This window comes from Harpia harpyja, chromosome 1 (genome assembly GCF_026419915.1).
Source record: "Harpia harpyja isolate bHarHar1 chromosome 1, bHarHar1 primary haplotype, whole genome shotgun sequence".
In the NCBI taxonomy this organism is placed as follows: domain Eukaryota; kingdom Metazoa; phylum Chordata; class Aves; order Accipitriformes; family Accipitridae; genus Harpia; species Harpia harpyja.
The window spans coordinates 85,539,701-85,828,058 of record NC_068940.1 but is presented as its reverse complement, the minus strand read 5'-3'; the positions used below and the strand labels follow the sequence as shown (position 1 = coordinate 85,828,058).

General features: G+C 39.2%; 2 protein-coding genes and 2 long non-coding RNA genes across 10 annotated transcripts; 2 read left to right on the top strand and 2 right to left on the bottom strand.

Annotated features, from left to right (window-relative positions):
• Nucleotides 1–36,472: 36,472 nt before the first annotated feature.
• Nucleotides 36,473–39,578, bottom strand: LOC128148877 (uncharacterized). Its single transcript, XR_008237437.1, has 2 exons — nt 39,454–39,578; nt 36,473–39,179 (listed from the first exon to the last, which is right to left on the bottom strand). It is a non-coding gene; the product is annotated as an uncharacterized LOC128148877 (long non-coding RNA).
• Nucleotides 39,579–57,527: 17,949 nt separating this feature from the next.
• Nucleotides 57,528–73,280, bottom strand: LOC128148871 (uncharacterized). 3 transcript variants are annotated; one of them, XR_008237427.1, is made up of 3 exons: nt 73,025–73,280; nt 60,586–60,662; nt 57,528–58,166 (listed from the first exon to the last, which is right to left on the bottom strand). It is a non-coding gene; the product is annotated as an uncharacterized LOC128148871 (long non-coding RNA). The 3 variants fall into 3 exon arrangements; XR_008237424.1 differs by having other exon boundaries at nt 57,528–58,140; XR_008237425.1 differs by lacking the exon at nt 73,025–73,280 and adding an exon at nt 64,821–66,175 and having other exon boundaries at nt 57,528–58,140; nt 60,586–62,887.
• On the top strand, nt 72,702–141,153 carry MINDY3 (MINDY lysine 48 deubiquitinase 3). 4 transcript variants are annotated; one of them, XM_052803196.1, is made up of 15 exons: nt 72,702–72,904; nt 80,907–80,986; nt 84,245–84,302; nt 84,757–84,930; nt 88,727–88,778; nt 90,715–90,829; nt 91,248–91,321; nt 91,740–91,819; nt 97,781–97,851; nt 100,191–100,271; nt 122,151–122,223; nt 130,344–130,416; nt 135,437–135,524; nt 138,786–138,857; nt 140,085–141,153. In XM_052803196.1, exons 1-15 carry the CDS (start codon nt 72,808–72,810, stop codon nt 140,232–140,234), a joined length of 1,338 nt encoding a protein of 445 aa, XP_052659156.1. In that variant the 5' UTR covers nt 72,702–72,807; the 3' UTR covers nt 140,235–141,153. The 4 variants fall into 4 exon arrangements, with proteins under 4 accessions (XP_052659156.1, XP_052659176.1, XP_052659165.1 ...); XM_052803216.1 differs by lacking the exon at nt 84,757–84,930; XM_052803205.1 differs by lacking the exon at nt 100,191–100,271.
• A 7,676-nt stretch (nt 141,154–148,829) lies between these two features.
• Nucleotides 148,830–269,787, top strand: ITGA8 (integrin subunit alpha 8). Of its 2 annotated transcripts, XM_052803175.1 has the most exons (30): nt 148,830–149,149; nt 149,449–149,573; nt 162,714–162,814; nt 165,502–165,625; nt 167,919–167,980; nt 168,983–169,028; nt 170,022–170,147; nt 171,282–171,326; nt 174,336–174,379; nt 175,372–175,428; nt 175,617–175,669; nt 181,124–181,329; nt 183,533–183,724; nt 196,894–196,939; nt 198,989–199,096; nt 206,304–206,359; nt 206,866–207,020; nt 208,150–208,287; nt 208,758–208,825; nt 209,813–209,960; nt 216,483–216,575; nt 222,206–222,285; nt 225,368–225,448; nt 230,763–230,868; nt 232,733–232,891; nt 241,980–242,105; nt 245,425–245,538; nt 259,056–259,157; nt 267,548–267,670; nt 268,912–269,787. In XM_052803175.1, exons 1-30 carry the CDS (start codon nt 148,947–148,949, stop codon nt 268,996–268,998), a joined length of 3,174 nt encoding a protein of 1,057 aa, XP_052659135.1. In that variant the 5' UTR covers nt 148,830–148,946; the 3' UTR covers nt 268,999–269,787. The 2 variants fall into 2 exon arrangements, with proteins under 2 accessions (XP_052659135.1, XP_052659144.1); XM_052803184.1 differs by lacking the exons at nt 267,548–267,670; nt 268,912–269,787 and adding an exon at nt 260,440–267,525.
• The last annotated feature ends 18,571 nt before the right edge of the window (nt 269,788–288,358 follow it).

The following is a 288,358-nucleotide window of genomic DNA, read 5'->3' as shown; positions in this document are numbered from 1 at the left end:
ATGCAATGAGGGATAAAATCTTAGCTCCAGAAAAGGTGGCAGGAGTTTGATTATTCACAGGAGTAAGTTAGAGGATTTAACCCTAAATGTAAAGAAGAAAACTTTTTACAAAACCTAGACTGTTGTAAAGTCTAGATTACCTGTGTAAAGTCACTAAAGTTTAAATTACTCTGGCTTTGCCCAGTCTAATCACAATTCTGTATCACCCTTCAGTTCTGCAAGGAGCACTTGACCAAAATGTCCCCAGAAAAGGGGTATCCCTCTGACTTTTTATGAGAAGGTCAAAGCAGGGTTCAAGCCTTTAGAAATTCAGTGTTAAGTCCTTGGAAGTTACTTGTCCTTTCCTGTTGGTTTCACACGTTTATGAGCAGCTGCTGCAGTCTGAGCCCTGGTGGACTGGGAGCATTAGAAAGCTGCGGGGCATCACAGAAAATAGGTTTAGGCAGCTCTGTAGAGAACCCTGGAGCTAGAGAGTGAGGGCTGATTGCTTTATTCTGGCATGGCCTCCCTAAATAAAGAGGTTTTTTCTTTCCATCTCCTGGTCCTAAATTTGCTCCCCGGGAGTCCCTCAGGATGCTGACTGGTGACAGACAAACACGTCTGCCCCGAACGTGCTGCCCTCAGGCCACCGCCACAGCCCAGAGTCCTTCGGCAAACTCAGCTTTGCTGTTCACAGTTGTTTTCCTTTCCTGCAAAGATTGACTGTGAATCTTAATAACTTGCTTGAGACAGAGAAGGATTCTCAGTCTTTCTTCCCCAAGTTAATGCCAGCGTGCCTGTTAATATGGGATAAGCTCAACTACAAATCAGCTGTTTTTCCAAGCTAAAGCAAACCAAAAGATTTCAAAGGCATTGCATGCAGGTTTATAGGAGAAAATCCTCTCTGTACTTACCTCTCAACATTTAAATACTTCATCCATTCCCTAACCCATCCTCTCGTTTTGTGATCTGAGAGAAACAAAAGGCACTGGAGAAGTTGCTTCCTTATCTCTCATCGCACCTCCCTTTTTTTCAACCCACAGTAAAACAGCAAGAAAGATAACACAAGAAGTATTTTTCATTTGTTTTGTAATTTTGCTTCAAACACATGATGCTCTTTGTTGAGAACGTAAGACATCATCTCTGATGTGAATGGGTTAAGACAAGGGAAAGAAAGATATAAAATGCAACTGAAAGGAACTAGCTGACAAGGGCATGTGACTTAGTAACTAACAAGTTTGGTAAAGATTTGTTTTTACGGTAGTTGCAAAAATCATGTCAAATTCTGTGTTCTTTAATCTGCCTCAGTAATGCAGTCACCACCAGCTCCATACAATACTGGTGGGATCCTCATCAACCTATACAGTCTTATTCTGAGATTTTAAGTTTCCTTGTGCTGTTTCGGCAGGCAGATATTTCAGATGAGCCCACAGAGCCAAAAATGCAGGAAAAAAAAAAGAAACTTTCACATGTAAAAGGTTAAAATAGCACTCTAGTAGTAGAGCACATATTAAATAGTTTCAAGGATTGATCTCCTAAAATGTTTGTGCATGGGTTACTAGCAGCGGTGACTGGGTTGTGCTTCTACAAGAACTTCCTCACGGATCATTGCTTTCTTACTACTTCATGATTTCATCCATGATAACACACAAAATCATTGCTAAAAACACTGGCATTGACACAAATGCCATTGGAATGGTAAACAGCAATGAGACAGGACAGCCGGGTATTTTAATTAATGAAAAACTATACACAGTCGTGTGTGTGAAACAAAGGCAGCTGTTGAAGGAGAGATGGGAATGTAAGACTTCCTGGTAAGGCTGTAACTTGCCATGCTGAGACAGGCTGTGTTGTCCAAACACTCTTCTGCACCTTCCGGTCTCTGTTTTTTGCAATGCAGCGGCACAGCTTCAGAGGACCACCATTACAGATTAGACTACGGTCAGAAGAGCAGTTTCTAAAAAAACTCAAAAACCAGATTTGAACCTACCATATTGACCAGCAGTCAATCTTTTGCTTCCAGTGGAAGTGTCTGAGCACCAGGCTGCTGTGGAAGAGGAAGGTACCTTCTCCTCCAGCTTTAACTTGTGGGCCTTTTTGGGGGGTCCAAAGTCAGAAGATGCTGAGTCAGAAGGGGCAAATACCTCCTCTTAAAAAGGTGACACTGACTAAGAGGAGAGTGTTGATTTTGGTTTTGAACCTAATATCTCTAAGGATAATGACGAAAGTCTGCATTCAGTTCTGATATCCACATACTTATAAGTTGGTTTGAAAGAGAACACAGAGAGGAACAATACAGCAATTTGAAAGCTGGAGAAAACACTTGCAAAATGTTTTTGCATCCAGCTACCAGCAAGAAAACTAAGGTACACTGACTATAATGTATAAATATATCTTTATAAACAAAGGGTGCTGCATATGAAAAGATTGCTGAAGAGCTAATAGCTCCTTTTAGCTATATGCTCTGTCAGTTTATAAAAGTAGGTGTAATGTTCTAAACTACAAGATACAGTATAGTTTGTTCAGAACACTAGCACTAGTATTGCTATGAAATTACCATGCCTGTTCTGGCTCTACAACCCTTTTCTGACCAATACTATCCATTTCTTGTTGGCCATTTGGGTGGGTTTGAATTTGGTAGTTGAAGTTTTTCCATTCATACATTTTTCAGGAAGGACTTTTACTTGCTTGAAGTGGCTAATGGTGCCCCAGCCTTGCTCTCAAGGATGTTTAATGGTAGTATGAGCTGACGCATATATAATACTTTCAGAGGTTTTCCTGATGTGTGCCACAGAAGCACAGACAACATTTTTTAGATGGCAAAGTGTGGCCACCGGCCTTAGACCAGCACTCTGCTAGCCCTAAATAACTCTCATGAAGCCTTTTGTCTTTTCTCCTGACACCAGCATGCTCTTGTTCTTATCCACATTTTCTGCCAAAATGCTTTCAGGAAATATGAGTGTTTGTATCTTGTGACCCCCTCCAGTTTAGCACAAACTGAATCATGCTGTATAGTTCAGCTGAGTAATAAAATATAATCTGATTGGCAGGAGGTATTAGAGCTGGCCACATCATTACAGATCCTCTTTTAACCCAGTTTAACAAGTTGCTCCTGAGAAGTTATTTATTCTAGCTGTCAACACCTTGTTGTTGAGATGACAGCGATCAAATCTCTGTTAGATCCTAATCCTATTCTTCTTACTCCACCTCCAAGTATCTGAGAGCCTCATATAAGCAATATCACTTTTTGTCAACAAAATGATTTGCTTGACATTGATCATTCACTGAAAGATACAACAATGTATTTTTTTAATATCTACAACAATTATTAGCATGAGATAGGGATGGAATAAATAGCAGGCAATAGTGAATCACGGAGTGTTGAAATTCTGAATTGTTGCTATGTTAAGCATGCTGATCCATATACAAAACAGGAATGTATTTCACAATTATGAAAACTTAGCAACGCGTTCCCAGGTGCATAGATGTCACAGCAGCAAATTATTAGTGAGAGACTGATGTTCTGGTCGTGTCCTGGGGAGACCTCACTAGCTAGCAGAGTACCAGACCCATCTCTGTTACGAAGTTATGAGTTCTTCTATTATGCCTCTTGATGCTGGGAAACAGGGAGGGAAAAGCTATATATTATCTGTCAGGCAGACTCCACCTCAACTTGAACAGTCCTCTGACTTGGGAAACTCTTGTCCCTAAATGATGCATTCCATCCTGATTTATCTTCTCCAGCCCCCTGTCCTAGACACTCATGCAACTCTACCATGCCATGTCACTTGCATTATATTGGACAGTGAAATTACTTGGAAATTACTTGTATGTATTTGCAGGCTACAAGAATGTTTTAAAGCATAATTAAAGCTTGAAAAATATCTGCAATTTTATTGAAAATAAAGTTTAGAATGTTATTTGGAACATGTGAATCATTTTTTAATTGTGGGAAGCTTAATATTTTAGGCTTAAGACACATTTGAAATAAAACATACCGCCTACTGAGTTCCAAATTATTCATTTAATATGTTATCTGTCTCTTGGGCCATTTGTGAATGCTTAGCACATCTCATTCCTGCAAGGGAGTCTGAAAGCAAGTTCAATTTCAAATGTGGGTACTTAAAGGTAATAGTTCTGATTCTCACCTGAGATTGCTGAGGTGTGTTCTTCCAGTGACAGAATTTTTAAACTCAATACATAGTATATTTGTGTCAGAATGGAGCCATCTGGTGTATTTGAAGGTATTCACAAAAGTGTGAAAATATTGCCCCTGGTGGGGAGAGAGCCGACATAATCAGCTCTGCATCTAATTGACTGTTTAAGACAATCAGTATGTTCCAGCAGTCAGAGCAACTGCATGTGCCCATGGGTGAATAGATGCTGCCTATACTGAGCCCTCCTGAATGCTCGCACCTAACTTGTCCAGACTTGCTGACCAGAACCAGAACCAGTGTTGAAACAGTCTTTCTTACTAAAAGAAAGTAAAACTCTTCTCCATTGACTGATACATTTCCTGCAGGGCTGTACCTCTAGGACAACATGCCATGCACTCCCCATCACGTCATCTCAAGCATTTTCAGTTGTTTATAGAAAGGAGGCAAATTCATGTTTTTCTTTTCATGCAGCTTCCTTGCTAATTCTGCAAAGTCTGGATCTCCCACATCTGTTCAGTGCAGTTTCTGCCTTACTGAACAATGATGTTGTAAATAAAAGAGAAAAAAAGGCAACTATGTCTTCTCTCTCCCTCTTCTTACGGACAACCGACAACTTACACAAATGAGTATCATTTTTAAGATTTTGTTTACCAAAACTGAGTGTGACATCTCTTCTGGAAATCCCAATTTGTCACAGTATCTCTTCACCACAGTTGTATTTTTTGTATGTTGAGGGGATCTTCACACTTACCTCTTCATTTCATTGGCCACCAGCAGTGTGCCCCGGTAGGCAAGAAGACCGATAGCATCCTGGCTTGTATCAGAAATAGTGTGGCCAGCAGGAGCAGGGAGGTGATTGTTCCCCTGTACTCGGCACTGGCAAGGCCGCACCTCGAGTACTGTGTTCAGTTTTGGGCCCCTCACTACAGGAAAGACATTGAGGTGCTGGAGCTTGTCCAGAGAAGGGCAACCGAGTTGGTGAGGGGCCTGGAGCACAAGACTTACAAGGAGTGGCTGAGGGACCTGGGTTTGTTTAGCCTGGAGAAAAGGAGGCTGAGGTGAGACCTTCTTGCTCTCTACAACTACCTGAAAGGAGGTTGTAGTGAGGTGGGTGTTGGTCTCTTCTCACAAGTAACGAGTGATAGGACAAGAGGAAATGGCCTCAAGTTGTGGCAGGGGAGGTTTAGGTTGGATATTAGGAAAAATTTCTTCACCGAAAGGGTTGTCAGGCATTGGAACAGGCTGCCCAGGGAAGTGGTTGAGTCACCATCCCTGGAGGTATCTAAAAGACATGTAGATGTGGCTTTTAGGGATATGGTTTAGTGGTGGACTTGGCAGTGCTAGGTTAATGGTTGGACTTGATCTTAAAGGTCTTTTCCAACCTAAACAATTCTATGATTCCATGATTCTATTCTTATTATGCTGATTCATTGCTTTTATTTTGCGATCTTATGTTTTATAGACTAGCATTTTTGTGCATAAAAGGAAAATGTGTTACTTTCTGATTCTTTTTGCATGGGTTGGCTTTCTGCAGTGATCTGAATAAAGTCTGTATTTCAGATATATGTGAAAAAATCTATATCACCCCTCATCACCCCTCTTATCTTCTCCTCATTACAGCAGAGTGTCTCATGTTTTTACGTTATTTTTTCCCTCTCATTAATGAGTCAATTTGGCTTCATATTTTGAAATAGTTATTTATGAAAGTGAACAGCCTTGAAATTCTTACTAAAACATTAATTTCTACATTTCTTTTGCTGGCTTCCTTTGCAATTTCTTTGCAGCTTTTATGTAATTAAAAAAATAATACTTCTACATTGGTTTGTATACAGAATGAGAAGGAAGCCTGACTTTTTTTGCCATAGGAATATTTTTGAGAAATACATTGATTTCTCGCATTGTTGGAACTACAGATGTAAGCTATGTGGAGCTTTTCATGGTGTGTATCTATTTCTAGCATTCCTGCAGAAATTTCTGCATTTCAGAGCAATACATTTCTGTCTAAATGGGTGAAGGAGACATTAAGATGGAAAGCTGGTTGTGAAATGTTGTAGAATTAAAGAAAAAAAATTCTCTTAAAGCAATTTGACTAATAAAGGTTATTTCCCATGGATCTGTCTTACATTTGAATTCTGTGGTATCCAGTAATGCTCAAATCTAGATATACTACTTTGCAGAAAGCTGCCCTGAACGCAAGCTGTGAAGAAGGCACAATGGGAATGGCCCTGTTGCTCCTACCAGGGTGAGTCACTGTGCTACAGAAAATGCATGCCCCAGGGAGGAAAGCTGAATGACACACTCTTGGGGAAAAAAAATTCTGGGTCATGGCCCTTGTTCTAAGGATGGCTAGTGCATTTAGTGTGGACAAGTCATGGGACAGTCCTTTCATTGGTGGGCAACGTGGTAAGAGCTGTGGAACTTAAGTTATAAGTGAATTACAAGTTACGAAAATCTAGTTTGTTCTGTAGCTATAATGGTGGTGTAGCTGGGTATCAGGACTGTGCCTCTGTGCATGCTTCAGACATTAATTCCCTGGGTAGTCAGGAACGCCACAGCCAATCATTTGCCTCATTAAGATAACGGGCTCCTTTGAGACTGTGGACTGGTTTGAAATGGGTGCTTGATGTAGCTCCTCCACAACAAAGTGCTTGACTGCACCAGGAACTCTCCAGATGGGAATTTCAGGCAGTGCTGGAGATTCTCTCCAGGCAACAATTTGTATGCTCAAAATGTGTTGATAAGCATCCTGGCCGGAGCGTTCTAGAGATGCCCAGGCAGTTTCTGCTGGAGAACTGATATGTGTGCATAGATAAGACACTTGGAAATAGTAGAAATTGTTCCTGCAGCTACAGAAATGGTCACATAACCCATTTTTTTATATGTAGTTAAGATATTTAAGAGTTGTTTTGTATGTAGTTAAGATAATCATGTGCTGGAGTGGTCACGTAGGACCATGAGCCAACCAGATTAGAACTGAGCAGACCAGCAGCTCTGGGAATCTCGACCCACACAAAGACACTTCTGCAAGGACTCCTGAAGCACCAGAAAGCAACTGGCAATCATGCTTGCGAGGTCTGATTCCCTATGCAAGTGTTGTTGTATGCCAAGGTGCCAATAAATTATTTTTTTCTTTTTTTAACAAACTTTCTGTCATGCCTATGCAAAAGCTAGAAAGTCAGGATCCCTAACTGACTTTGTGAATCTTGCATCTCTTTTCTGTACTGTCATTTGGCTTTACCACACTGGAAAATACTCTGCTCCAACTAGGTGACATGGTAGTTGTTCAAATATTTTTCTGGCTAGTAGGGGCTACAGGTTTGAACTTCTCTAGGCTGAGGAGGATCTGTCTTTCTTCCACCATCTGGGTGAATGCTCTGGTGAACAGGTTCTTCTATAAAAGATGAGTACTTTCTTCTTCTCTGATCATGTTTCCAAATAAAAGCAATCCTTAGTAAATTGTGACCTCAGGAAATTTATTTTAACTCCCAAATCGAGCTAGATGGAAATAGGTGCCAAGTGTTTAGGCAGAGCAGACCCCCTTCTTGGATTTAGCTTCATAAATTCTAAGTTGTGCTTTAGGGGACAAGTATCTCTTATTTAGTGCTAGACTTCTAATCTGAGTTAGTAATTTAGATTCCATCTACTGTCAGTAGAAAGAAATACACAATTCTGGTATGCAATTCATCCTACTTCCAATAGACATTCCTATTTCTCTCCATTGATTACAAAGACATCTTTGGTAGCTAGGGTAGATGCTAACATTTGCTTTGCAGATATTGAAAGTTAGGCAAAACTTGCCCACAGGCTCCAAGACTGTGCCAGGAAAAGCATTGCGAGCAGGTCGAGGGAGATGATCCTCCCTCTCTACTCAGCCCTGGTGAGACGCCTCTGTAGTGCTGTGACCAGTCCTGGGCTCCCCAGTACAAGGGAGACATGGACATACTGCAGAGAGTCCAGAGAAGGGCCACAGCAATGTTGAAGGGCTTGGAGCATCTGACTCATGAGGAGAGGCTGAGAGAGCTGGGACCATTCAGGCTGGAGAAGAGAAGGGTCTGGGGGGATATTATCAAAGCGTATAAATACCTGAAGGGAAGGAGTAAAGAAGTTAAGAAGGCTGAGCTACAGTCATCTCAGCAGCTCTCAGTGACAGGACAAGGGAAAATGGGCACAAACGGAAATACAAGAAATTCTGCTTAAACATAAGAAAAAAAGCTTCTTTTTCTGTGGGTGGTCAAACACTGCCACAGGCTTCCCAGAGAGGTTCTGGCATCTCCATCCTTGGAGATACTCAAAGTAGAACTGGACATGGCCCTGAGCAACCTGCCATAGCTGACCCTGCTCTGAGCAGGAGGTTGGACTAGATGATCTCTAGAGGTGCCTTCCCACCGTTCTGTGAATCTATCGAAATGATTCCAATTCATGGCATCTACATTTAGTCTAGTAGACTTTCTTATATCTTCTTTTGTTTCTTTTTATAGCTTTTCCTTAATCTTAAGGAATGTGCCACATCTCTAGCATAACATTTCAAGAAATTGTTCTAATTTAAAGGATTTTTATGATTATCTTAAAATGACCTTCTCATACAGATTCTCATAAATAATGAACCTGAAGAAATTGTCTAATTTTTAAGAAATCTGCCTCATGGCAGAAAAAAATTTGTAAAAGGAGCTTGGACTTTTGTTTGCAAATCTGAATATATCTAAATATGAGAGTCTTGTATCTGAATAATTGCACTATACGAGTTAATCTTATATGATCTTTGTACAGGGATTTATCTTGAAACCCTTGCTCAGGTGATAGAAATTTTCTCTAACTAAAGATTGAGAAGAAAGAACTTTGAAGATATATTGCTATATTGTGTAAATGTGAAATATTTACTGTGCACTTGGAGCATGGATTTCATACTCTGACCCAATTCTTGCCTACAAGTACACCATGAACATACTGAAAAATAGAAAGTTTATCTTTTGATCTCCAACTCTGCCTAATTAGGTCATAAGGCTTGTTTTCAGTAATAAAAAGAAAATATTCCATAGGAGAAAATTGGTTTTTGTTTTGTTTTCATGTGTGAAGTTAAACCTGCAGAATACCCCTGCAAAAAGGTTAAAAGCTAAATTAAAATTAGATTTCCCATGTCAAAAAACTCTCAGAACAGCATCTTTGTAATATTGTACTAAATGGAAGATGAATAAGCAATATACCTAGTACTAGGAAAATATGGCTTAGAGTTTCTGTCTTTGAACCACAGCAAAGTATTTGGCTAAAAATCCAGTGAAGTAAATAATGCATCAATAATGTTTGCAATGCTTCCTTAGGTTACTTATGCAAAACAAACAAGAGGTTTACTTAACATCGGCATAACTATTCCCCCTATTAGTTTTGATCAATTGCTTTGTGGTCATGTTCATTAGACAGCCTAATCTGAACTGCAATTAGATTTTATCCTTTTAAAAGACAAAGCAGAATCCCCAGCCATTAATTAAAGGGTCTGACTACAGTTGGTTACAAGATGGATGTTGCATACCCTTTACTGATGACTCAACTCAGCAAAACAGAGCACTTTTTAGTTTTAAGTGGCAAATAGTCTAGCAGTAATTGAATGCAAACTTTTGCTCTGGTGCAGCTGGAGAAAAGGAAATCATTTCACATGTAGATTCTTGAAGACATGAAATGCTAATGAGAACCGTGTGAATAAGCTAGATTTACATAGGGCAAACTGCAAGTATGATGAAAATGTTTGAAGTAGGGGAGGCTGATTAATATACATTCCTGCACCACTTATCTGCTGTATTATTTCTCTCAGGCACTAAAAAACATTTAATACTTAGACTTCAGACCCACTGTATCTAATGCTGCAGTATTCCAATGGCAAAAACCAATTTATGGTACCTGAGAAATCAAAAAGCTTATTACATTCTTACTACAACTGAAAACTACAGGTCAGCTAGAACATTAATGTTTGTTTGCAGACAAAAGCTCTACCTCTGCAAATGTAAGAAAACTGTCTCCAGGTAAATAAATCCAATCTATTACTTACTGCATGATTCATTACCTCTGCAAATGCTCCCTGATTGCACTCTATGGATGTTCTCCGTCCCTTGCTTTGTGGTAGGCTGCTCCCTCATGCTATCCAAAGTGTAGGATGCACATTCCCCTTTCAGATATGAATAAGTCCGTATTCTTGGTGCCTCTCTGCCAAAACCACAAAAAGTCTTAAAAGAGTTGCTGATCTTTAAGAAGATCTGATATCATCTGGCCAGAAAATGAGCTGCACTCAACCATGCACAAGACCATGTAATACCAAGCGCTCCCCATTTAGGTCTCTGCTTCTCCAAAGATTTCCTGTATGTCCATGGGAAATAGCAAAGGGAAGTGAAACATAGTACCTTTAATTTATGAGACTCAGGCTTCAGTGGGTAAAATGGCAGTATATCTCAAACTCCCAGGGGTCCTGCAAGGCTCTCAGCTCCTGTGGTAACTGGGGAGAAGAACAAAATGTGAGGTGGAAGGTAAAGGTGAAATTCGAATGCAGTAACTAAAGTTTTAAAAAGAATAACTCTGCAGGTAAAGGGAATTTTTTTAATTCAAAAGAAAAAATTCAGGATTTTTTTAAAGGCAGGACTCACTGAGGCTTTTATCTGGTGTCTGTTTGGGTGTCTTTCCTTTCCATGAGTTTGGAATAATAAGACTATTACCTAGAAGCTTTAAAGGAAGAAGAAAAAGCTGCTCCTTGCCAGCGAGGGAAAAATATATTGCAGACCTTGGCAGTAAGGGCCTGCAGCTCTACCAGTTATCTCAGCATGTAGCCAGAGTTGCTAACTCAGCTATAAGAGAGCCAAAGCACACAGAGAGCCTTTTTTTTAATTAGCTTATTGTCCATTATTAATAGGAAACCCACAGAAAATAAAAAAAAGCAAATTGTAGATAAACACAAAAGCCTATTTTTAGTCTGTGAGATATATGAGAAGAAGGTACATTGCAGCCACAGGAGGTTATCTTCCATTTCTCTGAAGTTTTCATCATAAGCTTACCTACACAGCTGTCTGCTAGGGTATTATCTGCCAGAAATGCTCTCTGGCACTACCAAATCATGCCCTTGCACTAGGCTGAGGAGATGGCAAAGAAAAGCCTTGCAGTTAGCTCGAGGAAGGTTTGTCTGGCGTACATGTCCTCTAGGATGAGATTGAAAATGAAAATAGAGCTGGATTCTCCCATGATAACCAAACAGAGCAAAAACCCCAGGAAAATATGGGACCACCATCAAGAAAAGCAACAGAACTAAATACAAAATTGAAAGATGATAGCAAGGATAGACTTTGCTTCAGAGCAACATCACTAGCACAGGGAGTCAGAATTTAGTAAGTAATCATTTTTTCTTTTTGTAATGATTTTCATACAGATATTCATAGACCATTAAAAAACCTAGATATCAAACCTCTGGATCAGATCTTTCTGATAGTGAGCAAAACACTGAGCTGAAAGCACTGGGGCAAACCATCATCTTCATCAGGTTGTCTTCGCTCGGTGTTTTCAGCAGACAGCTGGCAGGAAAAATTATGTCCAGATTTATATGAAATATGTCATTAAAGATTAGAGACACTTTGAGGAAATTCATCCATGAATAGGAGGACAAAATGAAAAATGCTCCTAGTTTTGCTGGTTGTGGGGACTCTGCAGAATTTGCAACAGAATAAGTAGTGAGTTTTTTTGATAAACAGCTTTCTTGCTGAAAAATATTTAAACCCAAATATGGGAAAAGATCTGTATTTTAGCTTAAAAAGAGAATATTTACATAAACAGCATGAAACTTCCAATGATACTACTCTAAAAAAAGGACATGCTGGATTTTCAGTTCAAAATTACTTCTATACTGACATTTAAGTTACTTAAAACACATAAGTCAGAAGTAAAATGAAATATTTGAAACCATAGAAATGACAGTTTCACCCACATTATTGCTTCATGAAAATTCTTAGTATTTTGATTTCTGATATTTGTATGGTTTAAATTTTCAACATTTCTGAATCTTTGTAGGACAAAAAAATGAGTCTCTCCTCTTTATTTATTAAGTCTTTTTGAACAGAATAAGGAAGACAGTTATAGGTGTGCTTTGCCTGTGATTAGATATATTCCCTAGAGGAAGTGCATCCTACCTTAAAAGTAAGAAAATTAAGCATTTGATCGAATATTCATTGAATTAAATGAGCATTTCCCCATTGACTTTAGTGGGTTATATATCATGCACAACATGAAGGGCTTCACTTTCAGAAATGCTGATGTATAGTTGCATGTTTAAACACACATAGGCAAGTAGCTGCAAAATGTTCCACCAATCACGTGTACAGATTGTCCTTCCAGTCTTGCAGACTTTTACATATATTTGAAGACGATATGCATATACGTATGCCTATCATGCATATATATGGAAAGGAACATAAAATATTTATATATTTTGGACTGCATCTTCAGACCAAGTATGCTTTTCTACACTTAAAGGAACACCAAAAAAACCCCACAGATTGGTAAGAGCCTAGATTTGTTTGGGTTCTTTGATATATTGCTGCCTACTTGCTCATTAGACAACCTTCCTCTTCCTAATTTACCACTTTAACATCAGATTTAGCACAAAGTACCAGCCTGCAAAAGGTAAAAGGAAAAAAAATTCTAAATTATACTGACCAGTTCACATTAGTGTGAGTGTTAGCAACACCAAGGTTTTTCTATTTATCACCATTTGCTTTGATGGGGCACCGTTCATTTCACTTATCATTTGATTCCTTTCAATTATTTCTTCTTGGGAAGAAGTACAATCAGCATTATTTAGTTAGGATACCTAACAGGTTTTGCCTGTTAGTTAGGATGCCCAACAGGTTTTGTAAAGTCCATTAAAAGAAAACAGTTGCTAGATATTTGTGCATTGGGTCTAGAGTTGTCTTCCAATATCATCTGCTTACTTCGTGATTTTAAAACACATTTTGTTTTTTATTGTTACAGGAAACCAACACAGATTTATGCATTTAAGCTTAAAAAGAGTGTAGGAAAATCATATGAATATTTTACTTCCAATTTCAGGGTAACACACTTCTGTTTGGAATAACAGCCAATTTGAAAATCTACCAAGGAAGATTGCTGAGTACTTTTTGGATTGGGGTTTTAGGAGGTTGGGGATTGTGGTGTTTGGTGTTTTTTCTCAATTTTGGAAGCATTTGGAATCCTCAGCAAAGATGTGGGACACATGATTCTAAGCATGAAATAAAAAAGACAAAATTAGCTCAAGTCTTGCACAACCTGCTTAGGTGCACGGAGTCATTATAGGTAATAAGTCTGCCAATCTCTCGCACCTCTCCTTCCCCTGCTGTCATCTTTCCAAAGAAAAGACTGAGATAGATGCATATATCCAAGGGACAACTTAGTTGTGTGTACCTAAGTTCAGGGAGGGCTCTTGGACTGTAAATCCCAAAGCAGATCTCTCAGGGTTTCTGCATTACTCCCCGCCAACCACCTGGACACGTTGGGCACTATGAATTTAATCCTAGAGTGCTTAACCTCCAATTTGCTCTGGGAATTGCACGGCTGGACCCTGACTTCTTAGGCAATAGCAACCATCTATTGTACCAGCACCTGTACCTCAACACCTTTGTGAATTTGAGTCTTACTCTTCAAGTATCAGAAGATGCAATATGGTGAATAAATACAGAAATGGTGGCCAGGAGGATGAGGTAACAGTCAAATGTCAGATATAAGTGTGAGTTGATACATTGCTAATGAGTTGCTCTTACTTTCAGTGGCAAATTCCTCTGCTATTTCTGGTTTCTCATGTGACTCTGGCTTCTCATGTCCCAGTCCGGGGCACCTGGATGTTTAAGAATATTGAAAAGGAGGAGATGGGCCCCTGAGAGTTGGTGCTGATACCAAGGAAACGGTAAGTTTGAGGTCCAGAACAAATTCCAGTAAAGCAACAGGGATATTACTCACCTCTCAGTATTTGAATCATTACACTTGGAAGAAGAGGACCCTGATTTCTATGAGACTTTTAACTGTTCTTCCCTAAAATTTTTCATTTGGCCCTCCTTTATAGGAGATGGACAAGGTTTTTCCGGGTGTCATTTTCAAATTGCCAGTTAATCACTTGGTAATCCCTGCAGTTAAAGACTTGTCTGTACTTCAGTTAGCCCCAGCTAAAAATGATGACAAGAATGCTGATAGGCTTAGCAGGGGGCTTTGAGAACCACAGACAAAGAGCACTGTGTTTAACACTACTTCGTGAGACACATGCCACCGCTTTAGCTTCACAAACCTCTGAGCTTCTCTGGGTAGCAAAGAGAGACAGGGAAAAAAATCATGTTCAATGGTAAGAAATAAAATCAATTTTCAACAGCTTTGTAAAGAAGGAATTGCACAAAGGTGCCACAACATTCACACAGCCCCACCAACTATTTCTGTGCCGCGAAACTCTCTGGCAGCTAAGGCTGTTTTTAGTTGACTCCAGGACTCCTGTCTGTGACAAAACACCAACCAAACTAATGGAAAAGAGTATAACCTGCATCCTCTTAGCCTGTCTAAATAAGTAGGAAAGTGTCCTAAGTAGAGGTCAGGAATATATCTGCCTCTGTGTTTTGTTCATTTGCAAAACAGGGACTCACAGGGGCACAGCAGGACAACTAGGCCTCCATCTGTTGTGCAGAGCTATTTTTTTTTCTGCAAGGTATACAAGAAATAACCAACACTTCATTAGAAAAGAATAATTTGACCTTCACTTTAAAATATGCCTTAGTCTGCCTAAGAAGCTATAGTTTGATGTTCTCATCCTCACCAGCCAGTACTACCAAGAAGAGAAAATAGTCAAAGGAATATCCGGAGCCTGACATCACGTTCCTGCGCCACCACAAACATCTTGAAGGATCACGTGGAAGCCACAGGCTCTGTGTTTCATTCCCATCTCTTAAATAGTGCTTCCCTAAGCTATAGGAGTGATGTGAGAACCAAGGCCACTGCAGTATTCTGTGCCTTGCAATGCGTGGAGGACGGGGACGATTTATACAAAAAATAGGACACAGCAATGAGTTCCCCTTTGAATATCAGTTTAAAGGTTTGGAAAGGTAGCTTCAGGTGGTTTAAGTGGTACATAGATATTCAATTATTTTTACAAAAGTGTCTAATCATTTCATAGTCAAAATTAGGTGCCCCCACCTTATACACTTCCCAGTCCTTATCTGCAAAATCCTATAAGGATTTGCAGAAGTTTGGGGTAAGCAGCTTCCTTCCCAGCGAGATACCAGCTCTGTCACGGTTCCACCCACATGCTACCCCATACAGGCCTGAGCCTCCAGGACACCACTCAGCCCACCGCCAGGTCACCCTGCCTGCCTCAAACCTTTCCTGTGATGTTCCCAACACAAAACAAAATTACCCAACTGTTCAGTCAAAACTCCCATGGTCTTGGCCCTGAGGGAGGAAGGACAGGGAGAAGGAAGAGGCAGATGGGTATAGGGAAAAGGTATAGGGATTTTTGTTGATTATACCTGTTAGACTTTGCGGTACCTGGCTAGGATGGTGGTACAAGCCATGATTGTGTTAGACAAACAGAATCCATACGTTGAGATCCGGGTTTGTGAAAGGGCACAATCTGCCAGACATTCCCCATCACAAGTAGTGAATGTGCTTCTGACTAAAGTTTTCTTCATAAATACTTTCTTTCTCCAAAGGGCAGCATCTGGGCTTTAGAGTGCTATCATAAAGGCTTTCTTTTGGGGTACAAGATGTGCAGCATAGGAATAGTTTAGACAGTAAACCTGGAAGGCTATTAGACATCAGGAAAAATACCAAAGGAAAGAACAAGTGCAATTAATAAAACATAAAACATTTGCTCCATAAAAATCTAGAATATCATCATTACTGCTTCAAATTAGTTGAAGAGTAATTATCCCCAAGATGTTCTGGCACCGTCTACACCTTGCTCGCAAAAGTTTGCCGAAACAGGAAAGACCTCATAAAGATAAGGATACCAAAACTCTGTTGGATTAATAAAGGGAAAAGAATTGCTATAAACTATTTTAAGTGAAATGACAGTACAATCAAAATTGGACAGCACTAGTTATCTGTGTAGGGAATGTACACACGTGAGTATCTGAACTGCAGTGAATGTGACCTTGCATAGTCTCATCTGATAGAAAAGCAGATTAAAATTCCAATCTATCTCAAATATTGTCATTACCTACTTTTAATAAACAATACACACCTAGTGGCAGAGTCCAGGTGATTGTTTATGTAAGTGCTTGATTTGCTGAAATTGTGCTGCCTTTTGCACTGAGGTGATTTAGACAGAGAATTTATTAACCAGTTTTAGGAGCATAGGAATGCTTTGCGAACAGGGTGGAAAGAGTCCTTACGAAGCTTTACTTTAAGGAAGGTCTCCTTACGAGATTTGTAACATGGGATTCAATATCATAAATATTTCCACTGTTTATCTGTGATAAGGAAAGAAGATATATCCCAGTGGTGTAAAGGCAGCAGAAAAGTCAAGGTTAAGATTGTCTTTGAGGCATATTCCTCCCCTGGCTAGATGGGGTGATACTTACTGGAGACAGCAAGTGTGTGCCCCAGGAAGGGGCAAAGGTGGTGATCGCCGCAGCCCTTCAGTGCACTGAGCGAGTGTCAGGTATAGCAGAGGAACAGGTATCTCTTCCTTGCCCAAGAAGAAAAGGAGAAGGGGAGGAGGATGTGCTGAGAGTGTGTGGAGAGAGTGAAAGGAAAGAAAGATGGGCTGCTGGATGCCCTTCCCTCCCACCAGATCCTGAGAAGAAGAATACTGTGCTCTATACTGTGCTAAAACATGACATTTAGACTTAAGCACTTTAAAAAGTCCCCTGAGCTATGTTGAGGGTGCAGAACAGCTGTATGTATAATTAAGTAAAGCTAATTACAATAAATTAAGTTAACTAGAAAATCAGTCAGAGCCTTTATTCCTAAAAGTTCTGTTGTTGTTGCCAGAGTTGAAACTGCTGCGGGGCAAGATGCCGAGCCACTGCAGATTGTCAGAAATCTAGTCACTTAGTTTTATTTTAAAATCAAAATTGGTAACTGGAAAATGTTGGAGTAATGGGGAGGGTGTTCATGTGCCTGAATTTTAGCTCCAAATTTAGAAACTAGACGAGGAGGCTGATCTCTCTAGGATAATTGTAGAGCTGAAGTACATGCCTTCTCTTTCTCTTGGCTACAGAAGACTTCTTGCGTGCTCAAGTTGGCACTAGAATATGGTGTGAACATTCCCTTTGCCTGTCTACCCAGCCATGCCTGCACAGCTCTACTCTAAAACTGTAACAGGTGCAAAAACTTTTGTTCTAGCTCAGCTTTTAAACATGACACACAGTCCAGTGAGAATGTAGTCCGGCTCCATGAAAGCCAGCAAAGTTATACAAATATGCTGTCAGTGAGTCCTGTCAGAGAGTGGGGTTTGCCTACCCATTTATTGAGATTCTTGTTTCAAACTGTGCCAGTGAAAAAGTGGCAACCTGCCAGGAGAAAGCCCAATCCTGTTGTAACTGGTGAGGAATGTAATGCAACTGGATGAACGGTAGATACTTTGGATTTGTGGTGGCATTGCTACCTTGATCCCTGGAGGATCAACTCCAGGGAGAACAACGTACTGTATTGGTTGCAAACATTTTACGGAGAAAAGTGTTGAGCAGGTTTTGGCTCTAGCTGAGGAAATGCGTGAGGCACAAATCTCTGGAGTCTGGGCGAACACAGTGGGAAAGTGTCATTGTAGTTTGACTTTTTCTTACACTCTTCCCGGAACATCTGCTGCTGTCCACTCTCAGAAACAGGATACTGGGCTGGAAGGATCTTTGATCTCACCTTATACAAGTATGATGATAGCACAGTCTGCTCCTTCAGTTGCAGGATGTATTCAGGAAGGAACAAATTGTGGTTCAGCTGGCACACAGCAGAGATGCCAAAGGCTGTGAGAATTCCTCCTGTGTCTCAGTGCTGGGTGCTGGAGTTAAAGACCAGATTGTGAGAGGGAGAGCGATCTTTCTTTGCAGAGTAATGACTTTACTTTGTGCAAAGAGAAAGGAATTAGGTTGGCAGGAGCTTTGATTTTGCCTCCTCCCCACAACAAGGCAGTTCCCTGTGCTGGAGAATATAGGCTGCTCTATGTATCGCTGCCTCAAAGTGCTTGCTTTTCTCCAAGCCTCTCCTGGAACAGTGCAAAAAGATGTCCCTCCATTGCCCCAAAGTGGGGCAAAACCTGGACTGAGCCTTCTAGCAGTAAAAAAATACCACTGAAAAATACATTTAATTCATCTGCATTTGCTTTATTGGATAACAACGGATGGCACCACATAAAGATTTTTTAGAATAAAAATGAGTCAGTAACTATCTTTAAAGGACTCGGTTTAAGGGTAGGCGTAATGCAATCCACACAGGCTGTGAAATTAGTCTCATCAGGAGGCTTTAAGGAATGTTTCTGGGAACCAAGGTGAATTAAAGTTTGACCTTCTTTTTAATATTGCCTTTCTTGACACTTTCTCTTATATATACACACTTGTTTTCAGGTTTCAGGAATGAGCTGCATTGATCCTGTTTTTGGAGATCAGTCACAGTGGTAAACAGCAAGTCTCTGTGATTTATGACTGGGCTTGCTGATAGTACCTTAGAGATGTCTGAGCACCTGCAGCTGGAGATCCAGCTTTAGGAACCAGGAATTTAAGCCTTTCAGGTATAGCTTTCCCAGCTGTGCTTATTTGTGAGATGAAAACAAATCAGATGAGACAGTGATTATTACCAGTGATACTGATCACTGTTCAACCCATGAGAAACAGAGTTTTCTGGTTTTATAATATTCTTCAATGCCCCCTTCCTCCATGCCATCCTTGATCAGCCCTTTAATAAAAGCCAAACATGCAGGATTTCTAATAACACCAATAATAATGAAGGGAGAGTGTCAGGAACCACTATGCATGTCATAGATTTAACAAAATTAGTAGAAAATTTTTTAGTTGGTGAAATATTCAGTCCAATCAAAAGTGGTTTTGTTGTTGTTGTTGTATTGACTCACAATGTGATTTCATACCAGCTACCCCAAGAACACAGCTACTGTCTGCAAGTCCTGGTTAGTCATCCTAAATGGCAGCAATACACAGTAAAACTGTATTTGTGAACACTCAGTTTAATTAATGCGTTTGCATGCCATTATACTTAATGAAAACTAGGGTAGCATAGAACACACTCATGGCATAGCCATGCATACACCTTTATCTTTTCTTTATGTATGACAATGATGGATATAAAGGCATCCTGTACTACAGATAAACCTGTCAGTGACAGGAAAGACTGAGTCAGGAAAGACTCTCCTTAAACTCCAAGCTTTACATTCAGCCATTTTCACTGCAAACTAAGTGATGCAAGGATAAATTTGGCTACACAGGGCTGGATGTTGCCACGATATTGATAGAAAGGGCTGTGCTACACTGCAGCTTCACTTCTGGCTGCACAGCATGGAGCAGAGTGCTAAGGGGGAAGTCTACCACCCTCTGAGCCACTGCTAAATCTGCCCTTTGGTACTGATGGAAAACTTCAGCATGTTTGAGATTCATAAGCTGATTTGTAATGTTACATCCTTTGAAACAAACACAGCAGCAGCAGCAGCTAACAATTGTGGGAAAAACCCTGCAGGTAAATGGCACATCTGTATTGATCAAGAGCCACTTAATAAGGCATTGAAAACATGCCACTATTCATTAGTAGTGATTGAAGGCACAGATTTTTAAGGCCAGGAGGGATCATTATGATTTGATAGTCTGACCTCCTGTACAATGTGGGCCAGAGGAGTCCTCTGGCACAAGGCCAACAGCCATGTTTCAACTAGGGCATATTTTCTAGGAAATAAAGTGTAACCTTAATTTTTAAAAAGTCTTTGAAAGAAGAGCCATCTCAGTCCTTCATAATGTGTTCCAATCGCTAATCACACTGAGTAGTAATCTGTACTCTACCATTCTTACTTATCAGTTCATAGACATTAGGAGTAAGATTCAACCAATTTTGGGTACCTTCAGTAGAGGTCTGCAACTGTTCTAGTCACACTAGGTGCCTTTCACAGACAGTGGAGCGAATAGAAATTTTAAGGGAGTGATTCATCTAACCTGTTTTAGACATCTGCTTTAGACTGAGATGAATTGTGCTTTACAATCCACTGAGAGTATTGCTTAGATCTGTACTGACACACAGAGCTTCTAGATGGACCAGCTTAGATAGAGACATCTATATTTAGCCAGATGAATGCTACCATCACGCATGACTTTTTTCTGCTGAAGAGTTTGGCCTTTCCCAGTTAGATACTTTTGAACTATAAGCAAAGTATCTCTTAGCCCTGCCCTTGTTAAGGGAAATTTAACAGGATCCCTTATTATTTGACTTGTTTCCTAATACTTTTAAAATATTCTTACAGTCTTCAAGTTTTCAGTTTCCTTCTTGGACTGTGAACACCAGAACGGGACACAATATTATAGATCTGATCATATATCAGGATGGTAAATATAGCAGTAATAGGAACAACATATGACTAGCTGTACTAGGTCAGACCCAAGGTCTATCTAGGTAAGTGGCTTCTCTTTGACAGTGATGTGTAGTGGATGACTCGGGGAAAGTTTAAAAAAAGGAAAGAAGTGAGTGATATTTTCTGGACTCCTCTACCAACCTCCAGCTTTATGACAAATACAGACACTTCTGTGCTCAAGAGTGCTCCATGGAAGGTACTTGCAAGAACTTGTCTCATTAGCATAAGATTTTGGTATCCATAATATTGTATGCCAGTGAGTTTAACAGTTTAAATATGGAGCATTTAAAAAAATAATTCCTTATTTTTTGTTTTGAATCTGTCACACTCTCATTTTCCTATCCTGTTTTCTAGGTTTCATATCACAAGAGATGGTGACAAAATATTCCTAAGTATAACCCCCTTACTTGAGATCATCCTGTTTATCTACATTAGCTCTTCTTGCCACAGCACTGAGGAGCAGATCATCTGCTCCAAAAGCCAAGATGTTTTTCAGAATTTCTGTTTCGAGAGGTGTGTTTTTTAATGTAGTAGTTTTTGTTCCTGACATTTGGGCCTGAATTAAACATAGCTGTTTGAATGCCAGCAAATTTATTTGGTTTTTTCTCTCACAATTTGGGGGATACTTACAAACTTTAATAGGTTTTTCTTTTTTTCCCAGATAATTTTTAATAATGAAAGTGCTAGACGGCACAGGGTGAAGAATTGTATTTTGTAGAACCACTACTAGAACTAGAATAGCTTTACCATTATTTTCTATTTATAATTACAATTCATGACGCTTAAATATTTAACTGATACTAAATGCATTTCACATGGGCTGCATTCATACATGTGTATGTGTTGCGCTGGTATATTTTACTGATCAAAACCTTGTGCTCTATCAAATTAGCCAGTTAAATTGTTTAGCATTATCTACCAAACCTAGTATCCAGATTTGGGAGCGTGCAAAGATGAGAACAATGAGCAGCCACGGCCCAAAATGCTTTGGCTGAGAAGAACTTGGGACCAGCACTAGAGCTCATCCACAACCCACCAGTGTCTTTTCAGAGACACACCAGCTTGTAGGAGACTGTATGCAATCAGACAGCTGTCTTTCCTCAGCACATTTGTCCACAGAGCAGAATAAAAATGTTTCTCCTTCAGGTCAGGGTAGAAATGGTGCTGCTGTCTTGCTCAGAGGACATTGTCAACAGCTCGGTTTGGCACAGCTCTGGCCTGGTGGAGGGGTGGTGTTCGTGCCGTGGGACGCACCCGAATTGCAGCACAGGTTTGCTCGGTATTACAGTAGCTGCAGCACACGTTGGGAGTCCTGCCACCGTGACTGTGGCAGTCACTCTGCCCTTTGTGATTTCCCATTTTTCATTATATTTGAATCTCACTTGTGCTACTGATCTCTGGTCTGTGGCACATGTAATTGCAGAAATGTCTTTTGTGTTCGCTCCCTGGCTTGCGTCAGTCAGATCACAAAAAACAAATTTCTGAAGGAGAAAATAGGGCTTTCAGCCTACGCAACATAGCCAAAACCAGTTAACTCTTAAATGTTATTTACAATTTTATCTCCTTCCTCCTGGAGGTAGAAATGCTGCTGGCATCCTCTGTGGGGAAGATGCTTGCCAGAGGGTGGAATGCATGAAAAAGGATAATTTCCTGAATCATCCTATGAAGGCAGCCACGCTATGGAGGAGGAATGGAGCGACCTCTCTGCTTCTTCCCTGTTTCACTCCATCTGGAGATGGATGTTGAACATAGGGAGTAGGAGGCAGAGGCGAGGCGCATGGGGAGCTTTGTATCTCCCCTCGCCACATTTGAAGACACCAGCCCACTTGCGCAGGCTGCCCTCTCTGCTTTAGGCTGTTCTTTCATATATTGAGGAAGACCAGGGAGCTATACCAAAGCAGGTGTCATGGTTTAACCCCAGCTAGTAACTAAGCACCACGCAGCTGCTTGCTCACTTCCCCCCCACCCAGTGGGATGGGGGAGAGAATCGGAAAAAAAAAAAGTAAAACTCGTGGGTTGAGATAAGAACAGTTTAATAGAACAGAAAGGAAAAAACTAATAACGATAATGATAACAATAATAAAATGACAATAATAATAATAAAAGAATTGGAATATACAAAACAAGTGATGCACAATGCAATTGCTCACCACGCGCTGACCGATGCCCAGTTAGCTCCCGAGCAGCAATCCCCCCCCAGGCCAACTTGCCCCCAGTTTATATACTGGACATGACATCACATGGTATGGAATATCCCTTTGGCCATTTTGGGTCAGCTGCCCTGGCTGTGTCCCCTCCCAACTTCTTGTGCCCCTCCAGCCTTCTTGCCGGCTGGGCATGAGAAGCTGAAAAATCCCTGACTTAGTCGAAACACTACTTAGCAACAACTGAAAACATCAGTGCGTTATCAACGTTCTTCTCATACTGAACCCAAAACATAATGCTATACCAGCTATTAGGAAGAAAATTAACTCTCTCCTAGCCAAACGCAGGACAGCAGGCCTTCTACATTCAAGTTAAAACAGTTATTTTATAGTTTTATAATTTCAAACAAAAAATTATATTTTTATAATTTCAAACACACTACGGCTCGCTCTGTGTGCAAAACATAAGCACAAACCCTGGATTCTGCTCAAGTCCTCAGAAGTGAGGGGTAGATCTTTATACAGATCCCCTGTAAAGGGCGATTTTCATTACCTATGAAGATGAAAAGAAGAAAAGGTAAAAGTTTCAGAATATTTGAGGTAGAAAGGGGACATGCCTGGCTCTGTGGAAGCAGTACCAGCGAGAGAGAAACACATACCAGTCTTCCTACATCCAGATATTCCATAAAAAGAAATAATTGGCTCACCCATGCTCAAGCAGCAACTAGTATCTCTTACACTACCAGAGATAAGAAGGGCTTATAGTGATGGAGAAGTCATCACACAGTTAAAGAACAGAACCTGCCACCACCTGGCTTTCGTTTTACACTATGAATAAAAGCACTTTCTCAAGGTAACCAGACAATCACAAATCCTTATTGTAATATGACCCTTCATGCACTGAAAGATTACATTAAAGTGCCCTCTGATTATATAATCTTAATATTTGAATTGAATAAAGACTACCTGTGCTTGTATATATGTATAGGAATAAAAAGAAAGAGAAAAGGATAGAATAAAAAAGGTTTATCATTAAAAAATGATTTAGGTAGTCACCAGAACAGCTAAACAAAATTACGTATGAGCTATGTCATTTAAGGCTTAGTAAGGATTTTGAAATCTAATTGTGTCAGTGATCTGAGAGATCAGTTTCTACTGACACCACTGTCCCCTGAAGATGCTTTGCACTGTGGTCCAGGGTGACGTTTTCCATGGCTTAACTGCTCACCAGCACAAATAATACAACTTAATCCACTCCCTTTGAATTGCCATAGATATGTATGGAAGGATCTATATTTTTCTTAAATTTAGCAGCCCTGCATGTCAGGAAAATTTGATATTGGAACTGCTGCACTGAAAACCAAGAAAAAGATCCTGCGAAGCTGTAGGTCCATGGTCTAATTACTTCCCCCAAATAGGCCGGCTCCAGAGCAGCACAGAGTGAAATACCTTGTTACAAAGAGCACCTGAGCTAACCAATAACTCGACATATTTGGTCTTTGTATCACCACTGAGATAGGATAAAGCTTCGTGTCTGCCTATGCAGGGTGAATATAAATTATCATAGTATTTACTATCTATATGGTAGCACTATAGATATACCTCAAGACAAAGCTGAATAGATCTGCATCTCTATCGAATATGAGGTTATACAGATGGCTGACACAACTGCTTCTGCAGGATTTGCAATAGTATAAATATGAAAATTGACTTTGAATCAAAACAATCTTATTAAATAAGCATTCATGTCAATGGCATGGACAACACATTGTTTATTTTATCAGACATATCCACTTACTCCACTAGTTCAACAAAGCATTGTATATTGATTTGACAAAGATACTGTCAAATCACATTGAGTGACTGCTGGTGGTACCAGTACAGACCTTAATTTATATTCTGGAACTGTGCCCTCTCTGCCATCTTGGATCTTCCTATAAAGTCTTATAAGATGCACGAAAAAAATCTATTCCGCATTTTTCAGATTTATGACTCTCAAATGAAAGAAGGAACAGAAATAATCTTTCCATTTGTCAGCCTGTCATCTACATGGAACAGACACAGCTGCTGCTACTGCAAGAAAATTCTATTACAGGTGTAAAATGGACATTTTATTCACAAATATTTTTGTCATTAATTTAGAATAAAAATCTATGAAATCTTAGGGCAGTAGACTACTCATTTCATCTTATGAACAAAAAGACAAATCATAATTCACTTTGGGTTTTGACTTGGTTATTTTTTGTGGAGCTGAAATGCTAGCAAATTCCATGTAGCGCTCAGAGGTGCACGTGCCTGGTTTTGGGAAAGGTAATATGCAAAGTTGCTTTGACTTCAGTCTTCCACCATGGAAATAACAATGGGAGGCCCCACAAGGTCCCTTGAAACTATCAGGGAATGAAGACCACCCACTCCAGCAGCCTTGCTCGCTTATGTCCTCAGTCAGTTATGGCTGAGTACTGTCTCCAGACAAGAGATAACTAAGAATGAGTTAATTTTGTTTTTTACAGAACATGTTGCTTAGGAAATACATGCAACTGTGAAATTTCATCAGTAAGCATTAGTTTGATGGTAATATGAAAAACTATGTGAAATATGAAATAAGGAACAAAATTTAAATAAGAATAAAATTAATACAAATTAAAAACCTTAGAGAAAAGGGGTAAAAGTCCTCACCTGACCCACTGTAGTAGCATGCGATGTCCCTGTACCCCATCCCAAGCACTTCCACAGGAGACAGATGGAAACCTGGACCATGCAAGTCTACTGGGAATGTGCAAGGTACAAAGAGTGCTTTGCTATGTGCTTCCCTTTCAACCATCCATTCCCGGGGAGGAAGCAACCATCTCATCCTTATACAGTAGGCCAACCTGAACCCCATTTAACAAAGGACTTGACCATTGCTCCCTGCCCTGATCTACTGTAGACAGACCCAACCCTACTTTCTCTTGTTCTCCTGACTCCCCTGAAACTATTTTTCCTCCTCAAATTTGCATGGTTCCTTTCTCCGCCCCCCCCCTTTACTCCTCCCCCTCACGTCCCATCTGTAACCAGAAGGCTCCTGAGATAGGGGGTTCGCTGGCACCTTGCAAAGGGATGCCTTGCTGTCCCCCACCTTTCTGCCTTCTCCCTCTCTTCTCCTTCTCCAAAGGATCCCATGGGCTAACTGGAGGGGGTAGAGAATTGGAAACTACTAAATATCAGTTGGAAAGAGAATCAAAGTGTGAAATGTAACTAAGCTGGGAAAACAAGCTGTTTCCTATCCTAGAATTCTTCAAGAACATATACATGCCATAAATGCCAAGCATTTGTACTGATCTGTCAATGCAGGTGCAGCATCGTATGACTGAAAAAATAATAAAACTAATACTTGTGAGCCTCTTTCTTACATTTAAGAAATAAGGGAATGCTTGAAATTACAAAATCAGCTATATACCTGTGAGTCTGATCTCTCTGTGTGCACGAGTTCAGTGAGAATTTCCAATGAAAGAAAAATCAGATTTAACTATAAAGTGGGTTAAAATGCAAAGGGAGATTATTGAACTAGGCTAACCACATATTTTGAGAAGGTAACTGTTTCTTGAAGTGTAGAAGAGCTAGTATCTCTGGGTTTCAGTAAGGAATTTAGCATGAAGCCACCTAAATAAATATTATTTCTGTGTAGCGTAAAACAAAGTTCTGAGAGCTGATCTCAGGAAAACAGTTTCCATTTTACAGTTACTTCTCAAAGCAGACTGCATTTCAAAATGAGAAATCCTATAGAGCAAACAGGTTCCAGCATTGAAACTTCATGTTTGCCTTATTTTGAAAAGTTGTAGACTTCATACCATTATTTACTACAAAGAAATACTTAACACTCTAGGAAGATATAAAAATCTGCTGTGTTCAGAATTTAGAGACATTCTGCAGCTCATGTATTTAATGATCTGTTACAGACTGGATGGACAATTATTTCATATTCTAATTTCTTACAAATAGAATATATCTAATTATTTCTTTGATTCATTAGGATACAAGGAACAGAAAAAAGGAAGAAACAGAATGTGCGCTCTTTTACTTCTACCATGATGACATGAGTAAAGCTCTAATTTTGTGAGAAAAGTTATTTTAAAGTTTTGAGAATAGAGCACTAGATAATTCACCATTTTTATTCTGAGACTATTACGTTTATCCTTTGGTTTTAGTGGAGTTGGCATGCTCATAAATCCCACCTTCCTCTGGCTGTTATTTCTGTCTGGTAAATTATTTTTTTATTCACAAGGCAATAAAAGGTCACTGGAAAGAGGAATATAATATTCACTCTCATAAAATAAAGTTAAAGAGTATTTAGCATTTATATCTTTCCAGGGTGGTAAACAAAATATGGTTTATTTGACTCAATGAAGACCTATGATACTGAAAGAAATAAATCTAATGACTTGTTTTAACAGAATAAGATAAATCTTTCAAGACAAATCTTCAATAATGCCATGTTGATCCTGTGGAAGTCCACTACACAATTATACATAGGTGCCCATAGAAAGAGCAGCACTTTGGTTCTTACCTGCCAGAATTATTTATGAGATGCATAAGTAGATTTCTTAACCACTTCTGGATGTACAGCACTCTACTAAGTTGCTAGTCTATTAAGTTATAAAAGCGAAACATTGCTTTATAAAGTTTAGTACTAAATTTGATCATAAAATTGCAGGAATAACAGAGATTTTTCTATTTTTCATCAAGTTCTATTTTGACTGAGGGCTGGTTCCTGGCGTGTGTTTTTGAGAATCAAAGCAAATTATTGCCTTTTGAAAGGAAAATTTAATTATGCTTGGAATACTTGGTTTGAAAAAAAGATATAGCAACTAATGAATGAAACATACCTAAGTGTATACCACAGCCAGAATAAGCCTGAATTTTTTAGAACAAAATTTCATGTGAAAACACAGTGAAAGAATGCATAATAAAGTATGCTTTGCATTTTGCAACTACAACATTCACTTTAGTTTTCTTTTTTATGTAATTTCTTCATATTCACATTCTTTTAATGCAACCTGGAAGAATGGGAGTTCTGCCAGAGAATCGTACTGGCCCCAAATAGTTCCTTAGCAAGGAGGAGAATTTTACATTCACAGCCCAGATTTTTCCTCGTTGAGCTCATGTATTAATTGTGATCTCTTACGTGGACATCTAGCAGAAAAAAAAAAAAAAAGAACAAGTTATTCTGCCAATGGAGTGCTGAAACAAGGTTTTCTCCTAAATGTGGACTCAGCTTCAGACTTTAGAAAGGAGGGTGAAGTTAAACATCCTTCTGCATCTGCCCCATGGCTTTTATCTGCTTCTCCCCATCTTAGCTCCAATCAGCCTGAGCCTGTTCAGCCCATGCTCTTTGCAAACCTCAGTTCACTTCATTAATCTACATTTTGCATAAGTAACAGCAGTGGAAGCACTCATTTCTTGAGAACTTTTTTTCTTACATTTGCTGTCAAGCTGATGCCCCACATAGGAGGGAATTATTGCAGGGAAAGTCCTTCTCAGCGTCAACAGCACAGGGCAGTGCTGAGGCCAGTCATTCAGCTGGGAGGAGGGAAGGGGTGCTGGGGTGCTGGGGTGCTGGGGGGTGTGGGGTGTGGGGGGTGGGGGGTGGGGGCAGTGTTAACTTGCCTAGCGCACAGGAGTTGTGCAGCTGCTTAGCACGCTCCATTAAGGCAGAATTTTCACAGAAAATGCTGTTGATGTCCTAAAAAAATAATATTGCAAAGATTTAATTAACTGTTCTTTGGGAAGCTTAGCTGGAAATAACTGGCCCATGTTGACACATGATAGACCTTTACATTTCAAGTTCTTACTGAAGGATTACAATGAAAAATCATAAGTAGCTTTTTAAGTTTTGGGCGACAGTTTCCTTATTCCTATTCTTGTTCTCAGAAGTAACTGAAATATTTGTATAGAAAGGGAAGGAAAGAAGGAAGAAAAGCAGAGAGATATAAATGGGAAAGGGGAGAAGGAAGGAAGGAAGGAAGGAAGGAAGGAAGGAAGGAAGGAAGGAAGGAAGGAGAGAGAAAGAAAGAAAAAGAAAAAGTAAAAGAAAGAGAAAGAGAAAGAGAAAGAAAGAGAAAGGGAAAGAAAGAAAAAGACAGAAGGAAGAAAAGAAAAAAAGAAGGAAAGAAGGAAGGAAGGAAAGAAAGAAAGAAAAAGAAAGAGTAAGTTTTGAGGGAAATTAGGGAATCTGCAATTTATGTCTGACAAAGAACTAGAGTTTCACATGCAATTGAAATGAGAAGTTCATACTGATGAGAAAGAACCTGAAGTACAGGTATTATCATTAGCTTTGCCTAAATGATTCACATTTTCAATCAAAGGCTCTTAAATTATTTCAGTTCTGGGAGGTGGAAAAGTAGAAGAAGGAAGAGAACAAATCCTATTACCTGAAGCTAGGAATCTAAACAAAACTGGCTGGGTTTTCCCTTACTGCTTAGTTTCCAGCATTCCCACTGGATTTAGGGAAAGCTTCAGGCACTCAGCACCTCTAACAACCCAGCTTTTTTGTTTAGGTGCCTAAGGTCAAGCAGAAGACTATGCTGTTGGTTTTTTCCAGTAAATAAGCCTTAATCCTTACATAGTTTTTCTCTCAATTTGTGTGATTCACCAGGCATATCTGCTTTGTAAAGAGACTGATAGATTCAACAGAACCAAGCTGTACTTCCAGTGCCCTAGTAACCACTGAAAACAAGACCTTCAGACGTCCCCTACTCCATTCCCTGCCTCAAGGCAGCAGCACCTACAGCTAGACCATCTCTGACAGATTAACTTGCTGCTTTATGCTAATGGCATCTTAAAGAAAGTGGGGAAAGGATCCCAATAAACAAACAGGAAATAAGAAAGGTGCTTATTCTTTGGCACAATAGTTTTGATAATCAAGTTACTTGCGTTGACTACCATTTCTCTACTATTCCATTAATTATATACTAGAACTATTTTCAAGAGTAATACAAGCAGAATTTGGCCAAATCTGAAAGAGTCCTTTACCAATCACATGTACACACATTTGAAATCTAAAAACGAATTCTTCCCTTGTTCAGCTGCCCAACTGTGGGTTTGGAGAACACTCCTCCACTTACATCAGGATCTAAACATGCAGTCTTGCAGAAGAAAAAAACTTTCCCTAATTTGCCTGCTTGAAAATCCACATCTCCACTAAGCATTTAGGTTTTGGCTATTAACTCTTTTTCAGTAAAGGACCACCCTGATGTGGTACTGGAAACTGCCCAAATGCCATTGTATCTGGTAGAAAGATATTTTCAGAACAGGGTCTCAAAGAACGATTGAGGCTTGATGGAACTTTTTCTTCCTTCCTATCTCAGTATTGAAAATCAAATATAATCACTATTTATCCTTCCAACTGCACAGCTCCCTGCCTTGGGCTTCTCAAGTGGCACCATGTAACTTCATAACTCCCATAAATCAGGTAATCCTGTGTATTCAGTCCTAGAGGTGCCATGAACTCATTTTTTAACCCAAAAAGATTTATTGGGTGGTGATTTTTCATGCCTTCTGGCACCCCAAGACAGTGGATATTTATACTTTTCCTCCCAACTTATTCTCTAACATTTCAAAGCAATGACTGTATATCACAGTTTGTGTTCCAAAAGCATCACCTCATGACGAACTCCCTACGCATTGATACGCACAGGATCTAAGAGTTTTGCCATTTTTTTCCATGGCTGACTATGCTGCAGGCTTTTACAAAGAGAGAATGTATGTATCTGGAACAGTGTGTTTTGCACTGTTGTTTTGAAAGACCTTGTGATGTACTGGTATAATGGATCTCCCCACCTTGGTGTTTGTAGAAACTGGCAAGCTACAGGTGGTATATTATGCCCTAAATGACAATCTGTTACCAAATCTTGTCACCAAATTTTCAAGAGACTATTATGAAGATAAAGAAAATATCTGTAAATAGGCTACTCCAGCAAGTTTCTCTCTTCATACTAAAATCTCCTGATACTGCAATGATGGAAGATGGAATGATTGTCATTTTTGTCAGGAAAACACTAAACCTATTGTAGGAATCAGTAATACTACAGTTTTACAGGAGTAATACTGTTCAGATGAACTTTCCTATTCTCATACTGAAATGGTGAGAGTTGAAGGTTTCCTGAAAAGCTAAATATCCAAGGGAGAAGAAACAGTAGGAAAACTGCACATTTGAGCCAGGCTTAAACTACTTACCCTGGAACAAAGCCTGTGCTGCAAAGCCTGGCAAAGAAAGCAAACCCACAGGAGCTGTGAAACGCAAAATAGTCTAGCCCAAACTTTTCTATATTATTGTCAGTAAAGTCATGTGATTTTTTATATTAACATACCTAATAAATGATTGTCTGTTCTGGCTTCTGCTGTATTTGGTTTCCTGATCTCTGTGCCATTTTGGTTAGACCACTAAGGAGCTGGTAAGTATAGAGCTAACTGCAGCCATGCACATCCCATTGCAGTCACATATCCACCAATTGGCAGCTCAATGGTCCACAAAGATAGCTCTCTCATTATAAACATTAGACCACAATATGAATATTATTAGGTGCCATCATTGTGAAGTTGATAATATTAGAATGTTATTCATTTTTGGAGTGTAGCATTTTATGCTTCTCCCTGTCAGTGTTTTGCTTCCAGAAGTTTCAAACTGTGAGGCATTTTACAGTTTAAACATTCCCTGATTACATTTATCTGTAATCCTACCATTGTCTCTAGGAAGGCTATTGTATTACTATATGTAACATCACCTGAGATCACATAAGTATGCATTGGTTATAAATACTTGTATATTTAGAGCTCTTGAATAATGTGAAGCAAAGCTCCATCTGAGCCTCTCACTATACAATGTTTGAGAAGTAGGGCCTAGAAGTGAATAAAATACAGAAAAAACCACCGTATTTTAAATGCAGTCTGACTGAATTATGACAGTCAATGCCTGAGAGTTCATTAAAAGTGCAGAGACTGCTTTGCTCTGCATTGTATTTTAACAGTAAAGGTAGAATTGCTACAATTAGTGTTGGGGTTGGGGTATGATTATAAAAGAAGAAGCTGAAGTGCTCCTTCAAGACCTGCAGAACTAGGATGAAGGCTGACACTCAGAGGAAAACAAACAGTTTACGTTTTGTGCTTGTGTCAAGGGAGGTGTCCCAGACTATTTTTAAAGTTCAGGGTTAAGACTGACTTGGGGTCAGGGTCACATAAACATGCTAATTTTACAGCTTGATGTTCAAATAAATTGCAGTAGAGAAAGAAGCATATGATTTGTTAATATTTCCATTCCCATTAACTGTGCCTGGATAATAATGAGCACTAGTAAGGGCTCTGATTAGATTTACAAAATGTAGATGATAAATTATTACTTTTACTTCGTGATCCTGAAAGAACAGGGTCTTAGCAAAAGGACTTGGGCCAAAGGGAAGAGTATTTTTTTACCCTTTGCTGCTATTAACTCTAAAGCTGGAGTTCAATTAGCGCCACAGACACCAGGAACTGACTTTTTTATTATTATTGCTGTATGAAACTTAACACCTGAAGAAATAGGATGACAATGGATGTGAAATGGAAAAACAGTTGTGTTTGATTTTGGCCAGGGGAGACGTGTCTAAACTATTATTAAGGATTATTGTTAACATTACGACAAATGCTGGCAGAAAGGATTACAGAGAGCAGTGCCTGAAGTGCTCAGTTTATCTGCCTATCTTGCCAAATCCACAGATTAGCCAGTTAAGTCGTCCCAGCTTGCAATTATCCAGCAGTCATTTTTAGTTGGAAAAGAGTGTTTATGGTAGACACAAGGACATCCAGGTACTGAGTAATAAAATCAACATGTGCTGGACCTCTGCCCTCATGGGAACTAACTCTACTTGGCTGCTGTTACCTATCTTGGAACAGAATAGAAATCATTTCACAATTTTCTCATCAGTCCTCAATTAGATCCGTATGTAGTATCAATATCAAATATCAAGCAACTCACCTAACAGTTCACACAAAACTGAAGTCCTCTTTCATGTAAAAACAAAACCCACACCCAGCCTCAATCAGATTTGGTTTTCACACAGCCCAACATGGCCATGAGCCATGCACTGTCTTTTCAGCCTCCTGCCTAATCATAAACTTGGAGGGATCAATGGCTGAGGCTCCTTTGCAGACCTTCCTGGAAGGGCCCCTTCAAAGCCACCGGTGGCATGGTCTCCAAGTTGCCCTGGAGTGCAGGCAGCCTAAACTCCAGCCTGCTGACCCTTGGTACAGCATGAATTAGTGATAATTTGTAAAAAAACCTACAGGAACGAGGAAGCATGCCAGACTTGCATGCTCCACATGCCTAAATAAACTAAGCTCCAACTCCTAACCTACATCCATCCCTATCTTTAACATTACGTTGTGACAAAAGGCCGTACCCAACAAGCACATAAAGTGTAAGACCCTGTGGGTCCCAGCCCTCCTTCTCACTGTAGGAGATAAGCAGAATCCAAACATTAAGCAAATATAACAAACCTTAACAGACAACCCTATAGATACTGCTATACCATTAGCACGCTCACCTAGCTCTTAAACCAACACGGACAAGGTCTCAGAGGACCAAGGAATAAAACCACCAACTCAGGCCTTAGTCCCAGTCTCAACCCTAATTCAAACTGTAACCTTGAGCCCAATCCTTCTTGTCCCTTTCTCATTCCAGTTTTGTCCTAGGCTTGTATGACGTAGAAATTTGAACAGTAAGTCTATCACTTCAGCCTTTCCCATCCACAACAATAGATCAAGAAGAAATTATTCATTAATCTTATGTCATAAATCAATTTCAATTCAATTGTCGCAGAAAGCCCCAATACTTGAGCAACTTCTTGGCTTGGTTAAACTAATATCAATAAATCAATGTATTTCACATGCTGAATTTTGAAGAGTAAAAGTAAAAGCAAACTTTTATCCCCTGGGATTTTAATGAAGGGTAAACTAAGTCACTAACATACATAAAGTGATCTGTTTAAAAAGTTTAAGACATTCTGCAAACAACATTTATTCTTCTGAAGGGTCAGTTGTTTTTGGAACCTTCTAGGAGGAATTCTTTTGAGAAATACTAGATCTAGAGAAAAAAGGTAACTATATTGGCTCTCAGAAACGTGAACATACTAAAGTTAGCACCCTGGAAAGCAACAAAACTGAAGCAACCCATAAACTGGAAAGATATTGGAAAGAAGACGTGGAACACTTAGCAGGATTGCCTGAACCAGAGGACTGCAGTGAGAATTTACGATTTAAAAATTTACAGTAGTTCAGTTTGAAGGAATTTTAACCATGTAGAGTGCTCCATCTTGAAGCCACAGCAACTGTCAACATCTCTCAAGAGAAGGACAGCCCATATTTTATGCCTATCAGTCCAAAATTTCCTTCCCAATTATGTTTTTTAAGTACACATATATGAAATAGGAAGAAAGAATCTTGGGAAATACCTGTAAAAAAGAAAAATCAGGTAAGATTTGTATGGTGCATACTAATTTTGCATGTCCTTATGGATGTATAATTTAATAGATGATACTGGAGAATGTAATATTGATTATGTTAATAGGTTATTGATTATGCTAACAGAATGAGTGCTCGAGAACCGTATAGAATAGGATAGAAAATACCTTCTTTTTAAAAAATTTTTTATCTATAGCAAACACAGAATTATTTACTCAATTAGTGGATTAAAAAGAATTTAAAAGAGCTTGCCTTGTAGTTTCCAGTATGAGTAATAATGACAAAATCTCAAAAGCCGACAAAGCATGTTTGGGCTCAGCCCTGCCACCTATTTTGACGAAGAATTATGTGGTAGCACCTTACCACCCTCTCAAAAATGACATTAAAGGCTTAATCTAAATAGGTTTTTTTAAAAAAGGGGACTAGGTGATCATGCAAAACCAAGTGCATAACTGCATGCAGGCATCAGCCTTGCAGCCTCAACACCAAGCGTCCCGGTGACATTTCAGCAGCCGCGGTGATGCGCTCCAGCTCAGGCAGCAGCTCGCTGCTGCTGCTGCGCTGGGGGCTGGGGGGGGCGGGGTGGCGAGAGGTGCTGAAGCTGTAGCCCACCCTGCTAACGAGGTTGCCAGGGTTACCGCGGGGATCCCAAGTGTGGAGATTCAGGACTGTAATAGAGAAGCTTTGCTTCACTAAACAAAAAAATAACAACATAGAGAGACATGATTAAATACTAGAGGATTGCTGCAGAAATAAAAAAAAAAAAAAAACGAATAAAAACATTAACAGCTACATACAGGCAAAATGCCAGAGCTGGCAAAATTATTGCTAAATCCTGAATTACCTGCCGATTTTAAAAAGTGTTTTGTAAACCCAGAGCGAATATTTGGCACAACACAATTACGTTAACACTCCTGTCTCTCTTACACCGTTTACCACTCTTATGGTACGCTCACATTTACCCCAGCTATACCGCTTGGAGACAGATGTGTCTTGTTCCTAGTGCAGGACAAGATGAAGCCTCAGCTTCAGCCACCCATGCTGGTTCAGCACAACTTCTCCTGCATTTGGCCTTAACGGGTCTCATCCAGGAGTTTTTGAACTGGGCTAGACGGTAATTCAATGTTTGAGTATAAGATACCATTAGAATCAGGGCGGCTGCAGTGCGTTGTCCCTTTTTGGCACAGCAGGTCTGTGTGAGACAGGGTAACCAGGGCCAAACATCAGAGCACAGGCATGAAGCCGTGCTGCTGAGTTTGCCCCAGGCACACAAGCAGCCCTGTATAAGCACAGCAGGAGTGTGACTAATTTTATTACATACGCAAGGGTAAAATAGCTTGTATCTGAGTTCAGAATTGAGCCTCTGGTATAAATACAGCCTTAAAATATGAGTTCAGAAACTACCAGTGGTTGCTGTGGAATGCACTAACACTTCAAAAGCCTCCTAAAATTTTGAGAAAATTCCATCAATCAGAGTCTTAAAATTGCTCATGCTTTTCATCATTTTGTTGGGGTTTTCTCCCATAATTTTCTGCTTCTATTTTATAGTCTGTAGTCAAGGAAATCCTCTTGCTCTTGCCTTTTTAAATTTATTTTTGACAAGGAAGCACATACATTTTTATGATACCGTTGCAAAATCTTATGTGATCAGCATAAGGTCAGGAGGAGGTGACTTATGTAACAAAAGGGTTTGAGAGAAAACTTGTCTTAAAAGTAATGTCCCCTCACTTATATAACAATTTGCGATACAGTGTTACACTGAGAAATTATTTTGAACAACAATATTTACAATTTTTTTTGAGGAATTGCTTTTTACATCCTAAGTCCAAACATCTCAGGCCCAGTAACTCCTGCAAAATATTGTTCTGCACCGTAGACTGTTTCTTTGGCTGTGAAAGTTCTGTATTAGTATTCTTAAGCATTGCAGTTATTCAGGATATCATAGAAATCTGTTTCTGTTCCAAACTATTTCTTTTTGAAGCTACTAGTTTTGAAGATTACTATAGAGTAATCCTGAACAGGGAAAGGTGTCTGGATGTATTTATTCTATAAACACCTAGCAGAAAATTAAAATTAATACGGCAAATGTAAGAATGAAAAAGAATAATTAGTAACTCTAAAAAGGCAGTTTAACTAGTGAAAAAAGAATTTTCTGAACTTAGCTATTTAGGCATGCATCTTTATTTATTGTGAAGGTTTTCAAGCAGTACAATTAAACTAGACAATGGTGGTCCGTTATCTTCAAGTTCAGCCCACTCTGTGAAGAGTCCCACAAAGAAGCAAGAATGCTCATTGTGGCTAATTCTGCTTTTGCCAGTTTATATCGGTGAATCTGCAGTGACTTTATGAGACAAGGGAAGGTGACACTGGCAGGAGGCCCAGGACTTTTCTATTCATAGGGGCCAAATCCAGGTAAATGAGTAATCTGTCTATTATCCTCAGTAGTGATCAGTTTGAACGCAAGGATCCCCTCACCCAGAGTGATAAGGCTTGTTTCCCATGGGCACTTACAGAGAGTTTGGCCTTTAATGGTTATTTAGGCACCTAAGTGTCCATTTCTGTAGTTCTTAATGCTTGGCTTTCTGACAGGAGGAACCGTGAATGTCCTAGGCTTCTGGAGGTTGTTCTCAAATCAGTAAACTTTGAATTTCTGGGTCTGTCTCTTCCTTTCTCTTCAAGCCCTTGTGTGCAATGGGGATTGCAGGAGCTGACTGCTCCTTTGTCCTAGGGAACGTGTAATGCCTTCACAGCCTCTGCTTGGTGGTAATCAGGGGGACCAAAGTAAGAGAGAAAAGGTAGAGAAACTGTCCTAGGTATTGATAGCACCCCTTAATTTTTCTAAACAGTATGTTTAACCCCGACATAAAAAGTATGACACCAGTTTTGGTTCCACCTCATTCCTACCCTGTCTTGTTCCTGGATACCAGTTGTCAGATGTACAGGAGAGGAGCAGACAAGCCTGATGTACAGTGTGGACAGAGGAAAACATACTGCAAGGGTACCTTCTTCTGCTGCCCTTTTCAGGAGATTTTAAGCCTCTTTTTCTTCTTTGCTCTTTCCATACCTCCAACTGGAAGAGACAGACTGGAAGAGAGTGCAGACAGGAGACAAAATGCTGCATTTGCTGCATCAAAATCCCATGGCAGTGGACTTTTTATGTCACAGAGAGGTTTGGGACTACACTGAGTTATAAAGCAGAAGAGGAAGCTGACAAAGATGAGAAAAATCTCCCAACAAATGTAGAAAAAAAAAAATCAAACAGAATGTAGACAGATAAATTGCTGTTTGTACAAATGGTGTGAAAGTCTAGCTTCAAAATATTCAACATGTACGTGGATTTATTCAGAATTTTTCTGTCTTTCTAACTGTCACAAGTTTTCTGCAACTTTGAATTGCTGGCCTGGATGACTGAATTTAAAAAATTATGCTAAGCATTTAGCAGTAACAAATGGATATAATAAAGGTCAGAAATTCAGTAATACAATTATCACATGATTCTGGGATTCTCACAAAATTAAAGGGATTAAATGTCTCTCTTAAGGTTTACAGTTTGATGCAAATCTATAAATCAAAAAGTCTGCCTGCAATTCAGCTGCCAAAAAAAAAAAAATTTAAAATGTACACAGAGCTTTTGATCTAGATGAGAAACATGAAGAAAAAAGTTGTCATGTTCAAAATTTGAGGGTACATCGAGGATGAATTTTTTGATTTTGTATTTTTAAGAGATGTTTAGAAGCAACTAAGAGGATTTTTCCACCTTATCTAAACTAAATGAGAGGACAAAGGGAGGACTGTCCAGAGTACAAACGATGACCTATGAGATTAAAAAGAAGTCTCTTTGTTGCAATTTTATCATCACTTGTAAGTGACAAAGTGCCAAAAGACAGGTTTGTGGCAGCAGCAATATATTTTCTTCAGGGCAGGAAAATCATCAACAAGGTGTCTGTATATGTGTAGCACTGCTTGAATATGAAAGCAATTTTCTGAAGCCCTGTGGCTTAATTCTATTGTTTTCGTCAAGAACGAATATTCTGGATCACAATCTTCATGACTGATAGTAATGGACACACTGAAAAATGGATGAGCAAGTTCCTCAGATGACTGCTGGACAAGGCTCCGGTACCATCGACAGCAATATTTGCATTTATCTAAAAAGAGATTAAATGCTAACCAGGTTTCAGTACATTTATCTGCCTGACGTCTGTGTATGGTTCCCATTAAATTAAAGGGGGGATGAAAATATGTAAAGGGAATAAAATGAAGAGAAAGAAATAAAAAAAGGCATGTTGCAGGTAGAGAGCAGCAACTATAATCTTCCATTTTCTGAAATATATTTATTCTAGAAAAATATCAACTAGAGATGCAGAAATACAAGCAGTGATACAACTGCTCAGTCAAAGTATAGGTAATGTGGGATAATAGAAATTATTGCATGATCTACCTCTAGCATACCAACATACCTTCAAGAAAACCTAATTATGCATCCAATATTCATCCTTAATATCTTCTGAAAAATGCCTCAGATACACAAGAGGCGGTTCTTTTCCTGCAGCAGGACCGTATCCTCCAGTATTTGATGGCAACATAATTTACAAGCTTCTTTAATTATTCAGTTCCATCCAGTCTGGCCGGCACCTCCATTATCTTCCCATGCAGAGCACCCTTCGACCTGGAGAGAAGACTGCGTGTCCGGCAGCAGGTTCTGGAAACTCAAGGGATTCTCTTTTCCTTGGCAAGTAGAGATAGCTGTTGACTTCTCCATCCACTCAAAATCAACCCCAAAAATTGCTGGGTTTGTCCCAGTTATGGACTTGAATTAATGGGTTTTGTACAAATTATTTCAAGGCAGTGAAGAATATTTGCATTCGATTCCTTCTGAAATCAAAGGAGAAAACATATCTTAGGTAGGAATGAGATGGGACACTGAAAGCATTTGACTTCAAGTAAATATTCAAGATTCTGATCCTGATTCAGGCAATAATATAATCTAGGTACAGGCTTTACTTTATGCATGTAAGCAGTCTCATTTCAGACATGGCAAGATTAAAGCAGATGGAGGTAAACATGGGCAAAATTAAGTCTGTTCAGTTCCTTGCACATTTAAACTGAGGCATTTATTCCCCAAACTTCAAAGCTATTTAGACACCTTAATCTCTCTGAGAAGCTGGACATTACTGAGGAACTGTTGACTGGGTTTCTCCTATAAGAAGAGCTGAAAAAAAAAGATATTTAAATGAATTTAGGTGATTAATCTGATTAGAAAATACGATTAGAAAAATATTATGATTTTGTATTCAAATATATTGAGTCTTGATTTTGACATTTTGGGGTTTTGCATTAACACCCCTACCTTTATATGAATTTTAAACCAGATTGTCTAATTAGTGTAAAAATTAAGTCATTAAAATAACATTGGGGAAATAGTTTTTGGAAGTATTAATTATTTGCCTATTTATAAATCGAAACTTTCCAAGTCTAATCATACAGGAAGGTTCATTAGCTCTCTGCTGCAGGAGTAACAGAGTTCCACTGAAGACACACGTTACTAATTTGTTATAAAATTCATAAAGATGGTGCCTCGGGGCCAAAGCACTGCCCATCCACAAAATTCAATGCCAACTAACAGCGCTTAGTCAAGGATAGGGTCCGCCCATAGCTTTTTCTATTCCTGCTTTTTAGGGGCAATAAACTTTTACAGTCATCACTGGAGATGTTATCCAAGATGATAAACAGTGTATGGGTATGCGTATGCTGTTATCTCTTCAGCTGATGGAGAATTTCCCAAGCTGCGATGAAGTAGAAGGGCTGTCTGGTTACAGGACCCACAGTTTACAAGGTGGCGGCATCTCCCGTAGTGGGACTCTGTGTTGGTTATGCTAGGAAATATTTTTGCCTAACCTCCATGAAAAATGGAAAACTACAGCAATCTGTCTTTAACTCCCACTCTAATAAGCTGTGAATAATAAATGGCTGAGTACAACTATCACAAATGAGGCTGCTATTTAGGTTAAATATAATAGCAGGCACTGACTACACGAAGGGCCATGAGGACAAAGGGGAACTGTTGGTGGTGTTAAACGCTGGTTAAAAGCCTAACTGACTGCCTAACTAGGGAAAAGAGTATTCTTTATACCTCATGTATGAAAAGGGAATCATGGATACATTTCTATCTAGTTCCTTTCAATGACAGTCATTTTTAATGCTGTTTGTTATAACAATAAATTTTAAAACACATTTAAATACATAATTTGTATGTGTATTATTCCTGTAAATATAAAACTGATATGAAACCAGTATTGTGAATGTCTTTAATGACTGCTATTGTCTATTTGAAGACTCAGAATATTTCTTGAATTGAATTCACCAATGAATTAGTTTACCTCACAGCCATAAAGATAGCTCTTGTTTTTGAAAGGAAAATTGTAAAAGAATATACTATTATAGTACAAAATAATGTAAAAAGTGTTTTGCAATGAATTCCAGTACAATATAATCAGCCTCAGATCCTCCGCTTTGATTTCTTAAAATTCCTCAAAACTGACTCCTTCCATGAAAAAATACAGCTAGTCACAACACAAGCTCATTACTGGATTGTGGAGGCCAGTCTCATTAGGGCCTGGGATTCTGCGGGGGAGCTCCAGAAAGATCAGACTATCAGCAAGAAAAATAAGTCCATTATTTACCAAGATATTGGCGTTCTGTCTCTTCATTCAGCTACTTCTAACACTGCACATGAGAACTACAGTACTGAAAATATACTGTATCAGGAATGGCACACAAGATCTATGAACAATTTGTCCCTCCTGTCATTGCCAGAACAAGCCTCACCACAGATCAGAAATGAAGCAAAACAAAAGAAGAACCTTAAAAAACCTCAGGCAGCAGATACTCCATTCAAACAACCCACATTATCAAGGGCTAAATTTTCAAAATTTGCAAAGTTCAAATTGCATGACACAGTATTTATGTGAAAATACACAATACATCAGTGAGGCATTTCTGAATGTATGCGTCCAGTTTCTCATTTAAGGTACAGGTATCTGTATTTTACCCTGTGCTTGATACAGCTAGACATTGAAATCCCATAGGTACTTTGTTCAATGTAAAAATAATAAATTATTTCAAGAATGACAATTATTTAAATTCTTACAGGTTAAAAGAGCAGCTAACAAACTGTAACATTGGAATGCTTTATATGAACAAGATTTTTACAATATTTGGGATAGATGAAATAGATAGTCAGGCAACAATCTCTGGACCATCAGCCCTGTGATATCCTAAACAACCAAGTCATATAATTCCTTTCCTACATTCATCAAGCTCCACCTGAAAAACCAGGTGTCTTGTCTCCACACCCCCCACACAAGATTTTCACAAGCTCTCTCTCCTAAAGTTTGCGATATTTCTTTATGTTTTAGCCTAAATTTATTTATATATATGTTTACTCATTTGGTTTGAGTCAACAATGTCCTTGAGTTTAGGCAATTCTCAATCCCTCAGTGTCCACCTTCTCGATGTAATTAAAGCAATCGCATCCTCTTCCAGCTTGCTTTTGGCAAGACTAATAAAACCCTGCTGTGATCTCCAGCTCCTTGATCATCCAGGGAACTTTTCTTTGCAATTGTTTCTCCTTGATTTCAGCTTTATTATAGATAAGTGAGCAGAATTTTATCAGTACTCCAGATAAGATTTCACTAGGGCCTTATAAAATGGCATTCACATTTCCCTCTCTCTTAGAAACATTTCACCTGATATATCCTAAGACTGCTTACTTTTCACAGTCCTGCATCCAACTAATTTCAGAGCTACCCTTTGACTGACTAAGACTGCATCCACATTGCTTAAGGCACCTACTACAGGTAACAGCAGAGGACACAGCGACAAATGGTGCAGACTTACTCATGCCCGCACTGCCTGGGACATGCAGTCCTTTTTCTAGTGAGCACCAACCACGTCTAAATTGCATAGCACTTGATCCAGGTCTGCTGTGGTGCCTGTGTGATACTCCTGTGGCCCTAAGAATTAATACCGATTCTCTTGTGGCTTTCCAGTTGAAGTGCCCAAAACAAAAGGGAAACTGAATTGCAGTATGCCAGAGTAATGTCAGACCAAGGGCACTGTTTGGATGTGTGTGATATATGACAGGTAGTGGGTTTGCAGAAACAGGGTTGGATGGCTACACAGGGCAAAGGGAATTAAACGTGTTTAAGCTCTCCCTATCTGTATATGAGAAGCAGTCCCTGGAGTGAACTAGACCGTCTAGCTAACAAATACGCTTGGATTTCCCCTGGGAAGGAATTAATGGTGAGGTCCAAGAGAAAACTTCAGGATCCAACATACATGCAGCGTAGCTGATCAGAAGACCCAGAAGTGAGCTGAGGATTTCCATCATTTCACCAGTGCACGCATATATACTCTTTTTTTTTCCTCTGTTATTTCCAACAGATGGTGGCCCCCTGCTTGACAGAAAATGTTGCTATTGCTCTCCATTGATCAGATCAATGCAAATTACTGTTACATTTTCTTTAATTTAAATTGAATCATCTCACAGTGTCCTCTTAAATTATTTTCTGTGGCCATTTCATCCTTAAAATCTCCACTGTTTCCCTACATTGAATATAAAATAACATCAACTTGTATTGATTCAATGACTGTTTACTGAAGAAATCAGTCTGTTACCAGTCTGTTACCTACAGATATACAATTAAACAAAACAGCACCAGTGAACACTGGAACTCCTCTATCATGCAATTATTAGAAAAACACATGATATAATTTTGCCCTGTTTCAACTAGCTGTCTCAGCCAACTCCTAAGCACAGTTCAGGAGTTATCACAAGCTGGCAAATAGTCTCAGTTGGCAGCATGCATGGAGGCAACCTGTTTGAAGACTAAAAGCATTTAATAATATGAACATGCGTTGTGCCATGCTGTTGGCTTCTGCATCAGAAAATAGTCCCAGGCCCTCTTAATTTGCTGGTGTAGACTCGGCCCACATCATTATTAACCTTGCCTACAGGTAAACCAAATACTTCAAACTCATTTGGAATTATTACAACCACTTAAATGCATTTAAATCTGTATTTAAAGGCATTTCTTCAATGCGTGCAATGGTTTGCCATATTATCAGACCTTTAGGAGGTGAGACAGTCAGTTAGAGTCTTCTAACCTTGTTTGAATATATGGAAATCTAATTGTGAACATTGCAGCTCACTTTATCTCTGTAACGAACAGAACCAGTCTCTGCATTCAAACACCTCTAAACTTTGGGCATTTCACCCAGCTTTGCTACTGGCATAGAGAAAATGATATTTTAGTATTTACAGGGCTTTTTCCTATAACACTAAAACCATCAAATTCCTGGAAGATATTTTCTGTGCATAGAAAAATGGGACTATAAAAGGAACATAAACCTGCAAAGGTGGTCAGAGATTGTGATCATACGGAGTTTGTGCAGATCACACAGAGTTTCAGAGAGGCAAAACCTTATCAAGAGAGACACAGCAGCCCCAGCCACCACCTCCCAGAGACACACACATTTGCATTGCCCCCTTGCGTGCACTGCTGGCCCCAGTGGGACCACACAGAAGTACAGAGCTCAGCAAGATCAGGGACTGCCTGTTTCAGACTCTTCCATGACCCCAGCTAGCTCCTCTAGGTTCTCAGTAATTAGTAAGTGATCACCATAATGCATTAAGCATTCAAAAATCTTTTCCTTATACTGATATTTCTTCATTCTCCCAAGTAACATACGTATTGAATTCTTACTAAATGCATCGCTCTAGGTTGCTGTTTTATACTTACTCAGGCTGCATCTTTGTGCCCTTACTTTCCCAACTACTCTCACTAATGCTTGGGAAATGCCCAGGTCGATTTTGTTAGCATTTTTATAGTACTGGGAGCAAAGAGGGAGGGGATAATGAGAGGGAAAGGGATCATTTATCAAGACAGAATTAAAAGCAAGACTTTAACAAAAATGTATTTGGGTTAAGATTTTAAATGGCATTTGCCTGAATTGTCTGGGAACCAATTTCCATCCGCTTTACCCTCCTGTGGCCAGAAGGCTTTTACAATGCATTTTACACTGTGATTTTCCCCATATTATGAGGGGGGAGTTATTTCAGATTCTACTGTGCTTCCAGAGTTTCAAAGCTAAGTCTTAACCTTTCAATCTGCTTATTAATACTCATGTCATGGCTCCTGTTGAGAAAGAGGTTTAGTGTCACTGTCCTCAATCAGTGTCCTTTCATTCACTTTCATTAAAGAACCATGTTTTCCTGACAAAGGATAACAAATGGACGCTGTGTGTCCCTAATGTGCTTTTTGACTACAGAGCCTGTACCATTTCTCTGAAGCAATGGCAATTATTTGTCATTTTAATATGACTTGGCAAGGAGATCCAAAAACATATGACCATTATTCATCAATATGTATATCTTGTGCTTGCATTAATATTAGAATATCATTATTATTACCCTGACATTGTATGAGCTAGACAAAATTACATCATGTAAAAAATTTATTAAGCTATGTTCAGCTATATCCATACAGCAAGGCAAAAGCAATTTAAAGACCTGTAGCAGCTCTGTGTTGAATGCAGCAATTCATTCTGATTAGCAGTAAAGCCCCTTTACCTGTGTATTAATGAAATATATTTCAGTATCACTCCACTGTTAATTGGAAACAGCATAGTTCTGTGTTAGTATTGTTACCAAACACACACGATGATCTCATCCATTTTCTTTGTTTCTAAAATCATGATATTTAATACTCCTGACATTACTCGTACATAATTAAAAAAAGTCAATTTCTGTTAATTTGGGGGAATGGCATAGCCCACTAAACCATGTGTCGTGGTTTAACCCCAGCCAGCAACTAAACACCACGCAGCCGCTCACTCACTCCCCCCCAACCAGTGGGATGGGGGAGAAAATCGGGAAAAGAAGTAAAACCCATGGGTTGAGATAAGAACAGTTTAATAGAACAGAAAAGAAGAAACTAATAATGATAATGATAACACTAATAAAATGACAACAGCAATAATGAAAGGATTGGAATGTACAAATGATGCGCAGTGCAATTGCTCACCACCCGCCGACCGACACCCTGCCAGTCCCCGAGCGGTGAATCCCTGCCCCCCACTTCCCCGTTCCTATACTGGATGGGACGTCACATGGTATGGAATACACCGTTGGCCACTTTGGGTCAGGTGCCCTGGCTGTGTCCTGTGCCAACTTCTTGTGCCCCTCCAGCTTTCTCACTGGCTGGGCATGAGAAGCTGAAAAATCCTTGACATTAGTCTAAACACTACTGAGCAACAACTGAAAACATCAGTGTGTTATCAACATTCTTCGCTCTGAACTCAGAACATAGCACTGTACCAGCTACTAGGAAGACAGTTAACTCTATCCCAGCTGAAACCAGGACACCATGTTCTGGAGTACCCTGTCTACTCGCTTTTTGAATACCTCCAGGGATGGTGACTCAACCACTTCCCTGGGCAGCCTACTCCAATGCCTGACAACTCTTTCAGTAAAGAAATTTTTCCTAATATCCAATCTAAACCTCCCCTGCCACAACTTGAGGCCATTTCCTCTTGTCCTATCTCCAGCCACCTGACAGAAGAGACCAGCACCCACCTCACTACAACCCCCCTCCAGGTAGCTGTAGAGAGTGATAAGGTCTCCCCTCAGCCTCCTCTTCTCTAGACTGAACAACCCCAGATCCCTCAGCTGCTCCTCATAAGACTTGTGCTCCAGGCCCCTCACCAACCCGGTTGCCCTTCTCTGGACACACTCCAGCACCTCAATGTCTTTCTTGTAGTGAGCGGCCCAAAACTGAACACAGTACTCGAGGTGCGGCCTCACCAGTGCCCAGTACAGGGGAACAACCACCTCCCTGCTCCTGCTGGCCACACTGTTCCTGATGCAGGCCAGGATGCCGTTTGCCGCCTTGGCCACCTGGGCACACTGCTGGCTCATATTCAGCCGGCTGTCAACCAGCACCCCCAGGTCCTTTTCCACCAGGCAGCTTTCCAGCCACTCTTCCCCAAGCCTGTAGCGCTGCATGGGGTTGCTGTGCCCCAAGTGCAGGACCCGGCACTTGGTCTTGTTGAACTTCATACGATTGGCCTCAGCCCATCGATCCAGCCCGTCCAGATCTCTCTGTAGAGCCTCCCTACCCTCAAGCAGATCGACCCTGCCTCCCAACTTGGTGTCGTCTGCAAACTTGCTGAGGGTGCACTCAATCCCCTCATCCAAATCATTGATAAAGATATTAAACAGAACGGGGCCCAACGCCAAGCCCTGAGGAACACCACTTGTGACCGGCTGCCAACTGGATTTTCATTTAAAAACAAAAGCTACATTATTTTACCTCTCTAACATGATTTGTCCATTAATTCCTATTTGCTCCAACTGTAGCACCATATCAGTTTTGTATCAGATATTTCTGTTAAAATTAGGTTACTCTAAAACATTTAAACCCATCACACCAACCATGCACCTTACTGTGCACTATGCACTTATATTAATATCTGTTCTAGGAAGGGCTCCACTTTGATCACTTGAGTGCTTTCTTAGTAGGCAGAAAAAGAGAGTTGTAAGATGCCCTTGAACTCCTTCATGGAACAACATAACGTGAAGCAATAGTTACATCAACTTAGGAGCAAGCACATACGACAGACAAATGAAGGCACATCAATTATGCAGGTGGAGGGATTTTTGCAGAATACTGTTTTGTGCAACTGAGGCAGAAAGACCAAAGACATGAAGAGAAAGAATCAATAAATCAACAATATGTCCTGAACAACACTGGCATTATAGCCCTAAAAAAAGCCCAGCAAGAGTTATGCCAATTGCTATCTGAAAGAGGCTTATAATTCCTGTCATTTTGAGCACTCTTTGTAAATAAAAAGGATGATACCGAGACACCTGACTCCCTCAACAACTTCTCCTAAAAGAAATATCTCATTGACCAATTGCTCAAGTCAAAAAAAAGATGCGGGAGTATTCTTTCCACTACTGTTCATATGTCTTCTTCACCTATGTGCCAAGTAAGCAGTCCAGTCAGAGGGAGTGTATTGGTTTTGTGTGGCAAGGTTTTGGTAGCGGGGGGGGGTTACAGGGGTGGCTTCTGTAAGAAGCTGCTGGAAGCTTCCCCTGTGTTCGAGAGAGAGCCCATACCAGCCGGCTCTAAGACGGACCCGCCGCTGGCCAAGGCCGAGCCAATCAGTGATAGTGGTAACGCCTCTGTGATAACGTTTTTAAGAAGGAAAAAAAGTTGGGACGGAGGTATTCGGCAGCCGGAGAGAGGAGTGAGAACATGTAAGAGAAACAACCCTGTGGACACCAAGGTCAGTGAAGAAGGAGGGGGAGGAGATGCTCCAGGCGCCGGAGCAGAGATTCCCCTGCAGCCCGTGGTGAAGACCATGGCGAGGCAGGCTGTCCCCCTGCAGTCCATGGAGGTCCACGGTGGAGCAGATATCCACCTGCAGCCCGTGGAGGACCCCACGCCGGAGCAGGTGGGTTCCCGAAGGAGGCTGTGACCCCGTGGGAACCCCGCGCTGGAGCAGGCTCCTGGCAGGACCTGCGGATCTGTGGAGAGAGGAGCCCACGGAGCAGGTTTTCTGGCAGGACTTGTGACCCCGTGGGGGGCCCACGCTGGAGCAGTCTGTGCCTGAAGGACTGCACACCGTGGAAAGGACCCATGCTGGAGCAGTTCATGAAGAACTGCAGCCCATGGGAAGGACCCACATTGGAGAAGTTCGTGGAGGACTGTCTCCCGTGGGTGAGACCCCACGCTGGAGCAGGGGAAGAGTGTGATGAGTCCTCCCCCTGAGGAGGATGAAGCGGCAGAAAATAACGTATGATGAACTGACCGTAAACCCCATCCCCGTCCCCCTGTGCTGCTGGGGGGTTGGTAGAGAATCCGGGAGTGAAGTTGTGCCCGGGAAGAAGGGAGGGGTGGAGGGAAGGTGTTCTGAGATTTGGTTTTATTTCTCATTACCCTACTCTGGTTGATTTGTAATAAATCAAGTTAATTTTTCCCCAAACTGAGTCTGTTTTGCCCGTGACGGTAATTGGTGAGTGATCTCTCCTATCCTTATCTCGACCCACAAGCTCTTTGATATATTTTCTCTCCCCTGTCCAGCTGAGAAGGAGGGGGAGTGATAGAATGGCTCTGGTGGGCACCTGGCGTTCAGCCAGGGTTAACCCATCACAGGGAGATAAGTAGGTCTAGCCAGTGCAAAACCAAATGCAGCATCAGGATGGGGAGCAGCAGGATCAGTGAACATGTCAGCACTGTAACAATCACATAAAGCAGTGAATAAGAAGCAAAAAGCGACCTGGACAGCTCTTAAACATAGGTTTTGGTAAAGATGATAGCAGAGAGATTCCACGAGCATGTGAAACTTTATGTAGCATGAAGCCAGTACTGTCATTTTCCATTCTTCACTAAGCATAGGAATGTTTTAGATATTTCAGGTTGGAAATATGTTTCTTCAGAAGTAAAATCCACAAAGGGACTGAGCTGCTCTAACACTGCTAGGGATTTGACACGTACAGGAGAGTGGAAACAGAAAGATGGTAGTGAGCTACCCTGTTCCTGTCCCAGAACTCGGGGATACCAAGTCCTGCTCTGTAAAACACGAGAATCAAGTGAACAAGTACTGTTTAATATCTTAATCAATGACATAAGAGAGTGGAATCGAGTGCACCCTCATGAAGTCTGCAGATGACACCAAGCTGAGTGGTGAGGTTGACATGCCTGAGGGATGGGATGCCATCCAGAGGGACCTGGACAAGCTCTAGAAGTGGGCCCATGTGAATCTCATGAGGTTCAACAAGGCCAAGTGCAAGGTCCTGCACCTGGGTCGGGGCAACCCCTGGTATCGATACAGGCTGGGGGATGAAGGGATTAAGAGCAGCCCTCCAGAGAAGGACTTGGGGGTACCGGTGGATGAAAAGCTCGACATGAGTCGACAATGTGTGCTCGCAGCCCAGAAGGCCAACTGTATCCTGGGCTGCGTCAAAAGAAGCGTGGCCAACAGGTTGAGGGAAGTGATTCTGCCCCTCTATTCTGCTCTCATGAGACCCCACCTGGAGTACTGCATTCAGCTCTGGGGTCCTCAGCACAGGGAAGACATGGACCTGTTGGAGCAGGTCCAGAGGAGGGCCACAAAAACGATCAGAGGGATGGAACACCTCTCCTATGAGGACAGGCTGAGAGAGTTGGGGTTGTTCAGCCTGGAGAAGAGAAGGCTCTGGGGAGACCTTATGGCAGCCTTTCAGTACCTAAAGGGGGCTTATAAAACAGATGGGGACAAACTTTCTAGCAGGGCCTGTTGCGATAAGACAAGGCGTAATGGTTTTAAACTAAAAGAGGGTAGATTTAGACTAGATACAAGGAAGAAATTTTTTACAATGAGGGTGGTGAAACACTGGCATATGTTGCCCAGAGAGGTGGTAGATGCCCCATCCCTGGAAACATTCAAGGCCAGGTTGGACGGGGCTCTGAGCAACCTGATCTAGTTGAAGATGTCCCTGCTCATTGCAGGGAGGGTTGCACTAGATGACCTTTAAAGGTCCCCTCCAACCCAAACTATTCTATGATTCTATGAAGAACAAAATAATGAAGCAGTTGGAGAGTTTGATCGAAGGGGAAGAATCCAAGGCTTAGCTACATGGGATGGCTCTCTGAGCAACAACGAGGTCTGGACATAGTGAGCTATGGTTAGACATTTTATATGTGCCCAGAGTGGACTCACTAGAGTGTACTTTTAATACCACTTTGGGATTGACTTTCGGTTTCTTACCTTTTGATGCAAAATCAGTAAGTATGTAGGATGGCCAAAGTAGCCACATCAATACTCAGTCACTGCTTGGAGTGCTTAACAAACATGCCTTTTCACTGTTTTCTCAAGTGTATATGTTATGGTAAGAGCAGCAATATTTCTTCAGTCTTTCAAGAGCATGAGTGGTAACAAATAGAAATGGAAAACATGGCAAAATTAAGATCATCACCGTTAAATAAGAACAGTTACGCTACAAAGCACTGAAGGAAATCACACTAAATATCTTTAACAAGTACATATATTTGGCACTTGAGAATCTTTAAGATTCAGGTTGTTTATCTTTCCAGTCTTTAGTAAACAAAATACAGCTGGAATGAGCTGCAAGAAACCACTTTGTGCAAAATGGTTCATGGAAGACCAGAATAGCATCTGAAATAGCAAATCACCTGCTGGTGCTATACAGAAAGATGATATCCTAAAAATAACCTAAAAAAAATAATTAAAAACTGCAGCCTTTATTAGTTTCCTGACCTGGCTTATCAGTGGGGAACCCCACTACCGGACCTATTGCCACAGCAGCGGGGGAGGTATATGACAGAGCAAATAGCTTGAAGGGAGCGCTGGCAACAGAGAAGCTAGGACTGCTGCTGAAAGAAATACACATTAAATATGGCACAGTAAAATAAATCTCACATAAGCTTTATGCCTTTTTAGGACTGCACATTTGTGTAACTGCTCAGAAAACAGCAACATTTTTTCCATATGCTTCATTGGAGAGGACCCACAGGAATACACCATGCATGTGGTTGGTGGCCACTAGCAGTGGTCTGAAAAATCAAACCTTGCATGAAGGTCGACATACTGGAGGGAAGGGATGCCATCTAGAGGGACCTTGACAGGCTTGAGAGGTGGGCCCATGTGAACCTCATGAAGTTCAACAAGGCCAAGTGCAAGGTCCTACACCTGGGTCGGGACAATCCCAAACACAAATACAGGCTGGACAGAGAACGGATTGAGAGCAGCCCTGAGGAGAAGGACTTGGGGGTGTTGGTTGATAAGAAGCTCAACATGATCTGGCAATGTGTGTTTGCAGCCCAAAAAGCCAACCGTATCCTGGGCTGCATCAAAAGAAGCATGACCAGCAGGTTGAGGGAGGTGATTCTCCCCCTCTACTCTGCTCTCATGAGACCCCACCTGGAGTACTGTGTTCAGCTCTGGGGCCCCCAACGTAAGAAGGACATGGACCTGTTGGAGTGAGTCCAGAGGAGGGCCACAAAGATGATCAGAGGGTGGAACACCTCTCCTGTGAGGACAGGCTGAGAGAGTTGGGGTTGTTCAGCCTGGAGAAGAGAAAGCTCCGGGGAGACCTTATAGCAGCCTTCCCATACCTAAAGGGAGCCTACAACAAAAGGTGGAGAGGGACATTTTACAAGGGCATGTAGTGATAGGACAAGGGGGTAATGGCTTTAAACTGAAAGACGGTAGATTTAGATCAGATGTAAGGAAGAAGTTCTTCACTGTGAGGTGGTAAGGTACTGGAACAGGTTGCCCAGAGAGGTTGTGGGTGCTCCATCCCTGGAAGTGTTCAAGGCCAGGTTGGTTGGGGCTTTGAGCAACCTGGTCTAGTGGAAGGTGTCCATGCCCATGGTGGGGGGGGTTGCAACTAGATGTTCTTCAAGGTCCCTTCCAACCCAAACCATTCTATGATTCTATGATGACTCTAAGTTACAAAGGGTGGCCACAAATATTTGAAGGATATAAAGAACAGTTTCTCAGGATAATCTAGAACAAAGATGTTTAAAGTCTGGAAAGATATCAACCAATATAAGAAATCCCTTAATGCTCTTAAGGGTTTGGAATAGACACAGGAAGGCAGTAATGCCTTTGCTGTCATGGACTTCCTTTAAAATGAGACCAAACAAAGCACTCGAGAATAAGAATAATGGAACAAGACCTTTAAGTCCTATGATTTGGGGGTTCTCTGTCATTACTTGATCAATTTCTACATTGTCAATACAGAAAACAGAGATGTAAAAAGAAGAAGGAAATACAGAAGGCACCAAGGCTTATGCTAAAATACAGGTATCATTTAATAAATCTAAAATTCTTTTTTCTTCTTGCAAAAATTTTCTCACTTCATTGTTTCTTGGATCCATCACATTTGCTGTCATTTGCCACATTTTGCATGATGTAGCAATTTTCTGGTAAACTCTCTGGGACAATAATTTTCTTCTATATTTGTTAATACAGTGCACAGAAAACTGAAACTTTCATCCCTTTTTCAGGTTCCCAAGCTATGGTATTGAAAAAATGAAAAAAGAAAGGGTATTATCTTGCACTTTTTAAAGCTTGAAATGATGTGTATTATATTTTCGTTGTGTCTCTTTTCTTCCTGCAAAGGCAAATATTTATTTTGAGAGGTCAACTAATGCATAATAGAAGCAGGATATCCCATAAAGTACAGTGTTGCACTAAGAACTTCAAACTCCCTTCTCAAAAGGATATTTACTGTCCTTGACTTTGACTGTCCTTTGGGAAAGAGAAAATTCGGTCTTAGCTTTCCTAAGCAGTAGCAAAAGCTAATCAAACTCACTTTCACTTCCATTTCCGGCATGTGTGTTGCCTTCTAATGAAGACTGCTGCCCACTGAGAGCTTAACCCAAATCTAAGACATTTCCCACAGGATCTCTGGGTATGCTGACACACTAAGTAACTCCATGTCAACTTCAACAAATTTTTAGCTAATCTGGGATCCTCCAGAATTTACCATTAGCATCCCAGTTATATTTTGACCTCGAGTGCCTGGCATTTTATGGTAAATTTTTGACAGTAAAGAAATGTCAAATTCATTTGGCCTAAGGGAAATTTTCCAGCAGGAAAGAGGTTTTTTATCCCATTCTAGCTTGTTCTTAAATAGAAACACTGTGTATAGCACTGCTTATAGCTCGGCAGTGACATACTTATGAATGGACACATGGATAATATTTGCACCAGATTAAACCTCAATACAAACACAGTGTCAGAGAGCTCTGGAGGATATTCTCAGACATGACAGGAAAGGGCATTCTAAGGAGCAACCGATGGCGTTTTTGATGAGGTGTAGCTTGTTTTGTACTAGGTAGACAGTCACTAATGCCCAGTGCTACTAAGTTCTGCCAATAAAATACACTTTGGGTGAGCTTTTCTCATCTATTCCACTTTCCATCTGTTGAGGAAGAGGATACCAAGACCACCATCACAAAGAAGACCTATTCTAACAGAGTTATAAAGCTAGCATCTGGAAAAGAACTATCCAAACCATGTATTTCCAAAAGCCCATATTTTGTAATTGTCGTGGTTTAACCCCAGCCAGCAACTAAGCACCACGCAGCCGCTCACTCACTCCCATCCCACCCAGTGGGATGGGGTAGAAAATCGGGAAAAGAAGTAAAACTCATGGGTTGAGATAGGAACAGTTTAATAGAACATAAAAGAAGAAACTAATAATGATAATGATAGCACTAATAAAATGACAGCAGTAATAATAAAAGGATTGGAATATACAAATGATGCACAGTGCGATTGCTCACCACCCACCAGTCAATACCCAGTTAATCCCCAAGCGGCGATCCACTACCCCCCACAGTTCCTATACTAGATGTGACGTCACATGGTATGGAATACGCCGTTGGCCACCTTGGGTCAGCTGCCCTGGCTGTGTCCCATCCCAGCTTCTTGTGCCCCTCCAGCTTTCTCGCTGGCTGGGCATGAGAAGCTGAAAAATCCTTGACTTTAGACTAAACATTACTTAGCAACAACTGAAAACATCAGTGTGTTATCAACATTCTTCTCATACTGAACTCAAAACATAGCACTGTACCAGCTACTAGGAAGGCAATCAACTCTATCCCAGCTGAAACCAGGACAGTAATTCAGCTAAAGAATAAAATAAAAGCAGTATGAATATATTAAAATAAAATAAATTAGAATTAAATTATCATATTGTTTGAATCCACAAGTTGATTAAATAATATTAACTCAAGAATTCTTATTAAGGTCTATGTAATAATTTTAGTTGTGATGCTATTTAGTTCTCTGTCACAAAGCAATAGGACTCTACCTACCTCAACCAATATAGGTTCCAGAAAAAAAAGTAACATAGCAGTGGTCAAAAACTTACAGATAAAACTAAAAATTTCAGCTGATTACAGCTCTGATGTTAAGTAAGGCAGCCTGTTCAAACTATCATTTGTCAGTTTGCAGTGAACCTTTTCTCTCATAATACAAGAATGTAATCAAATGTTTAGGTATAATTCAAGATAACATGCTACATTTCATATTCATAGTAATGTGATCTTTCAGGACCAAACACTGAATTTCTGATGATGCAATGACCTATGTAATATATCTTTTACATATCAGGATTGTCTAATCTATTGGCTGCTTCAGTGTATGGGAAATGAGTTATCTGAGACTGGCCAAATATAAGCTTCGGTACAGAACAGTCTACAGAAGACAATTTTCAGGATGCTCATTGATCATAGATTTTCCTGGGGATGGTAATGGGAGGAAGAAATGGGTGGTAACTACAACTCAGCTCTCTCCTTGCTCCAGCCCAAAATAGCACTTTTATTTTCACCCTTTACTTGGTGACATTCACCAGCTCTTCCATTCACTGCAGCTTGGCTAAGCTGTCACCTCTACCGAACGTTTCCAGTGATGGTCCTGTTGGGTCATGGCCATAAATTGCTATGATGAAAGGACCTTGAATTGACCGCAACGTGATATTTTACATTTTACTTAAAAATCTCATTGTCCAAATGTTTCTGTTTGAAAAATCTGATATTCTTTTTTCAAATCAATTCTGGTTTCAAACACAAATAATAACATTTTAAACACATCTTTACACTATCTGCTGGACTTAAAGATGGAGACTGGTAAACAGAAGTTGATAATCACGCAGCATGATTTTTGCAACCATTGGGTTTTCTTCAACTTCGAGAAGTTGGAAAGATTAATCAGTACTCCTATTGATCCTGATACTTACTCTTCTTTCTTTTTTGTTCATCTTAGGTTGAGAAGGTGCAGAAAGCATGAACTCTTTGTTAAGCATAATGTCACTGCATAGCTAGAACCTGGCACCTTATGAATAATGGTCATTTTATACAAATACAGTGGCAAGACTTTTTCCTCTTACTCAGTTCTGATCATGGGGATCTTGATTACCTCCTTGGCACCTGTAACTCAGCTCAAAAATTTCTTTGGCAAAGGGGAAAAAAATGTAGCTCGTAAAAAGTTGGAAGTAAACCCATACAATATTCCAATCATTCATTAACTCATATATGCCCAGAGAACTGCAGTTTTACAGGAAGATGCTTATAATGTTTCCTGTACATTTTAGAATTTTATAGTTCTAAAAATGATTTACTGACACACAAACTCTAGAAGAGAATGTCAGCTTTGGTTTATTGCAGTAAAAATCTATTATCCCAACGCCCCCCCTGCCAATCTGTGGGAAAGAAATACAATGGCAGAACTTCTAGAAGTGGTTACAAGGAAGCAAAGCACAGTTTTAGTCATTAGGCAAGCAACTGAAACAAGTGAAAGATTTGTTTGCTTAAAACAGGAGAGCTCAGTCCCACTGCAGAGACAGGGGTAAAGCTAGGCTCTGTAAAGGCTTGTGCTCATGGCCTCCGAGTATTTCAGCATGCTTATATTCAAATAAGGAAATTTTGACAATTCAAAGGAAAACAATGTAAGGTCATTTTCTTAAATGGCTATACCTTACCAGCAGATGCAAATATTTCTCAAAAATGGATGAGTTCTTACTGAAAATGGACAATAATTATCCCAAATTAGGACATAATCTAGTTAAAGGAAGTTATATTTGAGAACATGATGTAAATACAAAAGTCATTTAATCAAAATGAAAAAATAAAGTTTGGTTTCAAGAAGGTCAGAACACAAAAGTCATACTGTAAATTTTACTTTGCCTCATTGCTTAAATAATTTCCATTCTAAACATACACTATTTGTTTTTCAGCATACTTTGCCATTCTATTCGTTAACTGTTATCTTTCATGGACTTGGGTGAATGAACTGCATCGAACTGACCCTTCACATGGGATCCTACTGAAAAAATGGAAAGAACAGTTTGTTTGGATTCCTGTTTATCCTTCTGGATGAAATACTGAGTCTGCTGGAATTGCCAGGAATATGGTCATGGATTTAGTAAAATTTTCTCTTAATACATATGATTTTTCTTTTACTGAATGAGTTGTATAAAGGAAAGATGGTACAGCAACAACACAAGCTGATGTCTATCATTGGCTTGCATGATATAAGCATAAGCGGGCTGAATACATCTCTCATTTATAAGATCAAGATATTTAATGTATAAAAATCAAGATAATGCTCTTAAAAATGAAACATTACAGTTGTATAATGTTTCCAAGAAAAAAGCTTTCAATAAAACATATTTACATCTAACTGACCCATACCCAAAAGTATTCTCATAAATATTTTGCAGTCAAGCAAACTAAAGCTACTTTAAAAAGGAACTGTCAATAATTTCTAAAATAGAACATAAAAATAACTAAGGTGTCCTTTTGATCCTTGTGAGTATACTTTATTTGTCCTTGAAAAAAATATATCCAATGTACCTTTCAAAATGATTTATTATGTGTTATTGTTACAGTGTTCAATATTGTTCAATACTGAACTACTGTACTGATTACCACTCTCCCAGTCTGCTTTAGTTCTATCATGTGCTTTTATTTACCACCTGAGGCAAAAACATTTTAATTGGTTTAGGGAAGCTTGAACTCTCTTTTATCAATGACACATTTCATCAAAATAGAACGAAGCCAGGAGCTGTACGTACTCTGCCGGTTTCCAAAAACAATGGTTTTGTTTGAGGGCTTAAGTTTGGAAATGGATATCTGCAGTGTAAATTACTTAATCACTTTAATAGCAATAGCAAAACATCTTGGTTTTGTTCTTCTTCTTCCTTTTTAATAGTAAGAAAACTTATAAACAGATTGTACTAATTATTCCATAGTTTAACTTTATTCTAGACAAATACATTCTGCAAACTGAAGTCTGCATTGTATATCTACCAAAGTTCTAGACTATAACATTACATGGTTTATAGCACTGCAAGTGACAGAATTAAATCATGTACCTTCTCCTGATTTAAGAAGTTTCTGTTCAAATTATCTTTATACAAAACAGAGACAGAATTGTAGGCATGTTTGAAGTAAGTTTCATTGTCTGCAGTGATTAGAAAAGAAAAAAGATCAAATTTTTCCAGATCAAAAATGCATTTTTAAAAAAGCATATGACTTTCTTAGGGAAGATATCATATGACTTGTGAACAGCAAAAAAACAGTTGTCTTTCTATTTTATTAAAAGTGCTTAGTTGACTAGGCCAGGACCCCACTGTGAACATCATATTTTTAAAAAGTTATTTAAAACAAAAATATATGTGTATCTATAATATAGTAGTTAAACTTAATTACAAAACAAGGAATAAATCTATTTGTTTGCATCAGTATTTTCAACTGTGATGACAAATATTTTACACTGAAATATAACAAGAGTTATACAACATAAATATTTTTTCACAAACAACAGAATTAATAAGCCCTTTTCTCCTAGCAGGTTACGTATTACGTCCCTCACAGAGCTTGCCTGCCACAGCTCTTGCTCTTATCCCAGCTGTTTGTCTGAGCCAAAGGTGCAATGGCTGGCTGGTATCACACACATGGTGACTGACCAGCCAGTTTCTGTTTCAGCACATGTAGTGGTTCCACATGACGCTTTTAGGGAGAGTTGGAAGGAAAAATGTACAGACAGACCAAAAGAATAATTGCATATGTTTTGTTTCTTTAGGAATTCAAGTTAAACAAAAGAGATAAAAAGAGAAACCTATGATCTTTATCTTTTGGCTTGCGCAGCAGTACCTTATTGCATGTCAGAGACCCTTCAGTGTCACCAACAGTCCCTGGAAAATACTTCTGCTTCCCCTGACGTGTGGTGCTTGCTCTCTGCCTGTTTGCTGCAGAGGGAACAAAGGGAACAAGTCTGCAAACTTTAGCCACTGCTGAGAATGTGCTGGGCATCTAGGGCACTTGTTAAGATGCCAAATGGCCCTGCTTCACACATTCTTTACAGGCTTGGCTGAGGAATGCCTTGTTAACTTTAAATCACACTTAAACCAGGTTGAGATAAAATGCAAAAAAGCATGACCTCCAGAACAAATAATACAGTTAAAAACACTTACAGAATACATTGACATAACTATTATTACTTAACTTACAATTAGTTTACCTTTACACTAGTAACCTATTTTTCTCCTAACAAGGTGCTAATAAGGTTTTCAGGTTTTGTGCATTCTTTCCCCACTTCTGGAAGTACCTTAAATCTTACAGCTGCTTTCTTTTTTGATGAAATCAGTCTCCTTTGACCAACTTCATTCTGTTCTCTCCTTCAATATGAAACAATTTCACTACCTTTTAGTTAGAATAAAGTTTTTTCCCTTTCACAGTTATGTAACTGTTTCTCTTACACCTAGTAAGGAACTTAGAAAAATGAGGTGTAATGAGGAATGTATTTTTCAGTGGACCTTATACTCACAAATACCTAAAGAAGCTAGTGCATTATAGCTTATTGCTTTCTCCAGCTTGAAACCAGATATTGGCAGTTATCAACCACTTTAGGGTGATTATGAGTTTTGGGTGACTGATCTCCAAGCTTTTCCTTTTAGACATACTGTCGGGACTGAATATATCATGCAGGCGATTATTTCGGTAAAGCTTCTCAGTTAGCTTTAGATGCAAAATAAAGCAGATCTCTCTCCCATTGTTTGACTGTTGCTGATTCTGAGGAAGCATTTGTATCCAAAGCCTCCATAGATGAAGACAGCATTCAATACTGGGAATCTGTACTGAGATACTTGGAAAGGTAGATTTATATTTCAAAAGACGAAGCAGAGTTTCTAATGCCTTCAGTGTTCCAGGTGAGCTGCTAGAAGAGCATCTGGCAAATCTCTGCCAGATCCTTAAGCTGACACAATGTTGAAGGTCTGGCACTGGCATTCGTGACAAGTTTCATACAGAAATTTGGGCAAGCATTGAAGATGACTTTTATGATGTACTTGGCATCCAACATCAAAACATTTCCAACCCCATCCTACCCAGGCTTTTTATATCATTTATTCTGAGACAGGAAAGAGCCCTTCTTCTACCTAGGGAAATACTACTGGTGTTTGGGTGACTGTTACAAAAACTGAATACATAAGACCCAGGTGCCTAATCGTAAAAAACTTTCCCCTGTGAAAGCTGTTTCACTTTGGTTCTTGAAAAACACTCTATAACACAAAGTTTTGTTGAGAAGTCACAGGTAAGTACAGAAAAATGGCAGCCCTTCAAAACCATTTGTTGAAAATCCATCCCACTTTAGGCCTCTTCAGACTTAAGATTCTGATTACATAAGTCGGCACTACTGTATTTCTTTACCATGCATAGTTAGATATAAGTGGATAATGTATTTTTCATGCTTATGAAAACCTTACTGGCAAAAGAGCTAGTAAGGTGTTTATCGAAAATACTTTTAAAAATTTTAAATTTTAGTTGAGAAATGCTCCAAAAACATACTGCAGGAGATGATGCTTCCAGACCTGACCTAGTTTCCAACAAGTCAGTAACAAATTTTTGCGCTGAATCCTAATTCTGTTCAGTAATCTAAAATATTAATTTTGACATATCAAAACTTAGAGTCAAGCAGGGAAATTAAATACTGCAGACCATGCCTATTAAGAAGTTCAAAGAGAGCAAAAGACCCAGCTATAGGAAGATCTATAGGCAAACAGCGAGGTAGCGATAACATTTGGTAACATGGGAAACATTCAGCACATTACCACTTCATTGTCTTTACCTACACAAACCCAGTTCAAAGGAGTGCATTGTAAAAAAAGGCTCTGTAGTTTCCTATAAGACCTGGTTGATCTTACATAAAACAACAATGCATGGAAACTAAACTAGGTCCTATAATTTACAATGTTTTTTCCATGTTATTTATTACACTGAATGGCTTTAGATATATAGCATATATACTTAATATTCATCTCTGGATTGTTTTCAGTTAGCACATTATTTCTTGAATTCTATCCCCTTTCTTTCCTTTTGTTTATTGGGTGTAATAAATTCTTATTGTTTCCCTTTCTTCATTTTACAAGGTAAAAACTGTACTTAATGCCTCATCTTAAGGGTATAAAATGGAAGTTGATGGACTACACTGTTATGATTTATATGTCTTCACTCAGAACTGTCTGTGTATTTAATCCCATAGTGAGGCTATAACGTCTCTATAACTACCATTTATTTCTGAATAAAATTATTTGATGCAGGAAATATATAACTGTGGGGGTGGGGGAACATTACAAGACAGAAAACCAAGAAAGGCTAGAAACAGATCAATTATCAATGCGCAACAGTCAACCTACCTGAAATCAGACTTTAGATTTCAGTATACATTGCACATTGGTTTTGTCTTGGTGCTTTTCCTCTCTGGAGCATTAGCCTGAGGGAACAATGATCCTGTAGCTGATTACTACCTACATACAAGCCTTTCTTTTTTACGCTTTGAAATACTGGACTGTCAGCGGAGGAAATCTCAAAGCCTGTTAATTTTCTAGCTAGTGATGGGGTGGGAAGGCACCAAGAGACTTCAATTCAAGTAGGAAACTGCTAAGCTGTTAATCAAAGCACTCAATATATAGCCTATACTATCTCTGTACACAGTTGCTGACTCAACACAGTTTAGCTTCAGTAAAATGACTTTACCTCTCCACTGAAGACAAGCCTTCAAAAAACACTAGTATTCTCCTCTCAGCAGTAGGAATACACAGAACCATAACATCAATTAATACAATTAGCTGGAGAATCAGAAGTTACAGAAAAGCCCTCCAGGTAGACCGGGAGGAGCAAGAAGTCCAGGTTTCAGATGGATCACCATCTGTGTGTGCAAACAATTACATGACATGATTATCTGCAACAAGAAAGTGAATGCAATTCCTAGGAAGTTCTTATGAGAGAAAAGAAGATATCAAATGAAATATCAGGAAGACACAGAGAAGGTGGAATAAATATAATACTGTTCATGTACTTCTAAGACTTAAGTAACATACTACACAAATGAAAATTCATAACTCATTTCTTCTTTATTTTGGTTGTTTCATCTTTATATTGCCCCCTGAAAAATGAAACTCCATTGGCCTGTACCTTCTACTTTAAAAATATGAATAAAGAGAGATAGATCTCTCTTACTGGCATTAGCCCACACGCATTCAATGACTACCATGTAATGAATTCCTTAGACAGAATCATTTAGGTTGGAAGGAACCACCAGAGAACATTTACACCAATCCCCTACTCAATGTAGGTCCATTTAGATCCAGCTGCTGAAGGCAGTGGCCAGTCAAGTTTCAAGTATCTCCATGGATGGAGATTCCACAACCTCTCCAGGCAACCTGCTCCAGCGCTTGACCAGTCTCAAGGCAAAAGGTTTTCCCCTTGCACTGGGATGGAGTTTCCCATATTCTAACTTCTGGTCACAGCCTCTTGTCCTTCCATTCTGCTCCTCTGAGAAGGGTCTAGCTCTGTCTTCTCGACATGCTCCTGTTAGGTAGTCATAGACAGCAATGAGATTCCCCTCACTGCATTAGCATTCTCTTCTTAGGATGGAACAAACACATCTCTCAGCCTCTCCTTGTACATCATGTGCTCCAGCCCCCTAAGCATCTCAATGGCCCTCTGATGCACTTGCTCCACTATGTCAACGTCTTTTCTGTGCTGGGGAGCCCAAAACTGGACCCGCCACTCCAGAGGTGGTCCCACAAGTGCCATATAGAGGGAAAGAACCATCACTTCCCTCCACCTGCTGGCTATCCTCCTCCTAATGTAGCCCAAGATGCAGCTGGCCTTCTTTGTCAGAAGGACACACTGATGACTCGTGCAACTTGCTGCCCACAAGGACCTCAGGTCTTTTTCTACAAATCTGCTTCCTAGCCAGTCAGTGCTACCCTGTGCTGTTGCACGGGCTTATTTCATCCCAGATGGAGGAGGACCTTCCATTTGCCTTTGGTAAGTTTCATGAGGTTTCTGACAAGCCATTTCTGGCTCAAAAGCAGCCCTGCCCTCAGTGTACTGTCCACCCTTCCCAATTCATATAACCTGCAAACTTGCAAAGGTTGCACTCTATCCAGCCATCCAAGCTGTTACTGAAGACAAGCATGGTTGGCATCAATCCCTGAGGCATGCCACTCATAACCAGTTGCCAGGTGAGCTTTGTACCAGTGATCACCACCCTTAGAGCTCAATGGTTGAGATAATTTTCCACCCACCTTACTATTTATCCAGTCCATAGCTCACCAGTTTGGCTGTAGGAATACTAGGTAGATTGTTAAATGCCTTGCTAAATTCAAGGTATACAACATGTACTGCTCTCCCCTTATCTGCTCAGCCAGTCATCTCATCACAGAATGGAACGCAGATGTCCCTCCCAGACGACATGACACAGAGGATATACAGGTAACCTAAAGAAAGCTCATCACAGATGAGGAGTGGCCAGAGTACACAGGAACCAGTTGCTCAGCAACTCTTTCCAACTGGTGCAAACTAGAAAAAAAAAAAAAATCCAGAAATCTGGGAAGCCATAACCAGCTCCCTTCTGGCCTTGTATTTTCTTCTGAAAGTTTGTGAGGAAACTTCTCTTTCCCCAAGGGTTCTGCTCATTCCAAACACCCTCTGAAATAAAAAAAAAAAAAGAAGAGTCAGGATTTTCATTTGCTCTGTCAGTGTAACAACTTCTCATGCAAATGCAACAACACTGGAAGCTCAGAGGTGCAAGATTTAGGGTATACATCCTCATCACTAATTGCCTGAAATGAACGAATTTCTTCACTGAAATGCACAAAGCTTGTTGAAATTTTTGCTACGTTAAGCTGCACATCGATTTTTCTTTTCAATGTCATGTGAAAAAGGTGTCAAGCCAAAAATGTTCCTCTGTTGTCATGTGATTCATCATAGCACAAACTTACATTCACAGCTCCTGACAAGCTCTTGAGTTTCGCTTTCAGTTGTACTGCTCCAGAATGAAGCTATCAAAGAAAGAGGAGAGGAAAGCTGCCCTAGGTTTTCTCTGTGCACAGGTGATGCCGCTGAAAGTATACTAACGCTAACTGCTTATGATGATTTTTAAAACAAAAAAATTGGTGAGGTGATAGTAGAGACGAATGGATTTTGAAACTCATCCATACGCACTTCACGTAATGCTAAGTTTTGTAGAACACTACGCAAGGATGTCCCATATGTCAAATTGCAGAACAGGCTCTGACACTACCAGTTTCATACAATTTAATAACAAGCATTTCAACTTCAACCATTTCTAATGACTCAACAAGATGCTTGAATATCAGACTGTCTCTTCTGTTTTCCGCAGCCAGCCATCTTAAGATGGGAGTTGCCATAATACTCTAGATTTATCTGATGACTATTTTTCATTAACAGCAGTGTTAGCAGCAGTCCCACTGTTGTGCTGAATGAGCAGTTTTCTTCTTAGCCTTACTTTTCAGGAGTTCATATAGTTTTCTAAGAGCATGTAATACCTGAAGCTATTTAGTATCTTTCAGATGGGCAGAAGGGAAAAAAACCCACCTCTTAATAGGCTCAGACCTTTCTGGAATTGATAGTTTCACAAAACCCAAAATAAAATTAATTTGTGCAAAACAGGGAAACTTACTTCTTTCCACCTAATGGCAAAATTTCAAAGAAAACCCTTTCTAGTACTTGCAGTTATGGTCCATGGTCCACAAGGACCATGAATCATTCAAAGTATTTTATCTGAGGAATAGATTGTTTTAACTAACAGAGGAGTGTAGTATTGAGGAAATGCTTCTACTCATCTACACAGTTTTTAACTGAGAGGAATGTGGTATTGAGGATATGTTCCTAATTCATCTAGACAGTTCTAGATCACAATCATCTCTTGAAGCTTTGATGCCTATCAATTGCTACTTAGAATGACAGGAGAAAGGATATTAGATTTTATTACTCTTTATTCTTTTGTTATAAAGAAAGTAAGAAAGTGTGAAGCAAACAAAAATTTCAGCATGATTTTGTAGGTGGAGAAATTTAAAAGCAAAAAAAAAAGAATAAAGCGGTTTATATGTTAAAGAATAAAAGTTGTGGGTAAAAATGCCAACAGTATGTAAAAGAGGGACAAGTCATGGTTGTTGTGGGAAACCATAAATTTGAAATCTGTCACTTTGTGTGTTCCAAAGCAGATGTTCAGCTGCTATAAATCAGCAAAGCTCCCTGACCCTTAATTTCTTAACCACAGGATTGTGCCGAGGATTATTTTGCATTGAATTTAGTTAAAAGTAGCATTACTCTAGCTCTTCTAAGAACTACAACACCCCCTAGTGGCCAAAGAATTTTTATTCAAATATGGTAAACCCGTTAATTTCAACGATCTGAGGCAACCACTGGTTGCATTCTTCAAAACGTCGAGCTTGGGTGTATACGGGCTATACAATAAACTAAATATAAGCTATAATGATGTATAAAATCCTATGACTTATTTTGGTGTGATGATAACATTCCATAAAGAGGAAGTAGGAATTCATCTGATGAAAGAAAAGACGCATCTCAAATCAATTCTGAAGTTACAGTAACTTACTCACGACCTCCCTTTCCCTGAGGTTTCTCATCTGATGGGTGCTTTTCTCAGTACTGCCCAACATCTCCTCTGAAAAAATCATTGTTCCCAACATGGTTGCTCCCTGTGAATCTCTTGTCCTTGCATTCTTCTTTATGTATTCTTAAAATGTCATGAGTATGTGATACTTTTGCAGAATACATTGCAGACACAAATGTGTCACAGGCCCAAGGAACTCACAGACTCTTGCGGAAAGGGTATCAATATGAAAGTCGATGGGATTTTCAGCTACCTCTGTGAAAAGAGATGAAATAATGAATTTTCATAACAGATCCGAAGGACAAAATGTCATACAGGAAGAAATAGATCGTTCCAAGAATAAAAAAGCAGTAACATTTATATTAGTACTTAAGGAGACAAAACTATGGTTAAGGATGGAAGATTAAACAAAAGGCAAGTGTCATTAAACACAAGTACTGTAGATGAAAAGGAGATGAGAACATAAAGAGACGAGTACCACTGTGTCAGGCACTTAGAAAGGAGGAATTTGAAACAGAAAACCTGAGAAAGTAAGAAAAAGAATTTAGAGAGCAAGACACTTAAATGGGCAAATGGTTTTGATTGCCACACTTAGGGAATGAGGTTCCTGTCCCTTTAGTACAGACCACTTTCTGAGTATCTTCATTTTCTCCCATCAGCAATCTGAACAAGCTCTTCATTCTGCATCCTTCCAACACATCAACTGCTTCAAAACAAAACTTCCCTAGTAAACCTAACTTTTCCCCAATCTCTCCATGATAAAAAGTAAAGCTGATCTAAATAATTTGATGGAATTTTCTGCAGGAAACCAGTCCTTTTGCAAAACTGGAACTTTCCCATCCAGTTTTGACTAAATTATGCATATTTAATTCTTTTAACATTTCAATACAATTAATACATTTCAGTTCAGCTCTATTGAAATCAAATAATTCAGTCTTTTGTTTCAAATAACTTTTTAGTTTGAAATGTAGCTCACAGTACTAAAACTGATGACTCTATATGCCTTTTAAAAATTTAACTGCGTTACTAGCTCTTTTTATCTCTTCTTCTCTGCATTGTCACTGCTAGGTAAACTCTGCAATTAACTGGAGGGTAGCAACTGCCCAGCAAGTTATTAGCCCATTCATCTCGCACTAAGCTTTTCCGAGACACTTGTAAGTAATGATGCCAGAGATATAGTATTAGCATCACTGTGTTGGTACTTGACATTCTTAATTTAATTCTACCCCTAATAGTCTTAATAATTACAGACTTTTTCTTGCTGATTACAATGCCAAATCTTTTTCCTTTTTCTCCCCAAAAACTGCAGGCCATAATCCAAAGGCGTTTGCTGTGAGCCATACGCTCGGTGACCATATAAGGATAATGCATGTTTAAATTTTACCTGTCTCTGTAAGATCATTTTATTTGAAAATAATAGAAAATCTCAGTATGCTTTGGGAAAGAAAAAAAAAGACTCATCTTTAAACAACATGAAAATGCCATGGTAACTTGCAAAAAGTGAATAAATGAGTGTTTCTAAAATAGTCCATTTTCTGTCATACTTTTTTCTACACTTACACTTACGAATCTTAAATGAAATGCAACAGTGATTAGAATCACTATGTTCCGATGTAGCTTGTACTATGAATATAGGGGTATTCACTCATCGGTGTTTCTGCGAATGATGGAGTTACAGCTCCAGTAGTTTTAAACAGCTTACCTAAAACTAAACTATTGTCTATAGCATTAAGATACTATATACATGGTATATACACAAGAAAGAACTCTTTTTTAACTTGCTATATTGGCGGTCACAGAAAGCTGTGATTCTCCAGGAATTCCTTCCCATTCCACAGGGATGTCAATCCCAAACATTAACATGCTCAGGACAACCAGCAGCTTGTTTGGTCTCATTGACAGATTCTGAGGGCAAGTATCTACCAAGAAATTACCCATTTTCTCTTTTCTATAATTTCAGTAGGAGTCAGTCCTCTAAGAACTTTTTCAAATCTAGCACTAATTCATCATTTAAAAAGCAAAAATAAGAGACATCATGGCTTTCTGTTTCTTAGACTTGGAGTCTACCTTCTCAGATAATCTGGTGCTGACATACAGGTCAAAATATAAGTTTTACCCTCTTCTCAAAATACAGAGGCCTAAGGAGAGAAAAAATGAACCATGCAAGTCTCAGGGCCATAGTATGTCCCTTGGCACCTGCAGAATTTCATTTTTGTGTCCCAATTTCCCTCCCCATCTTCCTGCTGGCAGAAAGCAACTTATTCTGCCCATTCCCTGGATGACGGGTCTTTTCCTTCACCAGGCAACAAACCCTGCAGGGCTACCCCAATTCAGGATGGGGACACTGAGCTGACGAGCATGACATTGTGTTCTTGTCACTTCCATATAGTGTCTCTCTGGCAAACCTAAGCAAAAAACAGGGATCAGTGTCACTCTCCCCCACCACTTTGTCATCACTGCTACTACATCTTTGCCTCTTAACTGAGAACAACTTGGAAGAATCAATGTCAGCCACAGTCCAGAGCTTACCTCGGCTGCAACAGAGGGAGTAATCTGCATTTTGTAAACAGGCAACATTCATTATTCCTCAGACACAAACATGCACACAAATGGAATCTTGAGTAGGATTTTTTTATATCAAATTTCATTCTTAGAAATCATCCTGAGAACAAATAGGCATGCAACACTTCATGTTGCACTATAAACAAAGTCCAGATACATTCGCAACAGTAGGAAGTTAGGTATCCAAACAACAGATAGAAAACTAAACACTTCTGTGATTTGGTTCAATGGCCTTTTCGAGCTCACCACAATGTTTCAACTTCTTAACATTTTTTCTATATAGACCTGATGGTGTGGGTTTTGTTTTGTTGGGGGGGGGGAGGTAGGTAATAAAAAGAAGGGAGTAAACAGAAAAGGGAACTGTAGAAAACTTTAGTTGTAATTCTCAATTCTACCTCCTCACTAATGTCAGATCAATTCAGTTATACACCACCACTGTGATTCCCTTTGGAGCTGTACGCACTAAGTAGCTTGGCATTTATTAATATACTTGTTTTTCCTACCATCCAAGCCAGACAATGCATTTTTAAAGACAAGACAAAGCTATTTCAGTGCAGATGAACTTTATTGAGATTTGTGTTTGGCACTGTTTTGGCATTGTTTGGCAAAAATGTACAATGTCTGTAACTTCTATTGCTGTCTGTCAATGGTTCATAGCAGTAACCCCATAAACTCTCAATTAATCCAAAAACTTTCATAAATAGGTTTAATCCTTAAAAAGCACATGAAATAAACCAAAAGGGGCTGCACACATATAGATTATATGCTTATGTTCTTTAGCTTCTCCTTCTGTGTATTGGAGAACTGTTCTAAGATGTTACATACTGAAATCAACAGCATCAAGCTAAACCAAGTAAGTTTGGATTAGAGACTAGAAGGGAGAAAATGGTAGTTGCTATGTTTTCCTAAGAAACCAAAACCACCAAACCAGCCTGCAGAGGGAATTAACAGCATTTCACAAAGAAAAAAATAAGTGAATAGTGCATAATATTTAAGAGGAAAAAAGAAAACTTGCAGGTATTTTTAAAAGTGCACGTTACGTCACTAAACCAACCACATGATGGCAGTCCAACATTAAAAAAAAGGAAAAACACTTTTCCATTTAATAGAAACTATTTGAAAAAGTAGTTCAAATCTGTACATACTACTTAGAATACATCCAAACAATGCTGTAGAGCAGTGATTTTTAATCTTTCTTGATTGGCATATCTCTAAACATTTTAAGGACGTAAAGACCCAATATGCAGAGAAGTTTGCTGTTTCATTTATCTTCCATGAAACCCTGACTTTATAATCGTTAGTACATCCCAGAGTCCACAGAAACAAGATTTAAATACCATTGTTTCATAATTTAGAAACTACTATTTCCATTTATTGGTGTGATATGCACACTCTTCGTTCAGACTCCAATCCACATACATTGTTTCTGAAATACAGTATATATAAATCATCCTGATATTAGACCTGACTGAGCTCTTAGTTTCTCCGTTAGTGAACAAAACCAGCAACCTGAAAAAAAAAAGGAAGTCCCAGTACATTCCCAATTCCAAAATACCAGTTTTCTCGTATGCTTTTCTCCTAATCCTCCTTTTTAGTTTCCTCCTTACTAACTGCAACCCAACTACCTACACAAATTCACACACGTATACTCCAGTCCAATTCTTTGGTATGCATATGCAACATGTTACTAGCTTATGAATGCCCAAAACTTAAAAGATGATCAGTGAGAGATCAAAAGTCATAATTGATGACATCCATAGTCTCATTCGCTCATATTCAGTGTTGTTTGCTACAGCTGACTATATGGTTTGCCTTTTACCATTTGCATTAGTGAGGCACATGATTTCAGTGGTATTTCCAAAATAATTTCCTAATGCTTTTCCTAACCAGCACATGGTAGATTGTTCCAGTTGGCACATATGCCCAAAATTGCTCCCTTGTTCCCAGATTCATTAATTTTTATCTGTCTATATTGAACTCCATGCGCTGTATGCCAACCAAATCAAGATGGGTCAAATCACTTTACATCTTGTGTCTCTCATTACTGTCTTTGCTTTTGTCAGTATAGTGAGTAACTCTGAAGACATTTTCTCATATATGTGTTCAAATTATATGGAGCAAATTAGCAATATCAGAGGTATACAACAGTCAGTAGCTGGCAAGGCATTTTAAAAGTGAAATAATATTTACACAACACAGGGCATCAGCCTAAAATCTCACTGTCACTGCTACACAACAAAACTGCTACTACACCAAAATGTCGCTATTTGTCATTCTGACTCAAGTTAGAAATATAGATTCAATTTAACTTGATATTGTGACCTTACAGAGTATTAGCTGCTAGCTCACCAGTGCGTCTATAATCACAGATGCACAGCTGATAAGCATTCTTGCACTCTACGATGAGAAAGTAAACCTGTTGCGCTTATTTAAAGCTCATTAAACTGTAGCACCTCTTCTGGCTCACAATTCCTGAGGTTGTGACTGAACTTTTCCTTACATCTGTTTCAGTGTGAATACCTGTTTGCACCCATGAGATCAAAGGGCACTCTCATTCTAATTAACTTCCTTTCGACAATGCCCAAATGATGATACAATTCACCAGAGAGGAAAGTGGAGGAGGAGATTTTCCAGCCTTTTGGTGCCTCTGGGTGGTGACATCCCATACAGCAGTAGCCATTGTCCAGTTGTAGATTCAGCATCCTTGTTTTACAGTGTATTCTCCCCTCAATTCTCCACTTCTGCACTGAATTGTTTTTTGGATTGCACCCCAAGCATCCATGACAACGTAAGTTTGCTACCTCAGAACAAGCCCAGCAGCTTGAAGAGATGGGCTAAAACTTGCATTTCTTTCCTCCTCCTCATAAAGCCTTCCTGTCAATGGATAGTCTGAACTTTGTTAAGCTAGCTGACTTATGCTTGCACCATCACACCATTTTGGTATATATACTTCTCTGAAATACACTTTAAAATATATATACTTTGATATTTTCCTCCTGCTTATGGGACGTTTACAATTTCAAGTGTGCTATACTGAGTAGTAAACTCAAAGTACTACAAGAAAATTTGCATTTTAGTGCACAATTGATTCAAAACACACAAGAACTAACAACATTATGGCCTTTATTATGTGTAAGGGGAATTAGGCCTTAAGCCTCATTGTTTCTAAGACTATTCATATCAGACATATTAACTAATGATTAGAGATTGCTTTAGATGTGATTAATGAATGCAGGTGCTTATAAAACAATATGCATAAGCTGCTTATTTGTCCCATGTGTAGCCTTCACCATGGCTGGCTTAAAACCCAGTCAAGCTGAATCAACAGAAGAAGGATCGTACATCTTAGACCTAAGAGTAAGTGATTAACTTCAGAGTAAGATGAATTAATAGAATAACCTGAGTGATTTTCAGAAATTCAAAGGTGATCTTTGATGTGTAAGAAGATAAGTGACTGTGGTGACCGGAGACCTTCTGCCTACGACCACTAACTTCAGAAGAACCGGAACAAGACAGTAAGAATCAGTTGAGACAGGAAAATGTATTGGGCTTTTGACACCACTGGAGAATAGAGAACTGAGAGTTCATGGAAGAACACCTAGAACTTCTTTTGACAAATTATCAATTGCATATTGTTTTGGAAAATCGTATATATAGAGAAGGTGTTTTTGAGTTATCTTTTGCCATTCACTGCGGCGGTGGCCCAACTCTGAGCTGTTAATAAAGCAAACCTAGAGAAACCCACGATTTGAAAATCCTTTAACATTATGGTATGTACAGAACACAATTTTGTGTTATGATACCTTTAATTCTAATTAAATTCTTTCCACTTGTTTGGAGTTACTCTTTCTCTATGCTAAAAATCAAAAAGTGTCCATTATAAGCGCTACTTATGCAAATCCAGAATCCATTCTCTTAATCAGTACTGAAGGAAATCGATGGCTTGTCAGTAATTATTCAGAAAATGCTTATTTGTGCAAGTATTTGAAAAGGCTTAAAAATCAGAAATACAACCACACCATCTTCTGATCAATTTGTGATATGACATGACAGAAAGCTTACAAACACGCTGATATTGGCTATTTTCATGCTTAATCAGGAAGATTGCACATGTAACAGTCTCAATATGTGTTCAATCTCCATAAAAGCAGTTAAGTGTGTGATGAAATGGGTGCGCACAATAGTACAGCTCAATTTCATCTGTACGCCACATGAAGAATTCTAAGTGGCATACGCAATACAGTTTCACCTAGAAAACTTTTAGATTGAAACACTTTTCTCTAAGAGAACATCCTTAATCCAGTTTTGTCAGTGGTAATAGTTACCACACTTCTGAAGTATTTTGTTTAATAAAGTCTATGTTAATTTTGTGCACAACACTGATCACAAAACCTTCATGAAGAATTCCCATTCGAATGGCAATTATCTTTCAGGAAAAATGGCAATTATCTTTTATAAAAATACCCGGTCTTTATTTCTAGCATCTCTACTGGAAAGAAAATCGTAACTAAATTAGACAAACAGAATTTATTTTCCAAATCTGAATCTTTTCAAGTTCATAGGATGTCCATCTAACACCACTCCTAAATAGTTTAAGAAAATTGTACAGCTACCTTTCATTCTTCATTTCAAACTATTGCCTAAATACAGGTACTGCCAGGTAAGAGAGCTGTTTCTGAAACAGTAAAAATATTTCATGTATATATGCAGGCACTACATTTTACCTATACGTTAGGTTAGCGCTTCCACAAGACACTGTACAACAAATACATAAAGGAAGCTCTCTAAACGCTTATACTGGTGTGGTTACGAATTCCTGAGACCTCTTGGTACATCCAGCCCGCATGCAAGATTAGGAGCCTTTACACGGACTCCTGTCTGCTTCACGTTAAGCCTTAAAAGGCCATCTTCTCTGATGCCACTATCTCCTCACCAAAGTCACTCCGTTCCGCCCAGCGTTTAAAAAAGCGCCTGGGCCAGCCCGTACCGTGCAGAACCAAACCGGCAGCGGCAGGGCCAAACCCCAGAAGGCTAAGGCGAGCTGCTGGCTGACGGCACCGTCCTCACACCCGGGCGGCTGACAGTGCGGGCTGCCGTCTGGGTTCACTGCTAACCGGCACGGAACTCCCCGCTCTCTGCGGCCTCCCACCGCCCTGCTTCCGGCGCCCGCGGAAGCACCAAGGCCTGCTGGGGAAGCGGAGGGGGAGGGGGGGGAAGAGAGGCCGCCAAGCATGCGCGGCTCCCGGCGAGGCTCCGCCCCCCGCGCGAGCGCCCCGCCCGGCCCCGCCCTCCCTCCGGCCCGGCCCGGCCCGGCCCCTCCCCTGCGCAGGGGCAGCGGCTGCCTCAGCCGCCTCCGCCGCCGGGAGACGCCTCGCCCGCCCGGCCCCAGGGCCGCCGCCGCCCCGTCATGTCCGAGGCGGGCCAGGAGCTTGTCCACCTGGTGTGGGGCAAGAAGGCCGGGCCCCGCGGGCTGGCCGACACCATCTTCTGCCGCTGGGCGCAAGGTACCTGCGTGCGCCGTGCCCCGGCCCCGCTCCGCGCCCGGCCCTTCCCCCGCCGCGGAGCCCGCCCGGCCTGCTCCCCCGGGGGCCCGTCCTCGGCCCGCCCCGCCGCTCTCGGCCCACCTGCTGGGACACACCCACAGCTCTCCCCGCCGCCCCCCCGGGGCTCCGCGGCGCCTGTGCGTCCGTGTCCGTGTATCTGAGTCCGTGTGTCCGAGAGGGGAGGGAGGCGCCGCTCCGAGGGGCCGGGGCCGGGGCCGCTCCGCGCCTCTGCGGATGGGGACAGCGCTGGTCGTTCGCGTTCGTGTTCCTGGATCGCCGGCAGCTCAGCGTGTGGCCCACGGGAAAAATGATGCAGCAGTTTCACTTGCTAAATAACGTTTTTGCAGCTTGGTCGTCTTTTGCCACAAATCTTCAAAGGGACTTAAAAGAGGATTAGGGAAGGAAACGTATTTCTTAAATGTATTTCAACAGCACCTCTTGCCATTATTTTACATAGCTCGCGGAAACGTCGACATAAGTTGCCCTTTTTTTCCCTTTTTTTTTTTTTTTGTGACGAATGTGGGAGTCACAAATAGACTTAGAAGAAGTGGGGACAGGCTTGGGACAGAGACCCACAGATTTTTTTTAAACTGGTTCTTTGGTGATTGAAGCAGGTGTAACCATGGAACCTGGGGTATTTGTAAGATGTTTTTTTCCATATTTAAATTATGCAACCTACATGTAGTTTCTTCTTGATGGAGACTTTCTGGTATTCTTTCAGAGCTGCAATCGCAAGGTGTAGTACAGACACTTACCGATAAAAATGGTATGCAAGAAATCAGTCTGTGTACCTCTCCTGGCTGAAGGACAGGAATAATAGCCTTCTCTATAACTTACTATGGGCTTTGAAGAATTCTACTAATGGTTATGAAGGTCATAATAAAACCACCCCTAATTCCTGGAGAAAATTCACAAACGATAGTGGAATTTATAGATTTTAAAAAATAAATAAATTCTAAAGTGTTCAGGTCTCAGGGTAAATTTGGCTGAAACAAAAGGATATTCTTAGTGTTCTCCGTTCCTTGCTCTTTTTTTTAACGTGAGTTTTGTCATCTGCGTAGTTTCAGTAGATGCATGTGTGATGTTGATTTGGGAGCTGCACAGCTTCTCCCCTGTGACTACCAAGGGAGACTACCAGGACAGCATTACCAGACTGTCGTATCTTTTTCCCTAGGTTTACCTGTGCTCAGATAATTCAGTGAGAAATATTTGAGGAAAAAATGCCAAATTCCTTGTGAGTTCTAGAATTTAAGCAGGCCTAGTAAAGCCATTACTTTTCCTAGTGAATTGATTATTGTTACTGAAATATAATTACTTTCTGAAATATCTCTTTTAGTAGAGTGTTGCTGTTTCAGTACAAGGGTTTTTGCGAAGGCAGAAAAAAGAAGTGGTGTTAAAAAGCTTTAGTATTTCTTTAACCGGTAATGTTAGATTACCCAAACTGACACTTTAAAGATTGATTGTATATGAAATTTTAGCAGTTTCAAAATCTATTGAAATGTATGTTATAACGCCCCACACTTGTGAACCTGTGAAAGATTAATGGAAAAGGCCTCTCGTGTTCTTGGTGGCTCCTGGGAATGAGCTGTTATTTCCTATCTGTCTTTAGGGAAAGTCCTGTAACTGTACTGTGTAGTATATCTGTTCCCTTCTCTATATTCTCTTTAATATAATCAATTTTGTGTAGTAAAAACACATGACAGTAAGTTAGTGTATTGTTTGGAGGTCTTGTGCTGGGAATCAAAAAAGTCAGTCTCAGCCCCTTATGTTGTGTAGCAGCATAACACATTTACCCAACTTTCAGTTTCTATTTTGTTGAAAAAGTTCTACACCATTTACCTACTACAAAGGAGTCTTGTCAACACTGACTCATCAAGATTAAAAAAAAACAAAAACAAAAACACATAAAAATCAAGCTTTATGATTTCCAAAGACCTCAAATTTTAAAAGATAGACCCTTCTTTCCCATCATATGTGCAGAAAGTATCAAACAACTAGTTTGGTGTTGGGGTTTTTTTGTGGTTTGGGTTTTTTTTCTTTATTTTGGAGTGTAGTGCCAACACTGGTATTTATTTTAGATACTTTGTGAATATTGTCTGATCCTTTCTCGAACCCTTTGGAAGTTGAGAACTATAATTTACATTTGGAAAGAAAAGTAGAGAGGGTGTTGAGGAATGTTAAAACTCAAACCAGTCGGTTTCTCAGTAAAGATAGCAGTGTTCCGGGAATCTTCATCGTGCACCAAACTTGTTAACCATCATATTTGTTTGGTCAAAACTGAAGACAGACTAATCTGCGAGCAGTTAACAGAACTGACCTAGCTAATGTGGATATGCTGTTTGAAGTTAGTGACAGTAATTCCCCAAGTTTGCTGCATTGGCAACTTTAAATATCTTGGTTTGATTCCTGACTTAACAAAGGCATGGCTGCAAAGCTGTTGCAGTTGGTGTGGGTTTTTCCTGTTGTTTTTTTTATAGAAATCTTTTTCTTTATGATTGCAGCAGAATTTGCAGTTTGAACCTCGTGAATCCCTTTTGCTAGAATCCTCAAAGTGGACACAGAGGAATGTAGTGTAAGGCTTGATCTGCATTTCGATGTTTCCCGGCATAGATATGATGACTTGGGAAGGATTTAGGAGGAGGACTGAACCCTAAAGAAACATACCCATGTTAGGAGTGATTTTCTTCATTGATCCAAAAGACAAATTCCATTCATAAAGCTGCTTTTCCGATCAGCCCTATGGCACGGAGCATCAGGTCTACACAACTATGAATGTCTGGCAGGTTTGAGCGCAGCATCCTTTTAGTATTACCTAAGCTGTTTTCTCACTGGTCTTTGGAAAGAAAGATATGGGACAGTCTTTTCAAAACAAATAACTTCAAAAGCATAACATGAAGGTATTAATACTACAGTTCATGTATATTTGTATAATGTACAATGTAAAAAGGTCTGTTTTATCTGGATCATCTTCAAGCTTCCAGGTTGAGAGCTGGGTGACTAGATTGATAACTTTACTTTTCATTCTCCCCTTTTTTTTCCAGGTTTCCTTTTTTTACATGCCTGGAACTCTGTTTCTGGTCTAGTACATTTAAACAGATTGCCTTTTATTACATCCTTGGTGGAGGAGCTAGATCCTATAGTATTGTTTCAAAGTTATTGGAGCTGTAATATTGTTAGACCAAGATCAAGGCAGGGTTACTAGGAAATAATATTTTTACCAGACCAGCAGATACATTTTGAGCAAAAGGAATACACTTGTGACTCTTCAAAGTCTTAAATAGAAGTAGCAATTTGAAAAGTGTTCCTCTGAGTTTAATTTAATAAAGTTTAGTTCATTTGGCTGATGGGAGAGAAATAGTCATTGGTATCTATGTAAATTTTTTTATGTTTTGATGACTATGATTTATAGAATATTTGCATTTGTGTGCTTTCCATCTCTTTGACTTCCCTATTACTCAGTGCAAACAGTTAATCAGGAAGAAAGCAAAGCATTTTTCATTTAATATTCACAGTTAGGGTATAGACGAGTGTCAATTCTGCAAACAGCTGGAGGAAGTGGTTACGCCTATTGGCCCACCTTTGCCTACTTGTTGCTGCTTGTCTGCTGTAAGTATTACCTCTTCAAATCTTCTGGTGGAACTGCTTTTGAAGCTTCTGCTTTATCGATGCCAGTCACACTTAGCAAAGTAAAGTCATGGTCTGTGGACCACTTTTAAGGCATCTGTAAAAATTAAGTCAGAAGTTAGAAGCCAAACCTGCTGCCAGGAATTTGCACATGTTACTGAGATTTTCAAACAAAGAAGTACTGGTGCCTACCAACTTAGAGCTTCTGTTTAGAGTAGAAGATGTTGCTTCAGTTTAAGTAGATATTGCTAATTCTGCCAGTAGGAAGTGGTCTGTCTTGCTAACACAAGCCATATTACTATTAAATGTAAGACAACAGTAGCTTTTGGAAAAACAGTGGGGACATGCTGCCGAGAAGAGCTACCTAACAGCCTTCTCTAGGGAGGAATTTCTGTTCTCAATTTTATACTGGTAGACTTTTTTTTTTCTTTCCTCCTTAGACTGGCATATTGGTTTTGGGGTAGCGATACTGTCTTTACAGATATTAAAGTCCCTCCCTTTACAGAGGGACTACCTGTGTCATTTATGTGTAAGTAACAGCCCTTTCAGCACTGTTAAACTGGAAGGAGAATAGAAGATACCATTCACTGTGGGGAGAAAATGGGGTGTGAACACATAAGTTGTTAAGAAGATTGTATTTTCTGGCTAATGGGCATGGTGGCTAATGTAGTTGGAATATACATAGAGCAGTAAGAATTTGAAATGGCCTGTAACACAATTATCTAAATAATCAGTGAACCCTAAAACTCTTTGCTGATGATCTGAAAAGGCATTGTCCTTACTTTAAGAAAGGATATGATGCTAGTGAGTCCATTCTTTACTCTGGATAAGGCTGACAGGCTTAAAGAAAATAAAAGGTCTTGAGGAGTGCTCAAGAAAATTTCCCACAAAAATTTCAGAAATTGCATTTTACTATAAAAATACACTTTGAAAACACAAAGCCATAGGCAAAATGTATCTATCATTCTACACCCAGCTCTAGAGAAAGGATGAAACATTAAGACGTATTGTAAACCTTGTACTTGGGTAATAATGGATTATTCTAGTGTTTCTGTCAAACAGTTCTTGTATTCCAAAAGAGAAAAAGAAATACAGTTCCATGGTGAGAGGCCAGCTCAGCAGAGAACAGGACAGAAAATTGAATGATGCAGCATCTTTGTAGCTGGATTGGATGAGAGATAGAGCAAGGGGTTTTTTTTTTATGTGGTTAACGTTGCATGCTCTTTAGCTATTCCCCTTGTCTCTCATTCATCAAGAATTGGTTCTTGCACAGAGTGAAATCAGTGAAGGTGTACAGCATCCTTTGTAAAATGACAGTGTTACTAATATCTAGAGTGTCTTGGATGCAAAAAAATCTATTTTTTAGAAATAGGCAAATAATAAAATGATGCAGGAAAGCAGTGGGGTGGTCATAAAAGAAGAATGAATGGTTTTTGTTGTGCTTTGGACCATGATATGGCGTATTAGATGAAAGACAAGGGTAGGTAACTAAGTCATACGTTCATTTTGGCAAACTGTATGTAGAAGACATAAGAAGTAGGTGTAAAAAAAGAAACATGGGCCTTGGTAAATGCTGTTTTGGGGAAATAAGGAGAATAAAACTTGTGTTACGTGATTAATAGCTGACAAAGGATATAAAGACAGATTTGGGAATATCATAGTCACCATAACTCAAAATACTGGGCAATACACTGATTACCAACAGGAATCTAGATCTACTTCCCCACCCAGAAAGGTTAGAGCAGTAGTGATGTTGAAAAAATGGGGTCAATGGAGAATTTAATAGGTTTATAAATGACAAGGAAGATGAATGATAATGATACTATTTTATGTTTCTTATAGGTAAATGGTGATAATTATACTCATGGGTAAAAGGCAGGCAGATTAATAAAAAAAATATTATTTTGGCTGCGTTACATCTGGTTTGCTCTTGAAATTTTATCTTGAGTGAAAAGAGCTGTATGGTAGATATGCCTAGTTAAGAGTGAGAGTAAGTAGAAATTAATCTGTATCAGAGATGCTAGTCTTCATTGGTAGCTTAAAGGGTGGCCAGGCCATTCCTATGAATCATAAGGAAGAGCATGGGGTTGATGGGTGTTTATAGAGATTGCCCAAGATGTGATTATTGTGGAGGGCAAAAAAGGTAAGTAGGTGCAATTGCAGGCTGAGGTAGACTTGAACCCAGCTGGACTTGAAACTGCTGGTTTCTGAAATTTTACCTGAGCTGACTTCAGATTTTGTAGAAGTTTTTAAAAAGAGAACAAGACCAAAATCCCTGGAGCCCATTTTTTTGCTTAGCAGCTTTTAGAACCTTGATGTTCATTAAGCATTAAGCAGCATTTAGGTTAAAAGAAATGAAGTGTTCCTTTAGGTATTATATGTGTTTTTTTCCTGTGGTTGTATTCTGTCAAATTCTGTGTAATACCAATTTTGCATTGTCTATCTCACATTTGTATTCAGTCTGGTGTATCACACTCGATTTTCTTTATTTTTAGGAAGCAATTTTGAAAAATAGGGCAGGGTTAAGCTGAGACAGTTCATGCTTTCTCTAAGAAGCCTGAAGAATGTGAAACAAATTCAAGATTTCTTAACTGTGGTTTAATAGTACCACATCCAAGTATGTTGTTTTTTCTGCAGTGGCTAAATCATTAAAACAACTAAAAAACTGTATTGTTGCAGTGTGTTTAGCTGGCATGCAGTAATGCTTGAAAGTAGAGGAAGACTTGCCTTTTAATATGATAAGCCTGCACAAACTAATTCAGAAAGTTTAAAGGACTGGTGATATTTCTTGTAAGGGCATGTTAACAGGGGAGTGAAATGACGCTAATGCAAACTTTGGTTGAAGTATGGATTAATAGAGCTTCGTTGCTATGTTAGGTGATGCCTGATCTAAGTATATAGGCTTGACATGCATCTGGGTTTTGGATATAAAATACATCTTTGTAATGCACATTTGCACATTCAGTTAAAAAAAACTGGAGCCTTCTATCAGATACAGGGGAAATGTCATTTTTTTTAAGAACTATGGCTACATTGATCCATCTTAAATTTTCACATTGTTGTTCAACAACTGTAATTTCTGTCATGAAATATGGCCTACAGAACATGCAGTAGTCCTTTCTTGTGCCGCTTGGGATGGTGTAGCTGTCATGCAGTGGTGGGGAAGTCTGCACTGGGGGGATGTATTTCACCAGTTCAAATTCACATCCAGGGGTTAGGGATGCTTTTGATACGGCAGTGTGTAATGATACAGAATGGGGAAAAGGAGAAATTTTGGGAAAAAAGCATTGAATATTCTTTCCGCTGAGACTGACCCTACTGCAAAAATATGCATGTGTATCCCCTTTCTCCCTGCCCCCACTTGCTTGTGTTTGCTGTTTAGTTGCTGACTACAGTTGCATGGTTTCTAGATTACATTGAACTAGAGTCACTTCAGCATAAATCTTATCAGCACTTAAAAGAATAATGCAAATTATCACTCACTGTAAGTTGCCGTGTGTCAGCTTCATCAAGGTAATTGTCCATGTATATGCATTTATCTATGAGAAATGCAAGCTATGAATCACCATATCTTGAAGACAAGTTTAGGGGCAAGATGGCAACAAACAATTTTGCAGTAATTGCTCCAGTGTTTGCTTTATTATGTTACTGTAAGATAATTCTGAAATACAAATGCATTAAAGATGGAGGGGGAAAATAGGTGATCTTGCATCTCAGTAAAGATAGTGTATCTTCTGTGACAAAACACCATTAAGAGGCTTGCTTCAGTGGTTACAAGTGAATATTTGAGTTACTCAGCATTTTTCAGTCTTAACAGGAAGCACGGATAGGCCAAAAATAAGATCAGTGGGAGGCATACTGTGCCCTTCATAGGGAATACAAATGTATTATGCATGTTCAGTGAAGGTCCAAAGATTTTTATTTTTTTTTTTTTACATACGTAAGACAAAATATTATCACTTACAAACAAGTTTTAATTTATTTATAAGATATAAACCGTAATAAAAACTATTGTTTAAGTATGCAGCAGCATGTGCTCTAGTGACAGTTTTACTGTTAAAAATCCTTTTATTTAAACCTTAGCTGTTGGCCCTTTGTGGTCATGATTTCATTGCTGAGATAAAGAATTCATTTCTGTGCTTTCACCTGTATTCATGACTTTTTTTTCTTCAGATGGTTTAACCACATTCTGTTGCATTATCAAGGGAAAAAAGTCCTGAAAACTTATCTAACCTTTAAAGGTGAATAAATCAGATGTCATTTCTGTTAGGGAAGGAGTATACATAAACATGTGCTTGTTTGCATATTTCACTAAATACAGTCTTTTTTGATTTGACAGGATTTGTCTTTAGTGAATCTGAATCGACTGCATTAGAACAATTTGAAGGTGGCCCTTGTGCAGTGATTGCACCTGTACAGGTAAGATGCATTTATTATAGGAATGGTTTAAAATTATTAAGCCCAAAATGTGTTCTCTTCTCTATATATGTGGAACTAAAATAAATATTAAAAAAATTGCAGATCGGTTTGTATTGGCTTTGTGTGGCAAGGTTTTGGTAGCGGGGGGAGGTTACAGGGGTGGCTTCTGTGAGAAGCTGCTGGAAGCTTCCCCTGTGTCCAACAGAGCCAGTGCCAGCCGGCTCCAAGACGGACCCACCGCTGGCCAAGGCCGAGCCCATCAGCGACAGTGGTAGCGCCTCTGGGAGAACATATTTAAGAAGGAAAAAAAGGTTGCTGGGATAGACAGAAACGGCAGCCGGAGAGAGGAGTGAGAACATGTAAGAGAAACAGCCCTGCAAGACCCCAAGGTCAGTGAAGAAGGAGGGGGAGGAGGTGCTTCAGGTACTGGAGCAGAGATTCCCCTGCAGCCCATGGTGAAGACCATGGTGAAGCAGGTTGTCCCTCTGCAGCCCAGGGAGGTCCACGGTGGAGCAGGTGGATGCCCGAAGGAGGCTGTGACCCCATGGGAAGCCCATGCTGGAGCAGGCTCCTGGTAGGACCTGCAGATCTGTGGAGAGAGGAGCCCACGGAGCAGGTTTTCTGGCAGGACTTGTGACCCTGTGGGGGACCCATGCCGAAGCAGTGTGCTCCTGAAGGACTGCACGCTGTGGAAGGGACCCATGCTGGAGCAGTTCATGAAGAACTGCAGCCCGTGGGAAGGACCCACATTGGAGAAGTTCGTGGAGGACTGTCTCCCGTGGGAGGGACCGCACGCTGGAGCAGGGGAAGAGTGTGATGAGTCCTGCCCCTGAGGAGGAGGAAGCGGCAGAAATAACGTGTGATGAACTGACCGTAAACCCCATTCCCTGTCCCCCTGCGCCGCTGGGGCGGGTAGGTAGAGAATCCAGGAGTGAAGTTGTGCCTGGGAAGAAGGGAGGGGTGGAGGAAAGGTGTTCTGAGATTTGGGTTTATTTCTCATTACCCTACTCTGGTTGATCGGTAATAAATTGAGTTAATTTTCCCCAAGTTGAGTCTGTTTTGCCCATGATGGTAATCGGTGAGTGATCTCTCCTGTCCTTATCTCGACCCACAAGCCCTTTGTTATATTTTCTCTCCACTGTCCAGCTGAGGAGGGGGAGTGATAGAATGGCTTTGGTGGGCACCTGGCATTCAGCCAGGGTCAACCCGCCACACAGTTGTATTTTGATTTCATAATTACAGCGTGGAGGAGACAAAAAACTCCGTAAAAAGGCCGAGATGGGCTAATTTTGAACTATAATTTTGCAGAAGGGGATTTGTTTGAGGAAGTGCAGCAGGTTGATCCGAGCAGAGGTAACTTTGAAGTGGGGAATGCAGGATAAAGGAGAAAAGTAAAAGATCAGATATAAATGTAATCCTAATCCTTTCTCATCTCTCAAATTTCCTGTCCATTAGAAGGGTAATAGCTGTGTCACAATGGCTGCTTTAGCAAACCGTATTAGAAATATTTGAAGTAACCAATTTTCAAACTTAACAAGGTTTGCTATGTAAGAAAAGGAGAAATGTTATACTTTCAAAGTCCTAGTTAGCAGAATAATTGAAGTATGTCAGGTGAATATATTTTATTCTGGATAAGTGCTTAGGATTTCACTTGTGCTTCTGATATGCTCAACCAACTGATTGTGATTTTTTGTATTCTTACTCCATTGTATTTTATAGGCTGCTCTTTGCATACTCTTTGAGATGCTGTTTCTGGGGCAGTTCTCACTGCTGTCTAGATAATGACCTGTAGGCTGGATCCATTTCGCTAGATCAGTTTGTCTAATCTGTGACTGCTCTTCGTTCTCTTAGGAGCATCCTGTAGAGACAGGCAGACATTGAGTCATGGGCCAGATTACTTTTTCTGGTAACCTGCTCTCGACTCTTACACACAGATCAAATTCTGCAGGTATGTCTAGGTCTGAGTTGAGGCCTTTTCCACTGAGAGGGGACATACTAAAGTCATGTAGCAGAATTAATCTGGTGATGAACTGGAAGGTATCTGGGTCAGACAACTAACGTTGTGGAACTGTTTGCATCTCTGATGTGTGTGTGATGTGGTAGTCATAAAACCTCTGTTTGGTTACTTCAGGACACTCTAGACGCTGGTCCAATGAAAAGACTTCTACCACAGGAAGGAGCACCACGTGTTTAGGTTGTAAACAATCAATAGAAAAATATTTTATTATGAATTGCACTCTGTAACATGGCTCTGTCTAGTTCTGTGGTCTTAAAACCAGCTGTAGTGTCTAGTCTCTGATGTTAGAAATACAAGGCTTTTATTTGGGGGGGAGCGGAGAGAGTAAAGAATAGGACCAGCCAGCTCCTTAAAGGCAGTGCCAAGTCTTTACCGCATCGAATGTTCTTGTAGACAGTGTTCTTCCAGATTTATATGTAGTTCAATTTCATTGAAATTAAGTAGTTAAAGCATGTTTAAAAGTGAGCTGAGTTCCAGCTAGGGAAGGACGAAGGGATCAGACAGATCTTGCAGTGCCTACTGCTGCTGTGAATTACTAAAAAAGGTGTGTGAAAGATCTGTGACGGGAGAACAGGGTGAATCTGTCAGGGAAGAAGTGAAAGTTGAAGCAGCTATTTTTAAGGTGCTGCAAATACCTGAAACAGCATCTAATAGAGTAATTAGAAAGACCAAGAGTCTGCTTCCCAAAATTTGTTCTTTCATTGTTCCTTCTCTGTAACTTAGAGCATATCTTTTTTTTTTTTTTTTTAAATTGTAACATTAGTGTTGATGGAAAGCAAACCAGGGATATGGAGATGCATAGATTTTTCTTTAACCTGACCTGCAAATTATGACTTGCAATGGTTAAAAGAGATGGGCTTTTTAACTACTAAAGGGGTTTGTCTGAGTGACTAGAGTTGTCTTGTACTACTCATCAGTTACATTGCAAAAATACTTGTGCCTCCATTACTGCAGTCCTGTAAGTCTGGAGGTGTTTATGTAAATACGCACTTTGTGTATTTGAAGCGTACTTGAGGTTCACAGCCAATAATGTTGAACGTAGTTGTGAGACCACGTTTGTAGTTAGTTTGAATGTGAAAAATCAGTAAGCAATGCAGGCTCAGGGTCTCTTACTGAATGATGAGCAGCTTGGAACCCTTCTAATAACATGCAAAAATGCTTTGGTATAGAGCTTGTGACATAATGTAAAAGTTGGTGTTGTGTTGTATTTTAATATTATTTTATGCTTTGATACCAAAAAGGCATTCCTTTTGAAGAGGCTTTTTACCAGTGAAAAGTCTACTTGGAGAGACTGTCCAGGTACTGTGACCTCTTTTTTTCTCTTTATTTTTTCTGTTTTAATTATTTGTAAAGCATGTCCTAGTACAAAGAATTTAAAATATTTTACACTTTGTTTAAGTGTGCTCCCATGCCATTTTATGAGGCATACAGTATGAATGCTATGTGTGTCTCAACTTCCATTTGTGATGTCTGTGCCTGTCCATAGTACTTCTGTGTTCTATAAATATTTGATTGAAATCTATTATTAGGAAAGGGAATGGATGAGAAATCATATTAAAAAACATTTTCTGAAGACAGCTTTATAATTCTTTGGTCCAGTATAGTGAAACAGCAATTAACATTAATAATTAATAAGGTAAAAGTAATAAATTCAATTATTTAGATAACATTAATGTATAAAAAAAGATAGTAGTAGCTTATATAAAACACTGATTAGCAACAATTGAGCTCATGTAGGTTTCTGATCTTTCAGAAGAGGAGCAGAAGAACCTTCTCTGTCATACATTATGTGATATTTTGGAAATGGCTTGCTCTGATAATTCTGAGTCGTACTCTCTGGCAACGTGGATAAGAGGAAAAACAACTGAAGAAACTGCTAGTATTTCTGAAAGTCCTGCAGAATCTAGTCGTCAAGAGGAACAACCTTGTAAGATGTATTTCTATACTAAATTACCCATCACTTAGTGAAGTATTACATTGTTTTTGAGGTGCCACTGCTTTTTATTATGACACAGATGGGGGTTTCGCCTTTGTGATCCCATTAGCAACGGACGGATTTTTGTCTGTTGTAATTAGAGGCATTGATCCTTTTTGTTGAAAGGAATATGCTATCCATCACTGGAGTTCTAACATACGTGTTTCTCTTGAATTTGAGCAATTTCCATAATCTTTTCAATTTTATTTTGTAATTTATTGGGACCTGATATGTCTTTAATTTGGAAAAATCTACATGCTTCCTAACACTGGAGGAATACTTTAATTTGTCACTTGTTGCTTTATTTGAGAAGAGCTTTTGTAGGAAATTCTGCAAAGCTTTATCTGTTCTAAAACATACTGGATCCCCTGTTATGGAGAAATAGGCTTTTTCCCTTTGTTAGATTCTATGCAGCACCAAAACAGCTTAATCAAATCACCTTCTAGTAGATTAACAGAACTTTTTTGTAGATTAGAATTTTTCAGTTACATGGTTTTTGCAAATGTATTGATTTGTTCATTAGTTACTGACATCAAGGATCTAGTGAACATCTGTTGCACTAAGATATGGCATGCAGTCATATCTAACTGCTGCAGAGCCAGTGACATGGAAAGTTTGTCTGTGCACACATGATCATTGAGATGTGTATTTATTAATCTTTTAATAGGAGATATCTAACGTGTTAAAAGATAAGCTTCTTTTTCTTTTAGTTTTTGTTCCCAATGTGTCCCTTAAGAAGTATGAAAAACTCTTCACATGAGAACATGCTTATAAAGGTGCCATCTTTCGATGGAAGGAATATGTTATTCGGCAGTTTGTGACATAACTACAGAGTAAGAATTGTACAAGTAGATACATACGTGCGCAGTTGGCTATAGCAGTTAGTAGTGCTGGAGCTCTTTATGTTACAAACCATCTTCATCTGCTTCTATAAAATGGTCCATGTGCTTTAGAAGGCTTAAACAATAATAAAATGTTACTTAATTGAAAAAACAGAAGGTCACCATGTAAGAGTTCCAAAATGAGCAGGGGTTTTTTATTAAGAAAAGTATTATACAGACAGTGGTATCTACAACTTTTGTGGGTTTTGTTTTTTTTTTAAAAAAATATAATCTTCCTTTGCAATATGATAATAAGGCAGTTGTAACTCTGAAACTCCTAATTTCTGTGGGTTTTCCAGTTGTCTCTGAAGCTCTTGCTCATATCATGAAGCTTCCTTTGAAGAAAAAATGAAGCAGAACCTAGTTATCAATAGGCTTTTACTGTCCTGTTTATTAATATATGGCCTTATTCTAAAGAACTTTTAACTGTAGAAAATGTTCAGCAGAAAGTCTTTTTAAAGACACATTCAATTAATAATTACTCTCAACACTGACATTTAATGAACTAATCCATTCTATTATATATCTACATTTTTCGTATTCCTGTACTAAGTCTACAAGTTCTGCCTGACTTGTCCTTAATACCATAGAATGTGCTTAGGAAGAGCAGGTTACATTTACCATGAACAGGGTGCTTTTGTCATGAGCAACGTTAATCTCTTTCATTGTTCATATTCTATGTTCCCTGCTAGACACTGAATGTACCTATTGTGTGTACTCTACAGTTCAAACAGTATTTTACCTTATATGTATAATGCAGTACAGTTCCTGATTTAAGAGACATTTGTTAGGTGGTGGGGTTTTTTTTCCTTTCTGTCCTACTATTTAACTATAGACCAGCTTCTTGCCTGGTTGGGCTTGGGACAAAGATGTGGAGAGAAGGTATTGTTAATAATGCAGAGTTCTGTTACTGCTAGTGTGAAGGAATAACTTTATTTCTTACTTGGTTGCTGTAATCAATAAAAATAGAAACAGGCATTGTCATAATTGGTAGGACTTTAAGAGATGAGTTATGTGTGCGGGGGAGTATTACAGGTACAATTCCACGTGGCAGGCTACTGATATTTGGGAATTGATTAAGGGAATATATTTATAATAAACCCATGAAATATGATTAGACACAGCATGACAGTATCATTTTAAAGTGTTTCTATACAATTGTATTTCTCATACAGCTCACGTTCTATTGCTGTTCATTCTTTTCCTCTCCACTAAGCACTGTCTTTATTTAGCCTTGTTTGGGTTATGTATAGCTACACTTCTCTTTAGGATTTCTACTTCTTTCCCTTTGTTTCAAATAGTAGTTCTCTTACCATTTCACTCTGTTCAGTAGTAACAGAATGAAACTGCCTATCATCCTCCTGTGTGAACAAAAGGTGGATTCGAGCACACTTACTGAATGCAATAGCATTTTTCATTTGCTTTTGTGGTGTATACAAGTGACTTGTTGTTGGCCATGCGTTGGCTGTAGTAGTGCAAGTTCCCAGGTTCAAAGATTGCTTTATATGATTTAGTCCCTCTAACTTTCTGCTTACAAAACCATATGTTCGTGGAGCAGGGTTAGTTCCTGTAGCGTTTTCTGCAATTTAGATTCATTGTTTCATATTTTTAAAAATGGCTTAAAAATACATTTTCTCAAGTCTAGTTTTGCTCTTGGTAACCTAATTTTAGCAATTCCTTGTAGTTTTTCAAAGGCAAAACCTAACACTCTTAACCCTACTGCTACCTTATTTCTGAAGTAGAAAATGAAAGCGTTCTATTGCTGGAGAATAAGTTGTATTTGCACATAGGCAAATTAAGTGCATCTTTTAAGATACAACCAGAAAGGGCATAAAAAGCCCTTTCTGGAATTCTTGTGGGAAGGATTGATCAGTAGTATTAGCCCTAATGGCTTCAGGTCTTTAATGAATTGTATGCAGTCAAATTCAGTAGCTAGATAATCAGACATTATTTAAATATTCAGCACTGTGGCCTTTATAAAAAAGCAGATCTATCTGTTTTGTATATTATTCTACTAGCAGGAAGATAAAGTCCTTATAGACATAGAGGGCACTAAAAACTGCTACAGTCTTAATATTTGAATGCCTATAGAATTTGATAATTACACAACGGGTGAGTATAACTTCCTGTTGGTAAAAGAAAATTTGATTTTAAAAGTTCATTTCATCTCAGTTTGGAAATGTTGTGAGGGGAGCAAAGGTATAAAGCCTGTGTTGAACTTGGGAAGACACTAATGCTGTATTTTTTTTCTGTCTTGGACACGACACTTATTTGAAAGGCTATTTCTCCATTTATTAAAAGAAAACAATGAAAATTTATTTAAAACCAGGACGTGTAACACTGTAGAATAATTCTACTCATTTGTTTGTAATAAATAAGCATTAAAAGGGAAAAAAAAACCCCAAAATTTCAGTAACAGAAATGTATATTTGAAGAAAAAATACAGCTTACCTACATTGATAAAATGATCCAAATAATCATGCTTGCTTTTCTAGGAAATAATACTTCTTGTTGACCTGCAAAATTATCCCTATAGTATGCATATGCTTGATGACTTTGTGACAGCCATGTTTTGTACAAAATCAACAGCTTAGTAGTTGACAAATATTTTCAAGGCTACACACTCCAGTGGCCCTGTGCTTTTAATAAATTGATTAATCCAAATAGAAATGTTCTTACTAATTTGTATGGTGGAATCTTAATGTTGTGGTAAATGAGTTTATACTAATCAGTTAAAAAACTTAAATGTCAAGGGAGGATTAAAAATTAAAATTATAATTAAAGCTTGAAAGTATACTAGCTTGCTGTGTGTATCTTGTGTCATTTTTTTGCCATGTGTAGTGCTGAAAAGTGTCTCTTGTGTATAGCTGCCTTGGCTGTCGAAGAGCTTGGCTTTGAGCGATTTCATGCATTAATTCAGTAAGTAATATGTTGGAACATTTAAAATACAATATTTTGAAGTTACGCTAATATTCACAGCCCTGAAAGGGGTATCTTGAGGAACTTTGTGTGTGTTACGCATCAGGTTAAACTTGGATTTCAAGTTTTGGTTTGGGGGTTTTGGTGGTTTTTCTTTGCATTTTACCATTTAAAATGGAATATCATTTTGACCATAAGCATCAGGCTTTAAAATAAAACTGAAGCAATGTAATGTGCTAAATTGGCCAAATAACTTGTGCATTTCAAGTATATGAACACAGCTAATTAAGACTCATTTAAGTTAAAGATGTTAATCATCAATATTTATACACAGTCTTCACAGGTGATTCTACCTGAAATACTTGATATATATACTGAGAAAAAATTGTCTTCTAGTATTTTACCTAATTTGAGACAATGTAAGAAACATTTATAAAAATGTTTCATATACAAGACTGATTTTTGTTTCCTACTTTGAACACTGTTCTCTTTTCAGGGTGTAAATATGCAGTTTACAGTTCTATTGAGTTTATCTTTAAACATAACAGCCTTTTACTTTCACAGTGCAGAGTAGTAATCATTGTACAAAGAAATCCCCAAAGAGGAAATAAAGAGCAGCAGAATTTCAAAAAACACTTGAGATGGAAAATGTTGCTAATTAGAACTGAAATAACTACTGCTTATTATATCATTAGTAATTATAGTTTTTTTCTTTAAACCCATTGTCATATGAGGAAAGAAGAAAGAGGAGAATATAAAATCTTTGTAACCTTATCTGATCAAAACACTAATTTCCTGCCCTCCCCCTCCCTCCCACTCATCCCCGTGATCTTTGGACTTCTGGTACCCACTTCAGGTTTTTTCAGTCTTTCTCACTGGAAATCAGTGCTCTGGCATATGCCTTTCGAGCAAATTGAGTGATGGATTTCAGAACTGACTTTGCCTGGCATACCTTGTATGCCATGTATAGTCTGTTGATAATGAAAGGTGGTTTAAAAATCACAAGTGTTAGCCAGAGTAAGCCCATCTATGGATATATTTTTGCAGATGTTTGTTTCTTTTTTAAACAAGACTTACTAAAAGTGTGCAAGAAATCAAAAAGAAAGTAATACACCTAAGTTTGTGTAAGATAAGCAGAGAGTGTGATCTAGTTTGAATTACTTAATAAAAACTAATGTTCATGTTCTGAAAAGCAGTATTTAGCTCTAAATATCCCAAGAAATAGAAAGTGTATTACTGCACTGGAATCTTGATGGATCTCTTCATTTTCTCTGGTTTTATTTTACTTTTTTTCTTTTTAAACGTGATCACCTGGTGTTACCTTATCATCCAGGCAGCAACCCTATTATACAACCAGCTAATCTCCCAAATGTTAATGTACCACTCATGGTTTTGAACAGTTTGCTTTTTCCAAAGCTAGAGTCTAACAAAATCAAATTCTCATGGGAAATGTAATAATGACTTTGAAAGCCTGAAAGATAGTCTTACCTGGTTAAGTGGAAGGTTTTTTTCTCCACTGTTCATGAACTGACTGTCTTTCAGAACACTATATAATGCAAACATTATTTTGGTGACATACAGTGTATTCGCAATTTCAGTAACAGTATTTTGTAGAATTACTGGTTCAAGCCACTCAGCTCTTTCAGAAGGGTATGTAACTTTATGGTTAGTGTTTGCATATAAAAACTGTTTATTTTTGCACATTGCTCCAAAATTATTTATCTTCTTCTGATGGGTAAATACTGATGACTCTATGGCAGTTACAATAACTCCACAACAGCTGCTGTGTCATTCTGTATATAATACCAGATTCACTCTGCTTTTACTTGGACGTATTCATGTTAGGTATTAGTAGTTCTTGTTTCTGCTTTGTGACACTATTCTAATGCTTCATCTAAATACAGTCTCCTTTTCTGTTGGGTTTTTTTCTATTTAGCAAACAAGCATTTAAAAGCTTCCCTGAACTGAAGGATGCAGTTTGGGATCAATATTCAGTGTGGACAAACAGATTTGGAGTATTGCTCTTCCTGTATTCTGTAATACTGACAAAGGTTTGTGGGTTGTTTGATGTTTTTTTGTGTCTGTGTGTTTTGTTTCTTCGTTAAGAGAAAGTTTGATCATGTAAGCCTTTTTCTGTAAAAGGTGAACACTAAAGTATTAAACTAAGTAAAGTGTAGATGAATGGATAGCACGGTATCTTCATTCGTGTTGCAGTACGTTTCCAGGATAAAAACTTGAAAAACTTGGTCTTTTTTTTTTTTTTTTGCCTTGTGATCTGTGAATATTACAGATTTTGGAAACATCCTTCCTTGTATATCCCTAACATCTCTTACCAAGAGAAAGAAGCGTGTTTAGGTATCAATTCATCTAAGAATATCAACCTCCTAATGTTTTACTATTACATTCTGTTGTTATAAATGTTGCAATTCATTCCTTAAGAGAGCAAAAATGTTTGTAATTTTTCTGCAGGGTATTGAAAACATCAAAAATGAAATTGAAGATGCAACTGAGCCATTGATAGATCCTGTTTACGGTCATGGAAGGTAAGCTGCAAAATATGGTTGTTACCACATAAAATAGATTGGTGGGCTAATTTTTTGTTTCTGTAACTGATCGTTCTTTTAGGAAATTATTGACATTATGACAAAGATCCAATTACAACTTTATAATAGCTAAAAGCAACACTTAACATAGTGCGTCTTTGTCACTGCTTACTTGATTTAGTGCATCAGTTCTGAGGAAATGCTTCTGTTATTGCTGAATTTTCAAAGGAATAATTCTCAAATTCAGTGCTACATTTTTATATCAAGTTGGTTGAAAGAGTGGAGATCATATTAGCGTCGCTGAATTACAAATACACGCTTGCATAGTAGAATAATTTTTTCATTTGTTAGAGATAACCACTTTTTCAGAAATAAATTGTATGTTCCTGTTAATAGTTTATTTCTTTCTGTTATGTAGCCAAAGTTTGATTAACCTACTGTTGACGGGGCATGCTGTTTCTAATGTGTGGGATGGAGACAGAGAATGTTCAGGAATGAGTAAGTTGTTTCTAGTTTATGCTTGTTCATAATTTTTATGCACTCTGAGATGCTGACCTACAGATTTGGAATATGCTCTGTTTTGATAGTCTCCTTGTTTACTGTCCTTGGATTTAAGCAGACCTCAAATGGAAATAAAACATACTTGCACGAAAATTGCTGATGTTAATTATCAGTGAATACAGGATTGTCAGCTACAGGTTGAAATTATAAGGTACCTGATGACCTGGATGATGGAAGGGAGTGCGGTCTTTGCAAGTTGGGGAGGTTGGTCAATACACTGAAGACAGGGCCACTATTCAGAGCAGCCACATCAGGCTAGAGAAGTGGACTGATAGGAATCTCATGAAATTCACCAAAGTCCTCCATGGTGGATGGAATAAGCCCATGCAATAGCACAGGGCAGCACTGACTGGCTAGGAAGCAGATTTGTAGAAAGGGACCTGAGGTCCTTGTGGGCAGTGAGTTGCACAAATCATCAGTGTGTCCTTCTGACAAAGAAGGCCAGCTGCATCTTGGGCTACATTAGGAGGAGGATAGCCAGCAGGTGGAGGGAAGTGATGGTTCTTTCCCTCTATATGGCACTTGTGGGACCACCTCTGGAGTGGTGTGTCCATTTTTGGGCTCCCCAGTGCAGGAAAGACATTGACATAGCAGAGTGAACCCAGTGGAGGGCCACCAAGGTGATTAGGGGGCTTTTGTGGTTTTTGCGTTTCATCTTAGAGAAGATGATCTGAAAGCAGGAGCACTTTGAATTCTGAAAGTGTTCACATCCTCTCTCCCACTGCTGCAAAGTCCATCTCAGGTTCATCAGCACGTTTTCTACAAGGATTTTCTATCATCTAAATAATCACTGCAAGTACTGACTTGAACTGAGGTTCAAGACCTGATTCAAAATGCTCTGGTTTGAAAATGAACAAGTAGTTTAATCTCCTTTGAGGCTTTTTAACCTTCCACTTGATTGTGATTCCATACAGGCTGTACTTCAGCATCAGACTTCTCAGAATGTTGTTTGGATATTGTATCTAACTCTTCTCACCCCTATTTGGTAGACTTTTTATCAGGGCATCTAGATTCAATTATTGCAGTCTATTATTGATGAGCCTCTATTGGATGATTTTTTGATTTTTTTTTTTTTTTGTCCTTCCTAGTGCATGCAGATTGATTACTAATTTGTTTCAAGACCCTTTGGAGGTTAAGTCATCCTTTCTCCTGGGTTTTTCCTCTAGCTTTTGTTGTTGGTTTTGTTAGGTTTGGTACCCTGTTTTCCCTTTTCTAGTCTACTGACACCTCCTTTATCTTTGATATGTAAGGTAATCATTAATGGTTCAGAGACTTATTTTGTCTAGCTACTTAAGTGTTACATAATGAATTTCATTAGGATCTGCAAAATTGAACACATCTGTCTTATTCACAGTTTTTTAGCCAATTTTGTTCTTTTTTTACAGTTGACACCATTATCTCGTCGTTAATATTGGGTATACGACATCATTTACCTTTTTGTGAATTAAAGCAAAGATGGCTTTGAATACTTGTATTTTCTTTGTATCATTTAATTTTGTGTTTTATCCGTCAATTCCTACCCTTATTCATGCTGCATGTATAGAACGTTTTTGTCATTCATGCTCCCTCTTTCTAACTGAAATTTGTTGTAATTAACCTTCCTAGTTTTATCTGTATGTTCTCTTCAGTATTTTTAATTTTCTCTTTTTGATTTTTAAATTATGATTTATCAATCTGAATTGTTAGATTGTGATCAAGCAATCTGAATTGTTCTTGCAGCTTTCCTTTACATTGGGATAATTTGCTGTTCTGCAATTTAATATATCTTTTTTTGAAATCTTGCAGTTAATTCTGTCATTTGTCTTGCAGATTATCTTTTTGGTAGACCTTATTCATTAGTTATCCAAGTTGGATTTTTTTTCTTTTCTGAGAATACTGAACGCTCTTTGCACACAGTGATAATCCACATTTAGGTTGTCAGTAAATTCTGCCCTAAAAATCCAGAACCGGAACTCCCATAGAAACATCTGTCTCTTCTTGGGAGGAGAGGAGGAGCGGAAAATAATCTTTAGTACATCTTAAGAATCTGGTATTATGTGTCCTGTTAGTTTTTCACCAGTCAAATAATTGGATTTGACTGCTGTCGGGAGCCCTCCATGTTCTTCAAGTCTTTGGGATAATTATAGTCAAAACCAGCTTGTTCACTGTCTTCAGTCTGTAATCAGTATCTGTTACAAAGTAATTTGTGTAGTCTATCGAAAGGGACAAAGAACAGCCTGTACTGTTCACAGCTTCTTAGGCAAGACTGAATTTTGGATACATTGTCACGTTTCCTTTATCTGTCAATCCTTTTTGTCATCTCTTCTTTTCTCCTTCAATCATTTCTCTGGCATTTTGACTCTCTTTGGCTGTAGCCTTCAGCTTCCTTTCTGCCAATGTGATGAGTTTCTCATGTAGAAGGGCTGCAGGTGTCAAAATAACAAGAACTGAATGTGTTTGCTGACTATTTTCTGAAGTTGGCTTTATGTATGTTTTTCTGGTTTGGTTACTGGTCACTTGCCTTAAATTCCTCTGGTCAAGGGACTACAAGTTGGAAGGTTTGACATTAGTATTGTACAGAGTTGATTGCCAGTGCTGCTTGATTTTTCCGTGTGTAAACATAATGGAAAGAGATTTCGGGTACTTCTGTGATTAGGTGTAATCAGTAGGTGAAGTTCTGAAACTGGGGCGTGGAAAGGTATCCCTGAGCATGGGGGAAAGGTGGTGCTAAGGAGCTGCAGAAAGCAATAGATGGATGTGGTTCATGGTGTATTTGCAGGTGCAACAATGAAGCAACAGTGAGAAGATTCAGCCGCAATGCAGGAACAGGAAAAGTGCTAGATAGGTGATGCTGTTATCATAAGTAAATATTTACTAAATTGAATTTTCAAAATGGCACTTGCCTTGCAGTTTTATTCAGAAGTTATGTAAAGCTATTTACGTCTTGTTCAACTGTTTAGATAAGCAATTTTTAATTAATAAGTAAATCTTTAAAATTATTTTAAAACCCTTTTAAAGGTACTGTCAGTGATTTTATCAGTGACAAAGAACATACTGAATTACAAACTTGAGAAATTACCAGGTAGTTTGCAGATTATACTCAGAGCTCTGACTCTTACAGTGTTGCATATTTTCCAAATAGGGTAGGAGTTATTAACTGGAATTGTTCTTGGCCACCACTGGTACAAATACCAGTGAAATGATCCCTCTTCTTTGACTATGTACATATTCCCCTTTAAACCTTTCTTCTTATTCTAATCTCTTGTTTTGCCACAGTAATCCACAGTAGGAAGATACAGGGAGGTAGATTTTTTTTTTGTTACCTTTTTTAAAGACTGTCATTCTTACGTGAAGTGTAGTAATTTAGTATGAATACAAATAATGCTGTAATTGCATTTTCCAAGTAGCGCCAAGAATTTGTGGTGTTTCATGTTGTCACTAGGTGGCGGTATTCTGATACGGTTGGTTACTGTCCTTACATTTAAAAACCATCCTTAGTCTGGGCCTGATTTGTTTTTTAAAGGCTCCAGTTTTCTCCCTTTTTAGAAATGTGAATACTTTGCAAAAGTGCTTTTCAAAAAAGGAGAAACTAACTTTCAGACCAGAGGCATACATAATGATTTTCTTAGATGATCTTTGGTGTTATCAGATCTCTTCAGAGGTGTTTTTTTCTTCCTGTGGGGTGAGGATATTCACAGGGATGAACCTTGATTTAGGGCAGCTAGTGTCCATTTGTTTCCTTGTAAGTCATCTGTGAGTGATTTTTGCTTTTGTGTCTGTCTTCTCTGTTGACTAATTCTGAAGGAGGTATGGGTAGACAGCGACTACAGGCTAAAGTTAACCTAATAGCTTTCAGATACACAATCAGTGTAGCTTGACTACTAGCTATTCAGGATATTCACACTCTGTGGCTACTGTCATAGCCAGGATCCCAGGTCTCTCTAGTTATCAGTCAGAGTTCTCATCTAGTTATCTGTCAGGGGAATAAAATACTTAATGATCTGATTTTTTTTTTTCTGAATAATTTTCTGAATAGTAAGTATTATTTATATGTTACTTTACTATTCTGTTCCAAGCATCAGCTTCTAAATCTGAAGCCTTTGTTTAGCAGACTGAACTTTACATTGATTTTTGTTAATGATTTTTAAGAAATACATGTGATGTGTTAAAATTATTTCTTTAATGTACTATTGCTTACTTCTGCCATTTGTTTCCCTTCATTGCACATATAAATGTGCTATTTCTGAACAGCAGCTATTCCCTAGTTTGAAGGATTCTTCACTAGTTTTTTGAATTGGGCTAGCTCTCTTGCCCTCAGCTCAAAGAAAAGATGAATTGTCTCAGCGTATGGCAATTTATAGCAACACAGCTATAAGTCACTGAGATAATGGGGTTCTGCAAAGTATTATCTATGCACCCCCAAATGTTTTAATTCCAAGCAGGTTTGAAGATAATCCTTGAAAGCACAGTTTCAGATCAAAGAACACTGCACTGCAAAGACAGCCTTTTAATATGTATAGCTGACAACTCTAAGGAAGGAGTTGTACTTCCAGGCCACAAAGGCAGTGAACAAGCTAGTGTTTGTAAGTTTTTTGGGTTTGGTTTTTTGGAGTTGGGTTTTTTTTTGCTTAACATTAGAGGGAAAAGTTAAACCATTACTATAATAACTGTTCTGCGCTGTTGCAAAGTTCAGTGAGGTAAACTTGGCAGTTGGTGAAGGGAGCATGGCATACCATGCCTAGTGCTGTGAGTGACAATGAAATGCAGAGTTGATTTCTGGAAGCCAGAAATCTTTTAAATTTAGAACAGTTTCTTTCACTTGCTATGGTCCTGAAGCTTTAGCCCGTGGATAAAGACATTATAGTTTTATGCTGTTGTACATGAATGATCAATGTTAAAAAATATAGTTGAGACTTAGTGTTTTAGAGGGAACTTTCAAATACAAAAGTCAATGTTCTCTGAAAAAAGGAAATACAGGGCTTGTTAAATTGATCATGGTGTATGTTCCCATGTATATTTGCAGGATCAGGTATGTGCTGCTCTTTGTTTAGGCAGTGTTTGGGGACCTAGCAGAGCTCTTCCAAGTAGACAGTACTTGCACTGTTGAGAAGATGTATATGTAAGCCCAGAGCTTCTTCAAATGCTTATGATTATAACTAGTTTCTAAGCTTGAATTTTGAAGTACTTTCTCATTCTTTATTAGAGAGCCTCAAATAAGGCTCTGGTAAGTGTTTTTCTAATCAGTAGTACATAAATATTTCAGTTATTCCTGACAGCTCTGTGTGTTTGAGAGCTGTATGATACATTAAGTGGAAGTCAGTACAGAAAATCAAACTGAGTGAATGCTTTCTTTCCTAGTAACAAAACTATTATTGGCAAAATTATGTTTTATTATTTAGAATGTGAAATGATTAAGAGAAATATGGCCAGGGAACTCTTCTTTTTTGCTATTTTTTTTTTTTTTAAAAAGGGAGGAAGGAAAGAAAAATACATATATGCATATATACTTTTATCCCTCCTTCAATATAGCTGTTTTTTTCTTATATTTTTCTGAGAATACTTTTGGTATAAGTTACAAGTGCTTCATCTACTAAATCCAACAACTTTTGAAAAGAAGCTATGAACAGCAAACTTTTAAATCATCCCTTTGGCTCTTATTTTATAGAGAGGGAAATTATTAAACCTTGAGTTCAGGGGTAGTATGCTAAAGTACACCCACTGAGGACATGACCCACAGATTTCAAAGGCAGAAGGTTGGCTATTGTTTTTTGACTATACCTTGATGATTTGCCATTGTTGCTAAAACTGCATGACTTTTAAAACTGTTGTTACTTGACCAATTTTGAAAGTAAGAAAAAATGGCTTAAAAGAGGCTTCGCAGATTTTTCTTGAATACATTTTCTGTTTTGTTTTGAACAGAACTTCTTGGTATACATAAACAGGCAACAGTAGGCTTTTTGACATTGATGGAGTCTCTGAGATACTGTAAGGTAAGCTGTTTTCTACTGTATTGGGTTTGCATGGCAAGGTTTTGGTAGCGGGGGGGCTACAGGAGCGGCTTCTGTGAGAAGCTGCTGGAAGCTTCCCCTGTGTCCAAAAGAGCCAGTGCCAGCCGGCTCTAAGATGGACCCGCCGCTGGCCAAGGCCGAGTCCATCAGCGACAGTGGTAGCGCCTCTGGGATAACCTATTTCAGAAGGGAAAAAATTGCACAATAGAAACTGCAGCCACTAGAGAGGAGTGAGAACATGTAAGAGAAACAGCCCTGCAGACCCCCAGGTCAGTGAAGAAGGAGGGGGAGGAGGTGCTCCAGGCGCTGGAGCAGAGATTCCCCTGCAGCCCGTGGTGGGGAAGACCATGGTGAGGCAGACTGTCCCCCTGCAGCCGATGGAGGTCCACGGTGGAGCAGATATCCACCTGCAGCCCGGGGAGGACCCCACGCCGGAGCAGGTGGATGCCTGAAGGAGACTGTGACCCATGGGAAGCCCATGCTGGAGCAGGCTCTGGCAGGACCTGTGGCCCCGTGGAGAGAGGAGCTCACGCTGGAGCAGGTTTGCTGGCAGGATTTGTGACCCTGTGGGGACCCACGCTGCAGCACTCTGTTCCTGAAGGACTGCACCCCATGGAAGGGACCCACGCTGGAGCAGTTTGTGAAGAACTGCAGCCCGTGGCAAGGACCCATGTTGGAGAAGTTCTTGGAGGTCTGTCTCCCGTGGGAGGGACCCCACACTGGAGCAGGGGAAGAGTGTGAGGAGTCCTGCCCCTGAGGAGGAAGGAGGGGCAGAAATGTGTGATGAACTGATGGCAACCCCCATTGGCAACCCCCATTCCCTGTCCCCCTGCACCGCTGGGGGGGAAGACGTAGAGAAAATTGGGAGTGGAGTTGAGCCTGGGAAGAAGTGAGGGGTCGGTGGAAGGTGTTTTAAGATTTGGTTTTATTTCTCATGATCCTACTTGGATTTGATTGGTAATAAACTAAACTAATTTCCCCAAGTCAGTCTGTTTTGTCCGTGACAGTAATTGGTTGAGTGATCTCTTCCTGTCCTTATCTCAACTCACGAGCCTTTCGTTACATGTTCTCTCCCCTGTCCAGCTGAGGAGGGGCAGTGACAGAGTGGCTTTGGTGAGCGCCTGGTGTCCAGCTAGGGTCAACCCACCACATCTACATAATTTAAAATTTTTTCTTTCATTAAGGTGTTGTGGGCTGCTTTGACAGTATTACTGAAAGCTTCACTGTGTACAATTGGAGATATTAAAGAACTTTCAAAGTATGTTCAAATTAAACCTGAGGATAATACCATATTAAATCAGATACATGGTAAAATTGTTAAATGCATCTTACTGAGTAAATGTTGTTTGATGCTATTTACATTAGAACTTTACTGCACCAATTTAATATAGCTAGTTAGAAGCTTATGTTTTTACTAAAATAATGCTTAGTGCAAGTTATGTAGATGGTTATAAAACTGTGAAGTCCCAAAGTGGCTTGCTATTGTGAATATTGCAGTTTTATTGTTCTCTTTTTATGCTATCACTGTCTTCCATTTAAAACAAATAGCCATAAGTAAAAATGGTAAAACTACTACTAAGTAAATGTATTCTAAATATAATATATTGAAGACCTAAAAGTTACTGTCTGTGAACATCTGAAAGTAACTGAAATGCAACCTAGTCCATCTTGTTTCTTCGTGTTGTGACACAGAATTTCTTGATTTAAAGTTTTTATTTGAGAAATTTTGTGCTTTACAAATACTGCTTTTGAAACAGCATTAATACTCAATTTCAAAAGGGTTTTTGGTTGTTCCTTGCTTTCTTTTCAATCTATTGAATTCCTTTAACGTACCTTAAGATTAAAAAGGATTATGTAGTTTGCAGTACATTGGTGTAGTGACTATAACTAACTGTCCCTTCATTTATTAAATATATGCCAATTCTGAATTGATTGATCCCAAACCAGCTAATAAGTCAAGTGGACTTCTACCTCATTTAGCATTTGATTATAGTATTGTTAAGCATAGGAGTACTTACTCATGTGCAGTGTTTGCAGCATGTCTCCTGGGTTGAAGTAAGGGATATTGTTGGTACTACGATCTCACTGATGTGATAATTAACTGACATAAGACAAGCTATGTTGTTTTCCCAGTCAAACAGCAATCAGTGATCAAAATTAGAATCCAAGTATTTTACATGGTTTTGTCATTTTATTGAACATTTTATATTAGTTTTCAGAGCAGTTGGGACTCCACTAACTGAATTGTCATTAAATTCATCACTAACTAGATGAGTTTTCTGGGTTTGCTTTGTGTTTCTGATTTTGTTATACCTTTTTAGGTTGGCTCCTATTTGAAATCTCCAAAATTTCCCATTTGGATACTTGGCAGTGAAACACACCTCACAGTCTTTTTTGCCAAGGTATGTTAGATGTAATTTTTGGTAACCTCAGGCAGATAAACACCACATAAATTCAAAGTTCAGATCTTGCTACAATGTGAGTCTCATGTGGCTTTAATGTAAAAATGTAGTCACCAAACCGTTTAATTAAGCCTTCCCTCGAAGGCAGAGTTTTTCACATGGTTTAATGATATCTTATAAATTTTAGTCAAGTCTTTTGGTTCTAGCTTAATTTATTGGGCTGGGGGACGGTATGCTTTAGAATACCATAATTGGCCTAAGTACTGTCTTAAATTTCTATAGTGCAGGAGAGATATAAAAAGGAAATAGTTATGTGTAGGTACCTGTTAGCTCCCTGACAGTACTTTCACAATTTTTAATCTGTAACCATAGTTTGTTGTTCTAGATAAAGAATAGATATCAGGACTGTTACCATAGTTCCTTATATTTATTCTACCAGATATGTAATGTAATCTGTGAAACATACAAAATGCTTTTGAGAGGAGTTCTCAGTTTAAAATCTTAGACCAAGTTTTCTGAGGAGACAGTTTCTGTTTCTTTAGTTGAAGATTGTAAGTTATTTTCCTTATATTTTTTTATTTCTGTAGAACACTTCTTTCTGGTTAAAAATATTTATTGAAACTTTAAGTAGTACTTACTAGTACATTTATTAGTACTTATTAGGAATGAACTTCCCTGTACTTAATGTCTCGCAAACGAATGAATATTTTAGGTATACATTTTGAAAATAAGTACTAGAACATATGACAAAGTTAAAGCCATAATTTCTTGAGCTGTTGAATTTCCTTAAGGAAAATGGCCTAATCTTTAAAAAAAGAACACAAAACCTAAGGTTTTTCTTATAAAAACAAACAAACCCCCAGAATGCATTGCAAGTTTGTGTAGCAGTATTTCTTTACCTTTAAACTTAAATTTAAAAATCCTTTAAATTAATTAGTCTGTGTTGCGCATTGAATATTTTTTTGCAGATTCTGATGCAAATGCTATAGTAGAACTTCCCTGAATCCCCTGTGCCTGATAAATGCTCTTTCTTCCCTACTCCATGGTAATAGAAAAATTGTTACCCTCCTTTGAATGTTTGTTTTCTGCCATACTCTCTCCCCAGTCTTTCCTAGTAAAGTTTTTTTTATTTCAATTTTGAAATTTTATGCACAATTTTTCTGAATTATACCATCGAAGTCGGTACTTTGTCATATAGAGAGCAGTCTGATGCAAATAGGCATAATCACTCCATTATACAAGTCAAGTGTACCTGTCCAGAATGTTATTACACCTTCTAATGTTTTTTTGTCTACAGTGTCCATTTCCAGGTAGAAATCCATTTCTAATGCTCTTCTTTTAGGAAGTTGAGGGCTGTTTGCTGGGTTTAAGGTAACTGGGCATCAACATCTGGTGCCTCCAATACAGCCTTGTTCCTCTTTCTTCATTGAACTCTGCTTAGGCTGTGGAAAGCTTCACCTTGTGATTAATACCTTAGGAACTAAAAAGCAGGAAAAGGAAGCAACGTGGGCTTGGCAAATAATTTCCTAGAAATTATTTTGATGAAAAGAAGCAGGAGCTGAAGGTGTGTAAAAGTTCTGAGAGTCCTTGAATTTGAATGTCTGACATCACCCTTTCTAAAGTAAAGGTTGCTGAGCATTTCAGGTGGAGCAGAGATGCCAGCTACAGTGGAAATAGAAATCATGTCAGCAATCCATTATTTTATCCATTGAAGTTACATGCCAAAAACTACAGGAAGAAACTTGAATTCATTGCCAATGGTTAGTCAGCAAGTTGTTAAAGTAGTCTGTGTAGTTGTCTAGATGGTGCTTGATACTGAGGATGTAACTTCTAGCTTGATAATGAGTTTGACTATATGAGAAAGAAATCTTCTAAATGGAAAGAGGAAAATGGACTGTGGAGCCAAAAGCAGTGCAGATTAAGTTTGAAAAAAACAAATACAGCTTTAATTCTTTCAAGCTGCATATGATTTACAGGAGCCTAAACGCCTATGTTTAAATAGAAGAACATTAGGCAATTTTTAAGCAGAATAGTAGTCACTTTTGTCATTAGCTGAGTAATTGGGCCTAGAAACGTAGAAAAAGCCGACCTTCCTAGGCTACTGTCACTATGGACAAGTAGCATGGGGAAATTAGGGAACGGGACAGAATTTTCATTGCTATTTTGAGGACTTTTCTTGAGCATGGAGGTTCAACAAGTAAAAGGTTTTACTCAAATTCTGCATACCACCTTACTCAAAGAAAGTTGGCTGCTGTTCTTTATTATTCAGGTGCTTCACTCAGATTTTTACATTTGATGTGGAGTACAGCTATAAACATTGTTCTCTTAACTGTGGAATGAACGATCATCCACCTTGCTTTTCTATCTCAGAACATTTTAAATTAAATACTATAGACACGTATTCCTGTCTGCCAGAATATATTTGCATTACTCTAAATGTGGACCATTCTGCTGTAGCTGTGACTTTCAGAGAAATGTTTTTCAGTCATACTTTCTAAAATAAATAAATCTGTTCATAGCTGCCATTCTAAAACTTTCCACATTTTCAGTGGATTTTAATGAATGGGCAAAATGCAGCACAGCATCTGTGGGCTGAAGATCACACTCACAGCTTAAAGTGAAAATAAAAAAATGAACTAAAGCATGTAATTTGCCTTAAATTCTCTTGTAACTGCTGCTGCATGAAATAGCCTTAAACAGTGACAGCTGAGTCAATTCCTAGTTTTATCAAAAGTCTACCAGTGGGTCAGCAGTTTCCCCCATTACTAAAATAATAGAAATTTTATTCTGTCTGCATGGACTTTATCTCCACATCTTGATTATCAAAACTCATTTGGTATGTATGGCAACGTTATCAATCTCATTTTACTACAAGGAATTGGAGGTAGAAAGAAATAACCTGAAGAAATAATTTCTTCCTCAAACCAGCAATTTTGATGGAAGCACATTTTATTGAAGAGAGTGTCAGTAGTTTTTATTCCTGGGACTTAGCTGACCTGTTGCCAGCCACTTATTTACATTTAGATGTTTTGGAGGTAACCATGCAGACACAACAAGTTGAAATGCAGTGGATAGTCTTCTATACAAAACATGGAAACATGAGAATACTCATCACAATGTTTTGATCCACTATCATCCACTTCACTGGAAGTGTTCTTTCTAGATGAAAGAAAATAGAATCTGGAAACATCTGAAATGAAGCTTCACCTGACATCTTCCATATTTTAATTTCTAAGGTAGACTGTATTGAGCAAAAATAGTACAGCTTGGTCTGCAGATGAGTATGTAATGAAGTTGGAAAGGACATACAAACATCTGTATTACCTAAATAGTTAGTTCTTCAGAACTGATACTTACATGTATCATAATAGAGCTGAAAAAACTTGTTGTGAATAGTTGGGAGGGAGGACAAATGTTAGCAGGGAACCATAATTAGTACCAGCATATTTTTTTCTTTCAATTACAACTGTGTGTGTTTAAGGCCAGAAAGTTGCTTAATGCTCAGCAATCCAAATTTAACATTTACTGAAGAAGTAAGGGTGGCTATTACTCCTAGTGGTCATAGACTCTGCATTTGCAACAAGGTAGATCTTCCCTGAAAAGTATGTAGGTTCTTCACAGGCAACTAAATCCAAGCAGCCATCATTTCTGCCTCTCCCTGCCCTCCCTTCCTTTCAGTGAATAAGAAAACTTCCAAATGGCCTCAGGCCAACAAAAACAAACAAGGAGGCTTTCGTCTGACACACTAAGTATCCCCTGCATGCTCTGTCAGATGGTGCTAAGGCAAATAGACAGTATTGTAAATGTCCTCTAAAAATCAACTTTAAAGTTATGGTTTGGTTTTGGTTTTGTTTGGGGTTTTTTTAATGTAGGGAAAAGAGAGAGTGAGAAGTGGGGCAGCTCTAAATTACTTAATGTAGGGATAAGACTGTGATGCTCTGGATCAAATCCTGTATGGTCAGTTCTTTGTTATTTTTATGATACTCATAATGTAGGAAGTTATGACAAGCTGAGACTCTTCAGAACTTTAAGGAATGTCAAAGTGCAGTCAGACACTGTATAAAAGAATACCAACAGATTGAAATGTTACGTGAAATATAACAAGAAAATGTTTCCGTACAAACAATAGGAAGCACAACAGATTAATAGCTGCTTTCTAAATACTATCTGCTGACATGCAAATTCACAGGGTCTGGAATTTTGAATTCAGACTCTTTGAAAGTGAAAACACAGCATGGAATGAGTGTCTGTCTGGTGACTTCAGGTGATTGAAACTGTCCATGGGGAGACTTTGGAGCTGTGTAAGTTTTTCAGAAACTCCCTTAGTCTGTTCCCCTGTCTTGGAGCACACAGGCCACAACAGAATCGACTATCCATGTTCAGTTACAGCATTGTAGCATTCATAGTCTTGAAGAATCAGATAAGCAGAGGAAAGTGCTGGCTGAGACATCTGAATAAGTTACAAATTACTGTTTTTCAAGGAAAGTGTGCCTGTTCTGCTGTGTTGGGACTGTACTTATGGTTTCAGATTACATTTATTTATTTTTCTAACTTTGATCACTGTAACCTGTTCTACATATTCTCAGGGCCTTTCTTCAGCATCCTTGATAGTATTGTCTCTCAGAAGAAAGAACATTCACTTCTCTTCCTAAACGATCTTTTTCATCAAAGTTCAACAGAGGGACACCTGAGCAAACACTGACACTGCTATAGGAGATCCTGAATTTGGGTCAGTGGTGTTTACCAGAACTGGGCTAAGGGGGAGTGTTATTGGGTACAGCATTTAATCTCAGAACACCAACAGAGAATGTCAATGGCCATGAAAGAAAATAAGGTGCATGTGTAAAAATTCAACCATTACTAGTATGTGTCAACAATGCTGGTATCTGCAAAAGTAACCTATGTATATCCGAATAAATTATACTTATCCTTTAACTTAGGAACTCTTCTACTTTGGGAAGGTAGTGAAAAATATCTACACCCTTCCTTCTGTTTTTTGCTCCCATGACTGGTGAATGCAGGTAATCAAATTTTGAAAAAGTCTTTCTTCATCAGAGAAGAAATCAAAATCGTATTTTGAAGAATTCCACTTCAGGAAATGGTTACAGAGTGTGTGGTTTCAGAGTCTTTAGTTTCTGTGAGTAAGTGGAATTCATTCTGGTTGGGACAGTCTGGATATCTAATAGAAAGAATATAGATGTGTGAGGCAACTGCAGAAATAACTTCTGGGCTAAAGTAAGGTTTAAATTTTCTGTGTGCTGATTAAGAGCAGGGAGACATGCTGCTCTGTTCTTGACAATAGCTCTGACCTGGCTAAATCAGCAGTGAATCTTCAAGTATTTCTATTAGCTGTTAATTTAAGAGCTCTTTTCTGAGGGAAGAGACCCCTTTAAAATGAATGTTAGAGCAGGGTGTTTCCTGTGGGATCTGTGGGCCCCCAAAGAGCATTGAAGTTACTCTACTGGTTGGTTTAAGCTTCATAGTGTAAATGCTGTTGCTAAATGAATTTAAATTGTTCTGAGTAACGCAGTAGTTCATAAGGGTTGCTTTGTCCAAATAAGTTTCCTAGCAGAAAAGCCAACTTTGAGGTCTCATAGTTGGCAGGGGGCACCTCAAAATAAAATTCTTCTGTAAGGTATCTGCCCTGTTCTAGCTTTGCGAGATCACAGAGCATAACTATGAAACCTTATTCTGCCCTTTGTGGGTCTGCTCCAGTTTTACTTCCAGATGAATTTGTTCCTACTACAGATGTGTGTTTCTCTCTATAAACAGGCACTTCTGGGCAGTTTCTTTGTTTATTGTTTGTTTGGGAGGCATTCTATGGGAAAACTTGTGCTTTTGTCATTCATGTAAGTGACTTTCACACCAGGATTTATCCAAGTAGCTTCTAGATTTTGTCTAAACTTTTCATTGTAGTAAGAGACTTTATATGTGATACAACAGTGTATGGTGGCATATTTGTTTTTAATGAAATAAGTTCATGACATCAATTTACCCAAAGTCATGGTGGCTCTATTTTCTCTAAAGATAACAAACCTGGAGTACTGTCATTTATGAATTGTCTGTATTTCTATTTCTCTTTTTTTTTTTTTTTTTTTTCTTTCATTAGAAATGTAGTTTTGGCTTTAAGTGGAGGTAGCTTTAATGAGAAACTTTAGCCATCATACGATTTTTGGCTTTGGTCAGGAGAAACATTTCTGTCTCCTTTTATTTTCCTGTTTCCCACATTGTTGGAATGAGCAGTCAGCTGTGATAGCTGCAAAGAAATATTGGATCTTTCTGTCTTCTCTTAGTTTTTGATGGTCTGTACTTCAACTGTACTAAAAGAATTTTTAAATAGTGGAGAAACCAAAGCGCCTCGTAGTGGCTATACCAAGTTTCAACAGGACATGGTCTTTTTCATGTCTAGCACAAGGTTTGGGAAAGAAGAAAAGGTTGTGAAGAAGCCAGGTATACCCCCTCCAGTCCAAGAGATAAAGAACTAATTCAGGTTTTGCCATGTCCCTGACATCCTTTCAGGCCTGCAAAGTATCTTGGAGAACTCTGGACTTCCAAGAAGAGCAGAGATATCCAGAGGATAACAGAAAGATTGAGCAGGAAGATTGAGGTGTACATGTCTGTTGTTGGCAAGTGGGGCTGATCTGCAGAGCTAGACAGTTAGGGTTCATAGATCATTGTGCCATAAGAAATCCAGTAATAGATGTTGCAGAGGCCAAATCATATTCTAGTGCGGTAGACTGGAAACGCTGTGAGTACGACATATGTTATTACATGCTAAATCAAAGAGAGTCAAGAGATTGTACTAAAGTTTTCAGGATTTTAGTGGGCGTGACTTGAATTTTCTGGTTTTGGGGTTGGTGATACAGGATCATCACTCCATATTCCAGAGTCAGGTAGGACTCTAGTTACTCAGGATTTTGGGCTCTTTCAGGTATCATTAGAAGGATGGAGTGTGGTCTGAGTCCCTGCCACACCGTGATAAAGAGGCCTTGAAGTGAAGATCCAGCTATACAGATTTTATTTTTTTAGCCTAGTACAGTAACTAAAAATGTTGAACTAGGAAGAGAAAGTCATAACCATAGGATCTAAGGTCACATGATTGACTTTTATCAAGACTGGAGTACAATAGTGTACCCATACATGTTGAGGAAATTGCATGTGAAAAATATTAAAGAGCATTCTGGTGGTCTTCCAGTTCCTGAGGTTGGGTGGTAAAGAAGTTGATGTCTTTTGAACACTGGAGAAATGAATCTTTGGGCAGTGGTAGGCATTTTGACAATTTGTGGCAAAAACTCTGAAGTGAGAACATCTAGGTTAAGGTCCTGTAATGCTTGTATTGCTCTTCTCAGAAGAGCTGTACATCCCCTAATAATGAGTAGCCATTATGAGGACTTAGTGCTCAGATCACAAAGAGGTAACTCAGTCATGAGGTTTTGCATTATTTGTTCTTAAAATTGAGACATAGAAATTGTAATGTAGAGGTCATTAAATTGAGAGACATAAGACTCTGAATGTTAATCTAATCAATTATTTGGGATTTACCATCCTAAAATAATTGTATTCGCTGTGTTTACCCCAACTCTCTGACTAATTTCAGCCATTTAGTCATATTTATATGTTCTCTAAAGTTTTAGAAAATTTTTGACATTCATCCCATTATATACAGCTTTCAGAATGATCATTTAAGGACATTGTTCATGGTTGGCTGATATAGACCATGAAATGTAATTGTATATGCCCCTAAGCAAATAAGCAAATTACTTCGTTTTGGGAAAAGACTTCTTGTCCATCTGTTTTCTTTCAGAGGGGGAGATTCAGTTTTTATATATGAAGTAGTTGAGAGTACAGCTGCTTGGATGATATAACTTTTCATGTGTGTGTTTGAGTTGTTTCAATTTTTGTGTCACTGAATTCTTTCTCCTGGAATGTTACACATTTTGATACTGTTTTGTGCTGAGGTAAATGAGAGAATGATTTTGTACTGACTCCTTGCATCCGGTTTCCAAGCCTAGATGAAAACTTGTAAAATGGGGTGTGGGGAGTAGTTCTAGCAGTTCCAATAGGAACTTTTGATCCAGCAAAATTTAGATCTAAAAATTGAAAATAAAACACTACCACTTGTTGCATGAGATGCCCTTTGAAATGAAGGAAGGAAGGAGGGATGAAAGAAGGAAGGAAAGAAAGCCAGCACAAGGAAGAGAACCTGTTCTAGATCCTCAAATGAAAAATGAAGGAATTCCTCATGAACTGCTAAGCTCTCAATTTAATATATTGTAGGAGCACTTCTGAACTGGAAAACTGACAAAGAAAATACTCTTAAGTAATGACCATGAAGATCACATTGACCATTTTTAGAAAAATTGTATTCCTTAATCATTTCAAGTCTATTTTAAATACAATTAGGAAGAAAAGTGATTCTAGTAGTCATATATTTATTCACTTTTCCAACTTGCTAGTTACTTTCAAAGTGTATACTCTGTTACTTTGTTTGCTGAGTTTGCATTTCAGTTGGTTAAGAAACAAACTTTTGTCTGATTTTTAAAGATTAGCAGTAGGCTGTGGGAACATATTTGAGACTAATGTGCAGTCATTTCCATGAAACAATATTTTGACTATAACTTAAATGATACATTGTTTCTGAAAGTTAGTTAGCTATATTTTTAGTGGAATAGATTGTAAATGTATAAAGCGCCTGTTGTGAAAAATGCACAAAGCAGCATGGTGGGTCATTTACTGTCCATTTGTAGGCAGAGCAGTCCTGAGGAATATTTTTTCCTTTTCCTCGTATTAGAATGAATGACTTTCATATATAAACTGAAACTGGGGACTGGAAGGTAATGGATTGGGTCCTACCCTATAAGAGTACTTACTAACATCTAGAAGGAATTATAGCCTCCTGTTTCAGGAAGGAGGGTATTAGCAGCATCTAGTTGTATGTATGTTAGCCTATCAAATGGAAGGCTGATTTTTAAAGAAACATATTTTAGTTTTTTCTTTCTTTCTCTTAGTATATGCAGAGTGGCTTGCAAATAGTAAATGCATCAAAGACATTGCTAAATGCAATTTTATAAGTCACTGTATCAAGTAAATTCTGAAAGTCAACATACTGCATAGAAACAAAGGCTAAGAACATCATTGTATCATTCTGTATCCCTTTTAGGTGTGAAACCAATGTTGGTTCCAGCTATATTTGATACAATAGCGAAGACATTGGGCCCGAGTCATCACATGATGGGTAGATATTCTGTTTTTCAAATTTGGAGGAGTAGGCATCCTGGCTCATTGTTAAATATGATGAATAAATTGATAGAGTTTTTAATAGTATTGCAATTTTAAAATATCAATCACATTGATATTTACAGAAATGTGTTGCATAAAAAAATGTTATTCCTAATTCCAAATCAAGTGAAAAACTAAATGCTGATGGCTTTTTACTCCATCATTTGCTACTTCTGCTAGTCAGGTGCCCTGGCCTTTCCAGGTACAAGTCCTACTCAATTCTGCCACAATTATTCTGTTTTCAGCTATATTAAATAGTGAAGTATTGTTTATGCTATTGCTCAGATAGCAATGCAATAGGATACAGCCATCCAGTGAGTACTGACCTGAAGTTTTTTTAAACACACCTTTTTTAATGTAATGTGCTCTTGTATGTTGCGTTACTATTTTTTTTTTTTTTTTCTGCTGGTCACAAAGCATATCCGCCTCACTTAATGCATTAACATTTACCAGTTGCTTTCTTGATTCTGCATTTGGCACATGCTATGTTTGCAGCTATTCCAGTACGCTGGTAATGTTCTGAAATTAGGTATTGTTTATATCTATATCTTTGCATAATTGATTTACAGACCCCTTCCTTCTTTTGGGTCATTTCTACTGAATATTATACAGCACAACTTAGAATCCTTCCAGTGTCTGATGGCTTCCAAGTTGTATATGCGTTAATGGTTAGCTCACAGTAGAACTTGGCCTGAAAAGCACAACTCTGCTTCAAAAGCCCTTTTCTCATTTGCATGTTTATACCTTGGCTTTTTAGTGCTCAAAACTATTTTACACTTTAGCTTTCTGCATGTATTTGGATATTTTTCAAATTTCCCCAAAATAATACTACTACCCTTTTTATTTGAGACCTCTTCATAGTGGAGCAGGTATTATTACACCCTAACCAATTTGTAGTTCATTCAGTATTTGTGAGTAGATGGAGGGGAGAGGCATAAACTTCTCTTTTATTCCCTTAAAGACCTTCTAAAGTCTTAGCCCAAAAGCTTTAACTTTGATAAATTTAGTGTGCTTTCATTTCCTTCTGGTTTACCAATCATTTAATAGTATGCAAACAATTAGGAAGAAAATACTAGGTTTCTTAATAGTTAATCTGGCATCAAGTGAAGAATGAAAAGAAAGATGTTAGCTTCATGCAGTAGAATACTCCTTTCCAGAAAGTATGTAAATGCAATGGTGTGCTTGTGTTCACATCAGGCTTTGGCATGACTGTGTATTTATGAAGGAGATAGGGCAGAGGTAAAAGATGCTGTTCGTCATAAGATGCAGCCTCAGCACATGGAGGGGGAAAAAAGCTGAGTTCAGTTTCTATGCTTTATTCAGTAAGTATATATGCGTGATTGTCAAAGTTTCTAAACCAAGGCAGGTCAGTAAATAAATCAATTTAGGCCAGCAAATAGTATATTCATAGTCAGGGATTATCTTCATGGAATCATTCCAGAAATGGAATTTTAAAAGAGAAATTTTATTGAGTCATTTCCACACAGAATTTTTTTTAAGAGTCCCGAAATCTAACCCACTGTCTTCCAAAATAAGGAATTTATGCTTGTAGTATCACAATGAAGAGACATGATAGGTAAGTAGAATGAACAACTTCACCCCATATTCCATGTCTCCTTATATGGGGTAATAGGTAGAAATCATAAACTGTGATAGTGGCAGGCTCATGCCATCCATTCTTTGCTCTACAAGCCACCTTCCTTTTTATTTTATTCTATCTTCTAATTACAGCCTACTAACTGCAAAAATTGTTTCTAGATAATGATATTGGGAATATTATTTTATTGGAAATCTAGTATTCACTACGTGATCAAATGGCAGTTCCAGAATTAGCATATGAACTGATGGTATACCCATTGTTCTTCTGCTTCAGAAAATGAATCTATATGAGTGGCTGCTAATCTGTGCTCGCCTGTTATAAATACATGTTCTAGACTGATTCCTCAGATTCTTTCTTCCCCTTAGAATTTTTCTTCCTGAAAAAGAAAAATGTCCTGAAGTCATAAATGTATTACAAAGCTTATGAAATAGAGATTTTTAAATATAGTTATTGAATGCGTATTAAAGGTATTTTAAAGTGAAGTGTTCTTGGGCTAAACAACAATTACTTTGTGGCCATTTTCTGTCTTTCTGCATTTTTTTTTCCCCAAACCTCTGAAGACCAGATGTTCTTTCTGAGCAGGGCACCATGTATCCTTGGGAAGTGGAAGATGAGATTTTTTTTTTTTATTCTCTGTTCAGCCTGCTTTATCCTCATGTTCCCAAACCCTACTGGAATAGATGCAGGAACTAGAAACACTAAATGAGGCTGCCAACATGACAACATATGCTTCAATAATAAAAATATTCTTTAAAATAGTAACTGTTGTAGTCCTGTTCTGAAATTTTATGCCAAACTCTCCTTTTTGCAAAACTCCCCAACTGCCTAATAAACATGTGACGTGACAGACTGAATTTGTGTAGAGAATCTGTATGTTTCCAGGAGACTTCAGGTAATTTTATAAATGGCAGGAACCTGGTTGAAATCAGTTTGGGTTTTAGCTGTTCTTTGATCCAGAGAACCTTAATGCATGTGACAGCTGTTGAACCCCTGGGAACATTAGAGAGAATCCATATACAGCATCTGATTTCATCCTGTACAAGTACAATCACAAATACCCTTAGCAATCCATTTCTAACCACTTTTTGCGAAGCACTCAAAAATAAGTTTTTCATCCCTTTATTGTCTCTCTTCATACTGATAGCAACTTTGTTGTGTACAGAGTAACATCTTTAACCTCTTTTGACAAGGCAGCTCTACTTTCAGGTTAGGATATGTGAATGAATGAATTGAAAGCCTAAATGTGGAAGGAGGAAAAAAACACAAAAAAAGGGGAAGCAGGGACTGTCTATGGTGGAGGAAGCTTTTAACTCTTCCTAGCAGAGATGAAGCACATTTAGTGAAATTTAAGACATTACCTTAATTTTCTATCTTTATTTCTCCCCTTAAGTAACATCAGAAGTCATATTTGATTAGCTGTCTGAATAATATATTTGTTTGTTTCTAAAACTGAAGTAACCTCATTTCAGTATTTAAGTGCATTTTTTCCAGTGTTGGTTTGCTTTACATAAGGGTATGAAATTTATTACTGTATTTTCTTATTTTAATTTGTATTGTAGGGAGTCCAATGCCATTTTGGTCTACCAATTGATAGTTTCAGGAATCTTTATATGCATATACGTTTATATATGTACTTTAAAAATAACTGTTTTGTGTTACAGAGGAGCGCCAAAGTTGTCAGTCTAAGACTTGAATAAGTTAAAAACACTTTGGTATGGAAACACCAAGACAATGTGGATGTACTTAGGAAAAAAAAGTTCAGTGATTGCATATGCGTAGTTAAGAAAACTAATGTAATTGATGTGATGTGAGATGGGCTTTACTGTGTAATACAGCTTTAAGGAGAAAAATATCACAAGTTTTGCATTAATTAAAGGAATAAACATACTGTTTTTCATAGAAGCTAATTGCTTTATTCCGCTAATACTGGAATTAGCTACCTGAAATACCAAATTCACATATGAACATAAAAGGTGATACTCTTTCTATAATAAGTGAAAATGTGTAAAGTTCGTGAATATTTAGTATTTTCTCCATACATGTATTAACACATGTATGTATAAAGATTCCCTAAAATACTATTTATCAGTACAAAACAGAAGTGAATTACATGGCATTATTAATATATTGTTTTCTGAATTACTTCACAGAGCTCATACATTTCACATGTAAAGCCATAAGATAGTACTGTTAGAATAAGTAACCAGGCTAGTAATTGTCTTTTAGAAACACTTTTGCCATATGTAAGTTATAAAATAATTAATCTGGTCCGTTTTCAAAAACATTTCATCATGCTGATTGAAGGAAACCAGAGGGTTTTCATCATCCCAAGAGAGAATTACATGGTTTAAGTGGGAAACTGAACACTTGAAGCTATTTTCCAACATTAAGTGCAGCTTTCAGTACTGTGAGAACTGTATATAGGAAGATTTTAATTTCTGCAGTACATCTTCGCTGGCTTTGAACTCTGCTATCAAATGTTTCTGTCATACTTGTTCATTTCCCACCTCCTTATTGTAATTGCCGAATAGAGTTAGTATGTTAATGCTCACCACAGGTTGTATAGCAAACACTTCATGTCTATAGGCTGAAATAGTATTAGATATAGAAATAGTATTTTACACAGATGTTAATTTAAGTAGAAAAAAAGTAGCATGATAATAGAAGCTACCATTCATCTTGAGTGAATTATATTGTGAAGTTTTTGGAAGTTGGAATTTGCTCACTTCCGGTTTGGTTCCTCTTAGGAATAAAGTTTAGCGTTTGAATAGCACTGTACTCTGTCCTCAAAAAAAAAAAAAAAAAAAAAAAAGTATCCAAATATAGCAGACAAAAGATAATTTGAAAAGCTGCCCTTTCGGATTAAACTTGTGACTGGAGGGTACATGTAATTTAGTAATTAGATAAGAATTAGATAAGAATTCCAGTAAACTCCAATTTGCTGACTCCTGGTCTATAATTCCAGTAATGTTTTTTTGCTTTTAAAATGAAGACTTTGTTCTGTGATGATGAGTAAAACAAGTTAGTAATTGTGAATTTTAAAAAAAGACTATATACCTAGTCTTTATTGTTTTACAGTAATCTCTTGTAATCTGTCTTTCAAAGCAGGGTGAAGAAGCGCTTTTTTTTTTTTTTTTTACGTGTCAACAAGTGAATTGTTGCCTTCTTGTAATGTTTTGAAGTAAAACACCAACATCTGTGGCAATGTAACTGTTAAACATGTATTCAATGTAGTTTGAGTTTCTCTTATTTTTGAAAAACTGCAATGCTGTGGCTTTTTTTGTTGGCTGTCTCATTAAACCATCCTTTCCCACAGGAATGCAGCATATATTGTGGTTTCCATAACTTAGTTGAGTGCATGTTAAAAGCCCTGCTTTCCAGATGGATAGGCTGACAGTGTGCTCACTGTAGATTCCTCTGTTATTAGTTCTTGCTCTTTGGTTTGTATTTGCTGTTCCTCCACAGCCTCACCCCACCCTTGGATCAAGTAGGGTCCCTTTTCTGTCTGGGTGGTATGGGTGAAGGTGAAAAAGGATTTGAACAGTAGTCCATATGTAGGTTTTCATTCTGCCCTATTGAGAACTCTCTTCCGTTTGCAGTACCAGCAAGGTACTGCAGGTACTGTAGAGTAAATGCAATCCTTTCACTCTTATTCACAAGGCAGACTGCAACTACAGCCAGTTTACTTCCCTTCAACCACCTTGTTGAAACAAATTGCTTACCATGAATGTTTCTCCACCACCTCTACCCTTAATGAACACTTTCAGGTAAACTGTGCCATCTTCTGCTGGTCTGAATTACAAGGCCTGTATTTTATTTTCTGACGCGTGATAAGAACTCTGCTATCTTGGGGCTGGCATGCATCCTAAACTACATTTATGTCAAATAACATTAAACACTTTAGTATGGACTTTACAGGTAAGGGCTCTAGGATTTGATTTGCTTTGTTGCCACAGTATAATTCTCCAACTCTGTCCCTTTTCAGGGACCCTTCACAATAGTCTGCCTAAATTGGCAGTAGATGCTATGTTGGTGAGTATTTTTAGAACCAGTCACTGCATACCTCAGCAATCTCAACATCTATTCAGTGGTGCCTAAGAGGAAACAAGATCTATGGCCTTTCCATATCTGTTCAGTTCTTTGTATGATGGTAATAACAGCCTCCTATTTTGGATCTTAAGGACTCTCCCTCTTTCCTTGATTTGATAATTAGCTCCTAGGAGGACCCACAAGAAAGCTTTTATTTTATTTCAAGCAATGCTCATGTTCTATTTGATCTTCTCAATCTCAGTGAGAACCAGCAACTAAATTTTATATCACTGCAAGACTTTGAACCTATTTTTACTTCTGTAGTGATGTAGTCCATGTTAAATTTTATTCTTTGGTTCACTTCCTAGCCAGTCTCTGCGAGTAAAACAGTATCTGACACCTTTAGGACACATAACCTCATTTGTATATGTGGTGATACATATGACACTTCTGCTCCTTGCCTCCAAATAAAGCTGCATTCAGTCTATTCTCCCTCAGTTAAGTGGGTGGTTATTTCTCAGGCTGCAAAGAGCATTTCATCAGTTCTGGCTTCAGTAGCAGGATCCCTTCACCATTTGAAGAAGAAACCTCTGTGTTTCTCTGTCTTCTGGGGTACTGACACTGGATGTGGCTTTTATGGCTCTAGAGATTTGTTGCAAATGGATTACAGCCACAGGAGGAACTGAAGCTTCACATTCTTGTTTTAGAGCACTACCCATTTTGAAATGCATTCTGGTCACGTGCGAAAGACCTATGCACCCAAATGGTAATGATACAGTTACATAGTACATCAGTAGGATTGTATGAAGTGTCTTTTCTCTTCACAAGATAATCTCCAAAAGAACCTTACTGACATTTAAAATCAAATTTCTTTTTGAACCAACTCCACCGTGAGATTAAGTGACTGACATTCTTGCCTCTACACCATGCATCAGGTGTTGCTTGGGTAGTCTCACAGTATTAGGATTGTTCTGAGTTTTATCTTTTTACTTCCCATACTGTTAAAAACTGCCACTTCTTTCTTGGTTGTGTTTCTGATGGCATGGGTGGTTGAAGAGACAGATGTTGTATTTCGCCCAGTTTAACTTGTCCCTTGAGTCCCACTCAGAGTAAAACAGAACAGGACCCCAGTGGGTTTGACATGGTTATGGCAGTTTTGTTATCAGGAGCTCAGTACGTTCACCAGAGTCCCCAGCATTACATCTGGACCAGGAACAGTGATTAAACTATCTGATCCCTCCAGACTCAAAAATCTTCACAATGCTGGGTTGTGGATGGCTGTCATTGGATAAGGACTTCTGTTCCTCTCCAGCATAAATGATAGGAATGTGTAACAGACTCTTTTCCACCCTCCTAGTGGATCAAAGTTTCATCTTAGTTTGCCTGGCAATCTCTTCCTTCCACATCAACTGCAGTAATTTTCAAATATCCACTTCAGTTGAGTAAAGAGATAAACAAAAGTCTATACTGAGTCAGTCCACTATTTTACTCTTTATTGGACTTAGGCTTTTACCAAATGATTTTTGGATTTCTGGTCTGGTCTCTTCCTGCCACCTCCCTCCCCAACATCTGTCAGAACTGTCTGTACCTTCACCAAATGTTTTGCCATCTCTGAAGCCCCCAAGACTGATGTGAACCTTAATAAAGCAATGTTCTTTGAAGAAATCTGAGGTTGCTCCCCTGGGTAGTTAGTGAAACAGTACAACTACTTCAAGTCATGTTAATTTAAAACTACATATGGAAGCACTTCTAAGTCAAAGCATGTGATGTAAGCGCAGACCACCTGAAGCCTGTCTTCCAGCAGCTTGTCTCCTAGACCCTTTCTTAAGTGTTTTTTTTTTACTCTTTCCATCTCTGTCTCGCACCTCTCTTTCTCCCTCTCCCACACGTGCAAATACCTGCTCTAGTAACCCACCACTTGTCTCCTGTGATGGTCCACCCAATAACAGCCAGGCATGCAGTCACAGGTCTGGGCTTGTGCCAGTGGTGTTTGAATGGTCTCTACCTATTGCCGAACACAGCGATTCACAGCAGGGTTCTGCCTTCCCTCTTGGTGGGAACAACTACATTTCCTCCCTACCTGGCTTCCAGTTTCAACGAGTCGTGAGACTCTATTCCCTCTGTCAAGTAAAACTGAAATTGGGCAATAGATGCAAAAGTCAGCTAGAGAGATGGGAATTGGTTTCAGAGATCCCATCAACCTTGTTTTCTTAGGAAACCATTTTGGAAAAGTTGCTGGCTTGAAAGCCACTGATTATAGCGTTGAAAAAATACACACTTTTCTCTGTAATATAAGAATGGATTAAATAATCTTCATTCTTGCAGATTTGATTAAATTATAGCAAGTTAAACAGTTGATAAATTATCAGTGTTTCTAAATTTTCTTTAGGCAAATTTTAAAGAAGGAAGTTAGTACTACAATATGTAATTCTTCCACATATCCCTCAACACTGGTAGTGTAGAACTGTAAAGCAGTCCATATGTGAACAGATTTCATTTTCAAGGGCAACAGGTCTTTCAGGGTGGGATCTTTGTAAAAATTCATAGCCAGAATTTCAGTGTGGCTTAGCCATTATGTTCTGCTTTTGATTTGTAGAATGAAAACTTCTGGAATGTTTTCATTAAAACTTATGAAGAGTGTTTTTTGCTTCTGAGGGTAAACATGGGATCTTAAAATAACTGGTACTACTGATGAGAATAACTTTTCAAAGTAATATAAAATTACTTGTTTGTGTATCGCAAGAGCCAACAAGTGAAACATGATTTTTGGGACATGTTGTACTTAGTATTGGAAACAATTATAATTAACTGTTGATAGGATTCCCTTATATGGAACTTTCAATGCATGGGATACATCAAAATACAATTCATAAGGCTGGGGTGGGGGATGTATTTTGGCACATATGATGAAATATCAGCTTGGGCAGCTGAAGTATGTTTTTGTTAGATTTTTGTCACATTTTCAGCTTTGCTGCCTGAAGGAGGTATTTTACTTTATTTTTTCCCTAGATACAAATATATGGACTAGTTGAACTTTTAAAGTTTTCTGGATACTGGAAATGAATGACATGTTAAGTTAGAGAATGCTTGGATTTGTATATACAGGATTAAAATCTTGCTTTTTTAACTATTTATAGGACAACAGTCTCAGTGAAAAGTTAGAATTATTTTGAAAATAAGAGGGGTGGATTTTTTGGTCATCTCTCCAAGGCAGGAAACTTTTTTAAGTTTCCTTGTGAAATGACTTGCTTAGAGCATCAGTAAATCACATTTAATGAATAAAAAGTGTTAACATGTAATAACTGGGAGGCTTTACCATATTTAAAAGTTCAGCTGAAAGACATGGAGAATTTTCAGTATTGAGTAATGCATTCAGTGACTTAGAGAATAAGTCCTTCCCATGTACACATGTACTGAAATAACTAAGGACCTGGAAAATTAAAATGCCAACAGGAATACATACTATTTGCAACTGGACTATCAAAAACAAATTTGTTGGTAGTTTCAGGAGACTTATTTTAAAAAATCTGTTTTGCATCACATGAAACTGGAAAGTACTACATTAACAAGATAATTTGGGGGGGTGGAGGACCACACAAATGATCCAAGTCTTTATTCTTGGATTACATTAAGATTTTATGAAAAGAACTGCATACTCGTAAACAAAAGTAGAGCTATGTAGTTTGCATTTGAAATAATATGTCTGTGCAGTTGGAAGTGACTTTGGTTATGTCCTTCCATATCATAGAAATTTTAAGAGTTCTCCCTTGTTACATTGGCTCCATGAGCTGCTAATTCGTTAATAAGAATCTACCATAAAAATATCCCCTCTTTAGAGTTAAATCCTGAGTATTGAAATCACTGATCATTGTGTTGTTAATATGCTCTATATGCCATAGCATCTTCGATTTTAAACTGAGACCTATTTGCAATAGTTTACTGTAATTCGCTGATAGTGAAATCTACTCCTACTTAGTATGTTCTGTAATACTGACCCCCCCAAAATGAAACTTTTCCAATTCTGGAGTATTCCAAATTATTTAAAAGTTGGTCACATATTGTCAAATTTTACAGTGTATGTATGTACCTTATATGATCACATAAGTGTTACCCATTATAACAGAGCATATACTCAACAACTGCACAACTTCATACATCGTTTGGCATCATGAAACTAATTGTGTTGAGCTGTAGATGTTGTTAAAGCGGTATGGTTTCTTTATCTGCAAAGTACTTTAAAAAAAATTTAGAACATAAGTAAACATGAAGATACACTGCTGAAGTATTGATTTTCTGTAAGTATTCTACTAGTTATCATTCATTTATAAAATCATTGGAATATTTTTCATTAAATAGTGGTTTTGTTCCAAATTAGTTATATTTGTATGTCCTTAAAATTACATTATTATGATACTGAATTAATATAAAAATGTAGGGTTTATATTTCCAGTATATTAAGCAAGCAATTAACAAGTTGTTCTCACTAGGAGGGACTAGAAGGACAAAGGGACTTCTCTCAAATTAGTTTCTTTTGTACGCTTTCTCACTTGGAGCTCTTGGGTACAGGATGATTGGAGAAGTCACATAGTACAGGAGGTTACCTGCAGGCAAGCCTGCTTCTGACCTAAAGATGGACTCTGCAGTCCAGTGACAGTGAAAGGTGGCTCTTGTGCTGCAAGAGAGGCAGTAGGCTGGAGCCAGAAGTAGTTTAGTCCTGATAAATCTATTGCATCTCAGGAACTAGGAGAATTCTAGCAGATGTGATTCACCAGATCCAACTATATTAGTGACTTAGCATGTTGGAGAGCTGCTTTTTGGTGCAAATTTGCATTGCATCTAGACTTGGAATCCTGCTGCATGCAATTAAGTGTCCTACAGATGTGCTGAAAGCATTTTCTCTCCTGGTGGAGCCAACACTTGAAGTTGCACACTAGGAGGCTTTTCAGAGTGCTTTGCCTGCAGTGTGGACACAAGGGCTTCCAGCAACTGGCTCTGCTTCTGCATGGTGTGCTTCTAGGACTGACGTTTGGCACAAACTTCATTGCCAGTAAAGATGCAACGTGGATACCCCTTAATACATCACAGCAAATTGAACCCCAGTCCTTCCCTCCATGCACAGCATCACTTTGTAATGTAGATGTTTGCGTTTTGCTCAAGGGGCAATGGAGTAGCCCTTAAGAGTGAAAGTATATAATGGGCTGGTGATCTAAAGCCTTGGAAGACAGGGCAGATATCTCCTAACTTTTTGTCTAATATCCTGTATAATACCAAATTTTTGTCTCTCCTATACATGGAAATGAGGGGAGCTCTGTAATCCCCATTGCATGCACCTTATGCCAGTAATAGCTGCATCATTCATCTGTTCAAATTAAAACTGTTGCCTGTTAATTTTAAGTGTATGTTGTGTTCCATGTTATCCCTGTTGGTGTGTCCTAGGCAGTTGGCTTTCATTCAGGAAAATTTTTAAGTATATGCTGGATGCCATTAGGTGTATACTTAAAATCCTTGACTGATTTGGAGTCAGCTCTTAGGAGAAACTGGGTGAGAGTGGAATTCTGGTCAAATGTATGATTTGCTTCTGTTCTTTCCTTGAAACATTTCTCTTAATCTGTTAAAAGAACAGTAGGTCATTAGGCATCTTTTAATTCTACATTTTCTGATTTTTTTTCTGTGCCTTACCTCAGATGAAGTACTACAGACTTGTATAGTTTAGACCAAAGTTCACTGTTAGCGCATACAGGTATAATGAGAGGATGTTGTCATGATTTTCTCTTTCAAGAAAATCTCAGTCATCTTCAGAAAGCAAAGTTGAGCTGAACTGGAAATAAAAAGGCAAAAGGTTATGTATACTTTGTAAATCAGTTTAAGGTAACTTTTTGATTTGTAACAAATCAATTTACTTAATACAATATGAACAAAAGCAAGTTTCCCAGGGTTTAATGTTATTCAGAGTAATGTTAATGCTGCTATTTCTGGGGGTTTGTGTTTACTGTTGATAGCATAGCAGGTAACAGTACATTTTGACTTTGACAGGAAGAAAACCTATAGAGGGGGTATTGTCAAATGCAGTGTTTCCCTCTGAGCAAGTTTTTCATTTTCCTTTCTATGTGAAAAACAACATAGGTGATTGTAAATTTGCAAGAGGAGATGTAGGATTTTAAGTACCCCTAGTGAGCAGTTTTTGGAGTTCTATTTTGGAGTTTCATGTTCTATTTGAACATCAAGTCTTTGTATCTTTTTAAACTAAAGGGTGTCTTGAATAGGTGCATTTCTTACCCTTTATGCCACCTTTCATTTCTCAAGAATAACTTAAAATTTCACTTTTGTTATAATAATTTTTTTGGCATAAAACCAGAGGGCTATGCTTTTTGCTGGTTTTACAATAGGACATAGATGTGCGCCTCTGCATATGTTTTGGAAAGCATGGTTGTATTTGAGATGAAAAAAGTCACAGATAAATAAAAGTATTACAATAGCTACTGTTGAAATCATACTTTCTCATGCAGCTAACAAATTTATGTTCTGCCAGTCTGTGAAATGGACTTCAAAACATTCTATCACAGCTTTCTATCTAAATAATTTTCATATGTTTCAGTGTATGCACAGTACACTCAATAAATTTCACTGGTACATGTATGTGTGTTTTCAGATATAAAGAATGATACTATAAATCGCCACATAATACATGTAGTCTCCAATTAGCTTTTGTGCCACAACATCTGCATGAAAAGACTTATATAAAATTTGTCTAGAAGTTTGTGGAATAATCTTTAACACATTTCTTGATCGCTTTGCTATCATTGCCAAATTACCTTAATTTTTTCTTTTGTTGTATTTAAATTTTCATTAATATAAGGTCCAACCCTGTATAGTATGGCTAAATATTTCCTTAGTAATCTGTATCTGAATTAAGAATATTCTGAAAGTTTTCTTTTTTTCTTTTCTTTCTTTTTTCTTTTTTTTCCCCTAAGGATATGGCCCTTGTTGCTCCTGAAGCGCCTTCAGAACAAGCTAGAAGGGTTTTCCAGACATATGACCCTGAGGGTAAGGGCTGTACTTCTACTGCAATAAGAGTTTTTAATTGAATTGTACTCATTCAGTAGAGACAAATTCCAAACAGTAATGAATGCTTCATTGTGTAGGGTATCTCTTCAAAAACAGGACCATTATTTTCTAAAATTTGTTCCACATACTGCACTTGCAAATCCATTTCAAATTCCATGCCAGGGTAATACGCTGTTTATACCTGTCCTGGTTTCAGCTGGGATAGAGTTAACTGTCTTCCTAGTAGCTGGTACAGTGCTATGTTTTGAGTTCAGTATGTGAAGAATGTTGATAACACTGATGTTTTCAGTTGTTGCTCAGTAGTGTTTAGACTAATGTCAAGGATTTTTCAGCTTCTCATGCCCAGCCAGTGAGAAAGCTGGAGGGGCACAAGAAGTTGGCACAGGACACAGCCAGGGCACCTGACCCAAAGTGGCCAACGGGGTATTCCATACCATGTGACGTCCCATCTAGTATAGGAACGGGGAAGTGGGGGCAGGGATTCACCGCTCGGGGACTGGCAGGGTGTCGGTCGGCGGGTGGTGAGCAATTGCACTGCGCATCATTTGTACATTCCAATCCTTTCATTATTGCTGTTGTCATTTTATTAGTGTTATCATTATCATTATTAGTTTCTTCTTTTTCTGTTCTATTAAACCATTCTTATCTCAACCCACGGGTTTTGCTTCTTTTCCTGATTTTCTCCCCCATCCCACTGGGTGGGGGGGAGTGAGTGAGCGGCTGCGTGGTGTTTAGTTGCTGGCTGGGGTTAAACCACGACAATACCTGAGCTGATTAAGAGAGGAATTAAATACTTAAGAAATTTTCAATACAGTAGTCAATCTACAAGTGTGTCGTGGTTTCAGCCCAGCCGGTAACAAAGGACCACGCAGCCGCTCGCTCACTCCTCCCACCCCCCTCCGGTGGGATAGGGAGGAGACGGAGGAGAGAAAAGAAAAAAAACTGGAACCTCGAAGGTTGAGATAAGGGCAGTTTACTGGGACAACACAAAAAAAAGGTTACAACAACAACAACGGTACTAATGAAAGAATATACAAAAAAAGAGTGATGCACAGTGCAACTGCTCACCACCCGGAACCCGACGCTCCGCCACCAAAAGTCCTGAGCCCTCCCCCCGGCCCGCTCCCCATTTATATACTGAGCATGATGTCACATGGTATGGAATAGCTCCTTGGCTAGTTCAGGTCGGCTGCCCCGGCTATGCCCCCCCCACCTCCCAGGTTCCTGAAAAAATTAACTCTATCCCAGCTGAACCCAGGACATTATCCACCCCTTATTCTATACCATCTACATCATGCCCAGATCTTACATTTTCCAATCAACTACTACCACTTTCCTTGTCTTATATATATATTATGTATATGGACACACACCCCCCCCCAAATAGTATTCCCTTAGTCGATGGGCTATCTCTTCAATGTGTCCATCAATTTTATTTAGTCCATGACTTTGGGGCTCCATCTGTTGTAACAGTTCTTCAGGATAAGAGAGATGGTGTGAGGTGTTAGGTTGTTGTACGCTGCTTCTGGAACTTGTGGCTGGTACATTTGGTGCAACCCACACCCTTGGCCTGCAGGTCGAAGAGGCTGATCTCGAGGAAATTGCTGGGCATCAGTTCAAGTTCTATCACTGTTGTACTTGGCTCAGTTTCAAAGTCCATCCTTCAGTCATTTGGGTAATTCTTACAGTAATACCCTTGATATGGCATATAGACACTATAGATACAATGACATACATTGGCAGGTTATTTAGCAGTTAAATATCATACAGCCTAATTCACTGGCTATTCTCTCCCAAAATTAAATCTCCCTGAGGTACACATCGAACTTCCCCATCCTTCTGCATCACCCACCAGGTGTACCCAGGTCCCTGAGCAAAAACAACCCCTTGGATGGGTTTGTCTCTGCTTGAGGGGGTACTAACCCAGACTGTCTTTCCTAACATACTTCTCATGCGCACTACAGGGACTTTATCCCCTTCTACAGTATGTGGAAGTCTTGGTTGGGCAGGGCCAGCCCGATTGGCGGATCCTCTAGTATTAACTAACCAGGTGGCTTTTGTTAAATGTGTATCCCAATGTTTGAAAGTTCCACCCCCCATTGCTCTCAATGTAGTTTTCAGCAGTCCATTGTATCGTTCGATTTTTCCGGAGGCTGGTGCGTGATAAGGGATGTGATATACCCACTCAATGCCATGCTCTTTGGCCCAGGTGTCTATGAGGTTGTTTCGGAAGTGAGTCCCATTGTCCGACTCGATTCTTTCTGGGGTGCCGTGTCGCCATAAAACTTTCTCTTCAAGGCCCAGGATAGTGTTCTGGGCAGTGGCGTGGGACACAGGATATGTTTCCAGCCATCCAGTGGTTGCTTCCACCATTGTAAGCACATGGCACTTGCCTTGGCGGGTTCGTGGGAGTGTGATATAGTCAATCTGCCAGGCTTCCCACTGTTTATATTTCAGCCATCGCCCTCCACACGACAGGGGTTTTAGCCGCTTGGCTTGCTTAATTGCAGCACATGTTTCACATTCATGGATAACCTGCGCGATAGTGTCCATGGTCAAGTCCACACCTCGATCACGAGCCCATCTATATGTTGCATCTCTTCCCTGATGGCCTGAGGTATCATGGGCCCACTGAGCCATAAATAGCTCACCCCTATGTTGCCAGTCCAGGTCCACCTGAGACACTTCAATCTTGGCGGCCTGATCTGCCTGCCGGTTGTTTTGATGTTCTTCAGTGGCCCGACTCTTGAGTACATGAGCATCTATGTGACGTACTTTTACCACTAGCTTCTCTATCCGAACAGCAATATCTTGCCACAGTGCGGCCGCCCAGATGGGTTTACCTCTGCGCTGCCAGTTGCTCTTCTTCCATTGCTGTAGCCACCCCCATAGGGCATTTGCCACCATCCATGAGTCAGTATAGAGATAGAGCACTGGCCACTTCTCTCTTTCAGCAATGTCTAACGCTAGCTGGATGGCTTTCACTTCTGCAAACTGACTCGATTCACCTTCTCCTTCAGCAGTTTCTGCGACTAGTCGTGTAGGACTCCATACAGCAGCCTTCCACCTCCGATGTTTTCCCACAATGCGACAGGACCCATCAGTGAACAGGGCATATTGCCTCTCATTTTCTGGCAGTTTATTATACAGCGGGGCCTCTTCAGCCCGTGTCACCTCCTCCTCTGGCGACATTCCAAAATCTTTGCCTTCTGGCCAGTCCATGATCAATTCCACAATTCCTGGGCGACTGGGGTTTCCTATGCGAGCTCGTTGTGTGATCAGTGCGGCCCACTTACTCCACGTGGCATCAGTTGCATGATGTGTAGAGGAGACTTTCCCTTTGAACATCCAGCCCAGCACTGGCAGTCGGGGTGCTAAGAGGAGCTGTGCTTCAGTACCAACCACTTCTGAGGCGGCTCAAACTCCTTCATATGCTGCCAATATCTCTTTTTCAGTTGGAGTATAGCAAGCCTCAGATCCTCTGTATCCCCAACTCCAAAACCCCAGGGGTTGGCCTCGGGTCTCCCCAGGTGCTTTCTGCCAGAGGCTCCAGGTAGGGCCATTTTCCCCAGCTGCACTATAGAGCACATTTTTAACATCTTGTCCTGCCCGGACTGGCCCAAGAGCTACTGCATGAACAATCTCCCGCTTAATTTGTTCAAAAGCTTGTCGTTGCTCAGGCCCCCATTTAAAATCATTCTTCTTCCGGGTAACTTGGTAGAGAGGACTTACAATTTGACTGTAATTTGGAATATGCATTCTCCAAAAACCCACAACACCTAAGAAAGCCTGTGTTTCCTTTTTATTAGTCGGTGGGGACATAGCTGCTATTTTGTTGATCACATCCATAGGGATGTGACGACGCCCGTCTTGCCATTTTACTCCTAAGAGCTGGATCTCCTGTGCAGGTCCCTTGACCTTACTTTCTTTTATGGCAAAACCCGCCTTCAAAAGGATTTGGATTATTTTCTTCCCTTTCTCAAAAACTTCTTCTGCCATGTTGCCCCATACAATGATGTCATCAATGTATTGCAGGTGTTCTGGAGCTTCACCTTTTTCCAGTGCAGCCTGGATCAGTCCATGGCAAATAGTGGGGCTGTGTTTCCACCCCTGGGGCAGTCAATTCCAGGTGTACTGGACGCCCCTCCAAGTGAAAGCAAACTGTGGCCTGCACTCCGCTGCCAAAGGAATGGAGAAAAATGCATTAGCAATGTCAATTGTGGCATACCACTTAGCTGCCTTTGATTCCAGTTCATACTGAAGCTCTAACATATCTGGCACAGCAGCGCTCAGCGGTGGCGTGACTTCATTCAGCCCACGATAATCTACTGTTAGTCTCCATTCCCCACTAGATTTCCGCACGGGCCATATGGGACTATTAAAAGGTGAGTGAGTCTTGCTGATCACTCCTTGGCTCTCCAATTGGCAAATCAGCTTATGGATGGGGATCAGGGAGTCTCGGTTGGTGCGATATTGCCGCCGGTGCACCGTCGTGGTAGCAATTGGCACGTGTTGTTCTTCAACCTTCAGCAACCCCACAACCGAAGGGTCTTGAGAGAGACCAGGCAGGGTAGACAGCTGTTCAATCTCCTCCGTCTCCAGTGCAGCTATACCAAAGGCCCAACGGTACCCTTTTGGGTCCTTGAAATACCCCCTCCTGAGATAATCTATACCAAGGATGCACGGGGCCTCTGGGCCAGTTGCAATGGGGTGTTTATGCCACTCATTCCCGGTTAGACTCATTTTAGCTTCCAATACGGTTAGCTCTTGGGATCCCCCTGTCACACCAGAGATACAGATGGGTTCTGCCCCTTTATAACTTGATGGCATTAGGGTGCATTGTGCACCAGTGTCTACTAGAGCCTTATATTCCTGTGGGTCGGACATGCCAGGCCATCGAATCCACACTGTCCAGTAGACTCGGTTGTCCCTCTCCTCCACCTGGCTGGAGGCAGGGCCCCTCTAATCCTGGTTAGAATATCCGTCACTCACTTTTTGCACATGTGAATCAGAAGTCCCTTCAAGAGGATCAGAAATGGGATCAGCCCATCTACTGCATCTGGGGGACTGCTCACGGGAAACTGGAGCAGCAGCTTTCCAAGAAGAATCCTCTTTTCTGGTTGCTTTTTCTCGCAACTCCCATACCCGTGCATCCAGGACTGAGGTAGGTTTTCCATCCCACTTCCTCATGTCCTCTCCATGGTCACGCAGGTAAAACCACAGGTTAGCGCGTCGTGTGTACTTTCTCTCTCCTCTCTCTTGGGCAGAGGAGTGCTTACTCCCAATAGCTGCGATGCAGGCCTGTACAGGTGGGGAGGAGGACATATCCACTTTGAATTGCTGGAACTCTCAGGACAATTCCTCTACAGCTGAGACACAGGCCCGTAGGGAGGAAGAGAGACTTCCTTCGTATTGCCGGAGTTGGACAGCCAATTCGTCCACCGTTTGTCCATAGCCTTCTTTCCAGGACATTACTGCCAATGAGTTGGCATAGGTTGGTGGTGCACTTCGTAGAAACTTCCGCCACATGGGTTGTGTGCATTGGACTTCATCTGGATCTGTGGGTGACTGCGCATTTTCTGGATCATTATAAATCACCTCCAGCACAGCTAATTCCCTCAGGTACTGGATACCTCTCTCCATGGTGGTCCACTTGCCTTGGTGACATGTAACTTCATCCTTGAAGGGGTATCTTTCCTTTACACCTAACAGAAGTCGCCTCCAGAGGCTGAGGACTTGTGTTTTTCTCCCAATCGCCTTGTCGATGCCCCCTTCCCTAGACAGAGATCCCAACTGCTTGGCTTCCTTACCCTCTAATTCCACACTACTAGCCCCATTATCCCAGCATCGGAGCAGCCAGGTAACAATGTGCTCACCTGGGTGGCGGCTAAAATCTTTTCGCATGTCACGCAACTCACTCAGGGATAGAGATCGGGTAATTATTTCAGGTTCTGCCTCTTCCTCCTGTTCTCGCGATGACCCTGGTTCATCTTCATCTCTCACTAAGCGAACTGATTTCTTTGTGTGTTTCTTTTTCTGTACAGGGGCGACTGATACTGGCACAGGTTGGTTCTCTGGTTTAGCTGCAGTATCTGTCTCCGGGGTTGGGGTAGCCACACTGCCTGTTGACGGGGTAGGGGTAGCCACGGTGCCTGTTGTCGGGGTTTGGGTAGCCACGGTGCCTGTTGTCGGGGTTTGGGTAGCCACGGTGCCTGTTGTCCTGTTTTTCATCTTTTCCCCCTTTTCCCCCTGAGGGTGCCGCCTAATATCAAGCAGTGTTTGGTAGATACTGGCCAGGGCCCAGCACAGTGCAGCGAGTTGTACGTCTTTGGAATAGCCACAGCATTTTTCTTTCAAATATTCTACCACTTCATGAGGGTTCTGTAGTTGTTCAGGAGTGAACTTCCAAGCCACTGGAGGTGAGAAGTTCTCTAGATACCTGCCGATATCCTCCCACATGCCGTGCCACCCATGAATATCCAGCTTTGGGGCAGATCTCTGGGTGGTACTCTTAAAGAGCCTTTTTGTAGCCCTAAACAAGACCTGAAACATGTTCAGGAGGCATAGCACTAACAGCACACTGGCTTGCACATCCCAAGGATATTCAAAATTCTCAAAAGCTGTTGTAATTAGTCGGAAGGAGAGAAGGGAGGCGAACGGACGGGGGGAAGTATCCCCCCCCAACTTCCCCATGGAGTGAGTGTAATTACCAATAAAATCCGATAGAAGGTGCCCGAAGTATGGAAATGATATCACTGCCTCATACAGATACCAGCTTAACCTCATGACCAGTGATGTAATCATTTCACAAGTCGACATTGCCCAGTACAGCAAAATGATAATCCCAATCACTCTCCCAGAGGTGAGAAATGTGACTACAGGCAATACATAGAGCACATAAGAACTTACAAAACGCCACCATGTAAACAAATGAATCAACATTGTGACTAACATCTATTTATCTAATATAAGAAATGCGTATGACAAATTTGTTTCAACACGTTCTGGCCAGATCTGTCGTTATCTCAACCCTTCGTGCCCCACGTTGGGCGCCAAAAAGGACTGTCGTGGTTTCAGCCCAGCCGGTAACAAAGGACCACGCAGCCGCTCGCTCACTCCTCCCGCCCCCCTCCGGTGGGATAGGGAGGAGACGGAGGAGAGAAAAGAAAAAAAACTGGAACCTCGAAGGTTGAGATAAGGGCAGTTTACTGGGACAACACAAAAAAAAGGTTACAACAACAACAACGGTACTAATGAAAGAATATACAAAAAAAGAGTGATGTACAGTGCAACTGCTCACCACCCGGAACCCGACGCTCCGCCACCGAAAGTCCCGAGCCCTCCCCCCGGCCCGCTCCCCATTTATATACCGAGCATGATGTCACATGGTATGGAATAGCTCCTTGGCTAGTTCAGGTCGGCTGCCCCGGCTATGCCCCCCCCACCTCCCAGGTTCCTGAAAAAATTAACTCTATCCCAGCTGAACCCAGGACAAAGTGACATGAAGAAATTTTCTGAGAATTCTGTAATAAGGGAAGTTGAGTATGACATTGCACAATAGGAAGTACAGTTCTTAGAGCATAAGCTTTTCAACCTTGTAATGTTCTTTGTAATTAACATAAAGCTTAAATATAATTTGATTTCTCTTATATTACATTTTCATAAAATAACTGATCCACTATGATTGCATTCTTCATGAAATTTTGTTCTTGAATGTATGTGGCATACACAGAAAATTTTCTTATGTTTTGGAAAACAGAGGATGTCTAACATTCAGGTACTATTTTAACTAATCAAAAGGGAAAAACTACAGTTATTATCCCAAGGTATCTAGTAGAGATGGAGATTGCTATAAAGAGATTGAATTCTTAGCAAGTATTAAGCTTCTAAGTGCATGAATGATAAACCCACAGTTTCTGTATTACACTCCTCATTTTTTAAAGTGGGAGAGAAGTGTTTGAAAACTATGTTCCTTCTAGAACCTCACCATTTGTTTGCAAATTTTAGAGATATGCAATATTTGTATTTTTGAGTAAAATTTGTACTCCTGGAAAGCATTTTGTATCTTTTGCTAATGAGAAGCTTTGCTGCTTCTTCAGATAATGGTTTTATACCTGACACTCTGCTAGAAGATGTAATGAAGGCTCTGGACCTTGTTTCAGATCCTGAATAGTAAGTATAATAAAATTTAAATGCTACAAAAGTATCAATTAACCACATATTAATTATAATTTAGGGGTTTTTTTCTGGATTCAATTAACCATATATCAATTACAATTTAGGGGGTTTTTTTGGATTTTTTTCTAGCTTGCATTCTGGGCACAGAATGTTATTTTGAAGTGTTTAAGTCAGCTTTAAATTAAATGGGAGAAAATGTTTCTAACTTTGGTAGTGATAACTAGAAGCCAAAAAAACCCTCAGACCTACTGCATTACTATATATTGAGGAGATAGTTGTGAATATATTTCTGTATGTTAATGAGGGTGAAACTGTGTGACAAAAAAGCCAAACAATCAAGGTATTCAGAGGCAGATTAGCATTGGATTACCACTGGATCTGTCTACAGAGTTTGAAGCTGAAACTGCTTCAGTTACCCTTTTGTTTCCACCCACACTCAGTACCTTGTAGTGTTTATAATTGTCATTTGTTTCCGGAAATGACACCTCGATTTCTAGGATTAGAGTTAAAACTATCAAATGAAAAAGGTAATTTATTTTAGATCTTATGTGGACAGACAGGACTAATATTCAGTGGCAGCAGTTAACCTTTGCTGTCAAAAGTTTACCACGTTTTGCCACTAAATGCTTAACCCAGGAAGGACAGCTATGTGCTTGAAGGTTTTTACATCTCCAAAAGATGGTTCTGCTCTTTCGTAAATATATGGTCTAGTTTATTGGGGTCTAAATTGGTTGTTCCTGTAGAATGACTGTGGAGACTGCAAGTTTACTTACCACAGCCATCTGAAATTTGATTGATGCCATATTCTGTCCTTTCAAATGTTACAAAGTGCAACAAAGTTTACTGAGCTGTTCTCTGTGGTGAATAGGAGTGAAAATTGAAATTAAAAGACACCCAGGAAACTAAAACCAAAGAAAATACAAGACAAAAAGGCTAGCATTCGTATTATGTCAGTAAGTGGTGAAATCTGCAAAAGATTTTTTTTAAAGGGACAGAAAGAAAAAAAGCCTTAGTTTAATAGGTCTGAAGCTTTCTTTTGGCCTTTTTGTTCTGCTGCCTCAATAAATTGCAAAAAACCTCTTTCTGCAGTCAGCAGTTTTTCCATTTGGCTGTTTGGCCTTCAGGGTGTTTGTGGCATAGCCCTGGCCTATCTTACTGTGCATAGCACATCAGATATAAATTGATGTAGGAAGAGCTAGTCAGGAGGCCTGCTATATTGAAAAGCCATGATCAAACCATGGAATATTCAGTCTTGAATCATCTCCTCTTAAATAAAAATGTCTAATATTACTGTCTTGAGGACCTAGTCTGTTTTGATTCTAGATGTCCCATCTATTTAATGTGCAACACAAGTATAAATAACACATTTCAAATTCCATACAGGCTTGCTTGCTTGTTTGTTTGTTTTTAAGTAAAATTAAAGGCATTGCTTCCAAGTGTACTATTCACATTTTTTAGTTCAAGAACTAAATGGAAATTCTTTGTGATCATCTAATCCAAGGCTTTAAGCTTCTCAGAATCTCAAGATGAGTAACAATCAGACCTGCTTAGAGTTTAAGAATTATAGAGAGGAAAACTTTGTAAAGCAGACGTGAATTAAAAAGGTGGATTAGCCATTCCAGTACTGAATGCCATTGCATGTGATTTTAGTAAAATTTTCTAGTCTTTTAGTAAATACATCCAAGAACCCAGCTCTCTTGTTTGTTTTGTCCATTTGTTTATAAAAACCATCTGATACTCTTTAGGGCACCAATTTGAGTACATCTGTCAATCTAGGTTTAGCTGGTTTAAAATATTTTATCCTATCGGTCTATTTGACCAGTGCTGGAGGCTTTTGTCCCCACACACTTCTCAGCCATAACAGTACAAAGACCATTGGTATCATCACCCCAACATTCATAACCTCTTCAGTTAAGACGCTAGACTTCGCACTGAAGTGACTGAAGCATGTACTCACACTTGTTTTGGTAGCTCTGCTGTGATATCAGTAACATTGAACAGTGTTAGCTATTTGCTGAATGAAGAAGTCTCAGTTGAAACACAGCAATTGAATTTTATTAAATCTCCCCTCCTGCTTAATTGATTTAACTTTGTACACTGTGCATACTTAAAAACTTAGTATGGCTCTGCATTTTTAAACAGTTCTTGTATTTCATTAGTGAGCATATAGCTTGCTTTAATTTTATTACTTAATTTTAAGTGCATTTTCAAAATTATCTTTACTTAAATCTGCCTTGGTTCTATTTACAAGCACAATATTTTTACAACTCTGTTACGGTATTTCAAGAATTTGAGCACGTTTCAGACAGCTACTGAAATATCTTAAATTTTGTACTTTGAGAGCAGTAAGAACAAGCAATAGAAGGATTAAAGTCCAGTATCTTGCAAATCTTCAGTTGTAGTTTCACTTGAGTAGTGAAATTACTTTCTTTTTTTTTTTTAAGATATTAAATTAACATAGTTTATAGAATATCACATTCAGTTTTACGAATTTTAAAATTACTTTTCCAAGGGCCTTAACAGAGCCACTCTCTTAAGAATTGCATAACATATTCTGTGTGTACTGAGGCAGAAACAAAAAGCAGCCAAATAATTTACTACTAGTGCTATGTTAGGACCAAGAAAGGAAGCTACTTCAAAATGAAGACACGTAAGTGGTAGCCAGAAGGATAAAATGCTTACATGCAACAATAATCAAAAAGACCTTAGAAAGACACTGTCTGCCTGCAGCCCCTGATGAAAGAGACCTAGGTGGTTAGAGACCTAGGTGGTTAAAGGCCTAGGTGCTAGAAGAGGCAACTATGAGAAGCTCAGACTGTCTTCTGAAAAGCAAATGTAATGCCTACATGAAAAAAATAGGGAAGAATCTACATTTATGGAACATTAAATGTAAATACAAAATAAAGCAGAGTTAAAATCTTCTGAAGACTAATCTGCAAATTTATAAAATAAAAGCTAATAGTATTTTTTTTTTAAGCCCATCAGAACCAGGAGATTTGCAAGACATCTGTAGTTCTGATAGGTGATCCCCAATATTAAAAAGTATTCAAAGTCAGTACGAAAAGTGTAGTGAATTCATCTTCAGTGGGGAAGATTACAGGGAGGTTTCCACACTTAAGCCTTTTTATGGGTGGTTAGAGTAACTAAGAGTCTGAAGTGTCAAGATAAGTAAAAAACCCCAAATTCTGAAGAAACATCAGAATGAAATTGCTGAACTATTTTAGGTTACATACCACTGTAAACTGTTCTGGTACCAGACAGAACCAGAAAGAGAAGGTGACAAATGGACAACAGTACTTAGAAAAAGATTTGAAAGCCAAGCTGGGGAGAATTCACATGTAAATGTTTAATGTGTAAACATGGGATAAGAAGGAAGGTTTTCCTGTAGATAAATAACTGATCCAAAGGGTAAAAATGTCATTTTTTCTTAATGGAGGGAGATCATTAGAGGAATTTTACAGGAATTTGTATTAGGTCTGTGAAGTTTGTCATGGCACCGGTGAGGATTTGAAGGTAGGGATTAATATGATAGTTTGCTGCTGATACAAAAGTATTCGAGATACTAAAAAATTAGGTGGAAGAGCAGCAGAAGTTACTGGAAGATAGGGTAACAGAGAAGTCTCAATACAGTAAATGTGGATTATTGCACAGGGGATAAAACGATCCTGATTTTACATACACATTGTTGGGCTGTGAACTAGATACTACCATTCAGAGAACAGATCTTAGATTTAAACTGATAATTGGTGATAGACAGAAATATGGAGTGGGATTTGTAGGAATTACGCCATTGTACAAAGGCATGACGTTTCACTCCATCTTAAAAAGAACATTGTAGGTTAGGACTGTTCAACCTGGAAAAGAGAGACAACCATTGACATGTAAGAGAAGTTTCTAAAACCAGGAGTTTCATAATAAATAGGGAATGATTGTTAATTGCTTCTCACAATACAAAAACAAAGTATCATCAAACTGAATTATCAGGTGACAGGTTCAAAACAGGAGGAGATACTTATTCCCAGAATCCATTTTTTAATTTTAATTTTGTGAGTGGAGTTTATTAAATGCCACAAGTGTATATGGGCTCAAAGCCAATTAGGCACATGCATGGAAAGAAAAAATATATATCTTTGTGTTTTAGATACTGCCTCTCACTGAAGATGTCTTTGAGCAGCAGACAGCTGGAAATGGGGAGGGTAAACTAAGGATATCACTGTATGTTTGCCCTGTTGTACTCTATCGTAAGCATCCGCTACTGACCAATGTCAGAAACAGGATACAGGGCAAGGCGCTCTGTTGGTTTGATCCAATGAGGACTTTCTTGTATACGGTACAACTTGTAACTTAGGCAAAAGGATAGGTAGATGCAACTAAATGTTTAAGTGATCTGATGCCTGTAGAAATATATTGCTTAAATAGAAATATAACGTTATAATTGACATTCATTTGTAGTGACCTGAAATTATACCATATTCATGCAGTAAGGCTTTCAGATCAGTATTGTTAATATTTTCATTATTTATTGGGTTTGGCTTCTTTGATATCAAGGACATGATGTAAATAAGAAATGTCTGTTAATTTTATTTCAGTGTACGTAGAAAATCTTGGAGGCTTTTCAAACCTCCATTTAAAAACAGGTTGTTTGGCAGTTACAAAGCTGTATTTAAAAGATGACTGTTTTACATATCTAAGTTCAAGAATGCTTACAAGACGGCAAAACGCCTTTTGGGCTGTAAACCTGGTTTTAGATTATATGGGTTCCAAATTATTTTACCAAATATGGTGGTCCTTCAGAATTATCACTTATTTAATTTAAAATAACAGATTACTTTTATTTAAAAATAACTGTGTTTTGGCAGCTTGCATGCCATTCTGGTGCAGTTGTCACTTACGATTAAAAATAGAATAGTATTGCTATACTTGGCAGCCAGTACTGTGGTAGCACAGCGTAACTTAGTCATGCAAGAATAAAAAAGTCTTACTCATACTTTTATATTCAATGTTTTTGTCATAGTGTAAACCTCATGAAGACCAAATTAGACCCAGAAGGACTGGGCATCATATTACTGGGTCCCTTTCTGCAAGAATTTTTCCCTGAGCAGGTAATCAATATAGCTTTATTGCTGCAGAGCATTGTCTACTCTGCTTGACTTTGAGATTTATTAAACACTTCCATCGATATCACAGAGCTATTTTTAATAATAAGTATTGTATTCATTTGACACAGCTGACCTGCAAATAACTTCTTGTATTACACAACAAAATGTAGACTTCCATTTTGCATAAGGTCTCCATGATTTTGTCAGCTTTACACTGGAAGGAAACTCCATTGTAGTGACAAGTTCTAACCTGTAGGAAATATATAAACATTTTGCATACGAAATTGAACTGGTTCCCTACACAGAAAGTTCATCTGAGTTTGGTTTTTCTGAGAATAAATGAACATACTGTTTTTATCAATATTACAAATGTCTGCTGTAATTGCTAGCAAATGGGAAAAGGTTACAAACATATTTAAAACTATTTTTATGTATATCTCTAATAATGTAAAATTTTGACAGTTTAACAAAAAGTCATGATAGAGTTATGTTTAGCATATGTGGAAGTCAGTATCTACCAGGGTAATGGAAAATTACTTTCAAACTCTCAATCTCTTCCATATATTCATTAAGATAGCACCACCACTGAGAAGCATGTGTTAACCTAGCACTGCTGTCCTCTTCTTCCTTTGCCCCGGGTCACATTTTCGTGCCCTCATGCTGCCTCCCTCCTGCCACCAGGAGCCTCTTTGTACAGATATGTCGTAAACCAGAACAGGGAACTGGTCCGGCGAGAGCTCTCTTTGCTGGTATCTGGAGGCTTGTTCTATGGCCATACAAATGCCTTTGTTGGCAGAAGAGAGAGGGTTTCCCCAGGGACAGAAAGATAGGCTGGTGGAGGCAAGAGAAGGGCTGAGAGGAGTACTTTGGAGGCTTTTGTAGCTTAACATGTCATTGAAACTATATGGCTTAATTTTTACAACTAAGGAAATGTGAAACAAGTATTTTTTAAATGCCTTCAGCAAGACTTCTTTTGTTAAGGTTTGTACAGCACTGTTTGGGTATAGTATTCTGCACCATGAAACGATCTGGTCATTCAGAAGACCCTAGAACTGCAGTGCAAAAGATGGTAGGGACTGAATATATCATTCAGAGATGATTGATCATCTAGAGGAAAAAGGAGGAGTTAAAGTGTTCATTTTCTCTGCATTTACAGAATTACATCTGCATTGTGTATTTGCCAGCTGTGTCTTCTTCCTTTCATTTGTATATCCAGAAGTGGAAATACCTATACAATTGATATAATTTAATCTTTCCTCTTACAATTATATTACACTTGCAAATCTGGAATACTCCACTGCTTGATTTTAGGCCCCAGATGCTTAGAATGAAGTTCAGAAAGCCAAAGCACATCCTCCATAATTGGCTGTGCCTAAACTGTCCAGTACTGTGGGCCATAGGTAGCTGGAGGAGAAAACAGCCATCATATGGGGCTGCTGCCTCTGTTGCCCATTGCTGAAGGGCATCACTGCCTGAAGAAGGGCAGTTGGAGAAGGGAGCGTAGTGGAATCATGGGCAGATCCCTGCCTTAGTCACCTAGAGAGTTCGTGGAGGAACTCTTTACCTGCTGTAAAGGTGGAGCCCTCATGTCAATCAATGCCTGTCCATCAAGTACTAATTCCCTGCTGCACATGATTCCCCACCACTCAGTTTTGCCTGTGCTGTTGAACTTGTGCTGGCTCCAGCACAAAATGTGGGAAGTGTTACTGCCTTAAGGGTGCACTCTGAACAATCAGCACATTTTGGACTGGGACCTGCCAGTATCAGTTAATGAATGCTGAGGGCATGGATAGGTTGTCCAATCTGTCTGTGCTCTGTGGATGACATAGCAGGAGCCCTTACCTGTATTGACACCTCGTTCAGAATTCTTTCTGGAGGTGAAACTCTGCAGAAATGAATGTCTTTAAAATACTGTGAGGAAATAGCAGATGCCAGTGATGGTTGGAATTGTTGATGTTCCCCTTTATACAATATTTGAACGCATAGCTAGTGCTCAAGAGATCCTTCTTTGCTGAGAATATTCAAACCCCTGTTCTTACTCTCCTGGAAAGTACTAAACTCCACCTCAAAAGCAGGAAGGTATCTCAGCTTTCCTTTTCAAAGCTGTTGGCTTAGAAGAGAAATATTCAAAGATCATTCAGCCTGAGAGAGCAAGCCTGACTCTTTAGTGCTTAGGGCAGTCACCCGGAGAGGGGGATTCCTGAATTCCCCGGTAGCCCTTTTTTTGGGAAACAATTACTGCACAAAAATCTCCAACATCCATGGGACAGGAACTGGAAAGCAGCACTTACCTTTCCTTCAGTGTGAGCATAGCTTCCTCACAGAAAAGAGTAAGTGTCCTCTTTACTTCCCAGCAAAGCTTGATTTTTATTTATGTCTGCGAAGCAACTTCTGTAAGTAGAGTTACTGCTTACATTTCTTTTCACCACATTCCCTCCACTGAATAGCCTGGGTTGCTGTGAGAGACCTGCACAGAGATAAGGTTTTTGAATCATTTGAGAGGAGAAAAATGAATGAGGGCTTTTCGTAATCTGATGGATGTACTGTAACCTGAGCAGATTTCTTCTCATTCCAGCCTTTACCTTCATGTACTTAAAAAAGGGATAAGCTTTTGTTTGGAGCCTGGTCCAGTAGCCATAAAAGAGATGATATTACACCTGATTTGTGTTTCCTGACTGAGTGAAACGCCAAGCTTTTCAGTCCTTTTAGGACTAAAGCATTTAAACACCTGGAATGGTAAAGGTTGACAACTGCAGTACATCTGCTGTTAGGCCTCGGCTGAACAGGTGTCTTCACAATTAGTTTACAGTTAGGCAGATGTGGGTATAAATTACTTTTTAGCTCTCAAATGGAGGGTTGGAGATTGGATCTGGTCCTTAGGAAATATTTAACTTTGTAGCATCCAAACAGTCATAAATACACACAAATATGGCTACTACATAAGATGTCTGACTTTAAAAATTAGGACAGTTTCTACATGGTCAGTGCTGAAGTTGTAGTTCAAAATGTCCAGATGAACACAGAAAATCATTACTTGCTCTTGGGGGCGTTACCCATCCATTTACTGATATCTTTTTTTTTTATTTCTGATGAGAAAGGTAAAATGAACAAAATCTTCAAGATGATGTCACCTAAAAGAAATTGTACTTTTTTACAATTTCCTTGGGTCTTCCTGTTTAAATGCATCTGTCTAGTTGTAAAGAGAAGAGGCTGTCAAGGCGTGATGTATATGTCACAAGAAATTAACTGTCTTCTTTCTACTAGGACTCTAGGGTTTCAGAGTCATTCACCGTTTACCATTACAATGGACTGAAGCAATCTAACTATAACGAAAAGGTAAGATTTAAGAAACATAAATCTAGCTCTAGTAACGATTAGTACGCAAAACTGACAATAGTTACAGGCAAAGTACTTTAACTTGAAACAGACTTTTTACAAAACTATTATTTTGATAATTTTCTTCCAAAATGATATATTTGGAATTGGAGACTGCTTTGTGTTCCTGATCGTATTTTAGCTAGTATACTGGATCAGTTGGCTAGACTGGATCTCTTAAGCTGTGCCTTTTGAGTAGAGCACTTCTCATGCTTATACAATGGAGATGTAACACAAACTGCAACTTCTATAAGTAACCCTACCTCTAAATTGAGATGTTTGGAATTTTTAGTGAAATATTTTAGTAGTCCAGATTTGCATCAAAAATCAGTATCTTTTGGAACCATTTAGTGGGGGACGAAAATGACCTGTTTCATTTTTAGCTTTCTTGGAAGGAGGGGTATATGATATACCCATGACTGCTTCTAAGTTAGTTCCTAAATTAGCATTTACAGTAGAAGGGTATAAGACATTAATAGACATAGGGAACAAAAATTACTTAAAGTAAGAAGACTCTTTGAGAAAATGTATATATTCAGTTTTTGGAATAGTTTGGAGTTAGGTCTTTAAAATTACCCCTGTGAAATCTCCAGCAGTTTCATACCCCCAAAATGTAGGCAAAAGCATTCAAAGATGTGTTTATCTTTACTATTGAACATATTTACATAATCAAGAAAATTTAAACAAATTTTTGTTTTCAGAGGATTTTGCCTATAGCATTTTAAATATTGTTTTATGAATAGAGCTGATTTGCAACAGAAGTTCCATTTTATGGAAAATGAATTCCATAAAGTTAAGTCTAAGGAACACTGTCCTTATAAAATAACAATATCAAACTTTGCAACTGCAACGGTAATAGAAGATCTGTTGTCACAGAATTTTTGCATTGCATTTCCTAGATTTTTTTTTTTCCCAGCTTTGCCCTTTACTGTCTATTGAAGTAAACAGTCAAATGAATGTGGCCTGATCAGGATTTTCAGGCACTTGAGTCAAAGATATTAGGGTTTTTCAATTTCATACCTCATTTTGTTTAAAAAAAAAAAGCATATAAAACTTCATGGATTTGATTTTTGTAGTAAAAAACCCAATGTATCATAATAAATCCTCTCTTAACCCGGTGAAAACAATAATCTCATCTTAGAGTTTTTAAACAAACATAGGCTGACATAATTGGTTTTATTTTGACAGGTCATGTATGTAGAAGGCACAGCAGTTGTTATGGGTTTTGAAGAACCAATGCTACAGACCGACGACACTCCAGTAAAACGCTGCTTGCAAACCAAATGGCCATATATAGAATTACTCTGGACCACAGATCGATCTCCTTCTTTAAACTGATATGTTGCGCATAAGCAACATACTACTGTTGAATCCTTGAATGGGGATACAAGAATTGGTATTTGCTTGGAAAGTGGTATACTTTGACTGTGTGAAGTTATACACTGGTATCATTGATGAATTGTAAATAATGATTACAAACACTTTTTCAGTGTTAATTGGAATATTTAATTTTTTAATCAGATTGATTTCTATTATAATAGTTTGTCTTTTTTGGCCACTGTAGTACTGTTAATGTGAGTTATTCTGAAAAAAAAAAAAGCCTACTTATAAAGTCTTAACATTGTTTTGCCATCTCATGAAGATTTGAAAAATGTCTGATATTGCAGAATCTGCATATTAGATGCCAGATCTTTAAAACATAAAACATATTCAGCTTCCTCTGAATCATATAGGCATGTTTTATTATTTAAATTATATTGGCTTACATTACAGTACCATAATATGTGGACTAGACTGGCCTTTGCACTGGATATGTTTTAATGAGTTTAAATTTTCCGCAATTTTTCCTAAAATCTAATTTTACCTAAAGAGCTCGCACAATGTGACATAAATATGATACATTTTTAGGAATATTAATAAGTATAATTCATAAATACTCTTTCTTGGCAGTTGTATATTACTGTGGCTTAGTTATCGGGCATGTTAAAAGTAAACAGAAAATAAGAGGAAAAATAGATGTATTAATATTTATTTGAATTTGTATAAAAGAAATGTAAAAACAGCAGAATTTCTTGTTCTATAATCTTTAAACTATTCAAACTTATATTGCCAAATACCTCTTCTCAATTTGTCCAAAAAGAAGTGTAAGCCACCGTTATTGTATGTGTTAAGTGCATGAGAACATCTGTTATTACATTATTATATTCCTTTATTTATTATCAACTTGTTAGCCCTAAAATAAAATCTTTTCCTCGAATCATGATGTTTTAATTTTGGCTTTAATCAAACTTGTTTACTGCCTCTCTAAGATGATGAAAAGGGAACATGGGTTTAGAAATGTCAGGTTTTGGGTTGAACACATCTCAGGGGAAAAAAAGCAAACAACAAAAGATAATTTATTGCCTCTAAGTGTGATTGCAGAACGTATGCTATTGCCAGCAGGGCTGAATTTCACATTCAGAATTATTTATTTTTAAAAGTTTATTTTCATGTGTAAATAACAATAGGACTCTAGAATGATCATCATGCAGGAAAACAAACTGATTTGGTCGAAAATTAGGTATGTAAGTGTGGGGGAGAAACCCTTGTTGAAGAATTTGCACTGTAAATCATGTAGTAGTGGTAGAAAGAGAACGTCCTTTGTGTGACACTTGCGGATATGTCCTCTGTTGTATCTGTTACATAACAATGTATCTGTTGGATTTGCATCTGGAAATGGGTGAACAGTATAGTTCTGTGGTGGGTTGGCCTTGACTGCCTGCCAGATGCCTACCCAGCCACTCTCTCACACCTCCTCCTCAGCAAGACAGGGGGAGAAAATAGATGAAAAAGCTCCTTATCTCCTTGTTGAGATAAGGACAGGGAGATCACTCACCAATTATCATCATGGACAAAACAGATTAATTAATTTAATTTAATTTATTGCCAATTAAAAATAGAGATAGTGAGAAACAAAACTAAAAACACCTTCTCCCCCACCCCCTTCTTCCCAGGCTCAACTTCAATCCCAACTCCTCCACCTCCTTCCCACTGAGCAGGGCAGGGGGATGGGGAATGGGAGTTGTGGCCAGTTCATAACACTTCATCTCTGCCACTCCTTCCTTCTCACGCTCTTCCCCTGCTCCAGTGTGGGGTCCCCCCCACGGGAGACAGTCCTCCACGAGCTTCTCCAACGTGAGTCCTTCCCACCGGCAGCAGTCCCTCAGGCACAGACTGCTCCAGTGTGTGTCCCCTGCGGGGTCACAAAGTCCTGCCAGGAGCCTGCTCCAGCGTGGGCTTCCCACGGGGTCACAGCCTCCTTCGGGCATCCACCTGCTCTGGCGTGGGGTCCTCCCCAGGCTGCAGGTGGATATCTGCTCCACCGTGGACCTCCCTGGGCTGCAGGGGGACAGCCTGCCTCGCCATGGTCTTCCCCACCACGGGCTGCAGGGGAATCTCTGCTCTGGCACCTGGAGCACCTCCTCCCCCTCCTTCTTCACTGACCTGGGTGTCTGCAGGGTTGTTTCTCTCACATATTCTCATTCCTGTCTCCCAGCCACCATACAGCATTTTTTACCCTTTCTCAAATACGTTATCACAGAGACACCACCAGCTTTGCTGACAGGCTCAGCTTTGGCCGGCGGCAGGTCCATCATGTAGCCAGCTGGAACTGGCTCTGTGTAACATGGAGACAGCTCCTGGTGAATTCTTCTCACACAGGCCACTGCTGCAGCCCCATCCCTCCCCCAGCTACCAAACAAGTTCAATCAGGACCTATTTAAAAACCTAACTTCTGAAATTACCGTGACCATTCCTTACTGCAGAACTGACAGCAGTGTATCTTACCTCTTTTTGAGATTTCTTTTTCTGAAAAAATAATTCCTTTGCAGATGATAATAATTTGAAAAGATTCTTAATTCATCTTATCTGACTCACTTTGATTAGAACACAAGTATTCCATCTTGCTGTGGGGGCCTAATGCTAAAAGACTTGTGCAAAAGTAGTATTGCTACTCAAAAGTATATAGATAATTGATTAAGAGAATCTGCTTTAATCTGGACTGCCTGGCAAATTTGAAACTTTACTTTTCCTAAAATACTCAGGTTTGATAGGCATTTGCTTTAGCTGGTTTTACACTTTTAAGATAAATGTCTTTAGGCAGACTTGCACTGATGTCTTGGAAGGTGAAAATTCACTTTTGCTCTTTCTCCTAGATTCTGGTGTCTGTCTTGGCTTGTAGCAGAGTATCTCACACCAGAGCTTGCACTGAATCATAGCTTGAATCTGTTAAACAGCCTTTTTCTAGTCCACTCTCAGATACAATTTATGTTGTACCTCACAGAAAAAAAGAAATTTAGAAGCCCAGCTGGTGTGAGATCTATGTATAAGCATTAGTCCTGATTAAAACTTCTGCCATACTCCAGAGGAATTTAGCTGATGCTTAGTGTGGTATAAGAACCTTTATTTCTGTATCTTTTTTCCTTCATACTGCTCAGTTGTTTGAGGCCTGGCTTCTGGTTTACTTCACATATTTTTGGACTACAGAGGCTAACAGTGCTTAATGGAACTAGCAGTGCTTAATGGAATTTAGCCAGCTCATCCAAGAGCCTCAGCCATGTGAACCTTTCTGTCCTTTCCTCCCTGATGAACAAGATGGGAGAGATTCTGACTATGGAAATTCACCTTTTGTTCCCTAAAAGAATATTGCTATTTAGAAGGCAGACTTATAATATGTGGGGCATTAATGTCTGGTACTTTTGATTTGCTTCCGTAGAAAAATGACCAGAAAACTATATAATTTTCACAGGTTGTTCTGCATTAAGTGCCAAATATATGGGCTATCTGTGTGTGTGTGTGTGTATATATGTATATATTGCAATTTGCAAATTGAGACTTAGTCTATAAGTAATACCAGACCACTCTACAGGATTAAATACGTGCTTTAACTAACCAGAGCAAATTGATAATGCTAACTGTAAGAAAGCACATGAATGAAATATACAATTAAATGACATTTTGATTTATACTCTAGGTGAATGATTTTTTATGTATTGCACAATGGTTCAATTTTAATTGCCAAGGAAAGGTCAGTATCTTCTGGGAGACAGCTAGTGTCCTAGCTGGCAACATGGTACAGTTAGCAGGCCGTTTGATAGTCAGTCTGGAAAACTGGGTTCTCCCACTCATGTCTCAAAGTCCTTTGAGAGAGAAAATTGTTCAGCTATGTGTTGGTGTCTCTTTGCTCTAAATTCACTTTCATAACAAAGAGGTGAGGAGAAAAAGAGGTAATGGGGTCAACTGTTGGTTGAATGGTAGAAGAGAAATTATTTCCACTTCAATGTATACTGAAGTTTACAGTTAGATACTCTAAACAAATTACCTAAATAAATAATGGAAAGACTACTTCCAGTGCCTCATATTAGCCCAGTTGAGTTATATTTGAAGGCTTAAGGCTAACAAATAGATTTTTGCTTTGTTAAAGCCTGAGCCGTTCAAGGTAAGCAGCCAGTATAAATCCAAATGTAAATATCCTTGTTATAATCCACATGAAGACCCCTTTAAAACAGTGAATCACTTAAGTACTTGCAGGGCACTTTGTTTTTTGAATACTTCTGTTGAAGTTCTTGGCTTTATCTTTCAGACAGTTATAATTTCTGCTTCTCTGATCCATCTGTATGCTTCTTTTTTCTCTCTTCTCTTCCTTGTGAGGATGAGTTAGGGCAAAGGAGCCCAAGATGGGCCTGAATGGAGCAGGCAAGTGATATGCGAATAAAATCCATTAGGGTAGTGAAATGCCTATGTCTACACAACAGTTCATGAGCAAGAACAAGAACCTCCATTAGCGCAATGCATACTGTGGTGCATTTGCTGTCCAGCTGGACGACTGTCTACAGCCAGCCTGTGGACAGTTACTCTGGATACTCTTGACTGCAAGGAAAGCTGTTTAGCATATAGCATCAGGCACGCCCTGGAGAGCACCTTCGGACTCCGTTGTGGGTTTGCCGAGTATTGTGCTGCAAGCCTGCTGACTGCAATAGCCTAGGAGGTGCAGCGTGAACACTGCATGGATGCACAGCCTCCCCTGCGATGTCCCTACTGTTCCATCCTTCGGGGCCTCGCACACTAAGCAGCCAGTCTGTGCTTTCACCAAGATGGTAGACTGGCTAATTAGACTCTGGTTTACATCGATTTCATGTGATTAAACTTGTTAATAGTTACAACTAATTAAAAAAAACAGAAGTATTTCCATGAGATCTCTTGAAAAGAAACATTTTTTTTCACAGGCTATATGCTTAGATTGCTAGCAGATTTAGTCTGCTCACTCTCAAATTAGCTTTAATGCTTTTCATGTACATTTTACTTCTGCTAAGATTTTTAACTTGGACATGTTCACAGAGGTAAGGTTCAGAACTGAATGCTGAACATCCTTTGTTGGCATATCATCCTGAATTCGGATCCCACAAATTCATGCTCTTTGTAGAGCATGGTCACATCCTCACTTTATCCTCTTGCTTTGCGACAGGATAATCAATACAAAATACCGTCTAAGTAATGGCTTCAATTACGGTTCAGGAAAAGGCTTCCTGCCTACAGAAACAAAACTAGAAAACAACTAAGAGAAAAGGTAAGCTATTCCATGGGAATTGGACACTTAAGCTTCTGTACTGCCATGTTTTGAAAAGGTTTAACTGTAAAATTGTCATTAATTTTGACAAGATTTATGTTAAAATCCCATATGATTCCTTGAAATACTTACCCTTCCTCTGCTAGCAGGTACATTACTAAATAATGGCATAAATAAGATTAAAGCTTTCATAATAGAGTCTTCTAAGAAATACTAATATTTAAGTTTTGCTTTGGCAAAGCTTACCACAGAAGCTTTGACTGATCTATTTTTCTAAGATTGGAAAGACCATAGTGACATATTAACCTCACCAACTGCACATGATACAAGCTGTAGAAATCCACACCAGGAATCTTGTATTTTTCTGTATAAAATACTTGGTCCCACATCTGACCTTCCAGTTATTCTGTAGGGTAGATAATGACTTTTGGACTCTTGGCTAAATGTTCTTATAAAAGCTCTCCATCCTGGCTTCAGGTCAGGTTCTAGAGCCTATTAAGACTTTTAAGTTCAATATTCAAAGCAGTTAATGTATCAGGCCACAGGTATGCTAAAGACCAAACTTCAGTCTACCAACAACTGGGGCAGCTGCTTATCTCTTCAGCAGTGCAGATCACAATGTCCAGTCCAAACATTTCTAAAGTCTGAGGAAACCAAGACCTGGAATAAGCTTCCAGTGATTAGAACAGGTCCAGGTTATTTAGGGAAACACTGCAAATCCGTCAAAAAACTAAAAGATTGGGTTTTTCTTTATCTCTTTGAATTGATTTGGAATATCCTACACTCATGTCTCTCTTCTTTATATGAGGGAAAAAAAAAAAGAAGGAAAAGGGTAAGGGCAGGGGGACTGCTGTATGTTAACACCTTGGGGGTAAAAGGATCTTGAAAAAGGTTTCCTTCTTTTGATTCCACCCTGCTCTCCATACAGGTTTTAGCACTGATAGCCATTTGAAGCACTTTTTTCCTTTTTTTAAATTTAGTTCAAACCAACTAAGCTAGGTGGCATATATTTCAAACTGAAAGACAGGTACAAGGGGAGCACATGAGAACTGCCTATGTTCTTGCTATGCCCCTTCTGCTTTTCATTTGTGTGAACACTCACCTATCTCCAACTGTGCTAATTACTGAATTTTAACTCTGTTTTGGATAGATCTGTACAAGATGGATACAGCACCAGAATGTGCTGCCTTCTCGCTTCTGAGTGCAACAGGTCTGGTGTGGCATCTGAGCAGTTCTCTGAGCACCAGCAACTTCACTTGTGACACTCACACTGGAACTGACTGTTGTTGTGCTAAATAAGAGCAAGGCATTATTATTATTTAGAAGAAGGCAACGCAACTTTCAAATGCCTTCAGTTGCCTTAAAACTGTATGACTTTCAAGAGTAGACATTAACCCTGCAAGTCATTGAGGTACTTCTGAACTTATTACTGGTGCTTAGATCTCTAAGAGATACTTGTTCAGTGTAAAATAACAAAATACTGTCAATGGTGATGTTTCACTCTAATAGCAAGAGTAAAGTCAGTACAAATGTAAGGTGAGCAGAATTAAGGAGTATTACAAGCTCGTGGGGACAGCTAAGGGTCACACAGTTAATGCTGGAAATAAACACACTGTTCTATTTTTGTGAACAGGAATGTCAGTCTTATCTGAATAATCTTGCCATAAAGCACTTAAAATAAAACAAACACGAAAGTAAAGAAACCAGAACCTCAGAACAAAACAAAGTACTCTCAGCTGTTTTCATAGGTATGCTTTACGGTAGCATGTTTATAAATGGGTTCTCTATTCTTCTGATCTTTCTCTGATACTGTTTTGGACACATCTGTATTATAAATGCGGAAAAACAATCCTTTTTTCCTCCTAACAAAGTTGATTAAACAGAAAATAAAATGTTTCTCCTTTTCTTCCTACCTTTGAGTTGGCCAGAAAAAATATAAATAAGAATACTGTCCCCTCAAGATGTGGATGTGATGCCCCATTTAGCTTTGTAGGGGAAGGGAGCATTTCAGGCAGAGTCAGTTTTAATATATTCTTAACAAAAACAGCTAGAACACTATTGTGGGGCTTGCAGGGGCAGAACAATTCAAGACAGGAGTTATACAGCTTCATTGTTTTTAACTACTTTTATGAAGAAATTATAAGAGGAGCTTTCTAAAAGCTCCATGCAATGCCACATGCAATAAAGTAGCATTGGTTATTTCCATGGAAAAAGAGGCATGACACCTGCTCCTGCATGGAGCTGTGGTAAAGGCCTATAGCAATGTTTTCCTCCATGCGAGTGTAAGGTCCCCCCTTCCCCATTTTAAAACTTCATGTAGCCAGGCAAGCACTAACAGAGAAACTTACAGAGGAATGAATTTCCTAATGTGTTCTGAACTGTGTGGCTGGGTTTACATCTTTCCTGTGGCTAGAAGGGGGGTTTGGTTGCTGTTTGTTTTTTGTTTTTTTCTTTTTTAAATAATAGCCAAGCTGGCATCACATAGCAATCTGATGAAGGCCTATTTTTTTATCCATGCACTTTGGTTTCCGAAAAGGGATTTTCAAGTATCAGACTCTTCAGTTCAAACTCTTGAAAATTGTGGAAGTTGAGTGAAATTCAAGCAGAAACCACCAGCCTCAACTCCGCCATTTTCCCTTGTGAACACGCGGGCATCAGGTAACTCTGCTGGGCAGAGTTAAGGGGGTGTCCTGCTTAGCATGCACTTCTCCCAGCTTCACCGGTGGAATCTCTGAGCAAGACAAATCGGTTTCCCCAGAGAGAGCCTGGTGAGTGCAGTAAACCACCCCAAGCACCGTGTCCAGCCGGCCTGGAGAAACCTTGCCCAGGCCCTGGCGCCAGTCCCTGCGCTGGGGGACGAGGGCCGCTCCGGCTCCCCGACGGCCACACCGCAGCCACAGCGCTCTCAGCGCCGTCCTCTCTCCCACACAACGCCGCAGGCGTCGTGCGGAGCTGGGCCGAGGCGCCGACACCTCTGTCAGCGACGGCGGGACGGCTTCTCCCTCAGCGAGGGAGGCGCGGGTGAGGCGACCCCAGACCGACCACCAGCGCCTCGCCCTGCCCCGCGGCAGCGGGGCCCAGGCGCAGGCCGGCGGCGCGGGGGTCCCTCGGGCTCAACTGCTGCCTCGTACAAGAGGCGCTTCCCTGCCAAGCCACCGCGCTCCCGGCGGGACCTCACCGCGGCTCCTGCCTCCCCGGCGACCGCCCACAGCCGCGGGGCGCCGCGCTGCGCCGCTTGCCGCAGGCGCCGAGCGCGGGCCGCCAGGGGGCGCCCGAGCGCGGCTCTCCCAGCGGCGGCGGCGGCGGAGGGGTGAGTGGGGCCGAGCCTCCCTCGCCAGCCCCCCGCCCCGCCGCCAGCGCACAGCGGCAGCCAGACCGCCGCGGCACCGCCGGGCCGCCGCACAGCTCCGCTCTGCCAGCGGGAGCCGGCCGCGGAGCGGGCGAGGATGCTGCCCCTCAGCCGCCGGCGCGGGGCCGGCCGCGCCCGCCGCCGGCACCGGCCGTACCCGCTGTTCCTCCTGTCAGCGCTGCTCTGGGCGCCGGCGCTGGTGGCCTTCAACCTGGACGAGGAGAAGCTGACGGTGTACAGCGGGCCCCCGGGCAGCTACTTCGGGTACTCGGTGGACTTCTACATCCCCGACCCCAGCACGTGAGTGCCGCCGCCGCCGGGCGGGCCGCTCTCCTCAGCGCGGCGCCCCCGGCCGCGGGGGGTGGCGGGGTCCGGGCTGTGCCCGAGCGAGCGCCGCCGGGCCGCCCTCCTCCAGCCTGGCCGGGGCTGGGGGCTCCGAGGGGCGCGGGGGGAGGTTTTGGGGAAGGCGGCGGGCAAACGGCGGCGTCCTGCCCGCCGCCCTCGGGCCGGTCGCCGGGGTGACAGCCCCTGGGCCGCCCTGCCGGGGCCGCCGGCCGTCGGTCCCGATCGCCGCGGTGACTTCCCGGTGTGTTTCGCAGAGTCAGTGTCCTGGTGGGAGCTCCCAAAGCCAACACCACGCAGCCAGACATAGTGGAAGGAGGAGCGGTGTACTACTGCGCCTGGCCCGCCACCCAGTGCAGGCAGATACCCTTTGATAATACCAGTAAGTAAATTGCTGAATCTCGTAGCGCAGCGTTGTGTGTGTTGCTTTGCTGTGCTCGGGTCCCCCTTCGGCACCAGTTTCTTCCGCGCTGGCTTTAGTTGTGTCACTTTGATCTGAGTATCTGCAGTTTGCTAGAGAAATCCCGCTCCTGGGAGCCCCTATGCATGTGCGCTTGCAGGAAAGGTTTAGTGGTCCCCAGAGAAATAACGGGAGTATGACTTCAGGTTCTGTGTGTAGTTCATCTTAATAACGGCTACTTTTTTTTTTAATGCTTTAATGAAAGGTGTTTGTGGCAGATTCCTCTTTTTTTTTTTTTTGAGTGCTCGGAAGGCAGGAGGGTTTCTGTCTGTTCAGATGGATGAAGTACCTCTTGTGGCATGCTTATTTGATTCTTTTCAGAAAGCAAGAATTTTATTTCAGAATATTGGAAGCTAGATGCAAACTGATTTAGGCACAGTGTGGATAGATTATATCCACTTCCAAAACCCCAAGACAGATGTTTCTTATTTAATTAGAGGGAACACACTTTTTAAATAATTCAGGCCGTTTATGTTTTCTGTTGTCTTTATAGGTCTTGAAAATAATTTAAGCCTAGTTGGTATTTGCAGGGAATTTAAAACCAATTGGCTTTATTTAGGCAGACTTTGACAGTTTAATCATTAAGCAAAAGTTATGATTCGTTAGGTTATATTTAATCTTAAAATTTGTGGTTTATTTAAATGCGAACACAATACAATTCAGTTTTTTCCTGAGAGCACAAATTAAATCAGAAGAGCTTACTTAAATGTAGCAAGTAAGCAGTGCAGTTCTTTACCCCTTCCAGCTCCAGCCACCCACACATCCTATTACTATGTTAGTGTCTAGGAACTCTGCTTGGGATGACTCTCCCATCATGCTGGGCATTCTTCAAAACAGAGTAAGAGATAGTACCTGCATGTGTATGTGGCTACTTGGGCATGTAATATTATGTACAGCTTAGGGTTATATATAAATGTGACTGTACAGACGTAGACAGTATGCATACAATATTTGTATTGTAATATGCCCTGAGTGTACATCTTTAAAGTAAAAACAGTTTAGGAAATATTCCTGTATTTCCATCTTATGATTAGACAGTTCATGTAACAAAAGTGGAATATATTATCTATACAAATTAATTTCAGGTTTGAACAGAAAACTTACAGACCAAATGAAAATTCCATCACATTTTAAAGGGGCGTTTTGAAAAATGAATGAAAACCTAGTGATGAAACCTAGAAGGACATCTGGCTTTTCTGTGGGAAACTCCAGAAAAGTTGACTAAGAGACTCAGGACAACTCCATACTCTTGGCAGAGATGTCCGTTTACAGATGCTATGTTTCAAATAAAGGCACAAATGCAGGCTGATGAGTAAATATATCAACAAGGCTTTGGACTGTATCACCCAAATATTCAGCTTGGAATCTCCGAAGCATGGCTCATTCAGTCTACCTGAGACAGTTGTTTGTGTCCTCTGGACAGATGCCTGACTTGTAGGCAGCTGCCTTTAAGCCAGAGAGAGCCCATTGTGTAGATACAAATGCACTGTACTTGGAGGAGGGACTGCAGTATAGGCAGATTTAGCAGTGTTATCATTAGCTGTCTAATTCCGATACCAAGGGCAGTAAAGGTATCATTTCGCACAATTCAGCAATGGCCAGCTGCCCTCACAGACAGGGACCTCAGGAACGTTTGCATAGCTTGTACCAGCACCCATTCTTCATTGCCAGAAACATAAAGGCCATCTCTGATATGCCTTAGGTGACTCTTTTTGCTGAAGTATGGATGTATATTTCATGTCAGTTTTTTCTCTCCAAAATATGCTACTTATAGGAGCAAGTTTTCCATCTTTTCCACTATTCCCCCAAACAGAGCAGTCCACATGAGCTCTAGCCTAGATGATACTATTTCAAATAGTCTGTTACACACAGTTCCTTTTGAAGCCTTTTGCCACTCTATGTCTAGTGGGACTTAGTCCTTAGTACATATGAGGGGCATTTTCAGTTTATGGCTTTTTCTTGTACAGGCACCTTGTACTCACTATGCCTTCTCCTACAACATCACTTAGAAATGCCACTATTCCCATTTTATATTTATATTCCCATTTTTATATTTATTCCAATAAACAGAAAAAAGTCAGTCTGGGTTGGTTGTCAAAGATCATATAGGAAGTTGGTGATGATACTGGTAACTGACTTGGGATTTTTTTCTTCTTGCTCCAGTTCCTTAACCACAAGATTATCCTTTCTCTCAAAACAAAAACACCCAGTAATTGTTAGAAGACTGGAAATTCAGCTCTAGCAGCTTTAATTTTAAAGATTAATACTTCATGCCTCATGGGAGATTTTGAAAAGTCTTGGAAAGCTTTGGGAATGTTTTCTGAAACAAGACAGAAAAACTACAGAGGCTGCTTCAGAGTTGGAAGATTTCATTTTAATGCGTTTTTATACAAAGCTTTCTTTTTTAAGTACTTTTTTCTTGACCAAATAATATCACTCTTTCAGTTAGATTCACTAAATGCAATAGAAGAAACAAAACTGCTGAATAATTGAAAGGATTTTTAATTAAGATCAGAAGTAAAAATTGAGTGGAACTAGAAAGAAAGGGAGAGTATAATATAACAGTTAAAAGGCAGCGTGACCCAAAAAATAGATAAAGAATTTACTAAATCAGTATTTTTCAGCCATGAGAGTTCAATGGAGGACTTCTAAATTCTAAAGAATTAGTAAAAGAAAAGCAGATTCACAGATACTATATCCCAAGTTAGATACATGAAATTGCTGCAGGTCACAGAAACTGTGAAATTTCCACTATAACTTAAAAATTCAAGAGATCAACAAAGCCAGGTGGCTGAAAACCACTGGCTTAAATTACTTATGAGCATGAGGGCTCATGTCTTCCATTTCTGAGGGCTGGGTACACAAATGAAGCTCAGGTATATTGCATTCAATGCAAGTTATGTTCTACCATTGGGGAAGGAGCATACAGTGCACTTGGATGTTATTTGGACTTTTACTGCCACAAATAAGTGTGTAAGTGGGCACCTAATTGGTAAAACTCATATGTAACTGTACAGATTATTTCACTGTTTCCATAAGAACAGTAGACCTAATTTCAAGAAGGGTTCCTTCATTTGCAAGTGCTTTGATGTTATTTGTATTAACACTATTAATATCTCAGTCCTACTAAATGAAAACAGTGAGGACCTTTTCTAGTATTCTGTGATGGCTTCAGTCAAGATTCTGGACATTTTCATATATCATGGTGTTACAGGTGTGGAGTTACTTTGTACTAATTTATAGCTATCCTGTATTTTACAGATATTGTGATATTTACTGAATGAATGGATTGATATGCCTTGTTATGGGGCTGTAAAGTATAACAAACTAAAAATGAACAAAATCTCTCCACAAGCTTTTAAGGCTTGTTAAGAGGCAATGATGAACAAGAACATGCTCATGAGTCAGGGAAGGGAAGGAAGAAAAAAAGAATGTGTTGAGTTTGTAAAGTATATATTGCCTTAGATAGAGGGGGCACTTGTCCAGAAAGTGATTTGAGGGAACCAAGTAAGTGGTAGATGCCTTAATGAAAAACTTAGGCTTGCTTAGGTTACTATTATGATGGTAAACGCTGAGATAGGATGGTCTTTGTTCCTCTAGAGGCTGTTCTGTTGAAGTGTTTTGTTTTTCTCTGTGAATAATATCTTTCTATTTTTAAAATAACTGGAGTTTAAATTTAAAGAAAGTTATTCTATATCCTGCATGCCATAATGTCCTGAAGGGAGAATACAAATGCTAAGCCTGACTGGACCTGACATCCTGACACTGGTGTAAGACAACTGCAATGTTCCCCAGTGGATCAGAGAGCTGACACTGCAAGGGTTGCACCCAGAGTCACTGGCAAGGTGCAGCTAATCTCCCTGCCACCACACAGGCTGTGAAACTCAGGACTAAATTCTATTCTTTGTCTCATGTGAGCTTTAAACAACAAAAGACAAGTCCTTATGGTTTGTGAAGCTCTCTTGCTCCTTTTTTCTCAGAAGCTACAATCACATGAGGGAGTAGACATTGCATTGTTTACTAATGCGTACCCAACAGGAACACTCAGTATTCACTCAATTCGCAGTGAAAGATATGAGAACACCTTTAAAAATGTGTCATTATTTCTAAGTAAGTGCCATGTTCTAGCTGTCAAACACAGACTGGGTTCCTTACTACTAGCACTGATATTCAAAACCAAGACTACTCCTGAAATCATCTCTGTGGCACTGTGCATATGTTAGGGTGCTCAAGTTGGTCTGAGTGCTATGAGCAGCTGCACAACTTGTCTTAATGTGGAAATGTGTGTGGGCTAAACTACTCTGTTGCGAAGATGGCTTAGAGTTCGTAGAGGTGCAGGAGTATCTGTGGCCCATTCCTAAAAGTCATACCACTTAACTGAAATTGTTCTACAGGCAATTCTCCCACATTGTCACTAATCTCTCCAGTGACCTATCTCTGTTCTTCAGAGTAGCTAATCCAGAGATTTCCAAAGCAACAAGGTGATTTACTTGCAAACCAACATCAATAATTAATCTTATTGATGAAGTAGATTGCTCCCGACAAGGAATAGGGGGGCAGAGGAGGGAAGGAGGATGAAATGTTGACATGCTGTAGGATTTGGGCCAACCCATCCATACACAAGTCATGTGACCAGTCATTCCCATATGGGTTGGCCAGTGATATGGCCTCCAGCCAAGAAGGGGCTTTAGGAGGAACTCTCCATGTTTCCTGTTGTTGATACAGCACTGACTCTGCAGTCCCATATTTGCAGTTCTTTGAAGCTCCCTAAATCTAGGTGCCAGGGCCAAGACTCTGGGAAGAAGCTGAAAGCACTGCCCCTGAAAGCACAACTGGTGCTTTAGCCTGCTCCATTGCAGCAGGGAACTGAGATAAAGTATAATGGAAGGGCTTTTAGTATCCCCTTACTCCAGGAGATATGCACTAAAGGGCAGAGACTCTTCTGCCTTGTTTCCCTGCCCTTTAAAGCTGTCCTGTTGCATTGCAGTGTAAGGCTGTGATACTCTTTGAAACCCAATGAGAGGACAGGGGAACAAGTGTTGGCATTATATTAAAGAGCTGTGATCTGTCTTTCTTCTCTTACCTACACAAAGCTAACTTCTCCTTTTCAGTTTCTCCATTATGAAATGAGGTTTACAATGACTATTTCTGCTTTAGCATTGAGGTAGAATTACCAAGTCCTTGTGTTTAAACTGGATGCTCTTCCATTCAGCTGCCAGGAGAGGTAGCAGGAGAGCAATATGAAGAAAACTTTCTCCCCGCTTGATTAGCTGGGGAACTTCTGAACCACACAAAGCATCTTGCAGCCAGAAGCAAACTTAAATGCCCCCTGAAGTGCACTATTGCATTTGAAATCTGGTAAAAAGCTAATAGTTCATCTTTCAGAAACTCATTGTAATGGTTACTTTTAATTGTAATACTTAACAGACTGCAACAAGTTCTTATGTTTTAAATTAGCTCCTAAAAGCAGAATTTTAGATACCACTTCCCCAGAGTTTCCAGAACTCACTGGAGTATTGTCTTTGCTATCAGTTAACTTTACCAGTTTTTGTAAAATAGGTTATATTTTTCTAAACTAGCCAGAGAAAATTTGAACAGCCTCTGAAAAGGAACAGGGGAGGGGGATGTAGATCAGTTCTGGCCAAGCGTGCAGCTGATAAAAAACATGAGCTAATCTGGCCAGCAGTTGAGCTGAGTGTAACAGAACCCAGGTACTGTATAAGGAAAGGATGTATTGTGGGACTCGAGAGGTTTAGTTACATGAAAAAACATTAGCTGTAGAGATGGTAAGATTCTAGGGAAAACTTAGAATCCTGTTATAAAACAGAATTTGCATCTCAAGAAAAAGTGCTGAGGGAGAACTTTGTTGTACTTTTAAATGTTGACACATTTCAGTCCATTATGCCAGTAAGACCTTATCTAGAGCCTCATGGTTCACTTCTAGCATTCTGATTTGTAGTAGACCCTCATGGGTTTCTTTTATAAGTCTCAGCCTTATCTAAAGAAGAGAAAAAATACCCTTAGCTATGTTAGTTCAAGCCCTGAGGTCTTAATTTGTTTTTGATCAGATTGTACTTCGGGAAAAAATCCTATTAGGTTTGATGATTCTTTTTTTCTTGATTCATGGAATGGAAGTCCAAATAAAGCTCTCTAGATATGATCTATTAAATTAAAATAACTCATATGAATAGCATCTAAGGCACAATAAAAACCAGAAATTAAATAGATGTTTGCAGCATCAGATAAATCTAAAAATAGAAGCTACTCTTCTCATCATGCAAGGGTTTTGCATGTCCCTACTGTCATAAACACTATGGAGTCCTTTTTTTCCCCAGCATTAATATTGAAGGCAATTGCTTGGCTTGGTTCGCTAGATCATAGTCTTTAGCTTTGCATTTGTATTCTGTCTCTCTGTTGAGGTTCTAATATCAATGACTCTGTGAATGTTACTGACTTACCTTTGCTTAGTAATGGGTGGTATGATTGGAATCTTTTATGGTAGTGATACCAAAAAAAAATCACTCTGCCATGGTGATAGGGTTGGCAAGATCCGCTCCCTTCCCTCACTTCTAGAATATGGGACCATGTATGCCAGTACGAACCCTTCCCTCTCTCTTCCCTCCTGTAAGGCAGGACCCTAATGATGCAGCAGGGCTGATTTCAAAGTTAAATTAGATTGCTCAGAGCCTTGTGTAGCCAAGTTCTGAAACTATCCAAGGATGGAGATGCCACAGACTCTCTGGGGAATCTGTTCAGTGCTTAATCACCCTCACTGTGAAGAGTATTTTCTTTGTATCTAATCAGAAATTCCCTTGCTACAACTTGTGTCTGTTGCCTCTTTTTCTTTTGCTGCATACCTCAAATGGGAGTTTGGCACTCTCTTCTCTCTACCTATTGAACACTGGATGAAGTGCAAATAGATCCCGCCTTTGCTTTCTCTTCTTCGGGCCAAACACCCAGAAGTCTTGTATTGGTGTCTCAAAACTGTACATAGCATTCCAGGTGTTGTCCCCATGTGAGGGGGATATTCACTTTCCCTGACCTATATATATTTATATAAATCTAAATGTTTGCTGGTTTTATATGTTTGTATTCCCATTTTGTATAAATATGGGTAGGTTGAGGTGATTATTCACCTTTACCCTGTGTACATATAATTATGTATAAATATATGAAATATATATCTATTAAATTTTATGTTCTCTGTATTTATTTATACGTATGCATACATATAATTATGTATAAGTATATGAAATATATATCTATTAAATTTTATGTTCTCTGTATTTATTTATACATATGGATGTGCATAGATATGCACACACACACGTATATCTCAAAACAGGCATTTGGAAGGGATTTGCCATCCTGGATGTAGTCTGAGTAGGTACAGATTAGAGGGCAGAGTGTAACTGAGCCTGCTGTAGATGCTTGGTTAATGGCTGTCTTTGTTTATCTAGTACATACAGGCAAACACACACAGAGCAAGTAAAGATAACATTTTTCAAAGTTCCTGAAGGGTGAGAACTTAACTGAAACAGTTGCAGTTTTATTACATAGCTGCATTTGTTGCTCTGATTAGAAGCATTGTTTTCCTGTGTTAAGTTTGATTAAAATATTTTTATTTGCTTTTGTTCATTTGAGTATTTTCAAATTATAACAGATGCTGCATTTTTTACTTCTAGTTTTCAGTGAACCACAATGAACCACTGTCAGTGTTTGCAAATACATGTTTCTTATGCAGATCCTGATTACTACAACAAATAAATATTTGTAAGAGTAATGTTTGATTCATGCCTGTTAAACAGTTTATAATGTGCTGACACAGTGACTGTGAGGAGACCAATCCCCATAGAAAGTGCCAAATTTAGTCTAATATGTGCAAATGATGGACTTGCATTAACACTTGCTCCAGGTTCAGGCTTTAGTTCCTAAAAATGGATCTCTGCGCTGTTGTTCTTACATAAGTTTGCATTTTACTGTCTGGATTCAAATTCCTCTACTTGTCCAGCTCCTGCTTTGGCGATTTAATGGGCTTTTTTCCCTTTGGTAGCCCCTAGGTACCTCGAGTCTAAAAGACTGGATGAAGGAACACTGACTTGGAAAATCATGTTTCACCATCTCCAGAGCTGCCTCTGAAGCTGGATTGTGGGGCAGTACCAGTATATAGGAGTCTTGGCTCCTGCAGCAGAAAATGAGATGCTTTTGGGTTGATGAAATGCAGTTTAAGTATGTCCTTGCACCTAAATTTATACATCTCTCTGCTCTTTGCATACTCCTGGTTGTCTGGGCCTTAGCCTGCAATACAGTCTTAGGCAGTACAATTAAGAGTGACGCCAGGGCTGAGTTTCAAGCCAAATTTGCGAGTCATCCAGACTGTTGACCATCTGGAACAGCTCCTGGGCTGGCTCTGAAGCAATCCAGCTGGTACTCAGGCACTCCCTGGACCGCTCTGTGGACAGGCTCAGGCGTTGTGTGCCCAGCCCAGCTGCTGCCTTGTATTATAGCTGTCCTTGCACTAGTGTCACATATCATGATACAAGATAGCCTGGACTCTTTCCTAAAAGGGGCCAGGCATTGTCTTCCAGAAGGGGAGATGACATTTGAATGCAACCTGAATTCAAGCCAAGTTTTTGCTGCTCACGGAAATATAGCTTAGCCTATGGGTAAGGTACAGTATAGACATAGCCTGTGGGCCTCAGCTTTCCATAGATAACACAAGGAGGGATATTGCCCTGTCATATAAGGGTGTTGTCAGGATACAGACAAGTTATTTTTTGAAACATGTAGATAACACAGTTTTGAGGGAAGTACCAAAGACAGAAATAACAACTTTTTTTTTTTTTTTCCAAACTGGATAGGGATTTATCTGAGTAAATGAATAGTTTTCATCTGAGTCTAGTCTAAGCTGGTCATCTGTGGCTATTTACAATTGGTTAAAAAAAAAACCAATTAAGTACTTTTAGGCCATGGTTCTTCTGCCTTCTTAGATGTTTGCTTTAGGAGGAGAAGAACTGTGCCCTAGATCGTGTCCTCAGTTGTAAGTGGATGACTAGCTCAGAAGTGGACATTTACAGTGGCTTCATTCAGAGCCTTGTTGTCTAATTGAATACTATCAGGGCACGGTAATAACAGTCCATGTGTATTCAGACAAGTTAGTTGTGTATATAGCTTCATTCTGATAAAGTTATAGGGGAAGCAGTAGCTGGTTCACAGCAATCTGAAATACTGATTAGTTGTTATACAAAAAAGACTAAACTGTATTTTAAGGCACAACCTCAGATACTGGGATTATGACTTCATAGCTCCAGCAAGGATCCTGAACAAAGGTGATTAGAGAATTTCTGTCAAAAGAGATTTATCTAGGGAAAAAAGCTATTTATTAATTTTTGTGTCTGTGATATTTTACTGCTTATTTTGTAATGAAAATCCCATGCCACATGTCCTGGTTTCAGCTGGGATAGAGTTAACTGTCTTCCTAGTAGCTGGTACAGTGCTATGTTTTGAGTTCAGAGCGAAGAATGTTGATAACACTGATGTTTTCAGTTGTTGCTCAGTAGTGTTTAGACTAATGTCAAGGATTTTTCAGCTTCTCATGCCCAGCCAGTGAGAAAGCTGGAGGGGCACAAGAAGTTGGCACAGGACATAGCCAGGGCACCTGACCCAAACTGGCCAACGGGGTATTCCATACCATGTGACGTCCCATCCAGTATAGGAATGGGGAAGTGGGGGCAGGGATTCGCCGCTCGGGGACTGGCAGGGTGTCGGTCGGCGGGTGGTGAGCAATTGCACTGCGCATCATTTGTACATTCCAATCCTTTCATTATTGCTGTTGTCATTTTATTGGTGTTATCATTATCATTATTAGTTTCTTCTTTTCTGTTCTATTAAACCGTTCTTATCTCAACCCACGGGTTTTGCTTCTTTTCCCGATTTTCTCCCCCATCCCACTGGGTGAGGGGGAGTGAGTGAGCGGCTGCGTGGTGTTTAGTTGCTGGCTGGGGTTAAACCATGACACCACATGATGAAGGATTCACACTATACCAGATGCTACTAAGCAGGGTGGGTAGGTGGGTGCATACAGTTCTTGCATATTTACTGGTAAATTCAGCTACGGTTTTTACAAATCCTGCAAACAGTTGTACTAGTGTATTGGCTTTGTGTGGCAAGGTTTTGGTAGCGGGGGGGTTACAGGGGTGGCCTCTGTAAGAAGCTGCTGGAAGCTTCCCCTGTGTTCGAGAAAAGCCCATACCAGCCGGCTCTAAGACGGACCCACCGCCGGCCAAGGCCGAGCCAATCAGCAATAGTGGTAACGCCTCTGTGATAACATTTTTAAGAAGGAAAAAAAAGTTGGGACGGGGGTATTCGGCAGCCGGAGAGAGAAACAACCCTGCGGACACCAAGGTCAGTGAAGAAGGAGGGGGAGGAGATGCTCCAGGCGCCAGAGCAGAGATTCCCCTGCAGCCCGTGGTGAAGACCATGGTGAGGCAGGCTGTCCCCCTGCAGTCCATGGAGGTCCACGGTGGAGCAGATATCCACCTGCAGCCCGTGGAGGACCCCACGCCGGAACAGGTGGGTTCCCGAAGGAGGCTGTGACCCCGTGGGAACCCCGCGCTGGAGCAGGCTCCTGGCAGGACCTGTGGATCTGTGGAGAGAGGAGCTCACGCTGGAGCAGGTTTTCTGGCAGGACTTGTGACCCCGTGGGGGGCCCACGCTGGAGCAGTCTGTGCCTGAAGGACTGCACACCGTGGAAAGGACCCATGCTGGAGCAGTTCGTGAAGAACTGCAGCCCGTGGGAAGGACCCACGTTGGAGAAGTTCTTGGAGGACTGTCTCCCGTGGGTAGGACCCCACGCTGGAGCAGGGGAAGAGTGTGATGAGTCCTCCCCCTGAGGAGGATGAAGCGGCAGAAAATAACGTGTGATGAACTGACCGTAAACCCCATCCCCGTCCCCCTGTGCTGCTGGGGGGTTGGTAGAGAATCCGGGAGTGAAGTTGTGCCCGGGAAGAAGGGAGGGGTGGAGGGAAGGTGTTCTGAGATTTGGGTTTATTTCTCATTACCCTACTCCGGTTGATTTGTAATAAATCAAGTTAATTTTCCCCAAACTGAGTCTGTTTTGCCCGTGACGGTAATTGGTGAGTGATCTCTCCTATCCTTATCTCAACCCACAAGCTCTTTGTTATATTTTCTCTCCCCTGTCCAGCTGAGAAGGAGGGGGAGTGATAGAACGGCTCTGGTGGGCACCTGGCGTCCAGTCAGGGTTAACCCATCACAACTAGTTTTAAAAACTAACTTCTTTTCAAATTTTAGTATACTTTGCCAGTAGAGAAATATGCTGTTTTGATTGAAAATGTAAGCTCTTTTTAAGATAGAATATTGGTCTTGAGCATCCTCAGAGCCAGGCTAGCATTGGCTACTGTAAGCTGACCACGGCTGATTTTCAAGCTTCAAAAGCTTCAGGACCTCATCTGTGGACATTGATCATGTTCAGATCTGCTGGAGCATTAAAAATAGAAAAAAAGAAACCTTTAAAGTTTGAAAGGGTCTGACTTCACTGGAAAAAATAATCAAAAGTAATGTTGCCAGCAACTAGGTAGAAGCTGGCAGCTCCTACAATGCAGCGTGTCAAAGTAGCTGTCTACCACACTCTTAAAGTTTAGGCCTAACTTAAATAAAATGTATTTTTAAAACAAATATTTTTAGAGTGCTTTTAAATTGCTCTTCATGAATTTTTAAGATCTAAATATTCCTGAAATTTCTTTCTCTTGTCTCTCTAAGCATGGATTTCCATACTAGCTTTTGTAATTGGCGCAGCACAGAAACAAATATTTGTATGAAGGAAGACGTTTCTCAGAGACTTTCAAACTTTCACAGATTCATTCTCATTCAACTTTCCTTCATGTTTGTTAGAAAAAATACAGAGATAGAGTACCCTTGTTCTCCAAATGTAATGCATTTTTCTTTCTAATTCAGTTTATGTGTGTAACATTTATGAGGTTACCACGAGCTGAAGTAACAGGTGATCCAACCTCCTAGAAAAGCATTCGGGTTCTCTATTCCTGTCAGGTAAATCCCAGGAAGTGCTGGCTTTTTAAAGTGTTGGCTGCATTTTTCCTCAGTTTTTAAAAAATGTATGTAAATCCATAGAATATAATCTAACATTACATTTTTTTCTACATTCCAAGGTAGACAGTATATAGTTTTATTTTCACTTAGCATGAATAAAAAGGTTTGATTCTTGTGAAATCCCTCCTGATAGGAACCAGAAACAAACGTAAGGGAATGCAGACACAAGGGGGAAGGAGTAATGCCCTGCTTATGTATAAATTGAGAAGTTCATTAGGAGTGACTGGTAAGGGAAGAGCATAGCTCATGGACATATGGGAAATCAGTTTACTTCAGAGAACTGAGGGTGAAAGAAAGGGTTGTCTGCTTTTTATTAAAACCTGAAATGCATTGTAATTGGCCTGAGTCTTTGCCCAGATGGCTTCTCTTATGCTGACATCTGCAAGAGTGTATATAAAGCAACATTAAGAAGCTGTCTCTTGTGACAGTGTGTACACATGTAATTCTGTTAAAAACTAAGTCCTTTGCTTTCTGCAATGTTGGTCTTTGCATAAGCATACTGAGAAATGTCATTTGTTTGACAAAAACTAATTATGGAACATGCTTTTTACATGGAAAGCTTCTACCACATATGAGAAAACTTCTTAGGAATTTTCACTTATTTTTGTAGATTCTTGTTCATTCTTCATCATAAATTCCAGGTAAACATCTTTTTTTGGCAAGGGGAAACGCTGAGTTTCTTCTTCCAGTCCTTTTTATTTTTTTTCTGAAGTTTAAGTGTAATTATTTTGAATTTTCACATGTGAATTTAAGCTGGTTTCCACTGACCAGTGAAAAGCTTAAATGATGCTAGAACATCCATTTCCTATTAAGCTGGTAGGATGATGACAGTGGATGCAATGTAATATATCCATTAATCTGTTCACTTGTATCTGTGATTCACAGGATAATACTTTTTAAAATAAGCTGTCAACATACTGCTTCTTTCTTTGTCAGACAACAGGAAAATTAAAGTCAATGGCACCAGGGAACCTATTGAGTTTAAGACAAATCAGTGGTTTGGGGCAACAGTCAAAGCTCATAAAGAAAAAGTTGTGGTAAGTCTTATGCATTTGGTATTCATTTAGAGATAATGTGTATTTTTCTCAAACATATATCTTTAATAGCTCTCTATGTGTAGGTCATGGAAACAGCTCTATGATTATGCATGAATTATAAAACAGATGATGTATATAACTCAGAAAGTGAAAGCAGTCTATAAAATCAGGTTGAACTGATCAAGTGAAGATGATCACACTGCCATGTGAAAATAGCAGAATGCCATATTGTTATGGAAGTGAATGATGATTTTTTTAAAACAGACAATGGACATATTTTAGAGATACACAGTAACTGATAGCTAGATGCTATAAAATGTTTTGTATTATGAAGCTTTACTTGAAATGTTAAACAGAGAATGTAATAACAGCCAAGAACCTGTGCTGAAGATCAATTAGTAAGAGAAAGCACTGACTTCTTTTGTCACATTTACATTGTTTTGAACAGCTATGTCATAGTTGTGGTAAAACAGCTGCAAAAAAGTCATAACAAAAAAGCTCCAAATCAAGATTGCTGTCAAAGTGCAATGTCTGTTTTCCAGTTTCACTGAACATTTTACCTGTATTGATAGAGTACCCCAGCAGGGGGCAAGTACTTTTATTGCTGAGTAAAGTAGTGGTGATGCTGCTTATACACAGACATTTTATATTTACAATTTATGCACTAAGGTTTACATTGAAAATGTCGCTGAAATAATTGTGATAAGAATAATTAGTTTGGTCATTAGTTTTATTAGTTTTTACAATTGCAAAACAATAATTCATATCTTGGGATTTGCTTAAAACTTCCAATTATTACTTAAGGAGTCATAACGGAAGAACTATCTAATGGAAATGCTTCCCTTAAATAGTATGCCTTGTGATTAACCTAGAGAAGGATTTTGACATGAAACAGGTAATGAATAAAACATCACCCTATTCTGTTACAGAGCTGGCATATACTGTTAATTCTGTGTCACTTGTGTCAGTGTTATCAGCTCTCAAAATTCCTATTCAGTGCCTTCATGTACCACTATTTTGTACATGCACTTTCTGTTTAAAAGTTAATTACATAGAGAAAGTATTTGTAAGAATAAATATTATGTCACTTTTCTGAATTGTCAATGTAAAAATTCTAAAAATAGTTGAAAATTTTTCATTTTATGTACTCTACTAAACAACAGTTCACAAACTGGTATAGAATTGTTCTTTACCACCGTTTGCTGAATCTTAAGCAAATGAGCATAAAACCTCATCACGACTGATGTGTTATGTCTGTACTGACCAAACTTTGGTTTGCTTCTGATAACTCTCCTCAGGCTTTCTGAAACAGAGATATAGTCAACACTTTTCAGGCAAAAACTTGAACATTGAAGCTAGAAAACTTTGTCTTTTAAGCTTTGTAGACTGAAAGGAGAGAAAATGTAATCTAGTTGTCAGAAATTTTTTTTAAACTACAAATGTGATAGTAAACTGCATTAGATTAACGTTTATGATTATATATAATACTTGTTTCAATCTGTTTTGCTCGATGTCAAATGTACCTAAAATCACCCTCACAGGACACATATTCCTCTTTGCTGTACTCTGGTTTTGCTCTCTGGTATGTTTTAATCTGTAAGGTCTTCTAGGCAGGAGCATGTTAAGAGTCCCTGGTCCTTAAACCATAGTTCCAGAAGCTCTGACTTTTATGGTAAGCTCTGAGTAGCACAGTGGTTCATCTAGCTGGAACTGATTGCAGAACTAAGGCTTATACAGTAATGTGAATAATAACAATGCTTGCCAGAGGTAGACAGGTTTCTGATTGGAAAAGTAAGACATTGTAGGACATGAATGGAGGATTTGTTTGTATCTTACAGAGGCAAGGTTGCAGGGAGAGGTGGTGTCTTCTCCCCTCCAGCCAATTGAAAAGTTTTAGGGCACAGGAACCCCTGAAGAATGACTTGCATACCTGACAGCTTATCTTTTCTATTTTTCCAATTACTTGAATTGCTTTCAAAAAATTAATCTCTCTCTACACAACTTGTATGTCTTTTATCCTTACACTGCCATGTTTGTAACACCACTACCGTAACACAGATGATTAAATATTAGTTCACTAGCCAAAATTTGTTTAGCAAAAACCTGTTCACTGAGAGACTACTGAATACATTATAACTGTATCATCTTTCCAAAGATTTGAACCAGGGGTTTATAAGAAGGCAGACAATCTGATGATTGTGATAGACAATATGACACAACACTGACAAATCTCCTTCTACTGAGTAGAATCATAGCAGTTCTACTGCAATGGCCGTTATCTTAAGACATATCAAGAGAGAAGTAGGAATGTCTTCAGCTGCATGTATGTGATCTACATCTTAAACTGTGGGATCAAGTCCTGTGGAGTGAGCAGTAACAGAGCAAACATATTACTTGTGAAGCAGACTTAAAGGTATTTCTAACATATACTTAAACGTGAGTTGTAGTCCCTGAAAGATTTCACCTGCTAAGGGCTATAAGTGAAAGATCAGACTATATGCCTTTCAGGTTATAATGAAATTATAAGAAGCAGTGGTGGTTGTGCATTTTCTTCTGTCAATATGCTATGATCATTGCTACATGAATGATACAATACCAGAGAGAATCCTCGCACGTTGTTAAAAACTACCTTTGCCAGATGCATGAGTGTGTGAAAGGCACGTGTGACATCATTTCTGTTTTGATAGGCTTGTGCTCCCTTATATCATTGGAGAACCCTTAAAGATAGCCCTGAGAAGGACCCTGTTGGCACCTGCTATGTAGCAATTCAGAACTTCAGTGCCTATGCTGAATATTCACCTTGTCGCAACAGTAAGTATTAATAGGAACAATCTTGTGTTGGAGGAATTGATACTGCACTCAGTGTTTTCATACTTTCAGTCTTCATGCAGTCTTGGTTGAGTGAAGATTACTATATGATATTATTGCATTGGATAAGGGTTTAAAGAAAAATCGACACTAAATTGTACGCCTGCAATTGGATGCTTTTTTGTATAATTGAAAGAGGAGAAATTAAGTAAATTAAGCTTATACAGTTATAGTGATGAGATGTAATTGGTTCAATTTAAATGGCTTTAAAATCTAGCAAACAGATCTAGATAAGAACCAGACAGCATTTTAAACCAATTACTCATGCTCATTCTGAGTATAAATCTCTCATCACAGGATCACCATCTGAAGACCAGACCCTGCACAAACACATACAAGCCTGTATCACCATTCATGCCAATATCACCCACAATAGCTCATTTATGAAAGACTTCCAGCATGGAAGAAAGCTACACACATTAGCACTGCTGTTCCACACTCTTCTCTGTGCTGTTTTCAGGATGTGGTAGCAATCTCTTGGCCTTATTTCTTGGGCAATAGGGAAAAACAGCGCACGTATATTTAGAACCAAGTTCAGTTACCTAGAAGTCTCCATAAAATGCCGCACATTGGATTAAATCAGTTGTTCATCCAGTTCAGCTTCCTATGTCTAAGGGTTTATGATGATTATTAATGCTCTAATTACCTCAGTGCTCTAAATTATTAAAATTAATATAAGTATCCAGTGACTTTACTGACCTTTGGACTGGGCTGGGTGTATGGCAGTTTCTGCGCTCACAGATGATATTTGTTCTTTCAGCTACTTTTCTAAAGGTAATGTGTGTAAGATAGCAAATATGATGGGCTTACCTATGCCTTCCAGGGGAAACGCTCACAGCAAAGCTATGATGTTGTTCAGTTTAGCTGAGATGGGTAGCTGTTTCAAGTTGTATGTGCTAGCCAGTAGCACGAGAAGTCTGTAGTTCCTTGTCACGATACCCCTTCTACAGAGACCCTGCTACTGCAGCTAGCATTCTTGCCATGTGCACATGGGCTAATTTCAAAATACACCTTTTAACTGTCCCTCTAGTGCAAACTGTGCTCCTACCTTTGAGTTTCTCATGGATTATTTTGCCAAGAAAGTAACAGGCATTTTACAGAAAAGTAGACACTTACTTCACATAATTAAATGGTCTCTTGCCTGTGAAAAGCTAGAGGCAGCATCAAATCATGTAGCTGGATTTTCCTGACATCTGACAGGTGTGTGATAATGTAGCCCAATAATGCTTTTCATGGTCTACCAGAAAATCTGCACACCTATAGCAACATGAGATATTTTCATGTACATTCAGTGTTACTCTGTGGCTTTCCTTTTCTCACATTGTAGTATAGCTCTAAACTGAGTTGTGCTGCCAAGTCTTTCTTTTAAAGCCTAATCCTTGTCCCTGGATGGACAGGTACAGAAAGAAGCTCAATCTGTAAGAAATGGTGACCATGAGATCTGCTTCATGTAATTCTGATGTCTTACTCGGGCTTTGCCAAAGGCTTATGCCATTTGAAGAGAGAGTTCAAGTGGCCATTCCTGCTCTCATTTTCCCAATCCTGCAGGCTTCCAGCACTCCAGCACTCATAGGAAAGCCCTAAAATGCATGCCAATACACTTTGTACAATTATATAATGATTTGGAGACCAGAAATAAAAATGAACAAAAGCAGGAAGGATGTTTTTGCATGTACAAATGTGCACCCAAAATTACATTACACTTCAGTCCTCATTGAGCAAGTGTGTGTCAATTAAAGGTCTGGCCCTTGTGAAGGACATGTGCCCCTTTCCCTTGCCATGGTACAGATAACCAGGATGTTGTCTGAACATTGACCCATGCTGATGCATCCACTATGTCAACATTTTTTGAGAATGCCTTAGTAAACACTTATTTTTGTGTTTATGGCAGAGCAGACTGTGGTGACCATTCTAGGATTTCTTGTTAAGTTGTTTACTTCTGTATCTCCAGCCAAATTCAAACTGAATCCCTGGTAGTTGTTGCAAAGGTTCTTCCTTGGCAGTGAGAGGAGAAGGTTCCAAGTAACTGGTCCTGTTTTTCAAAATCTTCACAAGGGGGCTGCGTGTTCAGGGTCCTGTAGAAGGTCTTGATTTGCTCTGCCTCTTCTGAAAAAGAATACATCTCTTTTCACATATTCTGTTAGTTTTGCATTTACAGCCTTACAGCTCCAGGGGTGTGTAAGTCTTCCACATGCACTGTGAAATCAATAAAATGCTTCTACCTTCATAATTGCAGGCAATACAGATCCCGAAGGACAAGGCTTTTGTCAAGCAGGTTTCAGCTTAGATTTTTACAAGGTGAGATTCTGCTTCTGAAATACTTTGACCAAAGGTAATTCTAATATATCCCCAGTGTTCAAGCACTGTCTCAGTGATCAAAAGTTTATCGCCATGCTGTTTCATATGGAAAGTTTCATGAAGTTGTTGCAAGCTTTGAACTTTCTGGTTTCGTTAATAAAAGAAATACTGCAGTCAGCACCTGTTGATCTGTTTGCAGCACTCCAATCTGACTCTGCTCAGTCTGTCTTAATAGATAATTATGCAAAAATTTGTATGTGCTTCTATCTCGGTGTGTCCCACTTATGATGCTTTCCAGAGACCTGACTTTCAGGAAATAATGGGCAGGCACCAGCTAGTTTTTAAAAGTTAAAATAGCTTGTATAAGGATGCTTTTGGAGGCAGACTAGTCATTGAGTAAGACTGTTCTCTTATGGAGGTGAAAGTCAAAGTGCTTAAGGGAAATAGCTAGTTGTTCTTATAAGCCAAGAGGGTCCAGAAACAACATTGTAGGCCAAAGAATAAACTTTGCAACTATCGTTACTTACTGTTTGAGCCATTATTACAGCACCAGGACCTCACATAACTTTGATCATTGCTATTGTTTTCAGTGTTCTGCAGCTACATTGTTATTCACATTATTAATAGCTGAGGAGTAAAGACCTCATTGTAGGGCAGACAAAAGTATATTTCTCTGTAAAGCATTACTGTTGCTTCATTGAATGTGAAGACCCTCTTATGCTGACTTTGTTTTGTTACAAATAATCAGGAATTTTTAGAATGCTGTTAGTGCTAAAAAAATTATGGCTTTCATTCAAGTGAAGATGCATAGGGTAATCTTAACTTTATTTAACTGTGGATTTTCCTGCACATCCATGCACCTACATCCTTTCCTTGAACAGGGCTATTCTCCTTTATCGTGATTCTGATATTCTTTTGGTCATTTAAAGTGTTTTTCCCATGCATGCTTGATTTTGTTGTGTTCTTTTGTTGTGTAATTTTATTCAATTCTGCTTTTTGTAGAATGGAGACCTGATAGTAGGCGGGCCTGGTAGTTTTTATTGGCAAGGTATGTTCATCTGGCTGGTTAACTTGATCTAAGAAGTGAAGCAGAAAGTATTGTGGAAAATGTTGTTCTAGATGTTCATTGTTTTCTCAGTTTAAGATAACCAGTCTCTGGTCTTATTTTCAACAAATATAAATCAGAAGAATTGCTTAACAAACAACTGAGAGTAAAAATAAGCCAGGGGAAATTTCAGGATGTAGGTTATTTAGGAAGTGAAACAAACAGAAATTATTTTTATGTTGGCATTTTAGCACATTTGTCATTTAATTAATAAGCTGACTTTTTCCCTAGAAATACTGCAATTTTAATAATAGCTAATATTTGTACAGCAAATGTACTATTTTCAAAGTTTTTGTCACTATTTGTTTCTGAGCACAACCTTTTATTGCTATCTGCATGTATTTTTAGTTCATTTGTGGCATCACTGTAGTTTCCAAGATGTAGTTTCTCATGTAGGTAAAACCTGAAATGGTTTTGGTAAAGGGTTAAAAGGGTATTTTTGCTTTAACTTGTTTTGACATGTAAGATATAGCTGATTCCCAGAATCTGCCTACCAACTTCCCTGTTGTCAGCTTCATTGATGTGTGCTTTTACATTGCTGTTAAAGGAGGAAGATCTAGTTGATTATCATGGTAGGGAATTCATAGCTTTGAATTGTCCATTGAGAAATTACTTCCACTGGTCAACTACATTTGTACTGTACAGCATGAAAAGGTAGCCGAGCCTGAAAATGCTTGACTCTAGTTTAAATCAGCACCTTGAAATGGGTCTGGAGATGTTTTTGTAGCGGTTCAATAGAGTCTCAAAGCCTTGTTTCATTGATTTATGCGTACTCTTGAGACTTTCAGGATAATAATGGAGAAAGATTGAGAGAAGATGTCTGCTCTTTGCATGTGTGCTATATTATCCCTTCAGCTCTGATGTTCTGCTAGCCCTGTGTTGTAGAAAGTGGCTCTCCTTTATGTCCCTTTTGTTTATGAAGTTGTTTGAATCCAGGTCAGGTAATCACTGCAAGTATTGCGGATATCATTGCAAATTATTCCTTCAAGGATATTCTGAGGAAACTGGCACGAGAGAAGCAAACAGGAGTGGCACCACCCTCGTATGATGACAATTACATGGGTAAGCTAAGCTCTATGTCAGTTAGCAATATTTCTAAAAGCATGGGTCTTATATAAATGTGAAAACAAGCCCTAAGTTACTAATGTCCCACTTTTGAGAGGATTTAAACATGTTTTGCCGTAAGCACAACTGCAAATCTTTAGTTTGCTGTTACTTCACTGGGGTTATGAACATTCTTAAAATTATGCACAGCCACAGGGTTTGAAGGTAGAGATGTTAAATGGCTCATTAGGGTTCTTATTATTTGATCTTAAATAATTAAGCAGAAATACAAATTTTTCCCATTTATATCTTTCTTCATTCCAAGATGATGGACTGAGTTTAAAGTAATTGAAGACTATTTAAATTTTTAATAGATAAAAGAAAATTCAGTTCTACAGTATTTTGTACAGTATTGCAAAAATACCCAATTTATTCTCACTAGTATTTAAAAGATACAATTGAAGCAAGCAATAGCAAAAGTCAGTTTGAAGATATTATGTAATAAATAAAAAAAAAGGCTCTTTGTGTACCTTTTATTAGTACTGATCTCTAAGAATTTGCATGATAGTCACATGTCTCTGCATGTAAGAGTGGTTTTTCTTACATAATTATAGAAAAATGCAGTGGAATTTGAAGGCAAAGATGCATCCTTTCATCTCTGCCCATAGATTTGAAATTACAGTGCCTGATACAATCCAAAAGTCTTTACTCTGTCAACAGCAATTATCTCACAGGTTTACTAAACCTCCAGGAGGTACTTAACTGCATCTTTGGAAATCTGTCTTCCATATAGAGCTAAAACAGGATACTCACACATTACAGTACAGTAATGAAGACCTAAATTGTGTAAATACCTGTTAGGGCAAACCATCATAGTACCTGCTGTTTTTTCAGATAAATTATTAAGTATTAATGATTTAGAAGCTCATTTTTGGAGAAAAGGGATAGATTTATTATACATTCAGACCTACAGTTAATTTAGTCATAATAATGTGATAAACAATTTTCCTTTTTCTACACAGTTTTAATACACTAATGTTAGAAAATTTGCATTCTGATGATCAGATGAACAGACAAATCTGGTTGTCCTTGCGTATTTTTTGAAAGAAATAGTTTATCAAGTTGTTTTGCTTGTACTTTATCTGTAAACAGGGTACTCTGTGGCTGCTGGGGAATTTACTGGGGATTCTGAGCAAGGTAAGAAGCTATATACTTGAATGGAAACCATATGGCTGTGCACCTATTAAATTCCTCATATGGGGTGTCTATGCAGGAACATACCTTTTATGCATTTGAAACACTGGTGAGACTTAAGCTATCTGTACCCAGCATTCTCAGAGGCAAATATTTCCTTAGAAGGTCTGAATCTGTTGTTATGGTATCGTGCCCATGCACTTGTTCAGCAGTTAGAGTTGTGACAACGTGGTAGGTGGAGCCATCCAGGCTCACTTAATTTAGCCAGTTTGGTGACCAGTAGTAACAAGTGGAGCCATCAGTGCAGTCCTGTACAGTCTTGGTCCATACTCAAGCTACTCACCTGCATAGAGGCTGCTGGGCCTCAACATCTGGCTGTCCAGATGTAATGTGGCTTGGAAATGTCTGTGTGTGCTGAAAGCGCACTTCTGACTGATACATAAACATCACAGTCCAGGTTAGGAGATAACATTCAGCTGCTTCTGGACAAAGACATGTGTCTACACTGGCATGCTAGCTCTTGTTGGTGAAAGCAGCTCTTGGCTCTATAAAAGTTTCCCTAGTTCCAGTTCATGTGCCTTAAGGGTGGGGTGCCTGGGGCAGTTCATTAGCTGACCCTTTTCATACATTATATTTTCCTGCACAGGCATAATGCAGTAAGAACAAGTTCCCTGTGCTTTTGCTCCTACCCCAAGCCTTATAATTAATAGCAGGAGACAGAAGAATTTAATTCCTTTTATTAAAACCTGGACTTAGAGTGAGAGAAAACATTCTACAGGAAGATGAAGTGTTCAATTAGTCCCCTGAATTAGAAAAAGCTGAATGCACATGAATGTAAATGTCCAAATATAGAATCATGCCTCAGACTTTGTAATGGTTCTTGCTTGGATCAAGTAAGTTTGATACAGGACATATTTAGAATAATTTAGACAGCAACTGTCATCCACAAGAACCAGACATCTCACAGACTTAATAGCATTGCTTAAAAACATCATCACTGTGAAACCTTCACCTGAAATATTTCATGATCTGTAAAACACCACCTTCTAGGACACTACATTCATGATTTGATAAAGTAGAGCAACATGCACTGAGGAACAGGTTTTGACTAAAATGATGAATATTTTTTTAAATGAGAAGAATGTCATTACATAACTTAGAATTCAGTTCAAACACTGAGGTTCAAGTTGTTCCCTCTGGCAAAAGGTGACACATGATATTTATTAGTTTCACATGGCCAGGAAAAACTGCCCTGGAAGGTGGCAGCTCCAGTAACATAGTTCTGTAATTCTCTAAGGACAAAGTTAGAGCAATCCATCCTGCAGGGCCTAGGTTTAGCAGCAATAGTTCCTGGAAGACCACTGTGGCTTTAACTAAATACCAACAAGACTTAAACTTCACTTAGTTGATGTGCTGAACTCATAGCACAAAGTGCTGTGGCAGGAGAACTAAAACCAAGCTGAATGTTCTCTGATTTTTAAGTTGTACAGTAAATTTTGTGGGTGTGTTAGAAATGGAACACTAGTTTTTCTATGTCTCTGCAAGTTGAATCCAGTGTAGAAGAAAACCTCCTGTCACAGTTGTCTGTTTGGTAGAATATGTTGAAAATAATCAGTTATAAATAGAAATTTGTCCATGATTTAGGTATTTTCAGGTGTTCTGAAATTGTACAAGATTTTAAAACATATAGTTAGCTGAAAATATCTGTGATCCCTGGTGTTTCATACCTTAGGAGCTATGTTTCTTGTGTAAGGCTGACAGTCTGTCAGAAAGTATTGCTTAACGGGTAGCTTTCTTGAGGGGGTGAACAGCTCCATGGTCCAGACTCACAAAGCCAATAGAGACATAGTACATTTCTAGACATGAACCCCGTTCCCCAGAACTGCTGCTGCTTAATCCCTGTAAAGTTAGTTTCCTGTCCTGTACCATTCTGGGTTAAAAAAAAAATGAATGAAAATTTTGAGCTGAGTGCTATAATGTGGAAAAAAAGATGCATTCCTGGTAATGGAAGGCTGCAGCCACCTATTTTTTTTTTTTTTTGATGCATACTCATATTTTTATAATGGATGGTTCTTGAATCAGTAAGTCACGTGAACGATTGGCACAAAGAATTGCATTGTTGGCTGACCTGGGAATCATCTTGTGTCCTGTTCAGTCCTTCATTACTACTTCCATCTCCCCTTGACCAAACACAATCAACCACAGCGGAGTATATAAACCCAGAGAAGAACAGAGGAATGCTAGGTCAATACAAGAAGGTGTCTGAGGTGCTTTGGTATCTGAAGTTCCTGCTGCTGTCTTCTGATGTGGATATCCTAATGAGGGAAGGTTTATACAATAAGACTGCAGGCTGTGACTTTGCTCCTTTCTTCTTTTTTTTCCATTTTTTCCACTAGTTGTTTAAGATTTCACCATTGAGCAGAATTATATCCTAGAATGCAGCTAGGTCCAATGTTTCATGTTCTTGTTCGATGGATTCCCGCAATGCCGCTCACAAAAAATTTCCTTGTAACGCTTTCAGATAGCCTGTGCAGAACTTGTCAAAACACTTTCCTGGCATCAAGCCAAGTAACAGATGAGACAAACTGTTGTGCAGCCAGAAAGAAAAGGGTTATTTGTAAGGACAATTGTGTTTGACTTCTGTACTGTAGTGTGTGATGCCACAAACAGTTCTGGTTCCATCAATCCACAGCTGTCAGGTAACAAGCTGAATTGTACTTAGAGCTTTATTACACTGTGCTATGCTAAGTAATGCTCGGCAGAAAGAGATTTCTGGATGAGTGTATTCAACAGTTAAGATGTAATATTTCATGCAAGTGGATGCACTGAATGAATGTTAAAATCTTATGAATTAATGTCTTGAAGTGATTTGCAGGTGTTTCTGATAAGATAAAAACCCAAATTCCTAAGGGTTATACGTCAAGGAAGAATTTAAGTGGCGTGGGATGCATGTTGCATGCACCACTCAGATGACAGCATAACCAGTTCACTGCTGATCATTTATCTTTTCAGAGTTGGTTGCTGGAGTCCCGAGGGGAGCACAGAACTTTGGCTATGTATGTACTGGAGCCACACTTTATCCCTTTTATAGTGAGAATGCAGTCAGACCATTTGGAAGACTAAAGTCTACATTATATTTTCTGTCTCTTTGATCCCAAGCCTTCTAATCAGAGAAAACTGCCACTGACTTTCACCCTCAGGCTTACCTGGCTGGGTTGAAATGCCTTACCAGTTTGGGCTTTGAATATTAAGCACTTAGTCCTTTCTGAAGTTTGTTTTCAATAGCCAATTACAAGCATACTTGGAGTGTGACTAGTATCACTATACCCACTGAGCTTTATCAGACCTGAGCTTACCCATAGGTTAGCATATTTCATATGCAATGCTGTGTCCACAGTGGAGAGAAGTCCAAGTTCAGGTTATTCATACCCAGTGTTTATTTTCACCGCTCTAAGTATATACACTGAATACCAGATGCAGAGAGTCATGATACGCAGTTAGAAGTGAAGGAAGAAAACAATCTATGGGTGTGGATACATCTTTTACCTCATAGGAAAAAAGTTTCAGAACTAACCTGATTGGGAAACAGAGATCCCAGCCACAGACACATCTGCTAGTTTTGTGGACCCAAAACTCCTTGTGTCTCTGGAACTTATTCATACCATTTTTCAGAGAAAAGGGGGGGGGGGGTGTGATATATATATATATATGTATGTATGTATGCATATATTTCTTTATGTTCTAAGTTCATGTTTTCATGCGTACTAATGTCATCACTGATTAGCTGATAGTCTGTGATTTCCTGCTGTTCGCCGTGTCCAGTAAGGAAGGAAAATACTCTTTTGCCCCTTTTATTCATGGGGGACCTGAGACTCATAAAATCTTAGTGATTTGTTCAAGATCTTACAGGAAAACTGTGGTGAAATGAAAGTATTGTTTTTTCTTGGCCACTCGGACCATCCTTCAATGTGTCAAATTGGTTTGCAGTGATGTTATGCTGTAGCATCTCCATGTGTGCTTGAAACTTTCCATATTTTTCTGTTACCAGGTCTCAATTATTAATTCCTCAGACTTGACCTTTATCCAGAACTTCACTGGTGAACAGGTAATGTCAAGCAACTATGTGATGAAATATTACTTCTCTAGAGGATGTAGTTTCATTAACATAGTTTCAAGAATATATAAAATATTTTTTAGAATTAATGACCATAGAAACAAAGAGGATTATCAGTAAAAAAAATTTTAAAAATTGATATCTGATATGAAAGCCTATCTGTTGTTTTTTATTTCCAGATGGCGTCTTATTTTGGGTACACTGTTGCAGTATCTGATGTTAACAATGATGGGTAGGTTACCAAATATATTCAGCTCCACTGAACATTCATAGAAGCAATGCCTGATATTTATTAATAAACATAGGTTTTCAGGTGCTTCATACCTCAAAATGCTTCTCTTGGCTTCTCTGCTTTTCTAATTTTAACTGTTCACATAGGCTTATTTTTGTGCAATCACAGTGGCACAAGTATTTGCAGGCCTAGTTTGGGTGAGTTTATCTTCCTGAATATTTATTCAAAGCAGCGTGGCAGAGTGGGAATGACCAAATTCTTAGGAAACAGATCGAGGTAGAAGAACAGTGAATAAACAGTGCTAGCTACTGCGGGGAAGAGATAGGTGAAAGTCAAAATTCTCCCATTCTCAAAAGCAGGTAAGTCTTCTCACATGTGGACCGTCCATAGCTTCACTTCTCAATTTTAAAAGCTTTCCAATATCATCAGCTCCTCATTCCAGCAGCTGCTGGTTGGGCATCCATTTTCACCATCCAGAGGACCAAAAAGTGTCTATGGCCCGTAGTTGTTGACAGGCATTGTGCTTGTCTGAGGGAGAATGCTGCTCAGCTGCCAGGGTCATGCCTAAGACATTCAGGGATTTCAGGCCCTGTTGAACAAAATGCTTGCTAACTTTGAACTCATGTAAAGTCGGATTAAATATTTTGGAAGATCAGGACTTTAGTAAGTGATTATTGATACTAGCTTTCTAGCAAGGAGATAAAGATGCCTGAAGCTCAGAGCCTTGGAAATCTGCCCAAAGGTGAGCCAGGATTATATTTAGAGCTGTGATATACTCTTGCCTATTGCAAAATGTCTCAGATGTGTCTACTTCATATTCTTTTCTTGTGGTTATTTCTTATTAGGTGCTTAAACATACTGCATTAAATAATTTTTCTGGGCTAAATCATTGCTTCCCATCAGTGACTAGCGACCCTTTAAAGAGTGAGAAATACAAGAAAAAAGTAACAAGGTGATAAAATATTATTGCAGTTCCAAAACAAAAACAAACAAACAGAAAAGCTTCAACAGTTTTTGTGGTGGCTTCGTAGTACTCCAATCTTTCCAAGTTTCTGAGGTGAAATTTTGTCATAGTACCATAGCTTTTGAAAATTCCTATTTTTATGTTATACAGAGTCAGGGTTCATTTATTACTACCATAATGCATTACTAATGTGAAAGGGTGGAGAAACATTAATCTAAGTTGCAATAGACACTCATTAGACTTTCGGGGAACTTGCTATTTAACTTCTCACTGAACCAAACTATTTCCTGTGCAGGTTATTTCCTGTGGACCATAGGGTTACTTGGCAGGTCTCATATTTTCTGTGTACCTCTAAGACCACAGTTTATGTCAATAATATAATCAAACTGCTGTTGAGGCTTGTGTGGTCTCCCAGTATATATCTTAAAAGAAATCTAATGACTCTCTCTGAGATCCAAACATCCCACAGAAAACAAAACACAAAAAGCTCTACTTGATAAACATGTCCGATTAGATATGTAGTCTGTCTTTGTTAGTTTGCACATACAGTCGATAGAAATATTTATCTGAAAGGGAGAGTAAAACAGAGAGAGGAAAAAAAAAAAGCAAAAGGGAAATGACCACTTCAAATTCCTTGGGTTTTTTGTGCAGCTAAGGATAAAGGAGGTAGTGATGGCCTTATCAGTATGAGAAACCTGAGTAAGTTACATGCCGAAAAGATTAATAGGAATGATGATTTGCTGTAATAAGATTGAAGACATGGCTCAAAGATTAGGCTCATCCTGGGAAAAAAGTTCTGTAGACCTTCTGCTCCAGCAGTCCTGCAGGTGTTCCAGAGTGACTCTTGCAGTTTTATCTGCACCACATCAGGATTGTAGGCAGAACAGGGAAATTGAGGATATTGTTTGAACTACTGTTTAGTTGCCGCTGCTAATAATGAGAAATCCACGATGAAACTTAACAACAAGCTTTGCCATCAACTTACAGACTACTTTCCCAGTAAAGAAGAAAGAAGAGAACACTTTCAATTTAGACTGAAACAGTCCAATAAAATAGTGAAATGTACTGTTTACTGGTCTTTTATTTGGCCTATATCAAAGCTTCCCATAGTTATACTTTGACCTCTTGACATTTCCCATACTCCTGCTTTTTATTACTCAGCAGGATACAAAGAAACTGCATGCAGTCTCAGCAGGTGGTCAGCTTGTTCTTTTTAAAGATTTTTTTTTTTATCAGAAGGGAAGCAATACTGGCTGGTTACCTTTCTGTGCTGGAACAAAAACAAACATATAATTTATGTGAACTTCAACATCTTAGTGCAGTAATGAAATAAATCTAATGAACCAGTTCAAAATACCACTGCAAACTGAACTGCACTTTATGGTTTAATATTACTGTCCAGGGGCTTTTGATTTTCCTTTGCTTTTATGGCCTTTTAAAGGGGATCACATCAACCTGAATTTGGCTCAGAACTCCAATTTTGTAAATATAAACTCCTACAATTTAAAAGCCAATTGAAATATCCTCCTTCACCAACAAAAATGCATGATTCTAATCACATAAGTATTTATAACCCAACAAGTGACCCCCCTTGACTGCTTGATGTCTAAATACTTAAACTGTAGGAGCTGGAAGGTAAAACTGACTGTAAAGCATGGTAAGTAGCAATTGCTTGCTTATTACCCACTTGGAGAGAAACCAGGAATAAGTAAATGAAGATCCAAGAGAGAGCAGGGTAGCTGAAGAATCCTTCCTCTCTGGTTATAGTACACTGCTGTGATGGTGCAAAAAACCAAAACCAAAACCAAACCCCTAGCATTGCCTGAGGGAGAATTCCTTCTTGCACAGGACTTGCTGAAGCAGCTTGCTTCGACCTACAGAGCTTGGCACCAACTGAGAAGGGGGAAGATCAAGAGGGTGAGGAAAGGAAGGCTTTGGTGTGGGTGGGACATGCTAAGACCTGGAGGGAAGGCAAACTAAATGCTGAGGGTGTTCCAGATAGCTCTGCTGCCCGTAACCAGTTTAGAAATAGGTCAATGTAATTTAGATGACTGCCTTCCTCCCACCTTTCCCTCAGCACATCAGAAGGCGAGACATCTTAGCTACTGGTTTCTGGTCCTTGCTACCTGGACTATTCATGCATTTTATACAGTCATTGTCATTTGTTTTAACAAAGTAGAAATTTTCCTAGAAAAATAACCCAGCACTGTGCACTTCCAGCTGAGATGCTGTGATCCCTGCACAACAGACTCCAGCTCCTGTCTGCTTGCTTTCTGTCTCACCTGTTGAATCTTGTATTCTAGGTTAGGCTATTGCTTAGAGAATTTTAGGCCACTGTGGGTGATAGTCTGCCTCTCTCTGCACCATTTTAGAAACTCTGGATATTGCTTTATGGACCAGAGTTTTAAAAGTATCTAGGTATCTACTTATTTTACATCGATGTACTGGGAGCTTCCTGGCTCTGAATCTTTTGGTTCCTTACCACCTCTAAAAAAATCTTCCCTTAATCTTACAATCCTTCACTTGTAAAATATTCATTGGAGCCAAGCTCATCTTTTACTTCATGGTTTATACAACACATAACACTATGGGGTCCCAATCTTACTGGGAATATCTGGACTGCTATGTAATATAATAATTGATGATAGTGCTACTGTGTAATGCTTTTAGTATATGGCACACGTAAAATAACTTGTAATAAAAAGAACATTCATGATCTGTTTTTGTTGTTGCTATTGTTTCATGGCAACCATTTCAGCTGACATTCTGTCCAAACCACGAACATCTTCCACTAGTAGAGGAGGGCTTTTGATGTTTAGTGTGAATGGAAAATCCTACCTTTGATGTCAAGCAGCGTCTGCTTCCTTCCTTTTTTAGTTATTCATGCCATGGGGTAAAATCTGACATATAAAGAATAGAACAACTGTACCAAAGTGACTTAACATTTTGAATTACAGTTTCCTTTATGGAAACATACTATAAAACTTCATAGAAAAATAACATTTCTAGAAGTACTTTGTCACAATTTATAGAATGTTTAAGTTCTACAATGCGATTAAAAGGCTTGTAGATGAGATATTCTGTACTAAATTCTATGGTATATATCTTAGAACCATAGTATATATGTATGGTAAAGTAGTAGCTGAGCTACTCCTAAATCATACAGGGTTTTTTTTCTATCAGAATTGGGAAAAACAATGTAGTGCAATTTTACTAATTGGTTTACTGATGGATAAAGCCTTTGTGAAAACATCGCTATTAGGAATATGATGAATTGAGAGTAGAAAGTTTTCTACATGTTTTACAAAGTTTGAACAAAGTTTCATGTTAGAGCAAGTGAATATGTTTTCCAAATTAAAAATCCTGGGATCAAGTAGTACTAGTTATTTGCAGTAGCAGAGTTCCTTAATATGGATGACCAATGCCCACTGAATATAATGGGAATTGTCCTATTAGTTTACAAAGGCTTGAGCAACCTTCAGAAATTAATACTATCATTTCATATCTCAGAATAATCTATTAAGAATATTTCTGTTTGTTATGTGTCTATCAATCTTGCTTGATTTTATTCTTTACTGTCCAGTAAAGGGTCTTTTTTTCCTGCTAAATAAATGTTGGTAACATTTCAAAACACCCCTGTTTAGAACAACAACATGCAAAATGTCCTTTGATTAGTCTGTCTTCTTTTACTGATTCTTCTTGGAGTAGCAAAATGGACAGAAGGACTTTTCCTTCTAAGCCTCATATTTTTGTGATTTTATGATGTCCTTTCTCTTTAATACTTAACACAGCAAATTACGTGAGTGCTGCAACTACTTAATTTCAGAAGTGTTTTCAGAAATAAAGCTTTGGCTTTGTCTCCCAGCTTCCATTTGAATTAGTGATGAGGCATTCTACATTAATTGATGCTCTACCCGTGTTTCATGTATATTAATTCAAAAATCTGCTGGAAGGTGGCAATTTTTGTTCTGTTTTGTTCACTTACTGTTGTATAATTTTTAAAAGCTAGATTTTATACTAAAATTTGTCTCTCACTAGCACTGTTAGGAAGATAGATGGACAGAATTTGTTCTAGTAACACAGATCCCCCCCTCTTAGTTAAATTCCTGACTTCTGGGTCACTAACTGCAAAGTATAGCTTTTCAGTGTCTATTGTGGGCATAAATTGAAGTGCAATAAATTCTGTTTAAACCTAGGAAGAAACGTTTTTGCTGTGAGGGTGATCAAACACTGGAAGCGGTTGCCCAGAGAGGTTGTGGAGTCTCCATCCATGGAGATATTCAAAACTGGAGTGGGCACAGCCCTGGGCAGCCTTCCCTAGTTGACCATGCTTTGACCAAGTGTTTGGACTAGAACTCCAGAAGTGCCTTCTTACCTCAGTTAGTCTATGACTCTATGATAATTATCAGCTTCCTGTTTAACAAATACATGAACTGTGTTGATTACACTCAAGTCTCTCAGTGACACTGTTTTTTGTTTGACTGTTCCAGTTTAGATGATATCTTAATTGGCGCCCCTCTCTTTATGGAACGAGAATTTGAGAGCAAGCCTAAAGAAGTTGGGCAAGTTTATCTATACCTGCAAGAAAGTGCTTTCATCTTCCGAGATGCGCAAATTTTGACAGGCACTGAAGTGTTTGGTAGATTTGGCAGTGCAATCACGCACCTTGGAGATCTCAATCAAGATGGATATAATGGTAAATTATATGTAATGTAGTAATATATATCTCTGTATAACATTGAAATCAAAAATGGCTAAGCAGTGAATATGAAGTGTCTGTGCAGTGGCTGAAAACGGCTTTTTAACATGTAACTGCCTTTGAAAGTCACGAGAATTTACACTAATCCTAATGAAACTGATATTGATGGCCAAACCATGAAAATCTTACCTATAAGAGGGCAGTCATATTGACTACAGTGCTATTTTTTACTAAATATTAGCATGTTCATTTGAATAAAAATATTATCTGTTGTTTTATGACTATAATTAAATTTAAATACTTACTTAAGATGTTGCATTTTTTTAAAAGCAAGAGTTCTCCTTCTCTCCTCAAATGCTTGGATGAGTTTGAGAATTGAACAAGGGTCACTAAGTGGAGCATTTTTCCCCACAGTGAAAGAATTGGACAAGTGCAGATGTACTATTTTGGAATCAGACTTCCATTGGTACTTAGGCACCGAAAGAAACAGGTGCATAATGGCACTTTTTTCAAATGCCTATAGCACACACACACCCACACACCAAAACGTTCATGTAAGTTAACTGGGAGCCTAAATTCAAGAAAACAGTCCAAGTACACTAACTTGCTTAATTATCTGAGATAGCCTGGATGCCTTGAGCACCTAGAGTTAGCCTCCTAGACATGGTCAGTAGCACCTTGGTTTTCCCTGTATGCATTTCCTTACTTCTTATTTCCAGGATGTTAGAGATCTGCAAAGCAGGCATCTCTGCATCTAAAACCCCAAGGAGTTTTTCCTGGAGGGGGTATTTTGATAGTAGCCTCAAAGAGAGTTGGCCCACTAAGGAAAAATTAATGGACTCAGCACCTCCTTAACTTGAGGGCTGTTTTTCATGGTGCTGTAGCCTCTAGACTCTAAGGCAATGTAACCAACGTGTGGCTCCTGTGCAAGGGATGTCATGTCAAGAGCCATAGGACTGTATTGGGGTTCAGAGTACACAAAATCCAAATACCATCCTGTGGGTAGAAGCCACTGGATTGTGACTGCTGAGAATACCCTCATTGGGTTGTCCTGGAATCCCACCATGGAGTTCAGCCCAGCTGGACCCCACGGTGGAGACTTCCTGTTTTCTACCTGTGAGCAATAGCAGACACCCACAGCATCTCTGGGCAGGGAAGGTTGGTATCCCTGCTCTCTAGCATTCTGGTAAGGCAGGGAGGAGACATTCCTGCTTTTCTCACTCGCTGTAAAGAGAAGGCTAAGATGGATCTAGAGCCAAAGTCTTCTGCTTCATAACTGAAGGTGCCAGTCGTAGAGGTTTGGTGCACTCCTGCCTTTAGAGTCAAGGTACAAATTCCAGGAGCTGAAGTCAAGTTTAACAAAGGAGTCCAGCATCAGCTCCTAGACCAGAACCTAAAAATGAGAGCTGTAGATATGTATCCTCCTCTAGTATTTCCTATTGGATAGCTCAGCTAGTACAGCTGTTGAATCTCAGTCTAGACACATGATTCTCTCCACATCCCATGCATAGGAACTAAGAGCATTGTGAGTTCCGCTTCCTGGGTATGGCATGTTTTAATGCCTCCTCATTTTTTTTAAGGATTGCAGTGCTTAATTGCATAATGCCCAAGGCCTCCTGTTAAATTTCTGACTCGGTACTATTCCCATTTCTGAATAAGCTGTTGGCTTTGTATAGATGAAAACATATTCCATTGTTCTCTTTTGCATACTAAAACACTGGATGTTTGAGGGGGTGGGGTTTTTTATCTATGTTGAATATTTTATCTGGAAAAAGAAAATTAATTTTAACTAACAGCTGTTCCTTATTAATTAGGTGATAGAGGAAATCAAGGAAAATCTGTGTCTGTTTAAAAATATGGAAGTAGAAGCAGGCATTCATTAGATCTTGGTTTATTAAAGCTTATTACATGCCCTGGAAATATGGTGGAGGAATCCAGTGTGGACAGGGTATTTACTATAATGCAATAACCCCTTCATAGGATGATTTTATAAGCTTTTGTCATGAAAGTTTGACACAGAAAAGACACTACAAATATTTTTGTATATTTGTCTTAAAACTTGAATCCATACAAAAGTACAGAACGTTGAAGTTCTTGCATGTATATAGCAGAAGCCATTTATGTCTGTTTTCCTGCAGGGACTTCATTTTTGCTCTATTTTAATTGTGCCCATTCTTTTTATTCTTCTGTTGCACTGCAGATATTGCTATTGGTGCACCATTTGCAGGAGAAGACAGAAGAGGGAAAGTGCTCATTTACAATGGATACAGTAATGGGTTAAATACTAACCCTTCCCAGGTTCTCAATGGAGCCTGGGCCTCACAGTCCATGCCTTCGGGATTTGGCTTCACTCTAAGAGGAGACTCAGATGTAGACAAGAATGATTACCCAGGTAAGATTTTTCCATTAGAAAGGGAATTTCATACTTCCATTCTCTGGAAAATGCATCATGCCTAAACTGCTCCTTTTGGAAGGCAGAGGTCAGAATAAAGAAGAGACATTTTTGGATAGTTCTAGCTTGCTTTCCTGAGAGATAAAATCAGACAAAACAAATACTCCCTTTCCTGTCAAAAGACATGATCAGAAAGGCAAGAAAGGGCTTAAATAGTTACATTAACCTAAAACATGTGAAGTTTACAATAAAAACCTTAACCCTTTCCCCCCACTTCCAAAAATTGAATGCTCTCAGCTTATTGAACTTGTAAGGTCTCCTTCATCCTGGCATTCTTTCTTAATTAAAAACATGTTGTGTTGTAGAAGAAGGGGTTGACCTGGTTGTGTTGCTAAGTTGTTTTTTGCTGTCCAAAGAGACACTGAGCTATATATAGAATCTTAATGGCTTTGATTGCTTTACAAAAAAGCAGAGAGTGCAAAGACATTGCATAAAGGCAGATATTTCATTTGGGCCTTTCCATTCCTTTTATGTTTTCATTTTGCTGTATGGAGTCTTCCTTTTTAGTTTAGTTTTGATTCTTCCTTATTAGTTTACCTGACATGCATTCAAATTTATCAAGTTTGTAACATTAGCTGAGTTTCATGGGGGAAGTATTTTTTTTTTTTGAGGCATGTTCCTAGCGTCTAAGCAGTCTGAATGTTGGAGCTATTTTAAATGTGCTTGTATTTACTCTTTCTCTCTCCTCTAGAAGCAAATCTGTTCTGTTTCTTTTCATCACAATTCAGAAGGCTTAGCAAGGGTGTGCAGTAAAACATCATATTTTGTTATTTTGAAAGGTTAATCACAATAAAATGCTAATAGTCTTTACTTCCCTAATTTACTATGAAGTCACTTTTGTTAGCCTGGGTTATTTCAAGGCTAGTGTTCTTAAAAGTTGTATTGTTTCAAAAGTGAAAATTGTGATTTTCAAAGGGACAAAAATGGGATCTCTTTTACCTTTTTGTGATGGATTGTTAAAACCTTGATAGAGGTGTCTTTTTTCCAAAAGCGGAAGAGAGTTCTTGGGAAGGGGTGTTTACAATAGAAATTACAGTTCTACAAACAGAAAAGCTGACTGCAGAGTAATAAAGTGAGGCTATCAGAAGACTGAAGTGAGAGGATCTTTAGCATTTGAGAAAAGGTAGGGCTTTTAAACACTGTTCTGACTTTTTGTTTGCATATTGTTGATGTTGCTATTAATAGTCTTTCATTGTCCATGACTAATGAAGTTCTTTTGGACAATGGAGCTCTTTATTAAAGTTTCAGCATTTAAACATTTCCTAAAACACTCACAAGGCCCCCCAGCAAAACCAAAGAAAACAGGATATGGCATTCCTGACATTTCTAAGATTGAAAAGATAGAGAGAGGGAAGGGAGAAATTCTTTCAGGTCTTCTTTGAGTCACATGGGGAAGAAAGAAGAATAGAAGTTTCACTAGTGTATTAGCATACTTTATGTGGAGCATCTTTTAAGCTAATTTGTGAAAAGTTTGGGGGATAGGTCACGATCTTTCTAAATGTGTACTGAGGAACTCCTATAGTCAATTGAGTTGTGAGATTTCTTGGAGTTATTCTACTTGTCCCGGTTGGCTCCACTATGCATCATGCTAGTTGCAAAATTTCACATTGTGATATCAGCTCACTATGTGTTAGATGATTTGGTTTTATTACATGAATTACCTATTTTAGCAAAAAAACCCCAACCCTTGCATTTACTATAACTAGCTTTTCCCTCCATCCCTCAGTTGAATATCTGGATGAGCAGTCCAGAGTACTGGTGAAAACCTGTCAGAAAGCGACAGAAGAAAACCTTACTGTCAGTCAACCACTTCTTCCTTAATTCACAAAGACTTGAAGCACCAAAACAGAGCTGTAAAAATAGCACAACCATGGCACAGTATTAGCACAAAAAAAGAATGCCTTCCTATGGGAAAGAGGAAAAAAAAGAAAGGAAATAATATGGGGAAATGCAAGTCCAGGACAAACACACTGGGCAATGAAGTAAGTAATCCTTCTGGTGTCAAAGAGGTTTTCTTCTTCACCTCCTGACGGAAATGCTGAAGGGCAGCCCTTGTACAAGGAGGAAATGAGGGACTGAACTTGGAAGGAATAGGAAGTAAGTTTTATTTTAGATGTCAGCTGAGAGGCAGAGTATTTGCTGGCTACAGAAGGTCTAGGAAACTAGCCTTTAATTCAGTGCTTCCCAAACTACTGGTTGTGACTGTGATTCAAAGAGGGTTGTGAAAGATTAGAAAAAAATCTCAAAATTTTTCATTTAAGCTTTTTAATGTGTATATTATAAAATCAACCATTTTATAAAAAGAAAAAAGTAATAAAACCAAATTATGCTGACTCATCACTCTCAGAAATCTCCAAGAAATTAGCTCTTCCATGGCTAGAGTTCAAGCATTGTGTGAAGACGTATGAGCAAAAAAAGGGATCACTCTTACAAGAAGTTCAGGACTGATACCAGTTTGTGAGGACTCATATAACTATAGCTGTGCTTGTATAACATACTCAAGCCCTTGCACCTAACGTTGTTCATGAGGCAGGCATATATATCCTTGCTAGGAAATGAGAGGCTGAGTGATGGGAGTTAACTGCCATTTCGTTTTTAATGCACTGTGTAGCATTTTCAGAACTTTTAGAGTTTCAGACCTTCTTTAAATCAGACCATGTATTAATAATGTTCTTTGAACAGGTCACAGACCTAGAAGCCAGAAGAGATTACTTGTTTGTATGGCTTCTTGTCACAGACCACTGAGCTTCATCCTGGGCTTTCCATATTGAGCTCAGGAACCAGTGCTCTTATAGACTGAGTTACAAGTTGAGGAATATGTTTCCTAAAAAGTGAGGTTGAATCACACTCAAATTTTTCTCCTATTGGACAAAGGTTAAATCCTCTCTTGGTTGGGAGTTCAATTCAGGCTGAGATCTACCTATTAGCCTTCTGGAGAAGAGCAGCCATTTGGTACAGGAAGTGATATCTTTCTCCCTTCATCCAAAGGCCAGGGTAAGCTCAAGAACAGAGAAGCAAATAGGGAGCAGACAAAGGCTGCCTAATACTCAGTGCTGTTCAAATCCTCCTGCTTTCCTGTGGATGGAGGAGTGGTTTCTCCTTCTTCCTCTTCCTGTAACTCTTGGCCAGCAAAGGGAGAGAGACCAACTCCTGCTTCCTGGTCTTATCTAGAAAAGGCAGAGGAAGATCCTCTTGTCCCCCAGAACTCCAGTTGCATGATAAATATGAGAGAAAACTGATCATGGACAGGTTTAATGGTGGAGTAGCCGAGGCAGGGAAGAACATAATACAGCCATACTGATACAAATGAAAGATCTGTCTAGCATCGTAGCCTGTCTCTAGCAGTGGCCAACAACAGATGGCAAGGAAATTGTACAGTTGTTGTGATAGTTCTCAGAATATTCACCCAGCTCTAACCAACTGGAGGAGCAAGGTGTTCCTGAGTCAGAGGTGGCATCTTAAAATTTAGTAGCCCTTGACAGACTTTTCTTCCATGAATGTGACCAATCAGTTTAGAACTCGTGTGAACTTTTGGCACCCACAGCAACCTGTGGCAAGGGGCCCCCAGCCTAACTGCACGTTTTGTGAAGAAGTAATTCTTTTTCACTGCAACCCATTCAAGTCTTGAATGTTCCACTGGAGGGTTTCTTTGGATGTGCCCTAGTTCTTATACTGAAGAGACAGTAAACAATTCTTCTTTAGTCCACTCTTATTTTACAGACCTCTGCCATATTCCCTCCCTCAGCCATGTAGTTTTAGCAATCCTGTGGAAGGAACCCTAATTTACTTAATTGTTCCTTATGCAGATGCAAATGGCACACCAGTCCTGCTGTACCAGATGATGGTTCAGTTTGCCATCACTGCTGCCTCTTCTTCATATATTTTTATATAAAGAGCAGTGTGTGAAGTGTGATTTATGTCTGGCTAATTGCATTGCTTCTAATAAAAATTTTACCATTGACCGGGGTTTTGAACTTACCCAACATAAAAAAAAGCTGTGTCTACCCTACTGAGAAGAAAACTAGAATTAGTACTTCACAAAACAACACTCTCAAATCTTTTTTGTTGGTATCAGTGATTATGTTTGTGCAAGAAAATAAAGTGGGCCAGGAACTGTGGTCTGGTCTTGAGGCTACATGGCACAGCACAACTCACAATCACCAGATGAAACCCTCCTGCCCACTGAAACAGGATGACCATATCCAAACTGCCTTTTGGAAAAGGTCCTTGACCCAGGCTGTTCCCAAGATCATTCCTGGCCACTATCTGGGAGAGTACGAACTCGCACACACTAAAATCAGACCAGAGTCTGTGCTAACAATATAAAAATGTGGACAGTACCAACACAGTGCTCAAGCTCATGCCCTGACAATATTTATTTCACTTGTGTAGCCACTCACTGCACAAAGTGCAGCATACAGACAGCTGAATGGCCACCTAGTCAACATCATACCTAAAAATGAAACTTCGTATAGTAGGGTCAGCATACAGACAGGGCTGCTTTTCCATCTCATTAGCAGTCCTGTCAGTGTAATGACCATCTGTCTTCGGCTGCCCTGGCATAGATGTTACCACTGTAACAGTAATGGACCTCTACTCTCAGCATTGTGAAATACAGGGGTTTTTCTAACCTTTCAACAGGAAAGATTAGTTTTTGTTACTAAGCACAACCCTTGGTTTACATCTCCACAGCTTTCCAGGGAAGGATTTCTGTAAATTGTGTCATACTTGCAGACACTCCAGATGTTATGTGCCCAGATCTATTCCTTTATCGACACAGACAGAGGTGATAATATGGTAGTCTCTGCTTCGCTGGCTCAGAGGTAGTGGGAAACTTTCAACTCTGGGAAGCAGCAGAGGCAGGAAATTGTGCTGATCATCTTAACAGCTGTGTCACTCTAAAGACAGGCTGCTGCCCTCTCAGTGGTGGTGTTCATCACCTTCAGCCCTAAACAGAGTGCTGTTCCTCACCTAGGAGAAGATCTACAATGCCAAATGGTGGTGGTGGTGGTAATGAATAGATGGATGCTGCTTTCTCTGTAATCATGTAAGAGTTAGGGCAGAACCTGACCAAACTTTATAGTTGGCTAAGGCTGGTGTGAGGGAAGCAGTAAGAGGAAGGCAAATTAAGCATGTCAGTCAGATAGATTAAATGTACCAAGCCAGCTCTGTGCTTTTTAATTTGACTAATCAGGGGAACAAACAACGTGCAGCTTTCCCAGTCTTCCAAGCATAACACTGACAAGCTTTGTACCATACTTAACCTGAGATACTCAGTATCTCTCCAGTATACAATATATACCTAGTATTTGAAGGAAAAAACCAATTAATCCTCTTAAGCTACATCTACACTGTAAATATGCTGTTCTTTGGTTCTGAACTGTCACTGAACAGTCCATGTCCATACTATCAAACTCACTTTCTTGCCAAAACAGGGTTGCTGCATGCTCTCTTTTGGAGACTAATAATTGGCATGGGCCAACTGCTTTAGGGCCATTCTAGTGATACCACCACAGACAGTGCAGATAGATAGGCACACAGTTACATTCGGTGGCACTAATTTACTACCACTGACATAATTGTAACATCTTTCAGCAGACAATCCATTTCACAGTTTTTTGACAACTCATGTTCTAAGGTCATATTCAAAGGAGAGTATCCGATCTTATGCTGCTATAGTAAATACTGACTTAATGCTGTTACTCTGGATTGACAGTCATGTAAAAAAAAGGGGGGGGAATTAAAGAAATAGATGGGGGGAGCAGTGAATGGAGTGAAAAAGATGGGCTTTTTTCATCAGTTTAAGTGCAAGTACAGTGGCAGTTGGAAGGAATTATGTGCAAGATTCTGTGCTGCACTTTTCAGTGCCAAGGTTAGGACATGGCAAAGCAGCATCATGCTGTATCTGAGGCTGCATTGATGAGGGCCGTAGCAGTTTATATAGCCATGGGATTCTTTGTAATAGCAGCTCTTCGAGGTCTGCCCAAGATATTCTGAACTCCCTGCCTCAGCACAACCTTCCTGGCTGTCTTCTACACTGAAATATCTGAGCAACATAATGATAACTTTCAACACAACTTCCACTCCACTCACCACTAAATCTGCAGCTTTTAGGCCCCCTTTCCACCGTCCTGAGCTTTATTTGTGTCATCAAGGCCTGGAGCAGGGAATGAGACCTCAGCTTAGGCATGTGTTTTGAGTTGTACTTTATTTTATTTATAATTTTGTCTTTTCCTACTAGCATAGTTCAATTTTCATAGGAACAAAAGAAATCCATAAATCTGTTTAATGGGAAATAAATTTGTTTCTGGCATCCGTTCAAAGCTGGTCCCCACTGAGTGCTTGGAGTCTGTGATTATCTGGGTGATGGTGCTGCACTTCCAGCTGGTTCATCTATCTGTGCAGGGCTTAGGCATTTGGAGGCTGTAAGGTCTCCACCCTCACATTTCAGCATATGTTCAGTCACTTAATGGCTGATTATAGCTGAGCAAGTAGTTTATAATGAATAACTTACTTACTCAACTCATTAAGCTTGCTTTCTTATTGTGGCATACCATCCAGCAGACTGTGGTTTCTTCAAATGTGTTTGTGAACCAGGATGGTTTAACCAGTTTCTTTTAACAGTGTGCGTGGATTTAGAGCAGTGCTCTAGATGAATTCAGTATTCAAAGACTGTTGATTAGTTAGTTAGCTAATTGCTCAAATAAATTATGCACTATTGTTTCTGCTCCCTGCCTGTTTAGAAGGTGTGTGTAAGTCTTCCTTGTTAACTTAGAGAGTCACCCTGGAGTCAGTGCCACTGAAGGTTCATCTTCAAGGTATCCTGGTTTTATGCAAACAAACACAGCTGTTGGCCTGTTCTTTTGGTTATTCTTTTTAGTGAAGCCTTTGTCAGCGCAGGGAAATGTATAAAGGCACCTTCATGCCTTGTTATTTTGGACTCAGTTATTATCTTAAGAATAGTATGTAGTTAATATAAACAAATGACTCTAGAAACATTTTAAGAAGGAAACAAGCATGATAATCAGACAAAATTTCCCAAAACTTCAGTAATCCAGTCTAATCTTATTGAAATAGGAGTATTTAACAGCTCCATCTGCTGAGTACATTAACTCAAACAGCAGGAAGAAAACCCTCAAGTTTCCTTCTAAGAGGCAAGGGTTCTTCAGCATTCACAATTTTTTTGAGAACAGGCATTGTGCCAACAATATCACAAATCGTAATCTAGTGATGATTAAATTATGAAGTTGGTCTAGGAGATTGGTGGAAGACAAACAAATTAAATCAATGAGAAGCTGCATCTGCTCTGGTAAGAGGGGACTGCTGAGCGTGGGAGCCAGAACAAGGGCGTGGATTCTGCCAGCAGATGCAGAAAAGCTGAAGTGTTTCTACCAGCTAATTATGTTTTCACATGAATAATCAATCAAAAATGTAGTGACAAGTCAAGAGTCTCCTACAAATATGTTAATTTTGTGGCAAATTATTATCTGTGTAGTTTACAGGTATGCTTTTCTAAAATTCTTTGAGATACTTAATGAAATCCCAATATTGTGCCCAATGGAATATAAGAATAAAGCAGTTGATCCTAGTAAGTAGGGATTTACTGAAGTTGTTATCAATTAATATGTATAATATGATTAAAATAACCAGGGAGCTGCTAAAGTCCTGTGTACAGACCCCATCAGTTAATATTTAAAATAGGGAAACAATAACTAGGTATGATTTAGGAACTAACTACTAGACAATGGGGCTTTATGTTTATGTCAGAAAAGGTAATGGATTGTGGTCTGGTCAATAAACCTTGAAGAACCGCTTGGAACTGCCAAGATTAGGGAAGAAGTAGGTAAAAGGTAATTCCTACAGGGGGAGATCATGACTACCAAGTCATTGACCACCTACTCAAATGATACCACCCACTCAAGACAGTGAAGGAAGAAGGCAGAGTCTGCACACTAATTTACATGAAGAGTGAAGAAGAAAGAACCAATCGCTAAGGAAAATAACAATGAATATGTATTACTTAAGTATATAAATGTGGAAATTTTTGAGACAAAGGGGTGCTGTCTTGAGACAGGCACCCATTCATGCACATCAATGAAATTAATTTGAAAATACCTTGACTCTGTGTGTTATTGGCTTGCACACTGGGTAAATGAACCCCAGTTGTGGGAAAACAAAATGATAGAACATTAACTGTCCTCTTTTGGATTTGTTTGTAGTATTATGAAAGGGACTCATTCAGACAAAAGGAGAGCATTGAAATGAATTAGCCTTAGGTGTTATCCTTAACATACCTGCTACCAAAATGGTTGCAAAACAGAGGAGGATCAAGGCAGTTGAGAATGGTAGGATTGGAAGACTCTGGTTTGGGTGGTGGTTGTAGTATTTAACTAAAATTCTAAGTAAAGTTGGCTGAACTGGAGAATCCTGTGTCCTTTATTGTAGTCAAGCCTGAAGTATTAGCCATTTAAAGAAAATTTTATTCTGGACCTTTCCTACTGAGATTTGGGAGTGTAGTGCTCTCTGGAATCCTAGAAAACAAATAGAAATCTGATCATGGGCTTTTTTGGCACTTGGTCCACTGAGGGAAATAAAAATCAAAAAGGGTCACAAAGATTTTTTAGCAGAGTTTCCAGTTACGCAGTTTTCTCACTCTCTTTTATGAAATTTCCATTAGCACCTGTACTTAGATAGCATTCTAATTGTTTTCCAGTTCCTATTTATACTATGCAATTAAACTGACAGACTACACAAAGTGATGTTTAAAGCTGTCAGCAAATCATTCTGAGTCCATAAAGTCAACCCTTTCCTGCCTGTATCCTGGTAGAGTTGCAGTGGGGAGGTGACTCAGCTGTCGTTTCATTTTTGGGTTTCTCACAAGTGAAGTGTGTGCCAATTATGTAGTCCTCCATTGGCTGTTGTTCTTGGCCACTGTCCCCCATGAAGTGAGATGAGATACCGTGCCTTGGCAATTTCTCTTGGGATTGTTGGACAGACTCCAGCCAAGTGTGGGGTGCTGAGCATGCTGCATGTTCCTCCCTGCTCAGACTCCCTGGGGCGGCATCTCTCACAGGGGGTGGAGATGTCCCTTAAAAATATCAGGGGATCAAAAAATTTCCTGAAGTTAATAAGTGAATATAACTTGTTGAGACTGGAGGTAGGACTTCGTTGATCTTCCTACATCCTCCAGTTGGTTGAAGGTTTAGTCAGCATGATGGCAAGTTTCTGCTCTTTATCACATGGTGTTTCAGGTCTGGCACAGCCACATGGCAGAAGGTGCAGGTAAAGAGACCAGCTTATCCACTGTACCTTTCACTGTCATTTGTGAATACTCTTTCCTTAACTTTTCATGATATTTTTATCTCAGAAAATGGATTTTCTTCACCAGACAACATCTTGCAAGCCTTCCTGTCAGAGCAAAGTAAAATGTAAAATAAACATTAGGATTGTTTAACTTTGCACAGTGCCCCTTGATTAAGTACATGCCAAAGACACTTGTTTCAGGATTAAGCTCTGTGAACTCCACTAGTTGGAATTTTAGTGCATACAACCCTCAAGCTGTGTTGGAATGCAAGTTGAAAATTCCTTCGGAGTCACTCCATGCTTGTTTTCTTAGTTTTTTGCAATATGGTTGTGACCCCACAGCTCATTTATTCCACAACAGCAATGAGGCATAAGCACACGGCTGCTGTCACCAGCCCCTCCATACAGATCTCTGCTTCTCTGAAGGGTAGCAGCTGATAAAGGATCTTCTCAATGAGAAGACATAGGCAAAGTGGTCATTTACTTAAATCTACGGCATCATTCATCCTCCTGAAAACATGAAATATGAGAAAAGAAGGAGTGAAGGACATTTTGTGATTCTGATATTTCTCTCTCTTTCTCTCTTTATTTATACACATTTTAATCTGGGCTTGAAAAAAGCCCCTCACAAATGCAAAGAAGCAAAGGTTTTCATATGCTTTTCTTCAGGCTGTGTTTGGAAGGGTTATAAGTAGTTAAGCTGCCTTTTTTTGCTATGTAATTCCAAATTGCTTGTTAAACCCTTATTTTTCAGCTAGTGACCTTTGCATCAGTGATATTGCGTGTGTAGCGTTAACAAGCAATGACTGAAGACAACTTCTCTCTATTTTTAGGAGGGGAAAGTTGCCAAACTTCAGATAATTTAGACATCTCACGCATTTTTTCTTAGAAATGATTAATAACTTTTCTTCTGCAGAACACAACGAATTCAAATTCAAAACTTCGGCTTATAAAAGTGTTCTGATTTGATGTGTATTCAAATCTCATAAATTCATACCAACTTCAAAACTGTTTCCAATGATAGGTATAGGAGTTGCACTCCACAAGGCAATGAAAGAAAGAAAGAAGACTGAAACTATTGCTCTGTAACAGGAAAAGTAGAAGCAAAGCAAAATCCCTAATGGATCTTCCAGTGAATACTCTGATTGAATATATAATGACTTTGTCCTTATATTAGATCGTAGATGTCACTAGTTGGTATCAGTATGTTTTATTGTTTGCATATTCATTCTTAAGTCCACTTTTCCTGCTGAGTGGTTTCACTCATTCAAGCTCTTTGGCTTAGGCCAATTCTCAAAGGACATGTCAGGGAAAAAGTAAGAGCTTCCAAACAAGAGCAGGATGAGCACAGTCCTGGCTGCCCTTAGAGTATGCTCATGTATGGCCTTTGTGATGGTGCCATGATTGAATGTCCTCATCTTTTTTGCTGTGTCTCCAGACCTGGCTGAGGTGGCAATGCGGGAAGACTGCTCATGGAAAACCAGTCTTTCGGTGGCTGGGGCCTATCATTGCTCCTCTAGACCCATTACCCTCTGTCTTCAAATAAGTTGGGCTCTGTCTCAAAGAAACCAGGATTTAACTATTAAGCAAATGTACAAAATCCCCTTTAATATTAAAGTGGGGATGCTAAGATAGCGGGGACCTATGTCCGCACAGCTGTAGATACTGAAATGAAGAGTTCACTTGTACTAGTGAGGCTAACTGTATCTGACAGACTCATTCTTTTTATCTTCAGATTCAAACAGGCTACATTTTATTAAGCTTACTCAAGTTGTGTGTTCAAGCTTTTCCTTGTGCCCATGAAGGGTTGGAGTGCTTTATTTTTTAATGAAAGATCAGGTTAATAAATTATCACAAGACCAGGATCTAGATAAGTCTTGGATATCTACCTGTTTTGTCTCTGCCGTAACATAGCCCTGTACTGAAACCTTTTGAGTTATCAAGTCTAGTATGAAACAGTACATATTCTAAGTTAAGTCTGTTGCAGAATTCATAAAGAGCATCCAGCTGGGAACAACAGCAGAACAGAAACCCCTTCCTTCTTGTCTTTCACTTTCTGTTCATAACATAATGTTTCTTTTTCCTTAAAACAAACAAACAAACAAACAAAAAACCCACAAAAAAGTCCAAACACAAAACCCAAAAAACCAACAGAATGTTAAATCTTTTGCGGTTGCCATGGTTGCTGCTGTCAGAGAGCTTCCAGGGAAAGTTCTGCCATGTGCGCTGTGTAGCCCTTATGGTGATGGGTATGTCTCAATCAGTTGTTTATTTAAGTAAGTGGAAAATATCTTTAGGTTTTGGTACTGTGTGCAAGTTGTGTATAAAAGCTGCTAATGAAAAGGACTCATAAATGTCCCAAAAAGGAGATAGAAACAACACTAATTTTCTTCTGCTATTTAAAGTGTTCCTGAAGCATATTTCACTAAGGCCAATGGAAGCAGAAAAATGTAAATGTTGTACAAAAAGAGGATCAGACCCATAAACTGTCCATGCCTACTCCTATTAGGACATTATTCGATGGAATTCATTGTAGGACAGGCTGTTGCTCATGTGGAGTACTTGTTTAAACTTGTGAAACCCTGACCATCTGAAAGGCAGACAGAGCGCTGGAAAACACACTGCCAGACCTGGCCCAAACCCACCTAGCTAATTAGCATCAAACCTTTGTATTTGCATCATGCTTGATGACTTCTTAAGCAAACCAGTGCTCAAACTATGGAAGCAGCAAGGAAAGGTTTGTTTACAACTCTGAATACTGGTTTAATTAAGTCATTTAGATCAATTTAGGTTGCCAGTCTGTACCACTGCAAGGTCTGTTTTAAGATTCAGTCTACTGAATCGGACATGTGTAAATCAAATTGTATGACAACAACAGTGAAGTGAAAGGGGTGCCCAGGCAGACACAAAGGGCTTTGATAATGAAACAAAGCTCTTTCCTTTTCTTGAACTGTGCTCTAGCTAGAGACAGCAGAAAAGTTGATCCTTTTTCCTCACTGCTTGGCTCCAGCTTTTCTCCAGCAGGCCTGAGTGGTCCAGCAAGACAGTCTGGATCTTTCCAGAGACCCCTGTGTGGGGACTGCAGGCAAAAAGAGGAAATATTTGGGCTTGTAGATTCCCAACCCAGGCTGGTGTCCAATAACAAGGATGTGCCCAAGGACCAGTACAGCACTTCTGTTGTTGACTCCATCTGTTCCAAATGGTGACTGATGGGGAAAAAGATGGCTTTAGATGGATAACTATTCTAAGTCTTAGCACATGCTGCTACAATGCTGAAAACATTAGAAACTATGAAACCAGCCATCCTCTCGCCTGTGCATTGTATTTATGTCCACAGAGATGTAATGCTTAAATTAATGAATAAATTACTTAAAACCCAAAGCAGATGGGAAGGATTGTCAGGAAGGAACACCATAAATTTTCAACACAACCTGTATGAGAGTGATGACAAAGTGGTTTGCATCTCTTTGTGTAATAGGCAATTAATCGTTTGGAATAAAATGTATAGGGGTTAACAGCATCCTTTTTCCCCTTTAATGCAAGTTGGAGAGAAGCGAGATTGTGGCATGGGTGACCTTGTGTTAAATAGATTGGCACTTACTGGATACAACCAAGACATTTATGAGCCCATCTCTGACAATGTGAAATGTTTTCTTTCAGGTACACTGTTGAAAGAATTACTTAGAAAGGAATTACCACATTTGTTTTATGTTATTGCATTATTAATATAAATGATCTAATTTAGGCTGGAAAAAAAGTATGAAAGGCTTCTGTCTAGTTCTTCTGAAGCTGTTTTGTTTTTCCAGATTTAATTGTAGGTGCATTTGGAGCTGGAAAAGCAGTTGTTTACAGGTACGTAGTAAATACAGTGGATTTTTTTTTTACAGCTTTGGTGGGAGACCTACAAAAAACCAAATTTCACATTCCTGTGTTTCCTTGGTGCAATGTGAAAAGATGCTCATTACAGATGATAAATCAAGCATCTTGTGAGAAACAAATGCTTTTTTCCCATGCTCAAAACTTGTAATTTTCAACGAAAATTTCCATGCTTAGTCTTAGCTCAATAATCTTCTTCTGGAATGTTTGAGTCCTCAGTTAATTTTAAATAAGACAAGAGAAAATGTTGTCTTTTCTAACTTTAAAGCAGTCACACACATTCCTATACAATCAAACAGTTCTTGCTACAGCTCATCGGAGAGAAATTTAAAAAGCATAACACTGAAAATTAATTTCTTTCATGGGGGAATGGTACTAGTAAGAAATTTTTGAGTGACTCTGATTCTTCAGAGGTCATATACATTAAGACGCAAACGATGTATTGAAAATAAAAACTGCTGCTTTTCGCTTCAGTTTAGAAAAATTGTACAAGATCCCTTTTTACAAATCACAAAGTTATTGCTGACTATGGTTTTTCACTAAATGCACTGTTAGATTAGCAGTATAAATTAAAACTACCAAATACATAAACAAAAATCTGCTGCTGCCCTCTTAGTCCAGCCATGCCAACAGTTCTTTGCATTTAAATTTTCACCATCCATTGCTGCAACAATATGGTCGTATTTCTTGATTCCTGTCTGTCTTCTTGTCTGTATTCCCAACAGTACCTGACTGAGAGAAGGCATGTTCTGCTTCCCAACTGAATGTTTGTCAAAGCATAAGAATTTTGTAAAACAGGAATGTTAGCTCATTTTAGCTAACACTGTAGCTGCAGAGTAGACCTGATTTTCCTACTGCCATATTAAAGAATCATGCAAATACTTTGCAGTGCATCACTTTGCAGTGGCATGAATGACTGCACAGGATGTGAAACATTGGAGAATTAGACCCAGTGTGTATTTTAGATAGCAATAAAAAATGTGTTCTATTTAATTTAAGAAAGCGCATAGCAGGAGGCCCTCAATCTTTCAGTTTCCTGGCCAGAGTGTATCAAATAATATGCAACTTGTCATATTGGAGAAACAGAATTTTATTAAGTGAAATTAGCTAGAACAAAAGGTTTTCCCTGTTGCACAAAAATGAAGGAAGTAATTTTTTTTTAAAATGTTTTGCTGAAGTAATATAGAGCAGTAATCATAAAAGCTCAGCTGTGGACTAAAATATGAGGGGAGTAATTTTGTAATAAGCTGGTTTTGCCAGGATTATGTAAGTTACTGTAAAATAGTACTGCTGTCTTAAAAAACCCAGAATTTAGACCCTTTCTTGTTTTCACTTGTCTTCTGAATTACTCTCAGTTACAGATTATCTCATTATTTAATAACAGATTGTTATTCAGAGGGATGGTTCCCATCACCACAACTATATATTCACATACTCAGCAGAATTTTGTAATGATTATTCCTGGTTTCCACAGTCAATTGTCTCAAGACATGTCACACAGAGTTTACTTTATTATTGGCTCAAGATATTCTAGATCAACTTCTACTTTAACCAAATTATGTTCATTTTTTTAAGAATCTTAAACAGAGACAGCAAGTCTAATATGTCACTGTTAATGGAGACAGTATAAAACAAATCCGACAGTATAAAACAATGGCCAAAGGACTGCTGTAAATCCCCAAAGGCAGACTTTGTCCCTTTGTGAAAACCCAATGTGATTAAATGTGTCTGATGTGCCTCAGTCCTAGGACACACCTATTGTTAACTATAGGATACTGTTTCAGTGATGCTGTTAACCTGTCATTTTTTCATGAAGAACTTTCAGAATGTCATAGTAGGAGGTATCACAATTACCAACCAAAAAAAAAAAGTTCTTTTGGGTAGGAGCAGCATTATAAAAGTGTTTTCTCCCAAGTAACCCTACATTTCCAGCTCTTTTGTGGCCATCTGAGTTGTTTTCTCTGCTGGAACTTAGGTACTAATGTGCTCCTTCTGTATGCAGTGAACCTTATTTCTGTCCCTCAGAGCCAGACCTGTTGTGACAGTGAATGCTCAGCTCATTCTGAACCCTATGATTGTGAATCCAGACAATAAAACTTGTCAGCTCCCTGGCTTTCAGCTTTTGGTCGCCTGGTAAGTTCACGATTAGACAAAAAACATCCTCATCCTCTTTCTCAAATAACTTCCTATTCCTAACTTTTCTTGCAGCTTTTTGTTGAACTTGTTCAAAGTTCGAAAAAAATGTTCAGGCATGCTATGAGCACAACAAAAAAACCCTGTATAGAACACAGTTCTCTTTGATATCTTTCAGTACTTCACAGATTCTCAAAATGAAGTAGCTAAAAGTTGAGTCCTTTGATACATGGAGTCTCCTTCTGCATAGGAGGATGCTCATTGTCTCCTAGGATCAAGCTGCAAATTCATATGCAGTGTTTGGATGAATGAAACATGAAACAGCTGAGACAGACAAAACACTGAAACATTGATCTGTCAAAACATGCGTCTTTGTTGAGAAAATGTAACAGCGAAAGTGATGCAAAGACCTGGTGGGCCCACCATTTTCTGTTGGAGAGAGATCTCAGTCCTTTATGGAAGAGGGAAGATACCTGGCTAGCCATACTGGGAGCAATTCACAGGATGTTGTTTCTGGCTGCCATTAGTTGGAGGAAAGCTTTTTTTAGTGCATCGTACAGGACAACGTTGCATATATCTTTAAAAGAGAAACCCTCCACCACAGTAGCATTTAACTTTGAAAAGAAAAAGTACCTTCAAAAACTTGAAGCTAATTAAAACAATTTAAGATCTGTTACAAATATAAAATGCTTGCAGGACAGTTGGAGGCTATCTAATAGCACATAATACTACATAAAGGCACGTTTACTGCACTAGAAAAACAGTCATTTAGAAAGGACTCCAGGAACAGTTGATAAAAGCAGCTACAACAAATACATAAGATACTGTTTAAAAGTGGAAATCATAACAAATGAGGAAACTAAAACCAAAACAGAGCATAAACATGTGCAAGTTGAATATAAAATACAAGTAAGTCCTGCCAGAAAGACTGTGAGGAACAGATTGCTAAGACATAAAAACTAGTCATATCATTTTATTTAAACACATTAGAAGCAGAAAGCCTGCCAGGATGTGGGCTGGATGGAAAGAATGTCAAGGTGTAAAGGAGGACTCCAGAAGATAAGGTGCCTGCAGAAATTTTGCACTGCTTTTAAATCAGAGGTGATCAGAGGGATTCCCCACACTGGAGACATCCCTGATAGGAGATGAGTTCTAAGATTCATCTCAAATGTAAGAGTCAGCAAAAGAGTTTTTAGAACAAATTGATAAATACAAACCATAAAAAATAATCATGACCAGAAGCAGTTCATTTAAGAGTCATAAAGGAACTTAACTCTGATACACTTAAACCACTAAATATATGGGTCTTCAATGCATCTGGGATGGTGCTGTCAAGAGATTTTCACTTTTGCTCTATTCTTTTACACTGTGGGACTTCTCATATTTGTCATAATGTTCCTCATTTCTACATCCTGTGTAGAAAATTGCCCATCTACAGAGCAATGTAGAAGGCACTCAGTAAAACTATGCAGTCCCAGAAGTTTGAAAAGCTTTGGCCTTTCTGGAATAGGATCCACATCAAGATCCATCCTGATTTTTTGATTCAAGCACCTTTTAATAGTTGATGTAATAGAGAATTTAAAATATCAACACTGGGCTGAAGCATGTTCATTGATGCAAATCATGTTTTTTCAGAACTGCAGTTTTAAAGACTTTTTAAGAGTGCTTTATGCCGTAATGGAAAAGATTTTAAAACCATAACATTTACCAACAGTTTACTGAAAGGAAAAGGTGTTTTTCTGCACAAGAGAAATAAATAAAAATATCTCTGTTAAAGAAGTATTCCTGCTGTGAGATACTGTTTAAAAAGGGGAGAAAAAACAAAGTATGCTCCTTTAACATGTAGTTTTTTCATTACTTTTCATTTTTGTGTTACAATAAGCCAGAAGATGTTTTGTTCCTATCTACAAGAGTTTTAACAGGAGCATAATTTAATTTCTGTCTGTTTTATTCTAAAATACTCTTCCCTAAAGATTTATTTCATATTACAGAATGACTGAAGAGCAGCTGCAATTTTCCATGCCATAATTTTTCTCCTTAGTTGATATAAGCTTGTATTGTACATATGAAAACAATTAGTAGGGAAACTCCAACAGGCAAAGAATTCCTCCATCCCATCGGATAGATTTCTGTATCTCTTAGCCAGCTGTGCAACTTGTATAAAATGTCTACCAACTGACACTGCAAAATTAGAATGAAACGAAACCTCCTACCAGAAGAGTTTCAGGAATTGTGTATGTATGAATAATGTGGATTACTGTACATTTTCAAGTATTAGAAAATATTATTTTTGCCATGATATAAATTGGAAAGATGAAGCACAGAGGAAACATGCACAAAAAGTCATTTTTATGCACAGTCCTAAGAGAATTGTCCTGAACTTCTAGAAACATACAATTCTTTCCCCAAACTAACAAATTTAGAACAAATTCTGCAACTCTGAAGCTATTAAAGAAAATGTAAAAAGATTTTTTTTGTTAAAGCATGAAAGATGCAGATTAATTTCTGTAAAAAGGGGTAAATAAATAAAACATTTACATTTTGCAAAAGCTGTTTCCACATCATATTATTTATTAAGTCCAAGACTGGGTTCCAGCTATCAAGAGGTCTAATTTATCTCTGCATTGGTATTTTTATTAACATTTTAGATCTGATTATCCACTAGCTGCTTTGTTGCTACTTTGTGCTTAAATTGTATCTGCAAATTTTATTTACTCTGCCTCTCACTAACTTAAGATAGTGTGCAAATATTGTTACTGCCATTTGGCAGAGGAGCAAGAGGTCGGAGAAGTTACCTGACTTATCAAAAATTAAGTAGCAGAGAAGTGTCCAATCATGATAAAAAGTCAATTTGCAGAATATATTTTTTATTTGTTAGTGCTTTTCAGGTTTGGATGTCTAATCTGAGATGTGCCTTGTAGGCTTCTTCAGGGAACCAAGCTATCCACCTTCTTTAAGCCCACTAAACCAGAGGCAAACTGCTTAAAATTTCTGATCCTCAAGTTGCTACTATCAAAAACTAATTTGAAAAATTTTTGTCATTCTTTTCTCTCCAAATGTGTTGTTATTATTAAAACAGTAATAAAATATTTATGTTTTGAGTCAGCTATATTCAGTAAATGAAACATTTCTACATATACTTCAAAAAAAGCTGAATACAAAATTCCTACCACAAATATAAAATCCAAAAATAATAATGTTTCAACCCTTCCTAACTGCATAATTTTTGCACTATTTTTCTAATTTTGCTGCTTTCTACTGCTGGTATTTTCTTTTCCCATTGACTTAATTTGAAACTGGATGTCATTGGTGTCCCATGGATATGGACCTAAGGGCCTTTGTACTTTGTTGAGATGAATTTGTGTGAGATTTGCCACAGACTGTTTGCCAGCCTGACTCCATGAGTCAGATAGCAAAGTCATACAGCCAAGAGTCAGAAGATGCATACCTCACACCCCAGAGGCTGATGAGAGGAAAGTAGGCAGGTGGTGACAGTTGCTACCCAGGAAGCCCATTGCTTTGTTGCAGAGCTCTGCTGTGTCAGGAATGTAGCTGCATAATTTGATGATTTTAGTTTTAGTAGCCCTAGAGACATCCAGAAAGTAGTCATTTGAGTTATCTAGCAGCCCTTGTGTTACCACAGCCTGGCCACATGTTGTAGCCTAGCCATGGAAATCCTTCAGCATTAAAGCTCTTATGTTGGTCATTGTGGGTCACTGGGTTAGACTCTGGCATAACAAAATCTAAAAGCAGGCCAAGTGGTAGAGCATCATAATAGAAGTATATTGACTTGTTTTTATGTATTCTTCCAAGAGGAAACAATTTCTTTAAAGGTCATTCATCAGTAGACGATAGCAGCTTCTGCTATTTTTCTGTAGAGGTTTGTGACCTTGCAGGTTGGGTACCAGCCTCACGCAGAAGGAAAGTCCATAGCGGCAAAGCTTAAAATGCCTTTCTGCTAAGGCATTATCCATTCTTCCTCTCCATGTGCAATCCTGTGTGCTAAAGAAATTGTTAACTATGACAAAGGATGTCTGGTAGGATCTGGTGATTCCTTGCTTTTCACTTCCTGAAGTAAGTTTCCTATTTTTTTCACCTACTAGAATAGCCAGACCAAAATAAATTCTTTCTGGTACAAACTGCAGTCCGGAAAACATTATTTGGGGGTAACTGACTTTTTTTATTTTCTAAGGATTAACCATTTTGAGAAATATTAGGTAATTTAGTTTGACTTCTAAAGAGACTACCCCCATATATGCCATGAGTAGTTTTGAAGAAAGAAGAATATTATTAAGCTTCTTGTTCTAATAATATTAAAAATGTTTCTGTCTACCTGAAGAACATAAAATTATTTCAAATAAACTGCTTTGTTGCCCCAAGATTACCAGGAAAAGCTGGTGTGTTCAGTTTTAAGGCTTTCCCTCTATTTTGTAGCTACAGTCAAATACTATTTAAACCATAAGCTTATAGTGATGACAGACACTGCAGAATAAATGCGATGTGGGGATCTCTTCAGAGAGGCAAGATTGATAGCACATAGAAGTTCACATGCTTTAGGATGATGGAGTGTTTCCCAGTTGTTTCTTATCTGCTGAAGTTTTCTTCCTTTGATTGTTAATTGTCTTGTTTGGTTGATTGCTTCTATAAGCAAGCTCGAAAGTTCACCTATTATATTTCTTACTGTGCCTAAGAGTCAGATCTTAAATCTCACAAATCCTTTAGACTCCTGTCCTCTTTTGTGGTCTGCCTTTCCCTCTGCTTTTCTTTTTCTCACAGCTAAAGCACCCCTCAGCATCTCCACAGCATATTCTTGTCGAAGTGATGAGCGTATCTAAATTTGTCTGGGTTTGTGATTGAAATCCGTGGTGTCTGTAGAACTATTTCTGAACTAAATATCCATAGAATAACATGTGGCAGAATTCTGCTAAACCCATAGTCTTGCTTCTTGCATGGCCAGAGGCTGGGAGACTAATAAACTCCAAATTTTTGCTTTTTTGCACTGCCATTCCTTTTTTGACATGCTCTGCCTGGAGTGGAAGGATTAAATGTTGGCTCTTATAGTAATGCTTAAGAACATGACTTTGGTTATCAAATGTGTATGATGAATTATTCTATTCATTACAGTAAATTAAACGTACACTGAAACTGTGCTGTTTAACAAGTAAAGCATTTCATGCTGGATTTTTAACTGAACCTTTTTTTAAACATGATGGTGCAAAAATTGTGTGAGACCTCCAAAGCGAGATCACCAAGTTTAATACATGATGGCAGTTCATGACTTTACATTTGAGAAAATACACTCTTATGCTATGACATGTGAGACTGACCTGTGAAGCCTCATGTCTAAATTGCATTTATGCAATTACACAAGCTTTTCTCATTTTTGTTGTTCTTGTCCTTGTGTATTAGGAAATAATCAGTTCTTGTGTTAACTCATAATTGTAAAGAAATAGGAATGTGACTGAATTTGCAATTTCTGCATGGACCGTAATGTCATTTGAAGGCTACAGTTAAGTAGATTTTAATGGCATAAGGCAATTTTTTTGCACAAGAGGAAAGTGTTTAATAAGGTCATGAGAGTGACATGAATCCCAGATGTGGCACAGTTTCATTACATTTGCCAGAAGAAGCAAACATGCAGTTAGAATGGGATTACAAGTTATTTTAAAGGTTATGTTACTGGTTTTGAATCCACTGCATGGAGAAGTTAGTATATAGTATAATAGTAGTGATGAGATTAGGAACGATGGCTAATTCAAATATGTTTTTATTTAACACAAGCTGATTTCACATCTTTCAGTGATGACCTACAATCCATGTTTAGCTGAGCCTTCCATATACAAAACAAAACATTTTCTGAAGCCATGAAAGTATTCTTTAAGAATGATTGGTAACCAGGGACACTTGCAAGTTTTAAGAAGTCACAAATCTTTCACCTGAGCAATTTTGTTACATTATAAGGGACTACTCTGGGAAACATAGCGTGGAGAACTAAGTCCTTGTGGAGTGTGACAGCAAAAATCAAGAGCATCTATCCAGTGACGGATTTCTTGTTTTGTCACTCACTGGGGGAGTATGCCCTGCTAATAGCCTCAACAAGCATCATTATAACTGTTTCCCTAGCCATCCAGAGTAATTTGTGAAAGCTTTTTTTAAAATGTGATTCAGTTAAATATTTACATAACTTGCATAGATTCCTTATGAAGTGAAACTTTTCTATAAGCATTTATAATTTTTAGGTTTTTAAAATTAATTTTTATAGTAAGTCTTGTTAGAAGGTATCAGCCCATGAAACTATAAAAGGCTTTTCCTGTCAGTTGTTGAGTATAACTGCAAATCTATTCCCTGTCTTACAGAGAAATGGAAATAAATGTTTATTATGAGAAATAACTAATTATGGCTGAGGCGATGTTTGGATAATACAGTTATAATTGTGATAAGAATATTGCTAGGCTCAGAAAAGCTTGCTATACATTATGAACAGGCAAATGAAAAACAATTAATTTATAATGTGTTGCACTGTGTAGAATGTGTTGCATTAGCATACTAAATAATGCACATGAATAACCAGTTTCTCTATGCTTTGATTTAGGTCATGTACCTGCCAACTTCTGCAAAACTTAGCAAATTAAATACAATTCATTCTGGTTAGTCTTGTGCCACAAAAATTGAACAATTCAGTTGGTATGTTTGGAATGAATTATAGCCTCTTGAAATCATGAAAGTGTTACAGTAATGCCAGTGTAATACATTGGCATCCTGTGTGTTTTGATTTGCTAGAAAACAGCTTGGGTGTTGACTACATGCTCAAGGATTTTTTTTACTTGACCATGATGAACCAGAAAGGACTTCTGCAGACAGCCTCATACAGAGGTGGTTTGCTGAAGCTCAACATAAGGAACTTTTAACTTTGCCAATAGTATTAGAAGAGTGATCTCTGTAGGCTGTCTCATGAATTAGTGGGAACAGAGACTCTTCTCCATACCTTTCCCAGGAAGGTATTCAGACCCTGTCTTCCTTGATTATTAGTGGAGCCTAGGAGACTTGCTAACTTAGTTAGGGAATATCATAGGTAGCTAAATACAGATCGTGCTGAACATCTTTTTAAGAAAAGGAAAAGAAAACTTAAAAGGTATGACTTGGGAACTGCTAATTCCCAAGTCAGCTCTCTTTCTGCTAATAATTACTTCTACTTTTTTATACGTAGCTTTACTGTAAGAGTCTGCGCAGACTTTGAAGGTCAAAGTATTTCAGATGAGATAGGTAAGAAATGTTTTATACTCCTCTAATTTACTCTGGTCCGCTCAATTTCAGATGTATTTTTTTATTACACCTTCAAAGAGGATAGGAGTGAGATCCTCCTAATACAAGAAAATACAGTTTAAAAGAGAGAGAGAGAGAGATAACACAAAGCTTGTATTGTTCACTTGAAGGATTTTTGTTTCAGTTTAAGCCATTTTCCAAATAAAACCAAGAATGTACCCTGTTGGAGAATGTTCTGTTTTGGGGAAAAAAAAAAAAAAATTAAAGAGACAGAAGTCCTGTACATGTATGATCTGTAAATGAAATTAGAAAGCTTAAATTACATATATTCCATACTTTGGATCAAAAACCAGTGTGCTGCTAAACAGACAGGCACTTAAAGCATGGATTAGTTTTGCTTGGAAGACTTTGTTAGAGTAATTGAACTGTAATACATAATGAATTGTTTAATATTTTTTCTTTCCATGTTAGATAAATAAATATTTGATTTACCTGTATCCTTATAGTGCTGAAAGGTGAATTGCAATTAGATTCATTGAAACAGAAAGGAGCTGTTAAGAGGACCCTCTTCTTTGATTATCATCAGTCACATCATTACTTCTCCATTGTGATAGAAAGACAGAAACAGCTCCATTGCCAGGACTTCCTTGTTTATCTCAGAGTAAGTTGTTTAAAATATTTTGGACTGTCATCATCATTTGAGTAGTATCAGGGATTTAAAGATAATAATAATAAAAAAAGGAGCCACTGGAAAAGGAAGAACAATTTCCATTGTTCTTAGATCCCAAAATTACAGAAATGTGAGATAAGAAAAGCCTCATCTGGGTGTCCAGAACATTCTTCTATCTGGGCAAAATTTCCTCTGTAAATCTTTGGCTCATCGTTTGTCAATGTAAGTATAAAAAGGACTTCCTTTGAAGAGTGTACAGTTCCTCTGTGTACAAATACATTCATTTTGTGTTCTTCTGGAAATTCTGATTAAATACTGCATCTCCTGATACTAAAATGCAAGATTGCTCTCCCTATAGTATTCACAGTGGGACAATCAACTAAACATCTTAAATGTCGTGCCAGTTCAGTTTCAACAGATATTTTAAAGGAGTGTCACCAGCAATATTGGCCTAAAATTCATATATTTAAAAAAATACTTTTAAGATATTTTAAAATGTTTTTAGAAAAATTGAAACTGTGGAACTCAAGTTGTGAAGGAAAAAGGGTCAGTAGTTACTCGCAGCCGGAATTACCTCATGCAATTGAAGCAGATTCCAAGGCTGGTCCTAGAAATGCAGTGGGAGGTGAAATGGAGAAGTCTCAAGCAGTATGTAAGGAAGTAACTAGGCAATAAAAGTGGTGGAGTTTTTCCATTGCTAATCCATATAAATTCTTGGTTAGGGAACAAACCAACAATATTACCTCCACAAATCCACACATGCCCTACCTCCATTCCGAAAGGACGGTGGGCAGTAGCTGATAGGAGTTGGTTCTGTGTGTCTCTCTTAAACAGCTTCATTTTAGGCTAATGCTTTGAAAAAATTCTGAGTCTACTCAACTCAGCCAGCTTCTTCCAGATGTGGGGCTGTGGAGGCAATGTGTTCTGGGCATTCCAGTTACTGGTGAGTCACTTTGCTTTCCTAATGACATTACATACTGCCAGAATTTGGCCAGCAGCTGTCAAAGAACCATATCTTTACCTTCAATAAAGACTAAAGTCTGAATTTGTTGCCATACTGTACTAATCTGAAATAATTACATTAAACCATTGTTTTTTATTATGTGATTGTCACTCACAGGATGAAACAGAATTTAGAGATAAATTATCTCCCATCAATATAAACTTGAATTACAGTTTGGATGAATCCAATGTTGAAGATAGCTTGACTATGAAGCCAATACTGAACTATTACCAGAAAAGCTCAGTAACAGAACAGGTATGAATTTTGCATTCCACATTTTTTGAATATAAACACAAAAGCATTTACAAATACTATGTGTGTCATCATCCTTAAAACAGAATATCATGCCCAGAAATTACACAGCAAGGATTTAATTAATTCAAAATGTAAATTGAATATAAATATAGAACCAGGCAGGCCTTTAAAGCATTTCCAAAACTTTGTTGTGTTCGTAGTTTTGATTGCATTCCAGAATATGTAAGCTAAGTTAGTGTGGGAAAGGGCCTGAAAGATGATAATTGTTCTGCTAAGGACGCAGCTGACAGTCTAAATAGTCTCCAACTACTCATATAGAAAGGAACTTACAGAAAGGAGAAAGAGATTAGTTCACTAGGGCGGTGCTAGTGATATTTAAGACACTTAAGTTAGTGATATTTAATGAAGTGATTTGGACTTTGAAGCATGTACTAACTGTATTATAATTTTTTTATTTTGCAACAATACAGGCTTACATTCTTGTTGATTGCGGGGAGGACAACTTGTGCATTCCTGACTTGCAGCTTTCTGCTATGCCGTAAGTTAAATAAAATAAATTATGCTGTATATAACAAATTCCAGACATTTCTAACTGCTTTAACAGAATGAAATATGTAGAACACAGTTCTGTTATTTTTTATAGCTACTCATTCTTACCTGATTTCCAGATTTTAAATTTGCACATCCATTTCATCTAGAAAACCAAGAAATGGAGAAATATACACTTGAAAATGTGTCTTTGTCAGACAAATTCATGATGTTTAATGGTTATCGTAGTAAAATATAGTTTGCAAGTGTTTGTTAGGAGTGAATCTAGTTCACTGAATGCCAAGAGATAATACAAATTGTTGTTCAAAGGAGATTTTAAATTTGTTTCAGTGTGCCAGTGACTTTGAACTTGGGACACAGTTCTCCTAAACTCAGTATACAGTGAAGTAAATGAATCTCAGAATAAAAGAATTTCAAAACATGGCAACAATTCCTCCTGTGGAGGGAGAAATATGCCAAGCAGGACAAGTGGGGAATCTCTGACAGTTATCTGACTCTGTGCCGTCAAAATCAGTATGTAACTGTGAAAGGAAAGGGCATAGTGCCATTGCAGGTCTCAGGAGAGCTTCTGTCATTGTTCATTTTACAACGGCATGAGGGGAAAACTGGAATCCCACCGCCTTTGTGCCCTCCAGAAAACAATGCTGATGGGACCCCTGTGGCAAGTAATTCCTACACTAAATACTTCTTTCTGGTTAGAAAGTAGTCAGGCTCTGAAATTTTATACCAGTAACTTTCAAGTTCTGTAGTAGTCCACTTTGATTGTCCATGGTGGTGTTTTCTCTTGACCTCTTTCCTGGCCAGGTGCTGGCATATTTTTCCGTGGGGTCATTTTTTATGGAAAATGTTTTATTCTGTGTTCACAGAATATTTTCCAGAACAGATGCTATGAGAGCAAAATGTCCTTCTGCTTTATTCATATGTAAATTGTAATTGTGCATGTTTTAACTCCTGACAAGTAGTATGTTCTATATAGAGATAAAGATCAGCTAATAATTGGAGAAGAAAACTGTGTCATGCTCATAATAAATCCAAGGAATGATGGGGAAGGAGCCTATGAAGCTGAGCTACATATAAAGATTCCACCTGAAGCAGATTACACCGGGGTTGAACGCAACAACAAGGTAAATGAAAAGCAAAATGTTAGTGATAATAAAGTAGAAGAACTGAGAGTAAGGTTAAACTACATAGGCTATACCAGCTGAAAACAGCAAGTAGAGAGGTGCCTCTTAGGAAGTGGGATTCCATTGACTCTCAGCTATCCTTGCTCTCACAGTCCAGGCTAAAGATTAGCCATGTTGTTAGAAGATGGGAAGGACAGGACCATTCTGTTCAGAGCCAGCTCAGGTCTAGCTCCTTGCTATTAACTTAGTTATAATACCACACAAATACTGTCACATTTCTCCTAGGGCTGGAGGTAATCACATCATTCAGATTTTGAACCAGTAAACCCTACCAGTAGCAGGGAGTGATAGTGCAGAATCCCGTGAATGCTTCCAGCCTTGGATCCTGTGGTGCCAGCTCTCAGCCAGAGTCAATGAGCCCTGCTGAATCCCAGACACTTGGACACTGCTGTCTCATGCTCTCAGCACACCAGTGTTTTACCATTATTAACGGTATCCCAGTCTCTGATATCCTGAATAGTTGAACATTAACTACAGTATAAACTTGACAAAGTTGATTCCCTTTGTAGTCAATTATTTTATCTTATGGATAGGCCAAAAATCCAGTTATAATGTAAAATGTGCCAGTGTTCACAGAAGAACTAATGTTGACTGAAGTCCTGCTGAGCTGTAGCAAACAGACAGTGTTTCCTTTTTGTGTCTGTTTGTTTTTTAAGAGCAAAGATGAAACACTATACTGCAAACAAGCAGAGTGTTCATGTATTCTCTGTTGGACAGCAAGTCTGAATCCCCTCATCTGCACATAAATCTCCCAAGCTGTTGCAACATGAGCTTGCTTTTTTCTGTCAGTGCTTGGAATGTTCAGAAGGGCCTCAAGGGTGAGAGTGGGAGAAAGCAAGTTAATTTCCTTTCTAAAGGCAAATGTTTTTAAGGAAGTCGAAAGTAACTTACAAGATATTTCCTTATTCTCCTTCTGTCAGTGTCTTTATTAATGGGCTTTTAACCCCGTTTGAAAAAAATGACAAGAATTAATGATGTCACCAAAGATAAGAATATGGAAATTCTCTGCAACCTCACTTCTCAGAAGCATATCTTTGTACACAAAACAAATAAGTAAAGACACCAGCCTCTTTCTATTGTCTATATCTTTTGTTCTCTTAACACAGCCTCTGGTTTTTTGGACTGTGATCTACAAAATTTAAGTTCTCTTTAAGATACTACACACTGTTATATTTTTCCTTTGTTGCTTTTTAGGAATCTTTGGCTGTTCTTTTGGCCACTACCAAGGATGTCAGGGGAGGCACTTATTCCAAAACCCACAGCACATATTAGCACATAGCTATTATTTGGACTGGACAGAAGACACTCAGGGCTTTTCAGTATTTTAGGAAAAATTGAATTTTGTAGTGCCAGCAGGGTAGACTCATGGGGAAAGGAAGGAAAAAAGAGGTGGGAGATTCTGGTGCTTTGGAAGAATAAAGAGAAGCTAGAATGGGTTGGGAAAGAGTGTTAATGTTCTTTTTCTTTTGAAAACAAATTTTTAAAAGTAACTTTTTAATTTTCTTCAGATTTTGTGGAAGATAAAATACATTTTTGACAAATCTGATTCTGAATCCTTCTGGATTTATAGAAGAATTGCCTTTGTTTTGCCTGCATTTGTGTAGTTCACTACAACACATAATTTATTTCATGTTCTCTTACTTTTCATACTTATTCCATTCAAAGAGATGTCATTATGTTCTTTCTGAGAAGGATCAAAACATTAGTCCTACTATCTACGTCATTCTTAGAGTCTTCCCTTCTGCATTTCAAGGACAGTTTTCACAAGGATTACATATGGTACTGAAAGCAAGTTTATTCTTTCTATTGTTTTTAAACTGTAAATGTGTATTTTTTTAAAGCTGTGGTCTTTGTGATATTACGGTTCCATTAAATAAACTAAAAAATTCACTTCTAAGTGCATTTGGAAAAGAAATTGATATTGTAATTTTCTTCAAAAAGACAAAGCTAAAATTTTCTGGCATTTAACTGCTGTTGGAGGTTGGCTTTTGTATGTATTCAGTTGCTTTTCTGTACTGCCATATGTCACCTAAAACTGCTGTGAACATGACAAAGAAAAATATACAATCTATGTAATTTAAAAAGAAAATTTAGAATGGAAAAACACATTTTTAAACTCAGACATTCTTTTATATCCTTCCTGTTCTGTTTTCTCATTTAATTCATTCTGTCTAAATGTATAAGTTAAGTAGTTAGACCACTCAAACCAAGAATTAGCAGGTTTTTTCAGTTTTTTCCCCAGAGTGATCAGACGTTCATGTGTTACCAGGATGACCAAATTATTAGGGGTCATAGTATAAATGAGTATAAATTAAAGAGGGACTCAATTAATTCAACATGTAGGGCTTTAAAAAATACGGCAATGTGAACCACTTGACAAGAGCACAGAAGAAATTATCACAGTGGTATGGAGTAAACACTGAGGTATATGGAGAGAAGGTCTCTCGGTCTGTTGGTACTTTGAGGCATGGACCATAGATGAAAATTAATATTTTGCTGTTGGTTGCAGTGGAGTCAGGATTTCAGTTCTTATTTTTGTGTTTGCGCTGCACCCTGCCAATGGGGCATCTGTAACTGCTCCTGAAATGTTCTTTTAATTTAATACAGAGTAATTTCAGCAGACAGGTAGATTTGTGGTAGAGCCTGTTGCAATCATGCTCTTAAAGCTCTGCATCTAAGGATTTCATTGACTCTTCAATGTATCAGTGTTTACAATCCTCTGTGTAGCTGGTTTTCTCCAAACTGCAGAATTCCTTGTATTAAGGCAAAGATAATACTCACCTCAGAGCCAGCAAAACAGGTAGACTGAGAGCAGAATAAATGAATGTAATGAGTTGAATAAATAAGAATAATAACAAATAACTTCATACATTTCTGATGGAACTGAAAAATCTTTAGAATCAAACCATTCTATTATGCTGCCACCATTTCAAAGTAACTATACTTATAGAGGATATTAGGCTACTTTATTATGGAGCTACTCTGCATTTAGTCTGTCTAATAGAGAAATTTATCCCTTAAGTGCTTCCTGTCCAACCTGATTTTGTTGGAACAATTTGTTGGGTTATTCTATATCATTTGAAATAATACACTCAGACACTGTTAAAGGCTACAACTTAACTGAAAATTCACTTGCCTTCTAACTCTTCCCTTCAGCTTTATGGAATACAATGTTTGACCTGCCTCAGTTGTCATTATCTTATCTCAGGCCTGATTCTGTGGCATATTGTACATAGACCATGCAACTGTATCAATGAAGCAGCATTTTGCAGAGATGTACATGACTGTATGCAAGTGGAGAGCCAAGTGGATGTGTGTGATCTTAAAGTTTGAGGTCAAGGATGCGATTTTGAAGTTTCATTGATTCTTGCACATGCTGATACTTCCTTCAGTCAAAAGCTGATTAATGAAATACAATGACTTACAATGAAATCAAATGTGTTATTCATTAGTTGTATTGTAGAAACTCTTAGAAGGTCCAGAGACCAGGTAAATGAGTAAATTACCACAGCTTTACTGGTTACTGGAAACCCATTGGCTTCTAATAACTGTCCATATGCATTAGGTGTGCAGTTACTGGAATTAGCTGCAATGAAAAAAAGTATTAACCACGTTATATTACCTCACATTTTCATGGCCAGCAGTAGATCCAGAGTATATACCTGCTGTGTGGTACATTTCTTACACTACAATACTATGACTGTGTGTTTGAACCCCAAGCCATTGCCTGAATACTGTGCGCTAACCCTTTGCCCAGTGAAAGAGTTTCCCATGTTGAACATCTCAGTCCTGCCTTAGTAGCAATGGCTGGAACCGAAACTCTCATGGAATAATTAGTAGAAGTAAATCAGGCAAATACAACCCCCTAATAGGTATTTGTTCCACACCAAAACCATAATGTATTTTGGCTTAACTGTCTCTGCTCAGGCTGGAAACTGCAGAGTTGTTGCAGATGACAACCAGATTTATATTGCAATGGATAAGCTCTGAGCCATTATCCCCATGCCTTTCTGAACTAAAGCATGACACTCTCTTAAAATAGGAAAAAGACCTGAAACCTTCTTACCTGAAAATTCTTAGAATAAGTACATGGTGGCTGGCTAGATGAGATGTGATTTGAGCCTTGTGAGGACAAACACTAGTTCTTCACACATCAGCTAGATGAGAAGCTAGATTCTGGCACCTGGTACCTAATGTATCACTTTTCCTCAGAAAATAAAATTGGAAGGTGTTAATCAAGGAAAGAGAGAAGGTGTTTTACTCTGCAGCCTGTCGTGCTTAACTATTCTGGCATCAATTAGTAATTCATCACTAAGACCACCAGAAGAAGTTTCAAGTTTGTAGGCTGCCTGGATTACTTCAAGTATCCAATCATTTTCTAGTTAAAATGCACCCTGGGAGCACATGTGTTAATTGTTGGGGGTTTGCTTCTGCTCAAGACTGCCAAAAAGACCATGTGTTGCTATAAAAATATAAATTGCTACCAGTGGCAGGTAGAAGGGTTATGTGACAAAACCTTCCATCTGGCTGAGTTACATATGAATTCAATAATACTGACAATACTAGGTGTATAAGTCTCTGCTCTTGCTTGCTTCCTGCCTGGTTTTAATTTTCCCGTGTTGTACTTAACCACCTCAAAAAGGTGATCAGTGAAAAAACAAAGGCAATAAATCTCAGTATTGAAGAAATTCTATCAGAGCTGACCCTTTGTCACATCTTTATGCTGCACAAATTAGCTTTTGTGATGGTGGTCATATAAGTTCTGTGCCATTAATGATTTTCAGTCTAAGACCATAGCCTCCAAATTGCAGAAAACCTACTCACAGAACTCCTCTGTTTACTCAGCCTTTGAAGGACAAAAAATGTGTGATAAGGGCTGATTTACTCTGTGCTGGTCTATGATACAGCATTAATAAAGCAGCTACCAAATACCAAATATAGATGAGTATTTATTTTCTAACATTTAGACCTCAATTTCAACCCCCCTCCAAAACAAAATCAAAACTATAAACCCACACATCAAGCTAAAATGAACAGTTTTCCAGACAAGTTTGGTTTCAACTGTGTTAACACCCTCTCTTCTCCCATGTGTTGCTTCCCACCTCTAATTAACCAGATGGAAAGACTGTAAAAATCCCTCACTCCCAGCCCTAGAGAGGCTCTGAAAGGCTGCTAGTGCACTGGACGTGCTTTGTAACAAACTTTGGTTCCTCCTAGCAAATTGTAAAAGTGTCAGTGTACAATGAGGTCTGTACTGAGGGCATGCTTCACATGGGCTCCTTTTAGGACGTGGCCTATCTTTTCTTTTAATCTCAGGAAATTATAAGGTCAGCATGTCCATGCTGGCTTTTACAGATAGGAATGAATTGGTAGTCAGTGGTCTGGAGATTTCCCAGGTCTTTTTATATAAAGAGCATGACCTTGCATGTATTGCTTAATCTGTGAGAATCACAAATGGGAGGAAAGGTAGTGGGAGAGCATTATAGCAACAACTAGCTGCATCCTGCTTTTACAAAGCTGGTTTACTTCTGCACGTATATGGAAGTATTTTCTTTTATTGAATATGCCAGAGAGGAAAACAGAAAAAAAAAAAAACAAAAACATTTTGTTGCTTTGACTTACTCTGTATCTCCTAACTTCCACTATTCTGTAGCTGTTCCTCCTTTTGTACAGTCTATTTTGTTTACAGATGATAACAACTAGTGATAAAGACTAAAGGCTTAAAAAAAACCCCAAAACCTAGGATACGTTTTACATGAAGAGCTTTAGAGGGAAATTATATGAGCGTATCCTCAAAGTTATCGAACAAAACTGCCTGAGAAATGTTAGGTACAAGCTGGACTTTGAATGAATATTTGCTGGAAAACCAGTTAAATTTTACTTATTGCTACATACAATGAAAACCTTAATTTCTGCTAATGTGAAAATCTATCTATCTCCTTTGTTGCTAAATTATAAACACAGGTAACAGTTTATGTTTTTACAGAAGTATTTAATGTTCAAAGTACTTTACCATAGGTTGGAAAATAAAAGTTCTAAATTTGGTCCACAATAAAGTTCTGCCAATGCCAGAAATTCACTATAGAGACTTTTAGTGATGGATAACACAACTATTGCAATTAATGTGAGGCCTATTCCCCTCACTCAGTTTTGCCTACTCTTTTTTTCTCTGTTGAGTCATTATGGCTATAGGAATGATTCACAACAACAAAGCAGTATGTTAAAACTAGAAATAGAGCGATCTCATCATGGCTCTTAAGGTACTGGGAAACTTTCCTGTTTGTTTTTCCCTGGCATCAGTTTTCCCCCATTGTCTGACAATAACCAATTAAATGTTTTGATAGTGCTCTGAGCAGGTGACTGAATTTGAAGGAAATGTCACAGTCAAAAAGGCATCACTTTCCCAACTGGATACATTTCACTGTGATCTCTGACCTCCATATTGGTGTCCTTTTGTTACAGGCACTGCGTGTATTGAGCTGTGATTACAAGATGGAAAATGAAACAAGAATGGTGGTTTGTGATCTTGGGAACCCCATGGTGGCTGGCGCAAACGTAAGGGAAAACCAGATGCATTTACTGATTTTTATCTTAATTGAATTTTAAAGGGGAGCAAATGGAAATCTATTCAATTAGCAGAATGTGTCCCAATAAGCAGCACGTAAACCAAATTATTTACATGGACAGGAAATTGTTGGTGTAATAAGAGGCAGAACTGTGCTTCTGAAAAACTAACAATTTGTTCTTCTACAAGATTAATGGTGCTAGACCCTGTGGTTTTTTTCACTTCCTGTAAAGAAAATGAGTGACTCAGTTTAAATCACAGAAGTTGCACTAGTATAATAAGAAGAGAATCCCAATCCATTATGTGGTCTGTTTATTTCTCCCTTTTAGTATTCTTTCTGCTTAAGATATGTATAGTAAATGACAGCTTCTTTAGCCTGATTCTCATCTTGAGTGCATAAGGGTGTCTTATCAGGTTATATCATGATTTATATCATGAAAATATGGTTGGAATCAAGTTTTCCTTCAAGTTATTAATGTCATTCTAAACATTTTCCTAAGACGGCTATTCATAAATCATACTACACATTAGATAGAACATTGGTAGCCTTGTTTTTAGGTAAGAGTGGAACTGAATAATGACTGACAATGGACAGCAGATAAGGATTAAACATAGGTTTAGAGATAAAAAAAGCGCTACCCATTCCACAATTGTCATCACTTGTCCCTGTTTCATGACAAAATAGTTCTAGGCATAACTGTTGAACCCAGTAATGTTTGGCCATGGATGCCCTTGCAGAGGAATTCTAGCACTGCTCATAAATTCATAAATGTTATGAATATTTAACTAAAAACAAATAATCCAAGCTAATAATAATAATAATAATAATAATAATAATAATAATAAACAGCTTCTAATTGGGGGGTTTGCAAAGAAACCAAAGCAAATCTCCTTAGTATTTTCAAAATCCCTACTAAGTTAAGGTTTGTCCTATGGAAGATCAATATTTCACTCTTCAGACTGTCTATAGAGGGGTGTTTTTCTGGCCTCTTATGATCTTGAAGCAGTTCCTGTCTGACCCTCGATAAAAGAACCAAATGGGTCATATAACAGGAGACTGGAACTACAATAGCTTGTTTGGATCATAGGGTTAGCTTCAGATCAGTCATAGAGCTTTTGAAAGTGAATGTGAGACCAGGTGTCTTATACAGTCATCTGCTTTCATGGTCACGAGCAGTCCCAGAGAGACTCTTTGGGATTACAAGTTGCTGGAAACCATTGAAAAATGAACTCCAGGTGATGGACCTACTGGGAGCAAGAACCTGCCTGGTGAGGATCATTCTCTGTAGAACTACTGTGAACTAGAAGTCTGAAGGGGGTGCTATAAACATTTTGTGGGAAGGACATAGAGAGGAGCACTAAAAGGTTTTGTAGGTTTTGTTTTATTCTACTAAATGAAACTCCTAAAAAGTAAGAGTAATTTAAAACATTTCTGAGGAATGGAGTTTTCATAATGGGATGATGGGAGGCAATGATGGGCCAAAGCACTAAATAAATCCCAAATCAAGGCAGATAATTTCTTGTACCAGAAAACCAGCAAATTTAGATACCTGCTCAGTGATTTCCTGGTTAGTCTCATGGCAGAAGCAAATTCTCAAGATACAGACAGAAGTGGACAAGAATCTTGTGAATGATTGGGATGCAGTGGCGGTGAAGGAGAGCATAAAAACCCCTGGGTTTGAAAGAGAAAAGGAAGACTAAACACAAGAGACACTAACATTGTATAAGCTAGGAGCAAATCTTCGTGGTTTGCATAAACATAAGCAATGGAAAGGTCTGAGTGTGGAGGTATTAGACTAAGCCCCTCACACTCCTCCCTTTGAATCCAAAGACCTGTTTCCACATCATCCTTGACTCAAAATGCTAGCAGTGTAAAGACTTCAGGAATGCTATTTTTCGGCCACTAAAGCAGTACTACTCTCACCTGTCTCCTTATGAATTCTCACAGCATAACTAATCCCGTTTTTCTTCAGAATCAGCTCTAGGGCTGCCATAAATGCACTGTTACCAAATATTCCTAAGCAAAATACTTCATAAAGAGAGACTTAGAAGTAGCAGAATAAAACAGCAGGGTTCATAACATGTTTAAGGATATTCTGGCTTATAACAAAAGAATCCAACCCTTGAAAATTAAGGCATATGAAGATAGAGCATTACAAAGCCAGATGGCAAAAGTGTTTGATTATAGTGAGTGAAAGCTTAAAGCCTAACTTTATCTTTGAAACCAGCTCTCCTGGAAGCTTAGTAAAGGTGAAAGGACTTGAGCTTTTTCAATCCAAATGTATTTATGATGGCAAATGTACTTCCAAAAGTGAAATACCAGCCCTTTGTACAAATTGCATAAATCACAAAAGGTTGCTCTGATCCATTTCCAATTTTGCAAAACAATTCTGCTCTGGCAGGAGATCAGTTATTCTCAAAATATTCAGTCAGAAACAGACTCTTTGTGGAAGTTGTGAGGGAGTGGGAAGGGAGGGCTAGGTCAAAATCAAACATTCCTAAAACTCTTAACTATTGAGTCACTGTAATGACTTTTCAGCACCCTGAAATCCTAGAATTCTTGAACTCTTTAAGATCAACTTCTGAGTATGAGGGTTATGTCAGGATTTTGTGATATAACCCATGGGCTATTACTGCAGTGGGCTACAGGGTTGTCTGGTGCTTCACATCTTCAAAATGTGTTATTGTCATCAAAATTGGGATATGTCTGACTTTTTGAAAATCTGTGACCTTAAAATCATTTACTGGCCACAAAAATTACTTAACCTTTTCAGTAATATCTTTGTGGTTGAAAAAAAACATGAAAAGGTAAAAAAGAAGATAAAAAGAAACAGGAAGGAAAATCACAATACCATATGGCCCAGAATGCAAACTAAATGTCTGTGATACCATCTCACTGGCAAAGAGTGCTCAAAGTACTTATTTATGACACTGAAATGGATCAGACTGATAAGCTTCCTAATGCCCATTCAGTGGCCTTAGCAAGTGAGATGTAGGTTTTATTATAAATTCCGGTAGAACAATTTGGAAGTTAATAGAAATTAATAGAAATAAGGTTAGAAGACTGGGAGGTTTGGAAGATCTTCCCTGTTTCTTGGTATGTACCAAACTGATTCTTCAAAAGCACAGAGGTTTTATCTTTCATATGCACTGTAAGACACTTCAAAAAAAGCTAGCCCTCTGTCTCCCAGCATACTGCTAGATCCTGTCAAACATAATAACAGATTAAAGCTTACCAGAAACGTCATGTGTTTCAAAGATACATGGTGTTAGTAACATGGAAAATAATGCAATTTTACTGAAACTAAGTTCACTTGGAAAATTTTAAATAAAATTAAACTATTCTGATAAAATTAATGTCCTACTAAAATAAGGAGGTTGAGTGATTCCTAAGTTACAAGCTCAAGCAAATTCAACTCCTTTGGCCTCAGTGGATTTTCAGCAAGGGCATGTGAGCATCTTTGCCCCATTATTAGTAGCAGTGTCAAGGGCTACTTGACATTAATGAAGTCATACGACCATACAAAGGGAACATCTGCAGCTTATTAGACTCGTACAGTAGGAGTGTGTTTCAGTATTAAATAAGGAGTTAAGCCTCAGGGGTATAATAGATCATCAAAACTGCAGTTCATGTCTGCTATATCTGAGGAAAACTTTATCTTTGGTTCATCAAATCTTTTTTCTGCTATAAGTGGAAACAAATTTATATAGACTGATTAGTAAAAACAGTAAGAGAAATGCTGAATTGAATATTTGGAAATTTTTGTCTTAGAGATTAAAAAAATCATTATATTTTTAAAGGTGAATGAAATATCAATGAAGTTGTTAAAATCATCTCCAAAAAGTGGTCTTAAAAATAGCTTACACCTCTATTCCAAGTCAGCTATTCAGCTTCTGTTTAATTTAATGAGCATTATCTTTTCATCTTAAAGATTTTACTTCCAAAAAAAGAGATTAGCTACAACTATGACACTAAAATGGTCAGAATTCAAAGATTTGAACTTGCCATTTCTTTTACGATTACTATATTGCTTTCAGCATAGAACAACTGAAAGAAGTAATTGAAACATGTTAGCTAAGTCTCGTTCTGGAGATGGATTAAGATTCAGTGATGCACAACTGCAAGTGAGGAAAGGAGAATTGAATGAAAATTTTTTAAAAATAATGCTTGGGAAAAAGGAATTGCCTAAATATCTGAATTGATACCCACAGAGGAAAATGCCTCCTCTTCAGTGATGTTGAATCTAGGTCCCAAACATAAAACTCTACATTGTTGTGTCCTGTCCTGTTGCTGACAATGCTACCCCAAGTATGTTAAGGAAAGCATGCCAAGCAGACAACTTTTTTTCTTCCCTGCCCTCCGCCGTAATCTAGTCAGATATTGGCAGAGATGAAGGAATGATGTCCTCATTTCCTAATGGCTTTTGATGAATTTCTCAGGAAGATTGTTTCTCCACATTGAGAATATGGGTATATGTAACTATCTTTTTTAAAAAAATGAAAGCACAGTGTGCAAGTTATCTAGCAGGAAATTCTACCATCAGGCAATAGGGGAGGTGCGGAGGAGTGAGAAGTTGTATAAGATTACAGGCTGTAGACTTTGCTGTCAGTCTCAATACAAAATTCACATTTTAAAAAAAAATTACTAGATTAAAAACATGTGCAGTTGAAATGAGGCAATTAAAAACATTAATTTAAACATTGCAGCACAATTTTATTAATTTAACGTGGAGGGCAGATGGCATCTTCCCCAGCTCCCCTGCCACTTACACACTGGGGCTGTAAATACGTCCAACAAGAGGGTTACAGAGACTCCACCATATGCTATTGTATATTCCTTCTTTAGTTAGCCCTGCAATGCCATTCTGTCTTCTGAATTAACTTGTTCTGCTTACTCTGTGCCCTTCTTGCAAAGCAAATGGAAATTATTAGAGGGAGGAAGCAAGGTCTGCATATATACAAGGGAGCACCAGTGGAAGCCCTTATCCCCTTCAGTGTGTTTTACCCTCTATCTTCTGTGGTCACACACTGCACGTTGTGGCAAACTAAACTGCAAATATAACTTTGAAGTTGTATTCCTCTTAACTGAACGGCAATGAAAAAACTCAAACAAAATCAAATTAAAACATCGAGCTGCTGCTAATCTAGCCTCTAGAAGAAAAATAGGTGATCAGTCAGGCCCACAACACCTAAAGTATGCAGCTTACCTGTCATAGTTACAGAGACAATGGGAGGAGCAGGAAGCTCTGGAGACCTGGACAAAGGCATGCATGGATGGAGGCAGGGTTGAGAGATGCCAGACAGCTATAATTTTCTTTTGGCTTGGCAGAGTAGAGCAAAGACTATCTAGATGAAGAAGGGCCCACCACTGTGTTCTTGGGAGTATGCTTCTCTGATCCTCTTGATCTTTCCTCTGTCCAGCCAAGTTTTCCATCTGGTGACATACACAGGGAGGATGGTATTTTTTCCTGAAAACAGCTAGATGATATTATGTCATACTAATTTTAAAAAGCAACAGTATCCTATACAAGTCTGTGAAATGTGATGTTGAACAGTACTGCTTTCTTGGTATGGAGAGACCAACCATTTTTAGTAACCTGTTGTTTTGTTTCTTTCTCAGTTCTCTACAGGCATTCGATTTTCTGTTCAGCATTTTGAAAATGCAGATTTCAGCATCAATTTTGAGCTTCAAATAAAAAGGTTAGATGTTTTATCAACAGTATGGTTATTTAAATTCTGAATTCGTATTAATATCTGAAGTGTAATATATAAGAAGGTCACTCTAACTCTTCAGTGTCAGTAGTTATATCATGGGCTTTCCTATGGCAGCTTTCTTCAGGAGGATTTGTGGAGTTGCAGCCTTGTTAGCTTTTAGCAAAATCAGTCTTAGACTTATTCTCATGATTTTATTTTGTTAAAATTCAGGTTAACTGATTTTGGTCAGTGTTCCAAAGATCTACAGATTTGCCAAATTTGCACTTTGTTTTCCACTTCAGAATTAATGAACAGTGATCACTTTGTAATGAAGTTCTGTATTTAAAAACATATCATGCTCTGAAAAAAAAAAGACATGCCACTTCTTCACAACAATTTAGAAAACAAAAGGAGAACAGTTAAAATCTGCTCGACAGATTTACTGGCACGAAGAGAAAACTGTTTCAGTTCGATGCAGGTGTACCTTTGTCCTTTTTCCATTAGTTTCCTCCACATTTGTGGGGCTGAAATGTTACTGCTGGAGAATCTTCTGGTTTATGCTGAGCAGTACTTCCTCCACAGGGCTGAAAAAGCACAGGACAGGCTGGGTTAGGATAACATCAAGAACAAACCTGGGACTTTTTCAGTAGGTGGCAGGGCTTCTGCTCCATCTGTCCTCATCAAATACACACTGGAGTTCCTGATGGGGCCCTCCCTGCCCCACACACAGAGACTTAATTGCTAATGTCTGGCCTTTAATGAGGGCCTTGATCATGTTCAACTACGGTAAATAACTGAGACATTTAAAATGTTTAAGTCATGTTTCCATAATGTAACCCTTGAAGGAAAGAACATGCAGAAACTTGGGAAGGGCACAGCAACACCACAGAAGACAATGAGGTGCCTCTTCAGGCCTCAGCCCTCTCCCAGGGTCCTGACTAGTGAGCTGGAGACTATGGAAACATGGGCATGGGCTCCTCCAGAGATAGAAGATATAACATCTAGCTTGTAGGTCCCCTGTCCATACCACTGTTCACTGTCAGGTCATTAATGCAAGCAATACAGTTTTAAATGGGTATCAGAGGCTCTATTCACTGCACTTTTCATGCTGTGAAACTGGGAATGTTCAGAGCTTTTTGGGTAGCTAGATCCTCCTAGGTAGTAAGAGTTGAGGGTAGGTCACTTTCGTAGAAAAAGTGACAAGGCTTTACTGAGGAATAAGTCTGAACTTCAGGAGATAGCAACATCTCATGCTTCCTCCATGAGTGTGACTCACTGAAATGTAAAGGGAGGAAACCTGTTGGGCTACCAGAAAGAACAGTTTCCACAAACTGGTATCAAAATGCTGAAGAGCACCCAGCTACTTTAAAGAAAAAAAAAAAAAAGAAAAAAGAAAGTAAAACTTCTTGCATAGGGAATGTACTCTACAGTTAAATTCACTGCTTTGTACATTCATTCGCAAGCAGCACTACAGTTTGTGCATTTCTATGTCCTTAGTAAGCAGGTAAAACAATCTTAAAATAAAAAGGAAACAGAAATCCACAATGCAGATAGAGGAATTTACCTAAATGGAAGGAAAAGGAAGCAGAGAACATGTCTTGAATTTGTGCCCTCCTCTGAGTTATTCAAAAGAGAGACCTTTAATTTACTCCAAAACATCAAGTGGAAAATAAATATTTTGGTTTGCAAGACTGAAGTTCATTACTTACAGGAAATAAGCAAGAGGCTGGGTAGCGTCTTGAAATCTGATTCCTTTTCTGATACAGATTTTGCTAGGCGATTATATACCCCTGAGAGGGAGATGTCCTGGCACTTTTATTTAAACTATTTTCTTCTCTACAAAATACCATAAAGCACAAAAAAGATTTGAATACCAAATATATATGATCAAAATCTGTATTTTAGCTGTATGGAAAGTAGTACCATTATACAAATTGAAGAAGAACTTATTCTAACAAATTAGTGGTATAGTCATTCTTATACTTAAAGCAATTTTTGTACTTTTGTAATGGCTGTAGAGGATTACATCAAAAGTTCAAATTATGTTTGAGGGGAATCTGCATTAGTTTACAAACAAATTAGAGCTGCTCCTAATTTTAGCAATCTGTAACCAAAAAGCCTGGATCAAAGCAGTATTGCCCTTTACTCCACAGGAGTCAGTCGCTGGGAATGCTGGCCTCCTCTGAATGTTTCCGTTTGACTGATGCTGCCCAGATGTGATAACAGTAAACTGTGACGGCAATAGAAACTTAGTCTCCATGAAGCAAGGAAGTACTTCCATACTTGCTTGGAAAAAACCTCCAAACTTAGTATCATTAATCCCATAATTAAATAAATTCTAAGTCTGTAATTTATTTTCACTGTTTTCATGAATTTGAACCTGCAAACCTTTCTCTACATGAGTGGGTTATAGTCACAGGAATGGCCTTTTGAAGTAAGAGAAACTACCTTTATTACTAAGGATTTGCAATAAGAAAAGACAATAAAATGACTGAGAGCACTAGGCTTTAAACATAGGGATCTGTTTTCACTGCTAAGTGGGATTAAGAGTGTAAACACTCTCTGAATAGGGGAGGGAAGAAAATAAGAAAGGTAAAGAAACAGTTTATTTTCGTTCTTTTTTCTTCAAAGACTCTGTCATGCAGAAGTCACAGGTTTGGAGAGTCATAAAAGCAAATTTTATTATAACAAAGCCTATATCTTGTTCATTAACACTGCCTTCCTCCAATGCATGAAACACCCTTGTATTCTATTAAGATACTCCTATCCATACAGACAGCCAAGTTGAACAAGGGAATTTACATGATATTCTGAGCTAAATAAATTTGTATCATTATATTCACACATAGGATTATTTAAAGGAAGCTTGAGTTGATTATATTATTAAACATGTGATGAGCTCAAATAATATCCAGCTTAAATACTAGTGTCCTGCAAGACTGAAGAGTGGCAATAGCAAGCCCATGGAGTAATATGTCCAATGGCATTGCTTCCTAATTGTAATCCTTGTGGTATTCAGTGCTGTATCCATAACAATCTAGAGTTCTGCTAAATAACCTCTTTTAATCCTTGTACATGTCTTTTCCAGTTCTAACAAGATTAATCCCACCAGCAATTTAGTCAACCTCCACATCAACATCAGTGCTGTGGCTCAAGTACAGATTAGAGGGTAAGTATTCGACCATTTCAATCCATAATGATAACTATATTTTATAATGAATCTTTCCACATATAATAATCCCATGTAGTGAATCTTTTGACATATTATAATCCCAAATGCCTTATCCACCAAGAACACCTGAGAATTCCCAGGGAATCTCACCCCTGCAAGCCTTGCAGGATGGAGCTTCTAAGGACTTACCAGGTCATGTAGGGCAGGACTGCCCACATGGACTCCAGTAAACTTGCTGAGTGTCTGTGCAATTGCAGCACACTGTAGGATCCCACATTGTAGTAACACCAGTCAGAGCCAACATTTTATTTAGGCATTCAAATTGTGTATGGATGTTAGTAGTACCAAATGCCTGTTCATATGTGTAGGTCTGCTTGTGCAATCACTTAGATACTTAATTCTGAATACCAAAGCAGAATCTGCTGTTGACGCGGAAGTCACGGACACTGCGCACAATCAATATGATCAAGCAGATGCCACTTTATTGCCAAGATAGCTCGGTTTATATGTTCATTCTAGTTACTGTTCACGCATAAGCAAATTAGAGATTGGTTAGCATGAGCTGTCCACGCGCCTAGTTACACCTAATGATTGGTTATATCAACACTGTACACGCACATAAACATAAGGCATAATTGGTTGTATTAACTAAAACATGCGAAACTTGTCTCAGTCTAATTGGTCAAGATAAGCTGTGGAATTGAGGTTCTTTGTGCCAAGTTCCCTTTATCATGGAATGCGCACCTGTGTTCTTCTAATTGGCATCTTTCTTTTTTTGTCTTCTTGTTTATTCTGTTCAAGGCCTTCTAAAGGTGTCTGGAATGCTCTTACTACCGTTAGCTAAATATGTGTCCACTAGCAAAGCGTCCTTGAAGCCTGCTGCCTACAAAACATCCTTGGCTCACAAATTGATCAATTCTATCGAGTCTGGATTGTTCACTGTGTGCCCATTACTTTCCAAGTATCCCACAATCTGCTGCTTTTATGACTGAAATGATGAAACATATTATGGGAAGGCATATACTAATAGCAGAGTGAGGCCTTTGGAGAAAGGATGAATAGGGAATGACAAGAGGTCAACCAGCTACTACTGTAGGATTCTTACATTTCCATCTGAAGCAGGTGCCTGTCCACTGACACAAGGACACAAAACTAAACAAGCACAGGATATGATCAAAGATAATTATTTCTATCTATTTTCACATACAGCTTGCTTTCACAATCTATAAAATGCAATTAGGTGATAAGAAGCTCAGACTAGCCTGTAAAATCTTGGAACTAGACTCCTATCCTGGCATCCTGAAGGAAGTCAGCAGGATGTTCTTTTAAAGGAAATAATTGCCCAAAATGCTTTTTGTCTGGGATCTCAGATTTCCTACATCTCCTCTTCTCAAACTGCAGCTCTGGACCTTAACCATTCTCGGCTCTGCAAGGGGAGAACAGGAGGTACATAGCCCAGCTTCACTCCCACAGTCAGGCTATGAGGTTTGGCTGATGCAAGAGGTGTAGATGTCTCTTACATGATGCACCTCAAGGGGCTGCCTTAGGTGTAAACAAATAAAATGCATTTATTTATGCTTTTATGGATATAAAAATCCATTTATTGTTATCACTCTAAGACAATACTTTGACTACCTAGTGCCAGCAGAGTCAAATCATTTTGCAGATCACAGAGATTATGTTTTCTGCTCTAATATTCAATCTAAATCAGGGAGATTTTTAAAGTATTTCGTTTTTGTAAGTTTTTTCTAGGTTAAGAAGACTAATCCTAAGGCTAGAGTTAGGTGGAAAAAAGAGGACTGGAACTCAAAGACTGTGGATATATGTTAATGCATATATTTCTGAAAAGGAGCAGTTGAAAGACATGTTTAAAAAGAACAGAAATAAGAGTATTATTTCATTTTCTGTAGTTGGTGATCTAGGGAAATGAGCTGGATAGGAAGAGAGGTGAAAAATACAAGATTGGGGGAAGGTGACACAGAAAGAGAAGTAGAGGCTGAGGAGGTAAGAGTCAAGGGGGTTAGTTGCTGGGCTGCACATGTGTGAGAAAATGTTGGGAGCCAGTAACTGCTAGATGTTGCCACGGGTGGACACCCAGGTTAAGGACTGGATGGTGTTTCAGTGCATCAATGAAATGGTTATGGATACATACATGAGACTTCTCACTAAGGGCCACTTCCAGTGCTGTGGATTCTGTTTTTTTCAGTGAGGTTGCTATCACTTTCATAGAAAAATCTTACAAACTTTTTGTCCTGTTTGCAAACTTTTTGGAAACTTTTTTTGCCTCCATCATGTTCTTTCTGTGCTATAGTGGGTTCATTTAAATGAAAAGTGCTGTAACAGGTAAATAGATAGACACCAAAAAATGACCAAAACATCCTTGGTTCTTAAATACAGCATGGCCACAAGTGGAAAAAGTGGCTTGAATTGCTGCCTGCAGTGCTAAGAAACAGGTCATTAAATACAGAGGAATTACTTAATTGAATGACTTCCAATTCCTTTCCTCTTAAGTCTTTTAGTTTTCTTATTAGCTATAGCATGCATGTACAAAGGAAAATTCCCAAATGCTTTGTTGACAGATTTTGCTAATTACTCAGAGATGCTAAAGCATACAGCTCCAAGGGAACCATTTGCTCACAATTTCCTAGATAAAAATAGAAGTGAGACTGTGTCCACATTTGGACTGGAAAATTTCTTGCATTGGTTTCCCTACTGCTCTGCACAGAGTTGCATGAAGTGGGACTGGAATCATTGTACATTTTATTGAGGAAAAGTAAGTAGTTATCAAATTGTGTGTATGCATACGTGCATATATACTTGCATAGTGGACCCATGCAAATTCTGCCTCTATGAGAAAGGAAATCTTCTTCAATAGCCTATTCAAAACAAATTTAAGATAATTCCTTAGATAGTTCATTCAATGAGCAATTGCTCTGATAACAGAGATTTGATAGTTCTGCTTACCTTTTTTTTCTCTAAAAATGTAAGAGTTTTATAGATGTAATTGTTATTTCCCACTGCTGAAAGAGCACTAGAGGAATGAGGCATTCAGGAAGGAAGTAATTTGGATTCGCAGCTGGCAGAATTCTTATTGTATAACCCATATAAGCTTTTTCTGTAAAACATACTTCCTTTACCTTATTTTTCAGTGCTTTGTTTGACTGATCATTGTCACCTAAAAGTCTAGGAAAAACCCTCGTATAATAAATCATTCAAATGTTAAAAATATTCTCAGTTAAATGCAAAATATAATAGTGAAAAGAGGATTTCTGTTTAATTTGACCTGATTTTGCTACTTTCATGTCAATAGCAGAAGTTCTCAAAATAACTGTAAAATCTGTTAAAATAAATGTTCTTATATATTTTATAATAATTTGAATTGAATGTCTACATTTATACTTTGCACTTTGTAATTCTGTGGATAAGAAAAACACTGCAATAGAAAACACTGGTTTTTGAAACCTCATGCCTCCTTCTTTTTGTCTATGTACAGTTTCTGGTTTGCAAATTTTTGCGGTAGCTTAAGGGACTCTGTGACTTAGGGTTTCTAACAACAGAGGAAAGTTCCTATTCTCCAACAAAAATTAATAATTAAAATTCTTATTGGAAACAAGACCATTTGTGAAATATAACAAGTTAGGCTAAGTACCTCATCTGAAATGACTTTTTAATGAATATGTTTCATTTCCTTTATTATTTGGTTTGGCTTGTAAATTTGTCCTCTGGCATACTTGTTAGTACGAATTGCTGGCCTTCCAAAGTCTGGGGAAGTATTTAGAGTTAGCAGGATACTCCAGGATACCCTAAATTTCATGAAGACTTTTACTTTAGCTGGTTGGTATTAAGTTGTTCGTCTCTGGGATCACTTGCTGCTTAGAGAAGCCGTATTCTGTAGAAAAGTTTCTATCAAACATTTCATTCACTGTATATGACATAAGAGCTGGAAGCAAGAACAGTTTGTTTCATCCTAAAGTATTTTAAAATGTCAGCATTTGCAACAAAAACATCCAGTCTTGTGTTCTCTTCTTCAAGGGGCAATCTGCAGTGGTGCTTTCTCTGTTTAGACTCAAGGGAAAGTGAATTAACATCGATGGATAGAAGTCCATCATTTTAGTCAAATGTTATATTCTGAAAAAAACTCATTAGCAGTTCTTTTTTTAACAGTTTTCTGTCAGCAAACTTCCAGCTTTGGCAGAACAAGCATTGAAATTTCATGGCTTTTCTTTAAGCTAAAGATTCTGGAAACCAGCAAAACTGAGTGAGAGTGAAGGGTAATACTTAACCATTTTAGCATCAAGAGCTACTTTCAGTACTAGCAGATGACAGATGTCTGTGCCAGAACTCACCTACCATGCTAAAAGAAATTCTTGGGATCTGATTTCCCAACTTCTCAACAACTGAATAAGGTTAAAGTTGGCATCTGAATGGGACCCCTCCAAGGAACTTGCGGTTTTTATGGGAAATAAAATGCTTGTGATTCAAATAGAAACGTTAACAGAATATTACTTGGTCCTTTCTTGAGGTCAGACAGAGGAGGAAAGGAAAAATAAAATAGTAGAAGGAAAGAAAGGTGTCAAATATTTAGTCACTTTTCTTCATTTATGTTTGATTTACATGTTGCAAGTTACAGCAGTGTTTCAGGGAATGCCTTAGCTGCCACTTCATTTGCAAAGCAAAAGGGAAGCCTGGAGCACTCTTAAGGGCTCTAGTCCTGAATTCAGTTTCTTCATAAAGCAATTTCCATTGTGACATTATGGAAGTCACAGTACCTCAGCTTCCCACTGGTAAAATGAGATCGACTACTTTGCAAGGTTTTTTAAAGGAATAATAACAGAGGTTATAAGGAATTTATAGTCAGAGCAGTTAAATAAATATCTAAAAATGTATTGCAAGGAAGGAAGATGTGTAGCATTAAACATCTACAGGCTTTAAATGGAAGTAAGAAACTACATTTGTTTACATATCATTACTGTAGTTTTGTGGATAATATATTCAGATACCTCACCAGTATGAATGATGTAAATGCCTGACAGACTGCATTCCTCTCTCCAAATAGAGTCACTCCCTTGTCTGGAAAGGAACATTGATCAGAGGAAGTATGAAACTAAATGCACACGCTCAGTAGTCTGTAAGGACTGGGTAGTACTTTATGGAAGCATTGTGTTGTTCACCTCACCTAATTCTAATGAATGTGCCCAAATGAAATGCCCTTAAGGGCTCAGGTTTCTACAGCAGTCTTAATTTTTTTCTAAAAGTAATGCAGCTGATCACTGATAACAGTTACTGTTTTAACCTGTTTTATATATTACAGAGTGTCTCACCCCCCAACAATTATTTTGCCGCTTCACAACTGGGAACCCAAAGATGAACCTACAAAAGAAGAAGAACTTGGTCCTTTAGTAGAACACATCTATGAGGTAAAAATGATATACATTGCCACAGGACCTCATGCTGTTCCCATTGAAATCCTGATGAATTTGGTTTATTGTCTTCATCTGCAACTAGATAAAGCCACAAATGTAAATATTCTGACTTTAGCACATGACCCAAATTTAATCTGGGAATTCAGAACCCTAGTATCTGTTCATGTTACTGGAGGAGATACTAGTTTATGCTAGGAGTCTGTCTTTGACATTTAAGGGATCTATAAACATTTTGGGTGTTTGACAAGAATTAAAAACAGTGCTTAAAAGCTCATTACAATCAGTGCCAAATATTTTCAGTGATTTGACTGGTTTCTCATTAAAAACTTTGAGTTTTGTGCACAGGAAAAAATATGTTTCCTTTGAAATTTAGCTAACTGAAAAAAAACCTGTAGACATACATGTAACTTGTTACCTCATTGCACAGAAAATGTTCTGTTGAAAAGAACTCTTAATGTTTGGAGTATACATATTTCCACCTTGCATTGTTGTTGGGTTTTTTCTATGGGTGATTCATCAATTAAAAGAGAAGAGTTCAGGTTAGAAAAAAGTGCATTGAGTGAACTCCGTGGAATACAGACCATCTCTGGAATCTGATGGATGACCTTTATTCTAGGGGGTAAAACAGAGTGCTTCACATATGGTTATAATTCATAAACAAGCACTCAAGAAAATACAAGCAACTGAGCTTAATCAGCAGTGTAAGATTACAATTTGCATGACTAATACTAAACTGTAATGAATCAGACTGTAAAATAATACAAAATATTATTAGTGAATTCCTCATCTTAACACACTTCTCTAAACTGAAAAATCTCTAAATCTTCCTGTGTCAAGCATTTGGGCTGTTTGTGGAACTACGTATGTGACTTCAAACGTATTAAAATAGTTACAGTGTTTAGCCACAGTGATTAAAGAAACTGCTTTCATGGTTTATTGATATCAGCAATGCATAAAAAAAGCCAAACACCCACCCAAAAAACCTATACTGAAGATGATGTAAGATTGAAAGTGGGTTTTATATGGTTCTAAATAAAGCTCATCAGTCACAAAAATTTTACACATTTAAAAAAAGGAGGTTTTCACATCTCTAGAAACTTTGAGTAAAGCTCCATGGTGTTCTGCTTCTTTAGCTCTCATGCCCAGTGTTAACACATATCCAAACTTCCTGTGGTCATCAGATATTTTCAAACTGTAAACTGATATAAGAAAACTATTTTAATAGCCCAGATTTTTTAATTTCTATTATTTCTATCTATACTCATTTTCCCAGAAAAGAATAATGTCCTGGGATGTTACTTTAGGAATACTAGTTCCATTTTTTATTTTGGGGAAATCTGAACTGAGAAGTGTTGAAAATAGAGTTCTTAACCACAAAAACTAGTTTAAACTCTGCTATACCTTCTATTCCTGCACCCTGACATGTGATTCTTTTGTGTCCTGAAGTTTCAGCTACTATTTTCAAGTATGTTCTCTTAAGGTTCATTGTATATATTTGTATATAGTGTATTTTGCTAGTGTGTTTTGGTTTGGGTTTTTTATACTTTTTTAGGTAATTTCAGCTCTTTCATATGTAGGAAAAAATGGGAAAGGTGATAGATTTCTTGAATACAGGCTCAGACAAAAAAGGTTGTTCTCCCAGATTTGCCACTGGCTTTGTGACCAACATAGAGAGGTCCTTTTCCCCTACCTGTCACAGATTTTTCATCAGTAAAATGATATCAATAATCTATACATCTTTCCCAAAGTACTTCAAGGCTGTGGACACTAAGAATTTGAAATTGTCTTAAGTGGTGGTTGCTGTGTTTTTTGTTGTTATTTACTGCCTTCGAAAGTATTGATGATATTTGTTTGACAGCTGCACAATATAGGACCAAGTGCCATCAACAATACAGTTCTCCATGTCGGTTGGCCTGTGTCAAGTCGAGAAGAATTTCTTCTTTATATTCTTCATATTCAGACACATGGACCATTGCACTGTCAGACGAGCTCTCCTATTAATACAATGCAAATAAAGGTAAGTCAGCCCCTTTTATTTCCATCCCTGTCTGCATGTTGCTTGATTTTTTTCTGCCTACACTTCACAATGGGATGGAGCTTTTGGGGAATTTTTCACTGTGACCCTGAGATCATTTTCCTGGGTAAGAAGCAAGATATAGATAGTCTATAATGTTTCTAGTGTGACAGTTGTATTGCATGGTATGTGTTTGGTTTCTGTACTCTTCTTATCTGAAGAAACTTGTATTTTGATTCAGTACCGTAGCATTAGATACAAGATAATTTTTTAAATGGAAATTTGCAGGGTTTTCCTTGAGGGTCATTTTTAACATGGCTTTGAATAAATGACACAGAATTTTTCAGTTCTCATGGGACCCTGAAAATTCTTGTGTCCTAAGGAGTACGTTAATTCAGAAGGTCATCTGTACAGCAGTGCTTAGCAGATGACTCCCAAAGATGATGTAAACCTTTGCTAGGTCAAGGGATGCACACAGATCTTCAGTTGAGTCTGATACAACCTAGCACTGGTTTGTTTATCAAAAGGTCTTACATCTGAACCTGTTAACAGTGGGGAAAATCCATTATAGCACAATAATGCAATATCATTAAATTGAAAGACATGAACTTCTCAGAGCTGCTTACTTAATAGAGAGCAGACAGCCACCAGGTATTGTAGCATTAATTATTTTTAAAGGATGTAACACAATTTTAGGTTTTTATTCCAATACAAATAATTTACAGCTAATTTGTATGGTGATTTGGTTTTTCAGAATCATAGGCTAATTCAGGGTGGAAGAGACTTCAGGAGTACTCTCATCCAACATCCTGCTCAAGCAGGGTCAGCTGTGAGATCAGACTAGGTTATTCAGGGCTTTATCCAGTCTGGTCTTTAAAACATCCAAGGACAAAACCTCTCTGGACAAATTATGCTGCTCCTTGATTGTCCTTACGTGGAAAAGGTTTTTCCTTGCATCCAGTCTGAACCTCTCCTTTTTCAACTTATGCCCATTGCCTGTCATCATACCACCAGGCACCTCTGTGAAAAGCCTGGCTCCATTTTTGTGATAACGTTCTCACTCTGACAGCTTTGGTCCCCCCAAAGCTTCTCATCTCTGGGCTGAACAAGCACTGGTCCCTCAGCCTCTCCCTGCAAGACAAGTGTTGCAGCCCTGAGCACCCCTGGGGGCCCTCCACTGAACTCATCCAGTATATTGATCTCTGTCTTCTGCTGAGGCTCCAGAAATGGATGTTGTATCTACATTTGGTCTAATGAGTGCTGAGCAGATGGGAGTAATCATAGAATCATAGAATGGTTTGGGTTGGAAGGGACCTTAAAGATCATCTGGTTCCAACCCCTCTGCCATGGGCAGGGACACCTTCCACTAGACCAGGTTGCTCAAAGCCCCATCCAACCTGGCCTTGAACTCTTCCAGGGATGGGGCATCCACAACTTCTCTGGGCAGCCTGTTCCAGTGCCTCACCACCTTCACAGTAAAAAACTTCTTCCTTACATCTAATCTAAATCTACCCTCTTTCAGTTTAAAGTCGTTACCCTTTGTCCTATCACTGCACGCCCTTGTAAAATGTCCCTCTCCAGCTTTCTTCTTGTAGGCCCCTTTAAGTACTGGAAGGCTGCCATAAGGTCTCACCGGAGCCTTCTCTTCTCAAGGCTGAACAACCCCAACTCTCTCAGTCTGTCTTCATAGCAGAGGTGCTCCACCCTCTGAACATATTTGTGGCCCTCCTCTGGACTCACTCCAACAGGTCCATGTCTTTCTTATGCTGGGGCCCCCAGAGCTGCCACGACTTCTCAAATATGTTAGATAGTGGCTTAGCCACTTCATCTGCAAGTTCCCTCAGGACCCACAGATGCATCTCATCAGGCCCCATGGATTTGTGCACCTTCAGGTTCCTTAGATGGTCTCGAACCTGATCTTAGAGTCATAGAATCATAGAATTGTTTAGGTTGGAAAAGACCTTTAAGATCATCAAATCTAATCGTTAACCCAACACCACCATGCTCACTAAACCATGTCCTGAAGTGCCTCGTCTGTGCATTTTTTGAACACCTCCAGGGATGGTGACTCCACCACTTCCCTGGGCAGCCTGTTCCAATGCCTGACAACCCTTTCAGTAAAGAAATTTTTTCTAATATCCAATCTAAACCTCCCCTGGCGCAACTTGAGGCCATTTCCTCTCATCCTATCACTAGTTACTTGATAGAAGAGACCAACACTCACCTCACTACAACCTCCTTTCAGGTGGTTGTAGAGAGTGATAAGTTCTCCCCTCAGCCTCCTTTTCTCCAGACTAAACAACCCCAGCTCCCTCAGCTGCTCCTCATAAGACTCGTGCTCCAGGCCCCTCACCAACTCGGTTGCCCTTCTCTGGACACGCTCCAGCACCTCAATGTCTTTCCTGTAGTGAGGGGCCCAAAACTGAACACAGTACTCGAGGTGCGGCCTCACCAGTGCCAAGTACAGGGGAACAATGACTTCCCTGCTCCTGCTGGCCACACTATTTCTGATACAGGCCAGGATGCTGTTGGCCTTCTTGGCCACCTGGGCACACTGCTGGCTCATATTCAGCCGGCTGTCAACCAGCACCCCCAGGTCTTTTTCTGCCGGGCAGCTTTCCAGCCACTCTTCTCCAAGCCTGTAGCACTGCATGGGGTTGTTGTGACCGAAGTGCAGGACCTGGCACTTGGCCTTGTTGAATCTCATACAATTGGCCTTGGCCCATTGATCCAGCCTGTCCAGATCCCTCTGTAGAGCCTTCCTACCCTCGAGCAGATCAACCCTCCCTCCCAGCTTGGTGTCATCCGCAAACTTACTGAGGGTGCACTTGATCCCCTTGTCCAGATCATTGATAAAGATATTAAACAGAACTGGCCCCAAAACTGAGCCCTGGGGAACACCACTTGTGACCGGCTGCGAACTGGATTTAACTCCATTCACCACGACTCTCTGGGCTCATCCAGCCAGCCAGTTTTTTACCCAGCAAAGAGTACACCTGTCTAAGCCATGAGCCGCCAGCTTCTCAAGGAGTATGCTGTGAGAGACAGTGTCAAAGGCCTTACTAAAGTCCAGGTAGACAACATCCACAGCCTTTCCATCATCCACTGGGCAGGTCACCTCGTCATAGAAGGAGATCAGGTTGGTCAAGCAGGACCTGCCTTTCATGAACCCAAGCTGGCTTCTACAGTAGGCAGGTTTTTCATTCTTCCAGTTCCTGCCTTTGCCTCCTGCAACTTGGGCAGTGTGGCTGGAGCACTTGCCAATGAAGACTGAGGCAAAAAAGTCACTGAGTACCTCAGCCTTCTCCATGTCCCAGGTAACCAGGTCTCCATTTCCTTCCAGAGAGGGCCCACATTTTCCCTAGTCTTCCTTTTATCACCGACATACCTATAGAAGTTTTTCTTGTTGCCCTTGATGTCCCTGGTCAGATTTAATTCTATCAGGGCTTTAGCTTTCCTAACCTGATCCCTGGCTGCTCGGACAATTTCTCTGTATTCCTCCCAGGCTACTTGTCCTTGCTTCAATCCTCTGTAGGCTTCCTTTTTGTGTTTGAGTTTGTCCAGTAACTCCTTGTTCATCCATGCAGGCCTCCTGGCGTTTTTGCCTCCTGACGTTTTTGCCTGACTTCCTCTTTGTTGGGATACATCGCTTCTGAGCTTGGAGGAAGTGATCCTTGAATATTAACCAGATTTCTTGGGCCCCTCCTTCCTCCAGGGCTTTATCCCATGGTACGCTACCAAGCAGATCCCTGAAGAGGCCAAAGTCTGCTCTCCTGAAGTCCAGGGCAGTGAGCTTGCTGTGCATCCTCCTCGCTGCCCTAGGGATCTTGAACTCCACCATTTCATGGTCACTGCAGCCAAGGCTGCCCTTGAGCTTTACATTCGCCAATCACTTCCTCAACGTACTGCCTTTACTCCTGTTCATACAGCCCAGGATGCTGTTGGCCCTTGCTGCTGACAGGGCACACTGCTGGCTCATGCGCAGCTTAAGCCAGGTCTTCTTCTGCAGAGCTGCTTCTTAGCCAGTCAGTCCTCAGCATGTTTTCTTGCCAGGGGCTATTTCCTTGCACCAAGTGTATGATAAGATAAATATTTTTTAATATCATATGCTATATTTTATATTATGGTTAAGTTCAACATAGTATGAGACAGTATAATCTGTAAAATGGGAGTCATTTTAGAAGCCTATGTATTTTTTACCTGTCTTAAAGTGTTAATCATTTTAATTTTTCAAAGAGCATACTTTGAATATCCTATAAAGTGAATCAACTGGAATTCTGCATGGAATATACTCCAGAAATGGAAGTTTTCATGTATTACCACTTGATAGAAGGATTGATATGGTCTGCAATTATTTTATGGCTTAATCAATATTAACTCATAAAAGTTACAGTTTTGTCAGCAACATGACAGGTTTTTGGTTTTTCTACTTGGAAATGATTCTGTAATTATTTTAATCATACCAACAAAAAGGAAAAAATTCCCCTACCAATTTTTTCATAAATATTACTCCTAGGTATTGTTTGCCATCCAAATTGCTTCACCTTCCATGGACATGGCTCTTCCTTTATAGCAGAGCTGGAGATCTCAGAGTTTGGAGGAAACACTAACAAGGGGAGGCCTAGTAGCAGCCTCCTCAGTAAAGTGTTGATATGCCATTGTCTAAAAGCTTGGTTTAAGATCTATGTTTGTGATAGCAGATCCCTCCAAAAGAGCTTGGTTTGGCTCAAAGTCAGAAGATTTAGCAAAACACAGCTCTACATATTATCCCATCAAAAACAAGGTATCCAATTTATTAAGCATAACTGATTCCAGACACTTCTGGAGTAAACAACACTTCTCGAGTTTAACCAGTAGCCTGTTAAACATTTTGCGGGGAGAGCTGCATTCCAAATGCTAAAAGCGCTATACATATTTTGCATACCAGGAGGGGTTTGAGTTCAGTACAGTGGATGAAGGTGGAGACATCTTTCTAGTGAAGGGGATTGCTCAGGACCACAGGAGCTACAGACAAGTCTTCAGCTTAAAGAGGCAGAACTACAATATATACTTACAAGAATATAGAAAAACTGATGTATGCCAAATGGCTAGATTTTTGTGTTTCACCCAGGAAGCCAGAGAGGCGTTAGGTTTCCACCCTTTTATTTAGTTTCTGTAGAGGAAGAAAAAGGAATTGAGTGATAGGGAACTGAAGATAGAAAATGTTTCCATTTTTTACCCAAAACACAAGAAGTTTGGAAACAGAGGTTTTTTCTATTAATCTTTTCCACCCCATTTCCACCTGTTTTTCAGAAGTGGTGAGGAGAAAGAAGCTGAGCTGCTGCATTTGTATTTGCAAGCCTAGCATCTCAAAGCCACTGGTCAGATCAGGTTGCAAGTACATGAAAAGGAGTTCAGCATCCCTCCTCGCTAGCCACTGTATTCTGTTTTAAGTTTAAATTAAGAAGCTGAGATGGGAGCATTACTGTCAGGAGGGCAGAGCTCCTGGGTAGAATAGTGCCACAGTTCTTAACAACATTTTGAGGCAACATATTTTTTGAGGATTTTTTTGTTTGTTTTTGTTTTTGTTTTTTTTAGTTTGCTCTTCCTTCTCCTACTTGATAATGATTACATCTGTTTAACAAACAAGACTAAATTCTTGTGAGGCTTGTGAGAAATCTTCCTCTAATAATGAAATAACGGTCCCTCTGTCTTAGCAGAATATGGCTTCACATGCACAATCATTATTGCAAGAATTTAAACATGCTTTCCTTATTTCAGTTTTTCAAAGCACTGAACAGCATGAATACACAAATCACGTTTCAAATATGTAATGCTTATCTATTGCTTCAGATGGGAAGAGGATACAGAGACAGCTTCCTTCAGGTTTTGTATAAACAGCAGGATGCCTGGCTCAAATTTCCTAATAAGGCTAAGGACATTATATGCTTGGCTCCTTTTGGATTTCAGAAGCTAGCTCTCTTAGGGTGCTTGGGTATTTCCCCTTTGAAATTACTTAGATTCTTCAGTTTCAGTCAAAAAGTAGTACATTCCTCCTCATTGCTGAATTTCTTGTCTTGTAGAAAGGTTTCCTTTGTGCTTTGTTGTTTCTTCCATAAGGATAAATCAAACCTGTGCGCACATGGGAAGACTTTTATTTAGGGACTTTTCCTTTTGTGTAGCTTATCTTTCTCTGAAAGCAGTGAGGGACGTGAAAGGAAAATAAAGTTATGAATCTTGCAAAAGGTGTAAAGAGGAGCAAAAGGACTGATCAAAGATATGGAACAGATTCCGTTGCAGAAGAACTCAGTACACTAGGATGCTTCAATCTAGAAAGGAGGTGACTGTGCACAAATATGATCTGCAAGATCAGAAGTGGGGGGAAGAGTGTGGGTGGGGATTGACTACTGTCTGCCCATTCCTGCACAGGAATGCAGTGTGCTCACTGCACAGGAATTAGAGCATCAAATGAAGCCTGTAAAGCTAGATTCAAAACAAGCAAAAGGAAGTGGTGGTTCATGGTGACAGATAGTAGATGTCTGGAATTTGCTGCCAAAGGAAGTAGTCAGGGTTAAAAGTTTACATGGTTTTAAGAGGAAACTGGACAAATTTGCAAAAGAGAAGTCCAGTGAAGATTAATAAATGAACAAAAACTTCATGCAGATCAGGAAGTCCCTGAGCTGAAAACATTTGGAAGCTGAAAGTTACTAGGAGAGAGCATTGTGTATGCATGCCCTCTTCTTATTCTTCCTTCCACATCTGCTTAAAGGCCATGTCGATGAGAAGAGAGCTCAGCTGGATGGACTTCTGGCCTGAGCCAGTATTCCTGAGGAGTTGTTGTGTTTTTTTCCCAGACTGATGACAAAAAGTAGTTTTATGGAGCCTGTGCCTATAAATACCAGAGGTATAGGCAGTGGTTTCCAACTATGGTAGACAGTGGGGGGTGATATACATGGCACATTCTCAATAGCTGAGTACTGTAGTACCATGAGTGAGGCATCTGTCAGGGAAGCAGTGAAATAACAGCTAAAATCCACCACACGGGTAAGGTACATCCACTAACATGACTGGCAGGAGCTAACATCTTCCTGAGGCAGTGTCTCCTCATGCTGCAGAGCCATTATTATTGTGTGTAAGTCCTGGTCTGGAGACAAAATAATACCATCCAATGCATTGCTCTTGAATGGTCACTGATACCTCTTGTATAACAGCTTTTACACAAAGTCCTCTTCCAGAACATTTCTGATGGAGTTAGAAATTGCAGCAGAGGGTATTGCCTGGCTAGAAGAAGAGGAAAGCTAAACCAGGTTTTGAAATGAGACGTGAAGAACTGGAGAGATCTGGAAATCTGCTCAAGGTGACAAGGCTTGGGAGAAGAAAGCAGTACAGTTTTCCCTGGTGAGGAAAGTGAGACACTGTAGTTAAAGGGAGGGAGTGAGAATCCATTTAAAATAAGGTATGGTGTGCTAAATATGTGGTGTATAAAATAGCTACAGAGACAGAGTTGTACAATTCCATGCTACTGGCTCAAGAAGGATAAAATAATATCTTTAACCTGAACGTCTAGGCCACTAGAGAAATTCTGCTTTTAAATTGTTGCAGGAGACATGTATGTTTTCTCTTAATCACAGAAGGCTGTTTTTGAACCTTTGCTGTAATAATTCACTACTGGAGATGCTAACACTCTAGGATTTATGAAAAAAATAAGTAGATATAAAAATTATCTAGTATTCAAATGGATCTACACATGTATCAGTTGTGATCATATATTGAGAGCTTCTTCAAAGGCATGTCATTATATTGTGGTTCTTTTAATTTGTCATCATTAAAAAAAACCTATATGTGCTGGTGACAGAATCCTGGAAAGAGAATTCCCACATGTTATCGCATTGAGAGGGAGAGATTTAGTAGCTATTTAACTGTTCCCTTATGGCAAAAAAGACAATGTTAACCTAATTAAGCAACAGGAAAAAAAAGATTCTTATTTTTGCTTAAGGAGTTTTCATCAGTTAATAAATTATAGTATCTTTCACTTTGTAGGATGCTTTTGACTGAAGATCTCAGTCAGTGTCAAAACAGTTGCTTCTTTAGCCTCATAACTTTAATCAGATGAATGGTACAAATTTTCCAAATCTAGTACTACACAGCATTAGTGTGTGGAAGGCTTTTTGTGTTTATAGCTATTATCTTCCCCTTAGTGCTACAACATTTCTTACAATTACAAACATTTTCTTCAGGAATTTAAGATATTTTGTGTTCAGAGATTAAAGGACCTGATAAGATGGATCTGATTATAGCTCTTTATAAACTGAGGCCCTTAAAGAATAGTCTTGTCTATGTTTAGGTGAGTTCCTATTGAGATCTTATTGCAAACTTCCACATATATTTTGTTGTGATTTTACATGATTGGATTGTCATGAATTAGAATTTATCTTCCCTCCATAGCATTTGGGTTCCCAGGCATTCTCTGAGGCTTCTTGAAAGAAGCAATAAATGCTCTGTGTAAAAATTAAAGACAAACTGCCAACAATAAAAATAGGTTTTAATCAGAGAATAAAAATCTGTGAAGATAAAGCTGAAGAGAATGCACTTTAATATGAGATCAAAAATGAACAAAGTGTTTCATTATACAAAGTTGAGTTATTACCAAAAGAAGTCTGTAACAAATAATGATCAAAAGTTGTGTTGCTAGAATTCAGATTTCCTTTTTTTTTTCTTTTACTTTCTAAAGCTGGTAAAATCATTATATTTCAATAGGCAGATACTGACCTGAACTAATAACCAGATTTCCATGCAGCAACTTTGAGTTTATCCTGTTACAGAGATCAGAATCTGGCCCCAAGAGTCTAACAAAATTAAGTACAGCAATGAAATTGACACCAGTAAAAGGTGGAAAAAAAAGTTACCTACTGTAATTCCTATAACTGGGCAATATCTTGCTGTGCTGTTACTCATCATGCTCCTAGTTGAAGACAGTATATTCTCATGGCTGTGCTGTTAAATTGAAAAAAACAGTGTTGATCCAAAATTCAAGACCTCTTGAGAAGGGAACAAATCTGTTAGACTCATTGTATGAGTATGTCATTACCATTCACATTTTTTCTCTTTGCAGTTTGCTATTCCACAAGACACTCCTGAACTTGCTGCTTTTTTGTATAATTCCACAATTTCTCATTACATCAGGAGAAGGGATGTCACAGTGGCAGAACCTCACAGGAAAAACTCTGCAAAAATATTGGTGAGCTATCTAAAAACTTTAAACTGGCACTATGCATGCAGTATACCAAGGTGGCTGTTGGTTTGACTGCAATTTATTTACAGACTTTTAAATATTTTTCTAAGTGATTTTTAACCCCTCAGTTTAAAATATTATTACATATCACCATGCCACAGGTTAGCAATTTTGTTTGACAGATTTTTACATTAAAGATCATGCATGCCAAATTCCTGGCTGTCTTACTCCTGGCTGTTTGCAGACAAACCTCTGTGGTCACACAATGGCACACATATCACAGGGAATTTCGGCACAGATCTAGAGAATGGGCCCCTCTTCCACAAACTAAATTTCAGATTCTGACTTTTGAAAGGTAGTTCTCTTCTTGTTAACTTGACTCCTAGCATTCTGGCTCTTTCATAAAGAGTAGCTCACACTTAAAATTAACATTTTCATGTAAAATAACAGTTCTGACGTACAAATACTTTGGAGTATATTTGTTCCCCCCAGTAAGTACTTATATACACATGGAAGAGTAAGACTCTTTCCCTTTACATTACCACAAGCAAGGCAAATGGGACAGGTCACTGCATTTTTAACATTCCAGACAATGCTGGAGCAAGAGCAAAGATCTTTCTCCCAGGAAAATAGTTCTGATTAGTCAGTCTGGTACCTGAGTATTTGGACTTGGCTGTATTTTCAGAAGGTTGGGGTTTTTTTCCATTCCTGCATTCAATGTCCCATCGTTAGCATACTTCAGCATTACAGGTATCAGCTCCCCTTGCCTAGAGGCTGTGTTCAAACTCGATGACCTTGAGGTCAGTCGTGGGATTCATGCAGTCAGTGCTTTCCATCTATTTTTATGAACCTTGGGCAGATTTTCTTTGGAGCTGTCCAGTCTCTTATTAAGCTGTTTACTGCAAGCTCACATGTGAATTCCTTGACATCCCTAGAATTTGGTTATGAAGAAAAGAACCTCACAGACCTAAGTATTCTGGAGTAATAGAATAATTATGCTGCTTCTGAAAGTTAATTTGGCAATTTTCATAACAGGAAGAAGATAGAATCTGAAAGTAATGAATACCATAATGTTATTAAGAACAAAATCACAGATGAACCCATTTTAAACAATAATTGCTGTTGAGTCCTATGTAATTCTTTCATCAACCTAATACCCTGGGAAGAATCTGATTCCACTGGGGCTGAAGGAAAAATGGCTGGGCTTTTGAAGACATACCAGTCAATACCACAGAACACTTAATCCATTTTTCAGTAATACCTTAATTATCAGTTATCTTTGTCAGTGATTAGGCTCATATGCTGCCAGCATAGACATTACTGCAGCAACTGAAAGTGATTAAAAAGTTCTTAAGTATGTACTGTGTCTGCATCTTAAAATACGAAGCAGAGATTTTTCAGCTGCTTGATGTCGACAGATAGTATTTAGCTGAGTACTTAGTAATATAAAATTGGCACTGTGATGAGCAGTCTTCTAGGACAATATGCTTTTGATAAGCACAAATTAGGATAAGATTGAGTACAGTGCTTACCACTGGATATATAGCAGGACTTTTCCAGGATGGACTTGGAAAAGCAATATGTCATTTGTTCAGTTAGAAAGGTGTCACAATTCTGTGTGCCTTCAGCATTGCATACTATAGATCTAGAAAAATTAAATTTTATTTTGACACATTGGAAGTACACATGGAAAGTGAATGTTGCTCTGGAAAATGACCAATTGGCCAAAGGTAATTATTTGTTAAAATTTGTATTTTTTTTGTCAGAAATTTTAAGTTATTTTCATTTTCATTAAAGCATTTTCACAGAGAGAAAAAATGTTCTGAGAACCTTTTACTCTATTTATACTGTTTATTAAACATTTGGTTACTCTTCCATTAGTTCTAATGTTACAATGTTCTGAAAGTCACTACAGACTAAATGCATTACTAAGAAAAATAGAAATATGTGTTCAGGTCCTAAAATGTCAGCCAAAAGTAGACTTTTTTGCATACTAATGATTTATTTTGTTAATATGTGTTTTTGGCCACTATGATTAATGAAAACAGCTCTCCTCCTTCCTGCAACATAAATAAATCTGGTTGGAGGATGTTTAAATATGAAAAGCCAAATAAACAGATACTTTGAAATATTCATTTCAAAGAAAGGTTTATAGCTGCAAGTTCCAGGGTTTACAGTTTCATTTTCAGGCAGATTTAGAAAACAGTGATTAAGCATACAGCTTCTACTTAACTTGTGGTAAGATAGAGATTTGTGGGAAAAGCTGTCTATAAAGATACAGGATTCCTTAAGGGTGTTTTCAGATCTGTTACATACACCATCATCTCATTTTCTGAAGTATGGGCTTTGGTAGTGCAGCCATTCCTGAGGGAATATACTTGTGAAAACTTAGCTTTGCTTTTGAGGTCACAAGACCTTCTGTCATGAGTGTCAATCAAGCGTCTGTAAGGGAAGGATTCTCTGCTTTGTTATAAAAATATGAATCAATTAAAACCTTGGCCTTCCTCCTGAATCAAACCAAAACTTTTCAGGTAAAACCCATTTGTATATATAAACCTATACATTTTTTTACACACACTTTTAATCATTTTTCTGAGATCTTTCTCCCTTTCTATGCCCTAAACAACTGCTTAATTTCTGTGGTTACCTCATGAGACTCTGCTCGTTCCCTTCAGTGGCTTTCAGTCAGCTTTTAACCTTTTTTTTGACATTCTTCTGGCAGACGGAGTATGTAGTTTTGAGTTGTATTGCTTGGCTTTTGTCTTCAACCCTGTGTATGAGCCAGAATCACTGCTCATCAGAAACATTTCATGGACAACAAGTTTCAAGTAGAGCAACTAATGAATCTCAGCAAATGTTCTGGCTGCTATAATGTAAACATCAGTAAGCAAACCAGGAGAGTTAGAAGAGGGGAAAGATTTAGGAACATAAATAAAGACTTCAGGCATGGAGAACAGGAAAAAAAAAGTGTTGAAATCACAAAATGACTGATAGATGAAGACAAAGCACATGCTTCAAAGGATTGATAAGTACCTGGACATTTTAAGAGTTCTTCAGAGTAGATATTGTTGAAAATTATTACTTTTATTTTCATTACTACAGGTAGGCAGTTGTATGCATTGGTGGTGCAAAAAGAATCTCTTGCTTGGTTTATAGTTCGCACAATGACTCTTGGGGTATCTCATGTATATTAGATGAAATTACTGATTTCAGACTACTTAACTCTTTAAGGGAAAGTTGATTTGTTTTGCTAATTTATAGCTTTTGAAAATGTTTATATACATTTTTAAAGCATAGGTATGACTTTCCTTTATTTTGTACACAGAACTGTACAAATGTGAAGTGTATCCTAATTTCCTGCACTGTGGGACAACTGGAAAGAGGGAAGAGTGCAGCGCTAAAAATCAGGTCCCGGCTATGGGCCCAAACATTCCTGGAGGTAATACACACAAAAATCTCTTTCTATACCCAAAGACACCTGCATCTTTTATTTGACCAGATATTTAAGAATACAAATGATGAAATTAAATGGGCCAAATGCAAATCCTTTTTATTACCACTTTCTTTGAAGATAACATCTCACTGGTTCCTGTTCAGGTCACACGCATGCTGCTTACTTTTCTTTTTCTCACTATCACTCCCTCTCAAATTCATGTCCTGAATCTTACCTGAAAATTCCAATATTATTTTTAAACACCTTTCCTGGACTGACCCAGATCAATAATCTCCTAGGTTTCCATGATGTGCTCTGCATTCTTCACATCCTTCCCAATGAAAGGTTTTTCTTGGAGCCAAACCGTATATGGTATACACTGTGTCCAGCTTAAAAATTCATTGTTATTCATTCTCTGTTAATCTAGGGAAGAGTAATATGTATCAAGCTCATATGACGTACAACACTCATGTAGTGACAATCTGTGTCTTACCACTAAAAAGAAGGGACAGTGCAGACCATAGAAAAAATGAACTTCTCCTTTCAAATTCCTGCATTTCCAACCTCATATGCTCTCAGAATTGTATTTACACTGCATAAGGCAGAAGGATTGCACTGTAAGCTGTTCCTCACAGCTGGCCATGTGTCTGTAGTACTATGTGGTTGTCATGTCATTAACACTGGGCGGTACATTGACAAATTTATAATTCAGTTTGCTGTTACTAGGAAATAACTGCAGATCCTAACTTGATCAAACTGATTGATTATCACGTTCATTCTTCAAGGAATTTAGAATTCCCCAGTCTTTCTACCTGGAGTGCAAGAACCTTCCTGTGTTCCCCGTAGTTGTAGGAGAATGATTTATCCCCAGAGTACCTTTTGCCCTAGCAAGAGAAGAATTGAGGATCTTCAGCTTACAACAGGAGCTTTAAATTAAGCTCCTTGCACCTTTAAATTAAGCTCCTCACACCTTTTAAGTTAATTTCTCCTTTTCCTCAAATGTGAAAGTGGATAGAAGAAATTCTTCCTCGCTTAACTTGCTTTCCTGGAGAAACAAGAGAGCAGATGGGACATTATTTACAGAAGGTTGAATGCCAGCTCAATAGCTAACTGTCATGGCACCAAATCCACAATGGGAGCATACTTTGGGGGTCACGGGTCTCTCTTAGTGTACGGGACCATGGCAGTGTTTACTGAAAGGATGACTTGAAAGGTTTTTCTACCTGTCAGGACTAAAGGTCACATTCTGTGTTCCTTCTGCAACAGCTATTAGCACCATTATGACTGAAGAGAGCACAGAACTATCTGGCCTTGCTTGAGAGAAAGTGATTTCTGTCTAGTTCAGTAACAAAGGACATCCTTTCAGATTCTAGGTGAATTAATTCCTGATTTGTCAGTACATTTTCTTTCTATTAACAATCAATCCCAAGAAACTTTCATATCCTTTCTTCAGTTCCCTTAGCACAGATACAATGCTTTTAAGAGGAGGCATATTTAGCAAATGTGTTTGAAAGGCTAGACTGGATGTACTTCATTAAGGTTTGCTCAGTGAGTCATCTGCTAGTGGGAAAAAAGGGCAGGCTCTGGTTGAAATTTAAGCCCAAAAGCTCGACAGCTTGGATATCTCTCTGTCCTTCCAAATCTGGGATGGACATCTTCTAATGTAAGCTTTTGCAAAGGTCTTAACAAAATTTTGCACAGAAAATGCCAGTACATCAGCATCTCTACACTCATAGGAAAGACATACATATTGGAAAATATGATGGGAATTTTATTCCAATTTTTTCTAATTTCAGTAGGAGTCTGGCATTCACACACTAGCTAGTCCCTGTTAAGTTCAGTTAAGAAGTTAACTGCACTAGTTCACTGTTCCTAATACATAGAGACAGGCAGAGAGGCAGAGATATTATCCCTGGCTGGAACAATCTGTGATAATTTTGACCACTGCAGTGTGCAAGTAATATCACAGTGAACATTCCCCATCTTCTTCAGCAAGCAAAAGATAAAGCTTAGCTCCCTTAGCTAGCTACCTTACTGGGAACTAGACCTGACATATTCCAGATCCAATCAAGTCTTTCTGTTCATCATTCTGCTGGTGAAATCTAATTAACTCTGTAACGGCCAAAACCAAGGTCCTGTGAAAAAACAAGCACATAAATGAAACCCCTTGCACAGATCTTTAGATGCCAATTTTCTAGGCTTATTACAGCTATTTCAGTGGGAATTAGCCTCATAAAAGTTTTTTCTAAGTCAGTTTAGTATGTAACAAGAAATAACTGTAAGAGATTAAAGCTAAACAAATTTAATGAGAAACAGAGACTGTTTCTCTGAGTTTTTGGTTGTGACAGAGGATGTGTAACATTTGGAACAAACTAGCTACAGAAGACATGAAATCTCCTTTTCTTAGTGAATCTTAATAAAGACAGAATCTTCTAGCATATAAGCTTAGTTAGCTTGACTTAGGTTCAGAACAAGGATAACTGCATGAAGTTGAGTGGGACGTTTAATGCAGGAGCAGGGGGACTCATCTTACCTAATTTTAGTCATCTGAAAGTTAGATGCCAAAGCTGATTGCCTAACTCTGTAGCCAGTGACAAAACAGAGAGGTATCTTCACAGGATGCTTTATCCAGCTGATTTGAAACACCTTCTCTGCCCTCCTTCTGATCTGGATGGTGGAGAAGAGTCAAAGCTCTGCCTTGGGACACGGGTGTGTGCAAACACACCAGGCAATGCCAGTGCTGCAGTTCCTCTAGCTTCTCCTTACTCCTTAATAAGTCCTGCTTGCTATGCCTGCAGCTCCCTTCACTCAGTGAGCTCAAGGCAGAGGTGGAATCTTACACCAACCTGTGGGCAGGGGCAAGGATGAGCCATCCTGTAGACTCCCTGGGTGCAGAGACCTCATGGCATACACTACTACAAGTACATCTTTTGCTTACTCCACTGTCCTTACATACCCCGGGTATCAAACAAGGCTTTTTATGGGCTGTGATTCTACCTTTTATCTGTATCCTTAGGAAATATTTCTGTTTCCTTCGAATAGTAACTTGCAAGCCTTGTAAAGGCTCAGAAAACTCCACTTAAAGCAACAGGATTTTTTTCTAAGTAAAAAAGGTAGTCCCCAGAGAACTGTTGCATCCTCCCATTTATGTCTAAGAAGCTACCAGAATAACATGACCCCTGCTTCACATGCAAACTTAGATATTGAGAAGAGAGCAAATAGTGTGATGGGATCTGGTTGCCTTCCTCCCATTCACCTCAAAACAGTTCCCTTTTTCACAGCCCCTTTTAAAATTAACAGTTACCCAGCCATCACCAAAAAAGGGTGTAGAGCATAATTAGTTTCCTAAAAAGGGCACAATCTGCTCTTAGTAAGCCTGTAAACTTGTCGTTCCTAAGGTTATTCCAGAAGTAAACTAAAGTATACCTAAAAAACAACTGCTGTTAGCTAGGCTGAAATCTGCAGACTTAAACTGAGGATTAAAATACAGTCAAAATAATCAGGATGTGGTGATTCTGAACCAGGAAGGACTGTTCAAGGGCCAGACTGAACCCCACAGTTATGGTTTTGTAAAGAAACTTAGAGGAAAAGTTGCTGTCTCCACAGTAACATCCCAAACTCTTTTGCATATACAATTAAAGTACAAAATTTTCATATGCCAAAGCAAGCAGGATAATGGTGACATACAACATTCTTCAACTGTGTTATAATCTAAATGAAGATACAATCTGCAGAAGAAAGCTGAGAACACACTGTCATTATGTATTTTCTTATCATAGATATGCTAATGCAAACCTGAGAAGAATTTGACTGAAAGTAATTGATTAATGCTAGGACAAAATAATACAAGTTTCTCATCGAATTTATATGGAACAGCCTGTATATTTTTTTGCCACAAAAGGTCAGTCATGTATTGACTGACTCCTTCCTCTTCCACTTAGTTTGACTGACAACAGCTGACCCCTTTGCCTCTTGACAGTTGTAGTCTGTCACCTTAAAACCCGAACTCCCATAACAAATAACAGTTAAATGACGTGCAATGATTAGACATGTTTGAGTAAATAAAGCAGCCTAAATCTCCCAACCAGCCAACAAAGATAGAGACAGACATTGTGCAAAGGCCAAGAAGAATCACAGACTTTTTTGGATTAACTTCAAAGCCTGACTGTAAATATGAACTCTCTAGTAAAGCAGACTTTTGGATTCAGACTTGCTGATCAAGCAAATAATAGCCTGATTCGTGCAAAAGAGAAACAACCTTACATGGTTATGTTACATTGTGTTCTGTTAGGGCTCTATTATGTCCCCATTTGTCTATTCATGGTATTTCTGACTCACCAGAGGGACATCCAAGGGGACCTTGCCCAGTGTTCTTTGAACTCTGATGGGTACTTTTTAATGTAAGACTCAGGAGTTGGCTAGTAAAACATCTGTTTTGAAAATGTATTTCTAAATGATGAATCTGTACCATCCGTCTGATTTGAGACATCTTTCCAGGCTCCAAGCTCTTTGGACACTTATAGCACTGTGGGAAGTGGAACTCAGCTCATTCTTGACTATTATTTCAGCCTGTATTGAAAGTTCCTCACAATGATAAAAATCTTCTTCTGGGAGAGCTTGGGGAGGCAGTAGTGTAAAAAAAACCACAGAGGGTGTATGAGGTTCCCAAGAGGTTTGAAGTTTATTTTATTTTCGTTAATGTTATTGAATATAATTGCATTGTTTCTCTCTTGACTTTTAGACAGATCCAGATATTTGAATTTGGCACTCCTGACTGCATGAACTTTAGTAGCTAGAAGGGAGAAAAATCTAGTTTTAATGTGAGAAAGCTGAAAAGCAACAGAAGCATGGCAGCCACACTGTAATTGGGTGCTCCCTCAGTACACAAAGCCATGTTTTGGCTTCTCGGTTAAATACTTGTTATTTCAGTGTTTCTGAACATGCACTGCTCCTGTTTCGTTTTAGATGCCTAAAAATGGAAATATATGCTTGACATAATAAAGGTGATGAGTGCTGCAGCACCCACGTCTTAAGTGCCTGGCCCCGGACTGGTATCCAAAACCTGAAACTAAATACCTAGGCTCCCTACACAGCATACAGAGACAATGAGGTACCTCAGACATTGATTTGCACTAACCATCAGGGTAGTGCATGAGGGCAATCCCTTATCAGGACGATAGGCACCCAAATCAGGATTAAGCGGGAATATTTCCACCCTCTCAGAAGGCAGAGTCCAAAAATTACTTAGGAAGTACCTATAGCATTAGTTGAAAGACTTAGAGGACTTTGTTTATTCAATATTTAGTGGCAGAAGCTAGAGCTTGCAGTCTAGTGATTAGAGAATTCATGACTGGAAGACAGGAATTCAGTTCGCTCCTCAGCTTGAGAAGCTCCACATCCCTGCTTTATAGAATGATGGTATTCCCTTCTGCTGAAGCTGCACCTCTACAAGGACATAAAAAGAAATTGGGAGGTCTGGAAGGGTATAGAAAATGAGAAAGAGCCTGATGTAATACCTTGTTATTTTGGACCATCAGCTAGAAGTCCTCCAGTCCTCTCATCCTCCTTTGCCTTCATTGCCTGGCACCTGGAGCTATCACCACTGTTAGAGTGCATGCTCTAATTGTACTTCCTTGATGAGAAATGTTGTTGAGAATCTCCATATTTTACTACTGGTGAACTCAGAGGCTCTTCTTAGTATGGTAGAAATTCTGTAGGCCAGGTAATGCTTTTGGGACAAGGATTCACTTTAGCTGCACAAAGGCTGTTGGAGGCAGAATGCAGATAACCAGTGCAGTGGGGCCACACAGACTGTCCTCTGTGCAGCACACATATGTTTGCAGAGGCCTGGAAGTCAGAACACAGGTGAACTGGTGGAGGTGGTCCAAGACAGGTGAGAGATCTAGCTCTTGTATAGGCTCCTTTATTCAATCACTTTTCTCCCTCTCCTCTTTCCTATGGGAGCAATTATTGCATATGTAAGTGGGATATGACCCTAAGGAACAATAGTTTCTATCCTCAGCATCCCCCTGCCCAGAACCTCTTTCTGTGTCCGGTGGAAAACATCTCAGTCAAGGGAAGCTTGCTTAGTGTTTTCAAAGCATAATTTTGCAGCCAGTCTAAATTCCCTATCCGTGGGTGGAAGTGGTGAAGCACCAGAAAAATCAGTGAGAGAGATAGCTTGTTCTCTCATTAATTGTCATATATAAGCCATATATGGAAGTTTAAGTAGATTATTTTAATTCAGACTGAGAATTAAAAGCCATAAATGTGATGCGCTGCCCTTCAAGCCACATATAATAACAGAAGGAGGAAGTCATCAAAGAAATTTGCCTTTACGTCAAACAGCCGTTGTTATTTGAAAAAACAAAATGAGTAAAAAAGAAAACTGTGTGTGGCCAAAAATATGGTATTATACTGGATTTGATTGTTTATGTGGAATGAGGGCGAGAAAGAAAGAGACCTTGGCACTGGGCTGAACTAGCTGGAGGTTTTTTTGGGTGTGGGCTAGTTTTGTTTTCATTCATTGTTATTCAAAATAATGTCAAAATGTTAACAACAGCAGAACATGAGATTCTTGCTAGATGTGCTAAAGTATAGGTAACATTAGGTATATGAAGAAATAAACATCTTAAATCGATAACTATTAAAAACTGTATATTAAAGTGTTCTGAAATCACAACAAAATATCTGCCTCTATTATAATTTAAAATAGTCTGTTTAAATGAATGTAAAAGATATAATATGTGAAGTGTAAGAAGTTAATGACAGAGATGATGTGTTGATTTTCAGAGGAGTTGTATTGTCTTTGGTCACAGATACATTTGGGTGGATATACCCTCTTGTTACAAATAGCACAAGTACTTTTTGACCATGCACAGAGTCATACGTACATTTTTTAACAAATTAATTCAAGAACAAATAGTTGTATGACCTCTACTCAGCATTTATGTAAGCTACTCTATTTATTGGCAGTAGTTCAGGTTTTTGGAGGTATGGGTCAAAGAAAGCAAGCTAATGAATTCCCAAAGCATATATTTAAAAGGTAACACCATATTGCTTACCCTCTTGTTTCTAAAATGTGCCAGACTCTAGCAGACATGAAGGGAAACAAGTTTTAATCAAGCAGGGCCAATATTGTTATAACAGCACTGAATTCCATATGCAACAGACATAAGTTCTGGGGGGAAAATTCCACCACAGCATGTAGCTTGCAATAGAGAAAGTATGTGCTTTTCAGTTAGGGTGACTTCACTGGGCTACATCTAACCAGAAAAAAAGTATTTCAGAGAAGTTGAACAATGCACCATAGAGGCAATGGAACAAAGTCATTCTGGGGAGTCTCTCCAGTAGTTAAACCCTTCAAACCTGCAGAAGAACAATGACCTGTCAGACTTCTTTAAGCTTCCAAAAGTTTTGTTCCTCCTACCATCAGTCTAGCTCCTGGTGGGCCAGATTTGTCCCTGCATTTTAGTCTGCTCTCTGATTAGGATGCCTCCATATGCCTTAGAGGTGCTTTGGGGAGACTTCAGGTCTTTGCTTGAGCTTCCTTCAGAAACCACCAGCATTCCACTGGAGCCTGGAGACCTCTTCTTCAAATTGTCCAAGATTTTCCCGCACTTCCCACATTATTTCTGTTTGTCTCAATTGTACTTAGGGCAACACTGCACTGAATATCTGTTGGGAACACTTTCCTTCATTTCTGGATGCTTCCGTGTCTCGCAACTGTTGAAGAAAACAAAGGCTTCTGTTCAAAAATCTATTTGTAAAACAAAAGTGTGTAGAGAGAGAGAAGCTTCAATAAATACACCAGCAGGGATCTACCACCAAGCAAAACAGGGGATGGCCATGTTTTGCCTACTTACGGGGATATTGGTCTCAGTGACGCACGCAAGAGCAGACTCTTCTTGTTCTAACACAAGGGGAACCTCAAAAGGCCAAAGTAGCTAGGGCTGGCCTCCCTACTGTTGGTCATTAGGCACTGACATTCACAAATACCAAATTCCTACTTCCCCTTCCTCTGAGCCATAATGAAGTCCTCAGCTTGAATTGCAAACCACAGGTCCTGCTGCTTCCAGTAAACACTGAATATTTAAACATCTGCAATTTAAAAAATGATATGGTGGAGAAATGCTGTTTCTCACAAATGACTTGAGAATTATAAAAAAGGCTGTAGGAGAGACAGCTACCTGTATCTCCAAGGTGTTGGTACAAGTAAAAATCCTGTTTGCAACTGACACTGACCACAGTCATTGTTTTAAAGCCCTTTGCCACAAACACATAATTCTGTGAATGCAGGAAAATACTCTCTAGTCTTTTATATTCTCCATTCCTGTAAAGCAATGGAGATGTGCAGCATTTCTGGGAGCCTAATGAAGGGTCAAGGAGAGTTGATAGCTGTGGGCACAACCCAAGGCTATTAACCCCAGCCAAGCATTAATCCACAGGAAGTACCCTCTTCTGATGTTCTTATTACTGATATAAGCTGAAAATGAAATAAGCCACGTATAGTAGGTGAAAAGATTTTTTTTCCATGAGTGCTGTGTTTCCTTTATATGATGTTTCAAGAGAGTTTAATGCCTTTACTGTACCTTAGCCAATCAGGCTGCATGTCTAATGTTTACTTCTTTAATAATATAATATATTCTGCTCTCTCCATTACAGATTACTTTTATAAGTCATATAAATCATATCTGGAATCCTGCTTAATATGAATTGCTTAGAATTGAAAACAAGGCTTTTTTTCGGGCTTTTTTCTGAATGCAAATCATTGCACAACTACAGAAACATGCTGGGACTTTGTGTGAGAAGTCTAGTGCTGTAGAATAAAAGATGAAGAATGGCTTGAGTCTGAAAATGGAAAATAATTAGTGTGATAAGGAAAAATTATTTTTCTGAAGACCATCTCATCATAGATGTTCAGTACCATGAAAATGTATAAAAAATACTTCTTTTGCCAATTCCAATATTAAATCTGTCTAATTTTTCATTTCAAACACTGTTGATGGAAAAGGTAGTTCCCTTTCATTAGATGCCATCTGTCTTAAGGAGCTGATTTGACTGTCCCTCTGTAGTCATTTGAGGCAGTATTCTTTGTATTGCTCATTCCTAATATAAGCCCCAAGGAGAGGGTAAATGTTCTGATAATAAACATTCGGCTGCTTTCAGTATTTTAAAAGAACAAAACTATGGTGTAGCCAAATGAGTTCCGAAAGGCAATAAATGTGCTGTCTTCATGTCACCAGTAAACACTCACATATTTGAAGAGAAAACTAGTCTTTCAAAAAGAAGACAGAATGGACAAGGCAAATACCAGAACTACAGCCCTGGACCCCAAGAGAGCAGCCTTCAGCCTTTTCAGGGATCTGCATGGAAGAACTCCATGGGAGATGATGCTGAAGAAAAGAGGAGTCCAGGAGAACTAGTGATTCTCCAGGATCACATCCTTTAAGCTCAAGAACTGTCCATCCTGACATGCAGGAAGTCAAGGAAAGGTGGCAGGAGGCCTGCATGGATGAACAAGGAGCTCCTTGGTAAAACTCAGACGTAGAAAGGAAACATAAAAGAGGTAGAAGCGGAGTCAGTTGACCCAGTGCAGAGGCTGGGTGGGGAATACAGAGACAGTGTCTAAGCATGCAGGGACAGAGTTAGGAAAGTAAAAGCCCACCAGGAGCTGAGCCTAGCAAGGGACTTCAAGGAGGCTTCTATAAGTATATCAGCAGCAAAAGGAAGGCTAGGGAAAATATGGGTCTTCTGCTGAATGGGACATAGAAAAGGCTGACTTACTTAGTGCCTACTTCACTTTGGTCTTTACTGGTAAAATCTGCATGCAGTAATCCGAGGCTTCTGCGACCAGAGAGAAAACCTGCAGCAATCAACATTACCTTCACTGGAGGAATATCAGGTTAGGGGAACATTTAAACAAATTGGACGTACAAAAGCCCAAGGGACCTGACGGGATACATGTACAAGTGCTGAGGCAGCTGGCCAATGTCAATGTGAGACCACTCTCAGTTATCTTTGAAAGGCCTTGGTGATTGGTGGAAATTCCTGAGGACTGGAAGAAAGCAAATGTCACACCTATCTTCAAGAAGGAGGATCCAGAGAACTACAGGCCAGTCAGCCTCATTTCAATCCCAGAGAAGGTGATGGAGAAAAAAATCTGGAAGCCATTTGCAAATATCTGAAGGACAAGAAGGTGATTGGGGGTTGTCACTGTGGATTTATGAAGGGGAAATCATGCTTGATCAACCTGATAGCCTTCTGCAATGAGATAAATGAGGTTCATCTTGGTGGACGAGGGGAGAGCAGTCATTGTTTTTTATCTTGATTTTAGGAAGGTTTTTGACACTGTCAAAGTGAATGAAGATAGGTGGACAGAGAGGTGGATTCAAAACTGACTGAACTGCCAGGCTTAAAGTGTTGTGATCAGCAGCATGAAGACCAGCTGGAGGTCCATCACTAACAGTGTACCCCAGGGGTCAATACTGGGGCCAATACTGTTTAACATCATTAATGGCTTGGATAATGGGACTGAGTACACTTTCAGCAAGTTTTCAAATGACAGAAAAGCGGAAGGAGGGGTTGATACACTACATGGTTGTACTGCCCTTCAGAGGGACCTCGACAGGCTGGAGAAGTGGGTTGGCAGAGATTCCATGAGGTGTGACAAAGGGAAATGCAAAGTCATGTACCACAGGAGGAATAACTGTATGCACCAGTACAGGCTGGGGGCCAACCAGCTGGAAAGCAATGTTCTAGCAAAGGATCTCAGGGTCCCGGTGGACAGCAAGTTGAACATGAGCCCACTATGTGTACCCTTGCAGCAAAGAAAGTTGACAGCCTCTTGGGCTGCATTAGGAACAGTGTTGCCAGCAGGTCGAGGGAGGTGACTCTTCCTCTCTACTCAGCACTGGTGAGACAGATCTGGAGTGCTGTGTCCAGAACTGGCCTCCCTGGAGCAAGTGAGACACGGACTGGAGCAAGTCCAGCCAAGGGCCACAACAGTGATTAAGGGCTTGGATGATCTGATACACAAGGAGAGGCTGAGAGAGATGGGACTGTTCAGTCTGGAGAAGAGAAGGCTCAGGCAGGGTCTTACCAGTGTGTATAAACATCTGATAGGAGGGAGTAAAGAAGACAGAGCCAGGCTCTTCTCAATGATATCCAGTAACAGGACAAGAAGGAAGAAGCACATATTGCAATACAGGAAATTCTATTTAAACATAACAAAAAAACTTTTTACTGTGAGAGTAGTCAAACACTGAAATAGGTTGCTCCTAGAGTTTGTGGAGTCTCCATTCTTGGAGATATTCAAAACCCAACTGGACATGGCCCTGAGTATACTGCTCTAGTTGACCCTGCTCTGAGCATGTGGTTGGAGTAGACAATCTCCAGAGGTGCCTTCCAACCTCAGCAGTTCTGTGAAAATTTTGAGCTGGGCCATGGTCATCCAGCTGCATCCAAGTTGGCTCCCAGGTTTAGGTTACGCTTATTTCAGGTCATTTTCACAAACAAACCTTTCTCCATCAGTGAAGGAAAGAAACAGTAGCCCAAATTATCATGGGGTCTTCTTACCTCAGTCTGCTCTACAAAACAGCTGAAAGGGGAGAAGCAATTCTTAGAGAGGATTTATGCCTTTGATGCAACAGGAAATTCCAGAGAAAAACACCACCTAGCAGGGAGGAAAAGATGTTGAGTAATCACATAGGAACCGAGTCTTGTCAATGGAGCAGAACTCCTAAATGTGCAAGAAGTAGAAGGAAGGACAAAGAGTTTTGCAGAAGGGGATTTAGGAAGTGACAGCGACGTTCCAAATACACTGGACTGTAAGAAGCTGGTGCCAAAATGAAAGATTGCTTTACTTACAAGGTTTTGTCTTTCTGTAAATCAGTAGTCAAATACTGTGTTGAATTCTGGTCATCATGTTTCAGAAAGGATTGAGACAGGTAGCAAAAACAGTTAAGGGCTTCAAAAATATTCTCATACAGAAGATTAAAATTGTTTACCTCAAGGAGTCTAATGTAAAGGGATATAATGATACTCATAACTCCTAGCTCTGTGGATTCCAGTGGACAGATTAGCACTTATCTAATGCTTTTGAAAGCATATCAAAGCACTTTCAAAGGAGATCCATATCATGACCCCAGCTTTACATGGGATGGGATACACAAGTCACATGTAGTGTCATCAGTTGCAGAGATGGAATTAGAAACAGGTTTGACTTCCAGAAGAGCATGGTAACCACTCAGCCATCCTTCCTTGGGATAAAAACAAGAAAAAAGAGGACATAGTTGAGTGCAGGATCTTCTGTCTGTAACAAATTACATTCAGTGAAATTGAAACATGTCAAATTCAAAGTGAACTGAAAGATTTACTTGATACCTGATGTACTTAGCCTTCAAAACTAACTCCAGTTAGATATCGATGATGCCAAGAGCTCAACAGGATTCAAAATATGTGTGGAAAATATTTGTATCCATTGTAGTAAATGTTGCAACCATTAAGATTCTTTTAAGGGACATGTACTTTCACATGTCGGCACTTATGCCAGTTCATAACAGATTTAGGCACATATTTTTCCAGTGGACATACTAGCACTTAACTATCATTTCAAGGCAGTTTGCACAGAGTGGAAGATTATTGTCAAGGTCAGAACAGCACAATAAGACACACAGTTGGTCAGATGTAGTGTGTCTGTGCCTAGCTGGCTTCCAAATGAGGTGAAGGAACTAATTAAAAGTCACAGCATGAGCTATATGATGTAACAGTTTTTAATCATTCTGGAGCAGGGAAGGTAATGCCTAATCTAATCTAATAATATTTTATAAATACAAGCAAGTTTAAATGAAACACAGAGAACTGACAGAGATACATATTGTTTTGTCTGCACATCTTTGGGTTTGTTGAGGTGATTAATGAGAACTATATAAATATTTTACTAGGCAGCCAGTTAAACAATGACTGCTATGCATTCCTGTTGCAGTTGCAGAATGTAGTAAAAAAGCAAGGTGAGTTCTGGGTTTTTTGAGCTCTACTGCAATAGGAAATCAATCACACTCTAAAAGTGAAGTGCAAAGATGTTTGTTCCTATTGTTGTTCTTTGATGGGAAGGCACAGCCATTCATTCAATGCCATCAGGGAGCTCTACCAGCCTGGTCTCAACATAGACCTGGAAATCTCAAGATACCTGCGTTTGTTGTTGGGCTTGGTGAGCAGAGGCAAGGTTTTAAAACATAGACACCCCATAAACCTCCCCCCTGCTTCAAACTCACCAGTCTCCTATTTCAGAGAGAAATATGAGAAACAACTGCATGTGTCTTTCTGCATATCTAACCCTTCCTCCCTATTTGAACACACGGTCTTTGTATTTCAGCTTTATGATGTATTACGTGTTTGTCTCATGGACACATACAGGTCCCAGGATTGCTGTACTCTTTACCAAAAGAAACCATCTTTGCCTTAGGAAATGCTTTTCAGTATAAACATGGTTTTTAATAATTTCATTTTTTATATAATTTCAGAGAAAGAATGATCTCTATACTCTTTCTTCCAATGTGTCCTTCGAAGTTAAGAGCATGCCATATAAAGTGCTTCCAGCAAAGCTCCCCGAGGGAAGCATAGCAGTAAGTAACTGAAAATGATATCTTTGTGTGAAGCACATGTATTTGGTCATTCTGATCACAGCTGTGAAAGTTTTTATAAATGAAAATATTGAGATCAGTCTTTCCTGTCTTTCTAGTGTAAATTCCTGAAATAATACCTAAAGGAAATACCTTTATTGCTTTCTGTGGAAGTTGCTGATATATGATACTAATTCCATTTTTAAATAATTTCTTGCTGCATTAATGTGCAGACCGCTTTATGGCAATCAGGATTGATTTTTCACCTAGAAAAAAACAAAACTGTGAAAGCAAGTGTCTAATTACCTTTTTTGGGGTAAAAAAAAAATCTGGAGGAAATTTCTGTGCAAAATCCAAAATCTTGTTTTTGTCAGGTTGAGATCTCACCCTTCTCCCAGTCAGCAGTTCTCCCACACAAGCTTATGGCAACTTCTCTCTTACCTGTATTAAGCTTCTTTGATACCCTGATTTTCAGAAAGGTCTGCATGCCTCTTTAGATTTCCACCACACAGCACATCAGGTGCAAGGTACGAAATTACCTGGTAATCCCTACAGAGTGATAGATAGATACTAAAGTACTTGCCTTATTTGCACAGCAAGATTTGTATGGCCCTGGATTATTATATGAAAAATTAATCTTGGAGGCGTAAGTTTGATTTAATTCTTTGCTGGTGCCAAAACATTGAGTTTGGGAATCAATTTAAAGTAATTTTCTTCTTACGGTGTCTAATACCATGGTTAAAATTCACTCTATTTCATCATTACTGATATAAATAAGTAAAATATGAGTGCAAAATTTGATTCTAGTATAAGAGTAATCTGAAATTTGAAGGCTTGAAGGCTTATTGTTCTCATCTTTATAAAGATTTATCATTTACAGTCCTTCTTTTAAAAGGTAAGCTCACTACAAACTTTTCCAAGTTAAATCATGGTGCAAATACATCATATCAGTCTGTTGAGATGTGGTAGTAGGGAACAGAATATTTTCTTATATGGAAAACCAACATAATAATACACTTTACAGCTTACTTTTTTAATATATTTTAGAGGATACAGGCTATAAAGTTTTGTTTTGAACAAGCACAGATTGAATGGTTGATTGATACTTGCTCTGGGAAGACACAAGGTGAAATCTTCGTCCTATACACTCAGTGACTCCAACGTCTAACATCAGGACTACCATGATTTCACCAGAAAGATTTGATGCTTAACGCAGTATTCATCCAGAAAGGTTCAAAGGCTCCAAGCTGACAGATATACTCAGGCTCTTTTTATTTTCTTGCAGCATGTGTTCCATACCAGAAACACATGTTGTGCAGAACTCTGTAGTGGTGCTTTCATCTGGACTGAAGTGCTTTACCCCAGGTGATAGCCTGCTGTTCTCAACAAGTGTCAGATGATCTACCAAATGATCAGATAAGCATTTTATTCTCTTACTCCAGCCAGTATAATGCTTGTTATTTGCTGCAGATGATTTACAGCAAAATGCCTGTAATGGCAACTGTAAAATGTTGAAAAATTATAGCGCTTTTATGTCGTTTCATATCTGGACATGGCAGTGGATGCTTGCCAGCTCTACAGCTTGATGTGTTATATGCACAAGCTCTTTTGATGTTCCACTTGCAGGAAGAAATATTTGCTTGAAGTTGGGCAATGCTTAATATTTTTGCTCCTTCTGAAAAAGATCACTGGTTGTGTTTTAAAAGTTTCCAAAGATTTATTTGAAAGTTTATGGTTTTCTTTCAGACAATGCAAGGGTGGAAGTGGAATAAAGATTTTAATATTTTAAAACTAATTGTCCAAAGTAAATATCTAATAATCAGCTAACACTTTACAGTTTATATAGTGAAGATAATATATTCTAAAAGAACAGAACGTATGTCCTTCATTTAACTCATACAATGCTGGGTTCCAATTATGCAGGCTGATAATGTACATTTAATTTTAATGGCATGAATAATCCCATAAACCTCAGTAACCTACACAGTCATGCAGTCATATTTGCAGCTCTGAGGTCTTTATTTCCATCATCATGGAATATAGGTCTATGTCTTGAACAGAGGGTCATGATACATAGGTGTGTGAAAGTTTATGGAAATATAAGAAAATCTGAATCTTTTATAGTAAAACATTAGAGTGAAAATGGCATCAAACGGAAAATTAGCTTGGAACTTAGTGGAGCTTAAAGCAAAATCCACTGATGTCAATAAAATTTTTTCTATTAATCTTGATAGGCTTGGAATTACAACTATATATTGTACAACTGGTTGGATTGCCTTGCTAACAGCTGTACCATTCAAGAGGAAATTGTCATTTTTTCTTAGAGGTATTATTATGGTAAATAATACTATCCTACTTAATGAATTTCATGTGCAAGGTGAAAGTACTTTTTATAATAAAAAGGACAGAGTTAGAATAAGCAGTAATTTGTTCCATTTTAATTTGTGAGTCTTGAGCCAGTTTCAGAGTTTAATAAAATATGATTGCTTTTCTTAAATGTTTGATAGGACCTTTAGAGGGGATGCCTTTAGTCTAAACTGTTTGACTAGTGTCCTACAGTGAGTAAATATTGGTTTCAGACTAAGGCTTATAACTCTTTTTTTAGCTATTACACAGTGATAGTACTTTCATTTAAAATGTGCTTATATTCCTTATGAATTATATTTGCACAAACATTTGTAATGTGTAAACATAAATGTCAATATTAATTATGATTCCAAGCTCAAGGGAGCTTTTGAGCATTTTTTCAGAGCATACAAGAACATCATGCTGCAAAGGTTGGATGGGAACATGTAGGAGTAGCAAAGAGTTCCTGTTTCTCAGTCTCTGTAAGCAAAATGACTAAAGATTAGAGGAAGGTCATCATGGACAGTAAAAGTGGTAGCATTAGAATAATAATCAAGTTAGCTATACTTTCTTAAAGTAGCAAATTAAATTATGGAGAAGTAATTTTTAATTTTTAAAGTGTCTTTTAAAGGACAAGAGGGAAAAAATAGCTTTGTGAGAATCCCACTAACAGGCGCTGAATTCTGACCATAGATGCTGGATGTTTGAACTAGTAAAACCTAATTCCCATCTATCCACAAGGGACTGCCAATGAACCAGCAGCTTACCACATATGCTTCTATCTGCGTTATGCTACCTTCCAGTGGAATCAAAGCCAATTTTGAAGCTACGTTGAGTAGCACCAAGGTCAGGAGCGAAATCCAAACTGTACAAAAATCAGTGGCAAAAACCCTAATATTTCTTTTATCTGCTTACAATGTGCTTAACTGTGGCATATTTTAAAAGAGGAAAATAAAAGCCCCCCTATAGAAATACTTTCATGAGCAACAAGTGACTTTCATGGAACCACAACAGCAATTCTGAAGTTAAGACTATCAGACAGCATCTGTACTAAGACCAGCTTGGATTTTATTTCCAACAGCAGACAAAGGCTCTGTCTGTAACTCTCTGGTTGGCTTCACCCTCATCTCAGTGCTTGAGCCAGATGGCATTCCTTGTCACCCCTTTGCATACAAAAGGTATGAGACGTTCAGCACTGTGAAAGGTCAAAAGTCAGATGGCTCCTCTCAAGTCTGTGAGGTGTGCTCTTCACCAGCCTGACAAAGAAGCAACCACTATTTTCAGTGTTCAGTATAAGAAAGACTTCTAGTCCTGAATGGAGAGGAAAGCCAATATGCATCTAAAGTACAGTGCCAACAGGTAACACTTGTGTAAGAATTCCACTTCTTCATATTGGCCACCTTAGATGAAAACAGATAAATCCCCCCAAAACATTCCTTGGCTCTGATCCTGCAGTACTAAACCTACCACATGGAGAAGAACAGAAATCCAGGCTGAATAATGCAAAGTTGTCTTAAATCAAAATCATATGTAAAACACTTGTGGACAGCATGGGGTGGAGGAGGGACAGTCTTTTGTGGAAATGGTGAAATGAGGCAGGCAAAACTGAAGGGATGCTTTGTTCCTTTCTCCCCCTCCAGCCTCTGCTTCAGCTCTGTGGGTGTTCAGGATTTGCAGTGTCAAACTGTTCACCAGGAATTGCATTAGTAGCCCTGCAAGTCTTTGTATAGAGTGTGAAAGGAGGCAGCCCAGGGGTGTTATATTCTACTGGTAACGCACACAGGCAGGAGTGAGACTGACAACTACATATAATCCCCTGCTCAGAAATTAAATCTCAAGCACTTAGCACAACCCTTCCCTTGCTTTCAAAAACCTAAGACAAAGAATGATTCATGTGAAAAGGGTGTGGATGCAGCAAGATGGTTTTAAGATTTTAGCAGGCAAATATTTCATTAGCCATTGGCCTCACTCCTGCTACAAGAGAAGAGAGATGTAGCAGCTTTGCAGCAGCATTCTGCTTGATACAGGATAGACCTAATTTCTGCTGTTTGTTTTACTCATTGCTGATAATCTAAGGATTATAAACATGATGCTCTGCACTTCTATAAGATCACAGTTTCTTGTTTATATTTCAACATCTGTCACGGTCCAGCTGAGCTACTGAAATTACACTGTAAATTGCACTCTACTGTCTGTAAAGGCAGAACAACAGAAGAAGGAAGAGAGGATTAGGAACCCATGCAGTACAAGCAAGGCTGAGTACTGCTCTACCACTCATAATTGGTTACAGTGTGTCCTCAGGAAGACCCAGATGTCCTTACCTGAATCCATGCTGATAGGTGCTCTATTGGTATCACAAGAAGAGTTAGGTTGCCTTACTGTTTTCGCAGCCTAAGAGGAAAGAAAATACAACACACAAATGCAGCAAACATCTAGGAAGTGGTGCATAAAAGAAGACATGGAATGGCTACATAAGTAGTTGCATACACTACTATCAGCTTTATCCAAAGCCTAATGAAATAGACTGTTGCCACTGATTTCAGCAGGATCTCAAACATGCTTTGAGGTCTGGATTGACCCCAGCTAATTTTGAACAGTGAACTGGAGCACATTAAAAGTCTAGTTGCTGTGCTCCTGTGCAATCAGAAGGCAGCCCTATGAGCTATTCAGATCCTAGATAACACCAGGCAGCAGCTTTGTTCACCCCTGTCTGAGAGCACCTGTGGTGCTGAAGTAGTTGCCTTTGGATGAAAGCGGACTTGGTGCCCAAGGAGACAGATGTGGTTCAGTCAAATACAATCGTAAGAAATCTGTAAACAAAAAAATCCTTCCTACAGAAGTACTTGCCCACTTTGATAATTTCCATATTCAGGGTGTACAATTTCAGGAGACTGTCTGTCTACCAACCTATCCATAGCTGTCCGGCAGCTTGCTAGAGTCTTTTTGTTCTGGTTTGCTGATGTTGTACAGTCCAGCCCAGAGCAGTGATGCTGACTCCATTTCCTGTTGCATTTATCTCAGTCACATTATGCTACCTAGGAATTTGGCTCAAGCTATCAATACCAGAAATGGCTAAATCAAATTTTTGCAAGCAAATGGGTCTTCCCTCAGGTTTGATCTTACTGTAAAATGGAGTCAGTCATTTTGTCAAACTTGAGAGGACAGAAAGCACTGCTTGAGTTTGCTTTTTGCTGTTGTTTACAAATATTTGTTAAGATGATTTTGGTAAGTGGTCTATCACTTTACTGCTCCAGCTCCACAGCAACATGCTTAGACAAGTGATAGTGTTAGAACAGAAACTGTAGTGTTAGAACAGAAACTGTAGTGAAGCTCAAACCTTACATAAGTAAGGTACGTACACTGTGTATTGATAGTGTCAGATCCTTTTCAAATAATAATGAAAAAAATTATAACTTCTTGCGTGTATCACCACAGACTTTGCCAACAGAGGAAGCACACAGTGTAGATGAGTTGCGGTTTTTTAATCAATCTCAGTTTTTGCTGTTGTAGGGCCTATTGAATTTTCATCAGCACTTCCCAACTTTTGTGCTATATGTGATCAGGTCTTCAAGGCTTCCCTCAGGGAAGCATTCATGAGGATTTTGAAGCAGTAGAAGGGAGATGCTTTCTTCCTTGGACAGCTGAGCTCATTGCTTGCTACAGGCTTTGTGCAGCCCATCATGACTCCATCTCTTCTGATTTCCCTGGCCAGATAAGCCTTTTACTTGCATTCCTCCTTTTCCTTAACTGGCTTTTCTCTGGGAGGAATCTCTGCAGACAGTTCAGGTGACCTTTTTACTGCTCTGAGACACAAGGAGAGCCATTCAAAAACATTTTGTCCTTACTAAATGAGCACTGCTCTTGCTGAATCTAATGATGCAGAGAGCCTATGAAGTTCTGCAGTGGTTAAGAAGCAACCAAAAGAGGAAGCTTGGGAAGGGAGTGGTATCCCTGCAGTGGCATAGTTGATCACTTGATCACACCAGCAAGGTATCTGTTGGGACCCAGGGGCCGCATTTCGTAGGGTTTTTTACTAATTCTGTTTAACTTGAATTTATTCTTTGTATGTGCTATCTTTTTGAAGTCTTTTAGAGTAATAACTATTTACAGCTGCACCAGAGAAGTATATTAGCTGGATGTGTTTGTTAGATCAACAATGATATGGCCAGTACTGCAAGCACTTAATGTTCAGGTTACAGGTCAGTGTTAAAGTGCTAACCCTGGAAGGATTGGGCAGTGTCTCAGAATTTTCTGTGTAACGCTCAGTGTAAGCTTTGGTAGAAGGCAAGTGGTATCCCACATAGAAAGTTTGTCCCTAATTTCAACTATGATCCGTGTCCCATAACAGTGAGGGATACTATAAAAAAATACATGCATCAGTAGACCTGATCTACTGGCATCTTTCTAAGCGCTGTGTCAGACTAGAGGACAGTTGGCTGCACAGATGAAGTTAGTGGAAAGGACTATTCCAAAATGTCTTCCAATAAAGCGTGACAGTAGCTGGGAGACAGATCTGCTGGTACTTGCAGAATGAAAAGTCTAGGAAAGTATGCTGATCATGAGAAAGAGTAAGAGAGGAAAGGGCTATATGTTGCAAAAAGGCTGAAATTTGCCGTCTTCAAGGAGAAAAGTGAGAGGCACAGAAATGGAATTAATTTTGAACTGGACTACAGAGTTGTGTCCAGTCTTCAAACTTAGGATGCTGCTCCATAAATTAACAAATTAGCATTGTGCTAAATTTCAGGTGCATCAACCAGTGAGTTAATAGCAAAAAAACAAGTAGAAAGAGAATTTGCAATGAGTGCAGATCAGGGACTGGGCCAAGAAATTTATTAAGAAGATTAGATTTTCTAGCTGTACCTCAAGCACTGAAGAGGAAGATCATTTGAGAGTTTGTGTAATCAGTTTGCTTTGCAAACCAATTTCATCGTGTCATGAAGAAGATAACTTCCATCTGTCACATACTTGCCCTCTTTAAGGGAGACTAGGAGTAAACGAGAGAGCTCCAACAGAAAACCCCAGAGAGAAATAACTTCCTAGGCTAACAATAAAGAGGAAAGTTTGACAAAATACATTAAAACTAAAGGGACATAATTATGGCTGAGGAGCTAAGGAAAGCTCAAACTCATTCCTTCCCACTTGGGAGCAGCAGGGAGAGAGCAAATATTCAATGACATTGACGAGGAGCCTTCCAAGCAGAGTCTGAGAGCATAGAATAAATTTGGTACAAGGCATGGAAGGGAGGGTGAGGAGGAGGTTACTTATGTTGATGGCCCCAGAAGGAGAAATACAGAAGGGTTATTACTACTCTTTGTCAAGATGAAGGTCTAAAGAGAGAAGTTTGCCAAGTCAATTAAAATCTTTGATAACTCATGTTATACACACCTGCTGCTTTCTAGAGCCTCAGACAATGAAAGAGAGCGTTTCATGCTTGCTTCCCATTTAGGTAATAGTCCATATGCTTGGCTTCTTTTAAGGAGCATAACATCATACTGTGCATTAGGCTTTATCACAAGGACAATGCACTCTGCTTGAGTTTCATTTTTGGACTGCTTAGCTGAAACGCAAGTCACAGGAAAAAATGTATACTGGTGTGTCAGCAGAAATTAAAATAAGAATAATGTAGCTGGTATCTGTTGTGGTTTGAATTAAGAGTTTGGGCTGAAGTCAACCATTGTTTCAGAGTAATTCAGCATAAGTCAGTTATACTGGCCTAGGCTGTACCAGCATACATGTGAGTAGAACTTTGGTCCTTGAATCTTCTTGAAGCATTTGCACAGAAGAGGATTTTTTACTACTGTGTATTAAGTGAAAATGATTCGTGTGTCTGACACGACAAGACTTTTGTGTATGTGTGAATTCCATTTCTAGTAATTATTGTGAACAAGTGGAAAGGAACTTGCAGTAAATGAAGCTAACATGGGAGAATTCCAAGCAATGTGTATTTCTAATCTGCAAAATGCTATTGAAGTGAATGCTTATAACCTCTGTATTCTAGTGTCAGCTTTGCTTAATTTTTTTTATTTAATGTATTCTTTTCATTTCAGATCAGAACATCTGTCATCTGGTCCACTCCAAATGTCTCCTTTGTAATCCCTTTATGGGTTATAATACTAGCAATACTTCTTGGACTACTGGTATTAGCTATGTTGACCCTAGCTCTATGGAAGGTATGTTGCATTATTACTGTTACTGTTGCCTTAAAAAAACCTGAAAGATACTGGAAGATATTAACAGATAAGAAAAAGAAAGGCTGGAATTTTGTGATCTTTAACAGTTTGGAGCAAAAGCAACAATACATGTGTCTTTTTTGTTTTCCATTTCTGACATGTTAGTGTCACTGACCTTTATGCAGGGAACTTGTTTTCAAAGTCCTCCTTTATTATTAAAGTCTGGTTATGAATGGGCATATAGAGTTTGACTCTGTTTCTCAAGACCTCTTTTGCAGGATGTTTAAGTTCAAAAAGAAGTTACTCTAACTTTGTTTTCTGTGAATACTTCAGGGATTTCCAGTTTTTGTCAGCTCGTAACAACACTTCCAGCTTTGACAATTCATTTTTAGAAGATTTCCTTTTATATTAGTATGTTGTATCTTCTGTTTTTAAAGTTTTCTAGTTTTGTGTTGGTTGTTACACTCCCTTCACAAGTTTTAAGACAAGTTACTGGAAACTGCTATATTAGAGGGAGCCAACGTAGCTTTTGGCTATCCTCTCAATTCCCATTAAAAAAAATAAAAATAGTTTCTTAAGTTTAGCTGCCTAAAGGTTATGGGTTAGGTATCCAGCCTATGCTAACTTTCCAGATTCGCCTAGTCAGTTAACAACAACAGCAAAAAGCTATGTCTAAAACATGGGAGGATGAGAGGAATTACCTTTTGGTGGTACTCTACTTTGACCTCTTGTGAAGCCTACATGACTTTCAACCTTTCAACCAAAAGGGTAACATTTAGGCAGTTAAAGTTAGGTGAGAGGAATGTCATCTTTAGTGATCGTTAGTCTACATCACAACACTGTCCTGTGCACATTTCCCAACACATATTCCACCTCTGTTATTATTGCTATTTGTCAGTCTAAATACTTTTCTGAATGTCTTGCTGAACTGAAATTAACAGTTTTCTCATTAGAGTCAGCCAGTATCAGCATTCAGACCAACTTTACATCTCCTGCAAAGACATCTTTCATATAATTTGAATTTTTAAAGCTATACTTTGGAACTCAATGTCTTGTACCTAAAACTATCATTTTTCACAGGGAACGATTTGAATAGAAATAAAAAAGCTTCACAGTCTATCAGCCTGCCATAGATTGTATCCGACCTTTCAGGTTGACTCAGTGAAAAATCAAACTGGAGCTGAGTCTTCCTGTGGTTGTCTTACCATGACACCTTTGTTTCTGTTGATTGTTTCCTGCAGTGTGGCTTCTTTGACAGACCTAGACCTCCTCAAGATGACATGGCTGACAGGGAACAACTGACAAATAACAAGACTACTGATGCATAGAGGAAGAGTGACAGATCATGTCAGAACCCTGCCTGAGTCTAGAAACACGATGAGGATTAAATGAAGGATTCCTTCCACCAGTTTTCCTTTGTACCTGCAAGTGACATGGTGTCATAATCTGATCTATGCAACGTTCTGAGAACATGCCACATGATGGCCATCCTTGCCAAAGAAAGCAGCTTTATCACTGCCTTACAAACATACTCACCACTGAACAGTAAGTTTATCCCATATTCCAGTCAGTCTACATTTCAGCAGTTGCTTTTGAACACCTGTGGTATACTGAGATGCTTCCAGAACAAGCCCAAATCTCCCAAGGAGAGAACACCTGCATTGCTGTATTGTCTAGAAGATGGACCAGGACAAAACTTCTGAAAGCTACTGTATCATGCAGAATACCTTTGAAACCTCCCTAAGAATAAGAACTTTTATGAAATTATGGCTCAGGGAGACAAGCAATATATCAGTACTGTGAAAGTACTTCTGAAAAACAAAGGTAGTCTATAAAGAACTTTATAGATGGGGCACGATTATTTATTTTTCCACCTTTTCAGGATAAGTATCTGATATAATAATCAACTTAGATTTTGAGAGAAGAAAGTTAAAAAAATAGAAATCATGTACTTACCTTGCATGTAAATAGAAAAGTAAACCCCTTGTACACACAGAACACATCCTTCTTGGCTACAAGGTGTTTTGCAAAGCAGAAGATTTATGCAACATTTACAAGATGATAAACAAGTACATGTCGTATCTCTCAACGCAGAGCTGGCAGTATCACACCCAGATAACTAATGAGTTAACATAATAACATTAACATAATAACATTAACATTAATATTTTAATATTAGTTATCAGGGGATGAGTTACCCTGTCCTTGCATTGCTGATGACTGACACCTGTACAGCTGACACAGGATACAGTCATTTGTGAAACACTGATTTAAATCATAGCCACACTCGTGATACTGAGAAGGCTTGGGGGTTTTGGGCTAGGGTAAATTTTCTTTGCCATTGCCCTGTTACTTTGTTGACATGGCCTCTTAAAATGGAATGGCTACTGCCATTGTATCTTCTGTTTAATTTGTGTCATGGACCCTAACACTGTTCACCTAAAGAAATCTTTGCTTTTTTTTTTTTTTTCGTCTACAAGCTGGCAGCATATTTAAAGTGTTGATTTCAGCAAAGTTTAGGGCTGAATGTAGTTATTTCTTAAGCAAAGTCTTGCAAGGAAGATGGGCGAGATTTGTATTTATGCAGAAAAATAGGATGCCAGCCAGCCAAGCATGAATAAAAAGAAGGAAACATCTTTTCAGGTAAAGAGTAAAAATATACATTTAGGATTTTTTTTTCCTGGGTGAAGGATTCGGAAGAAGAGAGGCTTCATTCTTTCTGTTCTCTCAGCAAATGGTCCTTATCTCAGCAGGCAGTCTAAGCTCAGATCTGTGCAAATTTGTGCCTGAAAGCTTGAGTCTTCCAGTGCTGCCTGTGAGTGTGAAATTAGCTATATTGTGTAAACTTCAGGAGGGATTGTTCATCTTCTGAAACATACACCACACGTTCCTTCTCCTGAGCTCCTTTTCTTTCCAATCCATCTCAGCTTCTTAATTGGCAAATGGCCTCATCCATTCTGCCACTTCTTGGCTCCTTTTAGGTGACTGCCCTTCTGCTTCCTAAGACTTCAGACAGGACTAGCTACGAGACATTGTCACTTCTGTCAGTCTGACAGGAGATTTTACAGTTTTACTATTTCTTGCATGCAGACTGACCTGTGAAATCCAAGCAGGAGCTAGGAAACCTGAGCAGGTGTGTTCCATCTTCATATCTAAGGCAAATTTGCAAGAAGACCTTTATGAAGTCTTTAGCTTATCAGATGCAGTGTGCCCATGAGACTTAATGAGAGGAGGAGACACATGCCTCAGAAAACAGAGGTGAAGCACCATTGGATGGGGAGGCCTAACCACTTCCCAGTCCCACCAAAAACCGTTAACAGACCCCTTCCCCCAAATGGGACCCCTTGTAGGTTAGAGAGATCAGCTGATAAATACCACCACAAAGCAAGCCTGTCCCATATTTGTATACCTCTGTATCCCATACATTCCAGGCAAAATCATCCTCCCATGAAAAAGACAGTGAGCTTCTAGCTTTTGTAAATATTGAATTGTTGTGTGTAGCAGCTTCTGAAACAAGATCAGCTAGCTCATTACAGTCATATCATCTACACAACTCTTACTCACTCTGATGAAATAGCACCATAAGGAGATACTGAACATAGGACTTTTGTATGTGCAATACTTTATATTACTTATATACCTGAAGCCTGTTTACACTGGCATTTGTGGTTGCTTTTTAAAGTTTTGAATATACTGATTAATGATTACAATAAAGAAAAAAAAGAATAGGAAAAAAAATGAAAACAAACACAGCTCTGTTTAGTATTTGTTGCAATGTGTTTTCAATCCTGCATTGCTCTGAGGATGGGACTAGGTGACCTAATAAGTTCTTTGCAGTTGTAACATCTATGGTTCACTTTTGAGCAATTACTCTCCATTTTAATGATGGGCAAAACATGTTCAGATACTACATTTAAACCAAAAAAACCCTCAGTGACTGCTGGGCTTGGCTGGAATCCATTGGCTGCAGCTGTGTAATGTCACTGGAACCCAAATTAGAGGCGCATGATCTGACAAACAGTTACTTTGAGCAATACTTTGTTTTATATTTCTACATCCTTGTAGATTAAACTTCCCCCATGGAAATGTCTGGAGCCGTGTGCTGTCAAGGACTGTAGTCTTGGTCCCAGCATTTGTGGATAGCTTTGGCTGCAAATTGCAAACAGCTTTGCAAAGAAGATTTCTGGGTTTCAGTGCTTGCCAGGAGTGTTTATCCCCTGGGGAGATTGCATCCTGTATGTGGTCACTAGCAGGCAGTCGACATAATCTTTCCCCCCCAGTATATTAGTAATGTACTACACGATAACCTCTGCCACAACCCTATGTGACTGAACTTTTGTTTCAGTGACGTCAGCCTTGTAACAAGTTACTAAATGCAGCTTTCTGTAAAAGTAATTCAGCCTTGCACTTCCAAATGTATGCGGTGAGCTGCTAATTGCTGAGAGCACAGGAGCAGTCTGGAGAGCAGAAAAAACAGATTACTTTATAAATTAAAGCCTTTTAAAACCGTTTATTGCTATGACCACCACAGCGGTCTAGTAAATAGAGACATTCATCTTTTATTTCACATGCTTCTTGCTGAGTTTGAGAAAGGCTGTCCAGTTATTTCATCCATGCAGCAGACTTTTTAAGAGTATCAAGTGTCAAGCAACATTCTCTGTTTTATGAAAATTTCAGAATTTACATAACAGAGACCAGTACATTTGAATATGTTGTCACTTATGGATTTAATCTTTAAAGGTATTTAGCAAAAACAATTTTCATTTAACTACCGGGTTGTTAATAAGAATTTTTTCTTGTCACCATTCTGTAACTCATTTACAATTTTTTCTGTCTTCTCCAACTTTTTTGCCCTGACAGCTTTTATGTGTTTCCCACATTAGACATCTCTTGAAAATGGCACTGATTTTCTCTACCTTTTAGCTGTGGTTTTTTCATCCATTAGCAAGACGTATCTTCTGGTAGGCTTGGCATACATTAACTAAAAAGCCTTTTGGGAACCAACAAAACACCTAGAGATATGCAGGGAAAAGAAAGTCCCAACTGGCCATGGCCTATGGTAGTCCACTACATTGTAGCAAACTTTTTTTTAATTAAATACCGTCTGACACACTGCCTTTAGGAATTGTTTATGAGTGAGTGTTTTATTTATGATTGTTGGCAAAGATCCATATTAAAATGTAGTGTAATGGTAGTGCCTCTTGACAATAAAAAGTCTTGAATTTAGCTTATGCAGGCACCATGATGTGACACAGCAGGAATGCTTTTAATATTGAAGGACTGTTCATGTTTTGCCTGTATGTCATATTTCAGGGGCATTTAACTATTCAAGATGCTACCCTACTGTACACAGTGATTTTTAGAAAAGAAGAATGGAAGTAATTGCTGAACTCACTTTTCAGATGGTTTCATTTGTTTTCATCATGTTGGTCTACTTAACTGATGCACCACATTTCATTTGGTTATGTATTGTTCTTTGTTTCAGTAACGGTTTGTAAAGTGGACTTCAGCAACTCTTTCCAAAACTGGACTGCATCAGGCAGTATTGCTTTTCCAGAAGCAAGCTCAGGATAACAGCAGCAGAGCAGAATTCAGGATGCTATGTGAAATGGTCAGTGCATTGCAGGGGCTAGCTTACTTTTCAGCAGTTTACCCAAATTCATATTCAGAGTCATATTAACAAAACATCAACCTTAGATTCCCCATTTCTCCTGTCAAGGAGGGCCAGGGGGTGCCCTCTTTTGTCAGCACTGTAAAGACCAAATACCAAGCAATCCTCACAGCAAAGCTGGGGAGGGGAGAGCACATTTTATACCTGCACAAGACAAGTAAAAGGCAAGCAAATCAAGTATATGGCAAAAGCACAAACAACATCTGTCTTCTGATGCTCTCCTGGTCATGAAGGTTAACATTTTCCCAGCAAAAGCAATCTGCCCACTTATCACATTAGACCAGCAGCACCAGAAAATAATCTGAAGTTGCAAAAAGTTTCCATGAATCTCATATCCGTTGTAGATATTTTACATTTTGAAGTATATATGGTAGCTCTTGGCTCTTCAAATAGCCTTACTGATTTTTTTGTTGTTTTTTAATATTTTAATAGCATTTAGAAAAAGTTAGGTCAGCATAGTAAAAGCTGAAAAAAAAAATGTAAACTAACAATGAAGTCTCACAGGAGACCCAGGCCTAGATCTGGACTCATCTTTTCCATTTTTAGGTGCAGAAGAGACATCAGGAGATATCTCAGGTGTCTGCTGAGACTTCCAAGGGTGTAATGGCTTTGTTATAACAACTACTCCCATGCCAACTAACATGAAAACCAGAAGATATTATTTTTAACGATCCAGCAGTCTATCATTCCCTGCTATATGCCCTGCATACAAGAACAGGCAGAACATGGGTAAATGGCACCATTAAACTAGGCAGTAGGATGAGACATTCACAGTTTGACTCAGTACACCAGAAAGAACCTTTCCTGTGGAGAAGGACAAAGACTGAATTTTCTCAGTGGCTAAAATAAGGAAAGATTTGTTTTTCTGGAGGAGAACACGACACCACGGAAGCCCTGCCCTTCAAGCATAATGGGTACAAGCATAAACGCAAGGTAGCTGGGCACAAGGGACTTAATATTAAGCAGTTAAGGAGGCTGCAGGATACTATGTTAACTATAAATGACCTAGAGGGAAGGGCTAGGAGGCTCTAGAGGAGAAATCAAACCTTTAAACACATAGATGTTAGCACAGAGTAGATCAGAAACAAGAAGAAGGTTGATTAGTAAGATGGATGGATTGGAAATAAGGCTCAGCTACAGCAGATGAGAAGTTGTGACCCCAGAAGATAACGAGACTAATGATCTATTACAGTGATTTTTTTTTCACAGTGACCAACTGATTCATTGCTTCTGCAAAGTTTGAGGAAGACCATTTCCTTAGTAATTAGATAACGAAAGGAAAAAATATCTCTGCAGCTGTGACAGGACTATTGAGTTATCTGTGAATCCCTCTCATTCGTCAATGAAGGGCTGTATTCACTTCATTGACTTTGAGAGAAGGAAGGAGGTGGCAAAGACGTGAGACTTGAATTTGTTCCAGCATCTGCTAAAACCTTCTGGCTTCACTGCTGTTTCAAAGTGACTGCTCAGTATTTGCTGAGGCTATACAACATCTTTCACTGTAGTAGTACAGACTGTGCTGTCCAAAGGTAATAGAAAGACATTTTTTCCAAACCAGTAAAAACTAAATCTTTTGTGGAAACTTTCCATCTATGCCTGGCTTACCCAGGAGACCTGAGCAGTAAAGTGGGGTTTAAGTGGGATTTTTTATTTATTTTTTTTATTTATCAAGCATTGTAACATACATTAAGAAGCTTCTCTATATGTATATATAGCTTCAGTCCTTATATACCGTTTTAAGTAGTTGAACTGAAGTAATTCTTTGCTAACAGATGAAGGAGGCACAACTAAATCAGCAATGGAATTGAAAAGTTAATTGATGAAATGAAGATGACAATGATCCTATTTAAGTTTGGCTGTAATGAATGTTTTGCTTTATATTTTTAAAGTATACTATTTCTTTAATTCTACATTTAATATATTATGGTACTAATGAAGCACGCACTTACTTAGACATTACTAACAGTGATATTTGTGTTTAATGTAACAAGATACTCGCTAACAGATAGATGAGGCAGGAACACAGAGTGAGGGGGAAGGACCGTGTTCTTCCCTCGGTTGAGCTGCTCCAACCGCAGCTGTGGCTGACTGGGAATCTTCCACACTCCACAACAAGCAGTGACTCTCACAAGAGGGGAAAATCCTGATACCGTAACAGTTCTCGGTCCTTTGGACATACACCCTTTGCCTCAAAGGTTTCTGGAGCATCTTGCTCTGCTCTGTTGGGTGCTGCTTGTTTAATATTATCTGCTCCATTGGCTTCTCCACACTCAACTGGTTCGGATTGCAGAGAATCAATGCCATCTCCTTTCCATCTGCTTTTTGTTTAAAAAGCTGGGATATCTCCTGTCTCACGAACATGTCTGCAACTTTTCAGTAATTCCCATATGACTTATGAGAATATATTCTGCTTGATTTTGGGGGTGAAGGGGTGTTTAGTCTCCACTCTGATTTTCTAATGCCCATATATACACAAAAAGTCAGTCCTATGGTATCTATTACAGATTATTTCACTAAGCAACCAGCCAAGTTTTTGTTCTGTAATTTAGTAGAACAAAGTAAGCCTGAACTTAACCCTCCAGCCATTTTAAGCAAATATCTGTGTGAAGCCATTAGGTTTCAAATACATTGACTCACTGCAATGTCTTTAAGAGCAAATCTTCTTGCAGAACATGTTGTGGACTCTTCAGCATCATCGCTGCAGTTGGTATGCTATGTCAAGCATATACTGATCTTATGTAGATCGTGTTTAGCTGGTTTTATTATCACAAAAATGCTTTTTCTGGAGAGTGGGAATGAAGTGCAGGAAAAAATGTGAGCTGTCTTTTTCAAGCATGCTCAGAAAGCTGAGCTGGTGAGCTTTTAACTACCACCCCCTTAATTAACCCCTCAAAGGGACCTCCTAAGCAGGTCTGCGGGAAAAAGGGAGGTGGCAGCAAGGGGTGTGAGGACCACCAATGAGGAGCAGTGCCTAGAAAGACACAGATTGGCTTCAGTGCATGGCATTGCCCCAGACCTCGCATGGAAAGGGGCTTCCTTGGCTGCCAGAGGACTAAGGGGCTCTGTGCTTGGCCTCCCTGTTCCCTCCCTGCGCTCTCTTCCTCTGTCTCGGTCCATGTGCCTTCACTCCTTCCTGCAGATGGGTGGCTTGCCCAGCCTCCAACCACCTCACAGCTCCTCCCTGGGCTTCCAGCTGTAAACCCCCCCAGCCTCCCCACACGGCAACAGCAGCAGCTCCCCAGCTCTCTTTCCCCCACTCCTGACTCTAGTTGTTTCCCGGCCCTGTGATGTGACGTGACCCCAGCTGAGCACCACAGATCTCCCAAAGGCTGGTCTCACCCCATGGCTATCCCCCACCTCCTCCCCAGGGAGGCTTGGGCAGACAGAGCCTAGTCCTCTCAGAGAGGGGACAGTAACTGTGTAAATCTCACAAGGCTGCTGAGTGGTTACATGAAGAGCAGCTTGCAATGGCCATGTTGTCACAGATACCCAAGCGCACATTGGGGATTGTGTCTCCCAAATCACTCGTATCTTGCTGTTTCACACACACATATGCCTTCTCAATGATAAACCATCTCTCTGTTCTTCTCTTGTTGCTCCATGTAACATCTCTTGCCCCTTTTTTCTTTCTGGGCTTCTTCCCTATGTCCCAGGACAATATCCTGGCCCGTTCCATGCAGACCGCCCCTCAAAACAACCTGTCCCAGTGACCTTTCCCTAGCTGAGCTCTGCCTGTTCTTCTTGGCTGCTAAGGCAGGCCTGATCTCCAAAGGTCCCCATGGAGTATGTACCCTGGAGCTTTATTAGCAGCTTCCCCACCACCACCCCAGGCCCTACAGCTTCCTCTGGGGCGGCCGCTGTTGCCACCGTACATCAGGGACATGGGAGGGAAGGGATGGCCTTGTGCTTGGGTGCTGGGCTGAACTTGGGCAAACACTGTCTGTTCATTGGCTTGGCCACAAGCTTCATGTAACTTTGGGCAACGCACCTCATCCCTCACATCCTCATCTGCAGCGGGGCCGCCAAAGAACAGTGCTGGATAAATCTTACAGATAATAAGCTCTTTCGGTGGAAACGAGGTCTCTCCTATTTCTCTAAGGCTGAAGCAAACTTACAATGCTGTTTCAATGCTGAATAACGTCAGCCTCCAGGGAGCAGTTGCTGCAAGTTCAAGTGCCTGTATTGGAGAAGCGTGTGACTGCTCCCTTTCTTTCCCCACAGACCCATGAAACCATATAAGGTTATTTTTTAGCTGCTTATGCCTGCTTTATTAGGGGCACCAGTTACAACTGGTGAAATAAAGTAATTGTGGGTATTGTGATTTAAGCTATTTATTCATCTCAGGCCTGCTGAAAAAGTGTGCTTATTCTATTATCATCAATCCAGTCACATATAAAGCTACTGAAATATTATACAAATAATAGTTTTCCAAGCTGTTGTGTAGAACAATTCAGGTGGGAAGAACTATTAATATTAAATACTTCTCTTTTCAACTTTGGATCGATGGACACCAAAGGGATCAGGCTTGCTTTTCTTTCGAACATAGAATTATCTAGGAATTGCATGTAATTTCTAGAGCTTCTCAACAGATTACTCTGGAGCTTTTCAGCAACAAGTTAGAAATGTAGAGCCTCGCCTTTGCTCTACTGCACACCAGAGTGTTGGCTTTTCTGTCTCTGTAACTGAAGGGATGCACAGCCCAGACTGGGAGTACAGGTACAAAACCAACCATGAATCAGATCATCGAAGAGGATTTTGAGGAAGGAAAATGCATGTCCCTGAGCAACATCCAGGCTGGGGTGTTGACTCAAATGAGTCGTGGTTGAAGGTGAAGTGACTGGGGCATTGAATCCCTGGGTGCCCTCTGAAAAATCAGACCTGCCTGAAGCGGGGCACTCAGAAGCATTGTAACGCTTGAAAATCTTGGCCCAGGCACTGCCTTTTGTTAAACCTAGCAGGATCACTTCATGTTGGCAGCCAAAGCTGCTGTGAAACCACCACGAGTAGAAGAGGGTGACAGTGGAGACTGTGAGTTAACGTTGCATGTCCTTGTTTTGGCTGGCTTGCGTCACCGTTGTAAAGATGGCGTCTAAAGCTTTCATGGAAACTGTCTTTTCTTCTCAGCATACTGACAGTGATGTCTACAGCTTAAAAAGACTGATAGGAGAATCACTCTTAATTTGCCCTCCAAGTCCTGAATTTTTGCTACCATAGATAGCAGGCACCAGCAGGCAAACAACTCAAATGCTGGTGCTCAAAGTAGAAACGAAGCATTTTTCTGATCTACTGTCTTAACTTTTCCATTTGACTGTTAAGTACTTCCACCAGGGGCTGCAGGGGAAGTGCAGAATTTGGGTGTTGGCATGCCTGTACTATGTGCTAAGCACAGACCAAATTTGTGGCACAGAAAGCCTGCACTGCAAATATAAAATATGGAGCAGCAGATGGATATAATAAAACAGGAACCATACGGAAACAATGACACGATTATGAACAGCATAATAAGCAATGTTCATAGCACACCAGGGCCATAAGCAGACTTCCTATTCTGGATTCCTAAATTAGGCATCTTAATACCTAAATAGAAGTCATCTGGCCCATCAAGGCAATCCAGAGCATCTCTCCTAGTTACTCCAACGCCTTAGACAGCCAGTGGAAGTGACAGCTGTGGGTTTGCTCTCCAGCAACTCCCTTGAGCCCATCCGGCAACACTCGAGTCTGGTGCCAAGGAGGAAACAGCAGGCCCCAACTTGGGCTTTTTTTCCTGCCTCGCTGAGGGCTGAGGCACTGGGTGCCACCAGGATGCGCTGTCCCGAGGCTCCATTTTCAGAAGAGCACTGCTGTGCAAGGTGGAGAGGCGAGCAGTCAGAGGCTGTGCTCAGGAGCTCGTCTCAGCCCTGCATTGCCTGCTCTGCTCTCGGCTGTGCTGCAGTTCGCAGCAGCCCACCATGCAGCAGGACCACAGAGCTGGAGGGAGAGGGAGTGGGAGAGTCTGGCTGCAGTCGAGCAATCAGACTGATCTTCTAAGACTGGAAAGTTATGGTCTGCTTATAGGAGTGAGCGGTTTGCATTACAAAATGCACAAGCAGGCCCAAAGCACAGGCTTTTACCCACCCTAGGATGCTCCCCTCTCACGGAGTACCAGAAGGACACTCGGCTCTCCTGTGAGTTCCAGGTGTCCAGCGTCCTCTTCTGCACCAATGGTGCTAATGCTGTGGGAGGGATGAAGCGCATGTCTCTTCCCAGACATATCCATCACCCAGTTATGCTCTTCTCCTGAGAAAGAAATGGTTATTCAGATCCTGACAGGTTGCATAAAGCCTAGCATTCACTTTCTCTGTTCTGTGGTTAAGTACGGTAGGCAAGAGGCTGTCATACATGCAGTGTCCCTTTCTCCTTTGGTCCTTTCTTGAGCCTGTCAGTGTGTAGCACAGCCTGAGCAGGCTGAGTGGCTTCGGGCCTCCGCAGAGTTTTAAGTTATTCTGCATGAGTTCCAAAAACTCTGGCAATGAATTGCTCACACTGATACACTTCTGAGTAAAGCGTAAGCATCTAGAGATAGCAGCAGTAGAAGCAGCACTGTTAAGGTTGGATACCTCCACAGGCTGGCAGCCCCAACTAGTATGTGGTACAAATTGCTCTGTTGAACTAAGGCTCCTAAATTTCTCTTAAATCAGCACTAGGTTTGGTAACAGTCAGTCTAAATGTGGTCCCTTGCCAATAACAAATGAAGTTGAAGAAGCCTGGAATTCCAACTATCTTGTTTGAGATTCCCAGTGAATATCTTGGAAAGTTTACAGCCTTGCCATGTTCTGCTAATCATTTAAGCATTTAACTTGTCAGATGCTCAGAAGTTCACCATTTTCATGTTTCTTTCCTGAACATACTGGCCAAAATTTTTCCAATTTGATTGCTCAAAACAAGCACCTGTATTTGTATGTAGGCACTTAAATCAACACCTTGCTCTGCCACACTCTGAGCCCCCATCTCTGAAAATCAGCCACTCTAGATACCTACATATGGTTTTAGGGGCCTAACTTTTGGCAGCTAAATTCATGTTTGTGATACTTTCACATGTTTTTAATAAGAATCTAAACATAAACCAGACCAAAGAAAAGGGGGGGGGGGGGGGGGGAGAAAAACAATACTCTGTAGGATATCTATGTGTTGACATAAAATATGGAATAATCCCTGCCTATTGCATCTGTGTATGCAGATTTTTCTTTCAAATGTGAATTATTGAATCAGTAGTTCAGACTGTCCTTGGAAGAGAACTACTGTATCTCACACGTACCAAAATGGCAGGCTCCACACTGAGATGTTTTGCAGTGGCAATTCAAATGCCCATCACATCTCAGCAGGTCTTCACTTGCCACCATGTCCTTACTTCTATTCCTGGGCCTTCTCAAAAATGAAGTTTGGTGTCACCAATGAGTAAAGGTTTTCATGTTTTCTGTTCTTATGCTATTGTCTTAGTGGTAACTGTTCCTGGACAAGAGAATTAAACTTAGTGGGTCCACATCTCCTAAAGCTTCCTTTCAGGGCTCATTTTACTAAAAGGGTGAAGGAGCAGCAGCCTGAGGGCAGAGGTCGGCTCTGGGCATCAGGTCCACTCAGCAAACTGACAGCCTCAGGAGGGCTTCTGGGTGAAGAAAAAGTTAATGCTATGATGCCACATTTGGCAACATCTAGGAGATGCCCCACGTTGATGGCAGCAGAAGTGACTTGGTTCAGCTATTTCATTTCAATGGGGTTTGTTTTTAAATTTACAAATATGATAGGGTCATCAACTTACCTGCAACCTCAGGAAAAGCTAAATATCTGCCTGAAGGTCCCTTGACAAGCTGTGCTTTACACCTGTGTTCAGAGAAAATAAACCCATGGTTTTTCTTTCATTAATGGGGGCACACAGCACAACAATACATCAGCAGGGTCAATACAACTGAATGGTGAAACACTATCTGAATATTTTGAGACTGCTGCCGTGAATTCTCCATCCAGTAGACTAAAGTCCAGACAAACCCCAGAGTTCTTCTGGGGACCACACTTCCTTCTTGCAACTCCTCTCTCTGCTCAGTTGGTTCTCTGGTGAATGGCACAGCTATAAGAGCGCTTGGGCAGGTCCATCCACAGGTCCTCTGGACGGAGAGCAGAGGCTGATGATTTCAGTTAAAAGACAGTGTACCTCAGTCAGCACTTCAACTTTACCACGATGCTGTTACTCACAATAAGGCCAAAATAGCACACCCGGTTGTGGTTCCCTCACCATTGCCCTTAGTCGTAGTGTCAGATAGGGCTCCCAGGCTGGGGAACTAAAGGTGTTTTACTGTTTTGTCAGGCCTAGGCAGAGGCTTAGCTGCAGTGACCCTCCAGCCATGAAAAGTCAGAAGTGTTCTTCTTCACACAAAGACTGGGCGAGCATGTGCGTATGCCCAAAAGTTAAACTGAAGTCCAAAATGATCACCATTCTCCCATCAGGACAACACTTCCGTGTGAAAATGGAGCACTTTCACTGTGTACCTTCTTCCTGCTCCAGAGAGCATCTACAGAGAAGCATGAGAGCTGTGGAGCTGCCACAGCCTTGTATATACACGTTTGCTGTGATCAAAACCCAGGCAAGATGTATGCAACACCTTCTGATCTGGCCCAGAGTTCACAGCAGGAGCTGCAGAGGCCACGGAGCTCCCTGCTGAAGCCATAAATTGAGGCAAAGATTTCCCGTCCTGTGTATGCACCAGCACATGGATACTCCTCTCCCATCCAATGTTAGGCAAGAAGATGAATTTCACCTAGACAGAGGCATCTGATGGGGTTTAGCACTTGCATGGCTTTGTGTGTGTGTGATTCAGCTCACTGGCTGTAGTCGGATGTTGTATAAAGCCATCTTCATTCGTTACATTCAGTACTTCTCAGTTTGGTTTACACCCACCAAAAATCTTTTCCATGTTTTTCTTCCTTACAAGGAAAATAGGGTTACATCTGGAGAGAGTTATGGCTGTGGCTCAAAGGAACAACTGGAATGTCTGTAACGCGGAAGTTTCTTCCACGCAGCCATTTTTCTTCTCTTCTTGGGAAGTACAGATACATGCTGCTGCTGTTCACAGAGCATAGCCCCAGTGCAAATTCCAGTGAGGAACTGCAACAGCATCCCTGCTGAGAGCATGGGTGGTGATTTATGTCAGTGCTACCCACTCAGCCTCACACACATCATCAGGAGCATCTCAGCATCAGAAACTTTACCTGTCTTGAGCTAATTGTAAGAAGCCACAGCCATAATAGTAGCAGCAAATTGTATAATTGGCTAATTCTGATACTTTTTGGTATGTATTTCTGACAAGCTGAGTGCTTGCAGACCCCACTGAAGTCAGCTGGCATCAGGGGTGTTTGGCAGAGAAGAAAACCCTTTGCATAGATGTTGGCTTGGATATCAGTAGTACCAAATCTGCCACAGCCTCATTCACCTGTTACAGATACTATGTTGGAGGGTGACATCTTCCACCTTCAGGCTCAACTCTGAATTTTGAGGAGCATATGGGATGAAGAGACAGAAAAGGAAAATAGTTTTCTTTGGTGTAAATTAGTGATGTGAAGGCTGGGGAAATACACATCCAGAGGATCGATCCAGCCTGCATCTCTTGCATGTCTAGGATATCTGTCTCACCACAATTCTCAAGGGCTGGGGGTTTTTTTTGTTTCATGAAGGTGAATGATACGCAGTTCAAAACCACTCACTTCTCAAGCTGATGTAGTTTGTCATTAAATATTTTTTAAACAAAAGCTCTATTTCTGATCCCGAAATTCAAGTGTTTATCTGCATCTGTTTGTATTTTTAAATCCCTCTTTAAAAAGAAGAAACTTGCCCAGATACTTAACCGCTTAAAACCAACTCTAAAAGAAGGGGTCAATGTTTGAAGCCCCCCAAAAGAAGGGTCAATGTTTGAAGCCCTTAATATTTATTTAAGCAAAAGTCACAAAGTTATTTTAAATTAATGTATCTATAAAACCATTATCTCTGGATTTTTTACGCAGAGTTTATAAATTTTTTTAGTTTATAAACAAACTAATTTTGGAATAATGAAAGTCAGAGAAGAGAAGAAAACAACCTATGAGGCAATAACATCTACAGTGATAGATTTTTTTTTTTCCATTCGTAATGCCTGGAGTATTTGTAATATACAATATCCTGCATACTGTTCTTGTTTTGCTTTTCCCACAAGCATGCCAGACTCAGGACAATCTTCTGTGAAGAAATATTGAACTCTACTTGTTTTTAAAAATGCCACTCAGTGGAGAATGGAAAATCCCCTTCCCCATTGTGGACCTTCTTTTTTGTCTGAGATATTCTAGCTTCTATTTGCACTCACTTTTTCTTTCCTTTTTAAATTGTCTAACATAGAACAAAACTATGCCAAAGTGAAACTATTGATTAAGAAAAGAATTTGCTATTCACATCAGTGTTTAGTATATTTTTGGAAATAATGGTGAGCAGAACAGCTACCAGTATTCCAAATGAGCAACATCTGCAGTGCATCTAGCAACTGGCTTTTCAAACATTGCCATGTGTGCTTGACTTGTTCCTGCACCATCTCTAGTAACTATTCCTGCTAGTTATATGTGTCACCAGAATGGATGTGGAGGAGAAATTGTGTTTAAAAATGTGGAAAAGCTAGGACAGACAATGGAGGTCTCCTTGCTTACACTTGAAACAAATCCACTGGTCCCAACATGACATGACAGCTATGAAAGCACTGGCCTGACAGTCCATCATCATGAAACTAAAGACTATACTGTGCCTCAGATTTTGCCATTCTTCATGCCTGAGTGCTGATCTGCGTCTCCTGAACATCCAGTTACACAAGAATTAATTACACACTATGTTAAATTCATCTGACAGACATTCTGATTAGATATTTGCCAGATATTTAGCTGTCCTCACTGTTGAAAGTCCATGTCTCATTTGCAGTCCAAATTTGTTTAACTTCAGCACACAATTGCTACATCTTCTTACACTTCTCCTTTGGATGGGGAGTTTGTTATCAATATGTTATATTAATATTTTATATATGTTAATATTATAGTAATGCTTATGTTTCCTATGGGATTATTGATAAAAACATCAAATAACATGGGAGCAAAAGTGGATTCCTCCTAGAAATACACCTGCCTAGTGATGACACTCTATTGCCAATGTTCTCCTGCTTCCAAATTATATTTTGCCACATATTGTCTATTTAGTTGGTAATCCACTCAATGTGGGCCATGCTGATTCTGACTGAAGCTAGTTTGCAAAGTAACCTACAATATCAAATGTTTTAAAGTCTGCCTTCTGTCAGTGCTGCAGCTTTTATCAAGTAAATTTATAGTCTCATTTTTAAGATATAGGTAGACAAGAACAGATTTCCCATCAATGCATCCTGACTGGCAAAAAAAATCTGTTACCTCCACTGCTTTATTAACACACTAATAAGCTCTTTAGCAGCAAGCTTAGAAGCCAGTGCTATTAGCCATGCAGAACACAGGGTTACTTGGGAAACTACAGGACTTATTCCAGATGGAAGTGTTTCATGGCAACCTCCTTTTAAGCGACCAATTTAATCCTAACGGTTAACGCAGGATCTTTTCTTGACCTACTGAGGTGACATCCCGCAAGGAAGGGACAAATCATTAATGTTTTACCCACACTGAGAAAAAGTGTATCACTCCCAGTGATGGTTTTAGTCAGTCCCAATGACAAAGCCAACCCTGTTTCCTTTTCTGGTAGAAGACAGGTTCCTGTGCCCAAATCAGTCCTCTTTGGGCCCTGGGTTTGTATGTCTGTTTTCAGCTTTAAAGAAATGCATTTAGATGGGAAATGCATTGTTCTGAAACCAATGCTGAGTGCGTTCTGAGGAGCATAATTCAGGGAAGTGGTGTGCTGTGCAGATACAGCAGGAAAAGCATGTGAGCATCTGTGCCACAAAAAGTTTAATTCTGGACTTGTTAGTCAATTGTGGAAGAGAATTCCTGTTTGGAGGCACTAATTTTAATGGTAATGGTCAGCTACAAAAGACTCAGGAGCACTGAAGCCCATATCGCATCCCTTTGCCATCACAAAGTCAGAGGTGCTACCAAAACCTCCCTTCTTCTCTCCAGACGGAGAGCGATAGGGGGTGGGAAGGAGGAGAGGTATTGTGTCTTTGTGGACATCTTGGCTGGGGTGGAACAGCAGCAGCTGTGAGCTCTTCAGCTTTTCCCAAAGTCTTCCACAGCTTTCTTAATGAATGGGGAAAGGGAAATTGGAAGCTGGAAGTTGATGAGCATTCTATCTTACCCCATTTCTGGCTTCCTCATGTTAGAAACACACAAAATATAGTGGGAGATGTGATGCCTCTGTATGACATTTCTGTTGTAAATGTGTTCAGAGTTATAACTATGCGTGCAGATATACTGAAACTTAAAATGGGTGCAATTGTACTTAAACAGTTTGGCCTTCACTCCTAAAATGGCAAGCAGCCATGGAATTATTTGCCATGACAAGAATAAAATAAATTTTGCATGTGGCATAGGTTTGAGGGGAAAGGAGAAGGAGTTTATATATAACCATGCACTAAGGATCCTGATTTGGCAGGGCTTCCATTGGTTTTTGTTTGGGAAATGTTTCTTATCAAGATGGCTATCTGGGCTCTTTGTCATCTTTTCTGTTCCTTAGGGTTTTTCCTTAAAGAAAATATTTTAAAATTCTAGATATAATCGCAATTTTTACTCTTTACCTTTTCACACTCAGAGGTGCCCTAGGTTCTGTGCTCCCCAACACAGACTGCCAGGCAGCTGGAGGGAAAACTGCTTCTTTATAAATTGAAGCTCTCGTTTCATCCCTTCTTTACTCCCTTGCCCAGTCATCCAGATTAATTCTGGATTGAGAACATAATTTAGAGCATTTATTGCTTTCCCTCAGGCCAGAGGACATTTATTTTTTAAAGGAAAATCTTCATAAATAATACTTTGCTTAAATAGGTGTGCTGCAGCAGCTGAATTGTTGTGAGCCTTCTTCACCCAGATGGCCTGCAAATGAACAGCCTCATGGAAAGGGCTGGGGCATGAAGCCAGGACAGCAGCTGAGATGTTTTACACAGGTAATGTTGGTGGGATGGTTTTCTCAGGTGTGACACACAAACAGCCACTTGGCTGCCTGCATATCCAAGGCAGTCCTACTAATCCCTGCTAATCCTACTAAGATCCCAATAGACACTACTCAGTGTGCCGATATGCCATGGCCATGCGCAGCAGAGCACACCTCGCAGTAAATGAGCTAGCTTCACAGTGCACAGGGGTGCACGGGCCACCCCACCTCTGAGACCTCCCTGCCCTGGCAGCTGAACCACCAGCCCACACCAGCGGTGCTCACCGCCACCAGCAGCACAGCCCTGCCATGCTGCGAGAGCTGCTCCTTCCCCATCACTCCCACTAACAAACATCACACTGATATAAATGACAAATGTGTTGAGGGGAATGAGATTAGATAAGGACCAAGAAAGAGGGAGGAAGCAAAAGAGAAATGCACTGCTTTTGCTGACATGTCATCACTGGAACATCTGCGTTATGTCTGGCTGTGCTAATGATCTCCTCTCTGAAACCCCACTGTGAGACAATAAGGGCTGATAAATCACAAGGGGTTTTTTTTGTTTTAAGATCCCAGGTGCTATGGTGAAAAAAAGGCGGTAAAAAAAAAAAAATGGACACTTTATCTCACCTTAAATCTGCTGAGTGCTGATACAAAAAACATAACTTTAAAAAGATAGTAGAGTGCCATAAAACACAAAAAGGGCAGGTTTTTTCCACTTTTGTCTGGATTCCAACTCATACTCAAGACATTTTTCATGACTTTCCTTTTTTTGGGGGGGGGGAAGAAAAGGAGCCTAGTCTTCCTGGTCTTTAGGAGTTGTGTATGTATGTTCTTGACTGATGAACTCTTTTATGCACACATGAGCTTCTTCATCCAATAAAAAGTTATTTTAAAAAATCAAACTATAAATTATAGGGTGATTTCATTGCAAAGGTTAGGGGAAAGTCAGAATTGTTTGCTAATGTTTATTCTTTTCCTCTCTAGGACATACTCTATTAAAAGACGGTATGTATTAGGGGCTTTCCCAGTTGTGTTTGTACACACTGTCTCCCACACCCTCAGGCAGCAGTAGGAAGCAGAATACATACTGTTTATAAAGCTAAAGCTAGACAAACTATCTGCAAGAGATAGTCTGATTAGCCTGAGCCTCCACCCTTTTCACATATTCTCTGATAGTTGATCCTGGCATTTCCAATTAGTTTGCTACTGAGATTTGTGCAAGCAAAAGGTACAGACTGGAGGAGCTGGGTGTCAGCTGTATCACTGCCCTGGGAAGCTGTAGCAGCTCCACTCCTTTCGGAGACCCGGGAGGAACTGACTGAGAAGTTTACAAACACTGAGCAGCAAGCCAATGCACCACAAAGCCACTAATATTAATGAAAGCTCAGCTTTCTCAGGACTAGTAAATATAGTCTGGAGTCAGTGCCTGGAGTTTGTTAGCACAGAACCTCCCTCTCCAGAGGGTTCAGATAAAAAACCTTCCAAATCATCAAGTTCTGTTGTTTAAATCAAAATAGGGACAGGCTCCTGTGGGAACCCACCACTATGGATCTGTTGGTCTTCAGTGGTCAACCACTCCCTGGATTTCCCTAATTAAAAGACACCTATGGTACTTGATTATCTGATGATGGTGTTGATGCTAGTAGAACTAGAGAAAAAATGCTGTGGATGATTTCAGTAACTACAGGTGCCATTATTAATAACACACAGAATTGCTGATGTCATACATATGCTTTCGCTGTGCAAGACATCTTGTTGCTAGCATTGACCTTACACCACCAAGAGAATGGCTTTCTGAGTACATAGTCCTAGAAGTGCAGGGTTTGCTTGGCATTCTTCTACACCTCAGTGAATTTCAGACAGTCTGAGAGCTGCACTTTCCACTGGGCTATATGGGCTATTGAAAGCCTTTGAC

Excerpts from the sequence above, each read along its gene's own strand:
- MINDY3 (XM_052803196.1), top strand. The coding sequence starts at position 72,808 with ATGTCCGAGGCGGGCCAGGAGCTTGTCCACCTGGTGTGGGGCAAGAAG. Across the intron at positions 88,779-90,714 it reads CGATTTCATGCATTAATTCA|CAAACAAGCATTTAAAAGCT; the intron begins GTAAGTAATATG and ends TTTTCTATTTAG. Across the intron at positions 97,852-100,190 it reads AGTCTCTGAGATACTGTAAG|GTTGGCTCCTATTTGAAATC; the intron begins GTAAGCTGTTTT and ends ATACCTTTTTAG.
- ITGA8 (XM_052803175.1), top strand. The coding sequence starts at position 148,947 with ATGCTGCCCCTCAGCCGCCGGCGCGGGGCCGGCCGCGCCCGCCGCCGG. Across the intron at positions 174,380-175,371 it reads GAGCACAGAACTTTGGCTAT|GTCTCAATTATTAATTCCTC; the intron begins GTATGTACTGGA and ends TTCTGTTACCAG. Across the intron at positions 199,097-206,303 it reads TTTCAGCTTTTGGTCGCCTG|CTTTACTGTAAGAGTCTGCG; the intron begins GTAAGTTCACGA and ends TTTTATACGTAG.